This window comes from Lycorma delicatula, chromosome 10 (genome assembly GCF_047948215.1).
Source record: "Lycorma delicatula isolate Av1 chromosome 10, ASM4794821v1, whole genome shotgun sequence".
Classification (NCBI taxonomy): Eukaryota; Metazoa; Arthropoda; class Insecta; order Hemiptera; family Fulgoridae; genus Lycorma; species Lycorma delicatula.
In genome coordinates, this window is record NC_134464.1 from 25,304,266 (window position 1) to 25,592,623 (window position 288,358).

General features: G+C 29.9%; 5 protein-coding genes across 5 annotated transcripts in view; 2 read left to right on the forward strand and 3 right to left on the reverse strand.

Annotated features, from left to right (window-relative positions):
• Positions 1-25,251: 25,251 nt before the first annotated feature.
• LOC142331426 (putative G-protein coupled receptor Mth-like 3) lies at positions 25,252-39,310 on the reverse strand. The gene is made up of 5 exons (XM_075377313.1): positions 38,429-39,310; positions 36,758-36,836; positions 34,497-34,615; positions 28,036-28,204; positions 25,252-25,888 (listed from the first exon to the last, which is right to left on the reverse strand). The coding sequence occupies exons 1-5, from the start codon at positions 39,207-39,209 to the stop codon at positions 25,519-25,521; spliced, it is 1,518 nt and encodes a 505-aa protein (XP_075233428.1). The 5' UTR covers positions 39,210-39,310; the 3' UTR covers positions 25,252-25,518.
• A 24,801-nt stretch (positions 39,311-64,111) lies between these two features.
• Positions 64,112-77,887, reverse strand: LOC142331689 (uncharacterized). The gene is made up of 4 exons (XM_075377721.1): positions 77,564-77,887; positions 70,133-70,569; positions 66,320-67,055; positions 64,112-64,342 (listed from the first exon to the last, which is right to left on the reverse strand). The coding sequence occupies exons 1-4, from the start codon at positions 77,885-77,887 to the stop codon at positions 64,112-64,114; spliced, it is 1,728 nt and encodes a 575-aa protein (XP_075233836.1).
• Positions 77,888-97,272: 19,385 nt separating this feature from the next.
• Positions 97,273-187,941, reverse strand: cnk (connector enhancer of ksr). Its single transcript, XM_075377798.1, is given in 22 exon segments — positions 97,273-97,528; positions 102,218-102,362; positions 107,503-107,636; positions 109,080-109,298; positions 115,590-115,732; positions 117,507-117,603; positions 119,009-119,242; positions 120,961-121,130; positions 127,600-127,782; positions 147,097-147,405; positions 151,930-152,101; positions 152,793-152,991; positions 154,920-155,065; positions 159,680-161,540; positions 169,073-169,295; positions 171,297-171,532; positions 172,278-172,406; positions 175,417-175,533; positions 175,535-175,664; positions 177,108-177,289; positions 183,106-183,269; positions 187,827-187,941. Coding segments are annotated over 22 exon segments (5,256 nt in total). The 5' UTR covers positions 187,885-187,941; the 3' UTR covers positions 97,273-97,523.
• Positions 187,942-188,337: 396 nt separating this feature from the next.
• On the forward strand, positions 188,338-243,098 carry LOC142330820 (uncharacterized). The gene is made up of 12 exons (XM_075376254.1): positions 188,338-188,616; positions 202,189-202,509; positions 206,456-206,632; positions 217,951-218,213; positions 224,998-225,150; positions 225,750-225,860; positions 229,293-229,446; positions 231,913-232,035; positions 233,182-233,418; positions 235,140-235,262; positions 235,752-235,889; positions 236,578-243,098. The coding sequence occupies exons 2-12, from the start codon at positions 202,291-202,293 to the stop codon at positions 236,644-236,646; spliced, it is 1,767 nt and encodes a 588-aa protein (XP_075232369.1). The 5' UTR covers positions 188,338-188,616; positions 202,189-202,290; the 3' UTR covers positions 236,647-243,098.
• Positions 243,099-286,564: 43,466 nt separating this feature from the next.
• The window catches only part of LOC142331488 (uncharacterized), a 20,146-nt gene continuing 18,352 nt past the window's right edge, over positions 286,565-288,358 (forward strand). Inside the window, exon 1 of the mRNA XM_075377429.1 lies at positions 286,565-286,801. Within this exon, the coding sequence (XP_075233544.1) occupies positions 286,781-286,801 (21 nt within the window). The 5' untranslated portion in view covers positions 286,565-286,780. The remainder of the gene's footprint in view (positions 286,802-288,358) is intronic.

Here is a 288,358-nt window from a genome sequence, read left to right on the forward strand (position 1 = left end):
GGGATGGATAAAAAATATCTTACGTAAAACAAAAATACATTCTCACAAGGAATTAATTGTTTGCATTATAGATGCTACTGAGAAACTTAAGGACAGTCCAGAAGAACTAAAAAGAGCAACAGAAGCTAGCCAAGAAATGTTTTGAAACTATTTTTTTTAATATTTTCTATAAATATAATATCGAACATTAATTATTAACTGGTAGGTATGATCTACTATATTGTTTCTAAATAAAATTCTCATGTTTATAAACTTTTTGTTTTATTCAACTTATCTTGCACCATTTTGTTCAGAATTAAGTTCTCTGCAAGTTTTACTTAAAGATGTTACGTGTTTACGTGTAGTTATTGTAGATCACACATAATAACGGGTTTTTTACTATAAATTACTTATTTGCATCCCAGATTTCTTAAAACTTATTGCTGATACTGTTTTGGTAGCTATTTTATTCAATTTTCATGGTAAAAACCCCATAGAAATCACTAATCTGCCCTTTAATTACTGTCCTATAAATTTTCAGTACGACCTCTTTCACCGGGGTTGCTGAAACCAGGGCGAAATCTTTCATTAGCAGTTACTTACAAACGAAGCATTTTAGGGCATGTGTTTATATTAACTTTTTTTAATTTCACAAGCAGAATAGGTTATGAAAATCCCGGGAGAACTTTGATATACACTCAGTATATAACCTGATCTCAATTTCTAATTTTTTTTTTCTGTAGTCTCCGTGAATCACCGTGGGTATTACTTCTGAGTAATACAAAGTAATACTGAGCATGTGAGCAATACAAATCATATCAATATGATTTTAAAATTGCAAGTCGCGACTACGAAACGAGCTGATTTGCGAAGAAGTGTTCACCACTACCAATCAGGTTGGTGTAATCTCAATTAAAAAATAATAATAATAACAAAAATAGATGTATTTAAAGTTCTATTACTTTTTAAGTTAACTTTTTCAAAATATATACATTTTATAAGCAATAGCAATTCTACTAAAATAATGACATAAATATATTAGATAGACAAGGTGGGTATAGTTTTAAACGTGAAAACTGCCGTCTAGAATATATTGTTATGACCAACGGTTCTTTTTCTGTTAGAAAAGAACATGTTACTAAAGAACATTAATATATTATAAAGAAAGATGTTTCGATAAATCCAATTATGCTAAACACATTTTATAAAATAAACATAATTACAGCCCGGATAATTTTATTGAAATATTAGATTTTCCAACAACTTTTATAAAACCAGCAGTCAAAAAACCATATATATTGTTATTTTCTATTTCAATTAATAATTATCAAGTTACTTAACCTGATTATCTGCGTAATGACGAACTGATGTTACGTTTTAATATTTTGCAACTTTTTTATTTACTTTTTTAATTTTAATGTTTTAAATTACAAAAAAATTCTCTCCAGAGGATGGTCAAATGACCCAAAAGTGCTAGGGATATAATATAAACTGTTGGTAAGGTTAATTTTCATTTTTATATTGTAACAAACTATTTAACCTAACTTGCTACTTTATAAATGTTTTTTGTACAAATTATTTTGTTTTTGAACAAATTATAAAATTTGAAAAAATAATGGATGTATTTAAAGTTCATATTAAGTATTTAATTAAGCACATGACATGATGTTAAGGTAAATACATTAATTGTGAAATACTACTACAAAATAATTAAGAAATATCTACTTAAAATTATTTTGAGCATATACTTATATCTGTACATGTTCGATTGGTCGCATATAAATCATATATTTGTCTTTATTTTAATTCATCAATGGAACAATACTGTTTGTGTAAAACTAAATGTTTTAATTGTAAAATAAACTGATCGGAAAGTGAATATATAGTTGTTTCCTTTCTCATAAAGTATACATTAGTAACGATCTGATAGCCCATTTTTTTTTTCTCTGTTAAAAGCTTATATTTTTAAAAAGCCCAGAAATCGGACATTACACATTATACAAGAAATTATTTATGCATAATAAATATTCAGTGATGATTACAAGATAAGTGTTTTATTAAGACGCTTCAGAGTAAAACGGTTCACTACATTTTGTTACAAACGAAATCAGTTTGATCATCCCACAAGAATTTATCAAATAAAAAACCCAGAGCTTTTGCTTTGCGGACAACAAAAATACTATCGATATCATTAATGGGAATTCTGGCCACGCAATCTGCTATGTTATGTCTACTCGAGAAGTACAGTGTGACTGTTTTATACATGTTCTAAGTTAGATGGTTACAATCCATCCAGTGAATAATTTTTTAAAACTGTAATTGTGCAATTGTCGATTACTTTTTAATAATTATCTTTAGAAATAGATACAGTAGTGTCACCTGTGAAAAGAATTGTAATGAAAGGCTCAAGATTTTGAGGCAGATCATTAATAAAAAATGAAGAAAGCAAAAACTTTTCCCAGAGGCGTTCCACATTCTACATCTTGCAAGCGAGGACCTAAATTTACATGTGTATTCTTGTCAAATGATAAAATTTCTACTAGTTCACAATTTGTGAGGTACGACTTGAAAAGAAAGTTTCTTTTCATATACTGATACCACAGCTACTAAGTTGTTTTACCTGAATAAATAAATGTTTTACAAATAATTCAGAAAATTGAAAATGAAATTTTTTTATCTTACAAGAATTTAAAATATTTTCCAAAAACTGGGAAGTGGCTAAGTCTTGTAAGACATGTTTGCTAATGAAAATATATAAATTAGATTACCTTATAAATATAATGGTGCACTTGCTGTTAAGCTGTCCATCAGTACACTGCAGAATAATATTTATCAAGAATAAACATAGCAAGATAAGTATACACTTTCTTTTAGTTATCACGCATTTGAGTATGATATTTTAAGTATGTAATAATACACATCTTACTCTGATCAAGTAGCATTTGGATAGGTAATGCAGAACATACTTTAAGGACCGATTCAGTATATGAAAAACAGAATAAAGATTCATTTATTACCATCAAAAGTTCTATGTATCTATCTGTATTATGTCCCATTTTTGTTTTTTTTTAAATTATTTCTCAGTAAGTTTTGAGGTATCTTGATATTTGATAGTTATTACATTTTCTGATAAGCTAGTAGTTGTATGACGAATAAAGCTTCATTTTGTAATAAATTTAACCATAAATTAATCTTAAAAGAGAGAATAACTACAATGAAGATAAAATTGTAAAATAATTATAAAAGATTAAATTGTAAAATGGAATTATTGTTTGCAATAGTATTGTATTGTAATTTACATATAAATTTATGGTAACAATATTTTAAAAGTTATAACCACCACATCCCCATTTTTTTTTGTGTTTTTCACAAAAGTTATTTTAAGGTAAAATGAAAAATAATATATCTGTAAAATTAAGAATTTAATATACTACTAAGAACAAAGTAATGCTACATAATAACAAAATGATCTCAGAGAAAAATGTTAGATTTGAAGGTGTAATAAATCATGAAAGTGTATTTTATATCACTGCCCAGAATAGATTGGAACTGACAGCTTATGTCGATGGTAGGCTACATCAACAGCAGCTGGAAGGCGAGTTCATTTTTTTTAGAAATTATGGTTTGATAACGGAAATTTTCCCACCACTGTACCTGTCCTCAACAACATTACAAAATGCCAAAAGTTTGGTTTAAAATAGAATTTTTCTTTACTAGTTAATAAGTAAATGTTTCTTTACTAGTTAATAAGTAAACTGTGATGATAACGTTAATTTTCAAATCATTATTACCTCTTCATCTCATATGTTCTATTAAAATTATATTTTTGGGCTTAACTGTTAAAAATTTTATAATGGCATCATTTATTAAAATATAATTTTAAACTTAAGTTAAGTTACTTAAACTTAAGTATCTACATTAAAAAAAAAGTGACTTTTATATCATTTGAAAATTATAATATTTCGGCAAATTTTGTAAATTCTGTTAAAGAATATCGGTGATTATAAATATAATTTCCCAACAGTGAAATTGTAAATGTCACTCTTATCCCAAAAAAAAATTTTCCCTTTAAAATTAATGTATCTTTGCTAGATACATTGAAACCCACCAGAATATACTGCATCTCTTATATGAAGTAATCTTTTACTTTCTTATAGCCTGTTTAGGCTCCGGTAACAACCTTCAGATAATACTTCAGAGGATTATATGTATGAGTGTAGTTCTTGTACATTCTCAGTTCGACCATTTCTGAGATGTGTGGTTAATTGAAACCCAACCACCAAAGAACACCGGTATCCACGATCTAGTATTCAAGTCCATGTAAAAATAACTGGCTTTACTAGGACTTGAACGCTGGAACTCTCAACTTCCAAATCAGCTGATTTGGGAAGACTGCGTTCACTACTAGACCAACCCAGTGGGTTATATGAAGTAATCTAAAAAACTTGAAGTTAACTTGGAACTTACGATGTTATCCAAATTAATCGTTTCATTACTAATATTGTATTGATCTTCAAGACAAATAATTTTTGATATAATGTAATTTAATTACATTTATAAACTATGATATAGAGCTAAGCCTTTAAATATAATAAAGTAAATAAAAATTTGTAGAATGAAGAAGCAATGAAGTTAATCCCAAGTTTTCGTAATCCTTTTAAATGTTTTCTTTGAACTTAAAAAACCTATGGAATTTTTTTTTCTTAGAGCCCTTCTAATCTTATGTTACAACTGTCTTCCCCTCTCTTAACAGCTGCTGGACACTTAAATGTGCGTTGATGTTACCACTTTTCTGCATTAATTTTTTAATGGTTTTTACTTATTGTATTGCCATTTTGTATATTATAATAATTAAATTAAAAACTCACCGAATTATCGTTTCCTCTCCAATCTAATTTAGTGAAAATGAAGATTCTATTTCTGATTAAATTCTGGGATAAAAGTCCATATCAGTACTCCTTCTGACATTGCTGAAAAAGAAAAATTACCAGTTTAGTTATTATTAAATTATTGAAAATAAATAACAAACAAGTCTACAAGTTGTATTAGTTTAATTATTTGTTTATTGATATACAGTTCACACATAATTCAATCCATAAATAAATTATAAAATTTATCTTTATATTATGTTATGAAGAAATTTGGTTAATTAAATTATAAGAAATGTAAATTAATTCATCAAGATATCCAAGTCTAGTATGTTGTGCTTTTAATATAATAATTTACATGGGAAATAAGTTTCATAAACAGACAGATAATCACTCTGTTAAGGAGACATTAAGAAAGTAGCCGTTGCCTCAGTCTAAGAGATAAATCCAGAATTTTATCAAAGACAAAGTTCAAAGATGTAATTGATATCATGGAACTATTTTAGAAAAATTATCGACTCAAGAAGTCTAATTCACAATAATAATAATTAATATTTATATGTCTCTGAAGGTGTCACAACTCAACAGATAACCTGACATGACACACATCTATTCCAAAAAAATTTCTGAGCCAGTCTTAATAAAAACTCAACATCACGTGTTTTTCTGATGCCTTTGCCTCAAAATTATTGCATACCAGCACGAAGCTGACTAAACTATAGCTGATATTCAGCCCTGAAGTTGGTCCTTTTACTCTATTCACATTGAATGTTTATATCGTGTCATAATAAATGTAAAGAAATCAACTTTATACGGTATCACTTGTATCTTGCATGACTTGTATAACACAGAAGTCACAGATGAGGAATTTATTATGTAATCACTTGTTCAACTGCTTCTTCATTCTGTTTAGTGCTGGTAAAGGAGCAATTGATGAAAGACATGATGATATCGCTGTTTCCAACTTGTAATTCTGTGTTTTGTAATTCATTTTTATGAGCAAGCATACAGTGAAACTAAAATCTGTAGATGATAATCTCATGTTTATACTAATATTATGAGCGACATAGTCATGATGCCAGAAAATCAGAGAGAAGTGAGCCTTATAGATTCAGATGATATTATTGAACTGAAAAATGATTGTCACAACATTTTGGGAACAAAAGAATCTACTAGCAGAATTGATAGAGCTAGGAACTGCAGCCATATCAGTGTCTTATTATGGATTGAAGGATGTTAGACAAATCAAATTGTGCAGGCTGCTCTCGATGGCTGTTATTCTTCTGAATGAAAATTCATAACCTTACGCTATAAGCCACTTTAGTTGTCGGTTCAATTGGAGATTTTTATTGTTACTCCTATTGTTTGGATACTGCTTGAATACCTTCTTTTTATTAAGATAAAGATTTGTCTGTTAATCGGTATAATGAAACTAACAAGGGGCTCAGAAATGAATGGGTGGTGGATTTTTAAAATCATTTCTACAACAGTCTGTGTTGTGGTGCAACAAGTGTCAGAGAGTGGAAATCGACTAGAGGAAACTCTAGTGCAGATATGTTTATAAGATATAGCGATCCAAATAACAAAATATTTAGACACTGTTTTTTTTTCTTACCAGAATTCATGTACATTGTGGAGAATGGACTTTTCACAATTTTTACTAAAGTAAAACTTGCCAGTTTTTATCCATTTGTCCTAACATCGCATAAGAAGATCTGAACAATTTTTTGTAATTAATTATTACGTTAAACGTGATTGAAGTTTAGATATTTATTTTAAAACATGATAGAGGCACCACAGCTGTTACGGTAATTTTTTTTTTATTTCTGATTACTTAGGAAGAAATTGTAGTTTGAAAAAAGTCAATAAAATAATTAGAGACATTTATATATGTCATTTGCCATATACAAAGTATTGAATGTGACAAGATATGAGATACAAGTCCCACAAAACGGCATTGCCATTGTGAAGAAAAAAGCATTTCACGCCGGGCTTAATAAGGAAAGCAAGGGCTTAAGCAATTACCCACTGTCTTCTACCCAGAGTGGGCCAAGCCCATTAAAACACAAGAAATCTTTCACCTGTACAAGCGACACCTTTACTCTGTTCAACACAGGAACTGGTCGCATATATAAATCAATATTCTTAATGAAAGTGAAATCAATTGTATCTCTTGCATCTGTTGTACTTTATGTGCATCACAGCATTGTGATTATGATAGATTATGTAACAATTATTTAACAATAAGTTTTCCTAAATCGAGTGATGAATAAATATTTTTGAGGATAAACTTAGTGAATGTGAATTAGCTGTATGGAAGTTCTTCAAACACATTGTTGGTGATTTCTTAGGAAACAGAAAATATGAAAACTATGTTTTTTTGTAATTAAGCTGTTATACAAACATTTAGCATGTGGGATGTCATTACAAATTCATTTCCTACACTCCCACTTACGCTTTTATCCTGAAAATTTGGGCTCTGTCACTGATGAACAGGGACTGTCAGGGTATTCTGACCATGAAGCATCAGTACCAAGGAACATGGGAAGCTAGAAGATTGACGAATATTGTTGGTTTTTATTTAGATAAACTGACCAAACATCGCACAAGTGAAAAAATTTGTCAACATATTTTTAAAATTCAGTTCCAATGATTTAAACGTTTAAAAACTGTATTGAATATATTTCAATTCATCTGTATTTGAATAAACAAATATTTAGCCAATTTAAACAAATTATAAATGAATGTACATAAAATAACTTTTTTGGAATATTGTTATCCTACTGATTATGCATTTATTGGTAAATAAAGCGTATGTATCTAAAAATGCAATGTATTACACCAAATTTTATAAGTTTTGAATTCAGCACCCAAAATTTGTTAAAATCACCATGTACAATTCTAGATATACATATTTTTTTTGTTTTACTGCGTTTTAAAAATTCTATTAGACATTTACGGTACTTACTTTTTATTCAATCCAGATTTGAAACTACAGTTGATAGTCACTTTAATTAAAATTTTCCTTATCTTCCATAATCATTCTCCACTTTCAATATTACATTTGAGAATCAGTAACCATTTTTTTGTCACAGCTTCCATGAATTTAAAAATACTCCCAGTACAGCACCTACAACTCAAAATCACTTGGCAAAAAGATTAGTAATGTACATAATATGAACTGTTTTTTTTTTTTTTTTTTTTTTTTTTGTTTGGTTTTGCGTAGGAGGAGGAAAAAGCTCTACCAGCCACCGTCTGCGCCCGCAACAGACGGTAGTGTCGGGCTCTCACCGACTAAAAAACCTCCCCCTTTATGACATAGGAACTGAAGCTAACCACAAGGCATGAACATGGTTCCCATGCGACACAAAAACATTGAAAAATCATATCCTATCAGTGGGGAAACCTACTGGGACCCTATTAGGGATTGGGATCGCGGACGCGACTTAACTAAGTAATAATAAAATAATATCTACGTTGAACCTGTAAAAATATACACACCATATACAAAACTTTATATCTACTTTGATATAAAACTTAATCTACACTGCTTATGTAACTAATTTTAATGTAAAATTTATGTTGAACCTGAAACAGAAACATAAAAAATCGCTACAGAAAAGTTCTTATCAATGGACCTACTGGGACTTGGGACCTACCGCGATTTTATCAGAATATTATACATCAACTTAAAAACTACACAGCTTATTTTTAACATGCAAATCTATAACAATAATAACAAAAGCAAGTACCTTTAGAAAATTATCTTACAGTAAAAGGGAGTACCACAATGTAAGGAGGGCCACTTACATGGCAGCTCTCCCTTAGAATATTAAATGAACCGTTGAGTTACCTGAAACAAAAGAAAATAAGACAAATTCAATTAGCGGTTGTGAAATTAGTTTTGTTTTAGTTATTATAAATTCATTTCATTTATGATAGCATTGACCTTTTTCTAACAAAATATTTATTAGGAATGATTAGGTGGTCCATTTTTACAATATTTAGCCTGAGGTAGAACTATTTATATAGACATTTTTTATAGAAATAGAATCGCTAGCTAGGTAGGTACATAAGAAAAGCTATACCCTCCTCCAGACTAGGTAGATACCAAGAACACTGGATTTTTTACATCCCCCACATCGTTAGATATCCAGTGAGAAATCATTGAAAAACACGAAAATAAAGGAAAAAAGTGGAGGTTAGAAAGGAATAATCCACAGAAGGATTGCTAAACAAGACAACTCCCTCAAAGAAATTCTAAGCCCCTTTTAAGGCAGCAGGGATTCCTCTCGTACAAGATCAGAGCACTTTTACCAAGAATAGAAGCAAAAAAATTATTCTGAATTAACGTTCACTGATATAGATGGTAACAGATCAGTATCGCGCCAGGAATGTGTGTTATATGAACCTATTTGGCCGAGCTAAAATTTTCAGCTAAGAATAATGTTGAATGGTAACAAAAATCGATACAGGATGTCGGTTCAGTACACCACCTGATCCTTTTACTAATTTTTATTGTATTATTTCTTTTAAATCATACTTAATTTTATAGAATGAACTGCATAATTTATTTTCTTATTATTTCTACAATTTTATATAGGTTTCCATTTGCTTTGATTGCTCTGGTATTTAAAATTCATGAAATATTTATGTACCATTTACTTTGTAAGTATATTCTACAACAAGTTTTGACAAAGAGGTGCGAGCATGATTTCATTCAATTTTCAAACCACTGTCAGGCAAGAGATTCATCACCAAAGCAAGCAAAACAATAAAGGACTAAACAGAATTTCCATGTCAAAAAAGAAAAAAACTTGTGAAACTACTTCTAAATTTTCACACAGTATATCTTCTATTAAAATAATACGTTAAATGAAGATATCGCTTTGTTTCATCTATCAAAACCCGTTCTCTATCTGTAAACGTAAATAAAATTCATTTTTATTATAATTAAACGTTTGGGGGTATCTAAGTGAAAGTTAACTGTCACGACAATAATTTGATTCTTATTTCATTTATTTTACACAATGAAATCGTCTCAAAATCAATTGCTTTTCATGGCTACTCCTTACATTATAAACAAATAATTGTTGTCTACAAAAAGAATAATTTAGTTAAATTATATATTCCATTTCAATTTTATTAACAATGACGAAAAAAATCAAGTGATGTACTGTTAACTGATAAATACTCAAAATATTATTAGAAAGTTTTAAAATATAAATAATAGTCTTCTTAAAATATAAGCCAACAAATGTACAAGATAATCTTATGAAGTTTCATTGCAGTAACTTAACATAATTCATAAAAATTTATATAAATTTAACATTATATGAAATATAAACCACCTAAAAACAGTAATTAGATTAGTTTTACTTACCTTATTTATTTCCAAAAACCGGTTTGGGCAGTATCTTGCACCTTCAGTTTGTATTAAATTAGAACTTATTGTTTTTAATTGATTTGTATTTTTTTTTTTTGTTTATAAATATTTTCACAACTACATTTATGTTCATAATATCATTTAAAATCTCACAATAGATAATATTATAATTTATGTTAAAAAAGAGAAGTCATTAAAAAGAAGAAGTTGGGGTACTGTGAAAAACAGTCAGTGGAAATTAATATGGCAAGTTTAACTTACCTAATTATTGTGTTTTTGTAGTTTATATTTCAAATAAAATATATATATCAGAAACAAATTAGGCATTGACCAGATACTGGCATTTCTTGATATGTAACACTACTAAGTTTCTTTTTATTATACAGATGTTTCCTTTATTGCATTTATGTTGTAATTTGCCACACAAAATTTCTGTGTTTTGTATGACATTTAATGCCAGAACTACATAAAATTATTAAAAAAGTTAGAAATAAAAGTAATTGCAGTATCAAAAGAGAAAGTTACCTATCAATGATGTAAACTGGGGTCTAAAACATTGCCCTGACCTTCTCTTTTTCTGTTTAGCCTCTGGAACCACCATAAGGTGAATACTTCAGAGGATGATATGTATGAATGCAAATTAAGTGTAGTTTTGTTAAGTCTCAGGTTGACCATTCCTGAAATGTGTGGTTAATTGAAACCCTACCATGAAAGAACACTGATATCCACAATCTAGTATTCAAATCCATTTAAAAGTCTTTACTAGGATTTGAACCTTAGAACTCTAGACTTTGAAATCATTTGACTTGCAATGATGAGTTAACCACTAGACTAAACCAGGTGGGGTAAAGCCCTGACCCTGGCCCATGGTACAAGGTAAGTGATAGTGGCTGGTTGAAGCCACAGAGTGAGTAGCTCCATTACTTGTTTAGCTATAAGGTCGCTCTAACTATAGCTAAACATTACATAAATGGATGGAGTCTTAATAAATACTAGTATTATTGTGAAATATATATGATGTAGTAAAGAATTAGTAGTACCTTAATATTTTGCCATTTGGCTATACAGCTTAACATTTATCACCACGGCTAATCCAAGGATCAAATCCATCGAGCAGCTGAAAGAATCTATCGATCTGGTACTCTGAAGATATAGGACGCAGGATGAAGTGAAAAGTTGATAAGATGTTGATTATAACTTTGTAATCTGTATTATTTCAAGTCTCATTTTTATTTATAGTTTGTAAATTTTTGTAGTGAGGAAGATAATGTTAATTTCACACTTTGATCTTGATCGCACTTCAATTTTACACTTTATTTACACCAATCACTTATTTCCCCCACAATTTCAAAATATGTAAAAAATAAAATAATTACACACTTAAACCCAGGGTCAGTTCATGCCTTTTTAATATGCAAGGCAAATATATTACATATATAAATGATTAAATTTTGAAGTAATTTGGATTACTTTTATGCTAGATGAATTTTTCAAATAATCATTCTACTTAGGATTTACCACAAAAAAGGTAAATTTTGTAAGTAAGTTAATTTTTTTAATAAATAAATTAGCGAATAAAATGAAATAATTTGTTATGGCACCTCTTAAAATCAGCTGACCCTGGTTTGAAAAACTTAAACTAACATGCAAGCATGCATCTTCTTTGAAGCAGGTGGCTGAACGCTGATTGGGGAAAGCAAAGGGGTATTCAAAATTTTAAATATTTCAAATAAAAGAAAAAATAAAGTTGTTAAAACTGTAATTAGATATAAATATGCTCTAACCTTCAATTTGATTAACACCTACCAAAAAAATTAAAGAAAAAGCTTATGTAATATAAAAAATATTATTATTATTATATATATACATAAAAATAAATCTATTCTATATCCTACGTGAACCAGATTTAAAAGCTACAGTTAATTAAGAAATTGCCTATATATCTTTACTTATTTTTTTAAATTTCTTGAACTTATTTAAATGATTAGTTTTGTGATTAAAATTAAAATAATTTTTAAAAAGGGTAATTTTAAAAACCTACTCATTAATATTTCAAATAAAATTTTATAAAGTTATTTTTACATGATGTAATACTAAAAAAAAAATTTATTGATTTATAAGGAGGACTTCAGCCACTGGTAGTGAAGTGATGAGCTGAAAAGACAAAGAAACATATAATAAACATAGAATAACTATAAATATTATGAATAAACTATTTCTAACATTAACATATTTATATATCACCCCCCAATATATAGACACATTTATATACACTGCACCCCCCAAACCGAAACCCGATGCACGATATCGGGATAATGAAATACGGTCGCGACGCGTTGACGCGGTACGAATGCTTTATGTCCCGGCACTCGCGAGCACTATTCATTGCATACAACATAGATATTTACAATGTCAACAATATTTGTAATCAAGAATTATAATTAAAATTAATTGTGTATCATATTTGGTACCTGATAAGCTAAGATGTGAATAATAAACCCTGAGCTGTGCAAGAGCACATCAAATCACCTAACCGTTTAGGAAAAAGTTGAAATAATGTTCACCCTACACCGTTTCAGAGCTAATCAGATTTGCTATGGGTTGATCAAAAATTTAAAAAGGTTACACCCTCATCTGTGTCAGAGCATACCAGATTTGCCAGTTGTTTAGCAAAACTCTAATATACCCTGAACTGTGTCAAAGCATATCAGATTTGCTGTGTTGATAAAAAATTTAAAACGGTACAACCTAAACTGTGTCAGAACATATCAGATTTGCTAGTTGTTGAGTAACAATCTAAAATAATACACCCTGATTTGTCAGAGCATATCAGATTTGCTAGTTGTTGAGTAACAATCTAAAATAATACACTCTGATTTGTCAGAGCATATCAGATTTACTAGTTGTTGAGTAACAATCTAAAATAATACACCCTGATATGTCAGAGCATATCAGATTTGCTAGCTGTTGAGTAACAATCTAAAATAATACACCCTGATTTGTCAGAGCATATCAGATTTGCTAGCTGTTGAGTAATAATCTAAAATAATACACCCTGATATGTCAGAGCATATCAGATTTGCTAGTTGTTGAGTAACAATCTAAAATAATACACCCTGATTTGTCAGAGCATATAAGACTTGCTAGCTGTTGAGTAACAATCTAAAATAATACACCCTGATTTGTCAGAGCATATCAGATTTACTAGTTGTTGAGTAACAATCTAAAATAATACACCCTGATATGTCAGAGCATATCAGATTTGCTAGCTGTTGAGTAACAATCTAAAATAATACACCCTGATTTGTCAGAGCATATCAGATTTGCTAGCTGTTGAGTAATAATCTAAAATAATACACCCTGATATGTCAGAGCATATCAGATTTGCTAGTTGTTGAGTAACAATCTAAAATAATACACCCTGATTTGTCAGAGCATATAAGACTTGCTAGCTGTTGAGTAACAATCTAAAATAATACACCCTGATATGTCAGAGCATATCAGATTTGCTAGCTGTTGAGTAAAAATCTAAAATAATACACCCGGATTTGTCAGAGCATATTAGATTTGCTAGCCTAGCTGTTTAGTTAAACAGTCTGGAATAATACACCCTGATTTGTCAGAGCATATAAGATTTGCTAGCTGTTGAGTAACAATCTAGAATAATACACCCTGATTTGTCAGAGCATATCAGATTTGCTAGCTGTTGAGTAACAATCTAAAATAATACACCCTGATATGTCAGAGCATATCAGATTTGCTAGCTGTTGAGTAACAATCTAAAATAATACACCCTGATTTGTCAGAGCATATCAGATTTGCTAGCTGTTGAGTAATAATCTAAAATAATACACCCTAATATGTCAGAGCATATCAGATTTGCTAGTTGTTGAGTAACAATCTAAAATAATACACCCTGATTTGTCAGAGCATATCAGATTTGCTAGCCTAGCTGTTTAGTAACAATCTGGAATAATACACCCTGATTTGTCAGAGCATATAAGATTTGCTAGCTGTTGAGTAACAATCTAGAATAATACACCCTGATTTGTCAGAGCATATCAGATTTGCTAGCTGTTGAGTAACAATCTAAAATAATACACCCTGATTTGTCAGAGCATATCAGATTTGCTAGCTGTTTAGTAATAATCTAAAATAATACATCCTGATATGTCAGAGCATATCAGATGTGCTAGTTGTTGAGTAACTATCTGAAATAATACACCCTGAACTGTGCCAAAGTATATCTGCAATTTGGCTATCTGTACAATACTCTAATATGTGTATTTTTACATTTACATAATTTGAAACTGTATTTCTAAAAATTAAACCGAATTAGAAGATTGAACTAGGGAAATATATGAATTAACCAGAAGATTTTTGTTTTATAATTTCAAAAGAAAAATGTTATTGATTGGATGAAATATAACTTAAGGGATTTTTCTATTATTTTCAATAATAAAAATAGAAGATTTTTCACGGAAATCAGTTACTCAGAGTTTTTAATCATAATGAATTTACTTGTATTTTCCATATTTCTTTTTTTCTCTTTTGCACTTGTGCAGATGTATGCATTACCAACCAGACCTCTTACTTACCTCTTTTTAAGATTCTCTTAAGACTGCATTTTCACAGCATAATATGGCCAATCCCAATTGGAATTAAAAAAAAAAAAACAAAAGTCTATAATTTATATTATTGAAAAAAGGTAAAGTTAAATGGAATCAAGTTGTGATTGATGACAATCCAAATGAAAAAGGGGGTATTAAATAATGCAAATACTAAATGTAATATTGAAGTTATCTTTATCTGTACGATTATAGAAAAAAATTACAATTTAATTCTATATGTGAACAGTGGGAGGTGCAACATCATTAATAGCAGGTGACAGGTACTGATTAAATCGCAAATTCTAATCTCGTATAAGAAAAGAGAATGTGCTCGAATTCAGTTTTACACGGTTTTGGAAAATGGTTCATAAAAAACATACATTTACTGAAAAATAAACTAATATTTCAGTGGATAATCACCAGGCAGGATATGGCGTATACTCTAGAAGACTAAAACCAGGAGGTTTATGTATATAGTTTGCTCATATGAAAGGTTTAATGTAGTGTATTTTTAGGTTTAACATTCCTGTAAAAATTATCAATGGTAATAGTGATGGGCCTTTTAAATAGAACTAAAATGATTCCTGACGGATATACTGTAATAGTTCCTTGATGGTTCTCTGCAGAAGACCAGTATACTTTCAAATACTGTTTGATAGTGTAAAAAATAGATTTATGTAACATTAGATGGTTAGGGTGAGATAGAAGATCTTTTTAAATGAAAGCTAAAAAATCTGATGATGTGTTATATTCATAAATTTATTTATGTGTAGATAATCAAAGGGACAATTTAGAATTAATTTTGTTATTAAATGTGGTTATTTATTTAAGAAATTACTTAGTGTAATAATAAAATTAAATCAAATCCACAAAGAAAATAAGATGCAAGGCTGTTTTACTTAAATAGATCAAATACGATTGAAAAAAGCCAATACTATGAATTAAGAAATCACAAAATTCTGCTTATTTAAAAAAAAATTATAGTAAAAATAATAAATTTACAGAAAACTGCAGAAATTGTATAAACAGGTTGTCAAATGGTTTATGTAATACCCTCTTCGTTAAAATCAATTATATTGTAATTTAACCTCTTTGAAGACACAGTTCTAATTTAATACTAGAAAATCGATTTATATTACATTTAAATTTAAATATTCAACTCATATACAGCAGAATGAATGATATACATAAAATACCCATCTACTAAACTTAAATTAGTATAATTAATGTTAATAAGTTGGTCAATGTTAGTAAAACAATTTTTTATGATAAAACAGTTATATTTCTAAGCTACATAAAAAGAACATGCAATTACAAGCTACATAAAAATGCATGAAATTACTAGCTACCTAAGAAGTACATGCAATTACAAGCTACCTAATTATTTTATGTATATTATAAATTACTGTATATTAGCCAACAAAACCATGCAAACATAACTTGTATATGAAATATACATAGTAAAAACATTTATCTCTCAAAGAGGTTAAAGTTAAATATTAAATTAATTAAAAGGTTAGGAAAATAATGTTTATTAATATTTTTGAAAAATTGTATTATTTACATTACATTAAAAAACCGAGAATTCACATAAAGAATAAAATTACGGTGTACTACTTATTATGAAAATAAATGGAACCTTTACAGTATATGGTCATTTGACTACTTGCTTAAAGGCATGAATATAAACTGGGATTGCATTTTTCTTCCTGTATGAAGTTTTACTAACGGCTATACATAATTAAATGAATTCAGTAAAATAATTATAACTGAATAGAAAAAGCAGAGTAAAAATTTTTAAATGATTTCAATGAAGAAATTATTTGAAATAATTGGCCAATTTTCTGATATGAATGTAGTGACAAGGGAGGTATACGACACCAGTACCTTAACCACCCCAAAGTACCTAACCTAACAAAGTTAACAATTACATAAAAAAATATATTAAAGCATAGATTAAAATTCATTTATAAAAAAAAATGAGTAATTAAAAAAAGTATGCCCTTATTTTTCTTTCTCTCTAGTCTCCTGTATAATCAGAAAAATAAAAAATTTGCACCTGCTTGAAAATAAAAAATGATTAAACTTTTTTGATTGTATTACAGTATTTAGAGATTTGTATTACAGTATTCGGCATTTGTGTGCCAGTTGGCAATTCACTAAACAGGATAATGGATCAAATGAAAATATTAAAAATGGATTAGAACAAGTTTTATTTTAATTAGAATATTCTGTTGGTATTTATTAGTGAACTGAAAGAATTAAAATAAATTTAGGCAAAATCGGTTGATTACACAATAAAAAAACTTTACAAAAGATTTCTTTATCAGGTTACAACTGAGAGATCCAGAAATGAATGCAGTTTACTACAACTGACGTCCAGGAAAAATTTAGAAACATAGGAAACAAAAATAAATTTTAAATTAACTTTAATAAAAAAAGCTAATTTCTTATTATTATAAACTCTTGAGAAATAAATAAAGAATATATCTTCAATAATAGAAAATATTTGTAGAAGTGATAATTGGCTTTTATTTCTAAAATTTTCTAGAGAATTACAGAAAAAAGAAATTAAACAACATAGATGTGAAAATGTGCGGATGTCCAATAAGATTTGGTTCAATGGTTTTGTATGAAAGAAAGATTCTGATTGTTCTAGTGGGGAGATAACACAATTACTATGATCTGAAAAAACTAAAAAGGAATAAGTATATTTTAAATATGATATAAAACTGCACATTGTTTTTTTTCCTAATTCAAAATACAAACTACTCTCTTAATACAGTTTCTAAAAAATATTTCCTGTTTCAGCAATAATAATTAAAGTATTCGATACATCAAACTATAAAATTTGATAGTTCCTGGGATAAATTCATTGTACTAAGGTATTTGTACTTATTTAAAGTAGACAAAGGTAGCGAAGCGCAAGATAAAACATGTCTATTCAATACAGATAAATTACATTTACTATTTATACAAATAATATATCCAGATGCAATATAAAAATTAGGCAATTCCTATAAAATTATTGAAAATATTAATACATTTTATAGCATTTTGTTGAATAAAATTCATTTTAATTCCTACATAAAATTCATCAGTAATTAATATCATAAAAATTTTACCATGTTGATGTATCCATTTCAAAAAAAGATTACATCACGCCTGTTTTTTTTGTTGAATAAAACAAATTTTGTAAAATGTAACATTATCATTTATCTATAATAGATATTAAATTTCAAAAATAAATCATTAAAAAACAAAATTACATTATTTTTCAACAAATAAATTGTAACAACGTGCTTTAAAAAACAACGTTAAATTTTCATTTTAATTAAACTGTAAATTAGGAAAGAAATGTTTAATTTAAAACCGATATATTAAAAAAAAGAAGTAAATCTATGTTGCATACAATAAAATAAATGTCCCTCACTTAAAATAATGTCCTAAATTGTGTGGTTTTTTTCTAGAAGATTGTTCAAATTCCATAGGAATCAGATGCACACAGGTGAACGTCTACGACGAGACTAAAAGATACGACGGTCTTTTACTGCGTATTACGTTACAAGATTCAAAACAACTAAATAACCGTTCTGTTTGTGATTGGTCAATCATATCGGAGTTGTGTAGTCGCTAGAGACTCAAGCGCTCCCTCATGACGTATGTTAATCCCGTACACAGTTAAACTGAAGACAATAGACAAAATTATTGAAAAACAAGTTAATTACTTTTCTGTTTTTCTGATTGGTAAACGGTATTACAGTTGTTTATTCGTTCTAATGAATCCCTCCGGACATAACTTCTTAGTAGTTTTCAATAAATAAACACTTTAAAATATAAATCCAAATTTAAAATAAAAAGAAGGAACTAATTACAAAACAATTTGTTTTTGCCTTTACCTGTATTAAAATATTATTTTATAAAAACAAATTACGTCATCAGAATTGCCGATGTAGTCGAAAATTAACAGATTTTTTTTTGCAATAATAATTTATAGAACTGAACTTTTGTTTTTTGCACCGATATTTATTTTTAGACTCGAAAATGGTCGGTCCTAGCGCTCTGAAAAATGTTCTCATCCCCCTAGACGAAACCCCATCCGGTCCCAGTGGTTCCCGTCAGATGATAATTTTTTCAAGCGCCCCCGGTGCGCCGTTCGGAAATCGGGGAGGGGGTGCGATGGGGTGCCACCGTAATATCTCGGCGACCGCTTGTCCGATTTTTACGATTCAAACGGCGTAAGTATCGGTAGGTCGAGCGCTAACTGTTTAACGAATCTGGTACACACTTGATCGACCGGATCTTGGTTATCCGGAAATTAATTCGTTTAGCCCTATATTTTTATTGCGCTCACCCGACGTAAAACGTACCGATTCGATCTTTCGCTAAATACACTCAATCATGTGCGCTAGCGAAGCTGTAAACTATAAACTATCGAGACTGAAAAGTGGAAAATAAAAAAATTTGTTAAACACCACTGTTAAATTCAATGCACTAACATATAAAAAATTATTTTAGGACGGTATCTCAGAATGGATTTGACAACCTTTGACGGTGATATGTATGTGAAAGTCATAGTTTCAAATTCAAAATTTGATGTTTTTGACAATTTTTTCTTATGCGTGATGAATGGCCTAAAGAGTGGAGTTCAAACACGCATAAGAAAAAAATTGGCAAAAACATCAAATATTTAATTTTAAGCTATGACTCACATAATGTTACATATCACCGTCAAAGCTTGTCAAATCCATTCTGAGATACCGTCCTAAAATTATTTTTATATTTTAGTGCGTTTAATTTAAGAGTGGTGTTTTAAACATTTTTTTACATATTTTTTATTTATTTATGCGATTGTTTTTGTTCATAAAGTAATTAACTATAACGAAAAAGTAGGCGCTTGAATGTACCAATCACTGGCGGAAATCCCGATTTGTTAGTATCAATTTCTACAATTAAATTTCTTACTTAACTTTCATTATATCAATATTTATCATTCAAAAAAAATATTTTTACACAAGAGGTAATCAATTTTGGACACCTAATAATCCAATTTCCAGACGCCACCCGCCAGGGCAACCCGATTGGAAGGTCTAGATGCGGAAGGCGTGCCGTAGGCATGCCTCTGCAGCTATTATAATCTCTAAATTGGGGTGAAGGAAGCGAAGAAGAAATATAATCACCGAATCCTTCTTAAAAAAAAGTGTAAATTTATTATACTTCGAAAAAAAGCGTGTGCGCGCGCACGAACACATTTTCAGATCAATGTTACAGTTCCTGTACAAGATTGAAAAAGCATTTGAAATGCAGTTATAAGTGTTATATACAGAGTGATATTTAAGTATGGAAACAGTTTTATACTGCATACCTGAGAGGTCTTTGGAGGGAGAAAGAAATGGGGTTCACCCCTGTTAAAAAAAATCTGAATTATGATGGGTTTTTAATTTTTTTCCGCTATATTGAATCAAACTTAATTTTTTAAACAGGAAGGTTGACGTATGATACATGATTTCGGTTTAAAATTTTACAAGAAAACAGTGGTGAACGCCGTTTTTCTGTTAACGCCTTCGTTATCGAGTTTTAAGCATTCAAATTAGGAACTATGGAAAAATCGTCTTAATAAAAAGCGATACATGATCAATTTTATAGCATTTTCCATTCATAATGCAGACAATAGCAAAGCTGTAACATTGGTAATAATTAACAATGAAACGACAAATTATATTAACTGATATTATTTTCAAAATAAAAATTAACTTCCTCAATGACAATAAAAAAATCTGATGTGGACACCACATGGACTTCCTTGTACGCCTAAATATACACATTTTTTTAAAAATGAAAAGTACATCAAATTTTATTTTAATAATAATTTTTATTTTATTGTTTCTATTGAATTATTATTTGTTGAATAAATTATTAATAAATCAATATATTTAAATTGAAAAAAAAAACATAGAAAATGAGGTCTGATTCGAACCTAGGTGCCTTCCCCTTGTAAGATCCAAATATTTCGTGAATTAAAATTTTATTTGGTTATAACTCTGGAACCAATAAAAATAAGTATTTTTGACTTTTTCTTAAATGCAGTAAGCCCTCATTGAGAGCTTTTCAACGATATATCATAAGTGGTGCTTATTTTCATTGGTTCCAGAGTTACAGCTCAATAAAATTTTAATTAAAGAAATATCTGGATCTTACAAGTGGAGGGCACATCGGTTCGAATCAGGCTTCATCTCCTTTTTTTTTAATTTAAATATATTGATTTATTAATAATTATTAACCTCCGATTGAAAATAAAATTACAATAAATAATAATTCAATAATAACAATAAAAAAAAATTATGTACTTTTAAAAAAAAAAACTATTCGGTTAGGACTCGAACCGTGCCAAGACGGCACGCGACTGATTGACGCCTTAGATCAATCGGCTACAGCAGATTGAGATTACAATGCAATGGTCATTAAGCATGTGACTATGTATATTGTAACTGAGAATTGATCCCTTTAGGTTACAGTAATATTTTTTTTTTTTTTTTAGTGAGCGACATGTGGGTAAGGCTTACAGACGCAAATTTGTGTCAAAAACGATAATCAACTCGAAACCTTCAATATGTTAATCGGTTTTTAATGATAATTTAAGCCAAGAATCGAATCTAGAACCTTCAGTAATGATTTTTTTCGGGGGGGAGCGGAACTCATATAGGAATACCTTGTGATCTGGGGGATGTTCAAGTTAAAAATCGATCCCGAGTTCTTCAGTACATCAGTCAATTGCTGTTCTGTCTCTCTACTAACTGCTTTATGATAACACTCTATTATAAGAATGAAAATGAGACAAAATTAAATGTTTTGTTTTATGTTAACAGCTAATTACTATATAAGGACGAAGTATAACTAAAAATATCTAAACAGATTAAACTTCACACAATACTTTATGTTAGTATTAATAAACAATAGATCTCTCTCTCTCTCTTTCTCTCTGTGTGTGTGTTTGTTTGTTTGTATTGTGGATGTGCTCACTGTAAACATACGAGTAGTATTAGCTAAGATAAATTTGGAAATAGTGTAATCATATCATTACCCCCTTACATACCACTCGCTTTTTTTTTTTTTTATAATCTATAATTAGTGGTTCAGTTATTTTTCTTTTAAGATGATTACCTATTGAAGACGTTACAGTCTAGTTGTGGAAAATTCTTTGGATACCAATCTGGAATCTAACCCAAGACCTTTACATTAAGATGTAGCAAGCAAGCACGCTTTCTGTGACACGGACGCGGCGACATTAAATTTTTATTGTTAATTACACTATTAGATTTTTTTAAATTTCTGCTTTAAATTAAAATAAAAAATAGTAATATTTAGCAAAAAAAAATTGTAAAAGCGCGCACGCGAATGTACTTTTATATGTATGTGCAATCATCATGTTTACGTGCGCGGTTGTAATTGTTTATATAAAATTAAATAATTGAAAGCCTCATCATTACCCGCTTATGTACCGTTGGCTAGTTCCTAAGCTAACACATACAGATAAATTTTAAAAGTTGCTTTCATTTATTATGTTCAACAATTGTAAGTTATCACGCTTAATAAAAAAAGAAGGAGGGGAACTTTTGTCCCTAAAAAAAGGTCCTTAGGAGGAACTGCGCATTAGGACTAATGATGCGCAAAAAGTGAAGGAATTTCATTCTACCCTGAGAGCGAAAGCGGCAGATCTTAAAGTGAAAGCCGACCGTAAAGCTGTCGTGCATGTAAAGGACATCAAGGCATATGCGACAGAACAGGAGGTACATCATGCAGGTCGTTGGAACTACAGATGAGTTCATAATTACATCCTTTCGTCCGGCGTTTGGACAGACCAAAAATGCTACTATCATCACTAACATGCGAGTAGCAAAGAAACTAATAGAGAAAAGATTGCATGTTGGTTAGGTACATTTCCGTGCCCAGATGTTTCCGTCCCAGGAGTGGGAACCGAGATGTTTCCGATGTTGGGCCATCGGACACGTTTCAGCCGAGTGTGTAAAGGGGTGTCCCGGTCAAATTTGTATTTTAATTGCAGCAGGCTGGGTCACCAGCATGCGCAGTGCGAGGTGCCTGCTAGTTGGGCGATTTGTGGTAAGGAGGGCCACAAGACGGAGAGATGTATGACCTCCAAATGAAATAGCTCCAGATCAACTAAGGGAGAAGTAGACTGGCACAGGACCTCTGCTCGAATACTGCGTTGAGACAGCGTGTGGACATTATAATATTGTCAGAACCGAATGTATCAATGGTTTCGGAATCTGCGTGGCTGGTTGATCGTTCCATGGTGGCGGCGATAGGCTTTCCGATGCCTTGTGTTCCAATTGTTAAGAACAGAGCAAAACATGACTTTGTATGGGTTGATTTGGGCAGTATTATAATTTTTCATGCTATCACTCACCCAATGCGGATATTGCTGAATTTATTGTCATCCTTGATGATTTTCCGGAGACATAAACAATATTCGGGGCCGGCACCTCTGTGACAGGATAAGTGTGTTGGGCTTAGTATGCATTAACCGAGCTTGGGCGACCTTCCGAAGAGGCTCCTCTCATTCAGTGATTGATCTCGCATTCGTTCCAATGGAGAGAGTTAACGATTACGTGAATCGGTTGATCTTAGAAACCGAGAGTCTTTATGAACATTTGTATATAGTTGACGAAACCTATATATAGTTGACGAGGTGTAGTTATTATTACTTCGCCGAGATTGATGGTCTCCAGAAAAGGATGTCTCTTTTTTGGTGAACGTATAGAAGCTAGACTGATCAGGGTCACATCTATAACTGAGTTGGTTAAGATAGTTCAAGACGAATGTAAAAAATTTGGTGCTTCGGTACCCAAGAGGAAAAATGAGCATGCATATTGGTGTGGACTGAAGAGATAGAGGCTCTCAGGAAGCAGGCATTGAAGATGCGAAGGGTGTACTAACGCTATTAATGAGGAATGCCCTTGAAATGGAAATGGCTCGAAGAAATTATATAACGGCTAGAATTGTATATAAAGCGGCGATTAAAGATGCCAAAAAGAGGTGTTGGAAAACTCTATGTGAGATTATCAATTGGGGAAAAGGCTTCCGTCTGGCTGCTGGTAGATTTGGAAGAAGACTTCCTGCGCTGAGCATCAGGTGAGGGAGCTGATGATTTCGCTTTTTCCGCGGTGTGATGATCACCCTAGAGAGGAGAGTGGCGGATCATATGGAGATGTTTACAATGTGGGACTTGATTGAGTCATCTAGAAAGATGAAAATCAGGAAAACCCAGGACCCGATGGCATACCGGCCGAGATTATAAGAATATTAGTGGAAAAGGTACCGGAAGGGATTCTGAGGATCATGAACGGGATGCTACTCGACGAGTATATCCTCCCTATGTGGACGGAAGCAAGAGTCGTTTTTATTAAGAAACCAGCAGCTGAGATTTCTTCAGGAGGATATCGACCGATTAGTCTTATTAATAATGCTTGCAAGCTTCTTGAGCGGATGCTGGAGGCTAGACGTAGACGAAACAGAAGGTAGAGGAGGTTTGAGTGATCAACAATACAGCTTTCGTAAAGGTAGATCCACTACAGATGCAGCAGGCCAGGTAATGACAATAGTAGATGATTGGGGCACCAGTGAGGTAGTTGTCATATTGTTGGACGTCAAAACTGCTTTTAATTGCGATGGGAGGATTTTTCGAGCATTAAGAGAGAGAGAGCAATATCAAATTATCTAAGGCGGATGGTGCAAAACTATTTACAGGTCAGAGAACTAATACTTATCGTGGAGGGAACGCAGATTAGATTCCAAGCCACTTGTGGGATGCCCCAGGGTTCTGTCCTGGGCCCCCTTCTTTGGTGTTTGGTCTACGATGGAGTCTTAAGGTTAGAATACCCTAATGGAATTGTACTTACCGCCTTCGCCGACGATCTCGCTCTTGTGGTCTCGGCGAGGTGTGAGGAGGATGTAGCCACAAGAGCGAATGTTGCCATTGATACAGTTAACAGGTGGATGAATGATAAGGGGCTGACCTTATCACATGAGAAACCCAGATTTATTCCCATGACAGGAAGAAGGAGTGTCCGGGAGATACTTATACAGGTTCAGGGTTATCCTGTGCGACCTGAATTTAAGATTAAGTACTTAGGAATTTGGCTAAGGAAGGATTGGATTGGGAAGGATTGTTCAGTAGGGGATGATTATAAATAAAATAAATAAATTATTAAAAGCGAAGTTGGTGGTGTAAATTTTTTAAAGATAATTATCACCACAGGAAGCCTGAAACCTTTCATACAGACTATGTTCATTGAAATTTGCAAAAAAATATTATGAACTTTTATTATTTTATTGACTATTTATTTTTATTTCAGGTTCTACATTTCCATGGAAATCTTCTTTCAATATTTCTTATGAATTTGTTTTTCCATATTTAATAAAAATATAGATTTTAAAAAATGATTTCTGAGTTACTCAAGTTACTGCAAACACTATAAAATTAAAATAAGGAAAAATGGATAAAGACTATAGTAAAACTGTAGGTTTTTCTGTATTTGTTCAGACAGTTTTATTATTATTATTATTTTTTGTATCTACAATATTAATAAACTTTTCTCAATATTCTTTATGCTTCATTATATTTGATCTGAGTGTTATGATTCTACTCGTACATCATTTAATATCTTCCATTAGTTTTTAATTCTACCATTTCATTCCCCTGAAGTTCAATATTTTCCTTAGCATTACAGTCTGAATGATAAGTTGATGTGTGTTTTGCACCTGATGATTCAGTGTCTCTGTTACTTTGTGAAGAGGTGTGAGACTTTTCATAAGTAAAAATAATTTTAGATGGCCATAATTTAACATTGATCACATTAAGTATGCTTCGTTTACATATAAATATAATAAATATCAATGGTCCTTGAAGTATGTTAAATAAAAACATTCCATACCATAAATATATAAGTTTAGGTAAAAGTAAGGATAATGGTTCTGCTATCCAGGGTATACCCATTACTAAAAACAGCTTGAGATATAAATATAACCTGAAACAGATTGATACTTTTAAATTAAACAATTTTTTTACGTAAAATTTTTTATACATGTACATAATTAACATATTAAATTTTTATATGTAAGATAGTAAAGATGAGGAATAAATAATTTTAAATATTAATACATTTATATAGGAAAATACTTAAAATTACATCATGCTTATTAGAATTTCCCAATTTTCTTTTTTGGGGTTTTTCCTCTGGAGTGAGAATCTTCCCAGAATTACATATTTCCATACAGAATATTCCCTAAAGAATATTTTCAACGCAGACATGTACCCAGAAAAAATTATTTTATCCTCCAATACAGTTCAAGTACACTAAAAGATGTCTGAATTGAATGAATTAAAAATGTTAATTTTATACCTAGAGTTAAAACACAATATTTAAATTAAAATATTGGTTATAAAATTAGTAAGATGGAAGATTACGATGCCAAACACAACACTTGAAGATAAAAAGAATTTCAGCTCAAATTTATTCCTGTATAATATCGATATAATATAGAGAGCAACATAAAACCGAACTCATAATGAAAACGCTACCCAACACTATTTATGAAAGACTTTCACATAACTAGCGCCACCAGTGGATGTATATATTACTAATGATTGTTGCTGCCGTTTGTCAGGTAGTTACGTGTCAGTGCACTATATGTTTTGTTACAGTGCAGTATTGTGAGTGCAGTTGTGCTTATGTAAAATGCCTTATTCAATCCAGGAGAGTATAACTACAGTTGAGGCCTATATTCGTTCTGGATCGTTTGAAGAATCACGTCAAGTATTCGTCGAAAAATTTCTGAATGCCTGTATCCCAGTGAAGAGTAGCATACATGATTTAGTTAAAAAATGGCGTGCAACAGGTTCGGTTTCAAATGCGAAACGAAATAGGCAACCTTCCGTTAGGACTCTAAAGGCCTTGCCGATATTGAAAGGAGAATTACTGCCAATCCAAAAAGATCATATACATGTTATCCCAACAATTTGGTGTTAAATACACATCTTGTCGTAAAATTCTTCATAAATTAAAATTGAAACCATACCGCGAACAGCTGAAGGAGACAGACAAACCGAAACGTCTTGATTACTGCAACTGGCTTCACGAAAACATTGTTGGTGGTCAGATAGACTCGATGTCGTATTTCATGTCAGTCGGGGCATGGTTTCATTTATCCAGCCATGTTAATTCCCAGAACACTAGGTTTTGGATGACGAGGTATTCGAGCGTTCACTTCACGATAAGAAAATTGTTTGGTGTGCCGTTTCCGGTAATGTATAGTGGGACCAATATTTTTTTGACCGGACTGTCAATACACAAGTTTACCTCACAATTTTCGAATAATTCTATACGCAATTAACTCATAATGAAAAAGAATACATCTTCTTCCAACAAGACGGAACAACGTGTTACTTATCAAACGTTTCACTGAATCGCGTTCATGGAGCTTTCACGAATGAACGAGCTGTCAACAGAGGACACAGGCCTCCAGGTTCCCCGGAGTTGTCTACTTGCGATTCTTTCCTTTGAAGCTACTTAAAAAAGGAGTTTATTCAGCTAATCCCCACAATATTGATGAACTAAAGGTGAGCATTCGACGAGAAAGCAACGCAATTGAAAAACGTTTTGCATCAGACGACTCTCAATATGATCAGTCGAGCACAAAAGTGCATCGATGCCCAGGGTGGTCATTTTGAACATCTTTTGTAACAACAAGGTAAATAAATGCAACATTTAAATTACGTTATATGTTTTTCTTATTTAATTTATCCGTTTCTTCATAAAATTTCATTCCAACATAACCTACCAATTCTGCAGCGGTTACGTTATGGGTTCGGTTTTATGTTTCTCATCTGTATATTCTGTAGAGTAGATCTTTAAAATATAACAAGAAAGACATTATAGACATGAAATTTGATCACAAAAACTCATAATTTCTTTTTTAATACTAAAAAAAAATTACATCTGAGACATCGGTGTCTTAGATATTTTTTATCTACCCTTAAATATCTACCAGTAAATCTATGGCATTCTTGCCCCCTCTTTGGTAATTATAAGAATTATTTATTCTGATTGGTAACTGTTTTTTTTTTTATTTTAATGTTGTATCTTCTAAAAATTAAGCCATTTAGTCGACTTACCACTCTCTTTCCTGTTTTTTATCATCAGATTTATGAGGTTTTGATTTTAATACTTTAGTTTTTTTATTATGATCATACATATTATATGCTGTTGTAGCAAAAAAGACTACATTTAATAATAACAATGTTGTCACTACAGCCTTGAACAATATTTGATACAGTTTCCTTGCTGAAATCGAAAACAAATACATTTTTAAGTAAATTTCCTCTGCACTTATTTAACATTTTTTTCTTTAAATATTTTTCATACGCACACAAATTTGAAGATGAATTTACTTCAATAACAAAGGTTATATTTTCATGTCATGACTGGCCTTTGTAAAATTACAGTCGTATGTAAAAATTAAACTCATGTTTTTTTAAGGTGTTAGTATTGTTTATTACTTTACTAACACAACCTACAGCACAAGATTAGACCAGTTAGAAAGATATTAATTTACAACTATAGTGACAAGTATAAATGAATAAACCATCAAACTGATTTTGAGCAACATGAATTTTTTAAATAGGTAGCAACAAAATGGAATATATAATGTGTTTGTAATATAACTAATTATAGTGATGTACCATACAACTAATTATTGTAGTGAACATTATAACTGTTTTAAAAACTTTTTATTTCTTCATGCTACTATGGTTTTATGACGTCTGATTACAAGCCTTAGATTGAAGCTGAAGTTCATCTTTGAATTTATTTGGTCATAAGTGTATTATTTATCTATTTAAAAAAAAGAATGATTCAGGAGGAAAGGGAAATAAATTAGGAAACAATTCAAGAGTATGAAATAAGGAAAATGTTCATGCAAATATATTTCTGAATATCTTTTATTTATCGTGTTACGACTAGAGACAAATTTCGTTCGGAATAGTTTCCTCGGTCAAAAGAGGTCATACTGAAATTTTTAATACGTTGTATAAGGGGATAATGACTTGATAATTTCTTATGTTTTTAGACCTGAAAAATCGAATAAAACAGGTCCCAGTTGTTTATATCCCGTAGTTTTCATGATATCCAACGTAAAACAGAAATATTCGTTTTCTAGAATTGAAGTACAATAATAACATTGCTAAATGAATAAGAAATGCGTAAATTTTATTATCAAAACTTGTAGAAAATTTAATTCTGAGAAAATTTGTGTAATAAAATCTATAAAAAACACAAAAAATGAACTTTTAATATTAAAAACAAAACCGAAAAATGTAAACATCAATTTCAAAAAATGGAACAAATTCCAAAACGTAAAGTATTTTTTTTTTAATAAATTTTTTGAGAATGATACACTTCTCAGCGCTCATGCTTTATCTGAACGTCAGCCGATGCATGGCTTTTTTTTTGAGGACGAAAAATGCTTTCGCATTATCATCGATCGGAACAAACATAATCAAACGACAAAAAATCTAAAATCAAACCAAAACTAAATATTAAAAAAGAAAAAACTTACAGCCAATATCGCAGCTAAACTTATCACTAAAGACTCACTTATAATTAATATCACAAAAAATATAAAATGTAAATAAACTCAAACAAAACTTAATGAAGTCCGAAAGGAATGTAAAGAGACCTTTTTCGAATAACAAAATATTAAGGAACTAAGATAGAACGGTCTCGGCACCATAACAAAATAGACACACGTAAACAAAATTGAATCAAAAAGATTATTGATTTCAGATGGTAAAACAATATTAAATTCTATGAAGTATATTAATACTTCTTTGAAATAACAACACTCGGTCTAAAACGTCCTTATCACTGCCCAGGATACGGCGAATGTTTCTTGGTAATTTAAATTTATGACGAATGGCTACAAAACATATGGAATCCACAAGGATATGGAACACAGTCAAGTAGCAATTACATCGTACACAAAAGGGGTGCGTTTTTTGATGACATTAGATACCCGTGGATAGCTCTAATCTGGATATGTGTGTAATACTAGATCGTGGATACCGTTGTTGTTTGGTGGTTGGGTTTCAAGTAACCACACATCTCAGGAATGATCGACCTGAGGTTGTACAAGACATTTATATTCATACGTATCACCGTAATACTTTACGGTGGTTCCGAAGGCTAAATAAAAAAAGAAAGATATGTCCTAACCGCAATAGGCAGACGAACACTTTCTCTCGGCGAAATTTTCTACATGACGAGTCCCATGTTAGCGTAGTAACCTTGAGTTTATTATCTCTACTGTATCACCAGTCACCTTGCCGCTTAGCTCGAAGAGTGTGTTTTACAAAATTAATAGTCAATAGGTTTACTATAAGCATTTTTATCACCTTCCGCGCGTTCATTACCTGGAATTCCTACTAGGCTAGGGATCCAACAGAAACTCATTTGTGTGTTGCGATGTTTCAACTTGGCGATTAATGATATATTTCTCTGATGATAGGATACCTAGAATAAAAATCTTCCAAAGCTTGGAGCGCACTACACGAGTCGCTATAAACAAGGACCTAACGGTACTTTAATTTAATGATATTTAAAGTTATATTGATGGAGTACAGTTCTGCAGCAAACAACCCTGTGGTACTCGGAGACCAAACATATATGTTCTAATATTAATAACAAATGCCCAACCAACGGTGTCATTCTGTTTTAACCCATCTGGGTATATTACTGCGTCTGGCTTTGTCTTGGAGAGAAATTCGTAAAACATTTGCTGAAAGACGATAGGCGTTGTTGATTTTTTAATGTGCATGGTAAGGTCAAAATTAAATTTTATGAGATCGAGTCTCAATGGAGGATATAAACAGAGATTGGCTGGAAAAATAGAAGGTGTAATCTAAACTTTACTTTACTGTATCTAAAAGATACAGTAAACGCCGAGTAGGAACATCCACTGATGCTGCATAATGTCAATCACTGTGACTAACTTTAACAACTTAATGATTTTACTAAAATCAACAACACATATATTTTGATAGACCTATATTTCAAGCAAATAGTGTGAATGTATTCTCTAATATAAAAATAAGTTTTGGAGAGCATCGCAGATCAATCATTAAACTTGTATTTATAACAAAAAGAATGGGTCAGGCTGGGTCCTTCTAGTAGTTTGTGCTTCAGGAATAAGTCTCTGAATTCCCGCCCTCTCATCAGGCTAGCAAAAAGTAGAAACAAGTGATGAACTGATTGCTCCCATTCTTTATGCTGCTGCCCTTACAAGCTACATGAAGATATCATTAAGTTGGTGACAGAAATGTAAGGAAATGAGTTGAAAAGTACATTTATGTCAGTGGTGGAATTTTTGAACATGGTAATTTATTGTAAATTAATGCAGTATAAACTATGGTGAGTATTTTTTCGGACATTACTGGTATGAACATTTTCATTATTTGAAGCTCTAAAATCAGTTCTCAAATTATTTCCCTTTCATCCCGAATCACTATGAACACACACACACACACACACATATATATAAATATATATCATAAATATATATCATTTATATATCATAAATATCAGCTTCTTCTCACTGGACAATGGGGGAGGGATTACTTATTGTTCACTAGTTGAACAGATTGCAATATACACATTAGGAAAATAAATAAAAAATGTATTATTCTAACTGCTGACATACAAGACAATATACATTTTAATGGGAAAGTTTTAATTATTGCTACCACATAAATAACAACTGTTATATGACAGATTAAATGTTTGAAATAACATTAAATTATATAATCTAGGTTAGAAATATATAAAATAATAATATTGATATGAAAAAAAAATCAGTACTTTAAAAGTTCAAGAGATATCAACAATCAATCAGTCCTTGGTGTTGTATATTTCATAAATATGTAAAGCACAAATTTTAAAATAAAGTATTAAAAAAACATAAATAATATTAAAAAGTTAAAAATATACGGAAATTTTATTATTATAAGCTTCAAGAAACTCAAAAACACAAAAAATACAAGAAACAAAAAGAAGTTTATTTTATGGTATTTTTTTTTTACATTCACCAAAACTTTTCACCCAGATCAGTTAGTAAACAAAATACCTGCTTCCAAATAAATTATTGTAGGACACTAATCCTACAAAGACTATTCGCAAAGAAAGATTGTGTCTCATGTAGAAATAGATTTGTCAGGATGTGTTTTCTTGGTGAAAATAGAGAAAAAAATCATATAAATACAAACATAGAAACACACTTTGCTTTTTAATTATGCTAGTGAAAAATTTTTCTTTTGTTAATTATGTTTCCAGCGGTATAATAGTGATACTGAAATATTGAAAAATTATATTATGAGGGACAAATAATCGTTTTGTATAGTTTTTGATCAGAAATTAGAAAAAAAAAACAAATTCTAGACCCACAATAGAAATAATGGATTCTGTAAAAATAAAAATAAGTTGGAATTAAATTGGTTCCAACTATGTTGAAATGTTGTTATGAATGATTGCAGACTTTTATTCAAAGCAAAGTCCCTGAAGCGCTGTGTACCCACTGCTTTGTTCACAGGGAAACACTCACATGAAAATATCTGAGTCCTAAACTGAACCATTTCTTAGAATATTTAGTAAATGTAGTAAAGTTTCCAACTTTATAAACACCTGAATTCTTTTTGTATGTAAAAGATATAAGGAAATAAATATTATTTCATTTCAAATTTTTAGAATTTATTTCTGCACATTAAATTTGGCTTAAAATGGTCATTACAATATATTATATACTTTTTATTCATTTTTAATCCAGCTGTAAAGATTAGCATTTTAAAAATTTTTTATGAGGTTTCCTACACATCACCAAATTTCTTGTATAAGCTAGTGATCTAGTTATCAATGAAATATGTCAATCTATCTATTTTTTTTCTGTTGTTTCACAAGCTGCAGGTCATATCTATGGTTAATATTAATTTATAAAACTGATAAGTCATATTTTGAAAAGATTTGCTGATTTTTTTCTATTATGACCTGCTTTAATTTTTGTTTACTGTACTGATTTATTATCCTGTGAGTGCTGACAAAAATATTTTTTTTAAATTTGTCATATTTATTTAAATCTTTTTTCATCAAATTCTGTTTCAAGCACATCTCTTTTTTTAATAAATAATGTTACAGTAATCAGTTTTGTTTTCATTAATAATCCTATAAAAAAATCAATTATTACTTATTTTTTATGCCATCGTACAATTAACAGTTTTTTGAATATTTTCACAGGTTTTTTTTTCTTTTATTTATAGTTGTGTGCTATTTTTATTCCCTTTTTTGAAGAGTAATTGTGTTTTTCTGTTTCTTATTTTGCACTTTTATTTGTATTAAATAAAATCATAAATTTTATGATTTTATTTCTATCTCTTACAGCTTAACATTTATTGCTATGTATTTTATTATATCACATTTTTCACTTATTCAGTTAATTTGCCGTAATTATTATTAAAAGTTTCTTTTTATTATGAAAGAGCAGGCATAAACAGCTGTGGTTATTAGCCTGGTGGGAATTCATAGCGTTTGAAAAGATGCCATATCTAAATCAGATTCGAACATGGGACCTCCATACAAAATGCTGAGATACTACCCACTCAGCCATGGAGGTTGGCATTAAAAGTTTTGTTAATATTGTAAATAATTATTTTCTGTAATGTTTTTATTTTTGTTGATGATTATGACTGATATTTTTAATTTTATTTAAACTGCTATTTTTTTCATCCTTGTGATGGGCATATTATAAACTGAAAGATACTATGAATAATTTTTTTCAATTGAACTATCAAAATTTGAACGACGTAAAACACTTTCGGTTTATGTCCACAAAGATATGATTTTAGCCTCTTATAAATAAAATTACCAATAAATACCATCATGAAAACATCAAATTAATAGTATGTTCATTGTAAATTTCCCAATCTACATAAAAGGTACTTTTCAAATCCATTCATTCATCAGTTATATAAAAATACCATCTGAGGTAACATATTACCTTTGTAGTAAGATAAAAATGATAAATTTCTAAATTGTTTTCTTTATTAGTTTATTGTTTACGTGTAATGCTTATGTTTTCAAAAAATGAAAAACTCTTTCTGTTATCTATTACACTTTGAAATGTTCTAAAAATCTTTGTTTAAAGGATTTGTTTGTTTTACCAATATATATTTCTATACAATACTTATAAAAACGATACTATAAAATATATATTAGAAATGCTTAGTATTTTATGTATTTTAAACATATATAGGTGATTTTTGTTAATAATTTTTGAGACACATAAACTAGACAACATGATATAGCTATCATATATATTAAATAATAACATAAAACCTTTTAATTTATAAAAAAATAAGCAGCTACTAATGATGTAGGATTTCAAAGTTAAGAGACCTTTTGTTTGATTCTGTTTTCTGGGGATTGTAAGTGATTAATTAAAAAGTGATAAATTGTATACGTAATGATATCATATGTATTCTACATGATAACATTTTTTGAAAGATTAAAAGGAATTAGAATTAGTCATATTTACCTATTAAGGCACGTACAGTACATATTACCACTGGCATGCTCCATGCGTATATTGAATATTTCAAAAATCTTTTCGTCTGCTGATGTTTTGTTAGATTATGGAATGACTGAGAGTAACCACTATGAGTACAACAAAGAAAAGAAGCTGTTTTAGTCTTGAGAGTAAACAAGTAGCTATATAATAAAATATCTATAAATAAATAAGAAAATATAAAATTAAAAATACAATTTCTATTTCTTTTGCCAAAGATTAAGTAGAATAAATACGAGTAATTTACAATTTAAAAGATTTGCAACCCTCAGAGGAAGAGGCTATTTATTTTTATGGTTTTTTAGAATAACTTTAATGGTTCAACTTTTACCTCGCCCTTCAAAAGAACATAAAAAAATACATGATAATACTATGTGATACTTGTGTATTTTATTATAACAGTAATGTTCTAAAAAAAATTAGGATTAGCGTGTTAATTCTGTGTAGTGTGGAGTCCATTCTGTGGAAAGCGAGTCCATGTTCTATCTAAAATTATGAGACTAGAGACATTGCACCCAACTACCCTCCCTACAAGCTCTGCAACTCATCTCAGTTGCTCTGTCAGAATTAGAATTTTGCTATATTAAGTTGAATTAAATAATTATTAAAAAAACAAAAAACTCTACTGCTAATTGGACACATCTACCTAGAATAATTATGAAAAACAAACAAAAAATATTTAAGCAAGTGTTTCTTTCTTTTCTTACAGGCATTTTTTGGGATACTGTAAAGCTAATCAGTGATGTGAAATTTAATATTATTTCTACATTTTATGTCTGTCTTAACAAAGTGGAGACCATCAAAGGCACCATCTTGTCTAACCTACACAGGCACTCAACTACAACATAAAATGTAAGAAAAGAAAGAAAACTGTTTGAATACTTTTTGTTCATTTTTCATTATTATTCTAGGTAGATGTGTACAATTAGTGGTCGAGGTTTTTTGTTTTTTAGTAATTATATTATTTTAATACTTTTTTGCTGTTTACATATCTTTACCATTCAAAATGCTAGTCATCATCTAGATTGGTTAATTTTTTTTTTTTTAAGTAACATTGTGCTATTTATATTTAAATTTGAATGATAATGTATATCATATACATTATATATCATTAACATATATATCTGCTAAGATAGCTGCAATGTATTCCTGCTTCCTTTTGCTAAACATATTTTTCACTTATATCTCAATAATGATAAATTTTTTGAAAAAAGTTACAAGAGGCAAAAAGTGTTCTTTTTATTGTTTTATGGAGACCATCATTAAGATTTTAAAATAGCATAATTTTTAAATTTGTCCTTCAGTGTAGCACCCCGTTATTCTAGGTAAGGCAATTTATGATGTCTGTGTTACTTCCAGACCAAAGACCTGTTACTACCCAAGAGTTGATTGTAATTCGTTGGATCTGTGAAACTACAGAAGGGAACAAACAAACATTGCAGTTAAATACAATATCACTCTTCCTACAGATCTAGTTGGGTAAAAATTAGATCGGACAATGTAAAAAATATGACTTAAAAAGCAAATTGGTACAAACCAGTAAAAATATGCAGAAGATAGGTATACTTGATTTAATAATTCTTGTTAATAAGTCCACTACTCCCTTACAGACTTTGCAATTGTCTGATCTCTTTAGCTCATCAGCCGGATTCATCAATTCATATTACATTACATTTTTATTGATTGCCTCTAAAATAAGAAACAGAAATCAAGTTGCAAAACTAATTAACTGTTGCAGCACAAATCACAAAATCAGTTTTACCTTTTTTTATCCAGAACTACATAACTGTTAGTGTAGTTAAATGATAAAGCAAAATTTCAAATAATTGCATACTTCTTTGGTGTGAGAGTATTGTAAAATGCAAGCCCATCATGTGTCCAATATCCAAGGTTTAAAAAAATATTCACATCTACTTTTCAGCAAATTCTTTTTGAAAGTAAATAATTTTAGAATAGTAACAGTTTTTTTATATGCAAAATTAATAACTGTTGTCGGATGACAAATTTTTGGTTTGACTACTTTTTCTGTTTAACACATAAATGAATATACTGTAACATGAATATCATGCTAATTTAGGGTAACAATAAAATCCTAAAATAGGATCGAGTACTTAGATGAATTTTCATTCATTTAAAAAATGAACAATAAAAAAAGTCATAAGCCACTATGATGCCTTTACAATATTTAATTCTTTTAAAAACTATTAGTAAATAAAGAAATGCATTATTACCTGAATACTAGCCAAATATCAAAGCACATCACATTTAACCAGAAGAAATTTCCTAACATACCATACACTCTTGGATATGCTGAAAAAAAAAAATACAAACAATTTTATAAGATAATATTTACAGATATGAAAAAATGCTATTATAAAATCTACCATTGATTGGAATGTATGAATCTGAACCACTGCAACTGCACATTCTGCATCAATCAAATTGAATACAGTTTCAAAGATAAAAAGAACCTTAAAACTCCTCCATAACAACAGAGTTAATATTTATTGACCTGGTATCAACAAACATCTTTGTAATTTTACACAATAATGGAACATATCTTAATTGACTCAAACATTATGAAGTAAATAAAAATCCACAACGATATACTAAATAAGTAGATTAGATACTAAACTAGTTTAGGTTAAACTTTTTATAGTCCATTTTTTCTTTTTTTTCCTCTATACATACTTATCTATACACACAATATAATATTCTTTCAGCCTCTGCAAAGCAGAGAATTAGTGAAAAACTCTTACCTTTAATTTTTTACTTCATCAAAACGCTTACGGGTCTGAACCCATCCTCAGTGACATCTTTTATAAATTCTTAAACTGTTTAAAATTTACATAATAACTCTATTAGCTTTTTACAATTTGTAAAAATTGTTTGTTTAAAATAAAAATAAATTAAAAAAAATTTTTAAATTACTTCATGTTCATTATTTATAACTGGTTCATATATAACTAAATACATCCATGTATCTGACCCATAACAAAATTTTATGTACTTGATTTATGCCAAATACTATTCTATTTTCAAATTCCTGCAGATGAATTTCTGACATAACAGATAAGAGAAATACCATCTGTAAAACATTTTCTTGTGTATAACAGGTTTCATTAAATTCAAAATACTTCTGCTTACATATATTTCTAATTACAGTTATAATATTTTTTTATAAATTTCTGGTCTTCATCTCCTTTTATTAATTTATTTTCTATTACTGAGATTGTGTAATCAATGGGTATATTTGAGTACCTATCAAAGCTAATCATTTTAATTTCATTATTGATAATTTTTAACTTATTTAATTCGTATCCATTCTTTATATTATATTTATATTCTAAATTTATCTTTGATCTAATTACTTTATCAATAATTTTAGTAATAACATAACTTGGGTTTTTTAAAATTAATTAATGGCCTCAACTAAACTAGTTATTTATTTTCAGATACTGATAGTTCTTATACATAAAATTCTATTTAATTTAGACAGTACTACTGAATCAATGACTCTCTTATCAACATAAAAGAACACAAATTTTTTTCTTTTTTAATAACAAAATATTTTTTTCAAAATGTCATGTGCTTACAATATTATTACATCTTGAGAGAGAATATATAAAAAATAAATATTCAGCAAGATTATAGATGATTCCCTAATGAAAAACATTTTAGAGAAGAGAAAATCTATTTTGCAAGATATTTAATATAAAGAAAACTGTATCAAGATTGCAGTACAGAATCATATTAAATTGTATCATTAATATACAAATACATAAAGATTAAAAATCTAAACTCAATTTTATAAGTTATATGGTTTCAACTAAATATATATATTATTATTAATCAATATAATATATATGAGTATGTTATATATGTAGTAAAATAAATCTTACCTAAAATCTTTGCAATCCATTTATATTCATTGAGAATTAATAATGATTGAATAATAAATGTGAAATCTAATAGAAGAATACTTGAGATCAGACTTAATAAATTTTTGCCGAGAGTGTTATTATTTAAATCTGGTATAATACAATATAAAGCAAAAGTAATTACAAGAAACGGTATCGATATAGTCACAAATACCAAATCGGTATACACTTGTTCCCCATAATAAATGAAATCGTAACATGTCATCGATACAATCCTTCCAGCATTTTCATGCCATTCTAAACAGTTTTCATCAGTACCAACTAAAACTGTTTCATTATCATAATATGTTGTAATACTACCGTTATTATTTATGACATATTTGTTAGCTTCCAAATTATATGTTCCAAATACACAACTGAGTTCTATTGGGTAAATGATAATTTTGAATTTATTTGTATCTATAATGGATTCCTTCAGCGAATAATTCTTTATGTCTTTAAGATTTAACTCTGCTTTACTCTTTACACAACTATCTAATTTGTTCATTGAATAACCTTTCGAACAGCATTTTCTTAGGCAAATATTTTCAAAACAATGACAATATCTCACTTCATCACCATCACTAAACGTCAGATTTGATGGGTATAATACACCATCCGATAATATATTCTTATTTTCATATTTAACCGGGTTTTTTAATGCAATACTATTCCATTTTTCACAAGGTAACTTATTTTCACTAGTAATAATTCTTGGTAGTATTAATAATAATAATAATTCATATATAACTAATAAATTCATTTTTAATTGTATGAGAATTTTTCTCAATTACTGTTTTAAATCTAACATAATGCAATTGTAACTCACTTCCTAAAACAAAATTCTGTTAATGAATAATAATGTAATGTCAGTAGTTTGTTAAGATAAGATTTTACCTGGAAGTGGTTTCACTTATGGTTTGCATGGAAGTGATTTCATTTTTCTGTGGTATACATATTCCTTACCATATATACCTTTTATATTTTTCTTTACTTTTCCTGTACTCTATTATTACTCTATGTATAGTATACTATTATTTTTATAGTTGTTTTTGTATTTTCAATGACACGCTATACTATTTTTTATATCAATTGACATTGTTTAAAAATGATTAGTTTTTTATTTTTTTTCCCATCCTCCAAGGCCTAGGCCCACAATTAAGCATCTAGGAGGTGCCTCGTCTCTAACCACTAAGACAGAGCAGCCAGGTCTGTCTATGCCGTCCCCAGCCACTACTACCTGCAATCGGGACTCGGTCTTTTGTGTCTTGCCTCTAATGAAGGCACTTGAATATTAACTGACATTGTTTAAAAATTAAAATTACTTATTAAATGTAATAAAATTTTTTTGTTTCAAATTTTTTTAAGTCTATATTAAATTGTAAAAATTAAAATCCTGTTTTTTATGTATTATAAGTTGTCGTAAATAATGAATTTTGTTGTCTTTTATCATCAGAATGTTAGTTTTGAAAATTTAATTAATACTCGTTATTGCAATGATTATTTTGTTTCATAAAAAAATTTACATGATGTCTGACCCTGTACACAGGAACTCTGGATCCAAGATTAACTCTGAATAATAATAATAACCATTATTATTATCATTATTGCAGACTCAATTACCACTATAACTTATGGCAGCAGGATTGGGCTGAGATGCAAATAAAACTACATGCCACCAAGCAAGGTGTAGATAAGTGCAGCCGACATGAACAATTCTGCATCAGCTGGCTATGAATTGGGTATATGAGAATAACTTCACCCTGCCTTCTTCAGGGACTGCAATAGTCTATTTTCTCTTGTGCAGGCCCTCTAATGGTCAAATACATAATTGAAGAATAAAACCTATATACCAACCTCAAATCCAGATATGGGCTGAAAGGCAGTATCACAGAAGACCTTGCAAATGATCACCTGGATGTAGCCCAAACCAGTTTCTAAGAGCCATGAAATTTTTTTGCAGTATATAAAGAATTATAGTTGAAATTACAATTCAGTGATTGAATGAAATAAACAGGATTAGGCCTTAGATCCCAACCTTCAAAAAAAAAAAAAAATAAAGAATAAAAATGCTAGAATAGGTCTATGGGAAAATCCCTGTAAATCTCAAGAACTGCCTTATGTAACTAGATATCAATCATAATGTGATAATTCTCCTTCAAAAGACAGTGATTTTAGAAGCAACTAATATTATGAGTCGTGAGATTAGAGGTCACCATAATTGTAAACTAGAAAAGTTACCGTCATAATTTTTTGCAGGACTCCTTGACAAAACATGACTAAGCCATTAATTTGAATCAGTGACTGTGAAAAGCAATAATAATGCCATGAGGTAGATCATTCCCATGTCTGGAACATCAGAAAAAAGATTAGAAAATGCCATACCATAAAGCTCATCATTAACTGATATCTTATTTACAATCGTCATTAATAAATTGATATTACCCATTCCAGGAGAAATCAGCATTAGCGTTTACGTTGAAGATCTAGCAATCATATATGCCAGTAACAATACAAATATGGCGAAGTTTAGATTGTAACGAGCGATAAACGTCCTCAATGAAGTTGAAAAGTTACAAATTTTCACCAAAGAAAATGTACTGTATAAATTTCTGTAGAAAAAGAAATCCACGTTGTATTTCTTTTTTGACTACTTATGGCCATCTAATTCAGTACAAAAATAATGTACAGTTCTTAGATCTATTATTAGAAACCCTTTACACATACAGGATTTGAATGTTAGGCGCAAGAAAGCCCTCAATATTATTAAATGTTTTCAAATATCAATTGGGGCTCAGATAAAAATATTACAGTAGTTTTATAAAGAATAGATTCAATTAAGCCTCGATTACGGATGCATTACTTATTCATCTGCTAAAAAAATCGCATTAAGAAAGTTAGATATCATAAAAAATAATGGAATTAAGTATGCCACAGGTGCTTCCCCATACAAGGCCGGTGACTAGTCTGATGACAAATGTAGGAAAAATATGATTACATTATAGAAGAGAGATTTTACTATATTAAGAGATGCAGAAAATATATGTGCCTATCCCAACCACATAAATTATAAAACTTTTATTCATTGACTGCTTCATACAAACTTTGTTATCCCTGTTGCAGATCACCCAGAATACGGTACCAGGAAATAAAAGAGAATACGACACTTTAAGGAAAAATAAAAGACAAACTAGCAGTGATCATTCAACAGCAATTTTCTTCAGTAGCTACGAACAATTTATATTGATGGATCTAAAACTGAACATTATGTTGAGTGCACTATGTACGTTAATGGTGAACCTTATTCTCACAGATATGGTCAGTTTTTATACAACAGAGCTAATTTCTATAAGCAATCTCTGCTTAAATCAAATCTTAGGATCCAGATTTGGTATCCGAAGGTCCTGAGTACAAATCCCAGTTAGGCATGACATTTTTCATACGCTACAAATTTCAATTTTCATATTCCATGTACTTCTGTGATGAATTAATTCATTGGTCAAAAAAAAAAAAAACATTGAGGATGCTCTTATCATAAACATCATTATATGTATTATACTGAATGATACAATGATGCATATTTATATGGACTTCAGGGCAAGGTAGAATCACAACAAATGAAACTGCCAGAATGGCAACAAATAGTCACAATACAAACATAATCCCTATCTGTGTGGCAATGAATAGAGAAGATTGAACCCTAAACTGAATTCAATAGAAATTACATTACCATATACAAAAAATGGAAAAGTAATGCAAAACTAACTTGCCTGAAACAAATGGTGTTGATAAAAACTCAGAATCGGTTTCACAAGAATAATAAATTAATATATGCTAACTGGCATAGGAAGACCAATGTGTAGAAAGAGGTAATGATTAAGTATTGCTGCTTTGGAAAACGGTAACAAAGAAATAATAGTTACTAACATTCATGCTAGCAGATTATTAACCCATTTGTAGTTAGCCTTCTGCAAAACAATTTCTGTTGTGTTTGACTGCAGAACCCATATGTGAAGGCTCTTTATAACTGAGCATAGGGTTTCTTTGTTCAATTTGGTATTTTCTAGCAATTTATGTACTTTATTTAAATATTTTAAGTTTATTTTTATGTTTTATGTAAATGTAAGGACCCTATATACCTGATGTATATGTAAGGGTGATTATTTACTCATTATTGGTGAATCTTCCTTAGTTTTAAACAATGTGACAATGGCTTATGACCTTAGAAGTCGATGCCCATATACTTAAAGAAAATAATAATAATAAAAATTACAATTAGTTGGAAAGAAGGAAGAGGATGAATTACAGACCTAAAGGTGTTACACAACAAGCAAATAGAAAACACATAACTCCATAAAGCAGTTAAAAAAACTGACAAGCAATATACACCACACAATTTACAAAAAAAGGACACTCATAACAATCATACAACCACAGCACAACATAAGAAAGAATTGTGGGCAGGAAAAGCAGTCCATGGTAATCACTACAAAATAATGCATGACCTAAACATTATCATATAAATGGCTCAAAACAGGACAACTATTCCCAGAGAATAAAGGATTTGTACTAGCCATAAAAGATAAAAGTAATAACCTCGAAAAACTACAGAAAATAAATCATGAAAGGAACATAGAAACAGTGTGCAGAAAATGCCTACAATTCAAAGAAACTATTGAACATATAACAAGAGGTTGTAAAACACTCACTGGAACAGACTACACTTAAAGACACAACACAGTGGCGAAAATAATTCAGCAAGAATTTGAAGTTAAATATGGACTTATCACAACACACATCAACTACAAGTACATACCTGAAAATGTACTAGAGAACTACAAACTACAATGCGACAGATCAATACTCACAGACAAAACAATTACATGCCACAGACCAGACATTATATTAATCAAGAAATCAGAATAAAATATGTGCGTAATAGGTATTGCTATACCTAACAACAATAATTTAATATTAAAAGAAAAAGAGAAAATAGAGAAATATACTCCTCTTGCAACAAAGCTGAAAAACACAACTTAATAACAATAGTACTGATCATATTATTGGTTTACAGGCATAACAGCAAAACCAATGACATGATACCTGAAGAAATTAGATCTCCCAGTACATATTCAAACCATCATACAGAAAGACATAATTTTAAAAACAACTGCAATAGTCAGGAATTTAATATAATAGAAAAACATGTGACTTGTCACATAATAAAATAATAGTATAATTGAAAATATACTTTTTTTAAATAGTATAATTGAAAAACATGTGACATACTCCCATCACATGATCTGAATAACCACTATGTTGAGAAACCTAAAATAATGACAATAATCTACTTTGAAGCCAGAAAAATCATGCCTAGCAGATCGCTAAAAGTCACAACTATGCCTACGTTGCTGTCGCTTCTGCAGTATTTTTTAAACCAATTGATGTGATATCTAAACTGGCGCCAGCCTTAGCAAATATAGTCAAGCGCATTACACAGAAGTTGAAGAATCGACATTTTAGGGATAGCAGCACAAGGCCGTCAAAGATAGAAACAGAGAGGATAAAACAAAATAGTTTTTCTCCATCGAGAAATGAGGCTTTAACAGAAGAATTTTAATAAAAAGATAAGTTTTTAATATTTGTATGATATACAGTGTTTTTGATAGTTTTGACATTTCGTCAGAAATGGATTTTGTGTGTTTTTAAATGGTAAGGGCCCTTTATTCCCTTTGTCAACTTTTGTTTCTTTGTGAATTTTAATGTTCTATCATAAGTCTATTTCTAGATGTTCTTTTTCGACAAGACTAACCTCTTAATTAGTTCATTAGTGTTTTTTATCACGGAAGGAAAACATTTTTTTAATCTTTTTTTTGTCAGGAATAAGAGCTAAAGACCACAGTAGCTAATGCTCCTCAAATAAAACAAATATATATATATATATATATAATAACGATAACAACACTGTGCGTTTATTTTTCCCACATTAATAACAAATGTAATATGTTAATAACAACTAAGAAATAAAATATATAATCGTACCTCTCTCTCATTTTTGTTGTAAACTCCTTTTTATTAAAGCAAAACAATACGTACTTGTAAGCCGCCTCTGTAGCATGAGTGGTAGCGTCTTGGCCTTTCATCCGGAAGTCCCGGGTTCAAAGTTCATCTCATCCTCTGAAGCAATACCTAAAAAAGAAAGGTAAGCAATAACTAAAAAAGAAATTTTTCTTTCTATCCTCCCGGAGAGGATAAAAAGAAAAAAATGAACTTGTAAACAAATAGTATAACCGCTCAAGTTCACTACCACATTGTCTATACGTAGATCATTATTATGTAAAAGTTTAAGTGGCCTGTTAAAATTAATTTTCGAAAGAGAAAGTTCTTTCAAGAAAAGAAAGAAAATGACATTTGCTGTTTATTTTGAACTTGAAGGAATATTCTATATCCGAGCTGAACAAACTAACACACGTATTTTAACTCGAAAATCACACTTGATATCAGCTGATTTAGAAGGAAGCATGCTAACAATTACAATTACCGGTGCCGACAGAACGACCGGTCTATATATGACAGAATACAAAAATTTATTTTAAGAAATAGTGTATTAGATACAAAAAAATCCTTGTTTAGGTCTGCGTAAGAAGACCGTTATTTTATATTGTTTGAAAAGGTTAAGTCATTCTAATCTAAAATTTAACAAAAATATGGGAAAATTAAAAAAGGCATTATTTTTATTTCTAATTTAATTTAAAATATATTTTCTGTTTACAACATAATTAAATTGTTATTACTATAATTGATCGAAATAATTTTAAAAAAAATTATTTTATTTTCTTATATAAAATAACTACGATATTTAAAATTATTTTTTCAAATATTTATATTTAAAATTTTGTTTTTGTAAATTATCAATCTTATCTACTATCTGATGGTAAATACTAAAAACATATATAAAAAAAACGTTACAGATTAAACTTGTAGTATCTTAACGAACCACACTTCTAACTTGCTCTGCTCAAATGTTTTCGATTAATTGAACGTAACTAAAAAAAGACTGAACCAATCATCATCAAATTTTCACATGCACAACTTCAGATATACTACTACAGCATGTATAAATTTCAAAGAAATTATTTTAATACCTTTTGAGATTTTTGAGCCACAAATTTTATACATAAGCTTATATTTTTTTTTTTTTTTTGTCTTCAGTCATTTGACTGGTTTGATGCAGCTCTCCAAGATTCCCTATCTAGTGCTAGTCGTTTCATTTCAGTATACCCTCTACATCCTACATCCCCAACAATTTGTTTTACATACTCCAAACGTGGCCTGCCTACACAATTTTTCCCTTCTACCTGTCCTTCCAATATTAAAGTGACTATTCCAGGATGCCTTAGTATGTGGCCTATAAGTCTGTCTCTTCTTTTAACTATATTTTTCCAAATGCTTCTTTCTTCATCTATTTGCCGCAATACCTCTTCATTTGTCACTTTATCCACCCATCTGATTTTTAACATTCTCCTATAGCACCACATTTCAAAAGCTTCTAATCTTTTCTTCTCAGATACTCCGATTGTCCAAGTTTCACTTCCATATAAAGCGACACTCCAAACATACACTTTCAAAAATCTTTTCCTGACATTTAAATTAATTTTTGATGTAAACAAATTATATTTCTTACTGAAGGCTCGTTTAGCTTGTGCTATTCGGCATTTTATATCGCTCCTGCTTCGTCCATCTTTAGTAATTTTACTTCCCAAATAACAAAATTCTTCTACCTCCATAATCTTTTCTCCTCCTATTTTCACATTCAGCGGTCCATCTTTGTTATTTCTACTACATTTCATTACTTTTGTTTTGTACTTGTTTATTTTCATGCGATAGTTCTTGCGTAGGACTTCATCTATGTCGTTCATTGTTTCTTCTAAATCCTTTTTACTCTCGGTTAGAATTACTATATCATCAGCAAATCGTAGCATCTTTATCTTTTCACCTTGTACTGTTACTCCGAATCTAAATAGTTCTTTAACATCATTAACTGTTAGTTCCATGTAAAGATTAAAAAGTAACGGAGATAGGGAACATCCTTGTCGGACTCCCTTTCTTATTAGGGCTTCTTTCTTATGTTCTTCAATTGTTATTGTTGCTGTTTGGTTCCTGTACATGTTAGCAATTGTTCTTCTATCTCTGTATTTGAACCCTAATTTTTTTTAAATGCTGAACATTTTATTCCAGTCTACGTTATTGAAAGCCTTTTCTAGGTCTATAAACGCCAAGTATGTTGGTTTGTTTTTCTTTAATCTTCCTTCTACTATTAATCTGAGGCCTAAAATTGCTTCCCTTGTCCCTATACTTTTCCTGAAACCAAATTGGTCTTCTCCTAACACTTCTTCCACTCTCCTCTCAATTCTTCTGTATAAAATTCTAGTTAAGATTTTTGATGCATGACTAGTTAAACTAATTGTTCTGTATTCTTCACATTTATCTGCCCCTGCTTTCTTTGGTATCATAACTATAACACTTTTTTTGAAGTCTGATGGAAATTCCCTATTTTCATAAATATTACACACCAGTTTGTATAATCTATCAATCGCTTCCTCACCTGCACTGCGCAGTAATTCTACAGGTATTCCGTCTATTCCAGGAGCCTTTCTGCCATTTAAATCTTTTAATGCTCTCTTAAATTCAGATCTCAGTATTGTTTCTCCCATTTCATCCTCCTCAACTTCCTCTTCTTCCTCTATAACACCATTTTCTAATTCATTTCCTCCGTATAACTCTTCAATATATTCCACCCATCTATCGACTTTACCTTTCGTATTATATATTGGTGTACCATCTTTGTTTAACACATTATTAGATTTTAATTTATGTACCCCAAAATTTTCCTTAACTTTCCTGTATGCTCCGTCTATTTTACCAATGTTCATTTCTCTTTCCACTTCTGAACACTTTTCTTTAATCCACTCTTCTTTCACCAGTTTGCACTTCCTGTTTATAGCATTTCTTAATTTCCGATAGTTCCTTTTACTTTCTTCATCACTAGCATTCTTATATTTTCTACGTTCATCCATCAGCTGCAATATATCGTCTGAAACCCAAGGTTTTCTACCGGTTCTCTTTATTCCGCCTAAGTTTGCTTCTGCTGATTTAAGAATTTCCTTTTTAACATTCTCCCATTCTTCTTCTACATTTTCTACCTTATCTTTTTTACTCAGACCTCTTGCGATGTCCTCCTCAAAAATCTTCTTTACCTCCTCTTCCTCAAGCTTCTCTAAATTCCACCGATTCATCTGACATCTTTTCTTCAGATTTTTAAACCCCAATCTACATTTCATTATCACCAAATTATGGTCGCTATCAATGTCTGCTCCAGGGTAAGTTTTGCAGTCAACGAGTTGATTTCTAAATCTTTGCTTAACCATGATATAATCTATCTGATACCTTCCAGTATCGCCTGGCTTTTTCCAAGTGTATATTCTTCTATTATGATTTTTAAATTGGGTGTTGGCCAATTACTAAATTATACTTCGTGCAAAATTCTATAAGTCGGTCCCCTCTTTCATTCCTTTTGCCCAGCCCGTATTCACCCACTATATTTCCTTCCTTGCCTTTAACAATGCTTGCATTCCAATCTCCAACTATTATTAAATTTTCATCTCCTTTTATGTGTTTAATTGCTTCATCAATCTCTTCGTATACACACTCTAGCTCATCATCATCATGGGCGCTTGTAGGCATATAGACGTTAACAATCGTTGTCGGTTTAGGTTTTGATTTTATCCTTATTACAATGATTCTATCGCTATGCGTTTTGAAATACTCCACTCTCCTCCCTATCTTCTTGTTCATCACGAAACCTACTCCTGCCTGCCCATTATTTGACGCTGAGTTAATTACTCTAAAATCACCTGACCAAAAGTCGCCTTCCTCTTCCCACCGAACCTCACTAATTCCTACTATATCCACATTCGTCCTACCCATTTCCCTTTTTAAATTTTCTAGCCTACCAACCTTTTTTAAGCTTCTAACATTCCACGCTCCGACTCGTAGAATGTTATTTTTTTAATTTTCTGGTGACCCCTTCCTTAGTAGTCCCCACCCGGAGATCCGAACGGGGGACTATTTTACCTCCGGAATATTTTACCAAGGAAGGCGCCTCCATTATTGCTATGTGAAAATGCAGAGAGCCACATTTTCTTGGAAAAAAAGCAGCTGTAGTTTTCCATTGGTTTCAGCTGCGCAGTACTCAGAGGACTGAGTGATGTTGATACGGCCGTTTAAGTTGTCCTGACTCACGCCCCTAACAACTACTGAAAGAGCTGCTGCCCTCTTTCAGGAATCATTCCTTAGTCTGGCTCTCAACAGATACCTCTCCGATATGGTTGCACCTTCGGTCCAGCTACTCTGTTCTGGCCTGAGCACTCAAGCCCCCTCACCAACGGCAAGGTCTCATGATTCATAGAGGAGGGCCTATATATATATATATATATATATATATAAAAATTGGAAACTCCTATTTAAGTGAAAGGTATTTTCGTACTCCTCATATCTCAAAACGTAAAGAAATGCATTTTCACCCAAACTCCTATTATACGATCGAAAAAATAATATTGTACTTTTCTTCGAAAAGTCGTTAAAAACCAAACGATACAAAATGTAATAAACTTAACTCGGTTGTTCAATAAAAATTTTACGAGTATTTTTATAAAAATTTAATTAACTTACATATTTTGTAATAAATTTATACTGAAGGTCTCAGGTTTGATTCTCGGTTTGGATATTAGTCCATGTGCATCGAGCTTATCCTTATATAATCAATAAAAAAATAAAAAAAAATTACTCCTAAAATGAATTCCTTTGCTCGGTAATCGACATCACATAATTTCATTCATGTGTAATGCTCGAAAAAAGAAATAAATAGATTTATACTCGATTTGATTCTTTCGTAGTTCAACTTAATGTAAGCATCATCTATAAATAAATACATGAATACACTGAAACTTTGAGTTCGATTAAGCTTGGATTTCAGTCGCATGCATAATGCTTATTCGGATATTACCTAATAAAATATAAAAACTCATAAGTTTAAGGACTCGGGTTAGATTCTTTGCTTCAACTAATAATCGTATACGTAATGGTTTTTCTAAAAAAATATATAAAGAATCCTCTTGACTCCACACAATTCAGTGTTACTTATTTTGATCATCGTCTACAATTGTGTACATTGTGGTAAAATATATATATATTTTTTTAATTTGACCGATATACTGAGGATCGTAATTTCGATTGTTTATCTGCTCATATGTGTAATGCATATATGGGTATCAAATATAAAACAATGAAAGATACGATTTCGATTTTTGACTTTGAATCAATTTAATTTTTATAGATGGTGGAACCAATTCACCAGCTACAGGTAACCGTAATATTAGGTATACACATCTCGTATTAAAAAAAAATAATAATAAATTTAAAAATTTGGAGGATATGATAAATGAATATAAGGACGTATTTTATGTATAGAAAAGTTAAATAAATTGTTAAAATAAAAGGTTTAATACCGGTGTATGATTCAAGGCTGTCTAATCTATGCGGTCATAGAAAGATAGTGAATAACGGAGATAGTAATTACTTTACATGGTAATTCTTAAAATACGTATTAATCACAACAGATTAATATTAAATTAGTCACCTATTATTATTTTTTTTTTTAAATGGATTTTATTGCGTATGAAAAGTTCTAAACCTGACCGGAAAGTTATGAATCTATAACTTTTTCAGCAGTATTTCTTCTCCAATTATTATTATCGCACAATTCATTCTTGGAAATACAATAATTAACAGAATAATTTATCATTTCGTCATCTACATCTATATTTAAACGTAACATAATATTGTACGACAATTAAAATAAAATACCTAATCTTATACCTGTTTAGAAAAAAAATGATGTAGATCTACGTTGTTTAGTAAGTAAAAAAACAGAACTTCCGTTTGCTGAGTTGAAGTATTACAAGACTTACACAAGAATAATTAATCTGGTGATTCAGACCATCTGTCCCAGTTTTCCTTACCGTAGTGACACCAGTAAAGAATCTGAGTAATAACCACCATCGAAGTCGGTTTTTTCAAGAATTATGATGTTCATTATATAATCAGACTCTATTTAAACAGAGTGAAGGTGTTTCGTTTTAGAGCCGAGTATCATTTGAATTTCGGTCGGCTATGCATGCTGATTGCGACCACATACTCGAGAAAAAATAATGAGAGATCACTTCAAGTTATCACTCTCACTCAGGTGAGATAACTCTCACCTTCAAGTTAATACGGCACGGTGTATATGTTATTCTTGTGAACGATGTCGTATTCAGGATTTACTTGCAATTCTTATCCAAGTAGCCTATAAGAATTATTACAATTGTAGTTAACGTTTAATGAACGTACTAATGACTGAGATATAACATCAGTGTCGATGTTAATAATCTATAATAATTTAATAAATCCAAAATGCAAATGCTTGTATAATTAAAGTGGAGATGAGCGAGCGAGCGGACTGCTCTCATTCAGTTCCTCTTTAATTACGCAACTACAGGTTTCAAATTTATTAAAACATGAAACACATATATATCAAATCGAAAGAATGGAACTTTTGATTTCATTGACCTAAAAGAAAAACACAGGAAAACTTATGAAAGCTAGAAATTATATTACATCGATCTACATAATCGACTGACGGTTAACAGGTAATGTATTACAATATTCCTTATCCCCGTTACTTTTTAATCTTTACATGGAACTAGCAGTTAATGATGTTAAAGAACAATTTAGATTCGGAGTAACAGTAGACGGTGAAAAGATAAAGATGATACGATTTGCTGATGGTACAGTAATTCTAGCTGAGAGTAAAAAAAAGTTTAGAAGAGACAATGAATGGCATGGATGAAGTCCTACGCAAAAACCACCGCATGAAAATAAACAAGAACAAAACAAAAGTAATGAAATGTAGTAGAAATAACGAAGATGGACCACTGAATGAGAAAATAGGAGGAGAAAAGCTTATGGAGGTAGAAGAATTTTGTTATTTGGGAAGTAGAATTACTAAAGATGGACGAAGCAGGAGCGATATAAAATGCCGAATAGCACAGGCGAAACGAGCCTTCAGTCAGAAATATAATTTGTTTACATCAAAAATTAATTTAAACGTCAGGAAAAGATTTTTGAAGGTATATATTTGGAGCGTCGCTTTATATGGAAGTGAAACTTGGACGATCGGAGTATCTGAGAAGAAAAGATTAGAAGCTTTTGAAATGCGGTGCTATAGGAGAATGTTAAAAATCAGATGGGTGGATAAAGTGACAAATGAAGAGATGTTGCGGCAAATAGATGAAGAAAAAACTATTTAGAAAAATATAGCTAAAAGAAGAGACTTATAGGCCACATATTAAGGCATCCTGGAATAGTCGCTTTAATATTGGAGGGACAGGTAGAAGGAAAAAATTGTGTAGGCAGGCAACGTTTGGAATATGTAAAACAAATTGTTAGGGATGTAGGATGTAGGGGGGTATACCGAAATGAAACGCCTAGCACTAGATAGGTAATCTTGGAGAGCTGCATCAAACCAGTCAAATGACTGAAGACAAAAAAAAGTATTACAATGGCAGCAGAGCAAAAGTTTCTTGCTATATTTTTAAATTATGTTCTTTTGTTAGACATTAACTGGGTTGTATCTTTTTAAGTAATCAAGTTACGTATCACTACCATTCCTGTTTGATTTTAATCTGTAAGTTTCTGGATTTCATTCCTATTCTGCCTTGTAATTTTTCATTTGCAGTTAATTCATCATAGACATAAACTGACAATAATCAGTCGTGAACCTGTAAACAATAATACACGAAATAAATTTTGCACTTAAATAAACATAAAAAAGTGTGCTTACAGAATCCAATTTTCTGTTTGTTAATATTACAGTAGGTATACTTTCATAAAAATTCTTTTAAATTTATTTTCATTTTGTTACTTTTCAAAATTGTTATCTCAGTTTTATCGAAGCGTTGCAAGTTCTTTTCAATTATAGAATTCGTATTATATTCAAATAGTACTTTTTCGGAATTAGTAGTACCCCTAAAAGTATTACTATTTCCGAAAAAGTAGAATTACAATTTTTTCTAAAGTTGTAAAAAAAGATTTTTCAGACCCAGCTAATTTTTTTTTAGAAAAAATTGTCTTGGTCTTCTGACCAATGAGAGAAACTTCAAATTAAGAAATTTAAATACCAAATATTCAAATATTCTTCTTTAAAAAAACTGCTCCCGTGGAATCTAGTAACGAAAAAAATATTGCAGCTATCCGGCCTCACTTTTTAATACACCTCAGCATCCTTTCTCTTAAATCTGAACGACCTAAAATACTTCTTCCAGGGGTATGCATGGCGGTGTGTATGTGCGTGTGTGTATGTGGGATGGAAAAGAGATCATATAATTTCAAACTACGACTCATTAATATAAATTCCTTACCTTACCGAGTTTTGTCACGAGTACTGTTCAATAATCAGCAGCCACAATTACGCCCGATTTTACCTTGAGTAAATAAATACTACAATAATATAATAATAAAAATAATACAATAAGAAAAAACAAATAAAACTTTCGGTTAAATTAAACTTACGTTTACCTTTTTGTGTATTCATAAGTATTGTTCGGGGACGTATAATTATAAAAATAATTCAGAAAATTATTTATCTACTTGAGTGGCCGAACCTGATCAAAATTTTATAAAATGTTTTAAACTGTTACTGCATCGAATTAATAAGTTTTCTTTAATAATTCCTAGGTGAGGAAATACCATATAATAAAAGACACAGATTTAAAAAAATATGATCTTATAAAATAATAATGCGCAATATGTGGATAAAGCCCCCCCCCCCCCACAATACAGGCATATAGACGGAAAATTTATACAAACTAAATAAATATTGTTTGTATAAACGCCTTTGCATTGAAAGCATTTTCCTGTAATTATTAATCTATGATTATTGCGCGGTTTGAAGACTTTTCCTTATGAAAAAAAGTGATGAAGTCATTACTTTTTTTTTAATACTAAGTGCGTATTAAAATAAGCCTACACATAAAATTTATATAGGGCTTTAATTTTTCATTTTTGAATTCCTTCTCTAAAATTAATCGTGAGGAGACAAAATTATTATCTTTAAAGATAAAATTTAGACTAAGAGTCAGATAAAAATATCTGAGATTAAATAAAGATGATGTTCATCATCATGTATTGGAAACTTGCTGATAAAGTAATGATATCTCGGAATCAACCGTTATCAATCTGAAGGATAACGGTTAAACATTCGCATCAAAATAACCGTATTTTGAAATAAATATCTATGTCGATCGCTTTTTTTATGTAAGACACTCGTATAACTTACCGATCGCCGGTAATAGACATATCGGTCTGTATGATTATCGCTGATTTGCATTCACCTGTTTTGGGATCAACAGCAATTTACCCACTTTCCATGTTTTAGAAAAACTCCCTGAAGTCAACGCCTTGTTGATTACCTCTAATAGAAGCCTTGTGATTTTGCTAACGCCTTTAATAGGGTGCCCGAGATCCCGTCTGGATCCGGATCTTCTTTGTATATATTCTACTTCGTGTAATTCTTCTACAGTGAACCTTCTGTCTTCCTGTATTGTGGTCACGCGGGGCACTTCCGTGATTGGAAATAATTCTGTAATCGTTTTTTGAGCTTAATCTGTGGATAATGTGGGCGGCGGCGTGTCAAACTTCCTTAGTATAACCCGATACGCCCTGCCCCACGGGTCAATATTTAGTTCCCCCTACTGCTTCTTCCGAACCTCTTCTCTTTGCTTGTTTGATTGTGGCGCTAAGATTTCCACGTGCGGTTTTGTATGCGAGCTCAGCTTCTGCCACCTCCACAGGTTGGTTCCATCTTGCTCTTTGCATTTTTCTCCTCGCTGCAAGAGTCAGTAGTAGTACCGCAATTTCATTAATCCACCAGTAGACTTCACGTCTATCCCCACCGTTTCTCGGTTTTAGTTTTTATTTTCTTCACAAAGAATTTGTAGGAAGACCTTTAGAGGCCAGTCCTACATTCCTTCCACTCGCTCCATCATGGCATTGGCAAAAGATTGAGTCTGTGACGTCGACGGTTTCCATTTACCACCCGTAGCCTGAATTACTGGACTCTCCAGTCCAATGCAGTATCGAATCGCCAAGTGATCATTCATCAGTTCCTTATCCAAAACGTTCTCTCTCTCTCTCTCTCTCTCTCTCTCTCTCTCTTTCTCTCTACATATATATATATATATATACAAATATGAAGTTAAATTATATATAATAAAAGATTTTAATTTTGTGACTCAGTTAACCGGACTTTGGCCATTCATTTATCCGAATTTCAATTTCTACGAAATTTAATAATTTCATAACCAAAGTAAAATTTAAATTTTCGCATTACATTAAGTCTATCGAAAATTATATCTATATAAAATTCTATTATCTGGACGTTCATAAATTCATTCAAATTTAAGGCAATTACCTTACATTTCAAGATTATTTCACTTATTTTACGAAGATAATCCATTTTTAATATCCATGTTCAGAAATGTAATCGTTTAAAACATATTGTATTATAGTATTTATCTTCAGCGAGTCTAAAGGTAACGCTTATTTTTTACAGATGATGACGTAATTACAGACTGACATAAACTTTCGTTACGCATAGTTAATGAGATTCGATGTTACAAATAAAGGAAACATGTTGAAGCGCTCAGAAGAGAAGTTTGTAAACGTTACGTTAAAGAGCATCTATAGATTAAGCTATACTGTTCGTCACAACGCACATATTAAAAAAAGGATGTTCTGCTTGTTTGAGTCTGTAAAAATCTCAGTAGTACTGTACAGTTTATGTTCCATACTCCCCTTTTTATAGTACTATTGTTGATGGAGAGGTATTCGTTGGAGGTGGATTTGCTGGAATATCATTCATAGGATAAAAATGTTAACTGATTTGAGACAGATTCATACTAATAATCCTTATGTCGACGATCAATGTTTGCTAGCACAAATTATCAATAGATTGTGCTTTAATAGATAGAGCCTGTAGCTCTGTTGACTTGATGTTGGAAATTATGTTATTAGTAAATAAAATTAAAGATGAAGGTTTTAACGTAACTGAATCATCAGACATCCAACTTCTGGAAACTTAAAATGAAGAACTAGCAGAAAAATCACTAAAAACCATTAACGACTCCCTTTCCACGAGGAAGAGAATGGCAACAAAGTTTATGTTACGCCTATCTAAAGTCACTGAGTAAAATTGCTAGATTAGGTAGACATTAGCAACTAAGTGTCTGAAACAAATCCTTTTCTAGAACGTTAAATTTTAGAAATCAGCTTGACATAGCATTGTCACCGTACCATGTAGTATAAAGAACTCAATAAAGATTTTAAGATAAATACAAATTACAAACTTTTTTGGCAGAAATGAGACAATTTGATTTTATTATTTATTTTTTAATATGGGAATATATTTCTTCTGATATCACAGTATCTGTCATCTACTTCTGTTACAAAGTTTACAAAATTGAAATATTTTAAACCCTATAGTGATTGTTAACTTTGAATAGTGAAGAACAGATTAATATCATACCTCAATAAAACTTCTTTTTTTAGTAAAAACCAATATGGATTCATGGCTGGGAGCAATATGAAAAGACTCTCTTAAATTATGCTACCCAAGTATTTCATGGCATAAATGATAAGAAATGTGTGCGTGGTCTATTTTTAGATTTAACAAAAGCTTTTGATTGTGTAGACCACAATGTCCTTCTACGCATGGATGAGTGGTATTACAGGTGTCTCATTTGATTGGTTTGAGAGCTATCTGATCAACAGTAAACAGTGTGTGAGAATAAAAGGCTGTTTAAGTAATTTTGCTGGGATACAATATGGAGTCCCACAAGGATCCGTATTGGGAGCCATACTATTCATAATATATGTAAATAGTGTCTGTTCGGCCCGGCTTAAAGGTAATGAATATGCGTTTGCAGATGATACTGACTTGTGTTATGTCCGCAACACCTGGATAGAAGTGGCTGAGGACATGCAGTCAAATTTGGACGCACTACAGTTATGGTTTTCAAATCATTATATGATCTTGGGCGTTGAAAAAACCTTGTATATCAACTTCTGCTTAAGGGGAAAACAAAATTCCCACTTACAATAAAATATAAATGTAAAAAATGTGTGATAAATAAATCTGATTGTTTAGAATGTAGTGAGATCGAACAACGTGATATTTGTAAATACTTGGGCATTGTGTTAGATAGTGGTCTAACCTGGAAGAATCATATTGCGCTAGTAAAGAAAAACTATTAAGCTACCTTAGGATATTTTATTTTTTAAACAAACTATCCCCAAAAATAACCATGAGAAAACTCTATTTTGCTACTGTGGATAGTCGACTAGACTATGGCATCAGCTATTGGGGAGGAACTTATGTTACAAATTTAGATTCCATAATCAAAATCCAAAAAAGATTCGTTAGAATGATAAGTAAAAAAAGAACTACAGCTCAGTCTTTGCCGATATTTAGGGAATTGTCTATTACCGCTACATTATTTATATATTTATAAAGTAATGAAAATTTTCTTTATCAGAAGTGGTCATAGAGAAAGTATGATAACCGAGTATGAACTTAGAAGTAAAAGGAATGTATATGTCCCCAGAGCAAATAAGACGAGTTATATGAAGTTCTTTTCATGTACTGCTTCTAGATTGTATAACATGCTTCCTAATGATATAAAGACGAGTAGGAACCTAAACACTTTCTTAAAGCTATTAAGACGCTTGCTAATTATTAATATTGATGACACTGAAAGTATGTTCCATGTAATTACATGATTTATGATTATATATATATATAATTAATTATAATGCTTTATATTATTGGACTTAACATAGTAATAGATTTTTTACATATATAACTTAATGGGTAGCACTGGATGAAAATTTTATTGGTATACATAAATATTTGACGATGATTAACCTTCTCTATACTTAACTGCAGATAAGATAAGTTTCCGCCAGAATAAATCATGAATTGAACGAAACCTAATTCTCCTATATAAAATAAAGCTGTTTCCTTTTTTCCCCCTTACTCTAACTAAACAGATTAATATAAAAGGGATGGTAACACAAAACGAACAAGATCCTTGTGGCATCTAATCTTTATCTTTTACAGAACTCAATTCCAAATATAAATTGTATAAATTAAGTATGATTACGTTAAATAATAAATATTAAATTGTATTATAAAACAATGTTAATATTGGTTCTAGACTATGAATAGATAATCTTAGAGTACAATTATAATTCGTATTAGGATTACTCCATTAATTATTAATTTTGTAAAAGTGAAAGAAATAAAAGAATTTTAATTTGAATTTGAATATGCACAAAGTAGTGGTTTTATACCGAAAGATAGACCATTTTGAGATGGAATCATTGGCTTAATTTTATTTTTTTTATATTTCACTCTTGAATGACTCAAACTGTTTCTACCTGAAGATAATTATTTAGAAGGACTTTAACATTAGTTGATTAAAAAATTTATTCATTGGATAAATTATAACCATCTAACTTTAAATCTGAATAAAACCATTCTACTGTGCTTCTCATTCACAGAGTAACATAGATTATTTGATGTAATCATGTAGACAGAATTCTCAACATTAATGATATCATTTTTGATGTCTGTAAAGGGAAATTTCTAGGTGTTTTATTAGATGACTTCTGATTCTCTTTGCATGATCGAACTGATTTCATTTACAACAAAATCAAACAGTATTGTTTTGATTTGAAGCATTTAAATAAAACAGTAAGCCTTTCATCAATAATAAATATTTATTATATTTAACGTATCCCTATTTGAAGTATAATGATATCTCTTTTGATTCCCTAAAAGACTTAGAAAAAATTTTTGAGGTACGAAAATGGTTTTCAGATAGTTTTATGAATCTCATAAATATGATTCTTGTGTACTGATATTATTGAACATTTTAACTTGTACTTGTGTTTATATTTTATGAATATAAAGAATAAAACAACTATTATACTGACTTACTTTTAAAAAACAAGTAATATCCACCTTTATCAAGCTGGACATCAGAACTATTCTCATGCAAATTAACACAATACTTCAACTTATGAGATAGGGCTATATTTTTATGCTTCCATCAGCTTTAATAAAGTACTACAAACCATTTAAAAAAAACTATCCATCAATTTATTTAAATTAAAATATTAACAATATTAGTGAATAAATTAATTAATAGAATTAATTATTCCATCCAGCCGGCTAAACACACTTTTCATAATACTTAACCTCAACACCATACAAAAACAAAAACACCATAATTACAAATCTCCCTACAAAATGTTTTATATCTCCAGTTGATCATAAATTTAGTATCCAAGAATAATAGCAAAGTAATTAGGATAATGATAATAATTAGGATAATTCCAATATCATTAGAATTTATTTCAATAAATGAAAGATTATTTATTAATTAACCTTAGTAATAATGAAATTATTGAGTAGCAAACAACATAAAATCTCCCACACCTTGCTTTAAGGCTAACAAAAAGAATATATTTAAAAAATATGTTAATTAGTTGGTAGTAGTGGTTTGATAGACAATGTAAGAAAATTACTTTAAATTTGGTGGAAAAGAGGAATTCACAAATCATTGAAACTTTACTTCAAATAATACTGGAAAATACCAAAATATTAAAATGAAAGTTATATTGACTGCTCTCTTCAATAAAACAGTTACATACATACTAATCTTTGTGGGCCAAAATGACACTAATATTAACACTAATTTACAGAAAACTATCAAGCAAAAATAAAATTTGATTTGAGATAAGAATAGGTCAAATACTATAGAGTAAATGGATTGGCGTTCTCTTCAAAATAACGAATAATTTTATTTTAAAATATAACAAAAAAAAAAAATTGGTTTAATGCAAGTAATAGTTTTAATTTCATTTCTGTTTTAAATTATTTTTAATTTATTTAATGTTTATAAAATTTTTCTCAAAAAGTAATTTAAAAAATAAAAGACAGGAATAAATAAGTATGAAGTAACAAAGTATAACATAAGGTGTTCTTCAAAACCATGGCATTTGGTGCCATGGCTTGACTTACAGAAAAAGACAGGAAGAAAGTGGATTACAAACAGTGGTGATAAGATTTCTTACACGAATTTTAGACAATATAAAAAGGTAATGTGAGGAGAATGCAGAAGTAAGGATTGTCACAAAAATACAGTAATGTCAGAATGCCAAGATTAAATATAGTATTTTTTATTTGACAAACCTGGACAGAGTTAACAATAAAAAGATTCTTTAAAAAATTGCTTTTTAAGACAGGGAACCCTTTTTTCAAGAGCAGAAACAAGATGGGAGAGGTAGATTAATTGAATTGTGAAAGGACATAGAATAAATTGTCATTTCGAGAATAGTAAACCTAAAGTGTTTGGTATATTTATAATGTTTTTGATAGTACTGCACACCTAAAATTATACAATTTAATTTTACTTGGAAAATGCATAAGTTTTATACAAGTAAAAAGATTATTAAGATGTTAGATAACATTGATTTTAACCAATAATAATTATTAGAAATTGATATATTTCATTTTGTAAATAATTTACCAGACAATAAGGATAATTGGGAAAAACTAAATTAACTAGAGAATTATCAGCAAACAATTTAAATATAATAAATGTAATTTACAATGTTTTGTAATATGTACAGTTTTTATTTAAAATTCACAACATACATAACAACAAACAGAAATGTAAATTAAGAAAATAAAAACCTTGGATTAATAATAAAATATTTAATATTACATTCATTTTATTGCTTATATGAATTTTGTAGAATTTTACTATAAGAAAGACACTTTTTCTTGTACTTATTTAAATATTACTACAAGAAAGGCTGTGTCATTTCTTATCAAAGTAACACTGTCTATTATTGTTTAAATCCCATCATTTTCTGTAAAAGTGGCACCATCTTCATTAACACAAATTCTAGCCAATAACTGTTTATATTGATTTTTTTCTAAAATCATCTTTTCCTCTTCAGTCCATTTTAAGAGTACAATTAATACATTAAAATTGCAAAATTTATTACCAATTTCAACAAAATATTCTAATACCTAAAAAAAAAAAAAAACATTATCATTCAAAGAAATTAAATAATCATGAAAGTTTATTTTCAAGAAAAAAAAGATTTGCACTTGAATAATGATTTTTCAAAATAACTTATTAAATTAGATTGTCATTGATGTTTTACAAAGAAATTTTATATCTATAATGCACAATAGCCTTTATTTTTAGAATAAAGGTATGTAACAGGATATTGTTAAATTTATTTTGTTGTTTTTACAGTTCTCAATGTGCTAGCGAACCATGCTTTATTTAACATTAAACTAGGATATGAGGTTATTGTTTTGATTTAAGTTAATTAAATAATGAAGTGTGCATTTTTTAATGCAGTTATAACATTAAATTTTTTTTACATTCTCTTTGAATTTTGGGAAGATCTTTTTTCTTCTTCTTTTTTTTTAATTTAGATTCTTAATAATAGTGAACAATACAGCTAATTTTTATAGGTGTACACATGTCTTTGTTTAATAATAATATTATATAGTCAAAAGGTCCATTAATATACCAATTCGGTGATCTCCAAACTTTTTTGATTGCATACTCCTAAGACAAAAATAATTATAAGTTGTACCCCCATATACTCGTAATATATATGTATACATTTAAATCAAAAATCAAATTATTTATATTTTTTTTCTACTTCTTTGGTGATCCCAAGTATCACCAAATACTTGGGAGTATACTCTGAAGTGGAGTATGCAACTTTGCATACCACACTTTGGAGACCACTCCTCTAGTAGTATTTATAATGTTGCTTTTAATACTTATTCTGTAATAAAAAAGTACCAATTCCTATAAGATCTCTTTCTAATAAAAAAAAATCCCTTTCAGAACGCCGGAAAGTAGAGGTAGATTTCAGCGATGCTAAGTAGGGGATAAAAAATATTACCACCTTAAAGTTAAGAAAAACTTCAAATTTACTCACTGTGACAATGGTTGTATGTGAAAAAAATTTTTTACATGTTTAGCATACAACAAGCCCCATCTTCTTACAATTCCAGCAACATTTTGGTCATCCCTTGCCGTAAGGATTGGTCATATCAAAAATTGTTTCAGACAAAAGTTTTAGGCAATATTTAGAGGACTAATGACCACTTTAAACAGATTGGATACTGTGCCTATTAAGGGAGGTATGACTTTTTTTGTCTTCAAAACCTTATTTTTTCCACTCCCTGGACCAATGGTTGGTGTTATCAAAAAACTTTACCTTTATATGTTTTAGGTCCTTATCCAAAGAATAGTAGGAACTTTAAATGAATTCGATATTTTACTTAATAAAAAAGATAAATAGTGATAATTTGTTTTTTCAAAAAATCTCCCCATTTCCACTCCCATGGTCCGATTTTGCCCACTAACGAAGTCAACCAAGATTTTGGGTCTTTATATTTTATGTATCAATTTGAAAGTGACTGGCACAAAATTACAGCAGTTATCGGGTCCACAAAAAAAGTGAATTATATATACATATATAAAAACTTTTGAAATGATGGTGGTTTTGGGATCTAGGGGATGTGAAACGTGAAGATATGTCAAAATTTTCCATAAGTCGAGTCATGGTACCCATTACAATAGGTGGCTTTCTAATGAAATCTGTCTAATACTGCTCATAGCATATTCAATGCTGAAATTTTCATAATGAACCATAATTTTCAATGTTAGTTCCCTCTTTCTTCTTTCTAGTTTGTTGAGTAACTAAAATTTGTTCACTGCAATAAACATTTTTTTTTAGTATGCATCCCAGCCAGAAATTGGAGCAGCCTGTATTTCACAACAGAAATTTATTTATGAAGGTTTCATTAATTTAATGGCAATCAGATAGTCATTAATGCATGAAATTACTGTATTTAACTTGAACAAGAACAGAGAAAAAGACATGATTTGTATACATAATAATGATGGGGGAAGGTAACTTGATCTTGCCATTATAATATATTTAATACTAGCTGACCCGGCTATGCTTGCTATTACTAGATTTGAGTATATATATATAATTTTTTTTTTGATTTGAGAACACATATATAGCTTAAATTAACACAATTGAAAATTTGATAAAACATTAAAAACTGAACATTACGGAACTTCACAAAATTTAACTTTTCACTTTTACCCTACTTCTCTTTTTCCCTATTTCTCTGTTTCCCTGTTCCCTAATTCTATCCCAATTTCCTCCTTTTCCCTTTTCCTTTCCCCATTTCCTTTTTCAATTTTCCCTTTCTCCTCTTTCCACTTTTCCATGCCTCCTTTACCCTTTCCCCTTCTATTTTATCTTTCCTCTTTTTCCCTCTCTACCTTTTTTCCCGTGTATAAATCAGTCCAGTAATTTTTTAGTGTACAGTGGACACATATATGAACATTGCCTTTTATATATATAAAAGAAGAACTCTGTATGTGTATTTGTTTATTTCATAAATATCTCAACACCGGTGCCACCTAGTGAGTAGTTTTTGAAAAAAATTTGTTTATATATATTAATATGTTAATATTTATATAATATATTAATATATATTCTGAATATGACCCAAATCGGACCATAAATACTATTTTTCCAAACATCTCAATCCCAGTGCCATCTAGTGGGTCCACTTTTTGCAGAGGTATTTTTTTCCACATAAGAAACACATATTATGAATATGAGCCAAATCGGATTACAAATACAATTTTTCGAAATATCTGAACCTCAGTGCCACCGAGCGGGTTCAAACTAATTCTAAAACCTTTGCGGACGTGCCTCTACAACAACTCCAAATCATCGCAATTGAATGAATGGCATAGTTATGCATACAGGACAAACAAACATACATTTATAAATATATATATATATTTATAAGATACATCTCCTCAATTCTTCATATATTTGATTAATATCTAAGCAAGTAATAATGTGTTTAAACTCCTTATTTGTTGCCAAAAATCATATTTTGCAAGGAGGTTCTGAAGTGTTCATCAAAATAACTGTTACCTGCTTCTCCTAATAAGTAAATTCTCTTTAAAATGTTTTTGTAACAAAATGAATAAATATCCACAAAACTTTACATGCCAGTTACTAAATAAACAAAGAATGTACCTCACATTAATCTGAAAACATAGAGAATGTAATATTGCTGCTCACAGCAAAAACAAATACTGATTTCCTCTGTTTGGAATGATTGTGATTGATTTATTTATGTATAAATCAGTATCAATATCAATTTGACTTCCAGTTCCAATATTTATACCAATATAAAAATTGGTCATTGGTAAAGGTGTCCTAAACTTAGTCCAATGAGGTAGTGCCTAGCTTTTATTCTTCTCAAGTGTACAATGGCAGTTAAATATCAAGGAGTTTTCTCTATGGAAAAGGGAAATGAGAAATTAATATAATTCCTTCATTTAAAACTGGTAAATAGACTGCTATTCAGTAAGGAGCATGGACTGAAGTAGATTTACTGCAATAATTATTATAAATTATACGTATTGACAAATGTAATTCCAAAACCTCTTTATTTAATTCTGCTGTAGTAACATGTCTGTTGTCAAAACACTGCTGGAATGTTTCATGCTGTTCATTATTAAAATTCCATACTACGAGCTGTCTCCAAATTTTCTTAATATTAAATGATGTGTAAATATGTTCTAGATGTAAAACCTGAAAGTAGAATATTGATATTTTATATTGGTTGTACAACTAATACATGATAATAGAAAAAGAACACTTAAAGTCAAGGAGAGCTCTAATAATTAACTTGTGATATTAAGTATTCGTTGTTTTCTTTGTTAAATTCATATACTACACTGTTACATTTGTGAAGGTTTATTCTTTACTTTGATGAGAAATGGCTCTCAGTTTCTTTGACGAGCATCATTTTTCACTTTGATATAACCAAGTGTAAATTATTCTATTTAATAAATCCCTCAAACATTATAATATTTTATTTGTTAATATTTTTTAAATACTTAATAAAATTAACCTTTTTCATTTTAGCTTACATCATTTACAGTAAAACACCTTGTGTATATTGTATTTCATCATTTCATTGATTATTTTTTTTTAATTTATCCATTTAATGATTTATTTCAAAAAGGTCAACAGTAAAAACGATCATTCAATTCCCAATCAGTTTAAATAATTAATTGAATCACAATTAATGTATAAAACCACTGCATGTTTTTTAATAAAAAATGTTTAAAAATATTAATTTTTTCTTTGTTGTTTTCTCTTGCTTGATGAATTATTTCACCACAAAAATTTACAGAGTAGTTTGTAGGTGGGAAAATGGAAGTGGAATTTTGTAGCAAATGAAAAATCACATGCCTGACTGGGATTCAAACCTGGGACCATGGATGAAAGGCTGAGATTGCTACAATTCCATGACAGATATTGATGGTCATTTTTAATTCTCTAATTGTAAATTTTATTCATTAAAAAAAAACAGTTGTTTGGGAATTATTTTCATGTTTGAAATTATAACCAATTGGATCTGACTTAAGTATGGTTTATTTTTTTCACTTCATTAAAATTAAAAAGTTGATTAATCAGACTTTCAATATGAACGAGTTAACCAAGGAACCACTACTAAATTTTACATTCAAATTATGCTCATAATCTTAATCCTTAATTATTTGTTATGATCAGAAAATTAAAACTATAATAAACGCAAAATGTTAATAATCACATATTTTTAAAAGTCACAACCTCTGTTATTTACAGTTTTTGGTTTATAGAAAACAATATATTAACTAAACCATTTGCACACCATCCAGTTCATGCCATTGTCCAACAGGATGGTGTGCAAATTGAACAAGTGCAAGAGAATTCAAATATTTGGGCTCACTGGTCGAGGAGAAGAAAGTAGCAGTTATGGCAGAAATCCAACATTTATGATCAAGCAATCACAACATTTACTTTCCTGAACTAGTGGTTGTGGAAACATAGCAACATCATGCTGAAGACCAAAATTCATCTTTTCCAAACCCTGATCCTGCCAATTTTATTGTACGGAACAGAAACATGGACACTACTTAAATCAGACCTGAGTAAACTTGAAGTGTTCCAAATGTGGTACCTATGTCGGATCATCAGTCTCACTTCGCAATCACATCCAAAATGAGGATATCCGCTATTGCTGCGAACAGCAGCCAGCAATCAAGGAACAGATTCAAAAACAAAGACTACGATGATTTGGTTATGTCTGCAGAATGAATGAAGACCGATTACCATACAAACTCCTCTGAGATGAATGACCCACCCATTGGAGAGTCCAACGAACAGCTCTAAAGAAAACGTGGATCAAGCAGATAAAGATGATATAAAAAACATAGGCTAAACGATAATGAGGCCAGGACAATGGCCATGCATGGAAGCATCTTATTAGTGAAATAAGACACCCATTGACAGCCACAGCAGCATACGGGCTTATAAGTCGATCCAAATGCTAGCTAGGGATCAAAAGAAGAAGAACTAAACCATTGTCTGGTGAAAATTTACAACAAAAAATATTAGAAAATGAATCATTTAGATGTTAATTAAATATAAAATATCAAATTGAAAATCTGTTTTGAATGGTTTTTTCAATATACTTATTGATAACTTAAGCAATACTGAATTAAAGGTTTTCATACTTACATCATTCTTAGAAGAGTCATCTAAAACCTCTTCATTCTTGGTTACAGTTGATAGCAGGTTTCCAATGTCAGATAAAGATAAACTATATGTTTCTAGTGATTTTTTCAAAAAATCAGTCATCACTCTAACATGGCCCCAGTGTAAGACAATTTGATTTATTGCTGTTCTCCAATCTTCATTTTCTTGTTTATTTGATGGATCTGGTTTGTAAATTTTCTCCAAATATTCAGTAAATTCAAAATATGTGCATAATTCAGGATCTTTGATATGTTTTAATACTTCTACAAAGTCGTCAATTTTATTTTTCAATTCTTTTCTTTTATTATAATCATCATCATCTACATTCTTAATTATTATCTGATAAAAACTTATACTAATGCATTCAGAATGATATACTAAGTTATTTAAACTCTCAAATATTTCTGAATCTAATTTAGGATTTAAATCAATGATAGATTTTATTTGTTTATTTTCTTCAACATTCATGTATTTTGCTTGTTCCTCTGCAGAAAGTGTATGCAATGTTTGATATTTGTTTTTGACAATTAAAGACATAATATTTCTCATTATTTCATTTATCTGTAAAGCACGAATCAGAATAGTCTCAAATTTGGTAGTTTCACTACATTTAGCCGTTTCTAACAAGTATTTTATTATATCATCTTTCCACTGAAGTTTATTAGTACAAAAAACATTAAAAGCGATTATTAATATATTCTCGTTGTTAAAACAATTTCTGTAAAAAAAACAGGTGATCTTGTATAATATAACTGATAGTTTCTCATTCATAGTTTTAAGGTTTTTTAGATATTACAATGAATATCACCATTACAATAACTTAAAACAATCTCTAATTATGCAGTATTGGGGCATGTGTATATAATATGAAATGTTCACTATGTGCTGCTTAATACTTTTTCCCATTAATGCTTTCATGGAGAAATAATTTGATCAATGAATTATTTAATGACGTGGATCTTTATTTATTCCATAAAAAATCAAACATTTATATAAATTATAGCAATGGTGGTTATACTTTCAGTAAAATCTCAATTAAAATTTATCTGAAATTACATCCAGTATCACTCTATAATTTAAAAATGTTCTTTATGTTACGGGTGTTAGTAACTGACAGATGAAATTGCGGTCACCATGAAAGTGGTCACAAGGCAAATAATAATTAATCAGTTAATTAAGAGTATTAAAACTGAAATATATAGTTACACAGAATGCTCCGGGATATATTCGCCAAACTTCAGGAACTGATTCAGGACACCAAAAAGAGTAAAAATTTTATATCGATGTAAATTCTATTTTGCTTTGTTTTCCTTCTGGACACCATTTTGTGACTTTCTACAAAAAAGTTATTTCTCAGGAATGGGTAAACTACTTTAATTAAATTTGGCAAATCTAAGACTAGTGTCTTTTTCCACAAAATAAAAAATAAAACAAAAATTAAAAAAAACCTTCAATAATTTAAAAATGGCGACTATTTTAATTTTTTACTATACTTTGTAATTATTTATTTGATCAAATTTTTACTTTTTCAAAATTTATTAAGCGCTTTATTTTGAACAAAATGACACCTCATTTGTTAAAATCCGTGGATAAACAAACGAGTTATTGCACACAATTAACCCGTCAGTCCTTTTGCGCAACGTAATGCAAGCTGATAATTTGTTCCTGTTTTTATTCTCTCCACTAATAAAAATTATTAATAATAAATAATAATAGTAAATTAGTAAAAATAAATTACGGTAATAATAATAAAAATTATCACCTTGCATTATAGTGCGCAAATGTATTTCCGGGTTAATTGTCTCCAGTAACTCGATTGTTTGTCAATGGATTTCTACAAATGAAGTATCATTTTGTTCATAATAAAATGCTTAATAAATTTTGTAAATGTAAAAATTTGATCAAATAAATAATTACAAAGATATTGAAGAGTAAAAAATTAAAATAGCCGCCATTTGAAAGGTGACGTTTTCAAAATTTCTTATTTTGTAGAACAAGACACTAGTCTTAAATCTGCCAATTTTCATTTAAGTAGGTTTACCCCTTTCTGAGAAATAATTTTAAAAATCACAAAATGGCGTCCGGAAGAAAAACAAAAATAGAACTTATATCGATATGAACGTTTTTGCTCATTTTGATGTCTTGAATCAGTTCCTGAAGTTCGGCGAATCGGTCCGTAACGCACGGTATATTGCAGTTTAATAAATTATTTACACACACACTTCACTTATAATATTACTCAAATCAGTGTATGTGTGTAACTGAAAAAAAAATATATATTTTTGATTAATGATCCATTCATTAGTTTTCAAATTGCAATTTCAGGGGGTGTCTCTATCATATTTAATACATCAAACAAATCGACTAACAGGTTAATAACTCAAATAATTAAACATTTTTACAAATATCAAAGGGATCATGAAATTAAAATATATTTTTTGACAAAAAAAATTCTGTACTGTTGAAATTCTTCCATGCTCTTGAATAATAATTTATTTTAGTAGACCAATAAATGTTTTTATCAGCAGGGCAAATTGTTATAAACAGTTCACTGATATTAGGGTGTTGGGTACAATTGAAAAAATGCCACTGTTTTACAAAAAAAAAGGAATGGAGATAAGAGTATTTCTTTGATATTTGTTATTCATGAGGATCCAATGATTTGAATTTTTCATATATTTATATGTTTATAAATACATTAGATAATACTTATCCACAAAATATAAAAAATGTCTGTATCTATTTACATAAATGTCTGTATGTATTTTGTAGGCCCAAACTATAAGTGAAAAATGAAAACAAGGATTAAATAGTACTTACTGGTGATTAAAGTAATGGTGAATGACTGTTTTCTCATTAAATTTTATTTCCTATAAAAAACAGAGCTACAGGAAAAAAAATCCATTTTTAAAAAAACTACTGTAGTTCTACCAAAGTGTATAGAATACTTGTCAAAAAACTATTTTTTTAGAATTATATTTATTTATTGATTTTGTTGTTTCTAGTGATTTCCTAAATCGTTTTGTTAAGTGGGATGAGATTACTATATTTATTTCGTAAATGTACATATATTTTTTCTGAGTTTGATTATTTTTTTCTTTATCATGCCTTCATTCACTTCAACATGAACAATTGCCATTTTAATAAATTACTGCATTAATAAGTCAATTAATTAACAGTCATATTATAAATAAACAATATTTCATAATCTAACCAGTGCATCATACAAAATAAAGCGGTTTCTAATACCATAATTGATACAACATTATAATGCATTATAGTCAATAAAGGCACTCTAGAGATCTTTTTGAAAAAAAGTCAATTTAAATTATTTCAAAAATACACTTTATACATTATAGCTGGATATTTTAAATAATAATAATACTATTAAAACTGTGTGTTTAAAAATCAAGGATCAAAGATATTGAAAAAGTGAATGTAAGAAAGGGTAATTTATCAGTAGAGGAGAAATATTCTATCCAAAAGATATCTTATAATATCTATTCAGTCTGTAAACGTTCATCTAACCAACAACCCATAATCTGTTGGGAGATTAAAATTAGTAGGCATGTAAACTATGACTGTTATATTAGTGCCTGTAGAAAAGGGTTTTGCTGGTGGTTGCTTACCAGTGTTTTATATCTTTATCTTCAATTTCTGGACTAGGAATAGGTTAAAAAATGATTAGTGAATAAAAAAATGTTGTAGGGACTCCTACAGCTGACGTGAATAATATAATTCTTGTTGATCATTTTTAAATTATATACAATTATCCATAAACATATTCCTACATACCCATTTGCTGACATCGCATAGAGAGAATCAAGATCACAGCAAACATGTTTGTTATTACAGTAGTACTTGTAACGTTTTCCATTGATTGATAGAAGATAGTAAGGTCTTGGAAGAGCTGGTTCTACTTCTGTGTAGGTTATATAAAATTTTAGATTGTTAAGAAAATCTTTAGAAGGATATTTTTTTATTAATTCTTTTAAACTTAGAGAATATTTTTTGGCATATTCTTCAACCTCTGATAACTTTAGATCGGAGTGTAACACTATAATTATTCTAAATAGAAATGTAAATGGATCAATTTTGCTGTCACCATCTATGACCTTTGTTGTTAGCTCAAAGAAATCTGTAGGATTCCAATTACTTTTTATAAATAATTTTATTAAACATTTGCAATTATTTTCTGAATCTTTGAATCTGATAAGACAAATATCTATGAACTGAAACAAAGTGAAGAACTTAATTTATTTACAGTGATTAATTTTATATATTTTTTTAATTCTATGTAGATGCAACAAATTCTATGTAATTTTTCTTCAAAAAATTAAATTTTGAAGTTTTAAAAATCATTATTTATTAATAGTAAATAATGATTTTTAGCAGTTAACTACTATTGCATTTTCCCAGTGTAAGGTCACATGTTGAGTATTATAAAAACACATTTATGAAAAAATACTATTAAAAATAAAACACATATACTAACTTATTTTTAGCTTTATCATTTACACATGTTGACCTAAAAAGAAAGTTCTCTCAGTTAGGGATGGTTATCCACTCCATGGAGATCCCTAGTTATCCAAATTGTTGAGTGAAGAATTTTCTATCTTCCATCAAGTAGAAAGAAATGCTATAATAACACATCGCCATCAAAATTCTTTGAATTATAATATTACAGAATATTTAGTTATTTGTCAGTATCTATACCATATATAAATTTTAGAAAGTATTATGCATGTAGAAGAACATTTATGTAATATTTTTTCGTTTGTAGGGAATTAAGGAATACAGAATGGATTTTGTAGGTCATAAGAGACTTGATGGAACAGAGAAATAAAAAAAAAAACCAAACACAGGTTTTATATTATGCTATTGTGAAGCAGTCAGTTTGTAGGCTTAATATTTTGCCAATAATATACTGCGGTTTGAAGCAAGACAATAAGTGTCAGCATGATAGTTATTCAGGTTGCGAATCAGGAGCCTCCCATCACTGCAGCCAGCAGCTATGAAAGAAAACGCACTTGCACGTTCAAGCCTGTGTGCCACCGATGGGTATACCCAAAACTCATTACAGGTAGAGAATAAGATGCAGAATAGAGAGTGAGAAATTAAAATCTTACAAAGAAGTAGATGCACAAGTTGCTTCAACCCTTTCTCTTCTCAGGCTGCCTGATGGCAAACCAAAGAAGTAATTTTTAAGGTAATGATTAATGGGAGTTCAGCCATCACTGCTTCAAACTGCTTGAGTTGAATGGCTTTCATTTGCACTTAAGTAGTCACATTATTTTTTACCAAATTCATTACATTAGGATAAAATTTAAAGGTTGTATGTATGTCTTATTCTGCAGTTACTTTACTAGTTAACTCCTGCAACTTTCTTTCATCTCTTAAATCTGCTTTCAATAAATTAAAGAAATCAAAACAGCCTACTGACTTAGTTCTTTGCTACAAATTTCCTTTCTCTTCTATTCCTCTTAAGAAATCTTCATTTCATATTTAATTACCCATCCTATTCAACATCTCCCTATAAAATCATATTTCCTAGGTCTCTGTTCTTTATCTTACTTTTGCTACTTTTCAGATGATTTGCTATCATAAAGCACAGCAATTCCTGCAAAACTTTTTAAGAATATCTTTCTAATTCTTATACGCTAATTTGATACAAGGACAAAGCTCTTCTTCCACGTCTGCTTTTGCCCACTTCAGTATTCTGTGTATCCATCACAATTTTTCTACCTGCACAACAAAAGTCAGTAAATTTTTATATATATTATTGCCTGTTTTAATGTTTAATTCTTTAATACACTCCTTTCTGTGATATTTCATACACTTCACATTATCCTTATTTATTTTGAATTTCTTTCATAGGAGAGAATCCATACCATTGTAAAATTAATTTAATCTAATGCCCTTCTAACTCTATTTTTGGATTTTAATAAAAGAACTATATCATCTGACAGTCTTACATATTTATCTTTGAATAATAACTCCACACTCAAATTTTTAATTAAATTTCCATACTGCTTTTTCTATATAGTCGTTCATATTTAATGGCAATGTAAAAGAATACATCCTTGTCTTACTCTTTCGTGAATCAGAATCTGCCTTTCTTCATTTTTTACCCTTATCATTGCAACCTGTTTTTGTACAGAATCCTCTTTACCTACATTTTAACAAAATTACAAATATTTTATTTTATTCCACTTATTCAAACACCTTCCCCAGTTCTAAAACAGCACAAAATTTAGTTTATTTTTATAAACTACTTATAACTTCCCACAAAAACATAGAAGAAGCTGAAATATTATTACAGTAGGATACTAGTAATTTAGTTAAATTGTTAAGAAAATATTTAATACCACACTTATTTAATGAAGTGGACAGTTTTCTCCATACTTTACATCTCAAACAAATATTTTACTATAATTTAAGAATTAGGCTCACTGAACATGTTTTAAAATAAACTTACTTTGAAACAGTTAAGGTGCATAGAATCAAAATTCCATTTAAGTGCAGTGACTTTTCAGGAAGATGTTACTTTTGCTTTAATTTTTTCTTTAGAGCATTAATAAATTTTAAGTGCTTATAATGTTTATATATATATATATATATATATATATATATATATATGTGTGTGTTTTCACATGTGTGTGCATGCTTGTTCAAACATGAGAGTATTTTATTTTATTCTAGCTATGTCCTTAATCATCTAGTAACTGATTTCAAAGACAGCTATCTCATTAATTCTAAATTGATTTAATTCATAACTTTGCTTTGTTTTTGTTATTTAACATTTTGTTCAGTTTTTAATTCTTCTTTTATAAAACTTTATATTTATTTAATTCTTAATCAATTGTAATCTCTTCTTTTGTAAACTGAAAATTATGATAAATATTTTGTAAATTCTTGTATTTGTAAATATTAAAATTGTTCTGCCATCAGACTAGTCTGGCAGAACTATGAATTGTAAAAATGAAATAAAGAAATGAACTCTTTTGATAAGATACAAGTGATCTTCTTGAAACCAAATTCCATCCATTACACCTCCCAACCACATATTTTACTTTCCTGCGTAAAGGGTACTCTCACTCCATGAGCGATTTGATTTTAAGTGTAATAGTTCTCAAAACAAGAGTGTCAATCTCACAAAAGTTCAGGTGATATTCGGCCCTACACATAGCCCATTTGCTCTTTATCACAGAGCCTAATCGTATAACAAACATCAATAATCTCAGAGAGAGCAAATCTGATAGCTTTATAAGCATCCCAGATGCTTTATGTGCAACAACTATAAGAAAGACTGAGACAGATAGCTTAAAATAACAGATTAATGTGTCTCAGTTCTTCATAATCAACATTAAATGCATTGATTCAACTCAGTGGAGGTTAACTCAACCTATACTTCATGTAAAATATAAACAATTTTGAACATTATCCTCAAAAGGGCCATAGATCAGTTTACATTGCATACTCTCACATATGACTTCAAAATTAATAAGGTTTTTTCTTGAGACAAATGATAAAATACTACACTATAACTATCCATAAACAAAGCAAGGAGTTCGTTCTATCTATAAACATTGTAGGGAACAGTTCGAGTTTAAATCACACCATATTTAAATTTTGACAATAGTCTTGAGTTTGAATTACACTGATAAACATAATTTTTGTTTCCTCAACATGCGATACATGATTTTAATCTGTTTTTTTGATGCTGAAAATGAATATGAACTCAGTCTATATCACCCACCATTTTTGAAAATTTTTTTAATTTTAATTAAAGGATTTTTTTCATTTTTTAATGAATAGTTAGAATTTTAAGCTCCTATTTTGTATTTTGTTAGCTCATTTTTTATTGCTTAACTTTGTTAACATAATTTGTAAGCTATAAATAAACAATACTAGACAAAGAATTAAATCATATCAGAGTCACCATATATTATAACATCATATCTAATAATGAAGAGTGAACCTTCATGGATAAGATTAATCATGTCTGTGCAGGTCAAAACATGTAGCTGAAAACATAGCAGTGTTTTTTGTATTAAGCACTGGATTTAGGAATGAATTAATTTTGTTCAGTGTTATTACTGTCTTAAGTAACAGTGCAGTGTCATAATGCCTCGAAACTGTGTAAATGATGTGGTTGCCTTTTGTTATGTATGTGGTGAGTTTATCGTAAAATCAAAGAGAAAAAACATTACATCTTTAATTAAAAAGCATATCATTTGTACTTTCAGTGTAAAATTACTGATCAGGATAAAACGTGGCTCATCATTTAGATGGCTGAAAGGTACATGGAAAGCTTTGCCATTTGGTGTACCTATGGTTTGGCGTGAAGCAAAGGATGATGATTGTTACTTTTGTTTAACAAGTGTGTCTGGAATTTCTAAAAAATCTAAACATGCTTTAAAATATACTTCATTGCAATCTGCAATCAGGCCTGTACCTCACAGTGAAATTATTTCACTTCCTGAGCCACCCGTGAATGTATGTTTCGAAAGCAGCGATGAAGAATCAAGTAGTACTGAAGAAGACAACAATAATTTTGTTTTTGAATTATCTTCCAATAAGCCACATCTTATACCACAAGGTGAATTAAATGACTTGGTTAGTTTTTTAATTTATCAAAAAATCAAGCTGAACTGTTAGGATCAAGACTGTAAGGCTGGAATTTACTTCAAAAAAATACAAAAATTTCGCACTTTCGAAGATGACATAAAGAACTTTCTCAGTACGTTATTGATGAAAATAATTTGGTTTATTGCACAAATATTGATGGGCTTATGTTTTACTTAGGATAAGTTCATAAACCTGAGGACTGTCGCCTTTTCATAGATTCGTCCAAATATAGTTTAAAAGTGGTTCTACTACACAACGGTAACAAATATCTTTCGATACCAATCGTTTATGGTACTAATTTGACAGAGACATACAATCTGATAAAAGATGTTCTTAAAAAAAAAAATAATAAAAAACATAGCTGGGACATATTTGGTGATTTAAAATTTTCAGCTATTTTGTTAGGCTTTCAGTTAGGCTATACTATGTACATGTGTTTTCTTTGCGAATGGGACTGCCGAACTAGGGATAAACATTATGTTACCAAAGAGTCAAAGAAACGAGTCAATTTAACTCCAAATGGGAGAAATATTATTCATGAGCCCTTAGTTGAACCCAAAATAATATTTTTACCCCTCTCCATATCAAGCTAGCACTAATGAAAAATTTTGTAAAAGCGATGAAGGATAGTCCCAAATTTTTGTACATCAGGCAGAAATTTCTGAATGTAAGTGAAGGAAAAATTACAGAAGGAATATTTGTTGGTCTTCAAATAAGAGAGTTGGTCAAAGATGATGTATTTAATTCAATGTTAAATAATGTAGAAAGTACAGTTTGCGTTTCATTTGAAAATGTTTGCGAAAAGTTTCTCGGCAAACAAAAATCCGAAAATTACCACGATATTAATCAACTTCTCACTTTATACAGAGCTAGGGGATGCAATATGTCTTTGAAAATACATTTCCTCCACTCACATCTGGGTTTTAATACGGACAACCTCGGAGACGTAAGTGACAAACACGGTGAGCGTTTCCACCAAGACATTTCGCTGATGGAAAGCCGCTATAAATGGAAATGGAAAACTAATATGCTAGCCGATTACTGTTCAACATTAATTCAGGATGTGCCTCAGGCTATTTATAAAAGAAAAGCTTCAGCGAAATCATTCTAACACAGGTATGGCCATGCAAAATTATAAGTTTTACATATTTTAACTATATTTTCCCTTAATTTTTTTAAAACTAAGAGTGATAGAAAAATTGTATTTACAGAACTGTAACGTACACAAAAAAGCAATTCAAGAAATGGTATCATACTTTGAGAAAAAAAATGTTTTTTTCATCTATCAGTGTTATCATTAAATTAATGAAAAACAAAAAAACCTTAGTAGTAATAATGTTTGATATATAAAATATGCTTAATCTTGATTGCAGACTGTGTAAACTCTAATTCTGTTTTCAGACTTGGGATTGAAAATAAAGATCCAATTACAGGTAATATAATCGTTTGAAATTTATCTTAATATTGTAACGATTTAAATTTATTTTTGTATTCAAAAACTAAAATTCATTTCATGACTCAAAAATGATTAGATAGTTAAATTTAATATAAATAATCAATAAAACAGAATGGATTTGCTGTTCAAATTATTTCATTAACATATTAATCTAATTATGAACGATATTATTTTTCAAAACTGCTATAGAAAATTAATAAACAAATTTATTAAAAATTCATAAAAAGTTTACAAGGCCAGTTACAATTAAAGCTCACTTTCAAAGCACACATCAAATTTAATATGATGTAATTTAAAAATAAGAAAATATAAAATACCACTTGTTATGTATTTATTATTTGAATATCATACATAACAATTTATCTTCTAATCTATTGAGTCGTGCTGTGTAATAAATTAAATCAAATTTAAAAGAAGAAATTAAATTATTTTGTTATTTATGTTTATAAATTTTATATAAATATATGGAATTTTCGTAAGAGCATCTAACACTACAGACAGAGCACTTATATTATTTTCAGTAATATATTTCTCACAAACTATTACTTTTCAAGTAATTTAGAAGTTAATGACAAGTTAAACTCGTCATTAACTTGTAAATCTGAAATTATCCTGGATTACATTACGTAAGAGAATCATTTACATTTTAAAGTTGAAAATCAAGAATCAGAATTCAGAATCTTTTAGTGAGGTAAATTAAATTAAGCCTTTCATGGAAGATAACGATTTTCATTTTTTAATGCCATTCAAATTGAGAATTTAAGCTTCACAATCTCAGTGTTCCTATAAAAGTATTTTGTTTTTAATTTGAAGTTTCCATTGAATTGAATATAATGAAAATATGTCGTACAGGTTTTATTATATTAGAATATTGCAGATCTCTTTTGTAAAACACTATCACCTCAAGTCTTTCACCCATAAGTTCTGAGCTCAAATCCCAGTTAGGCTTGGCATTTTTTAATACATTACAAAATTTCATTTTATGCACAAATTTGAGCTAACCTTTAGATGATTGTAATTGTACCAGAGCTTAACAATAAAAATTAATTATACTGAAACAATCAAATTATTATCAGTTAATGTGTATCTAGTACTGAATTTAAATCTATATACTCGTATATAGATTTGTATATACTAACCTTGTAAAGCAGATTATCATCTATATACATTTTATATTCTTTGACAATATTTTTACAATAATCTATTGAAATTTGATTTTCTCGCATTAAATAATTGCCACAGATTCTCTTTTCATAAGCTTTTGATATCCGACTAAGATATTCATTAGAAAAATGTGTTATTGTTTTAATGCCATTACTCATTTCTGCAGATTTTATATTATATATTGTTAGGAAATAACGTTTTGTTTGATTACAATCTTTTTTTATTGTCACTGAATCACATAACTCATCCACATTTTTGAAGTTATACTCGTAATTAACATTACTTTTTACAGTCTCCATTTTGTCATTACCAGAACAACATGTTAAGATTTTAGAAGAATAATTAATTTCTAGACCAACGTTTTCGAAATTGTCTGACAATTGTTCTGCAGTAAATACAGATTGTATAACTACAGTAAATATTATTAACCACCTTAAACTACTCATAGTGTTTTATGTTCTTTTTGTTATTATTATTATTATTATAGCTGAAAAAAAATCAATTACAAACATTAAATTATTTATTTTTAAAAATAGTATCTTATAACCTAGTAGGGCATAGTGGAAAAGCTATGCCAAGATGTTTAGGTAAGCAGAAGGTTAGGTGAGGACCAAAGGTCATCTTACAAAACAAGAAGAAGGGCTCCACAAAAATAATTAAAAAGATTAGATAGGACTTTCAGACTGCCCTTCAGGACAAGAGATCAAATTTGAAAATTAGGAGCATAAAGCATACTAGGAAAAGTCTTGTTGTCATAGCGGATGACAAAGAAACAGTTAAGAGTCACTTCAGACTCTGTAATTAGTAAAATGTTGGGGATCAAGGTGAATCAGAAACATAAAAGTAGGCCTGGAGTTATTGTCTGTGTTGTAGATCGTTGCCTGTCCAAGGAGAAGATTGTGTCTTTCATATTGGAGCAAAACACAGATTTTATGAAGCATTCAAGTCTGAGGGCATCATTTTTGTTTAAAACTTATAGACATGATACCCAAAAATATCATGGTATATTTGAAGTTGGGCCTCCTCTGTTTAATAAGTTTATTGCTGAGCGTAGGTTGTTTGTGGATTTCTCCTCTTGTAAAGTCAAGGAATAGATTGATATTCAGAGATTTTTAAGTGTTGTAGACTTGGTTGTAGGGCAAAATTCTGTCAATATGTTTAACTTTGTGCACATTGTGGTGATGAGAGTCACAACTGTGAAGAGTGTCCTAAAAGGTTTTAAACTCCAACTTGTGTAAATTGCAGAAGGTTGTGCAAGGATGGCGAGCATTAAGTCAATGGTAAGGAGTGTAGTTGTTATTTGAGAACTATTGAGATGTATGGTTAAGTTCAGAAAGATTAATTCTCAAGTTGCTTATATGCTTAGGTCGAGTTAGGTGAAAATATTGAAAGGAGGTCCCTCGATATAATTCTTCAGCAACATCGATATATTGGACAGGGCGATCCGCTAGGTTTTAATAGATGGTAAAAATTTTATGCTGAGAGTAACAGTATATCTGCAGTTCTGTGTAGGAGGACATTGGATTTTATCTTTTTGAGGCTGGTTCTGATACTCATGATATCGCTACTAAACTTGTTATGATGGTCTTGATTTCTCAGTTGTTAATTTGTATTTTCAATATAAAGATCCCACTGTGGAACATTTAGAAAAGTGGTACAGAATTCTTGGTCTTGTTTGTAACTGTCCTATACTGCTAGATGCTGATGTAAATGCTAAGTTTTTTGTTTTGCATAGTGGAGTCACAGACAGAGGTAAATTAGTTGGCTTTGTTGTGCAATATAAATTTTTTAATGTTTACAGTGTGTTACCAACAAATGCTGGAATGGTAGAAGGATATTGTTTGCTGGAACGAATAATGATCTTACTGTTGGTAGGAATATTCCTGGTAGGGTTGATGCTTGGTCTGTTGTTGATTATTGTTCTAGTGATCATTGATTAATTATCTTTGAGTAGGTTAGGAAGCTGCAAGATGCTTACAAATATATTGTCCGTATTCAGCAGGGGTGCTTCCTGCACAGGAAGGCAAACTGACATAAATTTGTTAACATTCTTTCAACTAGACTTCGTGTCTTAACCGAAGTCTGGATATTTAAATTGGAAGACCGGGCAGAAAGATATCCTCTGGCTTTCATTGAAGCCATTAAGAATTCAATTCCTTATAGTTTGGGTCGAGAAAGAATTGCCTGTCTGTGGAGAACTGCTCAGCAGGAGAATGATTCTGAACGTTGAGCAGTTTTGGTAGATAACTATCGACAACAGAGATCTGAATATTTTTATTTGGTCAGGACATCAAAAAGGGATTCTTGGCTTTCCTTTGTTAGGAAGCCAGAGATATGGATCCTTGAGGTGCTGTGTATAGAGTCCTATGGTATAAGCATAAGAAAAATATTTTTTTGTCGGTTCTCTTGACTCTGTACAGTGTTATTTCTAATAAAGCTGAGAATTTAAATATTCTATTGAATGATTTATTGTTGGATGATGTTGTGACTAATGAAACCTTGTATCATCAAAATTCGAAAGAAAGTTGCTGCTTTTCGTCTGATATTTATCTGTAGAAATTGGAGGTGTGTCAGGTAATTTGCAGTTCTGGTAGGAATAAAGCCCTGGGTTTTGATGGAATCACAATGGAGATCCTTGTATGTTCCGTTGAAATTTGTTTTGGTACTTTGGCTAGAATTTTAATAGGATGCTTTTTACTGGCTGGGGAAAAGATGTTCTTAAATTGTTGTTTAGTGGTGGTGACAAGGATCCCACTGTGAACTCCTCTTATAGGTCTTTAACGCCCCTACCAGTTATTAGAAAGTTCTTCAAGAAGGTATGCTATCTTCATATTACTGATAGATTGAATTCTAGGAAGTTTTTGATGGATGATCAGTATGGTTTTCGCCCAGCATGGGCATGGAAGATGCTATTCTTAAGCTTATGAACATTGTTTCTTCTAGTGAGTCTGAGTATGTCTTAGGTATCTTTTTGGATATATCAGGGGCTTTTAATAACTTGTGGTGGTCGTCTGTCCTGTTTCAGCTGCAGAATACACTGAATGTGTTATCTTTGAGACGACATCTCAGAAGTAGGAAAAATGCTTTCTAGAGGTTGTTCGCAAGGTAGTGTTTTAGGACCACTGTTGAATTCTATTCTTTGATAGGGTTGAGGTTGCCCAGTGTATGCTGTGTCATCGCATATGCAGATGATGGGCAATTACTGGTTAAAGGAGATTCTAGGGAAGAGATCAAATTCAGGGCAGCCCATGCTTGCAAGATACTCCAGCTGTGTAATTTTTGTCATAAGATGGTGTTTAGCCCTGAGAAACTACAATGATGTTGCTTAAGGGCAGACTAGCTGTATACGGATAACAATGGGATATTCTTAGAAATGTGCCACTGCAGATGTATCTAGGTGTTATCATTGATGAGAATTTTGTATTCAAGAAGCACTTTCAATATTCTGCCAAAAAGACTTGTTCTGTTTTCGTTGGTGTTGGGAGAGCAGTTTACTCAAATTGGGGTTTTAATTTCAGAACCATCTGTGTTCTATATAGGGGTGTATACGAAGCTACAATGATGTATGCTACATCCGTCTGGGCTCATCAAATGAGATATAAATGATATAGGAATATTTCGTGGAGAGCCTACCATCTCCTATTGCTATCTTTCAATGGTGCCTCTCAGACCGCATCTTGAGAGGCAGCCCTTGTTATTTCTGCTATTAAGCCCATTGATATCCTTGCGAGTGAGTGCCAATAATGTTATGGTGCTAAGAAGGTAGACCAACTTACCTCTGGGCGTATAAAAGATAAACAACCAAGTTTTCTCTTTATGGCAGGTCAGGTGGACTGAATCGTCTGATGTCCGTTTTAAGAATGGTATTTTTCCTGATGTGAGAAGTATGCAGGTAGTTATGTGTATATCCCTCAATCGGCGTATTACACAGTTTCTTTCTGGACATGATGCTTTTCAAGATAGGTTGGCCAATTTTAATTTGACTAATTCAGGCATATGTCCAGAGGGTAGGGCCATTGATGATGTGCAATATGTCTTACATGTCTGCCCAAGATATGAAGCTGAACGAACCAAAGTAGTTAAAGAGCTTACAAAGATCATTTCTGGTTTTGATCTGCACATTAACTGGAAAACCTAAAGCGATTGGAACATAATTTCCCGCTTTACTTCCTTTCCTTTCTAACCAGGATTCTTAGCCCTGTGGAGCATGGCTAAGTGCTCTGATGCTGTTTATGTACAGACAAAATAGCAACCTGGGTGACTGAGTGCTTACTTCGCCAAGACAGGCGTTTTAGCATCGATCCCCCGATTAGCTGAGATATTCGTTGTTACGATGAGAACGGATATGTGGAGAACTCTATGTTGGAGCTGTGTGGGAGAGTGGCATTGACCTCGATCCTGTAAGCTGACCATAGCAGAGAGAGATAGTTTATGTTTTCATTAGAGCCATATTACATTTCTGAATCTGTTTCTGGATTTTTAAGTTAGTGTACTTTGAGTAAATTTAATTGTAGGACAAAATTAAATTGTAATTGTTGCAATCAACACTTGTTTTTTTTGGTATGATGATGTATTTTTGGAGTTTAAGACTTAATCAAGTTGTGATCTGAGTGCATAGTCTAATTGAAATTAGATATAGGAAGAGACTTTGTGTGAAACCTTTGGTGTTAGAGAAAGGCGCAGTGAACGCACTTCTGCAAATCGGTTAATTTGAGGCTTGTAAGTAGTGATAGATGGTTGAGAAAGGTCATACGAATGCAATAGTAAGTTGTACTAATACATTGATGGAAATGTCTGCCGATGCATTTGTATCAGCGATATTCTTACAGAGGCTAAACTGATGATTGTGATGTATTATCAGGTTTAGAAGGTCTAAAATACGACCACCGGTAATGCCCATCAGGACAAGAAACGGAAGAGGTGGTATGGCGACCGGGATCTTCACAAAGCAGGTGTCTTTCCCTGGGGAGGGGGGTCAGAATGTACTCTTAAGTCACCATAAAAATATTTTTTTGAAGGCGACTTTCTGATCAATGCTTTGTATTATTTGTTTCTTTATCTTTGTTCAGACAGTAAATCGATGATGGCACGATCTAGCTTTCTTTTCACGAGACTAATTCAGAGGCAGTGAAAGTTTTGGGCATTACATTTATTCATTTGTACCACTATAATTTCAGAATACCTTTACTAGTTATTGAATTATATTGTTTAAATTATATAAATGACATTGTTTAATGACTTTTCTTAAGAAAAAAACAACATTTAATTTACAAACTTTTTTACCAATTGACCATTTTCAAATAGTATAAAAGAGATTACAAAAGAAATTAATCTCTTTTAATTATCATTATTTATCTAATTATTATTAAAAAGATAACTTAACCATATATGTGTATTGTTTTTTTCATAAATTCATAACAATAAACATGAAATATAAATAAATTTAGAAAAATAAATTCTAAAACTAAAAATATTTTTTTAGTTTTTTTAAAGCCCGTAAAGGAGATTCTAGCTAGGAAATCTTGCCATCAAAAATCTTGTTTCCTTCATTTTCTTCTTTGACAACAAAAATATGTTACTTAATCTTCTATATTTAAGTAAAGATCAACTCTAATGTAGAGATTTTAATCTTCTTATAATTGGGGTTTTTATTAAATTTAAACATTTTATGCATTTGCAGTACTTTCGTTTTAACAATCTTTTGAATCTCTGAGATGTAAACTTTATGGTGGCTTTATTACTAAAAATGTTTTATTTGAATATTTATTATTTACTTATTAATGTATATGTTTTTGATTTAAATATTAAAATTGTGGAAGACTACAAACCTTTATGAATGAAGAGACTCGTATCTCCAGCCAGTTTGGTTTTTTCATATGCTATAAGATCCAATTCTTATCATAAAAAGAATTTATGCAGTTGTAAAACATGTCTTATGTCTAAAATTACCATTGAGAGGATAAATAAGTGCTTTTATATTACGCTTCTTAGTTAACTTTAAGAAAGATAGGAGCTTTTCTGTTATATGGTCCCCGCAACAAATTCTCAATATTTACTAATATCTACAATCATTTAAATTATTTAATGCAATAAAATTGGCTAGTATAATTAAACTAAGTACGAAATTGATAAAGAAGGGTAAGGTAAATATTAATTTTAAGTTAAGATAACTTACTTAAGTTAAGATAACTAACCATTCCTAATACTGAACTAACTTCATACAATATCTTTATAACCAAACCATACATAACTTCTCTCTTTTTCTTTTTAGACTCCAGAACCTCCATAAGGTAATTACTTCAGAGGATGAATAAGGGTGACATATATGAATGTAAATGAAATGTAGTCTTGTACAGTCTCGTCGACCATTCCTGAGATGTGTTCTTAATTGAAACCCAACCACCAAAGAACACCGGTATCCACGATCTAGAATTCAAATCCTTTAGCTGGCACGGGTGTTTTAATTCCTATCTGTTTGAGAGGGGGAGGAGAGACACCCGTGAGTGCATGTATTGCTCGGTAGAAGTCGATTCTGCCAAGCACACATTTTTTGTGTGCCCTAGATGGGAGCTTCTAAGATTGCAGGTAGTCCAATAAGTGGGTCCCATCTCCCTGGACAGTATCGGAGAGACAATGCTAAGAAGTGAGACGTCCTGGACTGTTGTGGCCACGTTTATCAGGGCAGTCATGAAAAAGAAAAGCGAGATGGAGGCAAGATTTTATCCATAATTATCAATAAGGTTGACGGTAATAGAAACATGTTGAGTCGCAGACTGCTATTGAAGTCGCGATACATCAACTTGTTACTAGTTTTGTGATTTCACTTTTATGACTGAGCATTCGAGACGTGTTGTTGGTATGAGTGAGTTCGTAAGGGGGTCTACACATTTCAAAGTAATGCCTCAGGATGATTCCGGGATGCGTAGGGTTACTCCAAAGGGGGGTGGTTTTAGTCGGTAGTCTGTTGGATTAGACAATCAGCAGGAGTCCGGCACTTCATGCGTAAATGCATTTCCACCTTCGTCCCCCCCAAAAAAGTATTCAAATCCGTATAAAAGTAACAATAGCCTTTAGTAGGACTTGAACCTTAGAACTCTCGACTTCGAAATCAGCTGATTTGCGTTGAATAGTTCATCACTAGTCCAATTCGGTGGTTTTTTTTGTTTTAATCTCTGAGACCACCGTTAGATATTGCTTCAGAGGATAAGATGAATGATTTGTAGCATGTATGAAAATGCTATGCCAGACTGGAACTCGGTGGATTAAATATACGTACCTAACACTCGCTTCGTTCACTAATCTCATCGAATTAACCTTAAATATTAACTACAGTGAAACTAACGAATGTTTTAATTTTTATCGTGAAAATAACTGCTTCACTTTCATCTAATAATAATAATTTCAAATCACCAAATGTAAAAAATGTAGTTGCGCCCGTATAACAGAAAAGAACCAAAAGATGTATGAGGGATATCTCTTAACTAAAGACAGCCGGGAAATTTCTCTCCTTAGAGTTGGTGAACCTGTGTCGTTCATGGTCATTCTAGTAATGTACACACTGCATTGTTGTCTGTAAGTTGTCGCGTTGTAGTATCTTTGATTACGTGCGAGTTATTACGTGTGCAGTCATACATTTTTTAAACCAGCAAAATGTTAAGCCGGCTGAAATTCGTAGGCAGTTGGTTCCTGTGTACGGTGATAATGTAATGAATGAAAGAAATGTCCGATAATGGTGTAAAAGGTTTAGAAATAACGAATTAATGTGCATGATGAAGAACGTTCGGGGAGGCCCTCGATAATCACCGAGGACTTGTTGAAACGCGTCGGTGAAGACATCAGAAAAGATTGTCGCTCAACGATTTTCGACCTGGCCCTTCTTTTTCCTGATGTTTCAAGAGCTGTTATCCCTCGCATTGTTCATGACCATTTAGGCTTCAAAAAGATTTGTGCATGTTGCCGCACGTCTTAACAGAACGTCACAAAAAATCCGAATGGGATATGCTTTGGAATTTTTGATGCGCTACACAGAAAAAGGAATGAGCTTCTTAATTCGATTGTTACTGGCGATGAAACATGGATTTCGTATTACACACCAACAAAGGTCAAGCCACAACCATTTGGACGCAAACTGATGACCACAGTATTTTGGGATCGGTTTGGCATACTAATCATTGATTTCATACCACGTGGAACTACTAAAAATGCAGAAACCAACTGCGAAACTCTACGTAAGTTACGGCGCGCCATTCAAAATCGGCGACGTGAGCGGCTGACCCACGGCACATCCTGCTGCACGATAATGCATGTCCACATGTTGGACAAGTTGTTGTCCACTGGCGGCAGAATAATACGACGAGGGTATATTGAAAATGGTGTACCGCTATGATAAACGTCTTAATTCATGTGGCAATTATATAGAAAATTACAATTAGGATGTTTAAGATAAATAAAAAAATATTTATAAGGTTTTCAGAATAATTTTTTTACAATAAAACTGTCTTTACTTTAAAGATAAGGTATTTATATTATATTTTGAATTTGGGTAGTTCAGTTACTAAATTTTTTATAATTCTATATTAATTTTGTTTTTTTGAAATATCAAACGGAATATCCTCCATTAGATCCCGATCCTGAGCCGACCAAAGGTTAAGAAGAATCTCATAGAAGCTTACTAGGAAAATGAGGATTGAAGAGGTATCCTGTCTGTTAATTTCTTTTTTGAGCCAAGTAAAAAATATTCTTTGTTCAGTCAAAACTAAATATAAGTTTTTAATTGTTTAACTTACGAACTCCAATTTTTTGATAATATTTTTAAAAAAACACAGATTGAGAAATGTTCTAAGATCTTGTTTTTAGGTCAATAAATATTTATGAATAAACCTTTGATAAAAAGAATAAAATAAATCATTAAATATTTTATTTTAATCTGTACATACCGATACATTACATAGATCATATAAGAAACCGGTATTTATACTACACCAAAAAAAAAGAAAGTGTCCCAGCATTTGCCTTGAGGGTCAAGGGAAACCACGGTAAAAATTGATCACAGTAACATCCCAAAATACACAACTTGGTATAATATAAAAAATTGATGTGATTGAAGTCCATATTAACTAATTTAAATATTAGTACGCGACATTTTATAAAAATTAACACAAAGGTACAAAATATAAAAAATAATTTGCAATTCAGAAGTTGATGAAAATTATTTGAGCACATATTATTGCAGTTTGAATTGGATGCAATATTGTTATATTTTTTAAACAGTATTCTTTAAAAATTCATCAACAGATTGATATTGATTTTGTTAAAGAAAGTCTTTTAATTGTATTTTAAGTAAATTGCTGGAAAAACCTTCCTTTTAATGTTTGGTAATTGTAATGTTTTGTAATTATAATTATTCTTTCATAAAGTCTCAAGAGAGGACATTACACTTCAATTATAAACATAATAAATGTTTAATAATACATGTGTGGTGTTTTATTAAGGAGCTTTAAAGGAAACCAGTATGGTTTAAGTTTTCGCATACAAAATTAATTTTAACATCCCAAGAGAGCTTACCATCTAATAAAACTTCCAGAAATTTATAACTGACAAATAAATTATTAAATGCATTATACTTTCTCTTACCTAAATATTATTTGTATAGAATTCAAGAATAATAACTTGAATGTATGATATGATGTCAATGTTAGTTTAAAACAAAACTGTAGAGTATTACCAAATATCTTATTATTTTAACTTCAGATATAAAATCAACTGCATATTAATTATAAATAATTTTATTCATTATAGTTATTTTAAGAATGATCACAGCATAAATACTAATTTATTGTATTTAATTATTACCTATAATAATTGTGAATTATTATTTGACATGCTTTATTTAATTTTAAATAAAATAAATATAACATATAATAAATATTTTATAACATATATACTGGCAGCTGAATAAGTTAATTCTGTGTGACAAAGTTAACATTGGATGAAAAAAAAAAATCTCAACTAGAAACAATGAATCTTTCATTTATGGTGTACTAATGTTGTTAGAGCTAGATTATCCTTTAAAAATAAGTTGTGAGGTGTGGAGCGAGATGAGGTGAAGTCTCCTCTTTCTGTATCCAGACACTTTCCATGATATTTTCTTTTGAAGCCGACAAAATAACCATTTTTTATCATTTACAAATAGTAATAAAAATTCACATTCTCTTCCAAAAAAAAAAATAATTAATTTTAAAAATATTCACTCACGAAAAAATGAAGAATATTTCATACCCCAGAAAATTATATTCCTGGCTTGCGAAATGCGGTAAATTGCACATTTATCAGAAAACAATACCAGTGCTAAAAAACACAGGATGATGAACAATGCTACTCCATTTCTCAATCTGATAATTCATTCGTTCAAAGTTGGCCGATAAGTTTGAAACCATAGAAGAGCGACTGTCGTGTTTTATCTTGAGACTAGGGATACCGACCACAGTAAAGAAATTATTCTAAGCAGATGAATACTTTCATCTTTCATCTTTTTATTCAATTAGCTATGTTTATTTTCGTATAAATATGTTTACATTACATTGTATAACAAGCCATTAGGTGTAGATATATATTTGTTTAAAATGAAACAGAACTTTTGCAGATTAATCGTTTTCCATTATAATCACATAAATAGTAAAAAATCTAATTTTTTTCATTATTTAGACGTAAGGTTTTTATTTAAAAAATGTTGTTATAATTATAGGTGGCCTTTTAAGGTCTTTTTTTTTGTACAAGGTTTTATTGAAAAACTGTTAAAATTTGTGGCTTAGAGCATCTTATTTACATTTACCAATTATTTTTTTATCTAGAAAATTTTTCTATAAAATTATCATAAATTTGTAAAATCTGAATTAATAGTAAAACTTTTAACCAAAATTAAAAATTTTTTTTGTTGCTTGATGACATTGCTCACACAAGCTTGCAGCTTGAGCTAGGATATGAAAATAAGATTTTTTGTAGCGTAATAACACCATGCTTGACCGGAATTCTAACCCGAATGAAAGACTGAAACACTACCACTCTGCCATGGAGTTTTAAAATTTTAAGTTAAAAATTTGACTAAATAATTTGAAAATGAAAACTAGAATATAAAACAATTTCAGTATTTGTAAGTGATCTCCTGAATCTTAATTATATAAAAAAAACATCTGATAGATAAACGCATCAGAACGGATTTTTTGAGGTGATTTACTAGCTGTAGTCACGTCGTAGAAGAATCAAAGCATGATTTCAGGATGCATTTAAAGACAAGAATATATATATATATATATATATATATATATATTTGTTTTCAGTATAAATTAATACTGGTTACTATTATTGTTTAGCTATTTAATCACATGGACTTCATAAAATACTTTAAAACTACATCAATTATTTCTATTTAAAAACCGCAATTTATTTGCCAATGTTATGGATTTTATATTCATAACAAACGACGTAACGAATTAATCGGTATGTTTTGAAAGTAATAATCTGAAATTTTACAAATTGATGAAATCCAATAGTAAATATTCAGTCCTTTTAAAATTTCAAAACAGGTAACGTTTGATCATTTTACTTTTCAAATATATGTATATTTTAACGGGCATTCGTAAAACGTTTATAAATTTTCAATAGATATTTTTATGGCAAATGCTTATGTAAGAATCAATAAACTATTAAGTTCCAGTATTCATTGGTTTTAATTTATATTAAAATTCTGTGAAATTTATTCAGCATTGACTTCTTCCAAAATAGTCAATGTTTTATGACACATTCCTCATTTTACTCCTCCCATACCAATGCTGATAAAAACAAACCAATAGCATTGCACATTAATTCTTTCATATCGCAAATATAACACTAACTTTTCGCTGCCCCCACAGATTACTACAGTAACTAACCAAGCAGAATACCGTATTTTCTTTACCAATCAAAGTTACGAAAACAATTGACCGATCAAAAAGTCACTAATTCCCACCAATCAAAACTGAAAAAGAAATTGAATGATGATAAGATAGTAATTTCCAACCAATCATAATCCTTGTTTTTAACATATCAATCATAAGAGGAGGATTATTTTTACCAAGTGGAACAAAACGATTAATGACAGATATGATAACTACCGTCTCTGAATGTTGTTAACACTATATTTTATACAATTAAATCGGACACAAAGACTGACAATCATCCATCCAGACAAGAATTCAATTTCATGAAACACACGAAAATGGGTTATCAACATTACATAATCAAAAAGTTATAAAAACAACACTTGTTAACCAATCCAATTCCATATAATATTCAATATTTATGCAACCCACTATATCCACATTTTGCAAGCTTTCAGAGTAATATGTGATATATGTACTTTTTTAGATTTATACTTTAAAAATTTTCAAAAGGGAACCTGTTTGTAGGAAAAATAACTTATTAGAAGATTCTTTTATGTATTGTTCAACGTTAATCGATATCACTGAAACTCGCGAGAATAGGATATGTATTTTTCCGGAACTGATAATTAAATGTTACTAGTCGAGAAAAGCTAAAGTCCTATAGCGAGTTTTAATTTGTATTGTTCACCAGAAGAAAATTTAGTCGATACAAAATGTCATCACCGTGCTAAAATAACGAATGTGAAAAATCGCATTTTTAAAATTTGTGATTCTACTACTAGTCTGAATGTCCCACATCTTGTGGAAAATTATCCAATGCCCATCTCTTATAGGAAGGCTAGTTTAAATCATCACTTTTTTGAATATGTCTATTTTGTGGCATTAATAACGTATGACTAACGAATAAATTAATCGATAATTTACACTATTACAAAAATCCCCAAGACGCAATCTTTACACTGTATTTTAACGAACAACTCACATTCGTGAATTTACAATACTTATTGTTCTTGTAAGACACTATTTGCAGAGTCACAAATGTACCACAAACATTTCTTTAGAGGTACGTGTTGTGGTTCGTTTTAAACATACGACTGCAATATTTCAATACTTCAAAGTATAACAGTATAAATACTTCTCTTTTCACAAATCTCCATCTGATTCTATTCTGAAAGAAGCGAGACACGAAATATGCAAATATTTTCACTCATTACAGGCAGCATAAACCCAGCGTTAGTTTTTCATTCGTCATATTGAAGTGGTTAAGTCGAAAAGAAAAGTTGTCACTGGTAATTGTAGAAAATCATTGACAAAAAAAAAATACTCTTTTCTGTATCAAAATGAAAAACACACCGTATGCAGGGAATTCTTTTTGAACACATTGGTTATCGGTGAAGGAGTAAAAAAAGTGGCATTAAATGATTTTTTGAGCCTGAACAGGGCGCACAAACCTTTCTTGTGTAGTGATGATATAAATTTCATTAAAAAACACATTCTTTCTTTTCCATCCCTAGAATCTCACTATTGTCGGCGAAAAGTGAATTTATCTATTTACATGCACAGCTCAACAGAAGACTGATGTACAACATGTACGCAGATAAATGTAAGCAAAAAGGGTTTGTTGTTTGAAACTTGGTGTAATGTTTCAGAACTTAAACATTCAAATTTCATAAGCCTAAATAAAAAATACTTATACAAAACATGCTTAAGATTCAATGGCAGCAGCGAGTCTGAAAAAAATGAACACAAAAACTACGAGGAGCATATAAATAGAAAAGAAGCTGCCAGGAATCGAAGAGATGAAGGCAAAGCAGCAGCAGCAGAAAAAATACTTATGTTCTGGAATCCAATTTTGATCTTCGGGCTCTCTTATACACACCAAAAGGCGCTGCTGTGCCATTCTTTTATGTTCGAAAGCTGGTAGTATACAATTTAGGAAACACGGACGTCCACTGTTACACTTGGGTTAAAACTGAAGGGAGCCGAGGCAGTAACAAAATTTCTTCATACGTTTTTAAAAATACAATGTCGAAACCTGATATTGTTCATGTCAAAACGATGTCTGACAGTTGTGGTGGTCAACATAATAATTACAATTTTAGTGCAACATGCAGGTAGTACACGTTTCTACATGATGTAAACATCCATAAAAACTACAAATTATAGATCATGTTTATTTTGAACCGAATACGGTCAAATGGGGTGTGACTCAGCCCACTTTAAAATAAAATTGAGAGCGAAGCATGTATCTATTTATATTCGAGAAGATTGGGTACATATAATGAGATTGGTTCGAGTAAAGCCTCGTCCGTTAGATGTTAACAAATCATCGCATGATGATTTCCTGAATTTTAATCCTACAAATTTCCGAATAACCAATAAAAAAATGGTAAAGGATAATAAAATAAATTTCAAGAAAACAAAGGATGAAGCAACTTCTGAATTTGTAGCTCGATTTACTTAAAACCAAACGATTGCATTTGGTTTTAATACCGGAAATCAGTTCAGAAAAAAATAGGTAAAAACAAGATGATGAAGTCGATTCAAAACAACTAATTTTGAAACTTAAAGGACGACAAAGACAAGAAATCAAACCTTTTTTCCCTTCCCACCGCCGGAGCAGAGCGACACAGGTATTTACGTAGGAGGAAGTGAAATCTTGTATAAGAAATCCGGAGATCCGTATCAGATTCCTACCGACTAAACAACCCCCTCCCTCCACCACGCTTCCTGGAACTGCTTTTGGGCATACAATCAGGGAGCGCAGCCACCGGCACATGACATAACAAACTCAATAAAATAACACTCATAACTAAACAATTAACACACTAACTCACCTGTTGAATGCACGCACCAAACACCCGCTGCACAACCCCATCCCACGAGCATCGCATGCCCGCGCCGTGTTATCGCACACGGCAGCGTGCCGCAAAACGTATTATACACCCCGCGCGAACGCGACCTGAGGCCCAAACACAGGAACAGGCGAAAGCAACACTCACCACACAGCCGCAAAAAAAAGCTGGGTCACAACCATTTCACAAAAGAAATCAAACTGCGGTTGCACGTACAGTAATGCGATGTCTGTTGCAAAAAAAGATTTATTGCACCTATGCAAACAATATTTAATTTCCAGGTTGTACCACTTTTTTTACCAAAACTTGCCATCGGCGGAAAATAAAAAGACAGGTTATCCGAGCCAGATGATGAGAAAGAAGATAAAACATAAGAAGAAAAACAATGGTTTTTATAAATAAATGTTTTAACTATCAGTTATAATCATGTTATATTGTACTTTTTATTGGATTTAATTTTTATTTTTTTTTACTTAACTTATTTTTTAATAAACTTGCCAATACTTACATAAATTATTTCAAAAAATGAAAATATTATGTTATACTTTATTGTCACAAATGGAAAAGTCTTACCCTATACATAAACAGCTTTTTAAAGTAAAATTGTGTTAACTGTAATTTTTTACAATTTTATTTTTTCTGATATATTTTTAATACTTTTTGGATATTCTAGTATATTTACTTCTTATAATTATTATTCTGTTTTAATATTTTGTACCTCTATTTAAATTTTCATATTTTTTAAAATATTGTAATAAACTTATCAATACATTGAATAACTTCAAATTATTTACAGATTCCCGGAATCCTTTATCAATACTCCTCACTAAACAGAATAAACTTAGCTGACAAAATGCAGAAAAATTGTTTACCAAAAAAATTGACGAATATGGTACATCGATAGTTTAAACTTCTCAATTTATTAACAGATTAAAATTGTCGCATTAATGCAAGTATCATTTTTTATTTTAATTTACTTTTACAACAATATTAATGTCAATGTATATAATCTACAATGAATGAGGTAAGGAATCAGACCAATTTTTAATAAAGTGAATAAAAATTAGGGACAAATTAAAAATTTAACATTGAAACTGTTTTTTTGCTCTTCTGAAAAGTTGAGTTTTCACACTCATTATTTTAGCATGGTGGGGACGATATTGTCAAAGAAATTTAATTTTTCTAGGAACCGGTTATGTAATTTCTTCATACGTTTAAAAATGGAATTAAAAAATTTATTATTCATTATATTTTAAAATCATTTGACTTACATCTGTATTATTATGACGGCAATATATATATATTTTTTTTACAATAATGTTGTGAAAACTAATATAATTTACACATATAAACAATTCAAAAGTTGTTTGTTTTGCTTAATTTTATTTTTATTATGTGTATTAAATTCATAGTACACATTAAAAAATCTTGTATTAGTAAGTATTTTAGAAAATGAAAAATAAAACAAACTTGGAGAATAGTGGCTTTTTGTAAAATTAATACATACGAAAGGATATTATTACCATTGTCACAGTGAACTAGAAATGCCCAATATAAAAATATCTTACTACTTCTTTAGCTCTCCTTAATCTGCCTGTAGTCTCATTTAAATTACTACTTCAACCAATTAAGTTTTCTCTAAACTCTTTAGAATCCTGTGAAGAAAAGCCTCTTAAAACCTTTTCCCATCACAATGATCCGCAGTTGATTAGCGCTCCGTGAAAATATGTTTGTATCTGATTGCCTCCCTTCATAGTCTTATGCTACCCTCTTGAAAAAAAAATTTCAAAATATTACAGTATATTAAAGATTTAACAGATTTTGACCAAAAAAAACCCGTTACGATTGGATATTTTTTATGCCTGTAACAACAAAAATTGAAAGAGTACAAAAATTACGATAATTTAATAGCAGAATTTTTTTGCGCATTTTTACCGCGTTTTTTATTAGCAAAATTTTTGCTTCGTGTTTATGAAACATAGTTTGCTGATTTAAAAAATAATACTTTCAAGCAAATCGGTTGAAAATTGGGAAAAATATGATGAAAACCCCGTTTCATAAATCACAGATTAGTAACAAAGCGAAAGAGATTCAGAAAACTACGTTTTATAAAAATTCCCACCACTTAAAAGGCTATTCTGATTGACAAAAAACAATTTTTACTGTATAGTGTTATTCATTACGAATAGTTATGTGTTACATGTTTACCGATACCATTTGTCAGAAAAGATATTTATAGACCTCAAGTAAAAGTGACGTATTTATGACCACAAATACCTTCTTTTTTTTGTATGCCGTATATCATAATTTATTATGTCTTTTATTACATCAATATGTTGCTAGCAAGATAAGCTATTTTTGTAAATAACAAATAAATTTGTAACCCTCATAGCAATTATAATACACAAGTCTCACACACACACAAGCACATTTCTGAGAAAAAAATGGTCATATTCTTTCTAGTCTAAATAAAACATTTTACATCGTTCAAATTGTATAATAAAACTGATTCCTTTGTGAATATAAAAAAAAATACCCGACTTAGATCCCATATAAAATGATTTTGTAACAGCGTTTTAAAACTGACGCCGCACATAGCCAGTTTAATGGCTACATGATCTGAAAACGTTAATAACAGAGATGTAAGATAGAATACCATGACTTTGACAGAATCAAACTAGTCTTGACTTTAAAAGGATTAACCCTATTCAAATAAAAAAGAAAAAAAAAGTGGAGTTTTATAGTCAATGTTTTAGATATGACAATGTTTTTAACTATGATAGATGAACGAGAGATAAACTAAATCTTATTCTATGAATCTCAAAATAGTTTTTAGCATTTGAGATATTGAAGGTAACACCAGTATATAAATTCAAATATCTTATGTATCACACCATATGCACAGCAATGTGCCTTCAGCACAGTAAATGAAAATCACATTTGACAATGTAATTTTTGTTTTTGCAATATGGCCTGAACCAAAAGCTGCCTACTAACCGGTACAATTTCCCAGTATTTGAAAAATATAGTTTAAAGGAATTTTCTTTAAAATATTTTACTATCACCAATACTACTCAGACAACTTTTCAGCCAACGTTAGCTTAAAACAATGAAATAAATGGATACGACTGTGTTTGAAAGTTTGTTTCTTTTAAACAAAAATATATAACAAATTTTTAATAACAAATATTATTTTAATTAAAATAACTGTAATGGCAAAAACTAAATTAAAAGTTTCTCTAAATACATTTTTATTTTTTTATCTTTTCTTTTAGCTGACTTTATGAGATGCTATCATAAAGTTCCCGGACTAATTCTGTAGAGCCCCTAACAGATGATATCACAGAGTTTCATGAGCTGCAACTTTATAATGCAGAATGCTAAATGACATTGCTGTACAATCTGTTGCACTAGAAGTTGTTAAATCGGTGTATTTGTGTTTTAAGTGCATGTAATAAGTCAGCAATTACACCACGGATAAGAATTTGGAACAAAGAACCAATGTGAAATTTTGCGTTAAGCTAGGAAAATTGGCTGTAGAGACATTCAATTTGCTTCTGCATGCTTACGGCGATGAGGCAATGGGTTGTACACAATGTTTTGAATGGCATGCATGGCTCAAAAGTAGAACATCCCTGGAGGATGATGAACAATCCAAAAACCTTCTCTACTATAAAACTAGCATTCTCAAAAATGTGGAAAAAATTCAGCTCCCCATGTTTGGACTGACAATAGACGATCTTATTCTCAAGATCAGCAAAAACAACTGGATCCGTGGCATGTGAGGAACTGGATACTCCATGATGACAATTCATCATTATTGAGCACTCCTGGTTTGTAATTTTCTTATTAAGAACAAAACATTATTGCTTCTACACCTACCTTACTCACCAGATTTAGTTCCTATGGACTTTTCCTTTTTCTGAAGGCGAGTATGCAGTAGAAAGATTGTAGCTTTAAGATTGTTGCCGATACTGTGTGAATCGTAGGTTATTCTCAATAACCTTCACTTAAAAAAAGGACGTGAAAACAGTATTCCAGCTGGAATGCTTGGACCTGTGGCATTATTGAGCAAGTTGACTACTTTAAAGGAAATTATGCTCAAACTTAGGTAAATAAAGTACTTTTCCTTAAAAAGAGCTTATCTGGGAATTTTTTGATACCACTTCATGTATGAATATCTTTTAGTCTTATAATTTTAGTTTATAAAATTATAAGACAAAAAAATATATGACCATTTGAATACTGAAGATACTCAAACTGTGATTCGTCCATCACAGTTTCTATGAATAGTAGTAATAAGTTTAAAAGATGTATTCTGCAGCCTAGAATAAACAAATGGAGATAAACTGAGATTCAGGAAAGTTATTTCAATATGACAACCCTTTTAAGGATATGATAATTATTCAATATACATTTTTAATCACTTTTATTTTATATATAAGAAAAATGAAAGCAAAAACTCTAACATTTGGCATAAACTTTCTTTTAATTGTTTTCAACAATATATCAGTTATTTTTTTTAAACTACTCAAAAATATCCTACTTTACATGCTCTTGATGTAATGTACAATAAAATCTAGATGTAACAGGATAATAAAAATAATGTACACTTTAATTAACAACAAATTAATGGCTATAATTTTCAGATCGTTTTTTTAAGTTAAATCTAAACTAAAAATAAAGCTTAAAAATCACTAACTCACATCAGCACTTTGAGTCAATAACAAGCACCTGATGATGAATTATATACATATTAACAAGATACACTACTCGGATCAAACTTTGAAGAAATTACTTATAACATGTGAAACACATGCATACATTCTAGACACACATTCACCAATTCAAACAAGTTTTATGCAACACACATTCTAGAGAGGTTTTATGAAAATAAATTACAGCTATATATCAATCTTCAGCAACTTAACAATATATATTACAATCATAAATGCAGGATTATACATTATGCAATTCAACATCTACTATTAAATTAGAATAAAACCAATTGTTATACATATCTTATAAATGTGCATTGTCTATATCAGAGCACACCAGTTAAAAATAAATATAAACCGTAACAACAGTCAAATTTCCATAACTTCTTCCTCTGTTTTTTTATGTCCAAATAAAAAATTATTTTGTCCTATAAATTTGCTATTTTAACCTGAAAGTGTTTTTATTTTTAATTACAATACATTTTTAATATTTTAGATATTGATGTTATAACAAAACTTATAACAATAAAGTATATTTACAAACTATATAAAATATATCAACAATAACAGTTAATAATAAAATTTATAAAACAGTAAACTAACATTTAATCCATTAATCATTTTATACAAACACACAAAAACACAAGATAATCAAAACATTGAACTGCAAAAATTATAACATGTTTTACATTATTTAATAAGTATTTAAACTTTATGATTGTGCTGAAAAAACCTTACAGAGCCAGCACTGTTAACATGATTTTAATAAGCTTTTTAAATGCTTTCAAACTCTTTGACAAGGTGTTTAAGAATTTTTTTGATGTAATAATAAAGGTGTTTATATATATTGTACTTACAATGAAAATATTTTTATTTGTTTTTTCTTTATTAAATGACTGAAAAATCAGATGACAATTAAAAAAAAATTGGCATATTTTTTTTAATGTTCATCATGTAAAGTAAATGAGCAAGAATAATGACATATGGAAGGGTTTAAAATATCTAAATTCACTCAAAAGATGTTTATAATAGAATCTTAGGGTTTACATTAAAAGTTAACAAAATTACCACCAGCTTTTGCAATTCAAAAAGTTGTATTAGTCAATTAACGGCCAAGTTAGAGTACCATAATAAGCCTTATAAGAGATAAACATAAACGTCTTATAACCTCATACCACCATTCTACCAATACTAGAAATAAGCTTTCTTAACATAAATAATCATTTGGATAAGTTTTTTGCAAAATTATTACTTTACAATTCCTATCACAGATTTGGTTTAATGTAAATCCAAAGGCACTTAAGAAGCTTAGGAACCAACAACTTATTTTAACTACTACTGCATAATTTAAAATTAATTAATTTAAATTTTAAATAAACAATACTGAAGATGAATAAGCTTTTGGTAGTATAATATAACAAGAAATTTTGTAATCAATTAGCTTTTGCCATATTGAAAATGTACTGGTATCATAAAAACTTTCAAAAGTTTGCGCTAGTTTATGTATCAATAAGGTAATTAAACAACTGAGCCATCATCTACCTAGCAGCTAATTTTGGCAAAATTCTGTACAATTTCCTAAATTTACCTATAAAAATATAATTAGTTTATCTGAAGTGAGACCAGAATCACCTCTATCATTCTTATTCAAATGCATTTTAGATTTACCAAAATCACAGTAAGGAACTATGATAAAACATTAATACAACTCAAAATTGCAAACAATTGATCTACCTGTAAAATTAAATTAAACCTTTTCATAGATCTTGCCTTCCAACAAGCAAAAAAAGCTAATCATCTTTTGTAGTACTTTTTAATTTAGCATATCTCTTGCTATTATTCCAACAAGTTGTCATTAGGTGGTATATCTTATTATTTGTAATCAGTAACTGAGGCTTTTCTCCTTTAAGAATTCATTATATAATGATAAATAAAAATTCCTCTTTTTAAATTCCGACCACAGTATAAAAGTTAGGATTCTTTAACTCACTGGCTGTGGTATTTTTTAAATGCATGCAATCTTCATGTATTACAAGTCCCCAATGTCCAGTATTCGTGTTTCCAATAGTACATTACAGGACATATGCATCTTGTAGGCTTTTACCTATTCTAAAATTATCTGTCAGTCACTGATAGAACTATCTGTCTTAGCAGTTTTAAGAGATATACAGAAGATTATTTTATTTAAGCTCCAACCAAACCAATCCTACAAATTTGTATCACACCGAAGTCTGTTAATTGTTGAAATTAACAGATTTAATTTAACAGTTTAATTTTAACTTTTTTTTACCAACTTCACTGCACAGAAGGGAAATCAAGAGAAGAATAGGAGATTTCATAATAAATGCTCATACAGGACATACTTAACCGGTACCTCAGGCAATGTGTTAAAAAATTTAATGATTTAATAGCATTTTAACTTATAGCAACCTGTCAAAATATGGCAACCAGTCACCAGATATGTTAAATTTTTAATTTTGTAAACTATTGTATTTTATGCACTTAAATAATTATTGCTATGCTTACTTCTTTGATATCTTAGCATAAGTATGACAATAATATTTAAAATTTTAAAACAATATAGCTAATATTACAACATGATCAACTATTTCAAGTGTAACTAACCCCATTCTAGGGCAAGATAAAATATTAGCTTATGGTTAATGTTAAAACATGGGATTGTCTTAAAATTTTGCTGAATGTTCAAAATGTATTTAACTCCCTGAGCTGGGAGGCAATCTTTATGGTTCTGGATTGGAAAGTAGCTGGATATCTGCGAAGGTTGGTTCAGCGATATCTCCAGGACAGATTTTCAGTTTGTCACCAAGGCGGGATGGCGATACACTATTGAGTTATGTTCGGGGTTCCCCAAGGACCAGTTCTGAGCCCATTACTTTGGATCCTGACATATGATGGCGTGCTGTGGCTTCAATATCCAAAAGGAGAGACACTGGTAGCCTTTGCAGACGACCTCTCCCTCGCAGTGACAGCAAGGATGGAAAAAGGGGTTGCCAAGGCTGGTAATACAGCCATCGACATGGTCAGCAGGTGGATGGCGAGTAGGGATCTCGGGCTTTCTGGAGAGAAAACGAGATTTGTACTGATGGTAGGGAGGAGAGACCTGCAATCAGTGTTATTCCGAGTTGACAGTGTCCCGGTTCAACAATTAACAGAAGCCAAATATCTGGGTAGATGGCTGAACAGAAGGAGGATGTTCATGATCCACGTGAGGGAGACGTGCAAAAGCCAGCAGGTTAGTAAAGAGCTTATGTGGACCACTGGTGAATACATTGGACCCTCGCTCTCCAAAGTGCTGGCTATTTGCACATGTAGTTAATTCAGTGCTTTTGTACGTCGTCCCTGATTAGAGAAAGGCACATAAGTTGAACAAAATAGATGCTGGTTAGAAGGAGTTGAATGACGAATGACACTACAGGTGGCATCTGCCTACTCCTCCATGTGTACAAAGGCAGAATTAGTAATTGCCTTTACAACAACTGGCGAAGATGCATGTGAGTCCTGGAGGGGGCGTCGAGAGGGCTACTGCTTGGTTGGACATGCTCAGGGAATGGCAGGCCAGCTGGGATGTGTTGAATAAAGGACAATGGGCACACCGTACAATTAAAAAACTTGGGCTGTGGATCAGGAAAATTCGGGAAGCAGAAATTTTGGCTTTGCCAATTACTGAGGCCACGGTGGATTCAGAGTATATATTTGTGGAAGGCAAGGGTTGAATGTTCTTATTACAGGGAGATGGGTACCCCTGAACATGTCATGTTTGAATGCAGAAGATGGGAGACAGAAATGTGGGTTTTTATAGAGACACTACGTATGCTCACTGCTGATAATATTTTCCAAAGAGAACGCGAGTATGATATCATAGTGGGGTTTATAAGAACTAAGATGTGGGAGAAAGGACGAGAAGCGAGTGTGATGGACAGCCCCCTGCGAAGCTGCTGTTCACATGCATGCACAGGTGGGCAGTGGCTATGAGGCACGGCGACTTTGGAGCCCCTAAGTATTAAAAGACTGCAGCCATGGCTCCTGGAGTGGGGGAACAGAGATGACATAATCAAACCTGGTAACTTCACCTCAGGGGTTGGAGGCAGGTAATAAAACTGCAAGGTTCTACTGGAGCTTGAAGACACCTCCCGGGGCTGTGTAACGCTTAATTGCAGGTCTGGTCTCGGGTGGGGAGTTGGTGAGGTAAGAGGTTTAGTTGGTAAGGCAGAGGCATACATATGCATTCTTAATAACATCCTGAAGAACCTGTTAGCAAGCCCGACACTTTGCCTGTAAATGGGGTTCCTCCAACTCACCGGGGAAAAAAGGAGTTCACAGGCATTTAAAGCTAAGTTATAGCGGTAGTACTTTTAACATGTTGACTAAATTCATAAAACTAAATCTGGAGGTAGGTATAGTTTTTTTATATTTTTAAACTCTTTTTGTTAGAGCAACAGTTTATATTTTCATAAATAAAAATATACTAGATAACAAAAACAGAAAATAAAAGTAACACATACATGGTGTATTATCCACTTCATGTGGGAACGCAGCTACAAAATTATACAACTGGGAGTATAGAATAACCATTGTGATGGCAGTCAAAAGTTTTTTTCAGCAACTATCACTGATGGGGAAAAATGAAAAAAATCTTTGTTATTTTCACACAAGAGAATATTAAAAAAATGCATAAAGGAGTGGTTTTAACAAGTATACATATTAAAATTTCTTACAAAATAGACTTTAAGATCTCTAAGAGAGTAAATAGGTTCAAGCAAATAGGTGACTGTTCCTACTAGTTGTAATAGCACACATTATGTATAAAGTCCACTTCATAATAAAACAGTGTGAACAACACTCTCTTTTCTATTTAGCCTTCAGAATCGCCGTAAGGTATTACTTCAGAGGATGAATGAAGATAATTTGTATGAATAATTGTAGTAATAACAATAATAATAATAAAATAATAAAAATAAATAAGGAACATAATGTATAAACATGTGAATAATTCACAATTTTACATTTTCATAATAGCTTAAATAATTAAAAATACAAAATAATATACAGATACAAAATATCTTGGATTCTTATCAACGACTATTATGTTTTAAAATTTTTACAATTTGATCACCTACTATTGTCTTGATTTGATGTATTACGACAAGATAAAAGCGTAGATGCATCTGACAAACTATATGTGCCTGGTTCAAATACAGGTGGGTACTCCAATCCTGGGTAATCTGGAGTAGAGGGGCTGCTGGACGGACAATGTACAACATCCTAAACAACATAATGGAAAACCATTACATATTATAACACTAATTGTATACATAAGTGAAAACTTTCTTTCAAAAAAATGAAAAAAAAATACACTTACAACTTATATATATGATAATATATAGATTAGTGTAATTCAGAATCTTTAATGAAGTATACCTATTAGATTTTCACTCTTAAGTATACATTCTTAAGTAGATTTTCACTCTTAAGTATACAGCCTGTGTGAGTACATTTTTCAATCAAATATTTCATCTGAGACTATAATCTCAAAATGCTCTCTATATTGTAGTGCTTTGTTTCATATCTACAACAGTTTTACTAATAAAGTTATAGTAATGTAAAACTGCACTATGACTAATTAATACAAGGTGCTACCCAAAAGTTCAGGGAATTTGAATTTCGCACGCGAACCATTGCTGGTACGACCTGCTGCCGCTAGAAGTGGCTAACAGACTCTTTATGAATCAGTGTTCCAACAGCTGTGACGGTGAGAGGCTGCATTGTTGACTTTTGTGCGGTTGTGTAACATTGTATTTTCCTGCTTCGGCAAAGTTCTAAATGGCAGATTTTACGGAGCAAAGAACCTGCATCAAATTTTTCTTCATGCTTAAAAAAACTGGTGCATGCTTGTGGAAGCATGCACCACTTGTGCATGCTATGAGTAAAAGTAAAACTTTTTTGTGGTACAAACGATTCAAAGATGGATGAACAACAGTCGATGATGATGAGGATTCAGGAAGACCATCAACAAGCGCAACACCGGAAAACATCGCGAAAGTGCGAGAGGCTATTGTTGCAGATCATAGACAAACAATCCATGATGTTTGTGCAATCGTACAAATGTCATACGGGTCCATGCAACGCATCTTGTCAGACAATTTGAACATGAGACGCATTGCTGCAAAATTCGTACAGAGACGCTGAACAGTGACCAGAAACAAAATCACGTAGCTGTCTGTAGTGAATTGAAAAATTCAGCAAGAGATGACCCTAACTTCATCTCCAACATCATAACCGGTGATGAGATATGGGTGTATGGGTATGACCCTGAAACTAAGCAGCAGTCGTTACAGTGGAAGTTGCCAAGTTCACCGCAGCCAAAAAAAGCATGTCAAGTTCGCAGCAACGTGAAGTCCATGATGATTGTTTTTTTGACATCAAAGGCATTATTCATAAGGAATTTGTTCCTCTTGGTCAACTGTCAATGGGATGTTCTATTGTGAAGTTTTGAAGTGGTTACGTGAAAGCATTAGGTGCAAACGTTCACATCTGTGGCTTCCAAAACGACGGTAGTGATTCCCCACCCACCCTATTCGCCTGACCTTGCCCCGTGCGACATTTTTCTCTTTCCAAAAATAAAATTTCAATTGAAAGGCTGTCGTTTTAACACAATTGAGGAGATTCAGGAAAAAACGCAGAACGTGCTTCGAACACCTGCAGACTTCCAGGGATGCATGGAATCATGGGAAAAACGCTGGGATCACTATATCAATGCCCAAGGGGATTACTTTGAAGGAGACAGTGGAAATTATAAGTTATGGTAAGCTATTTTATTTTTATGGTATAATTCCCCGAACTTTTGGGTAGCACCTCGTATATCATAAAAAACAAATTAAAAAGAAAATAAAAAACCAGAAAATTAAATATTAGATTAGCTGTTTCTCCCCTAACATAATTCAACAATGTATTTTCGGTTATCAGTACCAATAAACTAAGTTTTCTGACTATAGATTGCTATTTATAACAGATATTTTTAAATTTGTTTAAAACTAATCATAAAATAACATATATAAGAAACTTCATACTTTAAGTGTCATTTATGATTGTAAGCAACCTTACACAAGACAAACTACTCCTGAAAATGAAATAACCATTCTATAAAGGATATCATGGCAGAATTATAACAGAAAGGGAGAATTAAAGTGGTTTTCTGACATTTCTTCAATGGATCATATATAATGTTGCAAATTAGCTTACCAAAATGCAGTTTATATTCAAACTAATTTACAACACCACACTGTTCACAACAGAGATTGTTTTTTCTCAAAGAATAATGATGCTCTCTTTAAGTAATCTGATTAGTGTCTCGAATCTCAGGTGATTTACATGCATCACAGTCATAAGACTGATTAGGTGATTACAATAAATTAGCATACCCTTTCATTTCAATAAAACAATGATATAAATAAATAAATTTTTATTCTGATCGGAACATAAAAACACACTATATGGATCAGATCATTATAAGATAAATTAAAATTAAAAACAAATTATAAGATAAAAACAGATATACTTCAAGTTCATATTAATAATTTAAATAAAAAATGTGAAATAATATTAAGGTAAATATATTAAATATAAAAAAAAATACTACAAAAATAATCCACAACTCAGAAGTGCTTTCAAAAATAATTTTATATACACACTGGATAAAAGATTTATATAACAGGATAAAGATAAACTAAATTTAAATTAGGATAATTACTTTATAAATTATAAATTTATATTAGGATAAACTAAAAATTCAACAGAGTAATATTATTTCCATAAAAGAAAATCATTTAACTATATTTTAAATAAATTGTGGGAAGATTTTTCAAATGATTTGCCAATTTTCAAAACACTGCAATTGGAGGATAAGGCCACGTTTTCATAAAAATCGAAGTATTGTTTTGAGATATACAAAAACAGTTCTGCTGTCTGGTTTGGTAAAGGTGGAATGTTATTTTTTAAGAATAAGTGACAAATCTTTTGGATAAATTAACATATCTAATTTTCTAAATGCAAATCTACAAAATTCATACTTAGGGAATAAGATCTGGCAGCTAATTTTTATATATTAAAAACTTGTTCTGACTTTTTGAGGGAGCCCCAAAAGTTGATATTATACTACGTAGGAATAATAAATATTTAATAATGATGACAAACAGGATTTTATTACGGGGCTTCTTCAAAGCAAAACAGTACTGTTTGAATTCTTTATACAAAGGAAATCATTTTGATCATCACACAAGAAACTTATTTAATAAAACTCATTAATTTTACTTTGTAAGCAACAGAAATAGTAAATATGAAAAATGGGAATTTTATCAAAGTGATCAACCATATTATGTTTACCTGCAAATATAATAAAGTTAAAAGAGTAATTAGATAATAAACAACAAAAAAACAATCAATTAGGAGGGAAAATTTTATTAATAACAATAAAAAAAAAAAACATTATCCAATAGCTGTTTAAAATTTTCATAAAAATGTTTATACTATTTTTTCCAATCTAAAAAGTACTAAATATTTTGTGCAATTTTAAGATAAGAAATATTTATATGACAGAGGTGGTATATAACCCTACTCCTTATCTTAACAAAAAAATAAATCATCAATTCTCTAGTACACAAGCTATGATACCAAACTTCATGACTAGGTTACTATTACTCAGGTTTACTTGAAGAATTTTCTAATAAACATTTTAGTATTTTTGGATCAAGGGGACTTTTTTTTACAAATATCAATTGTTTCCCTTCATTATTACATACTGCAACAGGTAGTAAAGGAACAATAAGTTTTCCAAATTACTTCTACTGAGTTTTGAGAAATGAATTCAATGTGTACTTTTACATAAGTAAATAATTTATCATTTATTAAGCTGTATTTTATAAATCATCATCTTCAGTTCCCTTTAATCCAAGTTTCCTTGGGTTAGCCTTTCATAAAATTTCTTCGTCTCCCTTGATCCGTGTACCACCTCTCTTCCATTACTCTAATCAGTTCCACTCTTGCACACTTCCTCTACAAATGTATTCACCTATTTCATTCTTGGTCTACCCCTTGGTCTTCTATTTGTTTTCTCCGCATATAGGAACCTGTTTGGCAATCTTTCTTATCCATTCTTTCAATATGCCCAAATTAATTGAATTTAGATCTTCCAATTAATTCAATAAAGGCTTCCCAATTTCAGTTTCTCTCTAATCATACTCCTTCTTACCCTATCTCGTCTTGTTTCCCCTAGCATACTTCACTTGAATTTCATTTCTGCTGCCTATACTTGAACCTCCATCTGTCCAGGTTTCTACCACATGGTAAAAATTGGCACAAGTAGGGGCTTGATACATAACTCTCTTACATTGCATAGATACCTCCTTACTCCAGACCAAACTTCTTACAATCCACCTTAATAAATACAGATAAAATCCACTTGCCTTCTGTACTCGTACTTACTTCCTTAACCATTCTCCCATCCTCAGAAAAAACTGTTCAAAGATAAATAAACTCCTTTTTACCCTTTCTATTTTTATACCATTCATAGTTATGTCCATTGAATTTCCATTTTTTTGTTTTGCACAATAACTTTACTCTTCTCAACAGTAAAATGCATGCCATATTTCACAATTTCTTCACTCTACACATTTATTGCACATTCTATATCCCTTTCAGACTCTCCCTATATAACATGGTTGCTCGTTCCGTCTGCTATTTCCTTTTTAATTTTCTTGAAGATTCCATCCGGAGTCATTATAAACAAAAGTGGAGATATCACACTTCCTTGCTCAACCAATCTAATCTCCCCAGGGTTGTCCAGACACAACACTGGCTCACCCTCAAACATAGCATTAACCATCTGTATGTTTGCTTCATCCACATAAAGCTTCTTTTAGCACCTGCCAAACAACTTCTCTATTCATGTTATCATATGCCTTTATTATGTATAAAAATGCCATAACTAATTTCTTATCATAATCCCACTTCTTACTCATTTATGTCAGCACAAATATTGCATCTGTGGTGGATCTACTATATCTAAGACCTAAATAGTTCATTAATATTTATAAATATCTTTGTACATATCAATCAACCAACACAAGGATTCTTGCAGGTGTTCAGACAGTAACAAATGTGGAATGGTAGCGAATTACTCTAATAAAACCATACTTTGACATTAAAAAAAGAAAAAAATTCATCCATATTTTTTAGACTTTATGTTTATTAACTGGTTTTAGTTTAGAGCCCCTAAAAAAGAATTTTATGTTTGCTACCTTTTTCCATATACCTTTTATATAAAAGACTTCTTATCTTTTTTCATAAAAATAACAGCATAAAATAAAATAAAATAAAATACACCTTAGCATAAATAATTTGAACTTACAGAGGAATCATTATCATCAGGAGGTGAAAGTGGTGGCGAGTTCAAGGATTCACCACCAGAATCTGCATTACCACCACAACCACCACGGAAAGATGACGAATTCCTGAATATTGCTCTGTGCAATCTTGGAGATCCTGCTCAAATAAAATCCAAACAGATTTTTAATGCAACCAGGCTAAGCTGAATGAAAAACCAAATACTGAAATATTACTTTTACATGATAAATACCATTTTTCAGAATTTTGAAAAATTCTGAAGCTAGTTTTTCAAAAACAGTTAGTACAATTTTGACAAAAATTTAATATGCTTATTGTAAGTAATTTTTTTTGTATCTGGAGGGTTTTCTCACTAAATTATTGCCAAAACAAAAATATCACTTTCTTTAATTTAAAAACTTTTCACTAACAACATTTTAGAAATGTACACGATCTACTACTAACAGACCCTCTATTGAGAATCCGTTACATTTTTTTAAAATTACTATTTTCAATAAATTTCAATTTTTAATTAATATAAGATTATAAGGTACTCTTTTTGTGATGTAAAAAAAATGCATGGGATAATGCTAGAGTTAACTTAAAAAATGGAAAAGTTTGTTATGTATCATCGCCTAAATATTTTATTATGCTTTCAGAAGATCTTTTTAGATATAACACAATTCTTTTGTCTTGTGGTGTTGTAGATAATTTATTACATTAAATTATGATTAACTTTGAGTTGAGCAACATTATTAACAAGAGTGAAAGAAGCTCCAAGGCATCTGCAGACCAGAGCTATTCTAGCAAGGCGCTTTCTTTCCTACTTACAATCACACATCTATTCCCTTCTGCAAGCGTCTTGCTATAACTGCTTGGCTACAAATCATGTATTCTTCTCAACAGTATTACACACAAGCATTATAAACAGTTTATTTTTTGAATTACCTATAAAAGTTCTAGCAAGTCAGTAAATCCTCCCATAACCAGATGATTCTAGTAAGCATAAAATGCAAATGGCTGCAGCTAAATATTTGACTTCAACATCATAAGTTCCAAAGAGATAGAGGTGAACAAATGGAATCTTCTGTAATTTTGTGAAAAATGACAGCAAAAGTCCATTCCAGAGGGAAAATCCTTATAAATAATTGAATTTAACCAAACTGCATATACAACACACTAAAAACTCAACCGTGTTAAAATGTTGAAAATGAAGAAATAATTTACAGAAATTATTATGCATAACTATTATAATAAAACTTCTTAAGATTGTTTACATAATTCTCAAAACAATCTGACTGAATAAAACAAAATGATAATTGCTAACTCCCTAATCCAATTTATTCAAGCTCAAGTATAAGTAGATGAAAATTTTAAATGGAAAAGTATATAATTTTTTAAGCCCATTTAAACTATTCAGCGTTTTAAAATAAAAGTTTCTACGTTCACATTTTGTAAGTGTGTGGTTTTATTTCACTGCTACACCAATCATTCCAAAGTTTCTAATAATACATAATCATTCCATTTTTGAAATAAATAATAATTTTGAATAAATGTATACAGAATCAACAAAAGTAAGAACAAGCAAAAACCTATTTTTACCTAAAAGTGTTTTCTGATTATCTTGTTTATTGCCACCAGTAAATAAACTCTTTAAACGTGATGCTGGTGTATGAACATTATTTGGCTTAACACAACGGTGGCGTGATGAAGGCATAGCAGAACGACTACTCTCTTCAGTTAAAGATGAAGATGGTAATTGACTTTGATCCAATAGCATCTCAAACGCCAGCCTCATACGAGAATCATCATTATTTACTCCTAAATACAAACAGAGTCAGCATATTGAAATTAAACTTTTTCACAAGTGAATTTATCTGAATGAGAAAGTCAATAGGTTCTATAAACTATATCACATTTTAAAAGAAATTTATCTGTTTTTCATATGGAAAGTTTTGGATTCAAATCCTACTCAGGCTTGGCATCTTTTCCAAGCTACAAAGTTTAATTCTTGTTAAAAAAAAGAATAACTGTAACGACTCCAGCCAGTAGTTACTCAATGTATTAATAAGATAGAAAAAGTCACAGAGAAAAGTTTTCTCTGTGTGAAGATTTAAATTCTGCAATAAGTAGGAAATTTTATGCTTTGTAGCTAGTAGTAATTAACTGATATATGAGGGCAATAATGAGGCTGACCTTGCAGTGAAATTTAAAGCATGCAAAGTGGCAGTCCTGGTTGTATACAAGTACCTAGATATATTGTCTATTCCCATGTTAACTTCAAGTTGATTGCTGTAGTCGTAAGCATCAATAATTATTTGTGTAATGTATAGGGCAGTTGTCTATCCTGAAAAATATCTACCAACATTACAGATTCAGTTTTGTCTGTTTAAAAAAAATTAGCTTCCAAAACGTAAAAAATGCAGAACAAAGCATTCAATGAAGAGCATGTGTCATGTGCAGCCGTTTTTATTAGCATGCTGCATATTTGGTCGGGCAAGAGAGTGTGGAAGATACTACACTCTTTGTCATCTCACTCTGGCAAGAGCAGGATGAAAAAACACATCAATTAATAATGTTACAGTGAATATAATGTTGTAGTGAGCATCATCATTTGAGAAGATTGTTGTATTAGTAGATGGAGGAACACATCTGAAGAAGCATTGCACACAAAATTCTGAACAAGTGGATGCGTACAAAATGCACTGCATATCATTGGATTCTATGGCTATTTAACACATTACCAAATGGAGTATCGCATATTTATTTGTGAAGAGCTGTTGGCTTGCTATAATTAGAAAGGAACACATATTTTGTACTATGTGGTAATTGTTGACAAGTCTTGGATGTTCAATTATGATCCTGAGATGAAAAAACAAAGCTCCCAATGGACGTCAACTTCTTTACCAGCTCTGAAAAAAGTGAAAGCTGCATGATGTGTAAGTAAAGTAAGGATAATCATCTTTTTAGATCATGAAGGATTCATTTACAGCATCAGATTTCTACAGGTATAACTGTAAATGCTTTCTGGTAGATAAACGTGCTGAAGATAATGCTAAGTCACTTCAGGAAAAAAAAATTAGAGATGTTCTGTTGCATCATGAAAATGCGTGCTCCAATGTCACTCAGAAAAAAATTAGAACAATTCCTCACTCAACTATACAGTCCAGATTTAACTACATGTGACTTCACGTTGTTCCCCGAAGTGAAGAAAGACGTGAAAGGGGGAAAATTTGAGACAAATCTATAGGTCATAAAATCCATGGAGGCGAAATGCAAAGTGCTTTCAAAAAATGACCTGAATTTTGTTTGAAAAGTGGATCAAGCATTAAAAGCAGTGTGTTGCACTTAAAGGAGACTATTTTGTAAAGGACTATGCAAATGTTAGTTTCAGAATAAGTTTTTTTTTTGTAACTACAGCTGCTGTCTTATTACTTCTTGGACTGCTATGGAAATTACTATTCAATTGTTGTTCAGTAAGTAAATCTTTACTTTCCTAGCTTTAGATCTATTGCAGCTACAGTAATTGCAGTACAGTATAGGTATAAAGGGAAGATTTTGGCCAAAATTCTGGGCATTAGCTCATTTTTGAAAATGCTGTTGTTTCAAGACTCCAATAGCCCAAAAAACAAAAAAAAAATACAGAAATTTCTGAATCATGTAATTTAATATGTGTTGGCTTGTATTTTAATTATCTCCAGACTGGCTTAACATGAACTCAAAAATGGCTACAAACATTTATATAAATAAGCATTTAAGAAATTACATTAAAAGAAAGGAGGAGGTTTTTGCCAATTTGAATTCTCGTGCAGTGATTGTAGAAAATTGAAATTTAGTACAATCAAAATACTTAATACGCTACTTATTTAAAATTCTATTTAAATTTAAGCAAACTGAATTTAGGAATGCAGAGGGATATTCAACATTATTTATCAACAGTTTTTCTTGTATCTTTAAAATCCCATGACCACTTAAATTAAATCCCATGTCATTTAAAATTTGGTTAAACACTTGGCTATATATATCTTAGCATTAAGCCTGATTTTTTTATCTCATCAAGCTAGGAGACATCACAGTACCGCTACTTTTTTCCTCCAAAGAGTCCTCCTCGAAGGTGCTGACCAAACTTAAGATACTGATTTAGGACATCAAATAAATAAAAAAAAAATAAATAGATGAAACATTCTCTATCTCACTTCATTTTCTCTGTCCATCATTTTACATTATTTTCAATAAAAATGTATAACTTACACAGTAAGTCTAAAAAGTTACTGAACTAAATTAAATAAAAATACAGATTTAAAGATAAACGAATTTATTCACATCAGCCCTCTACATAAAACCCTTCTTTAATTATACACTCGCTGCAGCGCTGGTAGAGCCTGTCAAACGCTCTGGAGAAATCGCTTTATGGGATGCCTTCAACTGCTTGGTGCAAGCCTTTTGGATCGCTGACATGTCATCGAAAAAATGGCCTTTCATCTTCAACTTGAGTTTCAGGAACAGAAAATAGTCTGCTGGAGCCAAATTGGGTGTATAAGGCAAGTGGGATAAGACAGTGATTTGATTGCGGTGTAATAATGTGTTAAAACTGTTGCCATGTGTGTACTGTGGGCACTGTCATGCAAGGGAGTCCAACTGCCCGAATCCCAGTACTTGAGCCTAATTCAAGGAATGCAACACATCAGGCATTTCATTGCTTCCAAATAGAATTTAGAATTCACGGTTTGACCAGTTGGTACAAATTCATGATGAATCAGGCCCTTTAAGTTAAAGAATGCAATCAATGTCATTTTCACTTTAGATTGTTGCTGCCTGACTCTTACTGGTCTTTGTGCTCCAAGACTCAACCAAACAGTGGATTGATGCTTCGTTTGTGGATCGTGCATGAAGCACCAGCTTTCATCCCAAGTTACAATTGTTTGCAAAAATTCGGGTTGCTATCAGCAGTTTCAATGAAATCTTGAGCGTACCTGTTTCTCTTATTCAGTCAAGAAGTGTGAAATGAAACGAGACTACACCTTTCAGAGGCTCATTTTTTCTGTTAGAATTGTATGTACCACATCTTTTCCAATGTTTAGCTCTTCTGCTATGGACCGAAGGGTAAGATGAGGTTGTTCATACAGGAGTACACATACCTTTCACAATGTTTATGTTGTAAACAGCTGACAGCCTCCCACTTCATTCATCGTCATCCAACGAATCTCTACCATCTTTAAACCACTTCTATCATGTATATGTTGTAGTACAAGATGCAGCTTCATCACCAAATGCTTGCCGTATCATAGAATAAGTTTCAATGAAAAATTTTTGAAGTTGAACACAAAATTTTATCGTGCTTCTCTGTTCCATTTCGTGAGTTTACATAAGGCCAACGTACACAACGTACATGGTCGAATATAACTCAAGGCTGGAGTGATGAAATTTTGTACTCATACTCTGTCAGACATTGTACTACATAGTTCCTTGGTTGTCCAAGAGGCGACACTACTTGTATCAACTAGAAAGATTTAGTTCAGTAACTTTTCAGACCTACTGTGTAAGAATGAATTGGGATATTTTTACCCGTGATGGAACAGAGACAGTAAATGCTATTGGGGTAAGAGGTTGTGTGTGTGTTTGCATGTGTCTGTTACTATTTTCCTCAAAAACTACTGGACCACTTTTGATATGGTTTTTTGCATTACATAGGTATCACTTCAGAGCAAGTTCTTAGACATTTTTTTATGGTTGTAGGTCACTAGGGGACACTGCAGTAGATGTGTTTCTCTAAAATGGCTGAGCCGATTTTGATGCGGTTTTTTTTTTACATCCATAGGTATCACTTCATTGCATTAAACAGGTATCATCTCAGAGCAAGTACTTAAATTAGTTTTACAGTTATAAGCGGCCAGGGAGTGTTACAGATATGTTTCTTCAAAACAGCTTCGTGGTTTTTTTTAAATTTTATCACTTGTAATGAAATTTGGTGAATATATTTCAAAAAAACATTTTTTACAAAATAAATAAGTTTGAAAATTACAAAATAATAATAATTTGAAATTTTTTAAATATTAACAGCTGTGTAAACATTAGTTTTATCAAATTGTGTTTTATTAGACAAAATTTTAAGCTTTTATGCAAACAAAATGATGTTTATTTATTCTAATCTGTTGATAAACATCTGAGGTACTGCTTAAATTATTAAAGTGGATCTTCAAAATTATTATACATGAACCAGGAACTAAATCGTTAGACTGCACAACACATTTTATTAATTTTCTTCTAACATCATTAAACAAACTTTATATTAAAATATGAAATTTAATAAAAATATTTTCTTATAAGGGAATCATGCAGAAGGTTATTTTCACATTAGGAAAATGTTACTATATTTAGTGTTCTTTATCAGACAGTAAAATATCACCAGAACATATAGGAACTCTCTGTAGAAACCGATTTGTAAAATTGATTTCTATTTGTATTTCATAACTGATTTGATCATTTTTAAGTAATAATAATATAGTCATTGTTAATATTTAAAACCCCAGAGGCACATCTGAAATCAAAATCTGTCAAGGGCTTCACCAGGAAAGTTATGCAATCCTTTGTTGGTTTTTTTACTTGTATTAAAAATATCATTTCAGTAATGCGAGCTTTGTTTCAGTGTTAACTTGTTACAGAAACATCAGTAAAGAACTTTTTAAACATCAACTAAAAAGCCTAACGTCAGGTGGGAGATATCAGGACACGTTTACAAAATATTTTCTAAATAATCTTAAGGTTAAGTGTTGCTGGCCAAGATTATTTCATGCACTTCATAAAAATAATTTTGACAGAAGGGTAGAATTTTGTTAAAATTTTGGAAATTTATTGTTAGTTGTGAAACAGATACTTAGTTCTTTTAATCTTGTTCAGCGATAGGGTTCAGTGAAGCATGCTTTGAACTAAATGAAATCATCACAGTTTTTTATTGGTGAAGAAAAAGTTTCACATAATTACAAATAAAATATTTAAATAACAAATATTGAAATAAATATTTAATGAATAAACTATTTAAATAATAATCTCAAAGAAAGTAATAAATAATTATGCTCACCACTTTTTTGGGCAGTAATAATACTTGATAAATTCTAACAAAATTTTTAGGAATAAAGATCTAAATTATTGAATATACAGTTCAGAAAAAAATATTAAACATGATTTACAGCTGGAAACATCTACTTTACTAAGAAAACAAATGCAGATGAATATCTTAACAAACATCAATAATTATAATATGAAACTAATCAATAAATAAAGAAACCCAGTAAAGTAAATGATTGTCTCACTTCCCAATGAGAAATCATCTTTTTCAGTGCTAATTGCTAACATTTTCACTTTATGAAAAAGTAGAAAAAAATATTTTCATATTTTTCTGTATTTATTTTAAGAATGATGATGCTGCAAGTATAGTGAACGTTTGTACTCTCTCAAAGACAAGTGATCTTACAATTCATTTAACTGTCTTGGGAGATATTCAATTAATATAAAATAGATAAGATATATAAACATTACAACAGAAATTTTCTTAGCATCACCTAAATCACTCACTCTAAAAAGTTGTAAGAAGAAAAAATAAAAAGAATAACAAAATCTTCAAAATTCTTTTAAGTACCCAAAACTGATATAAAACAGACATTATTCTTTAAAAAACAGTATGAAGGTGTTCCAGGAGGTTTGTGCTACACTTTACGTCAGTTTTCTTGAATTTCTTTTTTTTTATCAACCTTTTCAATCAAACTATCCATTATTACTGACCGCCAGAGCAAAATGAAACATCCTTCATCATGAATGTTTGTTTGCCCTTTTCAAAATGAACAGCACCACTATCTTACTTTAGCATCACTCATAGTACTTAGCCTGTCATAAATTTGCCTGTGAATTTCAGGAGCAGAATATTTTTTTTGCAATAAGAAAAAACCTCACCTTACTTTAGAAACATGCCTCATATTTTATAACAATCTTGTATATAATTATATCCATAAATATATTTATATATATATATGATTGTTTTCTTTAAAAAAAAAATTTATGAACTTATTAAAAATATAAAAATATTTCAAATACTAAATTACATAGAAATATTATTACCTGCTGTATCCAGAGGTGCAACAGGCGGTGGCTGATATAAGGCAGCTTTTTTTAGTCTTTTATTATTGCTATTATTATTATTAGCATTGTTCAAATTATTTGCTCTCAGTGAATCTATCCACAGTTTCTCAGGTGAACCATCTCTGTTTACAATAAATAAGATAAATATCTAAAGAATATGCAAACAGTCACAGTCACAGTCACAGTCACACCCACACACACACATATATATATATATATAAAGATAAAAAAATAACTAGAAATTTATTAAAATCTTTCTCTCTATCAGGTTTAATGTGCATGCATTCTGACTTAATAATGTCTTTCACTGCTGGAAACATTTTGAAAGTCTTCACAGGATTGACAGAATTTACAGTCTCCAGTAGTTTTTTAATGTTTTTTCTAGTCGACATAATCAAAATATTTTCCTTTCTTATGAAGGAAGTAACTGCCTAGTGTGAGGTCAGGTGTACAGGATTTTTTTTATCAAAAGTAACGTGAGTTACTTTTGATAAAAAATTGCTGCATACCTCTATTTAAATTGGAACATTCCTATAGAGAATGAAATGACTACTACTGCTCCATAAATTTGATTCTTTTCTTTGCAGTCTATTGCATAATCCTTTTGTTATCACAACATAAAAGTATACTTTTTTCCAAGTAGTAAAACAGCACCAACTTTCAACTCTGTCACAATTTCTTAAAAAAAAAACTGTTACTCTTTTTGAACTTCTTCCCTCAAATCATGACAAACAATTTCTTTCCTTCAACAAACAAAAGGAAAGTTTTACATAAAAATAATTCATTTTCATAATTTACTTTATACTTTTATTATTCACAGATGCAAATTTCAAGACAAAGCAGTCATCTCAATCTCAGCGAAAGTTTAATGACAAATCTTCAGCGATTGCATATAAACCTTTTCAAGATTCTTAAATATAACATTATACCATTTTTGAGAGTAATTCATTCTTGAACTAGCTAAAAGTCAGCCAGATTTTGGTTTTATCAAGTGACAATTCAACTTGGTTGAAATGTCACTTGCAAATTATTCAAATTTTTTTCCTTAAAAGTCTACTGAAGCTTTAATACAGTTTCAGCAACACTCAAACTCTTCTTTTTTTTCTTTTATTATTTTATGTGAAAAGGCCCAATTTAGGACCACAGAAATATCACTTCTTTCTAGTTTCTTTTCACTTTCTCCATGCAATCTCATTTTTCAGCACAGCTTTGTTTTTTCTTATCTGTCAATTTTCTTCCAGTCCTTCTTTTTTCTGCCACAACAACTTTTATATTGTAAATTATTCTTTAAAAGTTAACTCTACTGCAAACAGCCTTCTTTCAGGCCTATCCTTTGGAAGTTTTCTCTTTACTGTTTCAGGAAATTTGATTTGCTTTTCATGTCACACAGCTTGAGAAAGATTTGTTTATTTATCTGTTTGAGCGCATCCTGATCACATACTCCAAGAAATTTGGCCTTTTCGTTAATGATCTTCTTAATTTTAGGTATATCTTCCTTGTTCAGATTTCAGCCTGAATGAATCCTTCCTCTGTTACCTTTATTTTTATCAATTATTAAGTTGTCTAACTCCTTTGAAGGTAGTTAAAAAACAACAGCACCAAAAACAACCTACAATGACCTCATGTGGATAACTACTTGAGAATTTTATTGATTCACGTCAGCTATCGGAAAAGCTGTCAAGTGACAACATCAAGTTCATCTGGGATATTCAACTAACAGTTATGTTTGGGATCCTCTTATTATTACATAAGCTTCAAACTTAGGAGAAAATTATAAAAATTACTGATTATAATCAGTGTACGATTTTTAAAATTAGTTTTCTTACAATTTAAAATGAAAAGCTAGATTTTATGATAAATAAATAATTACTTTGCAACTGATTATATTGACAATACCTATAATTAGCAGTATTCATTTGTTTTGGATTTAATCGATTGGTGAATAAAGACTTGACTGGTTTAATAACAGTACTCGATCTGCTGTCTTCATTTCCTAAAAGAATAAGAATGATAAAACATTTAATAATATAACATTCTATTGATAGTGTACCTCCTTTAAATATACAATGAGTAATTCTTTTTTTTGTTTTAATTAATTTATCACAGAAGCTTGTACATGGAATATGAAAATGGAAAATTTTGTAGCACATGTAAAATGCCAATCCTGACCAAGATCTGAACCCTGAGCCTCCAGATGAAACGCTAAGAATTAATATTTGATACAATAAACAGTGAAAAAGAAAAAAAAGAGGATAAGAAAATTCACAGTGAGGTTAATAATAACATTTTGATTAGTTTGAAAATGAACAAAGTATAGCATGCTTTTGATAACTTTAGTTAGATTAATTTTTTTTTTCGAGTACATATTTATCACAAACTTGGTTTTACATGTTTAGGTGCTATTTATATTTTTTATGAACTTATTACATGTACTATGGGTGTTTCACTGATAAACATATGTTATAGCTTGGAAGCATTTAATAATGGTTAAATTACATACCAAAACATGTAAAGCAATATAAATACATAAATATATATATATATATATATATATATATATATATAAAATTAACTTAGAGAAATCGATTCTTTTTTTGTTATTGCATTTGTTTTTTTGTTATTTGGTTTTGAAAAGAAACTTTCTTATTAAAACCACCTTACATAACACATTTATATAATTTAAATAAAAATTCAATATTTTAGTACAATAGTGTACGTGTGGCTAGCCACATATAAAAAAAAACTTTTAATCTTTTTACCTTTTACGACTACATATTTTTATATGTTTGCAATTTTAAGTTTTAAATTTTTAATGTGTGATTTTAAAAAAAGGATATGTTTTATTAACTGATGATGAGGGGAAACCCTCGAAAGTGCTTTTACATAACAAGCATAAGCTAAGAAGCATTATTGAATTCTCTACTCTTGGTGGTAAACTTTTTATACTTTTGTCTTTTATATATATATATATGATTTTTTTTTTGTAAAAATATTTTCTGACCTCTATTCTTTGACAAAATAGTCTGTAAAATGTGTAATTAACATATTAAAATACTCAATTTTATGTTTATGCTCATGAAATTTTTGATTATTTGATTATTTCAGTAATAGTTGGCCTTATCAATAATGATATCTCCCTCCCAGATATCTCTATCAAAATTATGCAAATAAGGCGTTTCTTGTTGTTTTAAGTTTTTAATAAAATAATGTAAAACAGAAGAGGATTTAATTTGGCATAAATATTATTTTTTATACCTGTAGGTGAAAAGATTTTAACACCTCAAAACCAGTTGTTTTCTTTCATTAGCCACACTGTAACTGTATTAGGTGTATTGACAATGGATATAATAAAGAAATCCAATTAAGAGGTGCTTAAATAAAAAATAAAAAAAACTCACCTTTAATGACTGCTGAACTAGGTGAAATTCCATGACAATTATTATTACTGCAACCACTACTATCAAGACTAGTGATATTTCTAGATGTCATAGAAGACGAACATCTATTCAAATGACTACTATTATTACCCGATGATCTAAACTGATGACTAATGCCCACGTTATGGTTATCAGTTGAAACATGTGACGAAGATGAAGAAATGGAACTGTTGCTTCTTTGTGTTTGCTGCATTCCTAATTTGAAACATTTTTTAGTTTTATTATATTTTATCTTCAACCCAAATAAATGTAAAATAAGAGTAAGTCAAACAAAATTTAAAATGCCATAATATAATACTTAAAATTAAATAACCTTAATTTTAGTAACATTTAAATATTAAATTATTTTCACAAATAATTTGCAATTATTTATATTCTCTGTGTCATTTATGTATTTCTAAGTTGAACAATATTTTTCTTCCATTAATATAACCTTAGAACTAACTAATTAAAGCTTTTATTTAAAATTATGTACGATTTTATTTTAGTTATAGTTTTATAGTGAATTATTTTTCAAGTAGAGATCATGTATTTTATTGAACTAAAAATTCCTTTTATTTGTTTAGTTTTAGTTTTATACCTGCTTGAATTTGCAGCATCATATTTATCTTTTCTATTATTTCATAATTCTTTTTATTATTGAAGTATCAGTTAAGACTGATAAGAGCTACTGATTAGGATTAGGGATTATTGATACTAATCCTTGTTTAATTTCTATGGCTGGTTATTTTTCTAGTTATTTATTTTATTATAAATAGCATTAACAAACATATTTTTGTTAAAAATCAAATTTTTTGGTAGATTTCATCATAAAATACACTTTTCCTTTTTGTTTCAAACTATTTCCTTGTTCAACCATTTCTTTTTAAAATTTATTTGTATCCTAGCTATAGTTTGGTTCAGCAGCTAATGTGTTATGTGATCTTGGAATGTATCCTAGTCTGAACTCTTTAAAATATTGATCCTCTATCAGTTTTTAATGCTTTAATACATATAAGTTTTAACAATGTTGTAGCTTATAATTTATGGAGCTGTAACTACTTTCAACATGTGTTAAGTGTAGACTAGTTACATTTAATAACATTTGTGTGGACACACATACACACACACACACAGAGAGAGAGATAGAGAGAGAGAGAGAGAGAGAGAGAGAGAGAGAGAGAGAGAGAGAGAGAGAGAGAGAGAGAGAGGAGATGGATGGAGGGGAGAGATAAGAGACAAATCAAGTACAATAAATTTATATTTAATATTAATATAATAAGTATTTTGTTTTCAGGATAAAGGCTACAGCTGCACTAATTTCATATTAATAATATTGTTATAATTAACATTATCTTTAAAATTTTTTTTTATTTTTGATAACATATTAAATTCTAAACATATCTGTGTGCCATGTATTTATGATAAGTTAGATCTTTTACACCTTATATTCATATTATTACTGTCTTATGATTTCTAAATGTCTTTCCCTGAGTGTCTGTCCAATTTCTGTAAGGTATTTATTCTTTTCCACTCTCTTAATTACTAAAAACCTCTTTCTGTTTCTTTCTACTATTTTGCAATGCTTCATTTTTCATAGATTAACAAAGTGAAGGTTTCCATCATTGTTCACTAGATGTTGCTATACAAAAAAAGAAAAAGAGACTATATTTTTGTTTAACGTATTTTTTTTTCAATTTTGAATAAATATAATGATAAATGGTAATTATTGTTATATTGTGGTCATTATGATTAATGACCGCAATACAACTGTAGTCATATCATTTGTTTTGTTTACATTGTGACCATGAATCATTTGATATAATAAAACTTGTTGCAAGTTTCATGACAAAAAATATTTATGATTCAATAATAATAATAATAATAATAAAATAATAATATACATTATTGATGATTTTAACATTTAAAAAGACCTTGAGATGATGTTGAGAGTCGCGGCTGAGGTACAGGAGGTGAAACTACAACAGAGGGTGTAGTGCTATTAATTAGTGCTGCTTGTCTACGTTCTTCTTCCTGTCTTGCTAACATAAGAGCTTCTAACGTTATGAAACCAGTAGTATCGTGCTCCTCAACAGCCCTTTGCCTAAAAATAAACAGATATTGATATCATAAGTTAAAATCAATAAACACATAGCAATAAAATATCAGTGATTTGAGATAGATGTGGGGATAAAACTTATAAGTGTAAACTTGTCATCATCAGAACAGAATTAAAAAAAAAAAAAAACATTAAAATAGATGAAACATTAGAAGTGAACAAGAGACAATTCAATTCATATGTTGTTAGGAGACAATTTATTCATGTGAAGAGACAAATAAAAGGTAAAACAATCAACTGAACCAATGGACTAAACAAATTAAAAAGAACCAGACTTTACAGAACAGAATGGTGTGAAAAAATAGAAAAGTAATAACAGATACAGAATAACACTACATAGTAATATTCTGAAAGAAGTAAAACTGTTTGATTTAGAGAGTCTATGATTCAATGAAAAGGAAGATTAATGAGAAAGTTTGCCAAAACTTGCAATGAAAGCATAGTGAATATAAGGAATGTACAAAACCCATAAATCATGTGAGAATGACTATTAAACATGATCAGGTTTGATATAACATAAAGAATAGAGAAAGAAGAAGCAGAATAGAGAAAAAAAAAAGAACTGAAGCAAGAAAGTATGATATCCTTGATGTTTTTCAATGAATAGTATTAAGAGAAAAGTGGAGAAGAATATTATTGAAAATGGTACATTGTTATTCACTTTAGTTCATGTTGTAAATACTTGATGTCTTTTTATTATCATTTGTTTAACAAAAATGTGTTCCTGTGTTTTAATAATCATGTGTTTATTTAGATACCCTACGTGATATATTTTAAATGTGAATGACAGTAATAATAAAGAAGCATTGATGGTTGGAAGGAAAAAGGACAGTGGAGGAAGATATTACACTGGATGGAATAGTTTATGCATAGTACCTAGGAGCAAGAAGGAATAACAGTAGATAGAATAAAGCAAAACAGATACTGATAGAGCATCATATAGAGGAAAACCTTTACCAGTCCAATTATCTAAAAGCAGAAATTTTTTTTTCTTTCGTATTTTAGTCACAGTTAAATAGCAGTGTTTTATGGAGTAACTAAAACAAAAAGTAATTTAAACACATCAATCAACTATAATGAATTGTAATATTACCAACCATCAGTACCTTTATAAGGTTTTATGTGAAGAAATACGATTTGTACATTGAAAGGATTAATAAACAAGAACCATCTTGAAAGCAATAAACATTTCATCAATTCTTTCTGTATAGATTAGCACATCTGTGGTATCCAATGTCAAACTGTTTATTCAAATTAATTTTCATAATTCATCATTTAATGCACCAACTAGTTATTTATGGAAACAATTGTAAATTTTAAAATATACTATTTTTTTTTTTCAATCTCCAGGACCACCGTTACATATTGCTTCTGAGGATAAGATGAATAATTTGTAGTGTGTGTGAAAATGCCATGCCTGACTGGGATTCGAACCCAGGACCTCCAAATGAAAGACCAAGACGCTATTACTCACACCACAGAGGCCAGATTAAAGTGTATTACTGTCAAAATTCTATAGTCAAAAGTTAAATTCAGACAGTGATAGATCATTTGAAGTTTGAAAATGTGATAAGAAATGAAATTCACAGATAACATAATAGGTTATCATGTTTCAAACATAATGCTGGTTAGGAAATTCATACATATCGTTGTATTAATATGATAATTACAGAAAGTGCATATGTGATGTAATATTTAAAAATATTAGAATGGATATGCATGAAGAAGTGAATTATTGTTGAAATTAAAATAATCAATTAATTATCATTTGGGAATTAAAGCTAATTTTCTGAGCAGCTGTTGGCAAAACCACACACCAATATTTAGGGTAAAATAAAACTGATTATTGTTGATACTGCATATTTTAACATGAAGATCACAAATAAATTTAAATGGGGATAGTATTAGAAAACAGAAGGTAATGTACTGCTTCATTTAATCATTAGATGCATGAAAGGCATGCAAAGATGCATGGGCTCTGGAGATAAATGAAATGTTGATCACTAAATGCACCATCACCAATAACTAAGAAAAATCATGTGTAACCAAAATCATTAAATCGCAAGATGCAAGTTGATGGCCAAATAATTATTTTATGATTCTGTTGTTTACTGACTTAATGGGTAATGTGTTGCATGATAAAGATGTAAACATTATATACATCATGTTGTACAAAATATAAAAAAATTATAAGATAAAAAATAAATGTGACTGAAGTCCATTTTAATTATTTAAATACAAACTATGAAGTAATATTAATGTAAAATAGATTAAATATAAAGAAAATACAACAAAAAAATCTAAAACTCAAAACTGCTATTGAAAATTATTTTCAGCACATAATTATGTAAATTATTTCACTTTTTAGTTATGAACAGTTGAACAGTTCGGTTGTGTTGTGGAAAGATAAGCTTGTGCTATTATATGAGTTTAAAGTGTAATATTTACTTTAGTCATTATAAATAGAAATTTTATATTTAAATATATGTCTTGCAGTGTCTACATCTTCTAGAAGCCAGCTATCTCAAATTGTTTGCAGTGATTGCTCTTCAATATAACATGCCTCATGTGTTAATATGAGCAAGGAGGATGTTAAGTTTTTAAAAGAAGGAAATAAAACCTGGAGATGTGAAAAATACTCAAAGAAAAACAGGTTAAGTATTATGTTACAAAATTTGGATGAAAAAACATTACATTGAAAGATGCATTTAATTTAATTAAGCATTTTGGAAGCTAGTAAAAGAAATGGAGAGAAATTTGGGCAGTTCAATTTAATTTTGTCATGAACAAATAGGCACAATTATTAAGAAGTTAGATGATCAGGAGGCACAATTGAGGGAAAGTAACAAAAAGATTGAAGAGCTTACTACTGAAGTGTTGTCATTCAAAAAGAAAAATTTAGAGCTTGAGGTTAAATGTCAAGATTTGGAGCAGTACTCCAGAAGGAATGATATTGAAATACGTAGAATACTGTAATCTGAGGGTGAAAATTTGTATTCAATTATTGAAGAGGTTGGTAGGGCTCTTCATTTTCCTACTGAGAGCAATAAGATTGATGTTTGTCATCAGGTGCAAAGAAGAAATACTGAAGGAAGAGTACCTATTCTTGTGAAATTTGTGACAGCTTCTGACAAGGATGAATTGATAAAGAAAAGGAAGATCATAAGAAACCTCTCCATGTGTCATATGGATAGGCTGGATGACATTCTGGTCTACATAAATGAGAGTCTTAGTGTTGCAAGAAGAAGAGTTTTTGGTACGGCCAATGATATCAACAAAAAAAAAAATTACTAATATCTCTGGATAAGAAATGGAAAAATACTGAATAGGAAAGACGAAGGAAATACTGTTTTCTTGCTTAATAAGTCATTACAAGATGTTGATTCTTTGTAGAATTATTTAGAAAGGAGAGAAGTTATCGTGTTTTTGTTTATATATTTTTCTGATGAATAAGTTTGTGTTTTACATTGACTAAGTAGATATAAACATTTTTATTTAATTCATCAAAATATTAGTAATATAAGGAACAATTCTGATTTATTTGTAAAAGATTTAAGTAGAATGGAAGTATATATTTAACTTAAGTATGGAATCAGGAGTATGCACTTCTTAAATACAGAAAGCTACAGTAGTGCCTAATTTTAAAAGTAATGATAGGAAAATTTTAAGTAACTATACACCTATTGCGTTGCTACCAGTCCTTTCAAAATTATTGGAGAACCTTATTAAAAAACAATTAGTTAACTATTTAGAAATTATACATTTTTTTTTAGTGAGAAATCAGTTTGGGTTTAGAAAGGGAAAAGTACTGAAAATGCATTACGCATCTTTAAATTTAAATTGATTCATAATAAAAATGATGGCAGCAGGACAGCAGGTTTATTCCTGGATTTAAAAAAGGCATTTGATGTAATTGAATGGGAGAAGTTATGGAAAAGCTTTGAGCGGCTGGAATTAGAGGCGTGTGCAATAATTGGTTTAAGTCTTATTTGAGTGGTAGATACCAACAAGAGTCAATAATGTACTTAGTTAGGGGGCAAAGTAATTTTGGGGTTCCCCAAGTTCCTTGGGGAACCCTTGGGGAACTTGTACTTGGGCCGGTGCTGTTTCTTATATATATATTAACGACTTATGTCGAGGCTCCCTTCAAGGGCACATGACCGTATTTGCAGATAAAGCAGCACTTTGTTATGTGTCATCCTCTCAGCCTGGAATTAAAAATGACATGGAGGCTGACCTACAGGTGATAAGATGGTGGTTTGTGATAAATGTAATTTCATTAAATGTAAATAAGACAAATTACATGAACATTAATTTGCAAAGTATGACAGAAAATGTTGGGAGTATTAAATATCACTTGTTGGGATATAAGGTGAATACTGCTAGATCATGTGAGGAGATTTCACATGCTACATCTGTGAAATACTTGGGCGTTACTTTGGACAGTAGACTATCCTGGAATGCTGATATTATTAATCTAAAGAAGCAATTACATGTTTGTGTAAATGAATTCTATTATTTAAAAAAATATTGCCCTGTTAGAGTTCTGAAATCAAAGTATTATGCTTTTGTAGAGTCAAGGTAAAAGTATGGGGTGGAACTTACTAGTGTTTTTAGATCTGTTTATATTGCTCTGAAGCATGTAGGACCTATGTATGTAGAAGCATGTAGGACCTATGCCAAGAATTGAGTTATTTAAATGTTTTTATTCATACTTAGGTCCAAAAACATTTTATCACTTACAAAGGGATTTAAATCCATAGAAAACTCTAAAAGGTTTTCACTCTCAATTTATGATTGGTCATTGTCAATTGAAGATATAGAGTTTTTTAATTGATTGGCCCATAATTCTGGGTGGAATCGATGTTTCTAAAAGTTTCATATTTTTATTATCTTTATTTTTCTTTCAATTTTATCTAGGATTAATTTCATCTTCAACTTTATGACTGTATTCTTGTACTGTATTTATGATTATGAGTTATTTAATCTATATATATGTATATATAATCTTGTCACTAGTTGAAATTTTAGTACCGCAAGACTTGTATCGTGTAATTAATTTTGAAATCCAACTTGGAAATGCACACTTGACCATTATTCAATAAATGATTAGTTTATTATTTTACTCAGTGAAAATAATTGGATGGTAACCTCCAATATAATTATTAGTACAGGAGGTACCTAGTTCCACAAGATTGTGTATCAATTGTTTGCTTTTATTATTTTACTTCTATTTTATATTGTTTGATTATATGTCTACTACGCTTATGTATTAAGAATTTATAACTGTAAATAATTTTATTTTCACTTGTATTCTGTTTATTTTGTGGAATAAAGATTATTATAATAAATTTTAAATGAGTAGCAGACAATTCTTTTTTTTTAATTAGTATTTAAAAATTCAATGACATAAAATCTTTTAATTGTAGGCTATTTTAAATTGCTAGTAAGATTTTTCATATGGTTCAGCAATTTATAAAAAAAATGGCAAAAGAAGCATAAGGCCCTTTAATCTAAGCTGAAGTATTGTGTTGAGTTATACGAAAACAGTTTGGTAAAGGTGGATATTATTATATTAGTTTTTTAAGAATAAGTGATTATTCCTTTTTAGGAAAGATTATGTCATCCAAAAATATAAACATAAGGATAAGTTAATATATTATTTTTTTAAACATCAATCTATACAATTCATACTTATGGATGTCAGATAACGAACTGGTGGCCCATTTTTGTTATCTTAAAAACTCGTTCTGACTTTTTGAAGGAGTCCCAAAAGGTAACATTATATTTTATATGGAAATATATGTAGGTATATTTTATTATGATAACAAGCTTAGCATTTTATTAAGGCACTTCAGAATAAAATAGTGCAGCTTAGTTTTGTTACAAATGAAATTAATTTGATCATTTCACAAGAACTTGTCATCTAATAAAACATGGAAATTTTACTTTGTGGACAAGAGAAATATTATAATCATCATCACTAATGGGAATTCTATCCATGCGATATGAAAAGTAACATCTATCTAAGAAGCATAATGCAATTGTTTTATCCATATTTAAAGTTAAGATGGTTACAATCTATTCAGTGAATTAATTTTCTGAGCTACTATCTTAGAATGTTCCATTCCTTTTAAATAATTATTATTGTATATAGATACAGTTAAAACAAATGTAAATGTAAATTGTAAAGAGTTAAAACAAATGGCTCAAGATTTTGAGGCAAGTCATTAGTAAACAAAAAGAATGTACCTCAATGCTGACAGAAATTTAATATAAAAGTAAATTAAAGTATATAGGTTTATTAAAAAATGTTTTATTCTAATATTTTCATACAATAATTTTTAAAATAAAATTATTATTTTTTTTTTTACTTTCAAGATAGCTGTCATATGAGTTTTTTTAAATCTCTAAGATCTGATAAAACTTTACATGCTTGAATTATTTTGGTTACCTGTTTTTAGTGATAGATGCCAATCTATAATCTGCCATATCAGATGGTCTATGATGATGAGATGATGAAATTATATGACTTGAATGTATGGCTACGGCAGAACGTACAGGTGTTCCATTACTACTGTTATCTGATGCAAAACTGCTATGTGTACCGACTGCACCAACACCTGCATCACTAAGCCTGTACAGTGAACATACAATTCAAGTCAGTAATACATATAATAAGCAGGTATGGATGTGTAAACAAGCAGGCAAGTATAATTTGCTTCTATTTAATTTTAATTCAACTTATTTTAACAATAACAATACTACTCATCTGTCCTTTATTTCTTAGTACAGTTCATAATCTTAAAATTTTGTTAACAATTACATAAACAGTAATTATTAATAAAATATACATATAAATGCGTATATACATTTAATTAAAAATATAACTTTTTTTGCTTACCTTCACCTCCCTAAAGTAAAACTTTACCACTCCATGCAAACAAAAAAACACCAGAAAAAGGCAATAAAAAATGTAAAATGCACTGGGAACAGCCTAAAGACAAACTATATTAAGGATTAAAACAAGACGTGCAGATATAGGATTTATAAAAATAAAAAAGAAGATATTTTAATAAAAATAAAAACTGAGAAACTGTGTTTTTTTATTTTTAATCAACATGATGAAACATTAGCTGTTCATACTCATCTGAATTTATATACACAAAATTCTCAAATCTATAATACTGAAGACAGTGAAAAAAATAATAAAATAAGATGATGAATGTGATCTGAGAAACCATATAACTCAGTTCAGTAGTAATAAATAAAAATAAACAATCCATTATTAAATCTATCTAAAAACTATGCTATCTGAGGAATTATGTACTTCAAACAGAAACTCAGAGCTGGTTATCAGTAATTTCAAAATGGTTAAAAATGGATATTCCACAATTACCATTTTAAATATTCTCTGGGTACTCAAAAAGTAACAGACAGAAATATAGAACAAAATCAATCAATAATTTTATGTAAAATGATCAGATTAAGAAAAATCTCTACTAACAAAGTAAACAAATTACATTCCAACTAAATACTGTTAATGCAGACTTTGAAACTGATTAAACCTTGTATCATAACAAAGATTAGAAACTTCGGATTCATTCAGTTTTAAAGCTGTAGTATTGTCTCTCCTTTCTCCATTTTAAATGAAAAGGGAACATTAAAACTGGAAATGAATTAGGAACTTACAAAGAGTTTATTACAAAAACTCAGAGCTGGTTATCATAACCAAAATAGTTAATGGATAATCCACAGCTGCCAGGGCAAGGCCAGGTTAATAGCTGGTTACTTATTAAAATTAAAAAAGCTGACATTTACCACCTCAAAAATTAATATAGTTTAAGGAAAGCTTTTTTTACAATTACTTAAAAATGAACAAAAATTGGAAAATAATAATAATGTAAATAAAACATATACTACTAATTATAAACACTTAGTTATGGTTATAAACTGAAAATTTTAACAATGAATGTAACATTCTTTTTAAAAAATGTGAAAAATAATTATTTAAATCAAGGTTTTTAATGAATATATGCAACTTCATTATACATATTACAAGCAAAAAGAAAAAAAGGTACTCTTTAATGTTTCATTTCATGGTCTAATTAAGAGAAAATGATTTATGATCATAAATTTAACAAGAAAGGTAAATTAACATTATCTAGTTAAATTAATTAACAAATATCTTCAAAATACTACATACTACTTCTGATTCATGGATATAAAAAAATAATTATATCTTATTTCAGCATCATCCACTGACATCAACAAATATTTTACAGCAGTTTTTATTAGCAATCTTTACGGGTTAAAAAATCCACAATTAAGCAAACAGTAGACACTGAATCTCAAAAAACCTTCTTAAGATAACAATAAGTTATTCCTTTACAGCTCTCAAAATTGTTTTTTCTATTATAACTATATATTTTTTTTAATAATGAAATAATATATGAAAAATGCTATCAGATCAATCACACAACAAACTGAATGAAAAGCAAAGATGCTATGATTCTGCCAAATCGGAAAATAATATCAATAACTACTTAATAAAGCCATCTTTTGCAGAATGTGATTTAAATAGTAACTCAAAGAATAGTGAAATATGATGCTGTACAATACAACATGCCCTCTTAAAAGCTTTCCTGCTCAGTTATTTGGATAAATTTGTACGTGAAATCATCTCAAAGTTCACAAAACCACTGTCAAAAGAATCACTAAAATCAGTTGAACAGTTTTTGAAATTAAAATGAACAGTATCATCTATCAATTTGAAATTTAAAAAATGTTTCCAACTACAGGAAGTTATTCTTATACATAAGAAAAACTTTCAAACTTAATCGTGGGATGGGATAATTTTTAATTGCTGTAACAATGTGTTACAGCAGGTTGTCATAATCATAAAACAGGGTTGAATGTCTGAACTTTTTACATACTTAACTAAACAAACTTTAAGATTTTTTTATCATTTTCTTTTCTAAAAGAAAATACACAAATTAATAAATTAAAAAAAAATTGAATAATGAAAGATAAATTTTTCTTTTACATTATATATATAAAATGTTTAGAATACAATATTATAATCATCAGCAAAATGTAGAAATATAATTTTTATTAATACAGTAGTCATAATAATGACATTTATTAATTAATCATATTAATAATAAGAATTTTTTATTAGATAAGTTACATAGTTTGTTAAAAGAAGTAAAATTATTTTTTTTTTTTACTAACACTGCAAAATAACTCAAAAAACAAGTTCTTTATTTACTCTAAATTGCTAAGATGAACAATAAAAATTAAAATGTAGTAGTTTATCATGTTATCATGTCAGTAATATGTTAGACATGAAATTATTTTACTGAGAGGATAATTCATCAAATTTTAATTTACAAAATATAAAAACATATCATTAGAAGTCAAGTTAAAAATGGAGAAAAGTAATGTAAGCATGCTTCTTTCAACATTAATTCCATTGAAAATTCAAAGTTTATATATATATATATATATATATATATATATATATATATATATATAAATTTTTTTTGCAACTATCTTACCACAAGCTCAAAACTTGAACATGGGGAAATGATACATAATGTTTGTAATGTACAAAAAGATGCCAAAAAACTGACTGAGATTTGAACCCAGAACATTATGGATGCATCAAAATAAAAATGCTACCACTCCACCAAACAATCAGTATTAATGAAGCTGAATCAAATATCATTAATTTTTTTATGTTTTAAATCAGGTTCATTCCTTTCCCATAAAACAAAGCTAGCTATATTAAATTATATTAAACAATTTGTATTTTGGTATTATTTATGTAGTGGTGGAGGTGGTGGTACTCATAAAATTTTATATTATGGTAGCAATATTACTTATTAGAATAAGTTTCTTTGATCCATCCAATGTTTCTTTAATGATCTAAGATTTGTTTAAAAAAATAAAATACATATTATCTTTGGAATCAACTAACCAATATCTATGATTCTTCAACATTTTAATGCTGAATAACCTGATAAAAGATTTTAACATACAGAAATCCAACACTAAACTATGTGACTCAGAGAATCTAAAATTATGTACTATCCCCTTTTTACTCTCCCTTACAGTTGTGGTACAGTAGTATATACTATTAAAAAAAAAAAGGCATAATACATATTAATATCAGTGACTACTAGTTTTAACATTAGAGATTATCTGGGCCATTATTCATTAAATTATAATGACTTCTGTATAAAAGTTAGGATTTGGAGATCTCAAACAAATTGGTTGATGGAGTCATATCTTGGCTGCATCTCTTTGCACATAAGGTCTGTTCAGAGAATAACCAAACATTTTTAATTATGCGCCAGAGATATTTAGTGACGTGCAGTTGGCAACATTGTGTCCCACATAACTTTTCTGTAACCACATGTTCCTGGATTTTTTATATCTTGTTTAGTTTTCATGTTATTGTTATTTGATTGCAATGTGTTTAAGTGTTAGCAGCGATTTTTGGGAGCAACTATATAATGTAAAATTTTGCATGAAACTGGGGAAAACTTTCACAGAAAAGTTTCAACTTTTGAACCAAGCTTATGGAGATAATCCTCTGGGTTGTATGTACGCAATGTTACAAATGGTTTTCACGATTAAAAAGTAGTTGTCAGTGAACTGAAGATGATCCTCGACCAGGAACGCCTTCGACTTCAACTGATGACAACCACATTCAGAAAATCAATGATTTGGTGCGTGCAAATCGCCGACTCACTGTAAGAGAAACTTGTAGAAGAGATTAGCATCTCAGCTGGACTTTGCCATGACATTTTGACTGAAAAATTGAACATGCATTGAGCTGCAGCAAAGTTTGTTCCTTGTTTGATGACATAATTGGAATGATGTCGGCATCTTCGTGAACAAGTCGATGTCAATGAAATAATCATGCAAAAATTCATAATGGTAGATGAAAGTTGGGTTTACCCAGCTATGACCCTGAGAAAAAAGTTCAATCAACACAATGAATTTGCAAAGGATCTTCACGCTCCAACAAAGCACATCAATCTCAACCCAATGTCAGAGTGATGCTCTCTGTTTTTTTTTTAAATTATAATGGAATTATTTATTTTGAATTCTTGCCTTAAGGTGAAACACTGAACCCATGCATACTATCAAGGAATTTCACAATGGTTACGTGAAAAAATCCGGAAAAAAAGACCAGAGTTTTGGCTAGAAAAATCATGGTTTCTTTACCACAACAATGCGCCTGCACACTCAGCTTTGTCAATTCGTCAGTTTTGTGCCAAAAAAAAAAAAAAAAACATAAAAATGTAAGAAAATGGTGAAATTTGTAGTGCGAGTACTGGTCTTCTCTATTTCATTGTAAATGATAAAAAAGCTGAATTACAACAAAATGAGCTCAAGACACTGAATCAAAATCACAGACACCTGAATTCATATTTGTATGGAACTTGCAAAACAACTTTTAGTGGGAGGTAATGGTTTTTTTAAAAGCGCATAACAACTTGTGATGATATTTGGATTCATCATTTTGAACTGCAATCCAAACACCAGAGTATGTTGTGGAAATATTTGAATTCACCCGCCAGGAAAAATTTCAAAACCTATGCGTCCTGGTAAAAAGATGTTAACATGTTTTAAGACTACAAAGGTCCAACTAATTGCATTATTTTAAAGAACAAAGTACAATAAACAATGAGTACTATTATGACAAACTAGGAAATAAAACTATAATCTGCAATAGAAAGGAAATGTCCAAGTTCTGTCAAAAAGTATAATTCATCAACATGATAAAGCCAACAACATAGGTGTCTTGTTAAGATGAATACATATGTAAATAATCCTATTGTGATTCTTATTATAATGATTACAAAAACTGATATTGATAGGATTAAAATTTCTTTATGATTAGTTACTAATGATTTAAATTCTGAGGAAATTACAATACAATGCATCATTTTAATAATTACAGTAAACAAATAATTAATAAAACAAAACCACATATATTAGTCACAAGTTATCATATAACAAATTGTTTTGAATGATTGATTTTCTTCTATAAGCTACTACATCTGCATTCAGTGTCACAGAAAACACTAAAGAATCATAGACCAGGTGCATTAGGAAAAGAAATACAATAGGTTTTTAATTACGTATTTATTAAGGTAACCGTAAGGAGTGGGAACAGCAAACAAAAGGTAAGGCTTGACTCCTGCACATACAGTTACAAGCAACATTATGCCATAAGCTAAAAAAGCACATTACAATATCACACACTTATCTGGTAAAAAAGAGCTACTAGCAAATATAAAAAAAGAAGGTGGCTGCACATATGCGTGCGCGCACACACACACACACACACACACACACACACACACACATATTATAAGTTTAAAAAGCATATGAAATTTTTATACAAAAAAAATATTTTTGTTAGAAATAATAAGAACTTAAAAAAGGTCCAAAAACCAAACTTACAGTAAAAGTTTTTGTTTAAGTCATCATCAACAGCTATTCATAAGAAGGACGGCGAGAGAAGTAGAGATGTATGAGATATCCTTCAATACCAGAATTTGACCAATTGAGATAAAAGCACACATTATAAAGCATCACGATCTTCCTGACTGTCAAATGAATCAGTAAAAGGATAAGACAGCCTCTTCTCTATACAATATTAATGAAGCAGCATGGAGCATGATGCAGTATAAATTTAAAAAAAATAAACTTAAAAAATCAGAAGGAATATTATCATAAATGAACTTAGTTTATTAAAATTTGTTAATTTAACATTCTGAAGTCAAACTGATAATCATATCTGGACTAAGTATAATTGAACAAGACAATTTTCTGGAAATTCTGTTATCTGTATTTGATGTTAGTTAAGTTATTTGTAATAAAAATAATGAGACATAATAAAAAGTATACAATATACACAAAAATTAATGTATAATACGTCAACAAATTAAGGAACTCAAACAGAAGTAGAACCACATGTTACAATAACAGGCATCAGAAAAGGACAATGAAATCAATAATAAAGTAAGTAAAATAAACTATAAAATATGTTGCAATGAATCTAGGCTAAGTCTGTAGTAAGACTGCATAATGTATCAGTAGATATTATGGAGCTTTGATTACTTGGTGCATATGAAGTGTGAATTATCATGTGAAGTAAAGTATTTAATTGAGTTATTTAAGCATATATTTAATAAAGAAAATACTCAAGTGTGATAGATAGCAGATAAACAGAACAAGAATGTTATTTTAGATAAAGAAAATTTCAGTTTTAGAAAAAGATAGATACAAAGGAGCTAGTAGTTGAGTGTATAAGCTTAAGAAAAAAAAATTTCTGTATATTTTAGGAAAACATTTCATATCAAAAAAATGCAATAAAATATTTAAAATTTCAAGAAAACTGAGATATGATCCTCCAATCTTTAATAAAGTGGACAGTTACACAACTGCTAAAATATTAGCTTTTATTAACATCAAATATTTATGCAATTATTAACTCAACAATCTTACCTGAAATATTAGGATAGAGTTAAAGTACCTTTATTACTAATTAAATAAATTAAGTGCAAGGAATCTTTAAATAAATAGGCATTTATGAAGGCTTAATGTTTAAAAAACAAGATAGGCTTTGGAAATAACATTATTCTAATATACTAAGATCATCCTTAATGTTAATGATAATTCTGAAAGAAAATAACTGTAGTGACCTTTGATCTGCATAAGGCACCTAATATCCATATTACTGTAGCTATCAAGGGGAAGACACGGGCTTCGGGACACAGATTTGAACCATATTGCGTATGAGATTAGTACACTGTTTAGATGTCTTCATCACAAAATACTAACATGCAATATTCAATTACACCCAGGAAAAATGGCCCTAAAAATTTCCTTAGCATTTTATATTAGTTTAAACATTAATTTTGTTTCACGTCACTCAAGTAGATACATGGTATAAGAGAGAACATGTCAGATCTGTAACTATGCATACATCGGTTTGAATCTGACTTCATATACATACAATTTTTTTATTTTTTATTTAAATATATTTATTTATTAATAATTATTAACCCCTGGTTAAAATGAAAAGTACATAAAATTTTATTTCACTAATAACTACTGATTTTTTTTGTGTATTATAATTGAATTATTATTGTTAAATTTTTTTTATAATCACAGTTAATAATTATTAACAAATCAAATATATAAATTAAAAAAAAAAAAAAAAAAATATGTATATGAACTAGGATTTGAACTGATGTGCCTTCTCTTTATAAGATCCAAATCATTCATTAGGCTATAACTCTGAAACCAGTAAAAATAAGTACTACTTACAGTACATCAATAAAAAGCTCTCAACAAGAGCTTATTACAGCAGTTAAGAAAAAGTCCAAAATCCAAATGTTTCAAAATTGAAACCCCTGCTTTATTTTCAAGTCTGACTGTACACACATTTTTGGCCCAGTCATTTGCAATCTAAAAGGGATGTGCACAACTTGATGTTACAAGAGTCCTAAATACAAAGTTTCAACATTGTACGGCTAATCGTTTTTGAGATATGAGCGATAGATATATACATACAGACGTCACACCAAAACTAGTCAAAATTGATTCAGGGATGGTCAAAATGGATATTTCGTTGAAATCTGAAATTTTTTGTGATTACAATACGTCCTTTACTTCATACAAAGTAATAAAGAAAAAATTACTAATATTATTTTTTTTTGTGAAAAAATTTAGTTTTAAAATAAAAAATGTAGTAAAAAAAGAATAATAAAATAATTAGTTAATAATATTGAGATGGGAATATAAAACACCAGAAATTTAAGTATTTTGTTGTTGAAGTAAAATTACAAGGAATAAACAAAGTAAGAAAAAGATCAACAAGAGAACAGTGTAAGAAAGGAAAAATTTCATACAGAAAACAAGTCTGCAAACATTAAACATGTTTAATGATTCAGGAGTGAGAAATTCTTAAAAAGTTTATATTTTTGTAAAGCAGTTTTTGGCAATAAAATATGAACAGTAGAGGCAGAAAGGAAAATATAGAATTTTCTAATCTACAATTATACAATCTCAAAAATTAATTAAGTAATAAAATTAATATAAACAGGGAAGAAATTGTGGTAGAATTTTGTAAAAAGAACTTGGAATGGTGATAGGTATAGTAAAACCAGTTCCGTATGGTGACATGTGCAGAAGGCAAAGAATGTAATGAAAGAGAAAGATCGAAATGTATGGAGCAAATAACGAATGTACTAAAACTGATCAAAAGTTTTTAAAATTTCCATTTATTTAAAAAATTATGTCTTTACTTTGTCTAATTCTAAACAGCGCCCATCAGATAGACAGAACCCAGTTTGATGCCAATGTTTGTTTTTTGTTTTTTTCAGTTTTCAAAACTTTTTTTGGATTCTACTTTTCAACATTTCAGTTCAGTCCAGAATTTTTGTTTAATGCTTTCAATTCAAACTATTATCCCTTCATGTTTTTTTTAACATTGGAAAAGGAAAAAGGCACAAGATGTCTGTTGAATATACTGGTTGCAGTATGCTTCTGGTGTTATTTCTGTTCAAAGATTTCTGAAAAGTAATGGCTAATGGGGTGATGAATTATTAAGGTGCGATTTACTTGAACTGACCTTCCATAAATCTGGCTTGTTTTTTTTTTTATGAATAGCTTTATGCAAATAATACAAACAGCTCAATTAATGTATTTTATTGTAGAAATTCAGAGATAAAATATCACAGTAACTAAAGGAAAGTGCAGGAACAACTTTATAGTTTGATTGACCTTTACACAATTTTTTCTTGTCCTTACTCAATTAGGAACTTCCAGTTAGATGATCGGGTTTTTGTTTTGATGTTTTAGTAAACGCTCAACATTCACAATCAGTTATAACACACTGAAGTAAATAATGACCCATATTCAAATCATAAATCATTTTTTGATAATAAAAATTTCAGTAAATATTTTACAACTTAACAAATTTCATTATCACTTTTTCTTACCAAAACATTACTAAAAATTGTTTAGCATGAACCACGAGACATCAATCACTTATAAGCAACATCCCTAATGACGATTAGCCATTATTTTTGTCTAACCTTCTACTTTTTTTTTCAGTCATTGACCTGCTTGGTTAAAAAATTCCTAAAATCATCTTTCACAGAGTCACAACCATCTTGAGGAATTTATAACAATTTATAAGTGTTTAATCACTTTTCTATTAATTTTCATTACGTTACACTACCTTTATATTACATAAAATTTGATGCAAACTCTTTGATGCTTCATTATAAAGTATAATATTGTTGAAAACAACAAATTACAATTAACTTACGAGGCTGTCAGATTTAATCAAACAAATTTAATATTGCAGCATGCGTAGACAGCTATCAAAGATAGGTAGGTGTATTGACGACTACAAAAAGTTTATTTTTTTTTATCTACGCAATTCTAAAGTAAGAAATTAAAAAACTATTTTGATGAAATATTGTATTATTTAATAAATGTTTTTGAGATTGAAATATTCACACAGAGGGGTATGGGTCAGAGATTACAGGAATGCAGGGAGAATTTTGCTTCAAATCAATAAAATAATTTTAGAAATATTTTTTATAATTACAGCATGCATGTTTTAATTGTAGTTTTCAACTCAAGAATTAAATACTGTTTTTATCAAGAATCAAAGCAACACATTCAGTAGCACAAGTAGATTAAGAGAAACAGATGCAATACTATGAAATTACTAAATATATGTTTATGCTGGTGAACAGACTGAAGTGTCACTTATAATGTATTATGTTTATTTATGTTGGATGAAAAACAAAGAAAAAAAATAAATTACATGTGCACCATTACATATATTTATTTATTTTCTTTATTCTTTTTTTGATTACATCAAATGGTAAAAGTCCACCACCATATCTGGAAAGCCATAAGTGCAAGAACAACAGAAACAGTATAATAATGTGGTCAAACATCTAAAAAACTAAACGCTTCACACTTGGCATAATAATGTTCCTTTCATTAATAAAGAAACTAGCATTTCTTTTCTTTTTTTTGTAATCCATTCTCATAGTGATAAGCTGGTCTCAACAAAATTAATAATGCTTTTTAATTTATATTTTATAAGGTTCTGTCCTATGTGATTATTTTATCACATATTTATTATACTTTGTATCATTTAATATCATTATATAAACCAGTGGTTGGTTACATAAGAAACTAACCAAATAATAGCATTGCTTTTGACAATTTTCCCAAAATTACCAACTGGTTTTTTATTAATCACGCGTAACAATTTTTGAATAAATTATTGTTTATTACATTAATAAATTAAAATTTCCATCCTATAAGACAAGCAAAATATCTGCTTAACTACAAATATTAGTTTCTAAGACTTAAAAGCAATAACGATTTAGAAAATAAAATCAAGAAATCATGATTTTACTATAAAGGAAAACAGTAGTGTGATTCATCTTGCATAATCCTCTTTCTTTCCAATTGAATGCCAAAGCAGTTTAAATAATGCTAATTACACTAAATGCTTAAATGTTGCTATTTGCTAATTTCCTCAGCATTAAGTAAACAATTTGAACCTGGTCAGATCAGTTTTTTTTTAAATGTTACTGGCTCCTTGAATGCTATCTTCTAGCCACAATTTTATGCTGGTTTTAAATAACAACAAATCTGGCCGGGCAATCCAGACCTGCAACAAGCTAAGGTATACTTACACTAAGGATATGGGATGTAGCTGACAATAAGATACAAATACTTTATACCATCTTAAATCGATAAATATATTACTTTTTATAATTATAATCAAAAAAAAAGCTTAGAAATTATTTTAGTTTTATGCATTTAAGTAACCGAACATTGTTACAACAGCCAATAAAGTTAAACAGTAGAATAATCACCATTACTGACAATGTAGTTTGTAAACATATAAGTTTCCAATAATATATAATGATGTTTATGATACTAGCAAAGGCAATGTTATAATGACAGAAGGGAATTTCTTATTTCACTTTAAGTGTTTCAATCTTTATTATGCCTGTGAAGTATTATAAAGTACTTTAAAGGTGCAAGAGAAATCATAGTTCTTTTTACCAAAAGTAATGCTACACAGCCAGTTCCAGCAATGAATGTCACTTGTAGCTTTGAATATCATCTCAATTTTGAAGGGGTGAAATACAAATATTTATGCAATAATATTAATGGTGTCATAAAGAAGACAGCAGGAAGCTTTATCAATCATTCTTTTCTTCTAGTAAACTAACATAGGATGTTTGAAAACGACTATGCCATTCTGAGAATGACTTGTTCTTACATCTATTTGCTTATAATAATTTAGTTCTTGCACCAAACAGCCAGATATAGGAAAATCACAAAAATGAAATGCTCTAAATTGGTAAATGTTCTTATCACTGTATTTATTTACTTTCTTTAATGATTAACTAATGACATAAGCTTAAAAGCTTGTTGTATAAAAATAAGATAAATAATACTTGTGTAACTTATGAAAAATGGAAAATTAGACTTTGAGTTTATTATAAATTTTAAATTAAAAAAAAATTATTAAACAGTGCTTTTATATTAATGATTTTCATATATAAATACACGCTAAAACTTTTAATTTTGTCAGTAAACTCCTTTCTCCCTTGTACCATATGTCAGATACAATCCCAGTACACATGACCTATACAAAACAATCAGATAATATGCTTTCCTAGTATTCAGTAAATCTTGCAGCCACTTTTGTCTCTTTAGGATAAATTTACGTATTATATTAAAGAAGAAATAATTAAAAGTCAAACATTTTTACAATTTTTTATAGCACATATAAAAAAATGAGTTTTGAAATATGATGCTAGAGAAAAATATAGCACAGATAGAGTAACTAACGTTGGATTTTTGCAGAAGAAAACAAATGTGGGATACTGGAATTGTTAAAGGAAGGAAAATAACAGTACCTTGATTGTATTATAGGAAGAGAAAAATATTCACTGCTGTAACTCAATACAAGTGAAGAGAAAAGGACAAAAAGTTGTAAACCAAAGAAAAATATACTGGTTGTGTAATCTGAGATTGGTATGACTGTAGTTAAAGTGGTGTTGTACAGACTACTGTCTAAAATAAAAATTTCCATGATGATGATTTTCAGCTTCTCATAGGAGACGCAACTGAAAGATCCAATTTTATAAATTTATTTCCAGAAGTTGATGGTTTTAATCAATCACTTAGCAAAGTTTTTTATTCACATGTTTTTACGATCTTAGTTACTTACAGAACTTCTCATAAATACAAATTCAACTTTGTATAACAAGTTATGTGTTGTGAAGGAGTGATCAGCCATGGTGGAAAAATGCTGATTATTTTCTATAATAAAATATATATAGTATAAAAATATTTCATATTAAAACTGTTTTATTTAAAAGAGTATTATATACTTTTACTTTTTATAATAATAAACAAATGTCTCCATTCTGTTATTTAGTAACAAAAAAACAGAGGCAATATAAATGTTAAATTAACAAAAGGTACAGGAAAGAAAGGTATTAGAAAATGTGAAATTATAGAAGTACTTTAGATGTTTAATGACCAGGAATGAATTTTTATAGAGGAAATAAGCAGCAAAATATTTAAGAGGAAGGGAGATTTTGAAGATTGCTAATGATTGATCATAAGAACCTCAAATGATCTGAAGAAATTTGCTGATGATTTCACAAGGAGTGTAGTATTTTGTATAAAGCTAAATCATAACCAAAGAAATATTTAAAGTACCCTAAGATTATAGGAAAAAAATAAGAAAATCTGACCTATTCAAAACGGTTATTGATTAAAATATTGTTTTTAAAAATACATTATTAAAATATACATGTACATATCATAATAAATTATTTATAAGACAACCTTCATCAATTAACATTGCTTTACATTTCACCTCTGCTATTGTATGCCAGTTTCAAGGAAGTGAAACAGATGGAAGAGGAATGAAAAGATTGAAGAAAATATCTACAAGAGATTCATAATGAAAAATAAATATCTAAAAGGAACATCAAAGAAGGAAAAATGGTGAAAAAATACATAGACAAGGAAATAGCAAATTTTTAAAGAAATGATAAATGCTCAGGATCAAGAAATATGGATGCAATACAGTTGTGATAAACAAATATGATATCTGTTACACCACAGATTTGTAGAAGAAAAAACTGTTGTTTTTAAATGTGAAGAAATTTTTTAAATATACCTATACATATTAATAAAGATATCATGCATACATAAAATAAATATACAGTATCAGTTTGAAATAATAAAAGTTCTCTGTAGAACCAAACTTAATGATTAAAATAATAAAATCTAATATATAATATAGCTTGTATATACACTGCTTCCACCATGAGAAGATAACTTTACGGCTCTTTAAGAAAAAAATGTAGATGGTTTTATGTAAATGAATAGGAATCAAGGGACTGTAGGTCCATGTATATCAGCGACTTAAGATGTCATACATTTACATTAATAAATATTTATTTGTTACATTAAAATAATACAAAAACCTTCATGCTTCATGCTGACATGCTTAATTTTGACACATGCTACAATTATAATATAATAATTAAAAGACAGTAACAGCTCAATGAGACCACCATAAATCATCACTTCATCCTGAAAAAACATACAAAACAAAACTAAAACTCATGCAATTCAATAAATCAAAGTAAAACATGCAAAAAAATTAATCAGAATAATTTTCATTTTTGTCAACACGACCCCATCAAAAACAGATTACTACTCCGACAGACCATATTGTCTATTCTCAGGACAACCACTCCAAAAAAAGAACTAAAACAACAATGATCAAGTATTGAAATAATATGAAATAAAAATCAGAATCAAACTATGTTAACTAACTGAAATTGGGCCAGACTCCTGCAACATTAAAAAAGCAATGATGGTAGATCTATCTGTGAAAATTAAAACCACTAGCCCAACAGCCATAAGTATAATAAAAGAGGTAACAAAGTAAATAAACAATAAACAAGGCCAATTAAAGTTATTTTTTTATAATTGGCAAATTTAGTGTCTGGCAGAGTTTAAAAGATGTAGTCAACCAAGGCTTTCAAAGACATCCCCCTCTATGACAAAAGTATCTGTTTAAAACGATCAAATCAATTTCAAAATTACACAGTATGAGACACAAACAGTTATTTGATTTATAAAATTCTGCAGAATTCATCACTGATTTTTACCACCTCCATTAATCACAAATGCTGATCCACATAGGCTCTGAAAAAATTGAATTTAGATGATATAAGCAAATGGCAAGGAATGCTGATGGAAGGAGTCTGCCAGCTACATTTTAATGCCTATCTATAGAGATACTGAATCGTAGATCTTTAAGTTTTGGTCCAGCTGTCTAATCTACATACAGCCCTGACCTTGAACAATTTTCTATCAAGTTGAAAGAACATCTAATCAGAAAAACCTAAATGTTCAATCAAATGACAAGATTCAAGATGTAATGGTTAAATGACAGTTAAGAGAGAAGGTTTCCACAATGAGTGAATACTCACTACATGCTAATCATCACCCAAACAGATTAAAGTCCATGAAGATTGTTTTTTAAGCGGTAACATGTTGTTGCCTAAATTAATTAAGAGTAAAATTTTTTAGTGTACGAAAAAATCCAAACCTGACAGTGATTTAAATCCCAAATGTTTAATGAAAAGTAGAAATGGTACCACTCCATCAAAAAATAAGTAGAGAGAACAGGTGCAGCAGGGTTCATAGCTATTTTTATTTGTGTAGTACAATCACATAATGTATCAATGTAAGCCAATTCTTTTGTTATTGAGCTGCTTGTTTGTTGGTACATAAAGATGGTGAGCTGGACTGTTGAACATTGTGCTTTTATTGTTAAAAATTGTTTCAAAAATAAAAATTCTGTGATAGCTACACAATGTGCGTATTTAGTCAACATTTTAAGTTGAGATGGCATAGTAACGTGCAAGATAGTCGCACCATTATAAGGTGGGTAACTTCCTTTAAATTAAGCTGATCTCTGTGGCAGGGTGGTAGAGTATTGGTCTTTCATCTGGAGATCCCGGGTTCAAATCCCAGACATGCATAGCATTTTTCATATTCTAAAAAATTTCATTTCCATATCCCACGTGCAAGATTCAAGCTTATCAACAATAAAAAAAAAAAAGAAAACAATTAACAGCATCTATTTATAACCATAATACAGGAGGGAGTGAAGTATTACATGTACATTAGAAATGACTGTAAACGGTCATGTTGCAAATTTATGTACCTCAAAAGGATCTGCTCAGTGAAACTCTATAGCTTTGCAAATAACAAATTGTTTATTTAGGAGAATATCGCATCAGGATCTCCATTTCATTCTAACAAACTGCAAATTATGTAAGAAATTAAGCCTCAAAATTTTTTTGCTCACAAACAGTTTTGCACAAACATGTCTGATATGTTACCAGTGTTACCACTGGCTACCAGTGGTTGCCGCCGGGTTGGTCTAGTGGTGAACACGTCTTCCCAAATCAGCTGATTTGGAAGTCGATAGTTCCAGTGTTCAAGCCCTTACAAGTCAGTTATTTTTATACGGATTTGAATACTAGATCATAGATACTGGTGATCTTTGGTGGTTGGGTTTCAATTAACCACACCTCAGGAATGATCAAACTGAGATGGTACAAGACTATCCTTCATTTATACTCATACATATCATCCTCTGAAGTAATACCTGAATGGTAATTCCTGGAGGCTAAACAGGAAAAAGAAAATGCCTTATATCATGTTATCAGTGAATGATATCACCAAGACTTTGTCATTTCTCAATTATGGATAATGATTATGATTGACTCCTTATAGTTTCAATAAGTTTGGGAGGCCGTGCACATGGCCAGATTATACATAGATTGTTTTTTTGTGACAAATTTTTCTGCAAAGACTGATTTCCAATTATAATGACATCTTTTGGATAATCTAGACCACTGTGATCTAACATGTGCTGATTTTTTCTTATGAGGGCATCTAAAGCAAGATGTCTTTCAAGCACTCTGTGCCACAATATTGGAACTGAAGGTCCACATCAGAGATGCCTTCCCGAACATCCCAACCAATATGATATGTTATGAGTAACAGATGGCTTCCAATGCTACTTAGAACATACTTTTTTGTGTAATACAGCAAAAAAACTCATTTAATCGGTGGCCATATTCAATCAATGGCTGAAAAATGGCATTTTTGTAAATTATGTTTGACATAGAAAGTATTAAATAAAAAGCACTTTTTATTTATTGAATGATTTTACTAATAGCCAATCAACACTAATGCGCCTCTTATTTTTTAAAGAACTATTTTTTTTATACCATTTAAAAAATAATTTTATATATATAATATATACACATCTTACACTCTCAAAGTAGATTTGCATTGCAAGGATGAAAAATTTTGTAAACTATTTATTTAAAACAATGAAATCTATTTATATACAAAACACAATTTTTAAGAGTAAAATGACAAAAATCAAAACCTTATTACATATATTTTTACTACAAAATAAAAAATATTTAACAAAATAAAAGTAAATTATATTACTAATACAAGAGTTACAAGCATAATTTGCTAAGAATGGTTTACTGTGGTGTGTTATTAAAATTTTACAAGAAAAGAGAAAAAATTAATAATAAAAATCTTACAAAAACAAATTTATAAGCACAGATTTCAGCCACAAAAAGATAATTAAAGAATTATAAACAATTTTCTATAAAAATTCATAGTGTAAAGCCAAACACAAAGAAAAATTTACAAAGTGAAAAACTAGAACAAAGTTTCTTTTTATATAAAAACAACCCTAACAAAAGGATCCCACCCAAAAAGTATGGCAGTAAAATAATATGTATTAAAAATTTAAACCATAACTTATAAGTAAAAGATAAGACATTACTACATCAATGTTTAATTCATTCAATGCATTAAACAAAATTCATCATGTGAATTATTTTTTTTATCATAACAAAATAAAAATTTTATGACAATTTAAAGAAGTGCAGATAAAATAAATATTAATAAAACACACCAAACAAAAGTACTCTGGTAGAAATAGTTCTTTAAAGAATATTTCTTCTAATTATGAATTACAAAATACACAGAATAGAATGAAGAAAAAATGTAACAGAATATGAAAGAAAGAAGATAATATGTTAAAACATTAAAATAAAATGCATGCTAAGGGAATACCATGCGTCTTCTTCTTTTTCAACAGTATGATTGGTGTTATCAGGCTGCAAAAATTATAAACATGGACGGCAGAAACTAAACATGCAATAACAATGAATAACTTCATGGAGGAATGGTGGTGAAGAATTAAAGAAAGAAATGTTGGCTACACATAACATGGGATACGATAAGCTATTATTAAGACGGTAAAAATTACAGATTGAGGGAATGAGGAATACAATTAACATCCAACAGAAAATCTGGCTTACAAGCTTATTGTTCTCATAGCTACTTCAAGGTAATAAGAGTATGAGCAAGGATTTTCTATGGAAAAGACTTCCATAATAACAGACTCAAGACGAATCTGTTCTCAGGTGGCCTTTTAATATCTGATGGAAAAGCAATTTGTTACAATACATAATTTAGATGTCAATACAAAATAGTTCATCTGATTCAAAAAACCTTATGAAAAATACATTCCTTTGGGGGTTATCAACAGGATTTGTAAATGTGAATCGCTTTAATGGGAACATTATAAAATTATTACACAAATCTCATACTTCTTAATAGGTACCCCTCCATAACCTTGGCATAGATCCAATGAGTATCAAGTTTAAATCTATGGAACATCGGTAAAAAGGTATCTAGCAAAGAGAAAGGAAGTGGATTCAGCAAAAGAGATAGTTTATTCATGTGAAGTTCCAAAATGAAGCAAACAATATCAATTGAAAGGACTGTTCCAAGATGACTTCAAGTAGTGGGTGTTCATCCCCACAACATTCCCTGACAAGTCATAGCAGCTATAAATACCTTTTCCTACAGATATTAAAGTCACCAGAGAAATGGCTCAATTATTCTTAAGAATAACCATTACCATCCACAGGAATGAATAGCGTATGGAAGTATCAAACTAAACTCTAACTCATTCCGACAGAACCTACTAAAAGGAAACAAATTATTAACTTTATATAGAAAATATTGTCATCATCATTAAAACAACTTAACATAAAAATTTATTTATAGTAACATTTCAAAAAAAGGAGTCACCATGCAATAGGAAATGTCAATGATTATTTCCTGATCCACCTATTAATTATTTTAACATGTATATAATTTAACATTGCTTATGTAGTAATAAGCCTGTGAAATTTAATCCACTAATAGTTAAATCCAGTAATGATCAATACTGCACCATCTACCCAACAACGACTTGATTAAGGATTGAAGGAAAAGGGCAATGTTTATTTGGTCCTTCCATATTCACAGAAAGTTGATAAAATTCAAAAAGGTGTAATCAATTACATATAAAGATTATAATATCAAATGGACGTAAATGAATGGAATATTTTATATGATGTACATGATACTTTCAGAATCATTTTTTCCTATATACCAAACAAAACTCATAAATATTTATTTTATGTTAAAGAGTTATTTAATTAATGTTTTTAAAGGTTTTCATTTTTAAACAGATGTGATTAAAAAGTAAGTGGGAACCTCAAAATTCTAACAACTGAAATTAAATAAATTTAAAATGAATATGATAAAGAATAGTAAAATAATCACTATAATAAAACTTCTAGCTGAAAGCTATATTTATTAAGTTGTTTTTTCACTATATTACCTTTAAGCCATTGTCACTAATGTAATTATTTTTATAACAACTTTAAAAATATTTACATACCCAGAATCTAGAGCTAACACACTTTCAGCGGACTGATGCAATGGATGAGGATGCTGTTTCGGCAGTGCAGGTGCAACTCTTCTGTAACTCCTAAACTGAGCAGTAGGGACAGGTCTAATTTGACCTCTATCAAGGAACTTCAAATATTTACGATCAAGGCTTGAATTTGCTTCACCACTACCAGTATTTACTCCATCCATATCACTGATGCTACCAGTGCCCCCCCCACTACCCACACTTGATGTACTTGTTGTAGTTCTACGACTTCCTAATTTTTTCAATGAACTAAATTTCTTCTGCCCTTCAGCACTGAAATCATGTTATATAATAACTAGCAGCAGTTTCATTATTATGAATAAAAGTAAAATACAATTAATATTTTAAATAAATTATATATTTATAAAATCTATTGGTGGCATTGGTATTAACTAGAATTGGTTAATATTTTTTTTGGGTCACACTTTAAAAAAAAATTACAGAAATTTAATTTTCAAAGTTATCACATGAAATTAAGGATAAATTTTATTATGACCTGAATAATATTTAAGAATGAAATAAATGTTTTTTCAAAAATCTTTATAAAACACAACAATTAATGTGGTTTCACCTAATTAAAAAAGTGTACATCACTAACATTGGTTTCATTACAACAAATGCACGCATGCATGCAAACACACACACACACACACACTTTTTTTCCTTAGATTAATTGTTTAAAAGGAACAAACCAATATCTTAGACAATAGAAACATTATTATTATTATTTGATAAATGAATAAGCTTAATTTTTGAGTTATCGTTGAAAGGTGATTTTTTTTTAATTCTTTTTTTTTAAAATATTGTCATAATTCATTACAAAAACATTAAATTATACACAAATAAACAAAAATACAAAAGATATTAAACTGATCTCTGAAAGAAAGTAAATACAAAACAAAAGAACACCAGATCAGCACAGAAATCTATTTTTCAGAAATTCTCAAACATATGAAAGGGATTTTTTTTTTTTAACAAAATTTATTCACAAGTGGTTCTAATAGAAAAGTCAGATAGTGTTGTATTGTGTATCAATAAACAAAAATGATTATCAAAAATTTTTAAAGTGGCTGAATCAAACCCTTGTAACTAAGTAAATCTGCAATTACAGTAATACTTATTACTAAGCAGCTGCAGTATTACAAATGTCACAGCTGTAACATTTGCCACTATTATAGTTAAAACCACTAAACCACTTGCATTGTAAATTTTGTTTTCTTTATAGTCCACATGATAATTGTTTTTAAACCTAATTGAAAAATTATGGCAACAAAATTTCGCAGAAAATTAATTTTTGAATTCCTTTTACTGCTGTGACTAATGCAATGGCAACATATGTACATTATATTCAATGTTGAACAAAGAAAACTTAAAACAGAAAGAAATGAAGATGGAAGGAATGTATATCTGATAATAAATATATATATATATATATATATATATTATTTAAATTTAAATATGGCTACTCTGCTTAAATTATTAAATTCACATTTTCTGAAGAAATAACTCAGATAGATAAAGTTAAAAAAATGTATTTATAAACTAATAAAAATAATAACAGTAATAGATTTATAGAAATATACAAGCCAGGCAACAATTATGTTAAAATTATAATTTAATAATTAGCTGCCAACATAAGTTTTCAATGGATCACATCAAAGAATTTCAATCTGCAAGTAGTAAAGTTAATTTTGTGATTCACGCATGTACAAAACCAAAATAAATCATAGGATCTATACAATAATACAATCTCGAGACTAGAGACAAAAAAAAAGCTCTACATGACTAAGTAGTTGATGGAAATTAAAACTATATTTTACGTAAGTAGTAAATCTGTAATTCCTATGCCAAAGCATGTAATGTTCATTAAATTCCCTGAAATAAGGTACATTAAAAATAGATTAATGATGAATAAACAAACATTCCATCAATAATAGACAAATCTGAAAATTTGAAGTCTCCCAAGTACTTTGCAAGTATCACTAAAAAAATACCAGATAATTTTATACTGTTCTAAAACTTTAAATACAATGTATTTATTATATTATACACTAAATTCCCAACAACCACAAAAAGCTTACAAATACCATAGTGACAGCAGCATGGCATCAAAATTATTTCAGCAAAATAAGTCATGATGGCAGCATGAGGGTGTTTTTTTCATAATTTTAAATAAATCAATCAACATTGTTTTAAAACCAGTCATCAGTGTTTTCACTTTTTCCAGATGGCTAAAAATTAATTAATTTAAATAAGCATTATCAAGACAATAAAAAAGTAGGATGGTTAAAGGATGGGTTTACTTCAAAATCAATGTAAATACTTTTTTATATAATTATTTAATGAAAACAAATAATCTTTTTTTAAGTTTCCTGAGGTTTTTAGGTTGCTTATTTCAAAACAGATATTAACTTAAAAAATGTATTTTGGTTTTTTTGTTAGTTCTAACAGTTAGTTAGTTAGAACTAACAAAAAAAACTAAAATAAACTTTTTAAAAAGTTTAAGTTTAATTTCTGTTTTGAAATAAGCGACTGACAAACCTCAGAAAACTTTTAAAAAAAATTTATATATTTTCATTCAATAAAATTATTTACAAGTGTTTACACTTATTTTCTAGTAAACCCATCTTTAAAATTAATGAAGAGCACAACTGTAAATGTCAAATTAACAAATAATAAACAGAGAATAAAATTTTTTAATGGTTAATTCATCTCACAATTACAAAATTACAAATAACTTTTTGGTGCATTGCTATTAACTCCATAATAATAGAAAAAAAAATTGAAGAATTATCAGTGGTCATAGAATTTCCATTAAGAAATTAAAATGATTAAAATAAAATTGAAGAGCAATAATCAGATAATATCAGTCGATAACAAATTACGAAGATAATCCGATGAAAAATAAACCCAGTTACAGTGATGAGATCAGGAATATGACATGTTCTCGTGCCTTCCAGTAACATATGAAAATAAGCCATGACAGGTATTAATTTCAACTATGAAAGGTATCATTTTTATAATTATAAATTTTTATAACTGAGCAACTAATAAGTATAATGTGGTGGAAAGTACATTACTAATAATAATGTTGTATATATTTTTAATTAGCTATTAACTAATCACTGGTAATGAAATATTCTGAGGAAAAAAATTTGCCTTTACCCTGTACTCATGGGTGAGAGTCTGCTTAGTTTCTATAGTTCTGGATAGCTGATGAGCATATCTATATATACAAAAATATTTGATGCCAAATTTTAATAACAATCTTTTCTATTTGAAGGTCAATTTTTCAATCCGGCAACTGAATCTCTAAATTTCATGAACCTTTCAGCACAACTATATAGTGATCTAGAATCATTCTCAATTAATTATTTCAAGTTATAAAGCTATGAGGGTAGGGTGTAAAGTTCCGAGCCTGGATAAGAAAACAAAATTTTTCTGGGTAAATTTTGATCTGTTTTTTTAGTCACCATTAAAGTCTATTCATTTAGCCCAACGTCCCACAAGAGCACTTATACCAGTTCAGTACATCAATTTATCTAATTCCTTAAAATAAAAATCTATAGATAATTTCATTAAATCTCTTCCCTTCAAGCCATTCTTTTATGTTAGGAAACAAGTGATAGTCACTGGGAGCCAGATCAGGTAAATATGGGGGGTGTTAGAACAATTTGAAGTGTAATTCATTGATTTATGCCACAGCAACGACTTAAGTGCGAGTTTGAGCATTAAACTGATGGGAAAAAACTTTTTTTACCAAATGCAGTTGTTTTTCCTTAATTTCATTGCAGAGATGCTGCAATAGGGTCGCATAATATTTGCCATTTATTGTTTCACTCATTTTAAGATAATCAATGAAAATTATTCCAAGAGCATCCCAAAATATAGTTGCCAAAACTTTGTTAAAGGATAGTCATTTTCACTTTTTTTGAACTAGGTTAATCTTTTTTCAACTCTTTGTTTTGAATGCTGTTTCGTCTCGAGAGTATAGTGATTTGCCCAAGTCTCATCAACTGTCATAATTCAAGTAAAAATTCCTCTGGATTGTGATGCAAGAGTTCGAGACAATAACTTGAAATGTTTTTTCGGTACTATTTTTGGTCTTGCATGAGCAAATACAGCACCCACCCAGCACACAGCTTTTTCATGTCCAAATGTTCACAAAAATTACTGCACACACATTTTTCCATTGCATGCCTACAAATTCTGCTAACTCATTCACTGTCACTGGTTGATCTGCCAAAACGATTTTATGCACTTTTTCCATCATTTCTGGCAAAGCCAATTTAGAAGGGTGTCCATTTCATGGTTCATTGCTAGTGTGCGTTCGACCCGTTTTAAACTCTGCGACTCAACATTTAACTGCTGTATTTGATGGAAAAGAGTCTCCCAATGTCATATCAAGCTTTTTTGATTTTCTTTGTACTTAAGCCTTTCAGAAAAAAGTATTCTAATTTTTCTAATCTTTTAAAAAAGTATTTAATTTAAAATTTAAAAGTAGTTCAAACTAAAGTATTTAATTTATAAGCACAAATTTCTAGTTTTTTCATTTTCCAAAAACGCCCTAATTCTCCACTTTGGTAGACTGTAAATACTATACTAAGTGATACAGCAACTTTAAACTCTTACAGTAAACTAACAAAGAATGGAAACATGCGACACTATTGAGAAGTTAAATGTACTAATGCCATCGCTGTGTGAGGGCCAGAACTTTTAATCCCACCCTCGTTACAAGAGATAGATAAGAATCTAGAAGTTTAATTTTGTAATCAAGAAAGAGCACTGAAAAATTACCTTTTATTGCTATTTTCTGCAGTCAAATTTTGATGAGAGCGAGCAGGACGAGGTGAACTAGGAGTTCCAGATAAAAATACAGCAAACTTTTTCATTTTAGGACTACGAAAACAAGATTCAGCTTCTGACTCATCAGCTGTCACTTCCCCTTCTGATTCACTGAATAATATTGCTGTAAAAACAATTCTGAAAAAATTAATACTTAGTACTAACAAATATATATTTTTAATTTTTTAACAATAAAAATCTTTTCATTCTTATTCTAATCTAGTTGAATCTTCTTATTTTATTCCACTGAGTGTCCTCTATTATACCCATATTATGTGCACAAAAGAATACAAATAATTTCAAAAGATTAATCTTAAATTCTATTCAGGTTTTACGATAAGGGAGACAAAAAATAAGAGGGGAAAGTGGTCCTTCCTTTTAAAACATAGGTATTTTTATTATATAGAGGAGTACATATTTTTATGCAAATGGACACTACCGAATTTGACCTTAGTACATAATTGAAACTAATGGATACAATCTAAAATTATAAATTTAATATATGTACATAAAATATTCCAAAATTGAATTATATCTCATAACAACACTAAGCCATTTAAATAGTAATATTTTTTTTTTGGCCTACAGAATATTGTAGAGTTATTTCTTTATAAGAAGTTATACTTAAATTTGACAAAACTGTTCAATAATGAAACCAATGGAATTAAAATTTAAAAATTGTAACTGTAAGAAAAAACTGGAACATTAAAGGTTAATTTTAACTAATCCAGATCACAAACAGCCCTGTCAACTCCAGAATATTAGGTATCCATATATACTTTCTACTTAAAAATTGATGCATTTTGACAACTTACAATCACTCAATGTATCCAGTGTGACAGTAGCAAGAGAAAAACAATCAAGCCATGTTGTCAATTCATCTTGGCTACTGGCAGCAAAGTAGAAAATGGTTCCTGTGTGATAAACTTTAAAGGCATATTTACGACTTTTTACCTCATCTGCTGGAGATACAGTAAAACCAGGAAGAGATATAAGACAATGAGCTTTCTGTGCCTGAAATAAAAAATTAAAAAAAATAAATAAAACATAGTTAAAAACTTAAATAAAAATGTTAAAAATAACTACTTTACACTTAGTTCAAATATGAAATGTCAAAAGAAATTTAAAACAACTTTCCTTAAATCTTTCTACAGTTGGATAGGAAGCAGATATCTACTTTATTAAAAATAAATAAGTATACCAAAATGATAATTCTAATTTCTTAAATTTTAAATGCCAAGAGACTTGTATGATCATTAGACGTGGAATTCATTAAACCTTTGGAAATTTGTCATTTCACCAAGCTTTAGTTTCATTTAATCCTTTAATTTCCAGGCTGTTATCCTTGAAACAACGCAGATGTTGTGGAACTATCAGGTTTAAGGATATACAACTTACCACCTACCCAGTAGCTAAAAAAATAATATCTTAAAATAATTTTTCTTTTTGTTAAAAGAAATTATACAAGGGTGGAAATTTAAGGAGCAACAAAATAAATAAAAAATAAGAAGCTGATAACTCCTACAAAATCTCATAGAGAAGAATCTTGATGAATGAAAGGATGAAAAGTTAAAAATAAATTGCCATCAGGTGAAACCATATTTAATGAAATCTAAAAATTGAAATCTACCTCATTAATACATGAGCAATATTTAGAAAAATTTCATTCTTTTAAGTATCTGAAAAAAATTCTCATGCATCAAAGAAAAATGTTTAAGCTAATGTAAGCTACAAAAACCACTATCCCTACACAAAATTATGAGTACAATAGTTATAAAACCACAACAAAATATATAAAAATATAGCAACACCAGTAATGCGAAACAGAAAAGAGAAGAAATGATGTAAATGAATTTTAAGTAGATAGAATGTACTTAAAACACTGTTTCAACAAACATAAATTACTAACAAAAAATATATGATGAGGAGAAATTCATGGTTTCTTTTTAATTTATAATATAACAAGTAGATAAATAAGTGACCAGTTTTTGAGAAATGGCAAATTTGTCACATCAAGAAATGCTTGATGGTAGGATGCAGCAGCAACAAGAGATGGATTTGTATATCCAAAATTTATTTAAAATTTTAATGGACAATCACCAAAAAATTAAAATCATTTAAATTAAAAAAAAGGTAAGAAATATTTAGTTTATTTTTAAAATTAAATTATATTTATGAACTCAAGAATATAAATAATCTAAAAACACAACTATAAAGGTTAAATAACTGCACAAAAAAAACTACAAAATAATGGAGACCCCCACAGTCCAATTAAAAAAAGTTACAAATATGTAAATAAAAAAGTCTTAAAAAACACAAGACTTAAGATTAAGAATTCAATGAACAGCAATAAAAATATAAACAATCTTTTTAATCTATTACTTAAGAACTTGGCCAGATTGGAAAAACTACTAACCAATCCTTAATCTAAAAGATGTGGCGTGCCATCATTCAGTTAAACACTGCTAAAATTTGAATGACACATATTGCATCAACATGACCATGGTACATCAGGATAAATATTCATAGCACATCAAAACATCTCATTGCAATTAAAGGGTTAATGTACTATAATTTATTATTCACAGAAATTAACTACTCACATTGTTGCAATGTGAGTAGTTCAAATCAAAAATTCACTAAGACTTTCATAAAAAAAATTTGTTAGATCATGGATATTTTGTATGCACTCATAAAGCAAGCAAGAGATATGATAAGAAAATTTTTTTCACTGTTGTAAATTCTTATTGTATATTCCCTTACATCATATGCGCACACACATATACCTGAAAAACACTTACATGTACATACCTGCAAATACACAAGGAAGTATAAATAGCCTGTCAATAAAACACAAATATTAATATATATTCCGTGCATTTTGTATCTCTTAACTAATAAATTTCATTTTATTTACAATTTCCAACACATATAAACATTACCTCTTTATTAGCAAAACCGTAGAATGTAGTACCCTTGATGACAAACCAGCCGGTATTCCACTGACCAGAACTTTTACGGCACCTCTGTTGTAACCAACCTTGACAATCGCATATACCAATTTCTGATACACTGACATTTCTCATTTCTAAAATAAAATCCAAAAATGGTTTAGGTTTAGAAATAATATTTTATATTTAAAGAATGTATAATACTAATTCTAATCAAATTTTTAAAGTAATTAAAATTAAGAATTACAATAGCCCTCTGAAAGATATGTAGATCTAAGAGACAGCAATGCAAAAACTGGAACGCAATTAATTGTAAATATGTACTATATATTGTACTGTTGATAAACAATAAATATACATTGATTATGAAATAATTCAGTACTGTCCACATTGAAATGGAAAAGTGTTCAAATACAAATTTTAACAGACTGAATCCGTAACAAAAGGGAAGACAAAAGCGTTTTAACTGAGATTCACAAACTATTGCAGGCTGTAAATGATGGTTTGTGTGATGATATGAGTATATACAGTTATTGAATAAAACAGTTCAAAGATTATGAATTCCATATCATCAGTTGGTAAACAAATTCTATAATTAAATTAAACAAATATTAAAAAACTTAAAATGTAGAAAACATAAAACACTATTAACAACCTCAAAATCTGTATAAACAACACCACCATGATCAATATATGGGTAACATGATTAGTACATACAATATATACACACATATATATATTTAACTTAGCAAAATCAATTCTTTTTTGTTATTGTATTTGTTTATATTCTCCAATGTACTAATTATGTCAAAGACAAAAGTATAAAACAGTTTACCACCACCATGAGTGTGTGTATATATATATATTTATATATATATGTATGTATGTCTGTGAATGAGACTAGTTTTTTGGCAGCCAAAGTAGCAACCCCGTAACGTTACTAGTAAACATATGGTTATATGAACAGCTGATCTATGTTAGGTATTAACATTTTTAGTCTATTGTTGCCACATGAGACATAAACAAACTTTTTGTGAAACGAGTTTTTGTTGTGCGTTACAAAAATGAGCAATACTAATGATGAGCAATGCTGTGCAATCAAGTTTTGTGTTAAACTCAGTGAGAATGTTACTGAAACTTTCTCAAAATTGAAAAGGGTGTATGGAGTTGATGCCCAAGAGCCCAAGTTTTTAGATGGTGTAAAGCATTTTCAGATGGCCACGAATCAGTTGCGGATGATCCACAACTGAGGGTTAACGTCACAAAGTGACGATAATGTTGAGCGAATCAGAAACTTGATACGGTACAATCAGTGATTAACTGTCAGAATGATTACTGAATATCTGAATTTGAACTGCACCAAAGTCCATCAAATTTTGACAAACGTATTGGACATGCAAAAAGTTTGTGCAAAATTGTTCCCAAAAAACCTCACAGTTGAACAGAAAAACAACAGGGTGGAAGTGTGCGGCAAACTTCTAGGGCGAATTAAACTGATCCTAATTTTCTAAAAAAATGTTATTACTGGTGATGAATCTTGGATATTTGAGTACGACTCAGAAACAAAACACCAGAGCAAGAAATGGCATACTTCCACATCCCAAAAAAGCAAAAATGAGCAAATCAAAACCATGCTAATTTGTTTCTTCGATAGTAATGGTATTGCCCATAAGTAGTTTTTGCCTAGAGGACACACTGTAAATCAATATGTTTATCGAGAAATTCTTGAAAGACTGCAGAAAAGAGTTGCCCATGTGAGACCAGCCGTTTCTGAGTTCCAACACTGCTATGAAGAGTTGCATGACCTCCCAAGGGAACTATTTCGAAGGGGATAAGAGTCTGTGTATAATTGGATTGTAAATAAAAAGTTTTTTCTGAACCAGTCTCATTACTTTATTTACAGACCTAATATACATAAATATAAAATAGATTCAAAAAGTTCCCAGAACATTTTTATTTTTCAAAAACCAGTTCATGAAAACATTTTTGAATAGATTTCTTTTAAAGTAGATAGACACTTTTCTCTATAAAATTGTTGGAAAAAATCCTGCAAATCATTTTCTGATATCATTCTCAGCTGCTTCATCTCACTGACCAGCATATCAAGGCATTCTTATAAGTTTCCATTCAGAGAATTTTTCAAGCAAGGAAACAATTAAAAACCAGTGGTATCAGGTGGGAAAATATGGTGGATGCTTCAGAGTTGTTACATTCTTTCATGCAGGTACTCTCTCAGAACCCACCAGGTTGATCTAGTGGTGAACGCGTCTTCCCAAATCAGCTGATTTGGAAGTCGAGAGTTCCAGCATTCAAGTCCTAGTAAAGCCAGCTATTTTTACATGGACTTGAATACTAGATCGTGGATACCGGTGTTCTTTGGTGGTTGAGTTTCAATTAACCACACATCTCAGGTATGGTCGAACTGAGAATGTACAAGACTACACTTCATTTACACTCATACACATCATCCTCTGAAATATTATCTAAACGGTAGTTACCTAAACAGGAAAAAAAAAGAAAAAGTACTCTCTCAGACCGGCCTCTGTGGCACAAGTGGTAGCATCTCTGCCTTTCATCGTGAGGTCCCAGGCTTGAATCCCGGTCAGGCTTGACATTTTCACACAATACAAAAATTGTCATTCATCTCATCCTTCGAAGCAATACCTAACGGTAGTCCCGGAAGTTTAAAGAAAACTCTGACAAACATGAATTGATGTGCTGGTGCGTTCTTATGTAAAAGAATCCAAACCCTTTGTTTCCCATTTTTCAGGAAACTTCCTTCTTACTGCAAACTATAACAATGAAGGATATTGACGTACATTTCCTTTTACAGTGTATGCCCATCAGAAACGAATTCTTGGTGAAAACCCTACCAATTAAAAAACACTTCCAACATATCTTTTTCTTTGTTTCTATTCAAACAAAATTTCTGTGATTGCAAATATGAATTTTATGTTCTTTCTGATGGCTTGCGTTTTGTCTGTGGATCATACAAAAGTATCATGTCTCATCTCCAGTTATGATCTTCCTTAGAAAACTTTTATTTAATCAGCGATAATTGTAAGGTTTCTTGCTAATATCATGGAAGTTTCTTAATGATTTGTAGACAACATTTTTGGAACAATATTTTGTCAAGCAAGATGCATGTTCACAGTATTATAAACAATACTGTTTCCAAGTGATACCCATCCAAACTATTAATGCTACTTCCTCGACAGTATTTCTTCTTTCACTTAAAATATTTTCAACATGCTTGATATTGTCTTCCTTTGTTGATATAGATGAGTACCCACTAAGCATAATCTTCAACACTAACACAACCATCATTAAAATGATTATGTCAATCATCAGTCATTATATCTTCATTAATGATTTACCATATGCTTATTCAAGAAGCATTGTCTCTTATGTTCATTTTTTAACGTAGTGCAAAATTTTATATTTGTATGCAGTTAAAGTGCTAACATTTGTCACTACGACATATAAAATATGAAACAAATAGCTAGCTTAGTATTGTTGTAGAGAAAACAGGAAACGTGATGTGGCTAAATTGTGTCATCCTGAACACTGCTAACATAAAAATTAAAAATCTCCTTCTTAAGATTGTACTTTAATTTTTGCTTTTATTAATTTATAATTTTTTTGTTTATTTTTAGTTATTTAGAGTAGAGAGAAATATATAAGTTGTTTGTTACATAAATGGACTTTTGGATGCGCCTAAAAATGCTCATTTGTTATATATTTAATTAAATAAATTTAAATTCAGTAAAATCGGTTACTTTTACTTCATTTGTAGAGTGAAAAATCTTCCCTCTTGACCACTGTTTTGATGAATTATTTTTTCCTGTCTCTACAATCCTATTTACATAAAAAACAGAACAATGTGTAACCAAGCTGATGTTTTAATAGAAAGCTTTGCATTTCCATACAAGTTTAAAATGAATACTTTTTTCACTCTAACATTGTGTGAAGAAATTTCATGTTATTCATGCGACTCTTTTAATAAATAACAAGGTTTTGATTTCACATTTCCATTGTGAAAAGAATGATTTTAAATCTTATTTTAGAATAATCTACAAGCTTCATTCGAAAGGGTGTAATGCTATTTTAATCCACCTAATAAATTTGTTACTTGGCAAAAGGAATAAAACACACAAAATCCTAACTGAGGATAATAAAATTCATATAAAAACCAACACTTAATGTAAGATAGGCATGTACAATACAAAACTAATAGTGTTTATTCTCTTAATGACATCGGCAATAAACAACTAAAAGCAGTTAGTTAATAACCCTATTTACAAACAAACGAATGGTAGAATTAATGTTAATCAAATATCAAAGCATAATATAATGCATCCATACCATATAATGCTTATATAACACAATACTGGGTTAATCAAACATAACTTTTTTTTGCATTAAAGTATAAATAAATAATCAATGGATTTAAGCATAACTTATTCCTTAAAATCAACACAGAAATACATTTTAAAAAGTTATTTAGATGGCTACTTTGAAAAAATTGTTTATATTTTTTAAAAGAGATGCAGCTACTACAGAAAAATAAAAGCATAAGGACAAGATCTGAGGTAATATTAAAATTCAGAATATAAACAAGAATCACATAAAATAAACCATTTAATAAAATTTTTGTAAATAAGTGAAATAAAAAAGATTGCAAATATGCATACAGAACCATTTTTAAATATTAATTAAAACTTTAAAGAATTTTTAAAATTAATACTTACTTGAAAGAAGTGGATTTTTCTTCTGTAAACATCTAGGGCTGGCAACAGCTGAAGCAGTATTTTTTCCAACTGATCTAGCAGCAGTAAACATTCCACGATAAGTACCTCGAGGAGGGGTAGGTCGAGGAGGAGGTTCAGGTGGTGTTACTGGTCTTTGTGAATCAGATTTTTGATGTCTAGGAAATGTTGCAGGAGCAACAGGCCTCACAGGACTATCAATGAAATCCATATTTGATACAGGTTTCCTTCTAGGCATTTCTGGAACCACACTACTGCTTATCCCACTGGTGTTACTAGTCACGGCACTGGATGAGGAGGTAGTAATGGTTACATCAGGAAGAGCAAGAGGAGTCCCTCGTATTCTTGGAGGTAGCGGTATTGCTCCTCTACTATTATTATTACTATTTGATTTAATGACATCAGCATCACATACTTTATCAGTTACATAATTACTCGGGTTATAAGTCTGCAGTATTTCTTCCTGGCAGACTTGTAATATAGTTTTTGATAAATCTGCACCTCCAGCGCTTCCTTCTATGCCAACGTTCACAACATTATCAGAAATATTTTGACTGTTTAATAAAACCATGTTACTTTTTTCCCCTTCTCTTCTTCTGTGTTCAGCGATAGATGAACTAATTGTTTCGAGTAATTTACCTATTTTTTCAGTCTTTTCACTATCATCACATCGATTAAAAAACTCATCATTTATATCTGAACCAGATTTTTTATCTTTCCCAGTCGTGCAAAAGGTTTGCATCCGGTTTTGTACATCAACAGCATCCGATTCATCATTCAGTTTTAAAAGATGTTTATTTATAGTTTCGACCATTTGCCCATGAACTTCTTTAACAGTTTCAGTTTTATCATGGGATATCAATGTTGATGAAGTTGGTAATTTTTTTAAACTATTACTATCACTGCTACTAAGTTCTTGCTCTTTGGTTATATCAGGCACATTACTCTTATCAGTCTGTAATTTATCAATAACTAATTCTTTATTTTTAGTACACTGTTGAATAATATTTACATCTACATTAAAATCATAAGCTGGTGTACTGTGGCTTTTATCTAATCTACCTCTTTCTTTGGTCTTAATAATATCGGACTCATTATCATTGTTTGCATTATTACCACTGCTACTGTAGCTTTTAATGTTACTTCTGTTACTACTGACTATAATCTCATCTTTACTGTTAATAACCCTGGCTACAACCTGCGGTGTAGTAGAAGGATTATTCTTTTCTGGTGAGAGACGAAATGTTCTCACAGGAACTTTCGGCTTAATATTATTTTTATTGCTATTATCACTGACTGAAGAGCATCTGATCTTATCAGAATCAAAACAAGGAGGAACACCCTTAGAAAACATTTTTATTTTCTCTTTCAAAGAAATTTTCCTACATTCAAGAATATCATCATTATTGCTATTATCATAATTATAATTATTATCGTTCAATTTTGAACTATCTGTACAATTTGTATTATCTGTAACAGTAAATACATCATCACTAACACTAGACTTCTTACTTGCAATACCTGAACTATCAGGTGTTCTAAAAACATCATCACTATCGCTGGATTTCTTTCGTGGTGAATTTTCTATTGTCCTGAATACATCATCATGAACACTCTCAGATGATTTTTTACAATTTCTGGCAAATATTGATAAATTATCAGGTTGACAGGAGCTGACCAAATCAGGTTTCATTTTTAGGCTATCAAAACTACTATATTTTCGTGGTGATAATTGTAGTTGTGCTTCTTCACAATCTTGTATTAACTGTGACCTTCCAGACTTATCCTTAGTTTCCGTATCACCCCCTCGCCATTCTCGTTCCAGTTTTAATTCTTGCCAAAACTGTAAAAAATTAAAAGTAAAATTAATCTGTAACAAGCTTTAAATGATTAAAGGAATTAAAAGTTTACTTTGTAATCTTACACAAATTATAACTGTACAAAAGTTACTACACGAGAGGACATTTCAATTATTTTTTTCATTTGCTTTGTATTTCCAGGTATTGAAACAAATACAGCCATATTACCTATCAGTTTTTTATTATTCTTTGTGCATCATAAAAAAAAACAAAAAAAACAGTAAAAGTATTTTATTATTTAAACATCTTTTTACCAAAAATAATATAATATTTGGGGCCAAATCACAAACATTGTTCTCAACTTAAATTCCACTCTGCTCCACCAGTGACAAATGGCTATTTTACCCTACTACACCTATAGTTTGTCTCATAAAATGGTGCAGCAGATATTAGTATGAATTCAGTATGAGTAAGAGTAATATCTTGAAAGTTTAGGCTGAATCATTCTGTCACTCCCACATGCAAGAGCAAAAGCATTATGTATACAATAATGTAATGTAAGTTACACTTGTCTAGCACTGTGAGGTCCCAATAAGCAATTAAAGATTTTATTAAGTCTTTGATGTTTAACAATGATAAAATCATTTGTAATCCTCATAAAATTCATAAAATTATTCAGTTCAGTGAAAAAAGTATTTCAATGTAAGTTAACATGTCACTCTGTATGATATGATACACTTTTATAACAATTTTATTCAATGTTATTTTCATTAATTTTAATTTACCGTGTTTTTGTGCCAACTAGGTTTTAACAATGAGTGATTGCGTCATGAAACATAAACCTGGAAAACCCATAAGCAGCTTTGAAAAAAAATAATCAGCAACATATAAACATTTATAAAACCTTAAAATAAGATAACCCTAAAACTGCAGTCAGAAACGTTGCTAGGAAAGCAAAAGTGCAAGAGTCATTAGCAAAAGAACAACTTTTAATATAGTAAAGAAAGACAAAATTGCTGGTAGACATGTTAGCCCTAAAAAGAATCAAAAACAAGTAAAATAACGTGGGATCATTTTACTAAAACCGCTATTAAAAAGGCTTTAATTTTATTTCAATAACGAGCTTCCTAACTTGAAGAAAATATTAAATGCCATGAATATTGATTCTGAACTGCCAAACTTTTCTAGAAGTAAATTACAGTAAAAACTGAGTTAACAGAATTTCACAGGACCAAAAATATTTTCCCTTGTGAACAGGATTCTGGCGAATATAGGGATAACTAGCGAATATACAATTAAAGAAAAAAATATGGTAGTGTACTTACCAGAACCCCATTTCATTTTCAGCAATGGATTATACAGTAGTTTGTTAGCAAATTCATAAGCACAAAATTTCTATCTTATGTTAGTACATAGAGAAAAGTATACTGGATTGCCGAATAATTTTTGTATTTTAATTTTTAAAATCTTAAATTTAGGAACTGATAATTTCAAAGAATAATGAATTTCAGTACCTTAAACCAACACACTTTAATAAGTAAACATAATTTAAATTAATCCTAATGTACTTTTTATTACTGTTCATTATGTAACTGATAATTTCAAAGAATAATGAATTTAGTACGTACCTTAAACCAACACACTTTAATAAGAAAACATAATTTAAATTAACCCTAATGTACTTTATTACCGTTCATTATGTAATTTATTCTTTATTATAAAAAAAAAATTGGTTATTTTTTTGTACTGAACTTTTACTTTCAACTACTCTGTGTTCTGTCAACATTCTGGCTGTACAAATTATGTTAAACAACTATGAGTCATTTGCTGTAAGTGAAAATTCCTAAAGGTCTAATAGGTTGGATAATGCTGTACTGTATGATCTAGTTTTTTTATCATTTCTTACTTAAAATATATTCATTATAAAGTAGATGAAATCACAAAATCAAAAATTTGTGTTGTGTTCTGTCTTCCTCCATATAATTGCAATTTTAACCTGATGTTTGAAAACAAACATCAGGTTTGACCAAGACAATTTACAGAACTGCCAACAAAACATATTGGCCAACATGAAATTTAATATATTTTATTTATCTAAGCTGCATATATACTTGCTTTTGAAATTAAATTTATCTTTTACAAAAAAAATTTTCTACAACATAAGATATATTATGTTAAACAGTTAGTTTGAATTTTTAATTTAAAAAAGGAATATTTTTAAAATCTGTTCAAATGGACGCTGGCAATTTTTGCATAATTTACAGATGTCCCGTTTGATCAGACATTGGTACTAAAAGCATTAATATCAAATATTTATGAATAAAGTAAATGTTTTATCTATAAAATCAAAACATTTATAGTTTGAAAACAAACAGAAAAGTCTGTTACATTTTTAAATTTAGACACTATGAAAAAATTATATTTTATCAAATGGTAAAATAACAGAGTTTTTTTTACAAAAGAAAACATACTTAAACATTATACTTAATAGTAAATGAAAATTAACCAAATTAAAAAATTACTTTACTACATTGGAAATTTAACTGACAGCCACTTAATATATGGGTAATATACAACCTCTTTATACTGGGGAAACATTTCAGTTTCTTGTTCCTTCACAAAGTAAGATCTTTAAAATGAGATTTTACTTGATGGAGTTTATAAATATAACTTTGAGCTACCTCCTCAAAAAGAAAACAATGTATGAAGAATGAATTTTTCATAAATCTGTTTTTTTTTACACAATCTTTCCAATATTTTCTGGGCAAAGTAATAAAAGTAATGGTCATTTTCCTTGTGGCTTTCTTCAATATGAATTTCCAACATCTAAGATATATTGTTTTTTAACAGCTCATTCATATTATTTCCATACTGATTTATTAAATGAAGTTGCATCTTATTTTAATTATTTTTATAATTAAAACTCTAAAAAAACCTTTATAAAGTGCTAAAATTAAAATACTGACATTAACGTGATTTCAGTGGATCCACATTTGTCAAGAGATGTTATTTCAATTAAATATTAAAAATCACAAGAAAAGAAATCCTTTGTCTTATAAATGAATTTTACATAATTATTTTAATTTTTATTAAATATATTTAATTTGATATTTATTTTTATGATTACAATTTTTTATTACTTTTACACCACTTTTCATGTTTCCAATTTGAACTTTTCTTGTTTTGTATGACATGCAAATAATTGGAGTATGTAATTGTATTTCATAAATTTATTTTAGGTAGATTTTTTCATTTTATTTCTATTAACAAAGTTGAAATCAACAGCAGATGCATTATAAAAATGTATTTATTGATAGATTAATTTTTCTTACTTTTTTGTAATTAATTCTAATAAAGATATAGTTTTTTAACTTATAAATTCATGCACACATGCATACATATACAGAGAATTATACGTTTTCTTACTTTAAATGTTAATATTGTTGAGAAACAACACCAAAATGAGAACATAAATTTAAAGATCATAACAGTAATTTCATATTAATCAAGAACCATGACCTTTTATCATTAACTAGCCATTGCCAGTTCCTACTTACTTCCTTCCTGTATCCTGGAAAGTTTATTCATGCACGCTCGTTCTTTCCTGTTTATACTTGCTCTGATTGACAGACACAGTGATATGATGAATAACACTGATTAAAAATTGTTATTATTTTTAATAAAGGAATAAAGGTGAAACATCTTTATCTGTGATACTCATCTCTGTTTTCTTTTTAATTATCCTATTAATGAATTAAACATTACCAATATTTTATAAAGCATTTAATATCTGTCAAGTCATGGATTGTGTTACAAAATATTTATAAACTTTCATCTAACATTACTTTTACTTCAACATGCTGTATAATATTAATTAATTCACTAAAGTTTCTCCTACAGTAGCTTTTTCATATAAAAGTTTAATTTCAAATAGCCAAAAAACAAATGACAGTAATGAGGAGAATGAGAATGGTTTGCTTGGCATTTCTCCTGCCACCACCCCCATTCAGTCGCACTAAAACATAAGACCAAATGTCTGTGCCACAAACGGCTACTGAGCCTTAAAACAGTTTAGCAACTGGTGTCCTAACTAGATCCTAGAGCTAACCTAAAAGCATGAGCGGAATAAGCATGGTATCATACACCATTTGCATGCATGTCCCACTGCCCACTTGTCATATAACCCTAAAATGGGTAGGCGCACCCCATCAACTACTACAACATATATGACTATCAATAATTAAATTTATCTCGTCAAAGACAGCAATTCACTGCCACGCCTAAGCCGCTGAATGCCAACAAGTACCTGTCTACCATTAAAGTGCTTGGAGCCTTAATCTGGCTGGTAGCCAGCCATATCTCTTGGTTAGCTTCCTACAGCAACACGGAAGGAGTCTTTTCCCTTAGGCAAACTACTGATGTCGGTTGAACAAAGCAACCGCATCACGGAACTCCCACACAGTCCAACAATGCGGCTCTCACCACATTGACTTGCCGCTTGTGAGTGGCCAATTTTCCCCTTGACCTCTAACTTCCAGGGTGACCTGAGTTCTGGCTCCCCCAAGAGCTGGGCAGTTGAACATCATGTGTTCGTTCGACTGGACCTCCCTGTAGACGCACAGCTCATCAGCTGCCAGGAGAGTGAGAGCTGAGGACAGTGAGATGTAATAAGTAAAGGGAAGAGTAAAAAAACATAAGGTAGTCTTCTGGTCATGTTAAATGTATGTAACTGAAATTATCATAGTAAGCATAAAATCAAGAGAACAACTGAACTAAAAGTAAGGTGTAAATACTCAAGGAAAATGATAAATTAAAAAACTATGTAAAAAATTCATAAGACTAAACAGATCAATTAAAATGTGTAGGTTATCTAGTCTATACTTATAAAAAATAATTATAAAATTAAACAAACAAATAATGTGTTGGTTGAAACTCTTCTATGAGTTCCAACCCAGTAAGATAAAATATTAGGTCAAGAGAGATAGCAAGGATGCAACTAGAAAACAAACATAATCTAATACACTGAATGTGAATATTGCACACATTGAATAATAAAACAGGTTTAATAGAAAACAAGAGGTCTCACCAAGAATGAAAACATTTTGTAAATTTATTACCAAACACTACATAAGGATGACGACAATAAATACGCTTTTTAATAATTTAAAATTGGGGTTTAATTATTTTCACATTTAATATAATTTTCTACAACATAAATTACACAAACTAACAACATCACACATTTATAAAAAACAGGTCTTCCTAATATAATCCTGCCACTCTGGTAATTTGATACAATGGCTTAAGTTAAATTTAAGTTTCACGTGGCTAAAATTAATACTTTGGTACAGTTCTGTATGTTAATTAGCATACTTCCATAAATTATGACATCGAACAGGATATCTGATACAAAAAATTAATAATATGACCATACCAAATAAGTAGTTGGTGTTACATAAAAATTCCAGGAAGGGAAATGTATACACTCCAAATAATGAATGCTGGAGAAACTCTTAATAGCAGCAGGTGCTAAGAAATATTCACATACAATTAGAGAACACAAATTCTGAAAAACTGATAGGTTACATACAGAACCAGAATCTATATTAGGATAGCACATCCATTCCATGTAGAGGCATGTGCCATTCAACCATTTAATATGACAAACCCCACTTGAATTTAGCATCGAGTTAAAGATGAACTTCAGTAGTAAAACCTAGCAAAAAAGTGATACAAATATTAACAGTGAGGTAAAGAAAATTTACATCAATAGAGTCAATGTCAACAAGACCTTCCTAAAATGTTAAACTTCATTTCCCAATAACTAACAACAACCCATTACACTTAAAATATCTTGTGAAAAAAGTCCTAAAATCTAGAAAGATTTAAGTATTAAGGAAAAATATAAATTTGTAAAGAAAATAAATAAATAAGAAAACAATACTTTTTACGAACAACTAAGACAATATGATTACTCAAATTAAGTCTGAAAACATTTCTTGTTTTCATAAATCATAAATCGTATTCATTTAAAAATGCAAATTATCAATTATAAACTCTTTTTAAGTAGTACAGCAGAAAAAGGGCACCTACCAAAAGAAACAGTTGCCAATAAAGAAAAAAATATATAGTAATACAACAATTAATTATGCATACTCAGCAATTTCAACTGGTTCCTTAGATAGCTACTGGCCATTTTATTAGCAGACTGTTGTTTTTCCATTACAATGAAATTATGATGACTATGAAAATAAAACCTTTCATTAAATGTTAAGTAAAGTCTGCAATTTGATTACAAAATGCAAAAGTAAATAATGGTGTAAGTCATTATATGGAATTTACATTCACTTGTACATTGTGAATCTACATTAATAAGGTGTGGAAAGCAGTAAAATCATTAGTATAACAAACGCCAAACAAATTTTCATGATTAAGAGATAACTGGGAGGTTTAGCATTCAAGTAGACAAATTTGATGACCAAGTGAAACAGCAATTTAAGAAACAGATCAATGTTCTTCCCACCCCATTTTCAGACATCTTATTGAGCACAGTATATAGAACTGACACTGAAGGGTTAAATAACTGTAACATTAGGCTAAGACAGTAAGACATTTATGTGGGTATTTATTTTTTGTGTCGAATGAGCAAGATGAGGGAGACATTTTTTTCTAGATCATGACTACTAGTGGAAAATTGATTTCTTATGTCAATATTTGATTTAAAACAGCAATCCACACAAATATGTATGACATTTCTAATAATTAGAAAACAGAAAATATTACTTTTAATTATTAAAAAACAAAAGTTTCAAGCAAAACAATTTGATCCAGCAGGAACAACAATCAACGTACATATTCAAAACTAATGATGTGGGTTACTGACAGCAGAACTGTTTTCATTTGCAGACAAATGCAACTGTACACTTCTCAACATACTGTAAAGAAGAACCATATCAATGAAAACATTTTATCGACGTCCTTATTGCCCGATCTACACTTTCTTTTAACTCAAGGAACTGGTTTGAGTAAAGAATGGCAATGTCTGACTGGCTGATGTCTTAGGCAGCAGATTTGTATGGACAGAATATAAAAAAAGTCTATTCATGACATAAAAATTGCTTCAAAACTAAATGTTAATACATAATTTAAATTTATAAATACTAAACCAAAAATACATTGTTTTCAGTGTTTTAAAAACAAATAATATATAGGCTGTTAAAAAAAATAAACTTTTTACTATTTTTTTATAACTGATAAAAATTTACGGTTCACCAATTTTTTTTAAATTTACAAATGCTTTCAAATAAATTAATAATCAGGTGACGTTAAAAAAATACTAGACACTAGAATGATTTGATTGATTTTCATTAATGGTAATCTTATACAAGTTAAAAAATTCTCAGATAAAGCTGTGCAAACATTCTTCTCAGTACTATACATTAATTCATTACTTGTAATTCACAAGACTACACTACAATCTACAAAATAATTTATAAAAAAAAAAAAATTGTGATAAAATTAAGAGACCCATGATATTTTAATATTAAAAAGGAGAGAAAAATGTTAAGCCACTAACCTGTTGCAGATCAATAGGTGCAGTTTTGCTAATAGGGCTGGCACCAGTTATTGTTGCACGCCTTTGTACAGGTATCCTTGGTTTTGGAAGATACATTCTAACACTGGTTGGAGAAGAATTTGTTCCCAAAACACCTTCACCCTCCTCTTCAGAACTAGATGATGGCAGGTGAGTTACACCAACATCACTAACTGTTGATTCTACACTGCTTCCAACTATCAATCTGCATCAAAAAAAATCATAATTATTAATAAAAGTAAAAATTTTATTAAAAAAAGATAATTGATTTTTAATGAGTTTTCAAAGGACAAAATAATTTTTTTCAGAATTAACCAACAAAACCTACTATTAGCACTTTATTGAGCATATAAATATTGTTTGTATTTAATGCAATATATTAGTGATCTTGAAAAATAATATATTAGAAATCAGATGAATTTACATATAACTTTTAATTAAATTTAATTTTCATAAAAATTATTACTAACAAAGATTTAAAAAAATGGTTCAATTATTTGAATACCTCTTGTAAAAGTGTGATACAAGGTTAGGTATCAGTCATGAATATTTTATAAAATACATTATTCATAAGTTACATAAAAACAAGGTTATATTTTTAGTAACAGAACAAAATAAATTTTATAAAAAAAGATGATAAGCTTTAATTACTACACAAGGAGTAAAATTATAAACTAAACATATAATACAGTTATTACATGCACTTAGAAATAGACACTGCTAATGAAATGTTTATTAATTTTAAAATAAATATTAAACAATTAAATCCTAGCGTGTAGAAAATGAGTAGAAAGGAAACTAATAGAAAGCACAACAGACAAGACAAACTTAAAGTAATGTTTTGAAATCTGTATAAGTGTAATATTCTAGACTTGTAATAATTTACACTTCCACAGAGCATATTCTGAAGACTTAAGAACTGTTTCCTTCATTATTATTTATTCACTTATAGCAATATTTAAGCCATTTGCTGATGAATTTTTCCAGAGCAACTTGAGCTTTGTCTTAAATTTTTCATTGTAAATTTTAAGGAAGATGATCCCTCCATTAAAATGACGGGACTGAACATCAGGTAGAGCGACACTAATTCTGTACATAATTTGATATCGTTAACTTCTGCTTATATTAAAAGTTAAATGATCTCAGAATTAATTTTTATTAATTTACTAATATTATTTATTATAAATAATTTTTATTACATTTAGTGGAGAAAATAAAAACAGGCAAAAAACTGTCAGCATGCCTTACAGTCTGCAAGCGTATTGCCAGGTTAATTGTCTGCAATAACTCAATTGTTTGTCAATGGATTTTTACAAATGAGATGTCATTTTGTTCAAATTAAAATGCTTAATAAATTTTGTGAAAGTAAAATTTGATCAAGCAAATAATAACAAAGATATTGAAGATTAAAAAATTAATATGACCACCATTTTGAAATTTTTGAAGGTGACATTTTCAAATCATTTTATTTTGTAGAACAAGACACTAATTTTAGATTTGCCAAATTTAATTAAATCAGGTTTACTCCTTCCTGAGAAATAATTTTTTTGTTGAAAATCACAAAATGGCATCCAGAAGGGAAACAAAACAAAATAGGACTTATGTCAATATGAAGTTTTTTGTTCATTTTCGTGTCCTGAATCAGTTCCTAAAGTTCGGCTAATATGTCCCAGAACACCCAGTATGTACTACAATTTATATTACAAATATTGATTTAAAAATAACACTACATTTGAATAAATATAACATCATAAAACAGAAATATAATTTTATCTGCATTAATTCCACCATCTTCAATATTATGAAGTTCTTAAGGGAAGAGAAAACACTGTCAAGGGAAGAAACACTTCATATACCAAATAGTCATCAAAATAATATTAAGATTTTTTAAATCTGTGACAGCAATAACAAATTTATACAATTGGAAAAACTTTAATTTTTTAAAAACCAAAACAAATGAATGAAACCACAAGTAGCATTTGAGAATGATACCTATAAATTGGCAACACTATTTAAAGAAAATAATCAACCACAATTACTCTAAGCAACATGACAGTCAAAGCAAACCTTCTTACAAACCAATATATTCATAAATTCTACAATTTTAATAAAGTACTTTATTTTTTGTTAATATCATTATTAAATTCAATAGTAAAAAAGATTTAATGATTTAATATATGGTAGTAGAAAATAAAATAACACATACTTTGGTAATGGCATTTCAAAATCCGGTATTGTTAAAAGCTCAGGTCTTGGTGAGGGTAAATTTTCATGCCAACGCGTATAAGAACGTTGAGTTTTCTTCTTGCTAGGTAATCTGTAAGGTTTCATGTATATTTGTCCATACACTTTAGTGTGCCTGGGACGTTTCTTTATAGTCAACAATACTTCAGTAGGTGATTCTTCAAATAACGCCATTACTTGTTTCACCTGCCATCCGACCTAATAAAAAAAAATTAATAATGAAGATAATAAATAACAAAAGGAAAAACTTGGATAAAAATTAAAAACTGAACAAGAAATAATAATGGACATTAATCATCAATTTAGTAAATTACAAGATATCCTATTGCACTTCTGAACTCAATACAAGCGTCTGAAAAGTTTTACTTAAGTATTATTAACACACATTCTCAGGAAGTTGAAATGATGATATTTTGTTTAAAATAGAAGCACTAAATGAAGCAGAAAAATAACAAAATTTTCAACCACATTAAACCCCTTTTTAATATTAAAAAAAAATTGCACATACAATATTAACTCTTCAAACTAAAGAAAATGAAAAATGAAACGGTAATAATAATAACAAATCCCTTTAAAGAATAAAAATAAATTTGGCTTTTTATAGAAGTATCATAAAATTGACACCCCCATAAATCATATCACCATTTGGAGATTGATTTTAAAAAAATTATTCAACAATGAAATGGCTCAGGGAGTCTAGCCCTACAAAATAAAATTAATGAAGTGAGGATTAAATTCCAATAGTAGTGAACTTCTCTTAGTTCATTTAGTTCAGTGAACCTCTTTCTATCTCCTTAATTGGTGTCCACCTGTTTAGCTCGACACAGTTTCTCTTCAGACAGATAACTAAAAAATTGTCTGAATTTAGTAGATAATGACTGCAGCAAAGTGTGCCGCTGTACCAGTTAAAGTGAACAAGAAAATAGCATTCAGTAAAACTTACTACTGTCTGGTAGTTAATTTGCACTATCTCATCTCCTGGTTCTATTTTTCCACACTGATGGGCTGCACTGTTACACTTTAATTCTCCAATTTCATGAATTCCATGGAAACTTGGTACAATATAGAAACCCTAAAAAAAATAAAAGATAAGATACAATCATAGCAAATAAGGACATAACATGAGTAGTAATGTTATATCATGAAGCAAGCATCTTGAAATCAAAGGAAAGTTGTGACAAGAAAATTCAGTACTATAAGTAACAAAAAAATTTACTTAAACAAAAGCATAAATTTAGAATAACCAGAAAAGACATAGACATGTTTAAAATATTCTAAACACTGCTACATAAAGTTTACAGAATTAACTATTATGGTTAATCTAGATAAACATCTGAAACTAGTCTAACACAGAATATAAAATTAATAACATAAAAAACAAAATCAGAATCTGTCTAAAATTGTGTTTTGTAACATTTTAGTAATGCAGTTAACTTAAAAAATCAAATTTATTGTGTAAAGGTATTGAAATAATTTTTTTTAGTTTATTAAAAGCAAATTACTTTATGAATGTATGAAAAAGAGTTATGAGTTGTCAGAAGGTCTTTTCAGTTATTATTTGGCTTCTTTAAATTTATCGCAGTCAACATTGTTGTTAACTGCATTCAAGTAGTTAGGAACTCTCTTTAACCCTTCGGTGCCGGAGGATTTAAATGTCCTGATCACAGTCCACAGACAGAGGAGATTTAAAAAAACCAGTACAAAATGCACATCTTTGTTAAAACTTCTATAATACAGCCAAAAAAGTGGGATTTTTAAGAAATTTTCATTATGCACAGAAAAGTACATAAATTATTTATTAATATCATTTTATATCTATTATTCTATTCGTTTTTTTTTCTATTATCCTATGAAAACTAATTATATAATGCAAGAACAATTCTACATCTCCCCCCCCACAATCTGTTATTATTCTATTCAATTCTACAAAATGAAAAAATAATTGCAGCCTTACGCTGTCATTAGTGTCATGTAGAAAAGATAATATAGTAGGTACTTTTCACTATGTTTAAATTACATACACATCTAATTAAAGATTAAAAAGCTTCAAATAGATTTATTTCAGGCAAGCTTTGTTAGTGTCATGCAGATTTTAAAAGAAAATATGTGCATCCTGTAAAAAGTCTGCCTCTTGCATTCATAAATTGTTCGGTGAACCCATTTCCGTATGACATACTGAGGTTGGCGTCAACAGGTTAGTATGCATTCAAATAGTATATTTGACATGCATTATCTGCTCATTGTTACATCTCTATGTGCATTGCTTTTTTGTTAAATTTGGTGTTATAATTAATGTTTTAAGAAATCTAGAAGAAAATGTGCAGAATTTAAAATGTGTTGATATTATAATTTTATGAAGGATGATTAAACTTTCATATTCTGAATAACATCTTTATATACACCTTGCTTCTGTGAGGTGATTTGTAAAGGTTGGTTCTGTTGTGTACTACTATTCATAAATGTTTTTTTGTTAATTGTGAAGTTTAACAAAAATATTTTGTTTTTTTTTTGAGGGGTGAATGCGAGTTTGGTAAGTATAATGTAGCAATTAGGGCAATCGCTGCTAATTAGTTAGTATATTGCTGGATTGTTCTAATTTTTGTATATTTTGAAAGTCATATAAACGTTTATTGTTACTTCTCTTGTTTAAAATAATATATAATCATTATCTTCAAAGACACAATTGGCAATTTTGTAAAACGTTTGATTGAAATACACTATCATTATACGTTTTATATTAATGTTATCTAATAGGTCTACATGTTATCTATGAAAATCAAAATTATTCAAAAATCTATTAATTATACTTAAAAATAATTTTTTAGAACTTCTTCCTAACTTAATAAAAAATTAAACTCGTATGAAAAAAATAATTGACAATTACTTCTTACATATTGACAATAACTCTTCTATTACATCTATTACCTTGCAATATCTAAATTCTTCTGCACTAAGATTTTATCAGTTTCTTTCACCTTTCCACTTTATTTCCCCCTTCCAATTAAAAACATTATCTCTTAATACTTCTTTCCTTATCCTTACATACCACAACACGATTCAATATTGTGATTCCTAACCTCTACATTTCTTATCCACAAACAGTTTAGCTTTATTTTTCATCTCTCCTCAGTTTTGCATTTCTTTAACTCCTTGAGCTCAAAAGAGATTAAACTCATTCATCATCAATCACAAACAGTAAATAGGGCAGGTAACAAATTAACAAAAACCTGTTCTTTATTAAAACATTACTTTTTCACAATCCAATCTACACCAAACACTACCAACATGTATGACTGAATATAATGATACTTAGCTTCTGTCTTGCATAACCGTAAAGCGAGTTAGATATTATTTCAACAGTAATCTACAATAATAAGCATGTTAATATACATTAGTTACTAGTTGACCAAGTCAGTCAAAATTTAATGACCAAAGTAAATTATGTTTACACATGTATTTAAAATGGATTTAAAATAACAATATTTTTACTTAAATTTGAACCTATGACCTATAGCATCAAAAAATAGCTAATAGGCAAATATAACTGCTTTAAGGATTACAAGAAAAATAATTAATGATATAAAGTTTAATGAATATACTCTATGATGAAATTTAAAAGTATGACTGATTAAAATTATTAATGAGTAAAATAAAATACTTGGTTGATGAAGTAGCTTAATGCTAATGATAATTATATTTTAATAACTGATGATGAACCTACAGGATTTAAAGAGGCCTTATTAGACTGAAGATAAGATCAATCTTGCTTTATATGTGTTTATCTGGTGGTTTATAAACACAAATTATAATTCAACATACAGGACATTTAAAAAAATTAAAATATACATACAAATACATAAAATTAGACTTACAATGAGCACATTAACTGGATACCTCAGCATCCTCTAGTCATCATTTAAAATTGTTTTTAAAAATCTGTCCTATGAAAAGCTATTTCAAAATTTTATATAATTCAATTTTCTTCTTTGAAATTTTTTTTCAATTTCCAGCCTTACTAAGAAACACATATAAAAATCTTCAAAAAATAAGCTACTTACACTAACAAGACAAATAATTCTTACCAGGTCATCAGAAGATCTCTTTTTAAGAGTAGCTAGGTCCAAAGATGCTGGCTGCAATAACAAAGGATCTTTTGTATCCTGTATTATAGAATCTGCAAGCGCAGCCAACTTGCCAGAAACTGTTTTTAATCTCTTCAACAGGATGTTCTGCAAATCGGTCTCTCTGCCCACTGGTTGCCATTTCCAAACTCAGTGATAATAACTCAGGCTTTAACATACTGTATTCTAGATGTCCACTAAATGGAGGCCTGGTGAAAATAAATCAGGTTATAGAACTTTTCACAAAAAAACAACAACATGACTACGCTATCCTTTCAGGCTACTTTCATTTTTCATCAGTCATCTGATTTGATGATAATCCTCTCTATTCTTTCCTATTCTAATCATTGATGGGGTGTAAATCGATAGGGTTGTTAATGATATAATGAAGAAAATTATTTTTTAGAGAAAAAGCACATTCCACTTTAATGACTATATCAGTAAGCAAAATTGTAACAATTGGAGCATAGAAAATTTAATCACTTAAGGGAAACCTATGCATATCTGAGTGACTGTTTTGTGCAGATTTCATAAGGTGGAATGACTGGCAGTTCTTTTTTTTTTTAAATGAGGCCAGAAATATAGTTACTCTCAATTCAGAATGTTATCATAATAAAATGATGTTGGAGTATTTTGAATGACATGTGGTTCCAAAAGGATGGCATCACCTGCCATTTGGTGAGTGAAACAATCCACAGCAGAAATTTAATGGTTAAGTCAACTCACGCAATAGTAAAATGAATCGGCTACTAAAATTGTGCAACCTCACACATACCATGTGAATTTTTCCTCTGTGGATTCAAGTCCAAAGTTTACACTAAAAAAATAAGCACAATTCTTATGTAGGCATAAATTTAAATAGTTATTAATGGCTTTGAGCCACAGTTATTTGAAAACGTGATCCAAACATTTTCAAAAGATGTATTAGTGTCAAATGTTTTGTAGGACATTTGTCAAATATCCTATTCCATATTCAATGGCAATGTTTATATTTTCAACTTATGAGATAATAAATATAGTTTTATATGTATTTCAATTATTGGTTTACCATTCTTATTTTTTGATAACATTCATAACATAAATAACAATATAATTAAAAATGCATGTAAAGAAATATGACAAATGCTACAAAATATGACAAAAAGTCCATTTGCAGCTGGTGGAAAATGAAAAAAAATACTATATTTTACAATAAATAATACAAGAATGTGTAGTAAGTACACAAATATATAAGTATGAAGTACAAAAAGATTGTCTTGAAACAACTTATTCAGAACTTAAAAAGAAAACCTAACAAAAATACTAGTCTGTATGCATATTCTAAAGAATACAAATTGGCTACTTTGGGACTCAAAATTGCTTACGTTACAACCCAGTTACTTTTATAACTGCCAACTTCCTTGAGTATGATTAACTTTCATCCAGCAGGCTTTGGTTTTGAATCCCAGTTAGCCTGTGTACTTTTCACAATTACAAAAATTTACCTCATACCTTTACCTAAAAATAGAGAAAATTACAATTAGATGTACATGTTAAAAAACAAACTTATTTTTAATTTATTATCATCACCACTATATAAATTACAGATACAAAACATAATTTCTTAATGGATAAAAATGTTATTAAAATATAAAGTAAAAAAGCTGACCTACCTGTCTAGCCAGCAGACTAGAGGTTTAACAGCTGTCACAATATTTGCAACATCTGCCAATGTTTGGGTCGATACAAGGTGTGAATTACAGTGATTATGCTTAAGTTCATTGTGCAAACTGTGGGCCAGGCAAGATACACGTAATGCCAATAATTGTAACGTCTCTCTATCCAGTTCATAATGCTAAAAATAAACAAAATTATTACTTAAAAAAAAGCTTACAATTTAAACAAATAATTATGTACAGAATATTAAAAAATAGTAGTGAATCAGAAACTTATAAATACCACAATGACAAATAATAATTATGTATATAACAAATCATCAATTTATTAATGTAAAAATATAAAAATTATAATAAGAATAACAAGACTCTAAACAAAGAAACATTTACCTAGTGTACTCATCTTCAGTAAACATTTAAAATATTATTACTGAATGTAAAACGACTGCATTAAAGTGAAATATGAACAGTGGCTGAAATATAATGCACAGCCGCTTAAAACAAGCAAACGAAAAAAAAAAGATGGACCAGCAACAATCATGGCATAAAATACAATTTATTTCCTCCAAAAAGTTACTTTTATTTTTTCATATAGTTACCATTTACAACTATACAATTCCTCCAACAGTAAATAAATTTTCTCATTCAGTCAATGAAGAACGCTGGTGGTCTTTCCTTGATCCATGACCACACTGCATCCTTTAGTTAATAGTGAAATGAATATCCTTAATATCAGTTTTTAATTGTGGAAAGAAATTAAAAAATCATATTAACATGGAAGGTGAAGAATAGGTTTAAATTTCAAGTCCTCAAGAACATCAGAAGTTTGCATGCTTCAATTAATGTCTTGAGTATATAATGTCAACGACAAATTTTTGAAAAATCAGCAAAGAAACCATGTAAAATTAGAAAAACTGTTAACTGCACATGTATTATGATAAATAATTGGCATTAAGATTACATTTGTTTTCAATTGATTGATACAGTTTCGCACATTCACTGCTGATGACGTACAGTAGCATCATTGAGGGAATTGCTCCGTGTATGTGAAGCCACTTATGTGTTAAGAGTAAGGCATTCTTCTATTCAATTTTTTTCAGCAACTGCTAAAGGTTTTGCTATTGTATATTACCATGGAGAAAGAATTCTTTGGTTTGGCTGTGCATTTCGTTGTTATTCTTTTGTTGTGTTATACTTGTACAGCTTTGCTCAACATTGATAGGTTTTTCAACATCTTGGAGATTGTTTAACAGAAAATCAGGTTAATACGATTTTTTTTAACTTCTAATCATCATATTATTATTCTTTTATTCTAAAAATGCTGAATATCAACTTATTAGTAACAAACAATGTTTAGAAAATACTTTTTATTTTTTTTTAAATTCTTTGAAAATGAACGAAGCTATACTTTTTTAATAATGGAACTATATTATAATAAAGTAAAAAAAATCCTAGTTTACTTCTAAACATATTCATCATAGCTAATTTTCTTGTTACCACTAGATCACCAGACTGATCTAGTGGTAAACTCATCACAAATCACTTATTTAACAGCTGATTTTTAAATTAATTGTTCTGAGGTTCAAATCCTACTAAAGGTTAGTCACTTTTATATGGATTTTAATACTAGACAGTAAATACCGGTGTTCTTTGGTGATTAGGGTTCAATTTACCACACATCTCAGGAATGGTCGACCTGAGTCTGTACAAGATTATACCTTATTTACATGCCATATATATCATCCTCATCACACTGGGCCTTGGGAGGGGATTACTTATTGTTCACTAGTTGAACAGACTAAACATACACATTAGGAATAAAATAAATATTTTGTTATAGTTATTAAATAAAATAATTTAATTAAAGTTGATTAAAAAATATATAGAAAATAAATAGGATTTTTTTTGTTTGGGAAATTATAACCTTACCCACCGGGTTGGTCTAGTGGTGAATGCGTCTTCCCAAATCAGCAGATTTGGAAGTCGAGAGTTCCAGCGTTCAAGTCCTAGTAAAGCCAGCTATTTTTACACGGACTTGAATACTAGATCGTGGATACCGGTGTTCTTTGGTGGTTGGGTTTCAATTAACCACACATCTCAGATATGGTCGAACTGAGAATTACAAGACTACATACACTTCATTCACACTCATACATATCATCCTCATTCATCCTCCGAAGAATTATCTAAACGGTAGTTACCGTTGGCTAAACAGGAAAAAGAAAGAAAAGAAAAAAGTAAATTATAACCTAAAAGACTGCCTAACATTGCTCTGACATAAAATTAAACCAATACATTTTACTTTGAATAATATCCAAGAATAATGCATTGAGTACATTGATTAATATATGAATAATACATTGAATAATATTCAACAACAAATAAAAAAATATATGCCAAGAAGCAATATAAGGGGCAAGTTGCATAGTTGTAGGAGTCCTTTATATGCCACCTGCTGATGACGCATGTATCAATTTTCAAGGTTACAAAAATCATACACTTAAAAAACTAGCTATATTTGCTAGTGTTATATAGTTATATATGTTACAGTAAAACTCCGAATACCGGTAAATCTGAAGTTTTACTGGTTAATTCTAACATTTACCAAGTCACTTGTTAAAAGTCCGAAAAAATCTTAAAAACACATTATTTCAAACTTTTACCAAATAGTTTTGGTCATTATTGACATTTACCATAGACTGTTGGTAAAAGTTGACAATTCTGTAATGAAATCACTCAAAAGTATGAATTTAAAAATGCTCTTCCCAATTTTGAAATTTCAGTGCACTGCAGTTGAAAAATGAAATGGTTTTTTCAAAAGATTACAAAAAACTTTATTTTGCTATACAATACTAAGACCTTTCAAAAACTTTGGAAGTTTTTTTTTTTTTGTCTTCAGTCATTTGACTGGTTTGATGCAGCTCTCCAAGATTCCCTATCTAGTGCTAGTCGTTTCATTTCAGTATACCCTCTACATCCTACATCCCCAACAATTTGTTTTACATACTCCAAACATGGCCTGCCTACACAATTTTTCCCTTCTACCTGTCCTTCCAATATTAAAGCGACTATTCCAGAGTGCCTTAGTATGTGGCCTATAAGTCTGTCTCTTCTTTTAAGTATATTTTTCCAAATGCTTCTTTCTTCATCTATTTGCCGCAATCTCTTCATTTGTCACTTTATCCACCCATCTGATTTTTAACATTCTCCTATAGCACCACATTTCAAAAGCTTCTAATCTTTTCTTCTCAGATACTCCAATTGTCCAAGTTTCACTTCCATATAAAACGACACTCCAAACATACACTTTCAAAAATCTTTTCCTGACATTTAAATTAATTTTTGATGTAAACAAATTATATTTCTTACTGAAGGCTCGTTTAGCTTGTGCTATTCGGCATTTTATATCGCTCCTGCTTTGTCATCTTTAGTAATTTTACTTCCCAAATAACAAAATTCTTCTACCTCCATAATCTTTTCTCCTCCTATTTTCACATTCAGCGGTCCATCTTTGTTATTTCTACTACATTTCATTACTTTTGTTTTGTTCTTCATGCGATAATTCTTACGTAGGACTTCATCTATGCCGTTCATTCTTTCTTCTAAATCCTTTTTACTCTTGGCTAGAATTACTATATCATCAGCAAATCGTAGCATCTTTATCTTTTCACCTTGTACTGTTACTCCGAATCTAAATTGTTCTTTAACATCATTAACTGCTAGTTCCATGTAAAGATTAAAAAGTAACGGAGATAGATTGTCGGACTCCCTTTCTTATTACGGCTTCTTTCTTATGTTCTTCAATTATTACTGTTGCTGTTTGGTTCCTGTACATGTTAGCAATTGTTCTTCTATCTCTGTATTTGAACCCTAATTTTTTTAAAATGCTGAACATTTTATTCCAATCTACGTTATCGAATGCCTTTTCTAGGTCTATAAACGCCAAGTATGTTGGTTTGTTTTTCTTTAATCTTCCTTCTACTATTAATCTGAGGCCTAAAATTGCTTCCCTTGTCCCTATACTTTTCCTGAAACCAAATTGGTCTTCTCCTAACACTTCTTCCACTCTCCTCTCAATTCTTCTGTATAAAATTCTAGTTAAGATTTTTGATGCATGACTAGTTAAACTAATTGTTCTGTATTCTTCACATTTATCTGCCCCTGCTTTCTTTGGTATCATAACTATAACACTTTTTTTGAAGTCTGATGGAAATTCCCCATTTTCATAAATATTACACACCAGTTTGTATAATCTATCAATCGCTTCCTCACCTGCACTGCGCAGTAATTCTACAGGTATTCCGTCTATTCCAGGAGCCTTTCTGCCATTTAAATCTTTTAATGCTCTCTTAAATTCAGATCTCAGTATTGTTTCTCCCATTTCATTCTCTTCAACTTCCTCTTCTTCCTCTATAACACCATTTTCTAATTCATTTCCTCCGTATAACTCTTCAATATATTCCACCCATCTATCGACTTTACCTTTCGTATTATATATTGGTGTACCATCTTTGTTTAACACATTATTAGATTTTAATTTATGTACCCCAAAATTTTCCTTAACTTTCCTGTATGCTCCATCTATTTCACCAATGTTCATTTCTCTTTCCACTTCTGAACACTTTTCTTTAATCCACTCTTCTTTCACCAGTTTGCATTTCCTGTTTATAGCATTTCTTAATTTTCGATAGTTCCTTTTACTTCCTTCATCACTAGCATTCTTATATTTTCTACGTTCATCCATCAGCTGCAATATATCGTCTGAAACCCAAGGTTTTCTACCGGTTCTCTTTATTCCTTGGAAGTAATTAATTCATATACACTAATATTCAGGAATGAATAATTTTCAGCAAACTGTTACAATGGTAAATAGCAATATGTTCATTGTTATAATTAAATGAATCCTTTTGAGACTACAAATTACAAAAAAGCTCTATAACTAAAAATAATGCCCATCTCAAGTATTAAATAATAACTGGTATGCAAGAAACAGTTGCTCTTCATATTAATTATTTTTTGAATGAAAAATTTTGTTAAACTTAGTGTTCCAATTGTACAAAATTTTGAAATTCACGTGTTATTTATTGCAGCAAGGCATAAACCTTTAAACACATTGTCCAAGTATATGAGGCCCAGGTAAATTTGAAAGACTATAAAATCAACGTATAACATGAAGAATAAATATGAAATAATGATTTTGAAAGAGTAAACCCTTTTCAAAGGATAAAGCCTGTAGAATACAATTACCATTAAGAATAGTCGATTAACTTTTTTGTGTAAAATTTAATCTTAATAATATTAAATAAAATTCTATCACATTTTCTTAGCAGCATGTTTTTTTAATCATGGTGTTTTGTAAAAGTAAAGACGAATTTTACAATAAACAGAAAACTGGAAGGCTATATTTTAAAAAAACAGAATTTTTAATTATATTTTTTAGGTTTTTTATATCTTTCCTTAAGTATTAGAATGGTTTGAACGAACAAAATGACTGTATTTAATAAAAAACTTTCAGTTGGGATTCAAAACTTTTTCCCGCAGCAAAAATTGAAAATAAATTGGGTTAAAAAGCAATCCGGGTGTGAGACCCAGACTGTGAATTTAAGAGTTAACTATTAATTGATTATTCTCACGATTGAAAATGATTAATTTTAATGCAATTTTTGAACTGAAATCCCGAAATTGAGAAGAGCATTTTTAAATTCATGCTCTTTCCTATTTAGTAGTGATTATCGTTATAGAATTGTCAACTTTTAACAACAGAATATGGTAATTGTCAACAATGACCAAAATGATTTGGTAAAAGTCCAAATTAAATGTGTTTTCAAGATTTTTTGGACATTTACCAAGTAAATGTTAGAATTTACCGGTAAAACTTCAGATTTGCCGGTATTTGGGGTTTTACCGTAACACATATATATAATCATAAATTAAAAAAAAAAAATCATGCAACAAAATTCATACTTAATGATAAAAATTAACCCAATGTGCTTACAAAATTCTGTAGATGTTCCACAGCTTCTAATATTAATTCTTGATGGCCTAGTTTATAAACACCCAGCAATTCCAAATCATCATAAGTTATACTCAACAACTGCTGTCCATTTACTTGATTATTTATGAATGAATGCACATAAGGTAAAATACAACTATCCAAGCCTACAAAAAAACAAACAAGAGATAAATATTAAAAATTAAAAACATAACTGCCAAAAAACCATTGCTCTTTAACATAGAATAATTACTAAGAAAGGATAATTAAAGAGCATGCAGGTGACAATTTTGTAAATAGTACTTTTTTTCTATTTCTTTTTTTTAAATTTATATATATATATATATATATATATATATATATATATTATAGGCGGTCATACATCTAAACAAATTCAGCCACTGAGCTGCTACAGTGGAACAAATATGCATAAATACACCCTAAACACATTAATTTCTTTTTGGGCAGAGGTGTAACAATTACATAAAAAAAACTTAACACAATTTCAAACAAAAAATATATATTTTTTGAGAAATTTCCTTAAGTGACCTGTTGAAGAAGTTTTCTAGAAATAATTTGTAAAATTTTTTTTTAAATATTCAAACTCATTATCTATGTAGATAACTTGAAAAAAAATATTTTTACCCCTCATATTGATTAATGTAAAAATGAAACTGATATAAATAGTATGAAGTCATTCTTGCATTCAATATATTTTTGAATGGAAATCCAATAAAAAAATTATAAGGATAATTACAAGTGTTAACATAACTGGTAGCAATCTGTTTACACCTTTTCTCATCTTATAACAAACAATACACACTTATGAGACTTACAAGATTTATAAGCAGCCTTTATTTTGCTTCTCTGTAACTGTTTCCTGACTTTTATCAAAATACAGTAAAAATATAATATAAACTCCCATATTTTAACAAATATTAGGATACTTTGTAGCAGTATGTATATACCATTTTTATTGGCATTCCTTTCATCATTTTTATCAGCAAACAGGTTTTTTGCCTTTACATTTCTTAACAACTTATTTTAAGATGGATAACATTTTATGATAAATTTAAAATTGGATTAAGAATTAAAAATATAGAAAGAATATAAAGCAATCTTATTTGAAATTCATTTTTTAAACCAATCTTAAAAAAACATTACATTTTAAAGAAAAAATAATACTTTTCAATTCTTCACTAAAATTTTACTTTCTAAAATCAGCACTAAATTAATTACTCAAAACGAATGTTGATTGTTGTTTTTAATTACATGCTGTTTTCAAATTTAATTAAACAGAAAAGTGAAAAGTATTTTTGTTGTTTTTTTTTTTTTTACTTTTTTTAACTATTTGACATATTTAATATAATTATTTTAATGCAGTTTCCATTTGCTGCTCTGCAGACATATAATTAATATTATTTACTTGAGCACTATGCAATTTGTTCTATATATCCCAAGAGAAAAATTTAAAGGCATCAGTCCAGTAAATGTATTTATTGTTCTTGTCTACCTCTTCCTATCCAACACTGTAGAAAAGTAAATGTAGAACCTCATAAACTATGTTGCAATTATACAAAAAAACAGCCTACAATAACAGGATTATTAACAGCCTAATAGTCTTATTGAAACATGGGATTTCACTACAATTTGGGGCACTATAAGTGATTCCAACTTATAGTGTAAGGCAAAGCGGTAAAGCAGAGAAGAGGAAACAATACTTACACAGAAACATACCTAGTAGCAGTACAATACTATAAATTATGTAATCAAAAGTTGGAAACAGTTGAACTCTATGTTATGGGTTAAGGTAAAACAAATTTTTATTTTGGGGCTGTCCACCTTTGTTCAAAATGGTTGTTTCATTAATGAGGCTCTGTTTATTAGCTCATATCCAAATGTTTTATCAATAAACATGACTAGACACATGAAAGGTAACCTAAACAATTAACATTATTCTGTTTAAAAATTGTTCATCTTTGTATTTCATTCAACAAATTTAAGCAAAAAACATTTCTTTTGTAGTTATCACCAGAGCAAAGTGCGTGTAACAACTGTATTTTATAATCTATAAAACCACCTTTTTAAATTGGTTAAAGCCAACTATTTACAGATTACTCTTTTATCAGCATTATGAAAGATGTCAAATCTATAATTTAACAAATTGAGGAACCTATTCTCAACAATCACCATTGTGTAGACTTGCTCAGTATTCTAAGTTGCATTATCAAAGAGTTAAGCAATATGTGTTAATTTGCAAAAATGTCTTGCAATCCATATAATTAAAGTCAGATTCTGCAGGTTTTACAGACCGAATAATAAATGAACCACCATATGTTGAATATAATCACAAAAATACAGTTTAGAAACCAACAAATCACCCAAATCTTTAGCCATAGTAACTAAACTAAGGCAATTCTGAACATTTACTTGATCAACTTTAATTTTGTACATACCTGGACTGTTAACTAAAAAAAACTATGTATAAGTATAAATGAATCCTATGTATTTGCATACTTTCATTCTGCTGAAATTATTCTATTACTATAATAACATTTATTTTAAAAAAAGTTTACAAGTTTAGTTTAGATTTTGTATAAACCTAGTAGGTACGCTTAAGATCAGGATAACAACAGGATAATAACTTGCATGGGCCACCTGCATGGAGTGGCCCATGCAAGGTCAAAATACATGCTGCATTATTAATACTTTATAGTCAATTAAGTTTTGTGAGTTCAAATCTGTTTAGATGCTAATCCATTCTATGGAAAGGAATTAGGGCTAAGGTCAGAGTTAGAGTTAAGGTTAGACCTTTGTGAAGAGAGGTTGGGGATAAGTTACCATGGTGCAGCATTACTTTAAACCATCTAATACAACACTTGGCTAAATTTATGTGTAAAGTGAAATATTGTCACTACAGAGACAATGTAAGTCATCTTCAGTGATTCAATCAGAGTCAGATACTGATAATTATTAAGGTTAGTTTATGGTTTATTCCTGTTTCCACAAAACTCTCTAACCTTAACTCTAACCACTCTCCATAGAACTTCAATCTCTCTCCACAGAACAGATTAGCATCTGAATAGGTCATTATGATGACCTGTTAACAGACAAAAATTGATAAATCACAAAAAAATAATTGCTAATTTATTGACTAGAGCACTCATCATAACGTAGGTTTTGAACTTGTATGGGTCTCCTGTTGTCCAAATCTGCTTTTCAATATTTGGATCTTGTTTCTTCCTGATTCTAAGCATACCTACTATGGTATATCAACATATGAAAAAGATGAGCGATCAAGAAATTGCTCAGAATCACCTAAATTCATCAGTTTACATAACATGTAACTGATGAGTTGATGTAAACCAATCTTTTATTCAAAAGGAGAAATTAGTTTTCCTAAAAAAATTATGTATATTTCTGTACACAGTATCATAATACATATTATAAATAATGGACCTCCATCTTAACATTATGCTAGTAATCCATACTCAATTACTTCCCACAGAGTTTTCAATGTGGAATTTCCAATCAATGTGTTTTCAAAGTGGTGATTCAATGTAAACATTTTTTAAAATAAATGTTATTATAGTAATAGAATAAGTTCAGCAGAATAAAAGTATGCAAATACCAAGGATTCAGTTAAACTTATACATATTATTTTTTTTAAGTTAACAGTCCAGAAGGGTTAAACAATTTATTCAAAAGAATAACAATTTCACAATCTTGTATATCAAAATCTTGACATAAAACTGCAATTTACATATAACCTGAATCACATTACAAGCATTATACACTATGAGTATATACATTAGGATTAAAATCCTTTACATTAAAAGCATCCGAGGCAGCTTTATACAATACATTATTTGTTTTTTTTAAAATGTAAATTGAATTTGAGTGCTTGTTATAATTCCAAAAATTGGCATTAAATCTTATCATTTCTGACTATATAAATGTTTGCAATGATTTGAGTAAATGTGATGAAATACTGTGTATTTACTTAGGCCACTATGCTTGCTCCACTATTTACTCAGAACAAACACAAATACAAGAGCAGAATGAGTTAATTTATTAAAAAAATAATAACTTACAAATGTATACAATTTACAATTAAAAACAAAGTTCAAATAACTGAAAATCTTTAAGATATTATAACACTATGTACAATATCAAGATATTATAATAGTACAAAATATTATTTTCATAGTCACCCTAAAATTTGCAACTGAGATTTTAAACAAATTAATAAACTTTTCCTGCAAGGTATTTTGACCATAAAAACAGACGTTACAAAATGTTTTGTATATGACAATGTAATTAGATAATAAAGTCAATTACCCGTGACTAATTTATGCAAATAAATTATTAAATAGCGCAGAAAAATAAACATTTACAATTGCGTACTAGCCAGATTTACAGAGTATATACCTCCTGATCAGAATGGCAAAAAAGTACTTGCAGAACTTAAAACAAGACGTTTTCAAAATTTCAAAGTACTGTAATATATTTTAAACAGAATCACGTTTAATGTCTATTATTCTCATGACCCTCAATAAAATCAAGGATTCGAAGGGTGGGGTACAGCTGACAAGACCTGTAAATAAACAGTAATTCCAGCGACTATAATTACGGCTGAAAAATTCTTGGGTGTAGTGTTACTATATTTCAATTTCTTTTAACGAGCAATTATATGTTCCAAACACACAAAAAATGATAAATACCTTTTATCCAATCAGTTACTTGATCAGGTTTCCAGTCCGCAACATTTACGTACGCCATCTTCAGAAGTCGTCATGAATGAACTGAATAAAACTAGACAATGTTAATGAAAGATGAATGAGCGACAGTGATACCACACTATTTGAAGCTGCCAAATATATTTTTATCAGAAAGAAATTCGAAATTTAATTATCAAAATTTACCTCAAGTAATAATGTATTTTTCCAATAGAATACTAAAAATAGTTTTATTAATATTATTACGACATAAATAAGATAATGATTAATTACTATGTTTCAAAACGACAAAGCGTATTTCAACTGAAATTACTAAACGTACTGGAGGATCGTTCTGAGGTTTTAAAGAGCTAATCTAACATCTAACAAGATAGTTACTACGCCTAAACCCTACTTTCTGCTGTTCTCTTTAAACAGAGGTGGTAAGACTAGCTTTTACAGCATTCGAATATACAAGTCGCTCGCTTGCTCCTACAGAGTACGACACTGCTGTGCAGATGCTTTGGTGATAGTTCTGCCGAACTGTTGTCGTTGTTAAGGTTATGTTGTTCAAAGAAGTCCACCATTAAACTAAACATTACAATCGTAAAGCAAAAGTGCTACATTTCTTTTTTGCAATGATTATTTGTGTACAATAATATGAATAAATGAGTGATATTAGATAAACATAGCTAATTTTATGTCGTGTTCTAGAACGTTTTCAACGGAGTTTTAATTTTTTTTATTAGGTTAAACTAAAGCTGCCAAAATTACGTCCAACGGGATAAAACGTAGGGTAAGTAATCATATATGTGTGTAATATAATTAGGTATGTTTTGTATTGTAATAATGTATGAAGTCTACGTCTTTAACTTTTCGTAAGGACATCAAATTTCAAATTATGTTGCGTTTTCAATTTATACGTTTTGAGTGGAGGGGGTGGCTTTCCATTCTGAGGTATAAATATTTGTCAAAATAATTTAAAATTATTTTACTGTGAATTCTAATTTATAACCCGGATAACATAAATGATTATTTATTATTTAAATAACATTTTTGAATATTTTGATGATAGTAATAGTAATTGAATCTTGGATGAAGAAAACTCAAAACTTTGAAATTTCACTTATTTACTTTTGTTATCAAGCAAATTTTAGTTAACTAGGTTATTAGCTAACCATAACATGGGTTTTATTTTTTAAATACTTGAATGTTGTCACTCTGATGTAGATTATTATAACTGCTTTAAGAAAAAATTACAATTTATTTAATGTTTAGGTTATAACAGCTGTAGGTTAATCATGAAGTTTTTTTGTTGACATTATATTAGAAATCAATTTATCCCGAAAAAGTTCCAATTATTTTGTTGAATATGCTATTTAATTATTATCTCAATTGGCAATAATTGTAAATACATGTAAATATTTTATTCAGATTGGTACATAATAATATATTAGGTTATATAGATCATCTCATCTCAGGAATCTCCACAGATAAAAGGAACTACCTAAGCATTTACCTGGCTGAATCAAGGGAAACTATAGTAAAACCTTGATCACAGCAGTTAAAGTATGTGTTAGTGCGTGTAAATATTCAATTTATGAAATAATGCCAAAATAAATATGTGAATGTACTAAATAAGTAAAACATTTTAAAAATAGTTAGATATATTTGAATTATTTGAGCACATACCAATATTGAAGTAAGAAAATTCAATTTTACTTTGTGTATTATTTATAAAAACTAATCAAAAGAGTAATATTATTTTTATAATACAAAGCTGTCCAATCTTATTTGTAATAAATCTTTAAATGGTGTAGTAACTTAGTAAAAAAGGATAACACTCTTTTTGTGGATTAAAATTTGATGTTTTCAATTAAAAAGCACTAAAAAATGATCTGACAGCCGAGTTTTGTATCTTCTCCTGGCATAGACATGATTAAAAAAAAAAGAAGTTATAATACTTAAAAAATATTATAATTACCAGTACTTATTAAATTTTGAAATAATTTTCTTGGATTGTGTTTTATATATTTCAGTTGTTGTTTTTTTTTAATAGTTCTTTTGTTTTTATTGAAATTGAAGCAAAATCTGTGAACATATTGATTACTTTTGGGTAGAATATCACCTGCATTTTTGTGGACATGAATTGCAGATGTAGACCAATTTATTTCGACTAAGTAATTTTAAAAACTACTTTTGGTTTAAAAGGAAACTTGCTTTATAAGCAGATTTCCTTTTGTTCAGGCTTTCTTTTATTACTACTTCCTTTTTATATTACACTGACAAGGGATGCTTGTTTCTCTTAGAAATGGGTATGTTCAAACCCAAGTCGCTTTTGAATGTGACTTGTACCCCTTGTAATCTGTAATGTGACTTGTATCTGTTATGTTACAATACTCTGATCAAGGTTTTATCATAGTTTCCTTTGATCCATTAAGTCAAATGCTGGAGCAGTTCCTTTATTTATCCATGTAGTAGCATATCTACCCATTCCTGATTTGGTCTGTATATTTTATTTATTGTATACCAGCTATAATAAAATATTATTTATGACCAATTTATTTGATAAGTTTATGATTTATAAGACCAATATACATAATAAAACATTTTTAATGTTTCTTTTAGTGTGATACAGTCACCACCAAGTAATGGTGAGCTTGGAGTGATGACGATTACTACCCAACATAAAACATGTTCCTTGCTCTTAGTAATCCCCCTTACCAAATAACTTTTCTAACAAATGAATGCAACAATTTTGAAATTAAATACAGTCAGCTAATTATGTACTCTGCATTTTAAAATGTAATAACAGATTGCAAAATATTAGTACTACTAATTACATGGTAAATATTGCAATAGATTGTTATTACTGTAACTGTAATTGCTTACTGTATAATAAAGTATTCCGTTAATTCCTCAGCTAAAATACTCTCCTAGCTGTCATCACTTTCTTCAGAGTAATTGTCACTAAATAAAGAGACACAGTAAGATTCTGTCAGAGAATCTAGTTACAATTCTGGCTCCAATATTCACCTTTGATTTTTTTTTAACATTTCACAGTAAGGTTTCCAATGTTTGTCACTCATTGAATTCATTTTATCTTTGCACAGTTTCTGCACTTCTGACCTCTTAAATGTTGTGATGTGGCTCACAACATGTCATTTAACCTCTCACCATACCATCTCGATTGGATTTAGGCACAGAACTTGATGCCCACTTCTTTCCAACAATTTGTCAAATTGGTATCACTTTCTATTACTTTTTTGTTCAACTTTATTAGTTCATACAGTTGTAGTTTAAGCATTTGAGACTAAAATGGAATATGATGTTTCTATAGCCAAACAGTCATATCTTGCTTTTTCCTTAGTGATGTTGGAAGTTTTTCAGAAAGGGTAGTATGATTTAGATAATTGTTGATAATTACTACAGACTCAGGAAGAAAATTAGGAACCAATTTTTCTTAAACTCATTTCAGATAATTTTTATTATTCATGCTATCATGGTAATCGCCACTTTTTGATTTGGCTGTCCAAGTTAACGTTGTGTTTGGAATAAAGCCCATTTCATCCCTGGCATGAATTATAATTAAGCGTTCACCTTTATTTGTTGGTAAATGAAATCTTGTACCAGTGTTATCAGCCCATGATTTTACCATTGAATGAGATGATAAAACATAGTATTTATCCAAGTATATGATCGCCCGGTTACATTTTTAAAATCACTGATTGCCTGCTAATATGAAATCCGTATCTGCATAATATCATGTTTTTCAACTAAAATTTTCCTTTCGTTTTCTGTATTTCGCCACTTAAAATATAATTCTTTCAAAATTCTTCTTAGTAACTAGTTTCACTGCCATTAAAATTGATTTCAATTTTCAGTCCTTTGCAGAATTTGGTAACTGTTGGCAACTGCAGCTCTCCTATCTTTGAGTGAAATTCATTTAAGTTCATCTAACCACACCGTTATCAAAATCATCTATTCTGGTAACTGGTTTAGAATGTTTCTTTTTCGAGGTGATGAACGAACATTCTGGTCCCTCGGATCGAAGAAGTTCAATTTTTTTTCTTAGGCTTTGAATCTGAGTCCTGGAAATGCCACAGGCAGCTGCAGTTCTCACTTCACACTTCTGTATAGCAGTTAAATGCTTGTCATTTTTTAATTTTGTTACAGCTAAAAATTTTTTCTTCATGAAATCATACATGTTGTTTACAATTTTGCGTACCTGTCGTCAGAGTTTTTTATCTTTCACAACAGACTTAAATTCAGCCGTAACTATTTGCACATCAACAGACTACTTTAAAACGTTTAAACCATACTGTTTTTATCTTTGTAAAAAAATAGAAACCTTTTACAAAATATCATATATATTAATTGACTATGTAAAAAAAAAATACACAACACATGCCAAAAGAACCGTGCCAAGAGGCAGAACAACAGAACTGAACTTTATATACATGGAAAAGCAAAAGAGAAACAAAAATAAAATAAAAATAATTATTTTGTATTTGAAACATGATGCCATTTTGTTAATACTGTAAACACGCAAAAATACATTGCTTCATAAACAACAGTTGCATGGTGTTTATGCTACTAAGAGATGACTAATCATGCTGTGCCAAAGTTTCAGAGAATAGTATACCAATGACGTTGAGGCTGATCATCCAAGCCTGTGGCTACTATTCTTTTCTCTACCGTGTTTTTTTTTTGTTGTAAATTACAGATCTGTAAATAGAATCCTTCTATTACCCCCAGTTTAATAGAAATGGCTTATTAAAGGTCTATATGCTTACATTAAAATTTCTTATTCTTAGCAAGTGCTTTCCTTTCATAGGCAGCCTCAGTTACACCTTGAATTAAAGTCCAACAGTAATCAGCTGACATATTAATTCACCATTTGCCTTTGTGACTGTTTTCCAACATCGAAATATATTGGTGGTAACTTTCACCATGTTCATTACTTGCTGCCCCAAGGTTTGCGGCGGAAAGAAATCCAGATTTCAATACAGGAAATGGAATTTAGTGACAGTACATCCCCATAGCTTTGTATGAATTTGTCAGTATATCCACAATATCCTTGTAATTTTGTGATCTACAGACATCTAGAGAATTTTCATTAGTCTTTAAATGCTGTCCAAGAAGTGAAGTGTCCTTCATAGCTTTTATAAAATTCCTATTAGCTAATCCCAGCTTGATATGAAGGGATAGTAAAAATATTTTTCTGGTTTAACTAGAGGCTCATGAATAATATTTATTTTCATCAGAACAAAGTTCTCACACTTCTTTCAATGTTTTACTACATAATGTTGATCCCTAGCTCAGCTGACCCATTCACAAATAAAACAGTTTGTATACCCTTAACTGTATGCCTAACAAAAGAACCATTACTTTTAAATCTCCACGCACGTTCAACTATGCTTTTTATAATTTACTTTGTCAGTTACAGTTTTTATAACATCCATAAATGTTAGACCATTTCCATCTTCTGCAAGAATGGCGCAAAATGCTTTATGTTCTACAAAATCCCTTTCAATTAGCTGCTGGACAATCATTATTTTGTATGGGTGAAATTAGAGATCACCATGTAAGATGTGATGAAGCGAACGACATGAACCCAGTGCTACAGTCTGTCGCCTAGCAGATCATTTCAGACTAGCAAGAACTGCCCTTCTCACTCTACGTTTTCCAGAGTTCAGACTGAATTGGGAAGGCCATGGTCTTTTCTTCATCACAGATCGTGTACTTCTAAAAGCCTCAACCCATCAGAGTATGGTGATTCGATCTGGAAGTGCACCTTGACATTCAACATTAAAATTTTGATAGAAAAGTTGTTGAACCATGACCACAGAATCATTGTTTCTAAAAAACTGCTCGACAGCAAACACATGATGTCCCCACAGGGGCTGAAACTGCGTAGTCTGAGCTGTTCGCCAGAGATCGTCAAGTGACCTTTGACGATCCAAATGAGTATTGACCATACTCCCACTCACTGCTGAGTACTAGCGGTTTAAAAAACATGCATTTTCTCTGCTCTGCCCTGTATATTTGGAGGAATTAATGATAACAAACTACTCCTCAGGTTGATAAATCGCACTTATTGTAACAAGCTCATCAATATTTGTACAGTAAATTAAGTAATTTTACTCAGCAGAGTTTTGAGAAAATTTTTTCTGTCATAGCCTGAAATTTTTGTATTTTTTTCTTAAAGTAAATTTCAATCTTGACCTTAGAACTTCAGCTAAATCTTTTACCAAGTCATTTAGTTCACCTTGTGTATAAGATGTGGCTCAAAGGTTTGTAATTTAGTATCTGAATCATGATTGTCTTCTTCTATAATACCTGCTTCTTCATCACTGTTTTTGGTAAACAAGTTTTCAGGAACTGCAGTGGATTCACTGTTAGGTGAAAGTATGAATGCAGATGGCAATGAAGGATAGAATACAGTGTGTTTGGAGTTCTTAGAAAATCCAAACACATTAATTAAACAAAAATAACAATTGGTTTAGTGATCTTTTGGTTCATGCTAAACCATAGGAGCATCAATTGGCAAGGCCTTTTAACCATCCTCTTTAAGTTGACCATTCAATTAGTACATATAATATGAGGAGCCATATTTGACATGGGCTCCCCAGAAAACATTATACTATGAGGGTAAGTCAATTATTATCCGCAATGTAGTTATAAATTTTATTGCAATACAATTAGGAAAATTACATATACATCATTTTTCAACATAGTTCCCCTTGCATTTCAACGCACTTGGTCCATTGTTGCACAAACTTCCTGATGCCCTCATAAAAAAGGTTTTCGGTTGAGCTGTGAGCCAGGAATGCACTACTTCTTTCACTGTTTCGTCCGAGGTAAATCAACTTAATGCCTCTTTGAGTGGACCAAATAAGTGGTAGTCAGAAGGGGCAAGATCAGGACTATAAGGAGGATGAGCCGGTACATCAAAGTTGAGTTTCTGGAGCATTTCAGCAGTGTGGACGGGCATTGTTGTGCAACAACACAACACCTTTCATCTGCAGTCGTCGGCGTTTGCTTAGAATTGCAGGCTTCAACTTGGCAGTAAGCATTTCACTGTAACGCGCACTGCTTATTGTCGTGCCCCTTTCCTCATAATGTTCCGGTACTAGGCCTTGTGAGTCCCAAAAAATCATAAGCATCAGTTTTCCTCTGGATGGTTGGGTCTTGAACTTTTTTTTGCAGGGCGAATTTGGATGTTTCCATTCCATACTCTGCCGTTTACTCTCTGGCTCGTAATGATGGATTCATGTTTCATCACCAGTGATGATTCTGTTTAAGATGTCCCGTTCATTACCATAGTGATCCAAATGTTTTTAGCAGATGTCCAAGCGCGTTTGTTTATGCAACTGTGTAAGTTGTTTTGGGACCCATCTTGCACAGACTTTATGAAACCCAAGTCGGTTGTGGATGATTTCGTAGGCAGAACCGTGACTAATTTGCTGGCGATGTGCCACTTCATCAATAGTTGCTCGTCTGTCTAAGAAAACCATGTCGCATGCACGCTCAATGTTTTCCTCATTTGTGGCTGTAAACGGTCATCCGGCTACTTCATCGTGCATAACACTTGTGCGACCATTTTTAATTTTTCAATCCATTCCTAGACACTCCGTTGCGGCAACACACTGTTCCCGTACTGTACCGAAAGTCTTCGATGAATTTCGGCCCCTGATACACCTTTTGACCACAAAAAACAGATCACTGAACGTTGCTCTTCTTTGGTGCAAGCAGAAAGCAGAGCAGCCATGGTTAACAGCAGGGCAGCGATAATGGAATTAACCTAGCAGCATAAAACCTACAGACATAACAATAATTAAACCACGCATGCGTCATCTACACAACAGTACTACCAACATAAACAAAAATAAAACTTAATTGCAGATAATAATTGACTTACCCTCCTATTAAAAGCAGTAGGATTGCAAAGCCAACAAACTTTGTGATGTTTTGAATTGTACGGACACGATGAATCATTTCATGTACACTTCAGTATGGAGGTATGATGTCATGATATCATCTGATGTTTGTTATGACTTAAGTTATTTTTTCATGGTTAACAACTGATGAAAATACATACTTAGCAAAAATGTGAAGTAATCACATAAAATAAAAATTTGTTTAATCATACATCATATAAATAATTTTTACAAATTAAATTTAGAAATTTTTCAAAAACATAGGGAGATAGAAATAATTCTGATTTAAGATTCATTTTCAGTATTAAAATAGGTTTCACGTATCATATTTTAAGAAGAAAAAATTATGTTTATCAGTCTAATTATTACTTCAGTTTCTCAAGTAGCACTAATAAAAATTTCATTTTAAGTTAATTTTCCCAATTTTTTGTGACAAGATTATTAAACCATATTTATTGTGTATATCAGTGTATGTGTTGAGTAATTAAAAAGGCTCCCCCTATGATTCATGAGATCTTGCTGATGGTGAGGGGGCTTGAGTGCTCAGTGATATAGAGTAGCTGGACCGAAGGTGCAACCATATCGGATGGGTATCTGCTGAGAACCAAACTAACGAATGATTCCTGAAAGAGGGCAGCAGCTCTTTCATACTTGTTAAGAGTGTAGGTCAGGAGGACTTAAATGGTCATATCAACATCACTTAATCTTCTGAGTACTGGACAGCTGAAAGCAGTGGAAAAGTACAGCTGCTTTTTTTCCAAGAAAATGTAACTCTACATTTTCATGTAGTAAAGATGGAGGCGCCTTCTTTGGTAAAATATTCCGGAGGTAAACTAGTCCCCTGTTTGGATCTCCAGGTGGGGACTGCTAAGGAAGGGGTCACCAGAAAATTAAAAAATAACATTCTATGAGTCAGAGCATGGAATGTTAAAAGTCTAAAAAAAAAGTTAGTAGGTTAGAAAATTTAAAGAGGGAAATGGATAGGATAAATGTAGATGTAGTAGGCATTAGCGAAGTTCAGTAGGAAGAGGAAAATGACTTTTGGTCAGGTGATTTTAGAATAATTAACTTAGCTTCAAATAATGGGCAGGCAGGAGTAGTTTTCGTAATGAACGAGAAGATAGGGAAGAGAGTAGAGTATTTCAAAATGCATAGTGATAGAATCATTGTAATGAGGATAAATTCAAAACCTAAGCCGAAAACGATTGTTAACGTCTATATGCCTACAAGTGTCCATGATGATGAGGAGATAGTGTGTATACGAAGAAATTGACGAAGCAATTAAACGCATAAAAGGGGATGAAAATTTAATAATAGTTGGAAATTGGAATACAAGCATTGGAAAAGGCAAGGAAGGAAATACTGTAGGTGAATATGGGCTGGGCAAAAGGAATGAAAGAGGGGACTAACTTATAGAGTTTTGCACAAATTATAATTTAGTAATTGCCAACACCCAGTTTAAAAATCATAGTAAAAGAATATACACATGGAAAAGGCCAGGTGATACTGCAAGGTATCATTTAGATTATATCATGGTTAAGCAAAGATTTAGAAATCAACTCGTCGATTCCAAAGCTTACCCTAGAGCAGACATTGATAGTGATCATAATTTAGTGATAATGAAATGTAGATTGGGGTTTAAAAACCTGAAGAAAAGGTGTCAGATGAATTGGTAGAATTTGGAGAAGCTTGAGAAAGAGGAGGTAAAGAAGATTTTTGAGGAGGACATCGCAAGAGGTCTGAGTAAAAAAGATAAAGCAGTAAATGTAGAAGAATAGGAGAATATTAAAAAACTAAATTCTTAAATCAACAGAAGTGAACTTAGGCAGAACAAAGGAAACTGGTAGAAAACCTTGGATATATTGCAGGTGATGGATGAACGTAGAAAATATAAGAAACGTAGAAAGATAAAGAAAGTAAAAGGAATTATCGACAATTAAGAATTACTATAAACAGGAAGTGCAAACTAGCGAAAGAAGAGTGGATTAAAGAAAAGTGGAAAGAGAAATGATCATTAGTTAAATAGACGGAGCATACAGGAAAGTTAAGGAAAATTTTGTGGTACATAAATTAAAATCTCATAATGTGTTAAACAAAGATGGTACACCTGTTTATAATATGAAAGTTAAAGTTGATAGGTACATGGAATATATTGAAGAGTTATATGGAGGAAATGAACTAGAAATTGGTATTATAGAGGAAGAAATGGGAGAAGCAATACTGAGATCTAAATTTAAGAGAGCATTAAAAGATTTGAATGGCAGAAAGGCTCATGGAATAGACGGAATACCTTCAGAATTACTTCGCAGTACCGTTGAGGAAGCAATAGATAAATTATACAAACTGGTGTGTAATATTTACAAAAAATGGAAGTTCTGTTAGACTTCAAAAAGAGTGTTATAGTCATGATACCAAAGAAAGCAGGAGCAGATAAATGTGAAGAATACAAAGCAATTAGCTTAACTAGTCATGCATCATTTTTGATGCATTAGATTTTATTGATCTAGTTAAGATTTTTCTTAACTAGAATTCTGTACAGAAGAATTGAGAGGAGAATGGAAGAAAGTGTTAGTAGAAGACCAATTTGGTTTCAGGAATTGTGGAGGGACAAGGGAAGCAACTTTACCGCTCAGATTAATAGTAGAAGGAAGATTAAACAAAAACAAACTAACATACTTAGCATATATAGACCTTGATAAGTCATTCGATAATGTAAACTGAAATAAAATTTTTAGCTTTTTATAAAAATTAGTGTTCAAGTATAGAGATAGAAGAACAATTGCTAACATTTACAGGAATCAAATAGCAGCAGTAATAATTGAAGAACATAAGAAAGAAGCCAAAATAAAAAAAGGGAGTCTGACAAGGATATTCCCTATCCCCAATACTTTTTAATTTTTAATTACAACTAGCAATTAATGATGTTAAAGAACAATTTAGATCCGGAGTACAAGGTGAAAAGATGATGATATATAACTCTAGCTGATTGTAAAAAAGATTCATGCTGATTGTAGAATGATCAGTATGGATGAAGTCCTACGCAAGAACTATTGCATGAAAATAAACAAGAAAAAAATGAACGTAAATGTAGTAGAAATAAAGTAGATGAATCACTGAATATAAAAATAGGAAGAGAAAACATTATGGAGGTAGAAGAATTTTGTAATTTGGGAAGTAGAATTACTAAATATGGATGAAGCAGGAGTGATATAAAATGCCAAACAGCGCGAAACGAACGTTCATTCAGAAATCTAATTTGTTTACATCAAAAATTAATTTAAACATCAGGAAAACATTTTTGAGCGTAGCGTTATGGAAGTGAAACTTGGACGTGAAAAATGTAAAGTTTTATTGGGATTCAATCCCAGAACCTACAGGATGAAAAACAAAGATACTACCACTCTGCCATGATTTCATTTTGTATTGAAATCATTATCACAAACTTAATGTTTTTGTATAAGTTTGAAATTTCTCCATTAAAAAAAAAAAATATATATATATAAAATTAAAAACAATTAAAGTTAAACAAAAAAATAAATTCTGTAATCAGTTTATTTAAGTTTAACTTGAACTTTCTCATAACTAGCCCATATACTTTATTCATTTCAGTTTCAAGAGAATATGAAAACCTTAAGAAAAAAAATGTAAAGGTTACAAAATGTTAAAAGTAAATTATTGAAAGTAGATTAAAAAGCTAATAGCTTATTAATTAACAGTGGATTATCAAAAAACATGTCTGCCACCAATTAAATGTTAGCAAGCATTTCTTGTAAAAATTACATAAGTATTTTACCAAAACATTAAGAAAAATGCAAAACTCTCTTATGTGGGAAAATTACGTGTACTTATTTTTAAAAAGTAACTATTCTTTTCAACCTTTTGATTGTTCCTGAAATACTCCTACAATTGAAAGGTCGATATGATTCACGTAGTGTAGACTGTTTTGTAAACAAATGATTTTATAAATTAGTTGCATACTTGTTACAAATTCAAATTAACGTAGCCGAAGAAAATTATTCCCACCTTCTATATCTTAAAAAATAAAAACAGTTAGAAGTCGATTAAAATAAATGGAAATAATATTGATTATGTAAACGTACGTCACTAAACCTCGAAAAGTGTGATTTATAAAATTCTCCTGTACTTTGAACTGGCAATAAAACTATCGTATAAATTTTTTATGTTTTGCACTTCCATGTATTATGTTAAATAGATTTAATGTAATTGTATTTTATCCCTGTTTGAATAAGTGGAGTAATCAAATGTTTTTTACTACAAAATACTTCCGTAACCGAAAGTGGATAGGCGTGTTCAATAAAAATAACGTATACTTTTCTGTTAATAAGAATAATGTGATGGTATTTTTATTTATTATATTTTTTTACAGTAAAAACAATTGATTCTCATCTACGTTGGTTTAAGTAAAATTTTAAACAAATATCTTCTTCTATAAGTACTTATCACTTGACCGAACTTGATAGTTATGGTTTGTAAAAATCATATTTGTAACTGTTATAATTGCAAAATTACCGTGAATGACTTTAAAAATAATTGCTTGTTCACATATTACTTTTAAAAACGTAAAATAATTTCGCCGTAAATAAATACATTACAATTGAGATTTAGACAAAAAATATGATTTCCACACGTAACCAAACCTCGATAGGAATCGTTTTTAAACGTTGGTATCATTACGAAACCCTTCAAAATAACATTAAAAGTAATGCTATTTTTATTTATTACATTAGAAAAATTAAAACAATAATCCCACCTTTGACTGTTTAAAAAACGTTTATTGAAATGGCGATAGATTTCTTTTCCCGTAATCGAGCTTTGTTTGGTGGCGTTTATAATATTCATTTTACTTCGTTGTAACTGAAAAAGTCTCTTATGGAAACCATTTTATATCTCCACTAAAAAAAAAGTTTTGTATAAGTAATAATTAAAAATATTTTTTATGCATTACATATTAAGTGCTCATAATATGTGTAGCCTATAAAACTCGCGTGTACTTTGCTATGAATGAAAACTTTTACTAAAGAAACAATCGTGTTTGATCCAATTTGAACTAAAACTATTTATCTTTCCTCTCCGCATCTGCCACAAATTAAATGTCTAATTTATTTCAGCTCCGTTTAAATAAATGAACCATTTTTTAAATTGATACAGTACATACAAGCAATCACAATAGGGATGGTTTTTAGATATCTGTCTTTACTGTAAATAAATATAGTTTTTTTGCCGAATATAAAAAACATTCGTACGTTTACTTATTAGGTATAACAAAAATATAATAATTTGCTTTTAACTTCGATCGAATTAGTAAATTATTCAAATCGGATTGCGTTACTTATGTGGTTCAATCACGTGATTGAACCTGGGTAGAAGTGTTTTATTGAAATCATATGTTCTTCGTTATAAATGCAAAAGTACAGATAACTGTGCCACATTTCTGTTTAAAATAAGAAAAATACAGTAATGCTGTTACGGCAATACGTGATCGATCATTGATAGTGTTTTTGGTAAGGTTCTCTTGCACTTATTTAAATGCAAAACTTACATAATATCAAGAACAACTATATTATCAATTATTCCATTAAGAAAAATAAATAAATAAAAATATGAAAAAAATTGCCTTATATTTCGGATTGAATAAAATATACAATTGAAGTGAATTTGATTTGTTACATACTGTTTGACTGAACGTATATTAACGCGATTTATTCAAATCACTTAAACTTAGCTATAAATGCAAGCTCCCTTCTTAACATTTATTGCTATCCCACTATAATTTATTACACCAAAAAGTAAGTAAATAAAGGTTCTTTTTATAATCAAAATGCTATCAACCTTTTCCTGTAGTCTGACATTCAAGTGGAGTAAAATGACCTATTTTGCAATATTTTCCCCTTAATTTTATTTTACATTTATATTAAAAAATGTGAAATTAGAAGTAATATTATAAAATTGTTAGACAGATTTTGAATTTAAAATACTGTTTTGCACAAAAGTTCTCAATTTTATTGGCTGTAATATTTATACATTTAATTTTTTTTTTTAATTTTTCCTTAGTATGTATTTTCATAAAATATTCACCAAAATTACCACAAAATATTTTAATCAAATAATTAACTTGATTTCAGTGAGATCCAGTTCAACTGTTCTGTTATTTAGTTATTATTATGTGATTTACAAATTAATGCACAATTCTGAAGTTATCAAGTAATGAGAAAATTTGTTCTTGTTTGGTGCATAATGCAAATAAGTATTAAAAATGAGTGTTTTGAGTTATGCATTTTTATTTTTTTGTAGAATTTAAAAAATAAAATTAGATGTGTGAAAACACCACTCCATGCATTAATGTGACTTGTGCAGTCATAATTGTTTGTGAAATGCAAGTAAAGTTGTGGTTGTATGGTTTTCAGGCAGAGGATGCAGTCGGAGGTATTGAAAGTGCCGAGGGGGGCACTTTCCTTGAACCTCCTCCAGGAGTACCTGCAAAACAGTTTTTTCCAGGGCCACCCAATATGGTTGGTGCATTTTATGCACAGTTGCCATTCTGTGCTTGGACACCTGGGCAGAATCCTATTCAACCTCCGATGCAACCACCGCCTAATTTACCTAACATGTCGAGACCCCCTAATATGAGAGCTGGCTTCTTTAGAGCACCGAGAGGTGTACCACGATACAATAGAGGTAGAGGAGGCGCTGTGCCGATGCACCCTGCCATGTTTCAGCAAGGAGTGGTAAGTTAATGAAACTGAAATGTTGCATGTCTTATTTTACAGGTGAACGTAAATTATTAGCGCATTTTAGGGGCTAATAAAAAATTAACAAAACAATGTAGAGCATGTTGGTTTCAAACATTAATGTAGGTACTAGAATTGCTGATTATCATAACAATAATAATAAAAAATAAAATATCAAATAATATATTAACAGAAAGACAGATTGCAGAAACAATCTGAACTAGAATGCTAGCAGTTACTCTAGTATTTATTGCAATCTCATTGCAATAAAATGGGTTGAATGAACCCCTGGGTCATTCAACCTTGAATGAACACTTTGGTGCAATGTAATGACAGGGAAGATGGTCAGTTGAGCAGTTTCTTACGTAAAGGAGAAAGGAATGCGCATACTATTGTTTCATGAAAGTGAATTTGTTATTACTGTTCGTAGACATTTTTGAGTAGAGTTCGGCCATGATCCTACTAATAAAAATTTGATTGAATGTTGGTATTAGCAGTTTAAGGAGACAGAAAGTGTAGTACACAAAATAGGTGCTGGCAGACCTGTCTCCAAGGAACTTGTGGATTGAGTAAGATAAATTTTTCAGAGAAGCCCAGGTAAATCGACTTACATGAGTTTAGAACTGGGAATACTGCAATTGACAATTGTGAAGATTCTGCACAAGTATCTAAAACTTCATGCATACAAAACTCAGTAGGTGCAGGCAATTAAAGATGACAGTAAACAACACCATACAGTTTCGCCGTGGACATTCTTTATAAAGTAGATGAAGATAATGCGCTTTTAGAAATTAAGTAATCATCTCTGGTGAAACTACTTTCCATGTTATTGGTCACATCAACCATCATAATTATCAGATTTGGTTGCCAAATCTGACAATTATGACAAACTTGCCATTTGACAAATACAACATGATAGTCTAAAAATTAATGTTTGGAGTGCACTGACTTGCTTATGAATTCATCAAACCATTTTTCTTTGCTGAGGAAATGGTTACTAGCACTAATTATCTACACATGTTACAGGAGTATGCAGTACCACAAATTGTATGTACATCCGCAACCCAGTGTTTACTTGCAATAAGATGACACATCACCACACTGGAATTTACATATTAGGTACTACCTACATGAACTATTTCCTCAAGTTAGATTGGCTGTAATGAACCTGTTTCCTAGCCACATCTATCTCATGACATTACACTACTTGATTTCTTTCATTGAGGGTTTTTCAAATACAGGGTGTTTGCAATGAAGATTGTCAACATCAATGAGCAAAAAAGAAGAATCAAAGGTGTAATTAATTGAATAACTCCAGATATGTGTCTTATTGTGTGGTGTGAAATTGGATATCATCTATCCATTTTACAAAAGGTCCTTGTGTGGAACTTGTTTGAAGTTAATAAGTGTTGGAAACAAAATTCTTTTAAATTTCCTATTCTATAATAAAATCAATTATCTCATCAGGTTTTTTTATCTAAGAATTTTTTGTCCTGGGGTATACCATTATAAATAAATATATTAAAAACATCTCAGTGAGTAGTTTCCTGGTAATTGAATTGAAGATTGTGAAATAAGTGTAAGATATTAGAAGCAGAACTTAGGTTTAATAGTAGAGTTCCCTTTATTCACTAAGGTTAACGAACACTGTGTGTAGTTTCACTGCATCCTGTGAACATGTTTTAATGACTAATGACCATAACAATCGATGCCAATTATTTAATTGGCAATTTTTTTTTTTCAAACATTTGTTTGAAAAATAAAATGATGTACAGAGGTCAGTACATTTAACTAACACGTACATGGTTATATTCGTTATGTACAGAGTGGTTCAATGAAACGGGAAATTAAAAAAATTAAATAACGTTAATGAAAAAATTTTTTTAGAAAATGAATTTTATTTCATGTAATTGTACAAATGTTGCCATTTTAGGATACATACATTTTAGTTTATTTTTTAAAGATGACATCTTCCAGGTGACCTCCTCTTCTACGTAAACACTCACGAAGTCTCGTCGTTAAATTGTTCATGGTTTGACGTAACATCTCAACTGGAATTTCTGCAATTGCTTCTCGGATCTTTGCCTTCAGTTCTTCCGTTGTAGAAGATCTACTGTGGAACACTTTGCTTTTAAGGTAACCCCACAAAAAGTAATCGCAAGCTGAGAGATCAGGCAATCTGGGAGGCCATCTAATGTCCCCATTTCATGAAATGACACGTTGTCCAAACAATCGGCGTACAGCTACTATCAATATTCGTGCAGTATGTGACGTTGCTCCGTCTTGTTGAAACCAGGCTGTGTTAAGAATTGGTGGAAATCTCTTTTGTTGTTCCACAACAAAGGTTTTAAGCACGGCTACAAAACGAGCTGACGTCACTGTAATCGCAAGACCGTTGTCATCCTCAAAAAAATAAGGGCCTATAACATCGTAAGATGACATAGCACACCACACGGTCACTTTCTGGCTGTGCAACGGACGCTGGTGTAGTTGTGTAGGATTTTCTTGTGCCCAGTATCCGAAATTTTGCTTGTTAACAAATCCACTAAGGTGGAAATGCGCTTCGTCTGACATCCACAGTTCGTGAACAAACTCTTTGTTATTATTTATCTTCTGAAGCATTACATTACAGAATTGTGCTCGCACAACTGCATCGTTCGGTTTCAGTTCCTGGACGATCTGCAACTTGTATTGCAAGTCCTTCACTAACATTCTTCGAACACTTGAACTATGCAATTGTAAAGATGCTGAGAGACGACGGATTGACCGATGTGGACTTCGTGTGACAGCATCTTGTAAAGCTTGAACATTCTGTTGTGTACGGACGGTTCACTCACGGCCTGGAGGTTTCTTTTTCATTGCCGAACCAGTTCCCTCAAAATTAGATATCCATGTTTTAATTGCATGTGCTGATGGAACATGGTCGTGCCGTCCCAGATTAAAATGACGGCGAAATTCTCTATGCACTCCCTCCGCACTGTCATTGTAAAACGCTTTGATAGCAAATGCATGTTGCGCACCACAACAAGGATCCATGACAACTAAATGGCAGGTTAGGTTAGAGAGGCTGGCGCCACTTATCAAGTGGTACCAATCGCCCACGGCTACCAACAAAACTTTCAAAATTTCCCGTTTCTTTGAATCACCTGTTATAATGACGATATTGGAACTCTTAGAAGCCTAACTCTTGAGTTTAACTAAAGATAAAATATTAAAATATTCAATTTATATTAGAATAATCCAAGTCTGAGATTATCCAGCTTTAAAATGCTATAATTGAAAATCATTTACAGTGCAACCAAGTTAATAACACATGTGGAAAAAATATTAATTAAGACTACAAAACCATCAGTTGATTTAAGAGTCATATGCTTAGAAGAACAGATGGGTGGCATGAATCTATACAGATTTTCTTGTATTGTATATTAAGCTTTGTTTTTTCTTTTATTATTAGTTATAATAAAATTTTTGTTTAAACACTTTAGGATTCTCAGGATCTGTGAAGCCCATTGATTACAAAATGTTAATCTCTATTCTTGTAAATGTTAGCCTTTTTGTCTTGTTATAAATATGATAAAAATGGTGTATAAAAAAAAAAATATACAATCTTAACTCAGTTTTTCAGCATTTCTTTCTTATAATTAGAGGTATGCAAGTCTTAGTTTCATTTCTTGACATAATTAACTGTTTCAAACTTTCATTGTTTTTTTATACTTTCATATCACTACATAGAAAGCTACCTTTTTTTATAGCTGTATAACTTATTCTGATTTTACATTAAGAAGAGGACTTCAAAATTAATGTTTAAATGGATCCAGAAGAAGTTGTATTAAAAGAGGAATTCTGCAATATATGTAACATGATATGCTCCATCCCATTATTTGAAAATATTTAACAGTGTAGTTTTTGAAAACTTATTTCTAACAGTTTAATTTTTTTAAAGCACTTCAGAAAACCGTATCCGAAGATGCCTTGGGGTCCCAGGCAGCCTCATTTTGTAGTAGAACCCACTATGGATGGTGTATCAGGTTTTGTACAACAACCTAATCAGAATGCTTTACAAGCCGCAGCATTGAAGAACAGTGATAGTGAAGCTGCTGAACCACAGCAGGCTGGCGAGGTAATTATATCTATAAATATTTATGTATTTTTATTAGCGATTCTTATTTTTTAATGACAGGATAAAACTGTTAAGAATTTAACCAAATTTCTGGTCTTATTAGATGATAAATATGTAATGATCTCAGTAACACTTAAAGATTCTTATCAGTATATTGGATTTAATCACTACAGATCATTATAATCAAATTTTTGGATTTTTTCAAATACTGGTACTTGGTGACAGGAAAAGGATACTTTTAACTTACTAAGCATTTGACACCGTTGATATTAATACAATTGTATAAATTGAATTTCCACTTACCAACTATTTAAATGTAAATCCAACTAAATTTAATGTAAATCCTGGTACTTTCGGAGCTGTTACTCCATCTTCAGAAATTTTCTAGAAGATGTTAATTTAAATTCAAATCAATAATCATTTTTAAATTAAACTGTTATGTTCATAATAGTCAGTTATACAAAGGGTACTTTAATGGTACATATGCCAAATAATCACCATTCAATAAATTTAGAATATAAATATAATCATTTACTTAGTATATATATACACATTCGTACGTACACACCATTGCATGTTACATACACATCAGGTACACGTTTGCATTTTTTTTGGTTGCAACAGATTTTTTTTCATAAAAAAACAATTATATATATATATATATATATATGAGGGTAAGTCAATTATTATCTGCGATGTAGTTATAAATTTTATTGCGATACAAATAGGAAACATACATGTAAATCATTTTTCAACATAGTCCCCTTGCATTTCAACGCACTTGGTCCATCGTTGCACAAGCTTCCTGATGCCCTCATAAAAGAAGGTTTTCGGTTGAGCTGGAGCCAGGAATGCACCGCTTCTTTCATCGTTTCGTTCGAGGTAAATAGACAGCCCCTTAAAGCCTCTTTGAGTGGAACAAGCAAGTGGTAGTCAGAAGGGGTAAGATCAGGACTATACAGAGGATGAACCAGTACTTCAAAGTTGAGTTTCTGGACCGTTTCAGCATTTGCTTCGAATTGCAGGCTTAGCTTGGCAGTAAGCATCTCACTGTAACGTTTATTGTCATGCCCCTTTTCTCATAATGTTCCAGTACTGGGCCTTGTAAGTCCCAAAAAACCATAAGCATCAGTTTTCCTGCGGATGGTTGGCTCTTGAACTTTTTTTACAGGGTGAATTTGGATGTTTCCATTCCATACTCTGCCGTTTACTCTTCGGCTTGTAATGATGGATCCATGTTTCGTCACCAGTGACGATTCTGTCTAAGATGTCTTGTTCGTTACCATAGCGATCCAAATGTTTTTTGGCAGATGTCCAAGCACGTTTGTTTATGCAACCGTGTGAGTTTTGGAACCCATCTTGTACAGACTTTATGAAAACTCAAGTCTGTTGTGGATGATTTTGTAGTCAGAACCATGACTAATTTGCAGACGATGTGCCACTTTATCAATAGTTACTCATCTGTCTAAGAAAACCACGTCACGTGCCCGCTCAATGTTTTCCTCATTTGTAGCAGTAAATGGTCGTCCAGCTCCTTCGTCGTGTGGAACACAGTGTGACCATTTTTGAATTTTTCAATCCATTAGACACTCCGTTGCGGCAACACACTGTTCCCGTGTATTAGGGTCGGACCCTAATACACCTACCGACCACAAAAAACGGATCACTGAACGTTGCTCTTCTTCGGTGCAAACAGAAAGCAGAACAACCATCGTTAACGGTAGGGTAGCGATAATGGAACTAACCTAGCAACATCAAACCTGCACAGACATAACAACAATTAAACCACTCATGCGTCATCTATGCAACACATCAATACTACCAACATAAACAAAAATATAACTAAATTGCATGGATCATAATTGACTTACCCTCTTATATATATATATACAAACAATAGAATTCTCTATACTAGAAAATAAATTTATAATGAGGATGCGTATATTAAGAACTGCATATAGTAGTGAATTTAATTAATTAGACTGTATATATTTTCATATTCATTAATTTATTTGAAATTTACTAATGTATAAAATTAGAATGAAAGTAAAAATAACATACTTTCCTTATATGAAAAGTATGACCAAAACCATCTGAAAAACTTTAAAGGAACAAATCTGTACTTCGTTCAAGATCAGATCTTGTTACAAAATAGCTTCAAAGTAATAAATGTAAGATAAGAAAATACAAAAAATTGTAGCTGGTGTTAATTTATTTAAATTAAATATCTCTTTCAAATTTGACTTTATTATTTTTTTTTACATCTTCCTTAACATATTCTTCACTCATCTGTTTTCATCTAGGATTTCTTCCTTTCATGTTTGCATTTAATATCCTAATTTTTCAATTTTAGATTATTTCTAAATAATCAAACCATCTTGCCTATACTATTGTATATTTTTAGATAGATTTCATAAGAAAGCTACTATTGTAATGGGTACCATGATTCAGCTTAGGAAAATTTTGACATATCTTCACATTTCACATCCCCAGACCCCAAAACCACCGTCAGCTCAAAAGTTAATATATACATTTATATATTTCACTTTCACTTTCTTGTGGACACAGTAACTGCCATAATTTTGCACCAATCACTTTGAAATTGTTTCTTAAAAATAACTCATCCCAAAATCTCAATCGAGTTCGTTAACGGCCAAAATCGGACCAAGGAGATGGAAACAATGGGGGCTTTTTCTTAAAACAAAATATAACTATAACTTTCATATTAAGTAAAATATTGAATTCATTTAAAGTTTCTACTATTCTTTGGAAAGGGCCTAAAACTTATCAAGTAAACTTTTTTGATATCACCAACCATTTGGCCCAGGGGGTTGAAAAATGGGGTTTTGAAGACAAAAATAATCATACCTCCATTAATAGGCACATTATCGAATTTGTTTAAAGTGGTTGTTAGTCCTCTAAACATTACCTAAAACTCTTGTTTGAAACAATTTTTTATATTACCAACCTTTACGGCAATACAGATGACCAAAATACTGCTGGAATTGTAAGAAGATGGGGCTTATAGTATGCTAAACTTGTGAAACTTTTTTCCATGCAACCATTGTCATATTGAGTAAATTTGAAGTTTTTCTTAACTTAAGGTGGAAATTTTTTTTATCCCCTATTTAGCACCTGTGAAATCTACCTCTGCCATCTGGCCTGCCAAAGGTTTGTGTGTATGTGTGTGTGTGCATGTGTGTTTTCTTTATTTTTATTATAGTCTTATATTCAAAGAGACAAAACAGATTGCAGTGAGTAGATGATTTTGTATTACTAACCCGTATCTTACAAGATACATATCTTGTATTTTTTATTCAAGTAAATAAATTATACCATTACAGAAATTAAAAAAAAGTATAAAATAAAAAGATGTCATAAAATTATAAATTTATTAATGTTGGTTTTGCACTTAAAATTAGATAATTTTAATTTTTATGTTAATTTTATTGACAAAATAATATTTATTCATAAAGAAGCAGAATAATAATAAAAAAACAAATATAAACTTTGTACATTTAAATCTCAGTTAATAACATTAATAAAATTCAGACTGTTGTATTTATAAAGCAATAAATAATAAAACCTATTCATAAAAATAAACATTCATGATCCCATAAAATCAACGTATTGGTGAACATATAAATTCATTTTGTTCATACTTTGAAAAAGAAATTAGGAGTATTTTATCTGTTGGTAAAGAAATTCTCTTACCTTTTACTTTTGCTAGCATTTAAACTTATGTTTTGCTTATTTAACACCTAAATATTTAAGATAAAACAATTTTTTTTAGATTTAAATATTTTTTGTACCTTGATATTAGTGAATGTAATTTATTTGCAGAGATCCTAATAATAAATTTACAGCATGCAGGGGACATAATTCTGTGTTCTGATTTATTTTTTTTTTTAATTTTGATGTTACATTTGTGCATTAATGTAAAAAAAATACATGGTCAATGAATTTTATTCAGTTCTTGATTTCTTCCTTTAAAGAGATAAATTTTTAATTGTCAGCAAAAGATTATGGTTAGGTATAATATAACTATTTTTACTTTCGTTCACTTTCTTATTTTATATATACTTTTCATAATTATTTTATACTGTGTTTTTTATGTTCCATGTTTTCTATCAGATATTTTTTTAAAAGCCTAATTTCATGTTCTGCTATCTTTTAGTAGTTCTCTCAAGTCCACTGGCAAAACTTTCTTTCCATCTGTATGTGGAACAGCTCACATATACACAGTTTTGTCATGCCAGATATTTTACTCGACTTACTTACTTCTTAACGCAAGCTTCTAGAGCATTCTCTGATGACTCAATGCCTCCTATAAACCTCCTCTGCCAACTTCCAATATCTTCTGACTGTCAAAATCTGTTCAAACTCTGAGTAAATCACAGTCATATAAGCCTTCAGCCTATCTGTTGCGGAGTTATTTGATTTACAATAAAGAATGTGCTCAATGGTTTCATTTTCTTTGTCACAAGCCAAATGAGAAAACTTCACAAAGTGAAACCTATTCAGATAGGTCTGGGTGACAAACTGACCAGTTCTCATGCAAGTAGCAAACATTGCAGTTGAACGTGCAACATTTTCGCTAAAAAAAAAAAAAAAAAGTGCTGTTTCAGAAGGCTTTCTCTGAATCTTAAAAAGAGAATGTCCTGATGCCACCATTTATGGATCCAGGTATCCACAGATTTCCTACTAACTTCCCATAGACACTCACCAAGAGGTGTTTATCTCTGGGGACAGGTTGAAATTTTGCTGCATGGTTGGCCAGGCAAACAGCTCTTTCATTGCCTGGAACACCACAGTGACTAGGTATCCACTGGAAAGTGATATTTTTCCCAGATAATCTCCCTAACATTTTATGAATTTCCTCGCTGCAGAAGTGAAAAATTGTTGACCTCTGTTTATGTATTATTTGTAGGGCTGATCTAGAGTCAGTAAAAATACAGATATCATTCACAGGGATGGTGTGAATGTAAGCAAGCGCACCATTCATTGTGAGGAGTTCAGCATCGGTACTACAGGTAGATCCTGCTGACACAAATTCTGTGTCAGCTGTTTGGTCATAGAAGGCAGCTCCAGCATTCTCCTTATTACCTTCGACTGATACATCTGTGAAAATGCAGTGGAATCCATAACATCACATGCCTATATACTCCAAGGTTGTCTGCAAGAGGAACTCTGGAATTTCTTCATCTTTTTTTACAATCCAAGGATGGTTAGTTCAGTATTAATGTTGTCAATTAACCATGGAGCTTACCATCAGAAAGACCTCTGGTGCACTTTGCATAGATTGGTGTTCCATGTTTGATATGACACTATTGAAGGAGTTGCGAACAAATCGTTTTTTTCTAGATGATGGAATGGATGGTTTTGCTGGAAAAACTGGACTTTGATGTGTTTCGTCATGAGCATCCTCCCAATGTACAAATTTAATGGTTCAACTGCCAGTTCAATCTCCATTGACTGGACACTGTTTATTCTAAGACATCCCAAACATATCTTCATAGAACTGTTCTGAATTGCTTCTAATCTTGAGATAACATGCAACAGCAGACCCCCCCCCCCAGACTTCCAAATCTCAGATCCATATGTCATTTTTGGTCTAATGAATGTCAGATAAAACTGCCTAAGAGTAACAGTATCTGCACCCCAAACTACTTGCTACCATTTTCATAGAATTCATTCTTCCTATGCGTTGGCTTTGTACATTACCGATATGTGAACCCCACAGCAATTTAGAATCCAAAGCAATACCAAGAATCTTTAAATTTGGATTGTAACGCAGGATGGGACTATTAATATTTATCATTGGTTTAAAATCTTGAGACAGTATCTTGTAGTAAAAATTGTATTTTCTCTTCAGATATCGTTAAATTCCACTTTGTTGTTCACTTGAGCACCAAGTTTATGGCTTGCTGCATTTCAAGAACAGCTTGGTCCTCCTGCGAAGATCATATTTTTAAATCATCTGTGTATGTGATCTAAATCTATGTTTTCTGAAGTATTGGACGTAATGTCATTTAGCATTATATTAAATAATGTGAAACTTAGAACTGCTTCCTGTGGTGTTCCATTGTTCACTGGTCTTGGTTCAGACTCAACATCATTTACAATAGTTTTAATTTTCCTTTTGATCAAAAAATTGTAGAGAAATTTCAATATTCTGTTTCTCATGCCCAGTTTCATGCACCGGAGAACAATAGACTTGCTCAGCACTCTGTCAAATGCTGCTTCAAAATTGATCATTTTGGCAACTGTAGACTGTTTCTTGTTGAAGGCAGTATTTATTTTATCAATTAAGTACAGCAAAGCATCCACAGTAGTTCTTGGTCTGAAATCATACTACCTGTCACTCAATAGATCTTCAGATTCCATTTTAATCTTTCATTGATCATTCTTTCCATTAATTCGCATACACATGATGTTAGAGATATTGACGATATGAGGTTTCCTTTTTTGAGTTCTTCCAGGTTTGCAGATAGGTATAATTTTTGTGAGTTTCCACTTTTCTGGAAGTTCTCTTATAGACCATATATTATTAAAATATTTCAATAATGCAGTTTGGTATGAATTTGATACGTTCAGAAGCATAGCGGTGTGTATTCCATCCTCTCCAGGTGCTGAGTCTTGCAAATCTGCAAGTGCATTTTTAGCTCATTTGCCGTAAAAGGCTGATCCATAGTATCCTTTTGTCTGAAAATATTCTCCATATTTCAGGTCAGATATTGCTTCTCTTGCATCAGGCTAAACGGCCAAGGAACTGGGCTACCAGTCCTTTAAGGAGTTCATGTTGTTCAGCACCTCAGTAATCTCCGACTTCTCTGTTATAACAGTATTGTCTGAGCACACTAATTTGAATATTGTGTTATCACTTTTTCCTTGCAGAGATTTGAATTTTTACAATACTGGAGCAGCTAGTATGTTACAGTTCATTGAGTTCACAAATGTTTTCCAGGACATGCTTTTAGCTATCTTAATGGCTATCTTGCTTTTGACAGCTGCTTGGTTATATTTTTTTTTTTTTTTTTACGGTTTTCAAGCGTATGGCTGCTTTTCCAAATTTTCCTGGCTTTCTTCCTATCAGTGACCAGTTTTGAAATATCTTGTATCCACCAGACATTAAGTTTATTCCCAATACCGAGTTTTACTCTCGGCATGCTCTTATTTGCTGCGTTAATGATCACCTATTCCATGCTCTCCAAAGTATTGCTCATGTTAGTCGTTTCCTCTTTTAAGAATTTCCAATCAGCCTCTTTTATTGTGCATCTACTCTGTAGATTCTGTTTTGTATTAGGGTTGTTTATAATAACCCACCAGGTTGGTCTAGTGGTTAACGCGTCTTCCCAAATCAGCTGATTTGGAAGTCGAAAGTTACAGCGTTCAAGTCCTAGTAAAGCCAGATATTTTTACATGGATTTGAATACTAGATCGTGGATACCGGTGTTCTTTGGTGGTTTGGTTTCAATTAACCACACATCTCAGGAATGGTCGAACTGAAAATGTACAAGACTAACACTTCATTTACACTCATACATATCATCCTCATTCATCTTCTGAAGAATTATCTAAACGGTATTTACTGGAGGCTAAACAGGAAAAAGAAGGGTTGTTTATAATACAGAAACCAAGCTTGCAATACACAGGCAAATGATCACTTGATAGATCGTCTCGTATGGACCAGCCCTCTAAGTAGTCTAGAAGAGCTGGTGAAATGAGTGAAAGATCCAATATGCTGGTAGTTCCAGAAAAAGGGGATTGGTAAGTAGGCTCCCTTGGCGAGTTTAAGAAGCCTTTATTCGATGAGCTGTGTCTGCTATTAAAGTCTCCAATTATCATAAATAGCTTTGTCTTAGGTAGAATGCAGTCTAGCTCTTCTCTTTTTATTTTTTGAGAAGAAATGTGTGTATTTACTACAGTTAAGATAATCCCATTTGACATAGTGACACTTATCTATTGATAAGTGTTCTAAGTTTTCCTTTATGCCAGTTATGATATTGTCAATGAGTAAGGTTTTGTATATAAAGGTGGCAATTCATCCTTCTCTTTTTTTCCCCCTTGATATATAGTGACAATCATAGTCCCTGATTTTTCTCTCTCGGTCTATTGGTAAGGAAGCCTCCTGTATGCTATTTTACTGTTACACCTCATAACCTCACGCAGTTCCACATTTTATTCATTACACTTCTTGCATTCCAGTGCATAAGCAATAGTGACATGTCACCTCCATTATTCTGTTTGGGCAACTTCAGTTTTTTCTTTCTTCTGTCCCGATAATTTGTGCCTAATGAAATATAATTTTTATCTGTCCTCTTTTTTGAGTTTAATTTCCCATTGAGATCATTAGGTAAATCTTTAGCTTTAGATCATGAATTACACCAAACTTTGATTCTTGTCAATATGCCTTTTCCTCATGATTATATTTTTATCTATGTTATAAAATTTTATAATGGTTTTTATGCTATCGTCTTTAGTATTCCAAATATTTAATTTTATTTTTTCTGGATGTGAGCATTTCTTTTGTGAAACATGTCTTAAGTTCTGATAAGAAGTAGTTGATATTGTTTCTAAAAGTGACAGATTTTTGGACATTTTAAGAGGACTTTCTTAACAAAGCAATTGCTGTTGTTCAGTTCACTGCAATGATGTGCAGCTTTCCAGGGGCAGAGCATGGACCAATCAGCTTCACCCACTGATATGTTACTTGACATTACCATTGCATTTTCATAATTGAAAACATTGTAATATTTTAACAAATTCTTTATAATTAATTCCAGCATAACCAAACAGCCGCATGGGAGCATAGAAGTTGACAAATTATACGGAACATGGAAAAAACAAAACAAAAAGAGAAATATGTTGTATGATGCATTTCCTACCTGTTATCATACAAAATACAAAATCTCCCTTATACCAGTTGAGAATTCAGTTCCTTGTAATCTCATCAGCTTCCAAACCAAAGTTATATTTTTTTTTTTTATCTTCAGTCATTTGACTGGTTTGATGCAGCTCTCCAAGATTCCCTATCTTAGTTATATAAAAGGTGAAAATAAAAGCAAGCAGTAGTAACAATATTAGAATAAATCCAACTACTGGCACGTAATGTGAATGATGCAATCCATAATTTTAATGTAGACTATCAACTTTAAGTACATCAGAATCGAAAAAAGGCACTGTAAACTTCTCAATGTTAGAAACAAAATTTAGAGAAAAAAGCTATTTCATTCAATGAATCGAGACTATTTCAATAAATAATTTCTTCAGTTGTGTTTAGGCTTCCTTACCAATAGACCCAGAGAGAAAAATCAGGGACTATGATTGTCACTATATATCGAGAGAAAACAAAAGAAGAGGAGGAGGAGTTGCCACCTTTATATACAAAACCTTATTCATTGACAATATCATAATTGGCATGAAGGAAAACTTAGAACACTTATCTATAGAAAAGTGTTCCAAGGTAATAGGCATTTAAAATTGTAAATAGGGTAGTATTTTCTGTAGTCAATATATGTTCTCAAATTTATGTTAAAAGCTGTAAATGATTTGAGGATGCTATCTGTAGTAATGTACCATATTTTGTTACATATATTCTTGATCGAAAATATGTTACTTGGGAAAGGAGCAACCCTTTTTGTTGTTTAGTTAAACAACAACCCTCTTCTACATTGTCATGTAGAAAATGGGTATAGTTTGTTATTACTTGTTTCATGTTTGTAAATCTTCCATTCATACACATGGGAATTCTCAAAAGTCATCCACAGCAATAAATCTCATCTGTTCCTCTAACAAGTCAGAACTAATTGAATCCATAATGTTCCTTATAAGTTTTATCTTAACTTACCAAACCTAAATGCTCAACAAATTGTATTACAGTATCTAAAAAATGATTTATAGTTGGTAATAATCTTTGTAAATGTATTTGTTGTAGCTAATTTTACTATTTTTGAAGTACAAATTCAATTACGTGTAGTCTGAATTAAAAGCAGGACCCTTTTTGGAAAATAACTGTCACTTCTGAGTCAATAATGACTACATCTCTTTCTGTGTACTTTCTAGAATTTCATGTTTGCTTCTTCTTAGAAATTGAATTATGTTGGATGCTTATAAAAAATGACAAAATTAAACAATTGGGCTATTTGTTGGAATTTTTTGACTTAATAAAGAGAACAAGGCGACAACTTCTTGAGCTCTATAGTCATTATGGATGAGAATGATGTATATAATGCATGAACCAAAATTACTATCTATCGACGGAATGGCAACAAACTTTAACACCCAGATAAACAAAATGAAAATTGATTTTTACCACTTGGAAGATCATGTGCACACTGTGCTAGGACAATGAAGGAGTTTTGCTTATCAACTTCTTGCCTTAAGGCTGTAAAATTGATAGTGATATCTGATAAAAAACACTTAAAAATATCGCATTGCCCAATCCAGAACAAGCAGCATGGCTTGCTTACCTGGGGCATTGTGTTGGTTCACAACAATGCGATGTCTCTTCATCACATTGAAGCTGAAAACAGTTTGATCATCCACCATTCAACTCGCACTTTGCACCAAGTGATTATCACCTTTTCTTGTTGTTCTTTCTTGCTGACCAATAGTTCCACAAAAAAGCAAATCATAAATATGTGGCTTGCACTGCAGGTGGCATCATTCTATGATGAAGGGATATAACTTGTGATGTCCCTCTATAATATGCCTCAAAAATGGCCAGAACTATGTAGAAAAATAGTCGTATCTTAATTTCAAAGAACAATAAAAATTTTGACTAGTTCTTAATTTTTTTTTAATAGCCTTTAGAACGTACCGTTTTATTAACCTCTTGTTTTACCAAATACACAAATATATTTAAAAGCTTTGTTTTTAAATTTTAGTTTAAAAATTAGAATATAACACTTAGTAAAATTATGCTTTTACAGTTATTAAAAATACAAATCAATGAAGCACTAGATAAATTGTTTTAACTCGGCAATAATCTATTGAAGTTATCACTGAAAAATGTGGGATTGTTTTATTATAATAATTATGCGCTAACTTAATGCTAATCACTAGTTAAGTTAAGGATCTTATTAATTTAGTTTGATTTAACTTAGTAATAGAATCGACTGGAAATTTTTTTATTAAATGAAAAGTCTGTACTTTTTTGAGATTAAGAGAAGTTCAATAATTCCTGTTAATTGTTGATTGTTAATTGATTGTACTTGTAATTATTATTTTATTCACTTATAAAATAATATTAATAAGTGTTTTTATTGCAAGTGTTTTGCCTGATTGATATTATTTACTTTTATTTTGATACCTAGCAAGTGACAACTACAGGAAAGAAAAAACGCAAAAATGCTAATAATGCAAATGCTGCAAATAAACAACCTCCACCCCCGCCAACTAGAGTATGGAATCGGGAGGATGCAGAACGTGCACTAGCTGTTGAATTAGAGTATAGGAAGCGGCAAAATGATAAATCTTTGATTATCAGATTTCCAGATCCTGAACTGAATAAAGATATTGTTAAAGAGATGCATTCAGCTATAGGTTCTGTTCATTTTCAGTCACCAAGCAATGCTAGGTAAGTTTTTAATGAGTTTAATATAGGTTTTAGTCATAGTGTATTCTAAACTATTAATGCAATAATTATACAGAAGGCAATGCGTGTCTCCTTAAAAACTTATTAATAAAACATCATGTACAGCTACAGCTACATGTGGAGATTAATATTTTGTTAATAATGTAGTCATTATTTTTCATCATTCATTTTGATTGGTTTAATGTTATTCACCTTTTGCTTCTGTTCTGGCTAAGCTTTTAACTGTAAAGCCTCACATGAACTGAACGATGATTCTCAGCAACAAATGCATGGTTGATATTTTCCTAACAAGATTTTCATGTCTGTACACAAGGGAATAATCATCACTCGTGTTGCTTGCATCTCAAGATCAAAGGATTTTGCTAGTACCCATATGTTCAAGTAGGAAATGTCGGCCAGTTTAGACATGTCAATAAACAGACATAACAAACAATCTTCTTCTAGCCTCATTGTAACCATATTTTATAATAATTCAGTTCATATTTAACCAATGTGAAACTTAGTCCTTATTGCTATTCACATTACAAAAACATATTTCTGCATTTTATAAATATACTAAATATCTTTTATTTATAAAAAAGTGGAGTTTTAAATTTGTACAAAATAAAAACTTTATGTTACATAGTATATCTAATCTATCAAAATAAAGTAATTGCATTGGCACACCAGATGTCAATGTCAAAACTATACTCATTTATTCTGTCAGTCTCTTTATTGTTCAGTACTAGAAGAACATAGTTTTCTTTGTTAAATTGCCAAATAAAAATAATATAATGTTTGGACCAATTACTTCAAGGAGTCCTTTGAAATCCCATTTATTCATTTTCTGGAAATTGCAAAATGAATTTCCAACAGTAAGTAACAGTTCATTAAATTAATCTCAAAAACTTCATTTTTACATGAATATAGTTTTTCCACTGATATCTTTTCTTGTTTGAGCTTATACTTATAACAATATAAGCAGCTGTGAGTGAGAGACTGAACTAGAAGTGTTGTTCCCAGTGTAGACACAAAAAATTGGTTTGGGTTTGAATGTAAGTCACTTAAGCTCCAGTTAGTGGTATTCAGAATGCAAGAAATATGTTGCTAGTGATTATCATCCAGTCTGCAGATATTTTAACTTATGACTGCATATTTACTTGATCTTCTACATCTTTCAATTTTTATCTTCCATTATAGTTTTTCCTCTGCACTTCATTCTTATCAAATTAACTAAACTTTGACATTTTACATCTTGATATGCTTATGTCCAGCTGACCTTTTTCATCTCTTATGAAGATTCTGCTCTAAATAATACAACTCTCCAATTTGGCTTAAAATCTATTTATTATACTCTTATCTACCCACCTAATTTTTAACAGTTTTCTGTAATACTACATTCTAGACAAGCTGTTTTGTTGTCCTTAGTAAATCTACCTAATAAAACTTAAATTTGTTATGTGTAAAAGAATGTACAGTTATTTGAAGCAATAACCCTTGATTCAATCTAATATATCAAAAACAAGAATTTAAAAAAAAAATTGATTACTTCATTCATAGCAATTGTCATTAGATGTCTCAATAAAAAGCCTTTTTAATGTGTACAGATTACTGGATATTACATGCTACAAAAATCAAATGTAAAGAAGATTTGTGTAAAAATGGTGTTTCTATAGAAGATTATTTAATTCAAAGTTTCATTCTGTCATATATTCACCTGAACAACTGAATTAGTTTCATTTTTGAACCATTAAAAATGCCTACAAGGGCATTTCAGTCAGTTGAGGAAGTAAAAAAAAAAAAAGGCTGCAAGAAAAAAGATGTTTGTTTTGAACAAGGGAAGAATCGCATGCATCATTTCTAAAATAGAAAGATAATATGTTAAAGGTGGATAAAAATAAATAATTAAAAGATATATAAAATCTAATTACAGTACAAATTCATCTTTACATAGATTTCATAAGAAAGCTACCTATTGTAATGGGTACCATGATTTGACTTCTGGAAAACTTTGACATATCTTCGCATTTCATATCTCCCAGACCCCAAAACTACCATCAGTTCAAAAGTTTGTATATATGTGTATTTCACTTTCTTGTGGACACGATAACTGCTGTAATTTTGCACCAATCATTTTCAAATTATCAATACATAGAATATAATGACCCAAAATCTTGGTTGAGTTCGTTAATGGGCAAAATCGAACCATGGGGGTGGAAATGGGAGGAACTTTTTTAAAAAAAAACAAACTATTGCAGTAACTTTCTTATTAAGTAAAGTAGCAAATTCCTTTAACCTTTTCAGATCATTTAGTCTTGGAACTGGTTATGTATGGCGTCAGTTTTAAAATGCTGTTACAAAATCATTTTATATTGCATCTAAGTCAGTTATTTTGTTTTATATTCACAAAGGAATCAGTTTTATTACACAATTTGAATGACGTTTATACGATGTAAAATGTTTTATTTAGACTAGAAAGAATATGACCATTTTTTTTCTCAGAAATGTGCTTGTGTGTGTGTGTGACTTGTGTATTATAATTGCTTTGACGATTATGGATTTTTTTATTATTTACAAAAATAGCTTATCTTAGTAGCAACATATCGATGTATTGAAATACATAATAAATTATGATATACGGCACACACAAAAATAAATACGTCACTTTTACTTGAGGTCTATAAATATCTTTTCTGACAAATGATATCGGTAAACATGTAACACATAACGATTCGTAATGAATAACACTATACAGTAAAAATTGTTTTTTGTCAATCTGAATACCTTTTTCATTGGTGGGGAATTTTAATAAAACGTACTTTTCTGAATCTACTTTCACTTATACTAACATATGTTACTAAACTGTGATTTATGTCATGGGTTTTTCATCATATTTTGCCCAATTTTCAACCGATTTGCTTGAAAGTATTATTTTTAAAATTAGCAAACAATGTTTCATAAACACAAAGCAAAAAAAAAAATTCGCCAACAAAAAACGCGGTAGAAATGCGCAAAAAAAAATTCTGCAATTATATTATCGTAATTTTCAGTTTCAATTTTTTTGTTGTTACAGGCATAAAAAATATCCAATCGTAATGTTTTTTTTTTGTCAGAATCTATTTCTGTAATTTTTTGAAATTTTTTCACAAGATGGTAGCATAAGACTATGAAGGGAAGCAATCAGATACCAACATATTTTCGCGGAGCGCTAATCAAGCACGGATCATTGTGATGGAAGAAGGTTAAAGGCCTACTATTCTTTGGATAAGGGCTTAAAATGTATCTAAGTAAAATTTTTTAATATCGCCAACCTCTGGCTCAGGGGGACGAAAAAATGGGATTTCAAAGACAAAAAAAATCATACCTTCCTTAATAGGCACATTATCAAATCGGTTTAAAGTGGTCATTAGTCCTCTAAACATTACCTAAATCTTTTGTCTGAAACAATTTTTGATATGATTAACCCTTATGGCAAGGGATGACCAAAATGTTGCTAGAATTGTAAGAAGATAGAGCTTGCTGTGTGAAACTATTTTCACATGCAACCATTGTGATATTGAGTAAATTTCAAGTTTTTCTTAACTTTAAGGTGGAAATCTTTTTTATCCCCTACCTGGCAACAGTGAAATCTACCTCCAGCATGCCAAAAGGGATTTTTTTATTCCTTAGACCACAACTCCCACAATTTAATATTTGAATGTTGTTTCATGATGTGTTCATTTAAAAAATAATTTGATTTAAACAAATAAATTTGTGTCATGTAAAAAATATTACCTAGAGATAGAAGATTCTGAACGTACATTATTATTATTAATTAGTGCACATATTTATTTGACCAATTTATCAGTCAGTTGATAATGTTTGTTTCTGATCATAAAAAAATCTAACCTCAATATTCTCTAACTCTTGGTTGTGACACTTCTCCAGTGCTGCTTAAACATTGAGTCACAAAACAGTAGATTAATTCGGATTCTGGTTTTTAGGCTAATGATATACATAATACTTACACGAATTATAAATATGTAATTGCATTAAATTATATTATATCTATTGATGCATAGAAAAGTCTAAATTCTATTAACAGTAATACTTTTTCAGTCAGTAGTAAAGTTTTACTTATAATTCTTACTCTATGTAGCAGTGATTCGTTATATTTATTCAGTTAGAACCCAACTGCAGTATATCATTTATTTATTTTTCTTCTCTACTTGTCATAATTACTTTTTAAAAATAAGCAAATTATTGTGATTTAATTACATTGTAACTGTTTATATATTTATTGTTAGAAAATGCATAAAAATGATACAAAAGTATAAAAACTTTTATGAGTCATAGTTTATAATGCTGTTGGTTATATTCTAAACTTCCTGTGTATTATTATATATAAATAAATCCTATTATATTGGTTAATTGATTAGTCAGATTTAATGTACTTCTGATAAAGTGAATGCAGAATAAATTAACATAAGCACATTTTTTACATGCGTGCACACACTTATACAAATATATGCAAATGATCCCACCTTGCTCATTTCACTTACCAACTCCTGCAGTGGCCTTAATTTCTATATTTTACTTAAACTTCCTTTATATTTTACTGATGTAGATTAGGAGACCTTGCTTTACTTAATAGACTTTCGTTACCAGTTTAATTTCTTTTTGTCATCCTAAAGGAAAACTAAAACCCAGTAAATGCAATTTACAGATGTTTTAAGTTAGGAACAGATTTTGAATGTGGATTTTTGAGCCAAAATCTGTGGAATCAAATCAGGGAAAAAAAGATTAAGGATTGAATGGTGAATGGTGTAGTCTTCCTACACAAGGACTGAAACATATTAAAAAACTAATTTACCCAAAGGAGTGCTTCAAGGTTTTCTGCAGTAAGTCCTATCCACAACTTCTTGAAAAGTCAAAAAAATGTTTACTCAGGATGAGCACAGTATAAGTAATCAGTATTTTTATGTTTGCAAACTAAATATATACAAGGGACGTTCAATAATTAATGAGACCAATTGATGTACAGAAAAAACAATTTATTCAATGACAATGAAACCTATGCTACTTTTCAACGTAGTCTCCAGCAACATTTAGACACTTGTCCCACCTTTCTGTGAGCTTTCTGATTCCCATAACGCAGAGTCGTTCTTTGAACCATTCATGTATCACTTTTTTGACCACTTTATTGTCATCGAACTTCTTGCCACATAAAATGTTTTTCAGCAGGCTGAACAAATTAAAACCGGACAGTGAGGTTTGGGCTGTAAGGAGGATGTGGTAACACCTCCCAGCCCAACTTCCGGAGCATTTCTCATGTTCTCTGAGCGATGTGGAGACGTGCTTTGTCATGCAAGACTATTGCACCTTTAGAGATAGCGCCCTGACGTTTTCAATTTATCGCAGGTCTCACTTTCTGTTGGAGCTTATTAGAATAGTACTCTCTGTTCATGGCACATTGTTTTTCTAAATAGTCACTAAAGGTTTAAAGGTTTAAAGTATAAATATGTGCATTTTTCTATTTCACATGTGTAGACTTTTTTTAATTTTTGTTGAAAATTTTACCTGAACATTTACTAGAACTTTTCATGTATCCAGTTCTGCAATATTACATATATTTACAGTTGAACTTACTAGCAACTAATAGTTCATTTTTAGATTCTTTTTTCCTTCTTTTTACTCTAGAAGCTGATAAAACCACTATATTTCACTTCAGGAAAACATCGTTGCCATTCACTATCAAGAGTTCATTTCATTTCTCTTGAGTTAATATACACTGATTTAGGGTTTAATAAATGCTAATTTTCACTCTAGATAAAGTCTACGTAATATTTATAAATAAAATTGTAAATTATCACAACAGATCATGGTTATTTACAAACGAACGTATGATGCTAGGTTAGAATTATAATAACATGATTTTCTTTTTCATATTCATTGATGTTATATTGATTTATCAATGTAGGAAAACAATCATTTGAGATCCGCCAACACATCTTAAGCTTCTAATATCAGGATGTTTAATTAAATTTATATATTTAATAAGTTGTTTTCCATCCATCGCCTTAGTTAAATAACACTTGAATGTAGTTTTCCTATTATAGAGTAGACTAATGACTGCAACAACTTAACAGTAAAAAATATTATGAATTATGAACAAATTTAAAATGATGTCAAAAGTAGATTAGCCTATATAGGGAGGGATTTCCTGTTAAATAGAAATATATTTCTATCAAATGTATTCAGAAATTAAAAAGAAGTTATTAAAAGTATCTTTATCGACTTTTTGTCTTTATGACATTGTAACAGTAGAAAACGAAAACAGAATTGTGTCAGATATATTGATAAAATTTTAAATAAAAAGATTTTATAACAATTTTGAGAAGTAACAAAATATTGTAATGATCATGTAAAAAAAAAAACAAAGTACGTAAGAATTAACAGGAAGTATTAAGAATTATTTTTAGGGGTCTTAGAAGGATTAACAGGACCAATGGAAGAGTATTGGTTAAATAGATGAGAAAGGATTGGATTATTGCATCAGATCAGTCAAATAAATGATGATGAAGTAAAATACAATGTACATATATGAAATTTATCATATATTAAAATTACATATTCATATAATTATTAGTAAAGATGTTTAATAGATTTTTTTTAAATTTTGCCATAGTTAAATTTAATTTTTAACGTTTGTGTTACTTTTCAGAGAGAAATACATTACAAAAAATATATCACGTTATATAGAATATTCCATATTTGTAATTATTACATTCTTTTATTCTTGTTGTAGATATTGTTTTATCCAGCTTAATGAAAATGCTGATGCTGAGAAGGTTGTAGCCGAATTAAATAAAATAAAATTTGGTAATGGTACTTTAATGGCTGAAAGGAAGGCTATCAAAGATGAAGATCTTACAACACCTGAAAACATAGATCCCTATACGTAAGAAATTTTTATTTTTATTTTAATATTAAATTAGAAAAGATGATATTTTTTTTCTAAATATTTCATTTCTTAAATTTTGTTTATTTTTACATATCCGTAGGTACTACTTATTGGTTTATATCACATGTTATAAATTTTGTTTAAAAAAATATTTTTTTCCTGACAAACTTTATTTATAATAAAAAATATATGCTGTCTAAATAACTGCATTATCCTTGTTTCTTGGTAAGAAAATAAACTTTATTCTCTTATGGTATTATGGTTTTTACAACACCTGGAATCCCTCAAGAGTAGCAGAGTAGAATCTTAATAGTTAAAGGGTGTGAAGTCATGTAAACTACTAATGTCTAATAAAACAGTTCTCCCATAGATCCCTGAAGTTAAAAATATTTTGCAATTTCACTACATGTGATGGTATATTTCAGCAGGTTAATAACTACATTAGTTTGTTATTTAACAAAAAAAAACTTAGCATTATCAAGGTATTATTAAATTAGAATAAACTTAGAAATTTATCTAAAATACAATGATTTATCTGTTATTAGTTGGATTTTTGTTTTATGTTATATGCAGAATCTTTTGTGTTTTTGTTTCAGGTTATATGTCGGTAACTTACCTTCAACAATAACAACAAACACAATAAAAGATCAGTTTCCTGAAGCAACTAGAACAGACATAGGTTATGCTAAAAAAATGAAGTATACAAGGTAAATTATTATTATTTCAAATTTCAGTTTTTTATTAAACAGTACCTTTTATACCCACGTTGTTAATAATTTATGATGTTACTAGTAAATCATATAAATATCTAGTATATGAGCATGTTCTACAGGGCAAGCAATTTAAAACTGAAAAAACTTGTCTTCCCCATAACCATGTTTGCTGTAATTCATATGCTTTTAAGTACGTAGTAAAGAAAGGAAAAAATAAGAAAAGCTCTTTTAATGTATATTCATAATCATGGAAGTTTTTTCATGTTAACCCTTATGAAAGATGTAAGATTAATTTAAATTAAATAACAGGGAATACTGGAAGTGAGCATCCAGTACAGTGATGAAGTTTTTTTATTTAATAATTGTGTTGATTAACTGGTACAAAACATTGCAATCATTGCTTCAATCCCACTTCAAAATTTATTCTTCTTTAATTTAACCTTCAGAAATTAATTTCATTCCTCGATTTTGCTTGAAGGAGTCGTGGTAGTAATTCTATCTTTACACAGTTGAATAGCTCAGTTCAGTGTGGTTCTAGTGTATTTCACTAGATAGTGATATTTCAATGTGAGTGATATTTCCAATAATACTTTATTGGAAATATCACTTGCTTGTTTGATCCTGTAAAGCTTGTTCAAATTGCTGCTGTCATAGAAAATCCTGCTGTCTGTGAAGTGTGTGCCATCATCTGTTTTCTTCATACAAAAACTTGTCAGCTGTCAAAATTCATCATGAAAATTGTGCATTATATGGAATGGAGTGAATATCATGAGTGACAGTACAGTAAGACAATGGTGCCATATGTTTTGGGAAGGTAGAACAAATATTCACAACAATGAAAGAAGTGCTTGATCCTCAATTGCACTGATGAACTTGTTGCAGGTGTTAATGTGAAAATTCAAGAGAATTGTGGATCACAATAACAGAATTATCAAATTTTTACCTCTCGTATCGCAAAGTACTGTATGAAATCTTAACCAATAGGTTATTCTTCCACAAATTTTGTGCTCGCTGAGTACCTAATCTTGTTTCTGATGAACACACAATAATGAGATTAGCATCAGCACTAACCTTCCTTCATTTCTATAACAAGAAGTATGAACTCCTTGACCACACCGTAACAGGCAATGAGGCACAGGTTTAATTTATTAACTTGGAAACAAAAGCTCAGTCATTGTAGTAGGGGCACACCAGTTCTTGAAAACCCATACGGGCTATCAAACACTTTCTTCATAAAAAGCTGTTGGCATTGGTTTTTGGGACCATAAAGTTGTGATTTTGATTGATTTTATGGAAAGAGGCATGACAATTAACGCTGAAACTTACTGCAAGACCTCGAAGAAATTGAAAAGGGCCGTACAAAACAAACAACATGGCATGTTATGTTCAGATATCAATTTTCTTTATAATGCTCTTCCGCATACTGCATTATGCACTCAACACCAAATGGAAGTTGTTTTTCCATCCTCCACTCAGACCTGATGTGGTTCCCAGCGATTTTCACCTTTTCCCGAAAATTAAGAAATGGTTGGAGACAGCATTTTGAAAATGACAAGGAGATGGAAAATTGTGTTACCACCTGGCTTAATTCACAGGCGGCAGAGTTTTATGACAAGGGTACTCAAAAACTTGTTTACAAATATGAAAAGTGCCTTATCTGCATAGCAATTAATAAGATATATATATATATATAATAAATTGTTTTTTTTTTTATCAATGGTGTTTTTTATTAACGAATTGAAAATTACTTTCCGAATAGTCTGTGGTTTATATTTCTGTCCTTAGTAAAAGATTTACTTGAATATCTATTGCTTCACAATGTATGTTTATGTAATTGGCCCTCATCCTTACCATTGGTTTTAATATTCATATAGCTATGTAAGTTTATTTCTTCTTTTTCTACAATATAAGCAACCTTCGCTTCAATTTTATTATGTTAAAAAAATAAAATAAAGAATCAGATTGTCATGTATTATATTTTTTTACCAAACAAATGGCAGAGATAAATATTGATAACTCAAGTAGAACTGCTGTATAAGGAGAGGGATACTATGTAGTAAAAGCCTGAACTTACAGTTAAGGAAGAAATTAGCTAAATGCTATGTATGGAGTGTCTTTTTATATGGAAGTGAAGTATGGTCGATGAAGAAGAGAGACCAGGACTGGGGATTAAGGCTTTTGAGATGTGGATATGAAGAATGTAAGATTAACGGATATGTAAGATAACGGAGGAATGAGGAAATAATAAACATGATTAAAGAAGAAAGAGATTTATACAGGAAGTACTCAAAAGAGAATGAAGCCTGTTAGGACTTCTGGTTAGAAGAATCTTGACACTGTATCAGAAGGAATTCTAAGAAGAATGTAATTAATAGATGAGATGAAGATTGAAACTACAGGGAGGCGAAGGAGAAGGTTTACACACACACAGAGACACAACACAACACCACACTTAGAACACGAGCTTGTCCTAAGCCAGTGGTGGCTTCTAAAGGGACCTGCTGCCAAGCAGAACACCAGATGATGGTAATGATTCTTTTCCCATTGTCTTTTAGTTAATGCTTTATCACTTAGTTTTATTTTTACAGTGATCTTTCCTTTCCGTAGCTTCCACTGGCCTATGCAGTTTTATTATTATGTACTTTCTTTGTTTATATTAGTGTCTATTTTAATTTGCTGACTGAAACTCAGATTAATTGCAATTTTCTCTTCGTCTGTTCTTTTATACTACCCCTCTGAAAACTGGTTCTTTTTAACAACTAGCTTTTTCTCTAAATCTGTCATTGATTTCATATTCTTTTCTATAAATTTTGTCATTTGAATCTTGTAATGTGTTGGTTTGGTTTTGCTGATTACCAACAGAGTAATGTTATCAATAAACCTGATATGATTTATTTGCTCTAGTTGATCTATAAATTTTGTAGTTGAAAATTTTTGCGTAGGTATATTCACAACACTGATCCTTTATCAGAAATATTGAATTTTCATAAAGCTCCAGTATTTACAATTATTTCCATTAAACATTTGATATATTTGCTTTATTTTCTTCTGTTGAGATCTTAAAAATAATAATTATTTCTTACAAAGATCTTATGCATTCATAAAATCTAGTTTTTATCCTTTCTTTAATGCAACATTACTACAGTAATTGTAAAAAAACTATGTTAAATTAAAAAGAGATCAAAGTCACATTCATTATTTCTGAATATAGATTGCAATCAGAATTAAAATAAACTATATATTTCTGCATGTGATCTGTGTAGAAAGTACCAAACAGACAAGCAGGTAAAAATTCATATATTGAATTAAATTAAATTTTCTTTGAAATGTTAAAATATCATACAATAATGTGCTCTCAACAATCTGCAATTAAAAACAAAACTTTATGTGTTTAATGTTTTTGTTTTGTTTTTTCTTTATTTTCAGGTATGCCTTTGTTAAATTTTCATCTGTTGATCTTGCAATAGAAGCCTTTAAAAATGCATCTAATCTAACTATATCATCCAGATCTGTTATACTAAAATTTAAAAGACACAATGGAGCAGTTGCTCCACGTGGTGCAAAACCTGTTAAACAGACGGTAAGTGTAAATGACTTGTATTAATTTCAAAATTATTGTCAGTTTTTTAATGCAGTACATAAAGTGAAATTAACTTTCCAGAATCTATCCATTCATTTTCCTGGATATTTTAAATTTACATACTTCCACTAGTAAAATAAAGGTGTCTATGAGTTAGACTAATAATATTTCTTAACTAGTTATATACATTTATAATCAAAATCATATCTACAAGGTTTGATCGAAGAATATGTACAATTTTTAGATTTCCCGGGCTGTATAAGTCCAGTTGTCACAGTTTTTTTGTTGTGTTGGTACATTAGTCCCTAATGTATATTTACATTGGTACAAACAAGTAAGCAACTAAACAATAAACTAAGCATATTGGACGCTTAGTTTATTGTTGGCTGTCAAAAAGGTTACATATGTTTTGGTATGAATAGTGATTTTTAACTTTTGGAAAAAATGGAACAAAGAATTTGCATTAAATGTTTCTTTAAGAATGAAAAAAGTGCAGCACTATATTGGAAATGTTGAATATTGCTTTTGGCAATTCTTCTATGAATAAAACAAGTGTTTACAAGTGGTACAAACGTTTCCAAGAGGGCCATGAAGATGTTGAAAATTACAAGCATCCCGGACATCCCAGCACATCAAGAACAATGATATCATTGAAAAAGTGAAGAGAATGATTATAGACAATCGCCAAATCAGCATCAGAGAGGTTGCTGATGTTCTTGGCATACCATTTGGCCCGTGCCAAGAATTTCTTCAGATGTCTTGTGCATGAAATATGTGGCATCTAAAACTGTTGAACTTTGACCAAAAGCTCAATCGAATTTATTAATTTATGTATACAAGGTAATAGAGTAAAACCACAGTGACATGATGTTAACAGTACTCTGCAGAGATACCAAGGCACCTGTGGCAGTCTGGCACGTAATTGTAAATGTACCAGTAAATATGTAGTTTTGAAGAGACTCAGTCCTACCAGTCTTGAGACATACGGTTAATTAAAACCCAACCACCAAAGAACACTGGTATCCACAGTCTAGCATTCAGATCTATAAAACTGCCTTTACAAGTACTTAAACCTTGAAAATTTGAATTTTGATCCCAAACTACTCAAATGTGTCATAACTGATGATGAAACATGGTTGTATGGATATGAGGTCAAAACTAAAGCCCAAGCATCCCAACGAAAGCTTCCTAAGTAAAGACTGATAAAAACTTGTCAAGTTTGATTGAATGTGTTGGTTCTGATCGTTGTGTTCTTTGATTTCAACGCTTAGTGAATCATGAGTTCTTCCCACCAGTTCATATGGTCAATGAGTATTACCTGAAAGGTTTATGCAGTTTGCGTGAAGCAATCCTTAGTGGTCTGGTTTTCTGGTGGAACAATTCATGACAATTGCACCATGATAATGCACCTGCTCATACTTCACCACTTGTTTGTGAATTTTTGGCCAAAAACAACACTCTTATGATGCCTCTACCTCCTTTTTTACTGGACATGGCCCCTTGTGGCTTTTTCCTATTCCCCAAGCTGAATAGAACCATAAAAGGACAACATTTTGTCAACATGGAAGAGATAAAGACAGAATCATTGCAGGAGCTAAACACCATAACAAAAATTGCATTCCAGAGGTATTTTGAACATTGGAAAAAGCACTGGCACAAATCTATTTTCTCTAAAGGGTATTACTTTAAAGGTGACAAAATCAATATTGATGAATAAATAATAACTTTTTGAGGAAAACTTAAATTCCTCTTATTTCTTTATATAACTTCATATCAGAGAAGTTTAAATTCTTGTAGTGGCCAGTATAGATCATCTGTATTTGAATACTATGAGTACTGTTGAACCTTAACCTGTTTCAACGTTTATCATAATATGATACCGTTAAGATTTCAGAATTATTTTTTGTTACTTACGAAAGATAACATTTACAAGTTCAACTTTATTTGTGTACATCTATTTTAAAGAACATTGTTCATGTTAGTATTTTGTGCATGGATCTGTGGTTTTTTTTAACAATAGTAATCATGAAATTTTACCATAATAATTTGGTGTTTAAATAATTAGTTTCTCTTCTTTTTTTCATAAAAATAAAAATATTAACGTTTGATATTTTAATTTTATTAACCTTAATAGGTGGTATTTACTTAAGTTGTTAATATTTTCAATCACTAATTATAGTTATCACTATAATTAAGGCAATATTATTAATTAATAATATTTGCATAATTTTAAAAAAAGCATGTTTTACAGAGCAGTGTGATAACTTTTACTTATAAACGTAACAAATTAGACTTTTTGTGTGTTAGATATCAGATACTGACAAATTGGTTTTAAAAAATAATTAATTAACTGTGAGGGAGTATTTTCATTAGTAGATTATATTTTTAAGTTATTTATTTTAAATTAAAGAAAAAATAATTATTGTTTTCATTCTTAGTGTTTTACAAATGTATGCTGTTTTATAGCCTGAAGAGAAAGCAGCAAAAGAAGAAAAGATTAGAGTAAAAGCAGAAAAAGAAAAAGAAAAGAAAGAAAAGGAAAAAGAGAAGAAAGAGAAAGAAAAAGAAAAACTTAAAGCAGAAAAAGAGGTAAGTTTTACTTTTTCCTGTTCTTGATCCTTTTTTTTTTGTCTTCAGTTATTTGACTGGTTTGATGCAGCTCTCCAAGATTCCCTATCTAATGCTAGTCGTTTCATTTCAGTATACCCTCTACATCCTACATCCCTAACAATTTGTTTTACATATTCCAAACGTGGCCTGCCAACACAATTTTTATCTTCTACCTGTCCTTCCAATATTAAAGCGACTATTCCAGGATGCCTTAGTATGTGGCCTATAAGTCTGTCTCTTCTTTTAACTATATTTTTCCAAATGCTTCTTTCTTCATCTATTTGCCGTAATACCTCTTCATTTGTTACTTTATCCACCCATCTTATTTTTAACATTCTCCTATAGCACCACATTTCAAAAGCTTCTAATCTTTTCTTCTCAGATACTCCGATTGTCCAAGTTTCACTTCCATATAAAGCGACACTCCAAACATATACTTTCAAAAATCTTTTCCTGACATTTAAATTAATTTTTGATGTAAACAAATTATATTTCTTACTGAAGGCTCGTTTCGCTTCTGCTATTCAGCATTTTATATCGCTCCTGCTTCGTCCATCTTTAGTAATTCTACTTCCCAAATAAGAAAATTCTTCTACCTCCATAATCTTTTCTCCTCCTATTTTCACATTCAGTGGTCCATCCTTGATCCTATTATTGCATTATCACACTTCTTAAATAGATGACTATTTTTGCAGTTGTAATGATGGTTGTTGCAGCCATAAAAAAATTCCATCAAACTGTGAATTTTTTTTTTCAGTTTATTCAAATCAATAGATCCTGCTTTTTTTTAATTTTGTTATATCAGATATTTTGTGGTTCCATACCCTACCATTCATAATATTATGAAACATGTTAGAATTTAACATGATTCCATGATTCCTGGTTATTGAACATTGTAAAGTTGTATATACATGTTTAGTAAAAAATATAGCAGAACCTTTTTCAGTAGATTTTGTGTTTACAAGCAACCAGTCATTTATGACTGACCTTTTGTCTGTCCCTGGTTCGGTCGAGTTAATAGCCATTCATTAATCGGTCAAAGGTTTCTTTTTATAAATCAAGCCATTGCATTTTATTATAAATTATACCTTTTTTTTTACTAATTTTTGTTTTTTGTTATTACAGGAGGATGAAAATGATGTGGAAGAAGAAGATGATGAAGTTTCAGAGGATGACGCTGAGGAAGAAGATGATGATGATGATGACGATGATATGGATGATGATGCAGATGATGGTGAAGAGGATGATGATGATGATGATGACGATGATGATGATGATGAGTTGGTTAATGCTGATGATGATGACGATGACGATGATGATGAAAATAATGTGGAGACATGTGAGAGTGATGTTAACGATGATGTAAGTTGATCTTAATTCTGTGTTTAATTTGTAGCATATTTCTATTAAAATTAAAATAGTAAATAGTAGTGCCCACATTGTATTTACATGTACCACATACTGGTTGCATGTTACCAAAAAGTATGTTGGTAGAGGATCTTCCCAAATAATTTATGAGATATTTTCATGGTGTGAAATATAAAGAATGTCATGAGACAAAATGAAAAAGTACATAGTGTTTATATACCATTTTAAAATTGAAAAGCTCTCATTAGTGTTCATTATGTCTTCCTAGTTCTGCCAAAATAATTGTACAATTTTACCATAATTATTGTTTGATCTGGTATCTGCATAAGTGTGCTTCTACTTACCTGAATACTGTTGTCAAATATTAGACTGTAATTAATACAGTTATTAACAGAAAGAAGCCTAGTTTTTCACACTTTGGGGAAGGGGAATATAATTGAACTTATACATTGTAATTATGTTTATATTTCATTTTATCTCATTGAATGTGACCATATCTTGAGCCTAATTAAAGTGGTTTTAAGATGTATGAGAATCAAAATTACTCGATTGGCACCTTAGCTACTAGACTGCTTTATGTTCAATTCTTGAACAGAAAACAGACTTTTCGGACAATCATATTTGCACCTATGAGTATCTGTGATAGTATCATATCACTCCAAGTAAATCTTTGACATGTCCAAGGAAGTTATTATAAATAACATTGAAAGGAGGAAGGTATTGGAAAGACAACCCATTTGTGTAATTAAAGACAGTCTCTCTGGGTAGTAGATCCCTCTGATCAAAATTCAATTTGCTTATTCTTGTTACTACACTCTTTAGGATCACTTTAAGTTCTTTATCCGGTTTGATTCAGTTATTTTTACATATTTTTTAAAAGTAATAATAAATTAGGAAGCTAAAGTCATTCAAATTATTATATTTGTGTTGTGATTCTTGTGTGTTTTTTGGGTATTGTATTTCTAACGCTAGTATTAAGTGTTACTTATATTTTACATTATGAGATATGTATGTTCTATTAAGTTATAATCTTCTACCTTTTTTTTAATGCATGATATTTATAATCCTGAAATGTTAATACAGATTCAAAACTAATTTCTTTTAATTTTCTAATATCCTAATAATTAAAATAAAATTAACTGATTATATTTTTTTCTTTTTTTTATGTTTTTATTTCCGTAAAAAGAATATGGGAATATATTATTAGTTTGTATTAATAATATTAATATACCTACAATTTGATGAATAATGTTTTTTTTAATACAACAATAATCATGAAATTTGATTTAATGATTGGTTTTCTTCTTCTTTTTCATCAAAATAAGCATTATTATTAATTGTTATTTTAATTTTATTAAACGTAATAGATGGTGTTTACTTAAGTTATATAAATATTTTCAATTGCTAATCACAATAATTATTGTCACAGTTAATCACAATAATTAAGGTAATATTAATTAATAATAATGATATAATTTTAAAGAAAGTATATTGTATAGTGCATTATGACTATTTTTACTTACCAGCATACAAATTAGATTTTTTGTGTGTAAGAAATCAAATACTAAAAAATTAGTTATAAAAATTAATTACAAGTGAAGGAGTATTTTAATTAATATACATTTACATTTTTAGGTTGTTTGTTTTGGATTTAAAAGAAAGATTTTAGTTGCGTTTTTGATGTTTTTCAAATGTTTGCTCTGTTTTATTTATAGCCTGAAGAGAAAGCAGCAAAAGAAGTAAAAATTAGAGCAAAAGCAGGAAAAGAGAAAAAAAAGAGAGAAAAGGATAAAGAGAAGAAAGAGAAAGTAAAAGAAAAACTTAAAGCAGAAAAAGATGTAAGTTTCATTTTGTTGTTTGTTTTTGATGCTATTAATGCTTTTGCAAAAAACTCAGTATCTTACTTTTTAAATTTATGGTAGTTTACTTTTTTGTAGCTGTTGTGATGGTTACTACAGCCGTAAATAAATTACCTCTGACTGATTTTTTTTTCAGTTTATTCAAAGGAATAGATCCTCCTATATTTTAATTTTTGCTATATCAGCTATTTTGTGGTTTTGTACCATTATTATCCTTATTAGAACTTAATATGATTCTTAGTTATTGAAAATCATAAAGTTGTATATACAGATTTACTAAAAAGTATAAAAGAGTCTTGTTCTGTAGATTATATTTATTAACAAGTCACATGTGACCTGGTCTGCCACTAGTTCAGTTAAGTTAATATTCATTCATTAAACAATCGTATATCTTATTTCATAAACCATCCTTGCACTTGATTATACATTTTTTTTAAATCTTAGATGTTTTTGTTTTCTGTTCATCAGGATCATGAAAATAATGTTAAAGAAGAAGATGATGAAGTTTCTGAGGATGATGATGATGACGATGATGTGGATGATGATGATGATGATGATGACGATGATAATAATGTGGGCGCGTGTGAGAGTGATGTCAATGATGACGTAAGTTGATCTTCATCCTGTTTTTAATTATTCTTTTAATTTGAAGTATAATTTTATTGGAATTAAACTATTAAGTAGTAGTCCTTTCACTTTATTTATATTTACCATATATTGTTGTGTTGCATACCACCATAATGATATGTTGGTAGAGAATCTTTCAAAACAGTTCATGAGATGAAGTACGGTGTGAAATAAAACTACTTTGCATGGTGTAAAATTAAAAGTAAGTCACAAGACAAAATAAAAAAGTTCATAGTGTTAACGTACCATTGTAAAATTTAGAAGCACACATTAGTGCTCATCATGTCTAGGCTTTGGCATTCCTAGGTATGCCAAAATAATTACATGATTTTACGATAATTATTTTGTGATCTGATACCTGAATAGGCATGCTCTTACATACCTGAACACTATTGTTAAATATTTGACTGTAATTATTACAGCAATTAGCTGAAATATGGAAAACCCATTTACTCAATACACTTTTTTTAGTATTGAGCCTTGTATGTCTTTTTTTGTCTGGTATCTCATCAGCGTACTGTTATAATTATGACTGTTACTATTTTTATAATAATTACTACTAAGTGCTCTTTGAAATTCTTATTACAGTTGTTTTAATGTTAGTAATTTAAAGTTAAGAAGATTGTTGTCGATACGTTACATTAATACTCTATGTATTTTATTTCAGTTTTCAGATATGTTTTACAAACTGGATGATTACATTGATAATCTAAATTTTAACAGTGAATACTTTTGAACCAGTCTGCATTATAATTTTACGCTACTGTGACCATACGAACAACAGAAGAGGATTATTTTTAACTATTTACACCATGTAACTGTGTATGCTAAACATTGTCTAAGAGTTATAAATACGCATACATCTTAAAGGTATATGTTTTTATTTGTTAGTGACATGTGATTGATATCTCAGATTATTTCAGTGATTGTTTATATGTTAACTATTTTTTTGCAGTATATAATTTTATATTAATTATATAAATATTTTATATTCCAGTAATATTTTTCAGCCTTTTAATGAATAAGATAGTGAATTTAAAAAAAATTGTATTAATATTTATATCGTAACTGAAAAGATTAAGGAAGAATAACATAATTTAACACTAAGTACAATATAATTTTAGTACCGTATTAATAAAACAAAGAACTTAAAATCTGTTCTTTTTTTACTTTGACATTAATTAACAGCATATTTTGTTTTTTTTAATTTACACTTTTATTAGTGTAATTAGAATCATTAAATTATTAATTGTAAATTAATTTAAATATCAAATTAATGATTCATTCTTGTAATGTTATTTTAATAAATTTTTATTGTTGTATTAGAAAATGTGTTTATGAAAATAACTCTTAGAAATGTTTTTTATATTATTTAATTGTTAATGGAGGTAATTAGTTTACCTATCGGTTTGATAAAAAAAAAGAAACTTATAAGCAATTCAACATGCAGACTTAAAAAGGAGAAGAATATTCTGTATTTATTCAGAGGATTAACCATATAGCGTATGAAAAAGTTGTGATTTTGTGATCTCTCAGTAATTTAGGAATAAAAAAAATTCCTTGACCATATTAAGATAAAGTATTTGGAATGAAATACATGTAACAAAACAATCTGTCAAGAACAAAATAACAAAAAAATGAGAACAGGCAAAAATACTGTTAAAAAAGAATTGGATAATTTACATAGGGGTAGTATCCATTGTTCTTTGCATTTATGCCTGTTATAATTATCCATGAAGGTTATTAACAGTGTATAAGATTACAATGTTCTTTTCTAATAGATTTCAGTCTATTAGTGACCAAAAGGGGAAGAAAGATTGAATTTTAGTCACTGGTAGATTAGGCTGAGATTGTTTTTCTTGAAAAACTACATGTATTGTTAATTTTTTATAATTTACTTATAGATTGATGTACTCCATATAAGAAGATTTAATGTGTCATACATTGTGAAAATTATAAAATGCAGTTCTGAAACTGTAGTAACAGTCAGACACTTAATCTTTAGCATCATCACCTACAGCTTGTATAACGGCTGTTCTGTGATACCGCAGGATTTGGATTTGAATACCAGTTTTACTGGTTAATTTTGGCTGTTGACATTCTGTTAACAGCACTGTTTTATTGGAATGATAAGTCTTTAGACTTGACAAGAGCAACAGGCAAACTGTAATTGGGTTAACAGTGTATGAGAAAGTATAATTTTAATGTAAAATAAATAAAAAATGATTTAATTCAAAATCATTGTTATACATTTATTTATTTTTTTTATACTTTGTTATTTCATTAATTTTTATTTATTTGTTTACTAAGCTGAATTCTGTAATTACCTGTATTCTTTTAATTACATTAACAAAGAAAAACACTGCAGAATTAAACGAGTAAAAGAAAACAAAAATAAATGAAACCTTAAAAAAGTATATATAATTTTGTTATAACACAGTTTTTATATCTATTCACAGTTAAACAAGGTAGGGACTTTTAATTCTATGACATATCTCATACCTGACTGGTCAAATGCTTTCCTTTTTTTCATTTTCATTAACTTAATTTTTATGTATCATTTACATTTATCATCCCTTATGAATTCATTCAATTTATTTCTCTTATCTTTCATTGAGGTAGCATTATATAGTAATTTTCAGAGATCATATTCTTCTTTATAACGACATCTGTATCATCTTGTGGAAATTTTTTGTTTTAGACCCCTATTTTTTCAGCTTTTTTTCACATAAAAATTATTTAATATAGCACGTTTTATGATAATTAATGAATAAAACATTAGAGAAATACCCGTAGTAACCCTATAACTTAATAAAAGATAACCCAATAATACATTAGAGAAAACACACTAACGTGCTGTTTTATACCAGTCATCTTAGACATTCTCCAAATAACATATTTTACCTATTAAAAATATAAACATTATTCTTTATAATTATAAATATAATCTAACCAAACTTAATCTACGCTCGCTAATCTTGACTGATTACCAGTAATTTTTTGATTTAAATAATTAATTGCAATAATTACTGAATTTATTATTTAAATAATCAAAACATTATTATTAATTAGTCAAGGTTAGCAGTGGTAGGTTAAGTTTGGTTAGATTATATTTATAATTTCTCTGCAAATACCCACTAATTTGGAAAAATTCTGCCTTTATTGTACTTTCTTCTTAAAAATTGAGGACTCAGCTATTTCTACCATCATTCTAGGACCAATTATCTTTTTTGGGGGTTTTTTAATAAATAATCAACACACACTTCTCTCATGTACATTTTGCAATCCATTATTGGTTTACTTGACATTAACCTACCCTCGCTTTGCTTACTAACCTTGACTAATATGTTAATATGTTGATGACCTGTCTAAAACATTATGTTAGTTTGTTTTCTGTAATGTTTTATTCGTCAATTATTATAAAACATGCTATATTAAGTAATTTATATGTGAAAAAATGCAAAGAAAAGTAGAGGGCGTTAAACGAAAATGTTACCCATCTTGTTTTGCAGTTTTTGGTTATATTTGTCTGTAACTCTCTTTTTAAGTTTTGAAAATGTGAAGTTTGTTTTTTCAGAGTTTTTAGAACGCAGTTGTTAGCTTATCTTTATTAAATTGAATAAATAAGATTCATTATCAATTATAAAATTTAATTTAAGATATTTTTAAGCTGAATAAATAGTCACATTTTTTTAAATCTTAAAAGTAAAAATTTGTAACTTCAGGAATATATAACGTAACTAAATTTCAATTCATCTAATTTTAAAAAATCAGTCTATCAGGACTGAGGTGAAAGTATAAAAAAATTACTTGAGACTCTTGCATATTTTTTTAATAAAAATTTTAAACAGCAGTGATAAGGCAAGGAATAACACTTGTTTTTTTTTATTGTTTCATTGAAACCCCTATCATACAAATTACATAACAGTATGGACAGTTATGCATATTTTTACTGATTTCGTTTTTATATACTGACTTTTATGTCTTGTTAGTTTAAGATGAATTAAATCATTGAATATCTATTTATATTTTAAATTTAATCCAGTTTTTCTTTTTAATCTTGATTGGACTTCTCTTGTAATAGATACATTATTACAATTTTAGCAGTTAGTATTATTTAAATTCAGACCAAATAGTGCTATGGCAGTGACATTAATGTAAATTCATTAGCATTTTTAAGTTTTACATGCTTTAAAATCATCTAAACGATCAGAAATGGAATTGATAACATGATAAGAAGATCCAGTTATTGCTTGGTGTTTATCTTATATAAGATATATAGAACATTTTTTTTTAACAAAAATATCTGTTATTAAAGAACAATAAATATCTTTTGTAAAATTATTTATTGTTCAATAACATTGTCAATTTTAAAATAATTCATTTTAAGTTTATTTTAGTTTGTACTTTATATTGAAGACTTTCTTCTGTTTTTTCTTGTGGCTAGTTCAATGAAAATTACTTTTCTGAATTTTTTAATTATACAAGAAATTGATTTTCTTAAATATTCATTGTACTATTGAGATTTTAGGTTTTTATTTTAACTGTCTGTATATATTATTGAAATTTTCTTTCTTTATATATAAATTAAAAAATTGCATTATAAGCAGAGATTAACTTCTTACAGGTTTTTTTAAAAAATAATTCAGTAGGAAATAATATAATTACACAGTGATTTTAATTTTACATCGTTGTGTAGATATGCAATTAATACAAAGTAAATATGATTTATAAGGAGAAAAACAAACAAAAATAAAAACATTAATGTTGATATTTTTTAGTTCAAAAAATTGCATAATTGTGCAGTCTGGCGCCATAATTTTGATCAGATGTTGTTAAATTTGTAATGTATTGACAGATGAAAAACAGTAATATTTATTTTTATATTTCATTAGTTTACACAGTGTGTTTTATTTATGTCATTCATACTATCATGTGCCACTTTTCATTGTATTGATATTAAATAAATGTAATATTAACTTTTTTATATTAGATTTTTATTTGAATTAACTATTATAAAATATTTTTTCTATTGTAATCATAATCTATAACCACTATAACAGTAAATAAGTGAAAAATGTCGTCACACCATAACTTGCTCTAAAAAATCCATATCAGTAAAAGAAATTATCAGATACAATGATGTGATGTGGTACAAAAAGGACAAGAAAGTATGCATTATAATAAAACATTCTTAAACAATTTACTCAAATATTTTTAAGTATAGATGGCACTGAAATTGCAAATATATCAATACAGTGAAATCTCTCTATAATGGATTCAAAGGGAGCAGAATTTCCATTGCTATAAAGAGATTTCTACTACAGAGAAAGGAAAATAAAAAATAGAGAATTGCATGTTTTCAAACCAGAAGTTATTTGACCTGTTTAACATCATATCTAATTATAATAAATCTATAGAATTTTATTTCTTAATTTATTTTTTACTCAATTTTTTTAAGGGTATGGTGTTACAGTTCTGTACTTTGATAACAATAAAACAGTCGTAATGCATAAAAAAATGCAAACTCTCTTACCTTTGAGTCAAGTACCAAGACTAAATATGTTATTTTTTACAAATATAGAACATTTATGTAAATATACTAACACGCTACAAAAATATTGAAGTAAAAGCAAAAAACAAAACTTGCATTATTTTATTCATGTACATAAGAACATTTCAAATAAAAATTACAAAAACATTTTGTTGCTTATTTTTAAAATTAAAAATTTCAGTTTTATTGTTTAAAGTAAGTGGTAATATATAATTGTTTATGTTTCGATTTAATAACTTATTCTGTATTTTCTTCGATGTTCAGAACCTGCCACTGTAAATTTTTGTCAACATCACGTTATTGATTTGTGATTCAATCTTTTGAAAGTTCTGCTTATACATTTTTCTCCTTTGAATTTTAATGTTTTATCAGGGAGCACTATAAAAAAACATCCTGTTTCATCAACATTGAATATATCTTCTTCTTTGTAACCAGTATATAAATCTAGGCCGTGTAATTTTAACCAGTCATTCATAGCATTCAGATTAACATCTTTTGCTTCCTCGCTAACTTTAGAGAAAGAAATGGTGTGTCATTGGTTAAATTTTTCTAGCCAACCATCGGAAGCTTTAAAATTATCATTGCTTAACCTTTGAGCAAAGAGTTCAGCTTGAGTTTGTAAGAGGGATCCATTTATTGAAAAATTCAAACTTCATTTTTGTTGAAACGACTATAAAATACCTGAAGTTTTTTTGAAGCTTTTTAAAATTACTCCCTTTTATTGTCAGCAAACTGAATTTTGTCTTTATTTCTTTATATTGTGCCTACTGATGACCTTGCTTAGTGAAACTTTCTACAAACATCAACTTGTGTAACACCTCTCTTTAATTCAAGAATGACTTCCATTTTTTCTTGCAAAGATAAAATTTTATGCTTAGATGACATGGTTGAAAAAAATAAACTTGGTTTAAACGATGTAAAAACTGTAAGCTGTAAAGACTGTTACACTAATTTAACAGAAAAGACAACCTGCAAACTAATTAAACACATGGTCAGTATTCTAAACAAACAACTGGCCCAGCCTGACCACCTGACTTAAGTCATAGTGATGTGATCATGTTTTTCCTGGAAAAAGTGAGAATGGTAGTAAGTGCTGCACACTCTACATCCATTCTCTGCTGTAAAATACTGAGTATATAGCCCTACGTACTGTATTACTGCATTCAGTAATACAGCTTCCCATGGCTCAGAAAAAGTCGACTCTTTTAACAGTCCATCCTTATACTATATACTAGTATATACTATATACTATACTATACTATATACTATATACTAGTTGTAAAATTTTACAACTACTTTATTTACATGCAAAAGAAACAGGCAGCTTGACTCAACAGGCAGTCGCTTTAGAGTTGCTATAGAGAAGTTATGGGATTTCATCGGCTGTAATAAAGGGATAAAAATACTATATTTTAGTGTAGCATTGTGATATTGCCCCTGTAGCAAGATTTATATTATAGAGAGCCATAACAGGGAGATTTGACTGTATTTGTTTATGACAACCGATGTACATTAATTGATGATCATTCATTAGATCTGTTGATGTTAATGTAATTGTAAAATTTAAAAATGTATGTATGATAATTTATATTTTTAAGTAGTGTGATTTGTATCAACTGTAAATACATTTTTAAACTAGAATTTTGAGATTATATATTATTTATGCAAAAAAAAATGCATTTATATGTGTTTTTTTATGTATAAAATGCTGATGTAAGGCAGTGATTCCACAGACATCAAATACTGCTTATTATTATATCCCTAATCTTCTATGGAAAAGTATGCACAATGTATTTGTTATGTTTTATTTGTGAATTCATCAAGGCGCATAAAATCATTTAAATATAGAAAACAGTTATTTACAAAAAGATATCTTACATGAAAAAATGAGTTTTATATAGCATATTAAAACTTATTCGTGTGAGTTCAAATTTAATTTGAAAAAATCTGTTGGAATTTGAAAAATTACACAAAATGTACCCTCCGTTTTCACCAGTTTTTCTATTTCATTAATGACATTGCGCTATCAAGTTAGATGTCATACATTTCACATAATTTTCCATAGTTTCTACCAGGTTTAATAATGAAGAAAAGATACTTTTAATTCAAATAGTCGTTATAAAATTTAATTTTTTTTTTATCAAATGGTTTATAAGATATAACACTTCAAAACAAGCTTTTTTATATATGTTCTTAATAAATATGACTAGTATAACTTTTTCACGCAGTTTTTATTGTTATTTTCAGCTATAAGGTAATATTACCTTTCAGTTTTGCACAGTACTGCTTTATTACATTTTATAATGTACACAGGTACAATATGACTTACATTCTTACTATACATGTGTACAGATGTACTGATTGTTGGTTGTTTACTATGCTGTCTGTTGTTTGACTTTGTTAGTGAGTTACTCTTTTATTTTCCTACCATATATATATATATATATATATATATATAGAGAGAGAGAGAGAGAGAAGGTAAACACAAATTAGCATGATAGTAGCTCTTTTAATATAGAGGAAAATGTATATTTTAAAAATTCCCCTTTTTATATGTAAAATTTCCCATTTTATTTTTTCTTATTCATTTCTTTTCAATAGCTGTAATACAATTGAAATCACTTGATAGTTACATAACTTGTGTTTTGTAATCTGTAAGCTTAATTCTCAAATGTTGCAGTTTAAAAGCAGATTGGCAAATGGAAAGTGGACAAACAAATGGACAAACAAGAGTAGTAGTCTATAATGTTCACAATTTCTTTAAGGTAAATAAAGAACCAGCAGTATCAGTTACCATTCAAAAAACTGTCATAACTGGTATTAGTGAACCCTCTCCTTGGATCCCAAACGATTGGCAATTCAAAATTCCAAACCCCAAACATTAATAGAACAAAAAGGAAACTAAATTGATGGTCAGTAAATTTAATCAAGATGTAATCAACAAACAATAAATGAGATGCATATTACAGAAAAGGTAAGACCAACTTTATCAAATGTTTATACAGAATGAGCAACATAAAACTGAATCCATAACATAACTGCTGCAGAATCGGTAGGTTATGTTGGAATTTAATTTTATGAATGATACGGATAAATTAAATAAGAAAAACATAAAATGTAATTTAAATGTTGTACCTTATTGTTTCAAAAGAAGTTCAAAGTGACCACCCTGGACAATGATGCACTTTTGTGCTCGACTGATCATATTGAGAATCGACTTGACACAAAATGTTGTTGTCAGTTGCATTGATTTCTCATTGAATGTTCACCTTCAATTCATCAATATTGTGGAGATTCGATGCATAAACTCTCTCCTTTAAGTAGCTCCAAAGGAAAAAATTGCAAGTAGGCAACTTTGGGGAACATGGAGGCCACCGTCCTCTGCTGACAGGTCGTTCATTTGTGAAAGCTGCATGAACACGATTCAGTGAAATGTTTGATGAGTGACACATTGCTCTGTCTTGTTGGTAGAAGGTGTATTCATTTTCATTATCAGTTAATTGTGCATAGAATTCTTTGAAAATTATGAGGTAAACTTGTGTGTTGATAGTCTGTTCAAAAAATATTGGTTCCATTACACCATTATTGGAAATTGCATACCAAACACCAATTTTCTTAACGTGAGGATCCTTGCCATCCAATACCTGGTATTCTGTGAATTAACATGGCGAGATAAATGAAACCATATTTGTTTGACATGAAATACAACATCACGTCCAACAGTGTTTTTGAGAAGTCAGTTGCAATAATCTAGTTGTTTCAACTTGTCTCCTTCAGTTGTAATGCAGTATGATTTCAATTTTAATTCATGAAGAATTTTATCGCAAGATGTGTATTTAAAACCAGATTGTTGGGATAACTTGCATAGTGATTTTTTTGGATTGACAGTAATTCGCCTTTCAATATCAACAATGGCCTGTGGAGTCCTAATGGAAGGTTGCCTATTTTGTTTTGCATTTGAAACCGAACCTGTTGTATGCAGTAGTTTAGCTAAATTGTATATGCTACTCTTTGCTGGGATACAGGCATTCAGAAATTTTTCTACGAATACTTGACGTAATTCTTCAAACAATCCAGAACGAATGTAGTCCTCAACTATAGCTATCCTCTCCTGGATTGAATAAGGTATTTTACACAAACACAACTGCATTCACAACACTGCACTGCAACAAAACATATACTGCCCTGACAAGTAACAAACTGACAAATGGCAGCAACAATCAGTAGTAACATATACATCCACTAGTCGCACTAGTTGTGTGAGAGTCTTTCATGAATAATGTTGGGTACAGTTTCATTATGGGTTCAGTTTTATGTTGCTCACTCTGTAGAAAGTTAGTTGAGACATAAATTTCAAAGGAAACAAATCATCTTTTCACACCCTTGTAAAGAGCTTGACTTCAAATGGAAGAAGACTACAAATAACAGATGTTATTTGTTTGAAAGACATGATATTCAAATTAGTAGAATTAATTATTTACAACATATAGTGCAGTACCTACGTGATGGTCAGAATAGTTTATGTTAATGAAACTTATGTGCATACTAAGTATATTACTAAAGGTTGGTCAGATGGGAATAATGAGGGATTTCATATATAATTTTGAATGGAACCCAACTGATTATTGTTAATGCTGGTGGCGAAGCAGGATTTGTTTCAAACTCTACTTATTTTTAATTCAGGCCATAGATCCCAGGATTACCATGATGATTTCTTAGATCTCAAAAGATGAATTGAAAAAATCTCATTTCAAACCTACCAGATATTTCAGTAGTCATTCTTGACAGTGCTTAATATCATAATATAGTAGAAAACCCCTTCTCCAAATTCTAATTTGAGAAAAAGCTGAAACGCAAGAGTGGTTGAGTAATCCAATATTTCATTTTCATACTCGATGTTGAAACCAGAGTTGTATGACTAATTAAAGAAACAAAACTGAAAATGTTTTCATACAAAATTGATAAAATTTTAGAAGCATATGAACATTCAGTTCTTAGATTACCATCACATCATCTTCAATTACGCCTTATTGAAAAAATATGCTCAGAAGTTAAATGGCATGACAATTGTAATTTGCAATGGGAACTGTATTTGTAACCATGTAAAAAATATTGAAAGTAAATGTTTATTAGTAAATGTTGTGGAACAGTATATTTTTAACTTAGAAGATGATTCATCATGCAGTGATAGCAATTAACTTTCCTATTAACAAAAGATAAAAATTAATTCATTTTAGTTTGTTAGTAAGATATACTTATCCACTATGAAGATATTTCAATGCAAAATTTATTTTAATTTACTTATAAAATACATAAAACTACTGTGCTGTTAACTTGATCTTTTTTTTTAATATGTAAATATAAAAAAAAAAATTAAATTACTGAAGATGGGCTTAGGCCCAAAAGCACTTTGAAAATGAAAAAAGTAAGGTAAGAGTGTTCTTTAATTCTGTACTCTGTGGAGTGGCTAAATAAGTTTATGTTATATATATATATATATTATAAACTTATTCAGAAACATGAAGAAACAGAACATATCATATTTACATTTGTATAATTTCAGTTGATTAAAGAAAATACAGTATTTATTTTTTGACTATTGATGGGAATAATTAGAGAAGTTTTCAGTTTTAATTAGTAGAATAATTTTCATTTTGTTTTCTTAACATAGACAATCGTCAGCAATAAATCCAGCCAAAGAAATTCTACTAAGAAATTCTACTAATGGTATTTTCACAATTTTTATACCATCATATTCTATCAGAAATTCTGCATAATTAAAACCCACATTTATTAAAATCAGTTTATAATGAACAAAGCGATTAATTAATATTTGAATAAAGGGGTGGTAACATCAAAAATTTTCAGCAATAAGTCTGGCCAAAGAAAATCTATTTATGGTATTGTTACAATTTTTATATCATTGTATTTTATTAACAATTCTGCATAATTAAAACCCACATTTATTTATTTATGTTATTTAATGACGTTTCATGGCTTTGTTTAGCCACATCTTCAGATTTGTATATTTTAGGTTAGACCTTCACGTTATAATGAAATACAGTCAAAAAATAATCAAGAGGTCAGAAATTATTACAAAAATTTCAGTAAGTAGCAAAAATGTTCAGTAAGTACAACATTGGTTTATCAAAAAAAATAATCATTCATTTATTAAATCTTTAGTAAAAATTATGAAAGTTAGTGTTCAATATTTTAATTTTGATTCAATAATAACTTAAATTATAGTTAATGGAAATATTGTTTTTATAGAATAACTTTATCAGATTCAGTAAAATGATACTACTGATTATATTTTAAGTCATCAAACCATTAATTTAGTATTTATACAAAAACGAACTAAAATGACAAAATAATAATGGATATATTTTCTCTATTCTACCATTATGGGATAAATATTAATTATTAAATACAAAATTAATAAATAAATTACTTTAATAATAAACAGATAATGTAATATTACTTATGTGTTCTTTACTTTATTTAAACACATGTCTTGTGTCAAGAACTCTAAATAAATTTCATCAGAAAATGTAATTATAATTATATTATATGAATAAGTATTTCTCTAATTATTCCCTCCAATAGTCAAAAAATAAATACTGTATTTTCTTTAATCAATTGAAATTAGATGAATGCAAATATAAATGTTCTGTTTTGTCAAGTTTTGTTCTGTCCGGTCACAGTATACATACATTCATCCTAAATACATTACACTCCTTTTTGGGCAGTCTTGTAAAAATATCTAAAAGAAAAGTACATTGGTAGTATTGCTAGTTGAGAAATAAAAAAATAATTTCCTCTGCTTGACCTCCCATTTAACTAACATATCATGTTATTTTGTATTCGCTGTACACACACATACACACATACACACACATATATATAATAGAGTTTATTCAAAGTATGAAAACTCTCTCTTTTTTTTTTTTTTTTGCTATTTTATTTTTAATTTTGTATTATATAACTGTTTATTCATTTCACATTGTTCAGGGAAAAATTATTGGTTTTCACTTAACCAGTCTCTATTGTATTATATTAAGTATGATAATATATTTTAAAATATCATCATAACTTCTGTAAAATAGTCAGCATAGTTTGACATATACCTCCGAAAAAAGTTTTAATATTTCATTAATAATTATTTTTATTTTCTTATAAATTTATAATTTCTTGCATTTCTAATTTAACAACCCTGGTGTTAATATTAGTATTATTATTATTTCTGCTATTATTTATTCTTGCAGTATGTACTGTCTGTGGAGCTGCATCCAAATCCTTGTATATAATTGTGTGAAAAAAAATTATATTTCTTGTTGGTATACATTCTAATTATTAACATGTTGACTGAAGATATCATTTGGTTTTTATTTGTATCTGCAGCCAGGTTTGTATTAAATTTTGTATTATTGTAGTTTGAAACTGGCTGGCATATCTTTCATGTGTATTTTTCCTTACAGAAATTAAAAATAATTTTAATAATGAAATTTTTCATACTTAATTTCTATTTACCATTAATATATAGTTTTTAATACACAGTAAAGTCCAATTTATCTGGCCTAATGTGGCGGTGTACTCAGCCGATAGCCGTATAATCTGAAACGCTCAGAAGTACAATTTAATACAGTGCATCCTGATATACTATGGTAAAGTATCAAAATTAAAAATGAGAAATCCCCCAGTTTAGTTTCTCAGAATGAGAAACCATATGAGAATTGAGCTTGAAGTTACAATGTCATCTTCATCTTCAGCAGGATCATATGCACTTTGTCTTCATCCGTGATCTCTTCCTTCTCATCATTTTCCCTCCACTCATTTACATCAGAAATGTCCACACTTTCACACCTGGGAATAACTTGAAGAAGAGAAACAATCTCAACATTGTCATCTGTTTGTATTGGTTCATATTTATCACCCTGGTGATCAAGTAAGATCTTCCAGGATCGGAAGAGTGCGTTAGTGAGATCTCTTGCTAGGCTTCACAATTCCATCTAATCATGTCAAGGATATCAATCTACTTCAATTTCTCAACAAATCCCTCGTTCTTGATGCCTTCAATCAAAAAAGAGAGAGGCTGCTGATAGTACTTCTTTTTTAAGGCCTCCAGTACTCTCCGGTTGGTATGTTGACACGCAGATGTTATATTTGGGGGAAGAAAAAGCACTTTAATGTCACCATCCTGCAACTCAACATTGGTAGGGTACAAAGGTGCATTGTCCCTAAGAAGCAAGGTTTTCCTTGAAAGCTTGTTAACCTTCAAAAATTTCTCCACTGATGAAATAACTCTTTAAAAATAAAACCATTCGTCCAGGCTTTTTTTTGTACATCACAGAGGGAGTGAGTCTAAAGCCCTAAGCTTTTTAAATGCCCTGGGCTTCATAGCCTTCCCAATAAGTGTGAGTTTCAATTTCTGGGTCCTTGCTTCTTGTTTTGCAACTAGAAGCTTTGTTTTTTATAGGTATCATTTTGTAAATTAACCCCCACTCATCACAATTATATATTTGGTTACCTGACATGTCAACTATCAATTTATGGAAATCCTTCTTAAAATTATTCACAGCATCTTTGTTGGCAGACAAAGATTCTCCGGCAATAGTTATCTAACGTATGCTGTACCTCTTCTTCCAGTGGTCTAACTAAATGCTGCAGATTGTAAATTCACTGCTCTAATCTTCTAGCATATTTTTTAACTGCTGTGCTTTTTCTTGCAATAAGCTTCCTGATATGGGCCCATCTTTTCCCTTCAGCACTTCCTGCCATAAAAATAATGCCTCACCAACTTTACAATGTGGGTCTTTTTTCAGTGTCTTACACTTTGATGCTACTTCCTGAGACTTGCTGTGAGCACCATTTCTCTAATTCAACACGATTTTTCTTCCAGTCGCCAATAGCTTCAGAATTGGGAGTAGGTAGCTACTCTGACCTATTCCCAATTTTGAAGCTATTTTCTTGGCCGACTCTCCAAAATCAACAAGTCTGTTAATAGCATTAAGTTTCTATTCAATTGTTACCACAAGTTTTTTCTTCTTATCACCATTCATCTTCACTTACAAAATTTCAACACGATAAGTTTAACTTGCACAGTAAACAGTATCATCACACTACAGTCTTAAATCATAAATACACAAAACGTAACCCCAGTTAGAAAACAGTAGCACAATGACAACTGAACTGATGTAAACAGAAGAAAGTGTGCAAAATGCAGATAGTATGCTAGCGCTCATCGTAGACCCCTAAGAGAACAAGAGTTACAGTGTGCCTAGTACAATACTGTGTGACCTAACACCTTCAATTTTTATGATACTACACATGAACATAAAAGTATTGAGGTTATCGCTGAGACATTGCAGGTGCCATATAAGTACAATAAGACTTGTGGTCACTTTTAAATTTTTTTTGCCACAGCCAACTCAGCCGGATAACCCGGAGTGCCAGATAAAACAAGGTTGGATAAACTGGACTTTATTGTATATATATATTATTTTCTTGTTCTTTACAAAGTTATAATTTTAAAATGAAGTCACACCTTACCATTAATGCTGGTCTATTTTTGTCACAATATACAAAACCTAACGTATGTCTAAAATAATGTATTATGTCAATGTAAAGTGTGAAAATTAAAAATTTGAATGATGAAAAAATAAAATTATGTAATAGAAATGAATTTTTATTTTAAAATATTCATATACTCCTTCAATAAAGAAATTAGTAGAACTATAGATATTCAAATAAAAATTGACGTTTCTTATTTTATTTATTACAAACTTGTAAGTAATAAACATAAAAATCCTGCTGCACTAGTTACAAACTTAAACTGAAGGTTCACTTAGGGTTACAGCTTAATATTTTTAAATGAAAATGAAAAGCACATAAAGTTTCATTTAAGTATACTTTTGAATTTAACTAATCATTATACTTAACCCATTATTATTGACCTTATAAAATTTTTTGTGATTTTAATTACGGTAATATTAAAGGTTTAAGTTAAAGAGCTTATAAATTATTAATTTGTTTTTAATTGATTTAGTGGAAGAAAAATGCTCATTATTTTAAATTATTAATTAGAAATAGTAGCAAGCGTATATAGATTTATATGTTGTATATAAATGTGAATGTTGCATTTTAACGTACATCCTAAACCTAGTATAAAGAAGGTTTAGTCTATATGTCACTGCTGAAACAACTTAAAACAAACCAAATGAACATAAGGTTTACAAATTAAAAAGGGAGGGGTGATTTATTCTTTTTTTATATCTTTTTCTCTAATGACGTATTAATTCATATATTTCTACCATGATCTGACCTTAATAAAATTTTTGAAACATCAACCAGTTTTTTATATTTAAATTTATCTACTTTGTCCAGGACAACAATGCAAGATTAAGTGAATGTGAACACCATTCTTAGCTTTGACACATATGTTTCAGTTTTTCTCACTGCTTTTTAACTTCAGCAGTTTTCATTAAAAAAATATACTTTTATTCCATTCAGATTTGTTCTGCCTTTCACCCTTTCAATATCAATTTTTCTTCCTTCATTTATAAGTTTGTAAAGTTGCATACTTAGTATATTTTCAATTATTTATTTTTTTTTTGAATTTTTTTAATTATTCAGAATTACAAATGTAATCTCTATCAGAATTCAAAGAAGAATTTATTAAATTTTTCCCCCTTGAGACAATTTTGATCATCGTTAGATTTATAGACATCTTTCTGAAAAACTTTTCTAATGTATTCATGTTTTTATTCACACCATCATAATTCTAAAATAAAATTAAAAGACTACAGAAATAAAAATGTAGTACAAACAAATAAATAAGAAGGACATTTTTACTTATTAACAGATATGAAACATAAACTAATTATATTTATTTAGAGCAAACTTGTTTTAATCTTATCTCATAAAATGTTCTATAAAAAATCTGATGCTAGCTAAATACTAGAAGCATATGCTAGAAAATACCAGGAATACGGAGAATAGTTTCTCCCTTAATATTGAATTAATAGGAAACAAATTTCTGTTGTACATAATTAACATTGTTAAACAAAAAGGTTGCAGATAAATCAAGATGGAACAAGTTCCATTTAAGCCATTAAGTATTGTTTTATTTAAAGAATTAGATACAATGTGTCAGATACTTGGTAGATTAATAACCAAAATTATTGTTTAAGAGTCTAGGGTTTATGATGTTTTGAAATAGTTATTCTTAACAACATAAATAAAAACAAATTCCTGTAAAGAAATTGCATTAAATTCTAGAAAATTTTGAAAAACTTCCTGGAACATTTGTTAAATTAAATCTGTGAAAATGGTGTGACTATAAGTAAAAAATTGTTAATTTTCATGTGAACTAGAGGAAAATTATTTTGCTTTTTATTGTTTAAACTATTGTTATAATTACATTATTATATCATTATACCAAAAATTTCTGTCAATGTTTTATATAAACTATAAAAAGTATCATGTAAACTAAAAATTTAATTTTTGTAAAATTAATAAAACAGAATGAAAATTAACACTTGAATATAATAAAATCCATTGTTTTAAGTTCATGAAACAAGGCATTAATGACTAGTATAAAAAATATTTTTATTTTTCAAAAAAGCTTTGCAACAGTTAACATGTTAATAAGCAAATATTGTAATTCTTATATATTAGATGTTATCTTTGTACTCTTGATTATCCATGATATGACAGAATTAAATGCCCCAGATGAACTAAAATCAAAATTTTTTTTAGTGTTAAATAGCTGTAACATGTATTTTTAAGGTATCATCCTATCCTCCAAAATGCTCTAGTAGCATTGAATGTGTTACTGTAATGTTCAATATACTTTTCTTTCATTCCTTTATACTCACTTTCATTTACCTTTTATAATTTAATGATTTGAGATTTCTCAAATAATTGAAAGATAAGACAGAAATAAAACTTAATGAGGACTACAATATTTTTAACCCACAGTTTTAATAATGCCAATTTTGAAAATTTTATAGTTTTTTATCGTGAATTCAGATAGTTCATAACTAAAACAAGCAGAATTTTTTCCCTCGGAATTAAAAACTCAAATAATACAACAGTATGTTAAATAGTTTTCCTGAAAAGAGTTATAGATACTAATTGTATGAACCACTTGATGGGAAAAAACTAAGTTTTATACTTCATTAAAATTTTTATCTTCTGTATTATTGTTAAAAGTTGTGATTTATTTTAAGAAAATCTCTAGGAATTACAACAAATTATGCATAAAAATTATCATGTTTTTATTTTTACTGGTAGTGGAGTTTCAGTGATCTTTTACTTCGATTAGCTGTTAAATAAAAAAAATAATGTTTAAATATATGTAAGAACAGATTTTTCTATTAAGTTTTTTCTAGTACATTTTTTTCACTAGAGCAGCCATTGTTTTTATTTTTATATAGATTCTTAGTAAAAAACTTTCATTTGAATTATGTATTTTAATAATACCATTGCAGCGTGTACATGATTCATAATTTCAAATATACATAGGGGGAAAAGAATTGTGAAGGAAAAAAGTTGCATTATACCCCTTTCCTGACAGAATAATATGGTTTTGAGTTGTGATCAGTTTTATTTTATTTTCTGTTAAAATATTTAGACAGAGTGTACATTTACATATCTTAAATTGCTTCACATATTATTCCAATTACATTTAATCTTAAGGATGAGAACATGTGAAAAATGCCAGGCTTAACTAGGATTTGAATTCAGAACCCACAATAGCAATGCTAAAACTTCACCATAGAAGACAACATAGTTCCTTTGTCATTGTTGATATAGAAATGATTTATTAGTTTGATTATAAAATAATCAATGTCTAAACAAATTCATTTAGGTGAACTACATCTGTGATTTTCTTTATTATTTTGTTTCAGTATTATTTTTATACAAGATTGTTAGAGTAGTGTTGTTGGTTATTCATTCTAGATTTAGTGAATAAAAAAGGCAAGTACCTTGTTATCCCAAAAGTAACTTATTTTTTTTCGTATGAGTACAAGATGTTAGTATTTATTTAAATTACACTATATATAGCATTCATTCTACATATTATTAATTAGAACGTAGAATTATAAAAGGAAAACGTGCTAAATAACAGAATATTAAGCAAGAAGCCATTAAAATTTCACTAATCTATTAGAGAAGAACATTGCTCCATAACAAAGCTTGTATACACATAAGATATCTATACTGTGTTCTTTGATTAAACGATGCAGTACTTTTCTAACCTACAGTGAGGATCTCAGTCTGAAAAACCATTGAAATTTCCATCACAGTTTAAAAAAAAATGTTCATTCTTTCACATCCCTTTTTCTATTTAATCATTAACTGAAATTTTGAAACTATGTACCATATATACTGTAATTGTAATGTTGAAATTCTTACTTCAGTACAGAAATATATATATATACATTGTTCTTACTAGTCTATAATAGTAATTTTTTTATTTAATAACCCCCATATTCAACCTGATTATTCAAAACTTTGCTGAAGATGATTGATAAATATATATATATTTATTTAACATTATTTTTTTAATTTATTTACAAATAATCTTTCATTTAAATTATGAAATGTTGAAATTTCTCCCCCATCAGGAAAGCAGGATTCCCTTTAACAAGATTATTTCTCAAGAATAATTCAAGAAAGAACAATATAAGTAATATACTTTTTATGATAATCTGTATATTAAAAAAATTTTGTAAAGTAAAAAAATTTAATATTTCTGCAAGTACTCAGTAACTAAGTTAGTTACAGATTTCATTGGGGTCTTAAATCACTCATTGCATCAGGCCACAGATAACCAGCATGCACTGACTGTGCTCACATAATTATGAGAGGAGTTTCTCATACTCAAAATCTTACCTCAATGGCATTCCAATTGAGATATCTCAGCAACTAATCAAGATACAGAATTCATAAGGATCTTGAAACACATCAAGAGCCATCAGATGAGCCCACACCAACTTCTCAATTTGAGTTCAGATAAAAGTTTTAAGGGAACATATCCATTTTCTCACTGTTAAAAAAAAAAAAACACTAATATTACCGTATCTCAGTAACTAATTATGATACAGAATTCATTACAAACTTAAAACATTCACCACATCCAAGCGCCATCAGTGAGCCCATACTGACTTCTATCACTCATTCAAACAAAAGTTTTGAGGAAACACACATTTTCTCATTTTTAAAAATGCAATCAAACCACCATATCTCAGCAAGTAATTAAGATAACAATATGTTTGGGTCTTAAAACACTCACCATGTCAATTCCCATTAAATGAGCCCACACCGACTCGATCACTCAATTCTTTAAAAAAAATTCCTTAACATTTTATTCCAGGAGAATCGAGAACTTATATGAGTGTGAATATATTAATAATAGAGGAAGAGAGCGACTATTGCAGTTTTTACCCAATTTTTAAATAGTCTTGAAATGAATGATTTGCCTCCCCACAAGTTGACTTTAAAAGAAGGTAGCATTCTAATGTTGCTGCAGAATTTAAATCCAGTGAAGGGATTTTTGAATGAGACAAGACAGATAGTCAAATAAATGTATGACAACAGTTTGTACATGGAAATTATAACAAGTGTGAATGTTGGAAAACAAGTACTTCTGCCTTGAATTGATGCCGTCTGACACTGCTATCCTACTTTCTTTTAAACGAAAACAATTGACTGTATGGTTAACATCTTGCTGCTTGGAATTTGTCCAAGGACAAATTCTGGACCAAGCAGGAATCTACCTACCTTTTTTTTCTTCAGAGGATGGGATGAAACGGCAATTTTGTAACATGTGAAATGCCTGACCAGGATTCAAACCTGCGATCTCTGTATAAAGGCCAAGATGCTACCACTTGCACCATTGAGGTCGGCAGGAATCTATCTACCTGAACCTGTGTCTTGTCACATGCAAAATCTTTCAAAAATGTGAATGCTAATGTTGTCTGGAAGGAAGTCTTATGAACCATGTAGTAAATTATAATTTATTAATTTTTGTAAATTAGTTTATAAGATATAACTTTTAAAAGACTAGCTTTGCCTCTTGTTATATATACTTTAGTAACAACATTGAATACCCCATTGCATATTATTTCATTCTTTTCTCTTATTCTCCTTTATACATACTTTCATATTCCTTCTCTTTTATGAAACCTAAAGCTTTAATAATAATTTACTTCTCATTAGTAAAATTTTATGAACCATAATTAAAGTTATCAAATTGCATATACCTATTATTCATAAACTTCCTACTAACATTATCTATTGTTTTTGTTAATTTGGAAAATGTTCTAATTTATTGAATGAATCCACATACTTATTTACTAAATTTGGGCAAATTTTATTTTCAAAATTAAAAAGGTTAACAAACATTTCTACATTTATGATTGATCTGCTAATGTATAATTAAGAGTGCAGAGTAATATATTTTTTATCTTATGTAATTAGCTGATATTGTATAAGTTGGTATATTTTTAACTAGTATTTCAATAATTATTATAATCATAAAACACTCATTTTTAAAATATGCAATTTATTTCTTTCATTTTTTAATGTTTATTGTATTAAATGTCATTAGAGTCTATTTATTGAATTTCAAAATGTTTTTATTGTTCTTATGTTTGTTTTTTTTAAAAGTATTTTACTTATTTTCTATGAATTTAATTACTATTACGTAGTGGTATTTTTTTCTTTTTTTATATTAAAAATTGTTAATAATGTTAATTTTTATAAATGTCAATGAATTTTTATGTTTATTTTTTGTGTATTATTTCTTAAATACACTTATGAAAATTGAAATTTCTTCAATTTATTCATTATTGAAATTACTATTTATGTTTATATTGTCATGTAATCATATTTGTACAGTTTTTATTCTTTTTAACAAAAAAAAATAAATAGAATCTATTTTTTACTCTCCTGTCCGTGGTTTTCTTTCATTTTTTTAACTAAAATCTGATTGGATGTGATTAAAAAAAAAAATTGTAAAAGAGGTTTTTCTTTATTAAATAAGCAGATTTAATGCCAATAGAGATATAGTTAATTTTAACTATTTTTTATAATCAAAGGTAACATCTGCCTCTAAACTGAGGTCTCAGTTGTTCAACATATTTAGTCATCAGTAGACAAATGTGGTTAATTTTTTCTAGTGAATAGTCTTTTGGGGTATGTGTAACATATCCATGTTCTATTTGTGCATGTATGATTTATTTTAATGTGGAGGCTTAAAAAGCCACTTCATTAAAATAAATTCAGTGGTGGAACAGAGTTTTTATATGGTTTTTATATTATTGTGAAAAGCTAAGCTTGTTGGTTCTGTACAGAACCTATTATAGTTTGGAGAGTCAATTTTGTTCCATAATAAATAAATTCTTTTTGATTATTTATATTAGTTTTTGCCTGATAATTAATATTTTGTTTGTTTTTTTTAAGCTAAATATTTTATTGCTTAAGGTTCATTGTTTTTTTTTCTTGTGAAAATTTGATGTTATTTAATTTGAGTTTGATGGTTCTGGATGCTGAAAGTTTATGTATATTATATGGGATGATTAGAAAAGTTAAGAATAAAAAAGTTCTGTACATTTTAAATGTGTGTTGTCTGTGTTCATGTTTTGTGACTGAGATGTAGGAATTTTATATATATGTATATATATATATATTTTTTTTTTTCAGTAATAAATATATAAAGATGTTTTAAGATAAATAGAAATAAAGAGAAATATATGGCAGTTGTAGTAAAAACAAGGTTTACCCTCAAAGTATTAAAGTAATCAGTGTTAATATATTTGGTTGCAGAAAGTGCAGAGGGCAAATACATTTAAGGAAAACAAAAATTAAGCTGATAATTATCTATGTCGACAATTATCAGTTTAGTTTATCAGACTTATGAGTACACAGAATAAAAAGGGAGTAAAGAAGAGCACTAAACCACCTTTGTTTCAGAAGTTAAAAAATCTGGTATATATAAAACTTATATAAAATCTGGTTTATATTGTATAGCGGAGCCATTCCAGCAAGGTGCTTTCCTCTCTACTTACATCTACTCCTCTCCACAAGTGCCTTGCTGTAACTGCTCGGCTACACACACACACACATATTAAATCAGACTACATTATTTTATCACTGGGATAGCGTACTATTATAAACCAAATAGTAATGTAAAAAACTAATCTTTATAAATTATATGTGTTTTTAATTACATAAATATAACTTAATTATTAAGAAAGTAACATTTTTACAAATTTTGTAGCAAAGTTCAAAATCCAGTAAAATTTCAAGATTTAAATTATTGGTTGTATAGTCCATTAGTTTACAATGCAACCGCTGGATATGTGAATAAATAAAACTAGATTGAAATCTGGCTAACTCTTCATGGAAATGTGTGCAGCTCCCATATGAGCTCCTTTTATTTAATAATTCTATGAATTGGTAAACATCATATTTAGTTGAAGGAATATCAGAACCAACTATCTTAAAGAATAATCTCCAAGACCCAACACATTTTACAAATTGTTTTGTAGCAGTAATGCTGCTGGATTAGGTAGTCCATTAGAAACATTTAAACAAGTATAGCCTAAATATTTGCGTTAGTATTCTAAAGGAATCTGCAGCTTAAACTGAATATTCCATAGGCCACGTTTGTAAAATACTACGGAAAATTCTGTGATTTAAGGCATACATATTGTTATTACAAATGATGTAAATTCTACATAACAATAGTCCAGTGTTTGACGGTAAAAATTGAGTATTATCTCATAATTCTTTCAGACAACATCGATTTTCATTAAAATTTGTAATTAAGCTTATCTAATCCTCTGCTTCAAAAGTTATATGTCCCTGAAATAAGCGTTTTGTTTTCTGGGGTGAAAACTACCCCTTGTTAAACAAATTCAAAACCCATAATTTAAACATTTCATAGATTGAAATCATGTTTAAATATGTAGAATAAACATTCTTTTATGTTGTGAAATATAATTTATGATGTTTTACTACGTTTCAACTCTTAGAAACCACCCCTATGATGAAATTAAAAAAAAAATAGTTTTCAACAGTTTGAAATGTTTTAATGGTGCATTTATAAAGAATTAAAATCCCTTTACTGTTTATTTTATGATTTATTGCGATGTTTCTACCCTTAATAAAACACCCCTTATGTAAAAAATTGTTAAATTATGTAAAAATTGTTAAAAAATTGCTAAATGTTTTGTAGCCCAAAATCATTTAAATGTATAGAATAAACGTTGTTCCATATTTTGAAATATAATTTATGACGTGTTACAACATTGCAATCCTTAGAATCCACCCTAATGACGAAAAAACTTAGTTTTCAACAGCTTAAAAATGTTTTAATGGTGCATTTATAATGAATTATAAACATTTTACAGTTGTTAATATACTCGTAATTTATCATTTATTGCAACGTTCCAAACCTTAACAAACCGGCCTTGTGCATATAACCTGAAAAAATACATTATAGAATTTGTAACGAATTTTATTTAATACGTGTATTTAATAATAAGTAACACATAGAATGTTTTTAAAGTTAACCAAATAAAAAGTACATTTAAAAATCTATTCAGCATTCAAATTAAAATTAATGAATTTATTTAAAATAGTTAATATTTTTAATTTTATCTTGAAAATTAAATTTCTGCTCACATTAAATGATGAAATGTGAATTTTATCCACTTACGTTTTTATTAATAAAAAAAATAATAACTTAAATTCAAAAATTTTTTTAAAGTAATATTAACGAAGTGCACCATTTCCAAAACCATTCTTTTGGTTTTGGAAATGTTCTGACTGACTACATCATATAAAAGAGATATACATTCACATATGTACATGTACAATATATCTATATACATCTTTGCACACAAAGTTCTATCATCCATCAGCAGGTGTTCACCTTCAGTGTGCTCCATTGCTTTTCTTGTCCTACCTATACTTTCATTTATACATATAAATATCTGTGTATATATATATATATATATATATATATATATATTATATATATATATATATCTATGTATGAATGTATGAGGATAAATACTTATACAATGTAGATACAGTTATATGTGTTCACATATATTCATAAATGCTCTGAAACTGTGGAGAATATAAAAATTTTACTGAAAAAATGCGATTGGTTTCAACAATAACATACTTAATTTTTAAGCTATTCAATCACTCAAAAAACCATTTTTCAGGAATTTCAAGGGCTACAAGGCATGTAAAGTTCAGACACCTTGAGCCCTTCATTTTTGAGTTTAAGGGTCTTGGGGGAGAAGATGGTCCTCGCGTTCAAATGCCAACTTCTAATGGTGATATCTCAATCAATTTTTATTCTACAGAAATTAAAAAAAAAAAAAATTCAGTAAAAAAGTCAACCTTTTTTTACTCTAGCATTTTTGACGTATTTTCTTTAATTTTTTAATTATTGTGAAAAAAATAATTTTTTTTTAGAAATTTCAAATTCTTTTTTTTCAAAAAATTTCAAAATTTTTTTTTCAAATTAGGCATTCCACATCAGTCAAATTTCTAGAACACATTGTTAGTACTTAAATAAAGTAAATTGTAAAAGGATTACGTTCAATTCCAATTCATGCAGAAAAGTCATTTATTTCATTGCTGATTTTTTCTCAGAAAAAACAAGACGACCATTTTATTTTCATCACAACTACATTAGTTTTCATGTTAATTACTTTTATCAAAGCTAATTTTAAACGTCTTTTCAAGTACTTTGAAAAAATCCTATAAATTTTCTCAAAAAATTTAACGTTGAAAGGTTTAACTTCGGTTTTTGGTGAACAAAAATTTACCTTCAACGCGGCATAACTCAATTCGTATTATATATACAGAAATAAAACGAAATCCAATCTCTTCGTTATTTTATAAGCTTCATTTGTGGTAATAATAATTTTTTCGATAAAAGGTAAGGTTTTTGAGTTATTCGTGAAAGATCGTTCAATGGTTGGATAAAAATTCAACCACGAATAACTCAAAAATTATAGACTACAAAATATTTTTATAGAACATTTTTTGCCTAGAATTTATTCCTCCATTGATTTCTGTGATTATTTTGAATGTAATAATTTCCATCCTCTAGAAGGGCTGGCATCCACTCCCTGGGTAAAATCACACATCAGCACTATATAACTTTTTTTCTTGAGCACTTCCTAATTACATCCAAATTTCACTTCAGTTGGTTTTGTCCAAAAGAATTTTGAGTGAAAAACCGAATTTTGGGTCAAACACTGAACTAAATAACAAAAAAACATTTGTATTTTGTGCAATGTAGAGTGGAGACGTAAAATTTCCTTTATAAAATTGTGTTTAATGATGAAGCTAATCCTTGATTATTATTGCCTCCCATCCACCCACCCAAGTTATTAATTAACAAGTAATAAATTATTATTTCAATTTAAAATATAGATTGATATAATGTGAAGATGTAAAGTATGTATAGGACTCCAAAAATATTTTTTCTGCTTAGTTTTTAAAATATTTTTTGTTTCCAGTTCAGTTCAAACTGGCGTTAGTTTTATCTAGACATGTTTGAAATACAGGAAGTTAAGAAAATAAAATTTATTTTTAAACAAAATAATGTATCTCAACGCTGCGTCTGTCATGACATTATCCTGTACATGAAATATGTAAATTAGACATGGCATAACCTTACGGTAAGTCAGTAAACACTAATTACATGCTAACTCGTTGCAAATGTAAACTTGCCAGCAAATATAGCCGTTGTTTTATTAAGATACATGTCATGTAGGCATTGGAGCAGTTACTTGTGCATACCTACAGGAATTTTTTGTGTATTACTGATTGCCGGCTTAATTCATCTACCATATACACTATACAAACCAGGTAATATTATTGTATTGTCAAACAATTTTGACAGTATAACCATTATATACTGGTCTATGAATTTAAAGTTTAATTTGTAAACTTTTAAAGTTGATAATATCATATAATATTTGACAGCTATTCATAAAAAATAGCTGCCAAATTATGTTTTAGCTTAATGTTATTTCCAGAACTTGTAAATTTATATGTTAATATTTTTAGAAGTTTATTTTTATATCTTGTATAAATATTTAATTTAAAATCATATTTTTATTTTAATAAGTGCCATTAATGGTATGCAATAAATTAAGTTGAAATATAGGAAACCAAATAGTAATTATAAGTATTTCTTCAGGTAAAATTGGTTGTTTATATAAATTGTACCACTGTTTTTGTAGGCAATATTCTGTTTTGATTTAATGTTCTTAACGATTTCCAGACTCATTTGTATGTACGTAAAAAAACTGCTCTCTATAATTTTTTCAATTTTGGTAAAGAAAGTGATTATTAAATAATAACCATTTATGTATTTCATTAATGCTCTCTTTCATTAAAAAAAATACAACTTTAGTAAAAACATTTTCCATAAGTAATAAATCATTGTCTTTGCTGCTGAAATTCAACCTCTTCGAGTGAGATCATCCACTACTCAACTGGTAAGATTGATCCTTTCAGTTTTTAATTACTGTGTGCACGCACCGTTTTGAACTAGCACTGTTTACACAGGTAACCAGGATTCACTGTGTTTAGTCAGCCTGGTCACCATTATAAGATTGCCTGATCTTTGTATGAAGCTACATTAAAGATAAGGTTTTTACAAAAACCGTACATACAGGGCGTTTCATAATCTTCTTAGGAGTTACAAAAAAAGTATTTCACTTACCTAAATGAAAGTTGTACTAGGTGATGCAGGGACTCAAACAGTTTTTGTTAAAATCTATTCCTCTGATGACACGGCACACGTCAACAAGAAAGTCTAGCTATTGCCAAACTCGTTCTAACATGTCATTTTCGATAGAGTTGATTGCATTGATTATGCGATCCTTTAGCTCAGCGATATCGTGCGGCATTGGTGGGATAAACACGTTATCTTTCACGTAACCCCAGAGAAAGAAATCATATGGCGTGAAGTCTGGTGATCTTGGAGGCCACAGCATAATGTGTTTGTCTTCCTCAGACACACGTCCTATCCAGCGCCGAGGTAATGTTGTGTTAAGGTACTGTCGAATCTCGTTGTGAAAATGAAAAGGACAACCATCTATCTTGCTGGAAAATGAAGTCGTTGAGTAGTTGAGGCATAAGCCATAATTGTAACATATCCAGGTATATCATGCCGGTTACTGTCGTTTCCATAAAAAAGAACGGTCCATACACTGCTTCACGAGAGATCTCACAAAAAACGTTTACTTTCGGAGAATCCTGAATGTTTCCACATAAGCGTGTGGGTTTTCAGTTCCCCAAACTCGCACGTTATGACGGTTTACTTTGCCGCTAATATGGAAAGTAGCTTCATCGCCGAAAATTATCTTGTTTAGAAAACTTTCATCTAAACATCTTTTCTTGTAACTGTAAACAAAAATCGAGCTTACGTGTTTTCTCTCAAACAGAAAGGCACTAGATTAATTGAAGATGGTACGGTTTGCATAAAAAGCGTTTACGGAGATCTCTCCACACTGTTGTTTTCGGAATTCCTAATTCTCTGCCTGCAGCCGCAGTCGATTTTGACGGGCTGCGAATGAAACTTGCACGCACAGAGGTTGATGGACGACCAGTTGATTTTCGCTTGCACAAGCAACCAGTTTCACTGAATTGTTTATACCATGTACGAATTGAATTGTCACTTGGTGCCTCCTAATAAAATTTCAACCGAAACGCACGTTGTACAGAAATTAGTGACTTTGTTAAGTGAAATTCTAACACACAAAACGACTTCTCGATTCCCGTGGCAGCCATTTTCTCTACTGTCGACGCCTAGCGAGCAAATGGTTTACTAACTGCCTAGTATTTGTGGAAAAAACTATTTTTTTTAAGAGTACGAAGTACTCTTTCGTACAGTACTTGTTTTATTCATATGAGTGAAATAGTTTTTGTTAATGAATTTTCGAAACTCCGAAGAACATTATAAAACGCTCTGTATATTTTTGCTGCAGGTTTTACCCATAGAAGCAGACTTGATCCATAAGATGTGTAATGAAATTTTAGTAAATCTGTCATGAAACAGTCAGCAACATTAAACATTTGTAAATACCAGTGCTTTAAGTTTGTAAATGTACTGGATTCATTGTTGAGTTATAATTACATAGGTTATTTCTTATGTAATAATTTTTTGTGTTTCTTATACATAACTAATAAATCTTTTGTAAATTAATCATAAAAAATTTTAATTTTGGGTGTCATAAAAAAGGGTTTATAGTTATTTTTGGAAGTTTAGAAACCTTATTTGATTAATACTATATTACTAAACAAATGTTGATCGGTCCTGACATCTTCTAAATTCCCAGGTTTGTCTTTATTTTGTTCACGAAATATTATAATTATCTGTTTTGATAGGGGGTGCTGACCGTATGAGGAATAAAACTGTATATCGACCGTCCGCGAACCGTGATCGTCGAACTATGACCTGATCTGAGTGAAGGGACACATTCTCTTTCTATGTAACAGTATTGCGCTGTTGTCGTGTGATTTAGAGATAAGCAGATTAAGGAAACGAATAATACAAATAAATACTAACTGACAAATGAATGGAATGGACTGACAACTATTGTAAAAGCCTGCAGGGTCAGAATAAATAATACATTACGGTGGATATTCGTGATTGTCGTGACCTAATAAATTTTACCTGTTGAATTATTATAATTTATCTTAACAATAATAAAATCGCAATTTTTATATAAACTAAACCGATCTGTAATTTACATTATTCAATACAGTACAACTAAATAAACATTTTTTACGAATATATATATATATATATATTCATAAAAAATGTAATTACGTATAAAGTTGAAATTTTGCCTAATTAGCTCAAAATAACGCACAAAATTTGTCTGTTATCTCGATTTGTTTATTTTTGTTTCATTTAAATAAGCTTAACTGATCTTCATGAAGCTATCCAGAGAAATATTTTTACTCTAATTGAGTTCTTCTCGGAATATATTCCCGGAAATTTTTCGTTCTTGGGGTTTGAAATTATTCACCTATAATTTGTATTTTTATCACTTTATGTTCCTTTTAAAGTACGTGTAAAGCATGACATCGGTTTTATATTAATAAAAATAAAATTTATTATAATCTGCTACCTTTTGAGAAGAATTTGAATTTGATGAATTTAATCAAAATTTCTGAGAGGAATGACATTAAAACTATTTTCAGAATTTTTCTGTTAAAGAAATTGAGAGTTTAAAATTATGATTTTGCTGCTTGAAAGAAACCATGAGTCGTCAATATAATATGATGTGATTCTGGTGAGTAAAAAGATTCAGAAGTGTAAATTGCCCAAATTTTGTAATATATTACCTAACGTTCATCTTAACTCTGTTATTTTAGATAAAATATTTTAAAAATGGGCTGGGAACTTTCTATTTTTCATGTAGTTTGTAAGAAATCGAACTTATATGTTCCTTCATAAGAATGTAGATGTCATTGGGATAACCCACTAATTTCGGGATATTCAAATATTTTTAAGAACAAGTGACTATCTTCTTACCAGAGACTGACCATTCATAGATATATACACAAGGATTTTAATTTTCTGGATGGCCTACATCAATCATAACTATGGGCGCCAAACAATGGTCTCGCATCCCTTTTTTAGAGAGCTCCAAGAGATGATATACTTCAAACGAATTATAAGTGAATATAATAAATATTTAGTAATGACGACAAGCTTACCGTTTTGACAGTACGATTTGATTTTGTTACGTACGAAATAAATTTGATTATCCCAGCAGAATTTGTCATAAAATAAAACATCTAGAATTTTCGTTTTATGGGAAAGAGAAATACTACCATTATCTTTAATGGGGATCCTATCCATACGATTAAGTGCTAAACTTACCTGAGAAATACAGTTATTTGTTACAAAATAATATTAAAATATTCAAAAATTTAATTTCGTAAAATTTTGACTTCAAAATCGAATTTTTATCTATATAAACCACGTATTAGAAAACAATTTTGTTTGCAGTTTTTAAATAAAAATAAAAAATATTTTCTGAGTTTTGAAATATTTTCTAAATATTTGTTTCTTTTAAGTAGAAACTAGAATTTTTTAACGGCTGTATTTAAGTAAAAATATAGAAAAAGTAAATGAATATTGAAGTAAAATATTACAATAAAATGTGAACTTAATAAACATAATATATTTTTTTAATAGCCCATCCGGGCTAGTCTAGTGACTAACTCGTCGTTGTAAATCGGTTTACAGCTGATTTTCTAGTTAGTCTAGTGATGAACGCGTCTTCCCAATTCAGCTGATTTGGAAATCGAGAGTTCCAGCGTCAGCGTTCAGGTCCTAGTAAAGTCAGTTATTTTACATAGATTTGAATACTAGATTGTGGATACCGGTGTTCTTTGGTGGTTGGGGTTCAATTAACCACACATCTCAGGAATAGTCGGCCTGAGGTACAAGACAGACAAGTTAGGTCGGCAAGAGGTACACCTCACACACATCTCATTCATATCATCCTCAATTCATCGGGCCGTGGCGGATGTTGTTTATTGATTACTAGTTGAACAAATTGTAAAGTACAATTTAACAAAATAAATAAATTAAAATATAAATATTTTATTTATTTTTTGTTTTTAGTTGGATTTGATGAAAATAATTTGTTTGTAGCAATGAAGGGACAGAAGAACACTGATAAAACTTGCCTTAAGCTAAACTACCTTAAGGGCGGGCCTGATTATTTAAAAGTAAAGGTGATTGATTGGTTCACAAAACGGAAGTGCGATTTTAAAGGGAAGGTGATTTGCTAATATAAGAAATAAATAAAAATTGTGCCAGCATAGGTCCTTGAGGAACTATTATAAGAGGGATGTCTGAGAACCGAACTTTGTTTTCTTTGCAATAAAGCTTAAATCGCTTAAAGTTCCCACCAGATAAAATTAGACCTTCTAATCTTTATTAAAATAAACTCAACTGCATAAAAATGGATGTATAAAGAAAACAAAATGGTTGTTATTATTCTTAAATATTTTGTTTTTTGGAATATTTTAACCAACGCCAAATAATTTCACTGATTGTTTGAATTATATACAAACCTGATATGCCTAATCAGGTTTAAGAATGCTATCTGTTATATAATTGTAAGAGCTACAATAATTTTAATTAATGTTAATATAACGCTTTTAACAAACTATTAAATATAACGCGTTAAACTACAATGCACTAAGTTATATTTTATAAATATATTAAATAATTAAAATAGTTTTACTAATATGCTAATTACTTCACTAGTTATTAATTAATTGCTGATTAATTAATAAACATTCTTTCCTATTTAAGAGTAATGTAGGTAACGTGAGTGATAGTTACGCAATCTGTTGTCTTAAACGAATAAACATATTTACACCGGAATCGTGTTAGAGCTATATCATTATTATTAGCTGTATTTGTGACTTTGTACATGCTTATGTCACTTAAAAAAAAGGAACCTATCTTAAACACAAATTTTTCTTATACTAGAAGAATAAAATATTTTCTTCTTCTTCTTCTTATTATTATATATATATAATAATAATAATAATTATTAATTATATATATATTAATAAGATGAAATGAATGTAATTTTTACTTCCTTGTACGAAGTAAAGAAAGTATTGTGATCGCGAAAAATTACGGTTTTTCAGATTTCAACGGAAATATACATTTTGACCATTCCTAAATCCATTTTGACTACATTCGGCGTGACGTATGTACGAACGTATGTATATGTATATGTATCTCGCGTAAGTCAAATACGATTAGCCCCTAGGATGTTGAAATTTTGGATTTAGGACTGTTGTAACATCTAGTTGTGCACCTCTGCTTTTGATTGCAATCGACTGGATCAAAAGTGTCCATAAAAGCCCAATACCCAAAAAATTTGATTTTGGACTTTTTTAACTGCAGTAATAAGCTCTCATTGAGAGCTTTTCAACGATATATCATAAGTGGTACTTATTTTCATTGGTTCCAGAGTTATAGCCTAATAAAATTTTAATTAATGAAATATTTGGATCTTAGAAGGGGAAGGCACATCGGTTCAAATCCGACGTCATCACCTGTTTTTAATTTTTTTTTTTTAATTTCAGATATATTGATTTATTAATAATTATTAACCTGATAGTAAACAAGTTTTACAATAATAACAGTAAAAAAAAGGAAAAATATCAGAAGTTATTAATGAAATAAAATTTTACGTGCTTTTCATTATAAAAAAAATGTGTATATGTAATTTAATAGGCTTACAAGGAATTCATATAGTGTGCACATCAGATTTCTATTTTTACAGAACGAGCGTAATTTATTTTCGATTTGGATACATATATCTGATATATATATCATATATTTGATATATATGATATATATATATAGGCCAGAATTTCTGTTATACTAGGGTCATTTAATAATTAAAGAAACATATGATAACAGCGGAAAAACTATTCAAAAGAATAAACTGAAACTTCTGACGTTAAAGTTGGCACCCCTGACGTAGAAAATATCAGCGGTTCGAAAAGAATTTTCATTATTTTAACCTCTTTTGTTTATTTCAAAATACCGTCACCAATTAAAACGTGTACCATGGAAGAACAGTGTGTTATGTTATAAGATTTTTATTTTCTGAAAATGTAAAACCGACCGAAATTAACTGCAGATATTAAACAATATTGATGAGAAGTTCATAACGGTGACAATTTCTATAAGTGAATCGAATAGTTTAAATCGGCCAGAACAAGTATCAATTGTTATCATAGCGGAAGACCTTCTTTTTTCCTGCTTAGTCTCCGGTAATTACCTTTCTTATTTTCTGAAAGGTAATTACCGGAGATAATACCGGTAATACTTCAGAGGACAAATGAGGATGATAAGTATGAGTGTAATTGAAGTGCAGTCTTGTACATTCTCAGTTTGACCATTCCTGAGATGTGTGGTTAATTGAAACCCAACTACCAAAGAACACCGGTATCCACGATCTAGTATTCAAATCTGTGTAAAAATAACTGACTTTACTAGGACCTGAACGCTGGAACTCTCGACTTCCAAATCAGCTGAATTGGGAAGACGGTATCACTAGACTAACCCGGTGGGTTCATCTTCATCTCACTGGGTTGCTTATTGTTAACTAGATAAACAGGTTGCAACGTAGACGTTAGGAATAAAAAAAAATTGTCTCCTTAAGGCACAAAACTTAAAAAAGCAATCTTTTTAGATTTTTTTTTACCGATCTAGCAATTATCATAAATCACTACAGCCGGGAAAGTAATATGGTAATGTTATAGGAATTTTTTTTTTTTTTAATAAAAATTATTTTGCTTAACAATTTCTAAGGGTTTGATAAGTTAAAAAGAGGATCCCTATGCTTAAAAATTCAGCAATTGCAAAGAACGGACATTGGATGATATCGTACGATTACTTACGTTATCTTCTAATTCTGAATGGATTTTAATAGAAACTAGATAAAAAAAATTAAGTTTATAAAATATTCTACAACTATTAATTTAAAGATAAAAAAAACTATTTAAAAACTGAATCGAGGTTTGATTTGGTTTGCTAAATTATTTTTTTACTAGAACCGATAAAAGTGGTGGTTGGGATGAGCTGCACGACATGCAGCACGTGGTTTAATTTGACTACAAACGTGCTGGTAAGAAATAAAGTAAAAGCGCGTGTTTGGTATTTCATTAAACTCGGGAGCAATGGCACGCGACACGACACAACATTAATTGTTATTTGTTTTTGTTAGTTTCTTTTGTTAGTTTTCCATCGCTAATATCGCGTTTCACAATCTACAGTATATACGAATTCGTTTATTGTCGGTTTTTTTTTAAAGGAATATCTCATTCCGTGTTGTCGACAATATTTCTCATGCTTTGTTACTTTTATCAGTTTGCTTCTTCATTGTTGTATTTCCCACACTTGCCTCACACACGCCACTGTACGCAATGCAACCACATCTTGAGTCACTCCCCTGGCTCGCTGATCGCGATTCTTAATCTCTGAAAATGAAAGTGAAATATTAATGTGTATTATGATTGAATTGTATACGATTAAAGGTGACCTTTTCTCGCCTAGTTTTATTTATTTAATTTTACCGTACGGTTTATAATTTAATTGTAATTTTTTTGGATTATATTTTCTACTGATGCCCTTTCTTCTTAATTGGTAGGAATCCATCACTCAGGTCCGTTATACCGGTCTTGTTAAAATATATAAGTTATGAAACATTTTATGGACATTCATTATTATTACTGATAATTTAATTTTAAGATGTGGAGCTTCTTGAGTATGGAGGACATATTTATGGCATATTGTCATGGTACAGCTTAATTTAGTGACGGAATATTCTAGTTGCGTTATATCACAAAGTTCATTAAATAAAGGTGTATTATTAATTAAAAACGAACAACAAATAGGTACCGGTGAACAAACCATAGAAAATGATAACGATAAACTTTTATTCGTTCTTAATTAAATCTTCATATGTAAACAAACTGAACTCATGAAGGTATAGACTATACTAAGCACCATGTAATTTTACGGATGATTTTGCTGTGACTCGATCATCAAAAACATCGTAGAAAAATGTAATTAAAATTCTAATCATCAGCTTTTGTGTGAAAAATATATAAAACACTACTATCGTATCGTTTACAGTTTCCTTTTAATCAACGTGAGGATAGAAAAAAAACGATTTTTCAGGAAACTTTCGGAAAAGTAAATTTTGAACAGCTGGCAGGTTACAAATAATTATGCAGCTGTAATAAGGAATACATTAGAATTCCGTTATTTGTATTAGAATATTGAAATATCTTATGTATAAATACATAAAAATTTATTTCTGTATTTCTAAACTTTATTATCCATCTCTGGGATGATGTACAGTGAAAAGTAATCCCATTATTAATAATAGAGTTCTACCAGAACTTCAAAAACTTGCAGATTCATTAATTTAGAAGTTATTAATTTCTATTTTCATGTACAAGCTTGTGGAAATTAATGTAAACAAGAGTATATTTTCAAAACTAATCAAACTTTTTACATACGAGTATAAAGAATCTACAGTGTTTATTTAAATCTATAAGTATTTTACATATTTCTTTAATTTCTTGATCGCGAAACCACATCTTTATCACAGCAAATCACCTTCTCTTTAGTGGTGGAGTCCAGTCCATTTTTCTCAATTTTTGTTTCAAAATTGCCCATAACTTTTAAATTGGGTTAAGGTCTGATGAATTTCCAAGCCAGTCTAAACATTGAATCCGTTTTTAAGATTTGAAAAGCTTAATTTTCTTTGATGAGTGGCAGGGGGCCAAATCTTGTTGAAAAACAGCGTTTTCGATTCCAAGTAAATCTACAAGTTTTTGAAGTTCTTGAACTCTATTATCAATAATGGGAATATTTTTCACTATAGATCATCCCAGAGATGGATAATAAAGTTTTAGGTTCAAAGTAGCCGAAGCATCCCTAAAACATATCTTCTTTAAAAGATGCTTTACAACTTGTTTGATGTGTTTTGGCGAAACCCGCTCACATTCACTTCTTCGCACATGGGACAAGTTTACGCTCTGAACTAGAAAATGACTCTCGTCAGAGAAAAGGATTTTCCTTCGAGTCTCAGCATTCCATTTTTTGTATTTTTTGGCTCAAAGAAGTCTTTTCTTCTTTATGGCGTCCGAAAAAAGTTGTTTGCGACAATTTCCACAAAAGTCTTCTGCGTACAGCAGAATCGTGAATTTTTACACCGGCTGATTCTAAATCTTTTTGTAACTCAAAACTGTTTTTCTGAGGTTTAATTTTCTTTTTTCTACGTAAAATAGCATGCATAATTTTTTAAGGAGGTTTTACGTTTTCTTCCTCTTCGACATTTTCGTCGGGGTGAAATTGTATCCATCTCAAGATTTTGTCTAATTATCTATTAACTACACCTACATTAACCTTACACTCTGTTGCTATCTGTCTTTGAGTTGTACGAATATGTTTATTGAGTGTTATGATCTTGCTTCTTTTCATAGGAGTTAAATTCATTCTGTTATTTTTCTAAGTTTATTAACGAAATCACAAGATCACATACACTAGAAGAAAACAAAATAAAATAGGTAAGCGATACACATAACCTCTCAAAGCAAATAAGTTATTTTAGGCAATACCTGAAATGGAGGGAAACAGCTGTACTACAGTTTTTTTCTCTTTCTTTTCCGTTTAGCGTCCGGAAACACCGTAAGGTATTACTTCAGAGGTTGAATGAGGATTATATGTATGAATGTAAATGAAGTGTAGTCTTGTACAGTCTCAGGTTGACCATTCCTGAGATGTGTGGTTAATTGAAAGCCAAGTACCAAAGAACACCGGTATCCACGATCTAGTATTCAAATCCGTATAAAAGAAACTGCTATACTAGGATTTGCTGTACTACATCTGGAATCAGTGATACAACATAACTATCTAAAAATTACCTCTTGTTCGTTCACATTAATTTTCACAAGACTATAAATTACCTAATTCATTAATAAAAATTATAAATAACTGACGGCGACAAAAATATGATTTTTTAATATGTTTTTCATCAAAATCTTATTTTTGACTCTGCTGAGTACCTGTTCGATTAAACGATTTTTAAAACACTCATTACAAAAAAGACAATTCTACGGATCTGACAGGCGTTATGCAGTAAATTTGGCATTTGCAATAAATTTTATATGCAATAATGTTGTAATTGTCAATTCAACACAAATTCGACTCAACAATTTGAAATCAAAATAAAATGCAGAGGGTGAGTGATGGGCGTAGATTTGAAAATATTTAACAAATGAAATAAACGATCAAGAAACGGCAGTTATTTCATTCAAGTACAGTCTGGTTGCAATATATTATTTATCTACAGTTTACCGTTCTTTAATTATTATTTTACCACCCGCAGCAGGATAATATGTTCAGTGACACTGTGTGTACCTGATAACCTTTTACTTTCCCGTACAAATAGTGCTAAAACAGAGCTATATGTCTAGAAAGGAAAGTATTGCATCAATCCAGTTTGGCCACATACGATTTTCACAGGATCTTGACGTTTTGACACCTAAGGAACTCAAAAATCCGGATGGAAATTTTCCGGAAGTTAATGTTCGTATGTACGTACGTATGTGTGTTCGTGTTGATCTCTAAATCACCTTATATCTCCAAAACTACTTTACCAATTTTGACCAAACTTGGTCAGATTACTTCTATATATGAGGCATAAATGCCAATAAATTTTCAACTTGAAAGGTCAAGGGGTGAGGCTGTAGAGCAAGGTCATCCTCAGTATCTCCAGATTTCTCCTAATTAAGGTCATATTTTTGTTAGACACATTTGTTAATTAAAAAATAACAATATTTGAAAAAAATAAGATTTTTGCAAAATCGCACCCCCACTCCAAAAAATGTTGTAGTCGACTGCTATGCTGTAATGTCACAGATGTATTAAATAAATGAATGTAGTATTAAATAAATGAATAATATTTGAAGTATAAAAAAATAACTCGGTCTGTCTGGGACTCGAACTCGATCGACCGGTTGACTCGGTACCTGGTACGTTAAGCCTCATAGCTACACCAGTCTACCGATCGTGCAAGCGAAATTTGTTCTATGTAAGTTGTGAAATTACATTAGTTTAGTTAGTGCCGACCGTTGCCGCTAGTACTGCCACACCCGCACGAATGAAATACGGTATGCGCGCGCGTTTTTTTTAGAATCATTGAATTAAATAAATGAAAAACTATTATATTTAACTAAAATGATTAATATTTTAAATTAATTTGTGTATATATGTGTGTGTGTTAGCCGTACAACAGAAACAACACACGCATACCAACTTCATCAGAGGCTTGCTGTTTCAGCTTGCATCAGAAACAACCCAGAGGACTTTCACATTACGCGGCTAAAGTCCTACAACTGTATTGCCAGTTGATTTTTTAAATATATCTGACTTAAAAAAAAAACTATTCTATAAAGTGAAAAATAATACTATAAATGTTCCAGTAACCCTTTAAAACATGAAGTTTGAAGTCCGCGCCAAATCGAGTATTACTAAGTTGTTGATTGAATTTAATTTAGCTTCAACTTTAAATTCCAAAGTTTATGAAGAACTGAATAGTATTATTTTTTCTTTCATAGTTTTTTTTTTTTTAATTTTGAGATACTTCAAAAAACGCTGCACTTCCTTTTGTTAAAATAACTGATGAAAATAGGAATTTAGACTTTACTTTCCCGACAATTAAAGGCGAAAATATGATGATCATGTCAAAAATGGGGTATCGGATTTTCTCAAATTTTTACGTTTTAGGGTTCAATTAGTTTCTAGTTCTAGACCAATAAAAAAAATGTTTGCGTACGTATGTGTCGCACTATTTTTGAACGTACATCTCAAAATTGACTAAACCAATTTTTTTTCAAATTTGGATCAAATATTTTTATACATGGAGCATTGATTATATTAATGTTTTTTTTTTTATAATTCGTAAAGGGGGTGGGGATATCGCGAAAAAACCAATTTCAATTTTCTGTAGAAGCATTCTAAAGAAAACTTTATTAAAGAAAATTTGTTACCTAGAATGAATACGTTAAAATCCAAAATTTTGTTTTCAAAATATCAACCCCCACCTCTTAAAATCGAAATATAAGTTTTTGTTTTTTGCTCTATCTCCTTTTAATTTAAATACTTTATTTTAATATTTGGAAAGTTTATACTTCATATATAGTTCTAATAATATATTTCTATGATTTGTTTTTTTAATTATAGACCCCAAAAGTTGCAGAAAAGTTTTTGAAAATTTTATTTTTCAAATTTTTTTTTTTAACGTATCTGTTTAACTTAATATATATATATATATATATATATATATATATATATTTATATTTTTATTAATGAATTAATTCACCACAGAAGCTAACAACGGAAGTTAACGGACATTGGGGGCCAGGAGACGGAGCCCTCTGGGTAGACAGGAATGGCAATCGAAACTAGCTCTGCCAATGCCCAAGCCGCCGTCTCCCTGCAAGACGGGAATGTTGAGCGAAGCGAGCTCTACGCCCTGGGATAAACCCCGGGAGACCCCGAAGAGCCCTTGAGTTGGCTCCGGGATTCGTCCGGGCTGACCTGGCCCCTGAGGGTCCAGGTTCTGGTTAGACAGACCGACTAATATATATATATATTTTTTTTTTATCACACAACACATTTTTTTCTTTTTTCTTTCATATTTTTCTTTCTACTATTTTTTTAGAATTAAAAAAATAAAATACATATTTTATTTGTCAAAATTAAATACATTTATGAAATTTTAATTCCTCACATAAAGAAAATTAATATTCGAATAATAAAACTAAGTATCCTTGATGAGAGATTAATGTAGAGATCATAAAAGGTAACAGTATAATTCTTCCTCTCTCTTTTCTTTTTATACAACTTATTACAAGACCGAGCGTTCGTAAAACGTTTTATGCAATGTTATTAGTTCATCGATCTGTTTATAGATAACAGTAATTTACTTTATTTCTTAATTAGATAAATTATAAAAATTATACGCGGATCAGGTAAAACGTTTTGAGCAAACAAAAATCATAACTTAAAAACTTGATTCGTTTCGATAAAATTTAACTTGTACGTTGAGTTTAAGATACGTTACGTTGTATTTAGGTTTTCTGCTTACAAATGTTTTTTTTATAATTACGTTTTTATTATATAAAATTGTAAAAATAAAGAATAAACTCTAAAAATTGTAAAAATATCTTGTATGATTATTAAAAAAAGTAAAATAAAAATTAACTATAAAAAAATAATTGAAAATTTTAAAATCCATTAAAAAATAAAACGTGCTCTACATTTATTTATAGTTAGTAAAATTATTTCTGTTATTAGGATTTCAAAAAATAAAAACGCGATTCCTAAAAAAAATAAACAAAATTACTGGTCTAAAAATATTTGTGGTTGTTTATTGTGGCTATAATCGTTTTTCAGTTAAAATTATTGCATAAAATGACATTGCAGTTATTATAATTATTAGTGGTACTATTATCATATTTATTGTAGATAAACAGATTTAGAATTACGCGGTCAGAAGCAGACGGTCAGCTTGCGGTAACATGTAGGCTTTCAGAGACAAATTATAAAACAATGATAAAAAAGAATCTACGATATTATTTTAAACCTGTTCAGAACAAACAAAAAAAAAAAAAGAAACACTAAAAATCCAGAATAATATATCGATATATTTGTTGCGAAATTATATTATATGGACTTCTAATATTCGCTCTCGTGCACGAACAAAAACGCATTTTAGGTTAATGTTCGTACACAGAAAACAGAAGAAAGAAAGAGATGATAGATAATCGATATTTTAATACATTTCAAAAAATTCAATTTAATTAATATTTCTAATCTTTTTTAAAAAAATAGTGAATTATAATTATACAATAAATCATATATACGAGTATATATATAGTGTGTCATTAGGATGCTAAACTTCTTAGGCGTATTTCTCTCATTACGGCTAGTATTTTTTCTTGTTACGGTTAATGAAAGATTTCACTCCGATTTCTGCTCCTCCACTGAAATGAAGCCCTACTGAGAAGATAAATTAAGGGGCGAATTTAGTGGTTTTTCATGGTTGATCTGAAAAAGATTTTTAAACGGGTTCCAGAACTGTATCACCATTATATTCTACGAAAAAAGGTGTAATAAACAAAAAAATTGAATTGAAAAACAGTTTTTTTTAGCTTTGGCGTAAAACAGTTCTGTTAAATTGTAAAAAGAAAAAAGAAATCTTATGGTTAAATTGATAGAGAATTTAATTCTGAAAAAATTGATGTAAATAAAGTCAATAAAAATAAATAATAATGTAAGAAAATAATGTATTCTTTAATGCAGAACAATACCTACCAATATGAAAAAGACGGAATAACAACTTTAGACTAACACGAACAGCCATATATCTTATATTATTTGATAAGATTGTAAAAACAAGCAAATTTTCTATAACCAAATAAAATAGCATAAGTTATTTTTACATTAAATCAACTGTTCAAAATGTCCGCCATCAACCTCTCGTATTAAATTCTCCTTTTTCTGTTTAGTCTCCGGAATTACCGTAAGGTATTGCTTCAGAGGATGAATGTGGATGATATGTACGAATATAAATGAAGTGTAGTCTTGTACAGTCTCAGGTCAACCGTTCCTGAGGTGTGTGGTTAATTGAAGCCCAATCACCAAAGAACACTGATATCCACGATTTAGCATACAAATCCGTATAAAAGTAACTGCCTTTACTAGTACTTAAACTTTAAAACTCTCGACTTCGAAATCAGCTGATTTGCGACGACGGGTTAACCACCAAACCAACCCGGTGGGTGGGCCAACAACCTGAAAACACATTTCAGCATGGCGAGTTACAGATGAGATAAAATTTTCTAACAATCTTGGGTTGTTTTTGATTTCTTCAATGGTCCACATGATTCTTTTTCAGAGTTCACTCGCATTTTGCTGATTTTTCTTTATACACTCATGCTTTCATATATCCCCACAAAATTATATCCAAGGAATTTATATCAGGTGATCTAGCTGGACATATTTGAGGTCCACCTTGACCAATCCAGTGGTTAGGAAATGTTTGATTCAGATAATAAATAACAGTACCATAAAAATGGGATGGTGCGCCATCATATTGGAAATGCATGTCAGTTCTCGTACTAAGTGGAACGGACATTTTCTAAAAGTATTGTCAGCTTATTTTGAAGAAAGATCAGGTAACCATTACCTGTAAGCCTACTGTTGAAAATGTGAGGTCTGATAAGAATATTACCTATTATCCTACACCAGACATTTAATGAAAAATTGTGCTGGAAATTAGTTTTAATGGTTTCACGAGGATATTTGTGTTTCCAAAAATCGTTGTATCTATATTGTTTATTCCACCTCGCGTAAATGTTGCTTCATTTACGCGATGTGTAAATAATATCAGCGATGGAAGCACGTTTTGTCATAACCATTGACGGTAATTCAGTCGCTGATTATAATCACCTTCTTCAAGACATTGAATTGGTTGAGAATGATATGGATCTTCTTCATTGAGTAATGTCCGCCATATACTGTTGAGTGGAATCTCCAAACGTACAAATAATCTACAAGTACTAGTAGTTAGACTTCGCTCTATCATACGTATAATCTGTCCATTCACATTTGTTTCCCGTTCAGATGTTACATTAAATGTTCCGCTTTCCCTTAGGTGCCGATGAATATCTGAAAATACTTTCCGATTAGAAATATTTTGATTGGGAAGTCTCCGACGATATTCTTCAACGGTTCGTATAGCATTGCAGTTACAAAAACCAGAGATGAAAGACTGTCGGCATATTCCTGATTTATAAACTTATACGCCATTTTTCTTTTACTACAGAACAAAATCACTTATTATTATCAGCAGCTTTTTAAATCAGTGCAAATTAACTACTTAAATACATATAATTCACAAATGCACACTTCACAGATTAAATAAAATCTTATACTGAAAATTAATTTCTCAATACCAAATACAGCGTAATGATATTAGATTCTGAATCATAACCACAACAATGTTTGAAAGTTTTGTTTGTAGAGCTTTTGCTTTCTGGGAGATCAGAGACTACTAATGTTGTGCAACATTATAGCGCCCCTATTAGGGAATTAATGCGCTAATAATTAAGAAATAATATCGTTATACAGCAGGCAAAAAAATACGTATTAGCGTAATTTTTGTATTATTGCTTCACATGAAAGTATAACTAAATTGCTGTTTTGGGATATTGTTGGTAGATAGATAATTTACATCAATTTTCTCAGAATTAAATTCTCTATCGATTTAATCAATAAATTTTATTTGTTTATTAGTAATCTAACAAAGTTATTTTACACCAAAGATAAACAACTGTGTTTTGCTTTGACTTAACAAAAAAAATCATTTTTTTATTTTTTTTATTACACCATTTCGTAGAAAATAATGGGGATACAGTTCATAGACATTTTTTAAAACAAATTTCAGGTCAAAAATCATGAGAGACCACTAAATTCATCCCTTAATTTATCTTTCTGGAATATAAATGAGGCTTCATTATAGCAGAGGAGCAAAAATCGGGACAAAAATCTTTCACTAGCCGTAACACACTAATGAATCGTTTTCAGATACATGTTTATATGAAACTTTTTCATTATTTTAATGAGAGAAATACGCCATGAAATTTAGCATAATCCTCCCTGGACACCTGTATGTACCGGGTGGCTGAAAAGTAAATTATACCCCTCTCTAATTTTTGTTATAATTGAGATAACTTGATGCGGTTTACGACATTTTTTCTTTGTACTGAGGGCTATTTCACTTTGTATATACATTGAACTGTTTTTGATTTTTGCGTCTAGGAGAGAGGGAACTCAAAAATTTCAAATGGAACCAATGGTCATTTGATATATCATGTTAAAAAGCTCGATGAAATAATAAAAATTATATAATTAAAACTAAATTCTGATCGCCTAATCCAAAATTGCGCCCAACAATATGTTTGTTTTAGGTAGCTAGAAGTACGGTTGTATGCTTCCCATACCGGCTACGTTGCTCAAGTTAGCCAGAAAGTTTTTTTCAGTTCTATCACTTCAAGGGACTATTTGTATCTTTATGATAAAATAATCCCTTTTCATTGAAAAATAATAACCAACATTATGATTTATTTAATAAAATATTAAATGATATGTTTAATATTCCTTCTATATTTTATTACATAAAATATTAAACAAAAAAATTCTTTATGAATATCCAAAAAAGCTCAAAGTCGGAAGAAAAAAATATACAACATATGAATATGTTACACGATTCTAACCAAAAATATTCAATCACCAACTTCAGTTATTTCTTCATTGGCATATAAAAAAAAAGAAATATTTTTCGTGATAAATTTTAATACTGTTTATTTAATTTTTCTTTACTTCCTTGTACGAAGTAAAGGAAGTATGTGATCGGGAAAAATTTCGGTTTTCAGTTTTCAACGGAAATATCCATTTTGACCAACCATGAATCCATATTGACTAGTTTCGGCGTTACGTTTGTAGGTACGTATGTATATCTCGCATAACTAAAAAACGATTAGCCGTAGGCTGTTGAAATTTTGGATTTAGGACTGTTGTAACATCTAGTTGTGCACCTCCACTTTTGATTGCAACCGACTGAACCAAACGTGTGCAAAAAAGTCCTAAGTCCAAAACATCTGGATTTTGAACTTTTTCTACAGTAATAAGCTTACGTTGAGAGCATTTCAATGATACATCATAAGTGGTCATTGGTTCCAGAGTTATAGCCAAATGAAATTTTAATTAAGGAAATATTTGGATCTTGTAAGGGGAAGGCATATCGGCTCGAATCGGACTTCACTCCTTTTTTTAACTTTTTTTTAGTTTAAATATATTGATTTATTAATAATTATTAACCTCTGATTTAAAAAAAAATTACAATAAATAATAATTCAAAAATAACAATAAAAAAAAATATATGAAAAAATATCAGAAGTTATTAATGAAATAAAATATTATGTACTTTTCATTTTAAAAAATCTGATGTGGACACACTACATGTCTTCCTTGTACGCCTATTAAATTAGATATACACATATTTTGCTGCACTTCATTTAAACTTATTTCATTTGAAAGTGAGATACGATTCTCTAATTCTTTAATAAAGTAAACAGTTACACAATTGCTGAAATATTTACTTTTTATTAACATCAAATACTTATACAACAATCTTAAAATACAATTCAACTAAAATACAAATCAAATACAATTCAACAATCTTACATGAAATATTACGATAGAATAAAAGTCCCTTTATTACTCGTATTATTTATAGATCAGTATTATTCGTATCTTCGTGAGTTGCTGATTAACAAACGTTTCAGATTTATGGTCTGTTGTACAAATAAAATTGAATAATAATTAAACTATTCCGTTTAGTGAGCTCCTGTGTACTGGTTGCAATTGTTAATTTCGACCTAACGGTTGGTGAATATTCAAAAATGAAAAAAGAAACAATCATACAGAAAAAAAAATAACATGAAGAAATATATTTCTAAAACGACAAGAAGATGAATATAAAGGGGAAAAAATGTTAAGAACAAGGGAAAAATAAAAAGATTAAGAGAGGATAATAAATATAAAGAGAGAGAAAATTTTTAAACTAGAGATCGTGTAAACAAATTAAGATCAGAAGAATTATATCAAACCAAAGAGCGATTAAATGATTGGCAACAAAAAACAAATAAACGAAAGGATGATCAACTCCGACTTAGGGAGAATATTGTCCTACAATAACAGATGAGTAATGAACTAAAAGATAAGAATTTTTGCAATTTATTAAAGATCGGGCATGTATGTATCAGTGTACATATTGTTCCTGTGAGGGTCTATTTTTCAGTCACTCGTTGGTTAACAAAGTAACTGTTAACTACAGAGTTAACAGTCCTGGGCAGTAATCAAGAAGTTTTGGACCGGGTATTTTTATTTCTCCGAAGTATAAAAAAATTTAAAAAAAGAAAAGAAAAAAGTTAAAAAACAAGCAGAAGTCAAACCGATGTGCCTTCCCCTTCCAAGATCTAAATATTTCATTATTTAAAATTTTATTTGCCTATAACTTGAACCAATGAAATAGTTCAAAATCCAAATTTTGGACTTTGCATTTTTGGATTTTGGGCTTTTTTTGGACACTTTTGGTCCAGTCGATTGCAAACAAAAGGAAAAGTGCACAACTAGATGTTACAATAGTCCTAAATCCAAAATTTCAACATCCTACGGCTAATCGTTTTTGAGTTATACGTACATACAGACGTCCGGCTGAAACTAGTCAAAATGGATTTAGGGATGGTCAAAATGAATATTTCCGTTGAAATCTGAAAACCGAAATTTTTCGTGATCATAATACTTTCTTTACTTCGTTCAAGGAAGAAAAAATGTTATATGTAATTAAATAGGCGTACAAAGAAGTCATATAAAATATAAAACTACTTGTTTGATTATAATTAAATCCTTTATTTTAATTTTTGAAGCCAATATACTCAATAAGAAAGCATTAATCATTGATATATTAGCATAACAACTTCGAAAAATATGTTTTCAATTTCATGAACATTTTGAGGCTCATTTTCATTGAGTGTTCTCAATGATTAGTATATTCTCTAAAATCTCTTTTAAATAAATTAAAATCAAAGTTAAAAAAAAACTTTTTTCAATTTTTTTTTAAATTTAGGAGTTGTTGCCTCAGGAAAGGGGTATTAAGTTATTTTAGTGACTTTATTGTTTAACTAAATAAGTTTTGAGCATTAAAAAATAGGAATTTCGAAAATAATTTTTTGGGGGGCTACCATACTCAAAGTGAAACATTCGGGTAAAATTAATTTTTAAGAAAATAATCCCTGAGGTGATAAAAGATTTTAAAAAATTCTATTGTTTTAAAAATGCTAAGATATACCCTTAATTCTAAATAAACGAAGTTGTAATTTTCTAGGAAGGGAATGAAATTTTTGGCTAATTTTTTTTCAAGTAACAGTAAAGAGGAAAGGCTATCAAAACATTAATATTCTTACATTTTAAATTCAATGGATAGCTTGCAGAAAGATTTAAATTTAAAATAAATTTTTAATACATTATTAAAAATTTAAACAAATATTTTTTGTTATCACATACCAATGGGCAAAAGGTTGTACACTGGTTTGAAGGCCTATTGATGTAGGAAGTAGAGATGCAGAAAAACCCTTTTATGAAGCACAATATAGTTTAAAAAATCTGATATGGACACCACATGAATTCTTTGTACGTCTATTAAATTACATATACACATTTTTTTTTTTAAATTAAAAGTACATAAAATTTTATTTTATTAATAACTTCTGAATTTTCTCATATTTTTTTTTATTGTTATTACTGAAGAATTATTTGTTGTAAAAATCTTTTTTATATTCAAAGGTTAATAGTTATCAATAAATCAATATATTAAAATTAAAAAAAAGTAAAAAAAAGAAGATGAAGTCTGATTCGAACCGATGGGCCTTCCCCTTGTAAGATCCAAATATCTCATTAATTTAAGTTTTATTTGGCTATAACTCTGGAACCAATGAAACTAAGTACCACTTATCATATGTAGTTGAAAAGCTCTCAACGAGAGCTTATTACTACAATTAAGAAAAAGTCCAAAATCCAACTTGTTTTTAGATTTTGGGCTTTTTGGACCCTTATGGTCCAGTCGATTGCAATCGAGAGGGAAGGCCCACAACTAGATGTTAAAACAGTTCTAAATTCAAAATGTCAACATCTTACGGCTAATCATTTTTAAGTTATGCGAGATACGTACGTACGTACAGACGTCACGCCGAAACTAGTCAAAATGGATTCAAGGATGGTCAAAATTGATACTTCCGTTTAAATCTGAAAACCGAAATTTTTCGCGATCACAATACTTCCTTTACTTCTTATAAGGAAGTAAAAAGGAAAAATGTATAGTCTTTTTTTCGGGGAAGATGTGAATATTAAATAAAAACGTTTCGTAATTTGTGATCACGATAAAAAAATTTCAAATTTATAAAAAAAAGTTTGTGTTATAGTTCCCTAATAAAGATTTGAAATTTTATTTCGGCCAAAACACCCTCACTTTTTCTAATTTTTGCAAAACTCTAATACATTCTTTCCCTCTGAAGACAGCACTTGTCTACCAAGTTTGAAGAAAATCGGTGAATGGGTTCAGACATAAGACCAAATACAAACCAACATTCATACATAAATATAAACGTTCGTATGCACAAACATCCGTCTGACAAAAATAGATTTCTCGAACTTCGGAACACAGGAGTAAAAGAGTTTTTCGCAGATTATTTACAATCTATATACATTTTTTTAGTTAAAAAAATTTAATGTTTCCTAAAGGCACAAAACTTAAAAAATAGCATTTTTTTACAAATCCATATGCTTCAGCTAAAGCTGTTATAGCAGCACATAATGCTATAGCCGGGAAAGTAAAATCAGGCTCAGTAATTCTTTTTCCTCAACAAATTTTTTTCCAAAAATTAAATAGAATCAGTTTCCTATTACAAAAATTACGCCATGAAAATTCATGATTAAATAGTAACTTGTTCCGGAGATATGTAAACAGCTACAAACCAAAAATTCATGAACTATCCCCAAGCACGTGCCCACACATACATGCATATACACTCAAGTTTTTTATGCTACATATTAGTTATGTAATTATTAAAAACCAAAATATCAAGAAATAAAAAACTTAGATAAAAAAACCCAAAAAAGGAACCCTTTAAATCGATTCATACGGTAATCGACTCTTTCTGTAATGTGTATGTTTTAATTATACTTTTCTACCAAATGGACCAATTTCTCGTAATGGTTTTTTTATGTCTTAAAGTAGTCCCATTGTAAGTTTTTCAGACAACTTATGTAGAAGATTAAAAAAAAAATCTTATCAGCATAAATAATTGAAATGTATTCATACTTATTTAATTACGTATCATTTGATTTACTTTTTTATTTTTTGTAATTATTATAATATTTTTTTAAATTATTGCATAGTAACGTATGATAAGATATCCACGATAAAGCAGAAAATTTAATAGGAAAATTTAGGGTAAAAAACAATAAAAAATATCACATTACAAAAACTTTTAGTTGATATTTTTTGGTAATTGTCTTTTAAACCAATTGCTTTTCTTATATTACTAGCTGCATGGCGGGGCTACCGCACGCCTCTGCAGCTAGGCCCTCCGGCGGGTTGCCCTGGCGAGCGGCGTCTCGGAATGGGATTATTAGATCTCCAAAATTGATTACCACTTGAATTTAACTCTAGAAATTGATACTAACAAATCAGGGCTTTCCGCTAGTGATCGGTACATTCCGATGTGTACTTTTTGGTTATAGTTCATTATTTTATTAAGAAAAACAATCACATAAATAAATAAAAAATATGTAAAAAAAAATCTCTAAATTAAACGCACTAAAAGGTAAAAAGTAATTTTAGGAAAGTATCTCAGAATGGATTTGACAACAAGCTTTGATAGGATATGTAAGATTATGTGAAAATCTTAGCTTCAAATAAAAAATTTGATGTTTTTGCCAATTATTTCTTATGCGTGTTTGCTTCCCATTCTTTAGGCCATTGATCACGTTGTTTTTAATCTAGCATAAACTTTAAAAATTTAGACAAGAATGAAAAATTATTATTTCCTTATGTATATATATGTTACGGTAAAACCCCGAATACCGGTAAATCTTAAGTTTCACCGGTAAATTCTAAAATTTACCAAGTCACTTGGTAAAAGCCCGAAAAAATCTTGACAGTCTATGGTAGAACAGTCTATGGTAAATGTCAATAATGACCCCAAAACTATTTGGTAAAAGTTCGAAATAATGTGTTTTCAAGATTTTTTCAGACTTTTACCAAGTAAATTGGTAAATGTTAGAATTTACCGGTAAAACTTAAGATTTACCGGTATTCGGGGTTTTACCGTAACATATATATATATATTTATATATTTAAGAGTGATCATTTTCTTGTAGTATATTATGACTAGAACAAAAATTAAAGACCATTATTATAAAAAAATTGTCAACATAGATGTACTAAAAAAAAATTACTTGGCGTCAGGGAATACCAAATCAATGACCCTGCCGCGGATACAGTAAATAGGTGATTGCAAATGAATGAATGAATGAAATAGTAATTGGATATAAGATAACGGTGGTGGGGATTACGTATTTAATTTTACGCAACTGTTTTAAGAGAAGGGAAATTGTGATTTGCAAACAAAAGTAAATACGATCAGAGAGAGAAAGAGTGAGAGAGGAACACTTACATGAATACGTATACATATATCTAACGAAAGTGAAATGAAAAGAAAAGTATACAATAAACCAGTAGTAAGAAAGAGACATGCAAACGTATAATTTCTCCCTCTCCACTCATCATTTAATGTCCGTCATTTCAACCTTCCTCCCTATCTGTCACCCCTTACGGTCGCCCTTCTCCAAACATTTTTCATTGGCCCTGGACCGTAACAGTTCATGTAATATATATATTATACGTATAAAAAGCTTGTTTGTTGACCAAGCGAGTACATAACTAACTTTATCATCGACCGATTAGGAGGAAAACGAGCAACAACGTTGATTCCATCCGAAGTAATCATGAGGCGTCAGTTTAAAACGGTATGTAACAGTTAATTTATTTAATTTTTTTATTTTTTAATGTATTTTTGAGTGCCTTGTATAAGATTTTTATATTAACAGAATTCCAATCAACCGGAACCGGTCGATTTAAATTCCAATCGTTTAAATTGACAAAAATTCTATATATTTATAAAAATGTTATTATTAAATTACCATTTATTTCTTTATATCTATATATTTAAAATAATTGGAAAACACCTTGATAAAGTCCCCCAGCCCCAACCACTGGACCGATTTCGCTCGCCAATTTTTTTTTATGAAAGCTTACGATCCTAGATATGTCATCCATGGTCGCCTGCCCCACAGCGCACAGTGTACGCCCACAGAAGATATCGCAGCGCTGCTAGTCTTTTTTTTTTAAATTTAAACCGATTTTTTAAATAAATTTTTAAATGTAAAAATACTTTGGTGGATATAAAACTACAGTGTGAAAATTTCATGTTACATGAATCGTTTTTTAACTAATTTCAATATAACGTACTTTTTCAAAATTTATCCTTTACCCTTCACTAAATGGACGGATTTTGGATATAATTTTTCTAGTAGTTCCTTTACAAATTTTTTCAAAGTGGAAGATTTATTTTCTTTTTAATTAAAAATTTATTGTATATTAACCAATTTGAAGATATTTAATCAAAAACTTTCGCTTGAAAATTAAAGAAAAATAATTGGAATATTAACGAATTAAAATAATATACATTTCTATACTCCAGACAGTCTTATCTTACGGCCGATAGTAACAAATTTATTTCGTTTTTCTGCATTTAATTTTTTGTCTTTATGAAGACAGTTTTCTAACTTTTACTTTTCTTGCGAACGGATCTTATTTTCATATGGGAATAATTTTTGTGTGCTTATCTATAATTTAAATTAAAAAACAAAAAAAAAATTTCTGTATTTTTCTCAAATATTTCGGTAAACCAAATTAAAAATAATAATAGTAACAGATTAATTATTAGGAATCGATTTCAAAAAGTACTCGTAGAGATTTAAAGAAAAATTAAAAATCATTTTCCGATCTCCATGGCGGAGTGGTAGTATCTCAGCCTTTCATCCGGTTGTCCTGGGTTCGAATCCCGGTCAAGAATGGTGTTTTTCATACGCTATAAATTTCCACTCACAAGGCAAAATGATCAAAAGCAGTTTATGCTAGTCATATTAAAAAAAAAATCATTTAAGTAATGAAAAAATCTACCGTAGCCGAGAAAACAGTTTATTTCAGTCGTGTACTGCATTCATATTAATTTAATGAAAAAAAAAGAAGTGATATCGATGTTTTAGTCTACACAAAACTCTTTTAAAACATTTGAATTTAAAAATAAACAAGTTTTACTACCAACTAGTTGATTTATATAATATCTGTAATATTAGCTGCTATTTATTAATTTATCTAACAGAATCAACAGGTAAATTCCATTTTGCTTCACTAGATATAAAAACTATGTTGCACTAATACGGAGAAGTAACAGACAAATAATCTCAACCGTAATATATAAAATTATCATTGTTCTTTAATAATCGTTAAATTTAAACATT

Excerpts from the sequence above, each read along its gene's own strand:
- LOC142331426 (XM_075377313.1), bottom strand. The coding sequence starts at position 39,209 with ATGAATTTATTAGTTATATATGAATTATTATTATTATTAATACTACCA. Across the intron at positions 28,205-34,496 it reads TACTGTACGTGCCTTAATAG|CAAGGAAACTGTATCAAATA; the intron begins GTAAATATGACT and ends TTTCGATTTCAG. Across the intron at positions 25,889-28,035 it reads AAAAAACAGGAAAGAGAGTG|GTTATATTTATATCTCAAGC; the intron begins GTAAGTCGACTA and ends AATCTGTTTCAG.
- LOC142331689 (XM_075377721.1), bottom strand. The coding sequence starts at position 77,887 with ATGGAGACTGTAAAAAGTAATGTTAATTACGAGTATAACTTCAAAAAT. Across the intron at positions 70,570-77,563 it reads ATGATAATCTGCTTTACAAG|TTCATAGATATTTGTCTTAT; the intron begins GTTAGTATATAC and ends ACTTTGTTTCAG. Across the intron at positions 67,056-70,132 it reads TATGCGATGTCAGCAAATGG|AAATTGTTTTAACAACGAGA; the intron begins GTATGTAGGAAT and ends TTTTTTTTACAG.
- LOC142330820 (XM_075376254.1), top strand. The coding sequence starts at position 202,291 with ATGGTTGGTGCATTTTATGCACAGTTGCCATTCTGTGCTTGGACACCT. Across the intron at positions 225,861-229,292 it reads AAAAAAATGAAGTATACAAG|GTATGCCTTTGTTAAATTTT; the intron begins GTAAATTATTAT and ends CTTTATTTTCAG. Across the intron at positions 229,447-231,912 it reads CAAAACCTGTTAAACAGACG|CCTGAAGAGAAAGCAGCAAA; the intron begins GTAAGTGTAAAT and ends GCTGTTTTATAG.